The sequence below is a fragment of the Durio zibethinus genome, chromosome 21 (genome assembly GCF_047325235.1).
Source record: "Durio zibethinus cultivar Kanyao isolate XHJ-2024 chromosome 21, ASM4732523v1, whole genome shotgun sequence".
NCBI lineage: Eukaryota > Viridiplantae > Streptophyta > Magnoliopsida > Malvales > Malvaceae > Durio > Durio zibethinus.
In genome coordinates, this window is record NC_143182.1 from 675,430 (window position 1) to 927,779 (window position 252,350).

The following is a 252,350-nucleotide window of genomic DNA, read 5'->3' on the forward strand; positions in this document are numbered from 1 at the left end:
ATCCAAAAAAGTTTCAAAATTTGTAAGCATGAGATAGAGCTATTAATTAGAAAAATTGTGATGTGATCTGAGCCGTTAAATTAGTTGATTATATCTTATTCAAAAAATTAGTTGACTTTGATGGCAATGACGAATGGAGTAGTTCTCCAAAAAAAAAGATTACAAGTACAAATGATTTTATGATTGCAGGAATAATAGATTAATTGCTATATATGTGGTACATAGACGGACAGCCATGCAGCAGAGGAAACCAGTAACTGCGGCAAACCATTCATAATTATTCCAAAACATTATAAAATAAAAGCATGACCCTCTCACTATCATTCTAAAATTATGTATTATCACTCTATCATTACTTGCATAATATATATAATCTTCTAATTACTCTTATGAACCCGGTTCTTTCGCCTGTGCCGTTGCTTCAGCCTTCAAGGACGTTGCAGGCAAAGGGTTTTCATTTTTCAATTAATATATTCTTCTAGTTGAAACATAAGAACAGAACATTGCAGAGGGGATTGTGCGGGCAGGATCAGTACTTCCAGCTTTTATATGATTATCAGAAACATATTTCTTTATATACTAGTACTGTAAAACAACATTTTTTATCAGTTGGAAGAGCCATGAAAGGAATGTTGGTGGTGTGCATGCAGGTAATTAAGATGTGGTCAGAATTATTGGAAACCAAGCTCGACCAACAGATCGACATTTCCCTTTTTCTTACCTAATTCTAGCTAGTCATAGAAGTCTAACCAAGATTCATACAGCCATGGGTTGATTTTAGCTGACCTACAACAGCAAGGTTTTTGATGATTTAACAACCAGTCTTTGGCAAATGACATTGATCCAAATACGCGTATGAAAAGTACTTAAACAGTACGTTTGAGGAATTAATGCTGCAATTAGTGGTTAGATAAACCAAGTCTGTTTTTCTTTATTTATTTCGCCATCTCAACTGATCTCAAATTCCAGGCAGGTTAGTTAGTGTGCTGTTTAGGAGTTTGCAGCAAAGTCAAGTTTCCATGGTTTTATTTTTTATTTTTTTTTAAAGGTGAAGGGAAAAGGCAAAGTAAGTTCCTACATGTGTACTGTATTGAAGCCTTCGACCTATCTCATTTAAGTCTCTGACGACCAATATTGAAAGGAAAGCAAAAGAAAAAAATAATAAAAAGTTGAACCAATATTGCGACAATAAACTTTAACCTTCTCTCACTCTCTCATCACTTTGCTTCATTTGCACTCCAGGCATGTTCATTGACCCCATCTAATGCTTAACGTTTAGTCCCTTTGTGTTGATTTACAGCTCTTACTCTCTTTGATTTCTCAGTAAGTTCTCATATGGCCCCTCAGGGACATTCCACGCATAACCCAAGACGTCAAAGATAGTGTGAAAATTAATGCAATTGGCTAGTCGGATCAGGAATGTCGGTTCTATAGTTTCAGGGTGCAGAATAGAATTATTCTCAGGAATGCTGATATGGGATGACTGCCCTGGACCGGACAATTTCCTTGTGTTTAATGCAGGAAAGAACAAAAGGGTCTAATTTCAATCAGACACGCTTTGATGTAATACCTTGTAAAGATGTAGTAATTGTTTAGGCAAATCCGATAAACCAAGAAATTTCTGCTTGTGGATTCATTTCCCTTGTCCTATGGAGCAAGAGTCCACTTCTTACATTTATTAATCCTTTGTCATTTTATAATTTTTATATCCCTTTCTTCTTGTTTGGATAATTACATTACATTCCTAACTCCTTGTCCTTTCATATGTTCTCCAACTTGATTAATTTGACTATCTTTCTATTCAAATAAAGCCAATTCGGCCGATTTAGTATTCAGAGTATAATATAAAAAAGGCCAATGGCGCAGGCAATAACTAGGGAGGGGGGGGGGGGGGGTTGGCTTCGGTAAACTGTCCTTTCATGGGTTTTGTTTGATTTGGATGACTTTGTAAGAGTGAAGTCAATCTCAATATTGTGAATCACGTATCTAAAATTTTCTAATCTAATTCGCTTTGAATCAAAGTCAAGGAATCTATAGACGATAATCAATGAGTTGGATTATCCAACGGTAAGAAATTTTCACCAAAAATTAAAGACGTATACAAACTACCTTGAGCTTCCTTTTTGTTTCTCACCGGTCACCACGGAGCCTTGTGGATTAGTTTAATTGGTGGGCCAGCGCCCAGCAAAAAGGCTTGAATTCGAATCCCATTCTTCCATGGAAAATATTCTATCGTTGCCAACTAGTTTGCTTTCTCCTCTGCTGGACGACGACCTTTGGGTTGGAATGCGGCAAAATCCCGTTGGTTGGAGAAAGAGAAAAAGGGTGTAATTCCCAGATTCCACCTTTTGCACATAACTTACATTAAATTTGGATTTAAGTGAGTAAAGGAAAAGAAGATTAGTATAATTTTTATTGGAAAGTGGCCCCATATGACGTTCGTTTTAATCTCTTTGGCCTCTACCAGCAGCAAAACGGTCGAGGGCGCCAGATCAGATAACAAGAGAAAAGAAGTCAGCTTTGGGCTCTTTACCAGATTCTCACTCCTTTTCTGTCAAAGGGAGAAGAGGACCATAGGCAGTAACTATGTTTTCTTGAATAAACAAACAATGCAACTCCTCAAGGATTGGGGACAAAGAAATCTTACCAAAAGGAGGCATTGCAAAGGAGAAGGCAGTCGGTTGGAGCAGCAATTACTGACTCATTATGTCAAGCCCCATATTTTCAAATTCCCAGTTGGAGAGACATGAGGTCCATATTGGACTGTTTATTTGGCATGCAAGCAACATATGGAATAAAATGGAGAGACTACCGGCATACAGAATTGGCTCTTGCAGCCTAGCCTCCGGCAGAAATACCGGGCATTCATAGATGCAACTACCGACTAGAGATACTTCTAAATCAATGAGAGAAGGGATAGGCAAACAACTTCTAGCAAATACCATACGAATTTCACAAACCATGCTGCAACTTGCTAAAAGCAATCAAAGATGAACACAAGATTTTATGTTTTCTACTCAAAAGAATTGACATTAAAACACAATTTGAAAAAGTAACACTTAGTAGATCCTCAAAATTGTAATAATGGAGATTTCCAGCCCAACAAATGTTTCCATCAACATAAACAACTGAAGCAAAATCAACCAAAGTTCATGTAGTGAATACATCTGGACACCGACACTACAATTTTGCATTTCAAAAGTACATCTCTCACATGGCTGTAAAAGCCTTCTTCCCACCTCCAGAAGACCCAGCTGGAATAACCTTTAAGACATTGAACCTCACTGTCTTTGACAAAGGCCTACAAAATTAATAGACAAATTAATATGGTAGTTAGTAAAAACCTCCATGCCATTCCTCTTTCTCCCCAGCCATCCGTTTTATTATTTGTTCTTTAGGTGGGTGGGTCTGTGGGAAGTGGTGGTGGGGAGGTTAGGGAACAGTTGAGACAATAAATATTTAAATGGTAAAATGTAAGTAAACTATGAACCTGCATTGCCCGATTATAACATGATCTCCTTCTTTAACACGAAAGCAGGGGGAAATATGAGCTGGGATGTTAGAGTGCCTCTTTTCATATCTGACAAAATTTTGATACCAGATTAAAATAACATACATGAGATTTTTTCATAAATGTGCATTACATTCTCTTACAATAATATAAATCAATGTATCTAGCAAATATAAAAAGATACTGAGGAGGTTAAAAAAGGAATGAATCTATAAAGGGAAAACATCTTGCCTTTGGTATTTCTTGATGTAGTGAAGATAGTTCCTTCGTACAATAATGGTCCTCATCATTTTTGCACTGTGGCAAGTGCCAGCAAGGATACGGCCTCTGATAGAAACGGTGCCAGTAAATGGGCATTTTTTATCAATATATGTTCCTGAGCAAAGGTGCAACCTCCAACATAAGTGTCAACAAAATCATGTGCAGAGGGGGTGGAGAAATGGACATGAAATAGAAACAATGAAACAGTAGCAACATGAAATTTTATCAGGGCAAAATCTAGACATCCATAAAATTAATATGGATGCCCCATGGGGGATATAATGCATGCATAATAAGACATGACAATGTAATTTGATTTCCTGACAAAGACATGCACAGGTCAAACCAAAAGATACCCTTTCAGAACCATATTAAACCAAGACATGGTTTACACATTGTATCCAAGGAATGCTAGCCAATCGACAAAATCACACTTGCTAAAGGAAAGTCCAAACATGAAAGATTCCAATCTATTTGTTAACTTCTTACTTCTTATTTCATAAAAGCCCCCTTTCATTTAACAATTTCAAGTCTGAAAACATAATAACAAATGATAAAAGTACGTAGTTTTCAAATCTCTAAAACCAACAAGCAAATAAAACCATTTAGGTTTAATTATCAATAACCTAGCAGAGAACAATTAGTTCCCACCCCACATATTCAGTGACAAACACAAGAGAGCAAGCAAAGACTAAGAACTATATCAATTTTCAAAATGAAATAAAATTACAAAAAAACTTAATCCTAATTTAACAGGAAAAGTCTTAACAAAGAGGAAAAGTGGAAGAGAGCAAAGCAAACCTTCAATTGCCTCTCTGGGTGTCTTAAAGCCCAACCCAATGCTCTTCCAGAAGCGATTCCCGCCCTTTCCAGGCCTCTTACCTTTTCCAGTTTTCTTAGAGCTAAGGGAGGAATACTATAATCTATTAGAATTATTCCAAGATGATAATTTGCAAGTAGTAGTAAATAACAAAAGAGGAAGTTAATTTACCTTAGAAACACCTTTGGCTGCTTCAAAAATGCCTTCTCCGTCTAATATACAAAGTTAATAAAAAAAAAAAAAAAAGATCAGATCAGATCAGATTAGAGCAGTATCAACACAGAAGAATAATAAAGGGAAGCATTTCCAAATGCCTCGTTAGTATTTATTGAGAGAGACAGAGATCTGAACCTGTTCAGCCATGGTTGAGGAACGAGGGGCTACCCGATTATGCAATGACGAGAGAGGTTTACAGAGCAAAAACCCTAATACAGGCGGCAACGCCACTGTCCATTATATATGGGCTTTCATTTGGAAAATTGCCGTTTTCCCCTTACGGGCTATTAATAGACCCCAGTTACGTTGGGTCGCCCTCGGCCCACATAGGCATACATGTAAGCCCAACCTAGCCTTTTGCGTTTATATATGTCTCGATTATGGGAAGATTTTAAATTAGTGGAATTTGAAACTCAAACAAGCTTTTAAGTGCATGAATCAATAAAATTAAATCTCATATTTGCTTATTCATTTCTTTTCAATAGCAATGAAGTTGTTTATTTTATAACAAAAAAACAATTATTGATTTAGCATTTGCATTAATTGATTCTCTGAATACGAGTATAAAGTGTGATATGTAGCCCAAATCGAACACCTGAGGCCCAAAAATGAAGCCCATAACCTAATAAGTCCAAAGACAAGGTAACAAAGACAAGTTGAGATCCTTTCACAAACACAACAGTAAACACAGGTACCAAAAAGAGAGTGAAAGACCCCTCTCTGATACTCTCCTTCTCTCCGTCTCCGACCTAGCGAGAGCCGAGCGACCACCACCAGGCCCCTCCGAGAATGTTGCGTCGAGCTTCGGGGCTGTTGGCCCGACCCATTTTAGCGGCAAGGGCTCGACCCTTCTCCACTGATTTGCCGGCGGCTCAGACTGCGGATGCCACGTTCGTGGAGGCGTGGAAGAAAGTGATCCCCAATATGGACCCTCCTAAAACTTCTCTCTCTTTCATGCAGCCTCGTCCCCCAACTCCTTCCTCCATTCCTTCCAAGCTCACTGTCAATTTCGTTCTTCCTTATGCTTCTGAATTGGCCACCAAAGAGGTAACATTTGGGCTTTTCGTCGTTTTAATTTCTGTCGAGGAAATTTTCAATTTTTTTTTCAATGCTGCTATCTGGGATTAGTAATGTGGGAAATAAACAAGGAGGTAACAAAGGCCAAACCTTTATTTTTTATGAAATTTTGTTAGTAATTCTTTTGATAGAATGCAATGCCTTTTATTTGTTTTTGCAGTTTGTAATGGTGATAATCTGAATGCGTCTCTAATTGTCCCGCATTACCGCCAATTTTGATCATTTGCCCTATAAAACTCCTACGGTACATTTTACTGATGATGATACCATGTAATGTACCTTTACATTGGGTTACAGATTCTGCACCCAAATTAAATCCCGAGAAGATAACACAATTGTAGTATTGCTGTGCAATTTAGAGTGTATTCTCTAATTTTGTAACTTTGAGGGCTTCTTCATTGCTGATGTATACTAGGCTTTCCAGAAAGTCATTATATGATATCTTTCAAACAGTTCCCATTTGTCCCACAGAAATATATTTTACAAGACTTTTTTAGTAATTGTTGTTTCTTGCTTGTCCATGCCAGTTCTACTACTCCTTTTAGGGCAAGAAGTGACTTCATTGCAAATATGGTATTTAGAAGTGTTTTGACATTGATAACTAAAGTCCTTGAGCCCTTGAGAAAACAAAAAGAGAGTGAGGGTTTGTATTTTGTTTGGCATTTGCAGTGTAGTTTACCAAGTGCATTTTCCCACTTTAGACCTTTCTAGGCATTCCCTCATATATCTGTCACATCTGTGTTTGGAAAGCCAGATTTACATTTAGTCAGATAGTGGTAAGTAATTCAGAGACAATAGTAACAAACAATTTCAATTTCTAGTACAGTGTGTTATGATAAAGCCTATTCGTTCACGTTTTAGTTCCATCATATCTGTTATTATGTAAAAATGTTTTTGTTTTTAGTTTAATTTTGAAAAGCATTTGCCTTGCTGTGGTATTTGGCCAGTGAATGAAACCTCTCATAAGTTGCACAAAGATTTCATCCTTATGAATATAGATTGGTCTTGTTGAGGTCTGCAATTCAAAAAATTGCACCCTAAGTACCAAATCAGCTGTGAATCTATTACTTATTTTTGTTCCTTCAAAGATGGTGACAATGCTGATACTCGATCAAGTTTGCAAACCTTGCTGTGATTGGAATTTCAGATTTCAAACATTTTTCTTCCTTTTCCATCTTTATTTCTCTCCAAAGATTCAAACATTAAAGTCCATTAAGGGAATCTCTTCATTATTTTCAGAAACTAAATGTGACCATATCTATGTCTTCTATTTAACGTGGATGATTCAAGCAAGGTTTACTGTTTAAAGAGTTTGTTTATACATTTTCCACTTGTTCATGCATATGGCATCCAAATATTATTTTGTTTTCTATCTTCTTCCCCAAACCCCAACCATTCGATGAAGAATAAATTAGGTGACTAATTTTTGTTGCTGTTTTACTAAGTTTGAGCAATGGCGAACATAGTGAAGTAACCATACAGTAGTGTATTGTCCCTGTCCCACAGGACCAATTGAGAGATAACTAAATGGAAACAATTTGAGAGAGAGAGAGAGAGGTAGGTGTTATGTATGTTTTATTCTTTCTTGTTTTTGGCGTGGGTTCGACAGCCAGCAAGGTAGGTTGTTTAATGAATGTGAAGCCTATGTAAATTGAAACAAGAATGCAACTTCTCGTGTTGTAAGTATTACCGTAAGTATGATCTAATACTTGAGCAAGAAAAAAGTTGAAGTGGTTGAAGGAAAAGTAATAATAATAATGGCTAAAATCATAGACTATATGTTGTAAATTAACTGGATTCTATGTCTCCTAACTTCTCTGTTTTCAGGTTGACATGGTTATAGTGCCAGCAACAACTGGACAGATGGGTATTCTTCCAGGACATGTAGCAACAATTGCAGAATTGAAACCTGGAGTCTTATCAGTGCATGAAGGAAGTGACGTTACAAAGTATTTCATCAGCAGTGGTTTTGTTTTTATCCATGCCAACTCTTTTGCAGATATAATTGCTGTTGAGGCCGTGCCACTTGATCAAATTGATGCAAGTCTTGTTCAGAAAGGGCTTGCAGATTTCACTCAGAAGCTGAGCTCAGCCACAACTGACTTGGAGAAAGCTGAAGGCCAAATCGGAATTGATGTGCATAGTGCACTCAACTCAGCTCTGACAGGCTAGTGTTGTTTGTCATTATGTTCCTTGGTTAGTCATTTGTCCGTTTTCTCTATCTTAAACCTTCCTTATTGACACTTAGATTTATCTCATGGATCCATATATTGTTCTGAACACGTTGTTCTTTTCTTCTATTTCAAACGTTGAACGGGGAACCAACATAAATAATCTTTAATGAATTCTTCCTGGTTTGCAAAAGGAAGAAACTTTAAGAAACAACAAATTGTGTTGAATCACCATGTATTTCAATTCTCCCCTTAATTTTGGGTTGAACCCTCCCTCCCATTCATGTTAAAAATTCGTGGCTGCAACGCGTGGATTTGAAATCACATTATTGAAAAGGCAGGTTTATTGATTGCAGAACCTGAATTATTGAAAGGCAGGTTTACTGATTGCAGAACCTGAATCTTACTTTTGAGTGGGGCATTTTGTGCTTAGGGCATGCTTTTGGTATGGGAGTATCTCACATGAGATAGGACTTATATATATATATATATTTAAAAGCAAACTTGGGATTTTGATTTGAAAGATAATCAAATACACTGTTATATAAATTCCAGGTAGGAAAGCAACAGGTGCTAATGCCTTGAGTTTGTGGTTTAATGGGGGCATAATAAGATGACTTCATCTTACCATTATGCAGAGAAGTATGTGGAGTTAATATATACAGGTGTAGCAGGAAGGATTATTTTCACACTGCGGCCTATTGTGGTCCAGTGATCACGCAACCCAACTTAAACAAATTCCCTCAACTTGCCTTTCAGCATACTTGGTGAGAAAATTATATGACAAGGAGAGGTGGCTCAAGCGCAGTCTTTTTAGTGCGTTATTGAGTTGTTATGGAGATGATTAACTATGATTTATGGGAGAAATACTGGGAACTATATGAAGTGGCGAATAAAAATTAATATTTTTTTAGAATGAAAAAAGTCACAATCTCATCGTAGATCTACCCCAAGGATCATTGATGCATAAATAATATACTAGTATACATCACCCAAATGAGGACCCATACTGAGATTTTATTTTTTTTTTTACATTTATAATAATCAACTTAAAGCAACTGAACCCAAAGAATTCATTATTTTCAAATTAAAAAGCAATATTATTTTATATGTGCATATATATATATGTATTTTGTTTATGATTTTTTGGTGTTCAATAATTATTTTGAATCTTGATTAATTCGAAATTAAATTAAGTAAAATCTCATAAAAATATCAAATTCTCTCAAATTTATTTTTTTCATTCATAAAATTCAAAATTAAAATCTTACTTAAAAAAATCAAATTTTTTTATAAAGTAACTATATTACAATCATGCTTTCACATTCTACTAGTAGTATCTTTTTTTCCCTTGTTTTATAAAAAAAAGTCCACCTGTATTGCGTGGGTTTCGAATAATTTACTTATTGACAACATGTCAAAATATTAACAAAACCTTCTCATTTTTACTTATAATTTTATTATTTATTAATAATAAAAAATTATATAAAAATTTATTATTTATAAATTTTGATGATGTTTATATTACTTTAAATTATAATTAATTATATTATATTATATTATAATTATTATAAATTATATGTTCTTTTGGATAACTGTGAAAAGTGTTATTGTTTTTTTTTTTATTTTTCAAAATTTTCAAGCTCATGTAATTTGATATTCATAAATGATTCTTGTAGTTATATTATATAATTTTTTTAAATTTATATATTTATATTATTAAAATATAAAATTTTATATTTTTATTTATAAAAAATTACATAATTTAATTGATATTAACATAAAATATTTTTTAAATTTTTATTAATTTATATATAAATTATTATTAAAATTTTTAATTATATCATTTTTATTTTTTTTAAATTATACTTATATTATAAAACTCACTCGATCATATAAAACTCGTCCCTCATTTTTAAGCACTTGACACGCTCGTACTCCAAACGTGTGGGGGAACAAGCATGTGGTAGCGGTCCCCACCCACTCAATAATTGAGTCCCTTCTCGACGGGTCCAGCGTGGCACGAGATCAGCCGTTGAGCTATGTGACTTAGAAAATCTGACCACTCCAAGAACCCGGAATCTTTTTCCACATAGCTCCAGCAAATTCTTCTATGGTGCTGCGCTGGTGATCCCATCGAAACGCACGTGTTCCGGGCAATTAGAAGGTTAATGTTGGGAGGCTCTGCCCGGGGGACAAGGGCAGCATCCGTGGGCCCGGGAGACAAGGACCTAGGAAAAAGGGCCAGCAGGATATTTCGTCAGGTGGGCCTCAGTCTTCGATGGTTTTGTTGGGTTGTGTTTGTTGGTGGGGCCTACGTCTACTCAGCTCCAAGTTCGTGTCACTTGTTTTTTATTTTTTTTTCACAAGTTGTGGGCCCTACAAATACTCAACTCCTAGTTGGAGAAAAAAGGGAAAAAAATAAAACAACCTGACCAAGTGGTCCTCCTCCTCCTCTAGAGAAATCATGAGGCGCCCACAAAATTTCCCATGATATAACAAGGAAAAGGGAAAATCAAATCATGAGTTCTGTTTGCTGTTATTGTCCCATTCTCTTCCATAATTACTAAAGAACCCCTCAATGATTTATATAATTCCATTGGGCCCGTCACTGCACACAAACTTACAGCCATGATTATCATGGCATTTTCTTTTTTAATTTTTAATCATCGTGAGAATTTATCTTATTGGGAATTTTGTTGAAGAAAAAAGTACGTACGAGAAAAATACATCAAACATAGTTTTTTTAATATACCTCATTTATGTTGTTGTTTACCGAAAAATTTTTTTTTTCAAAATTAAAGTCATTCTAAATTACCATAAATAAAAAGTTTCTTTTCAAAATGTTTTAATAAATTTATAACAATTGTTTTAATGGAATATAAGCATGCAATAATAAATATAATACTTGCATTTTAAGTGCTATGGAAATGATAATTTATTTTCTAATGTGAAAATATGTGAAACTAATGAATTCATTTAGATATTTTGACTAATTATTAAGGGTTCACACTCTATCAAACGATTATGCAAACAAATAAACTCGATTAGTATAAAAATTGCAGTGTAACTTATGAACCAACATGCATAAACGTGGAACAAATCTTTTTCATTATTTTAAAAAATAGTAAAAACTTTTATTATTTTATTAAAAGATAAATAATGCATATTTATTTAATTTTATAATTAAAATTTTAATAATTTTAAATTAAATACAAAATCAAATAAATTTTAATTAAAAAATAAATATAATTTAAACAGATATGAATCTCAAATTTAGATTGTTTGTTATATGTTACATTGATTATAAACACATGTTACTAAATACATGAAACGCAAAGAGATTGTTATCAACAAAGAAGACGAGTTGAAATTCGACAATTAGTATTTACGAGAGTTGAGTTCATTCAAGCACAATAAATATTATTATTAATTTATTTAAGAATCTTTTGATGATTCAAAAATAAAAATAATATTCATCGCACCGATTAACTAATTTTGAAACAGTAATTACTTGATTGAAAAAGAACAAGAAATCAGATACTTTTTCTCTATGGGTAAAGTAGGATTTACATATACCTTTTCGGATTGGCATGTGTCCAAGTGAAGATTATCCAAAGGAACAAGAAATCAAATACCCAACACACAGGGACTGAATTGAAAAAAAAAGAAAAAAAAGAGTATCACATTTATTTTTTTTATAATCATAAAAAGAGAAAGAAAAGCGCCACTTTAATTATTAAAAAAAAAAAAAAAGGCTTTTGAGGAGAATGCGCATCAATTATCAAGCATTCTATAATTTAGCAGCCAATGGATTTAACCACCTTGAATTGGAATACCGCCCTTGGATTTGCAAGTAGGGGCCGCATCCTGAACCACTTTGGCTTACAACATATCCAATAAAATTATAACACCTGTCATTAACAAATGGATTTTAGTATTATACAATAGGCTGTGTAGTACTTGATTCCCATCCTCAACCACTTCGCTAACAACATGTCCAATAAAATTATAACACCTGTCATTAACAAATGGGTTTTAGTATTATACAATAGGTCGTGTAGTACTTGATTGCCCCAAGTCAAAGCCTTCCCTTTTAAAGTCTCTATGCTCCATTTGCTTTGTATATATCTACCAAGCTTGAATCGCCTTCCTCCCCCAACTCAGCGCTCTTCCTCAGCCTTTTCCTGCCCCTTCTTAAATAGCAAATTAGCAGCGAGTGTCGCCGCCTTTGGCTATTCCTTTTGTTGTAAATCAATAGCATTCATGTCGGCTTATTATTACTCTGGGTGTTCAGATCACTACGAGGCTCACTATCTCGATGCCTGCTCTCTTTGCCGCAAATCGCTTCATAATTCCGATATTTTCATGTACAGGTTAGTTGTCTATTATCGCTTTCGATTTTGAATCGTGTTCAATCATGAACGTGAATACGTTGGTTGGTATTGATTTAGAAACGAAAGATGGGGAATTTTTTAGTGTTTCTGATGGACATCGTTTGGGATTTTGCAGAGGGAACACACCGTTTTGCAGCAAAGAGTGTAGACAAGAACAGATGGAGATTGATGAAGCAAGAGAAAAGAACTGGAAATCTGGTAGATCTCTCAGAAAATCAGATGCCAAGAACTCTGCTTCTAATAAAACTGTACGGACGGGCACAGTTGCTGTGGCCTAATCACATCTTTGCTTTTGTAGTAGAGTGACGATATATCAATTTTCGAGGGACTTTTGAAATTTGCCGTTTTTTAATTTTTGTTTTTTGGGGGATTGACGGTTGCGGCGTGTGGATGTTTATAAAGGATGGATCATCGGATTGTGCAGTTTTCATCAATGAAAAATGTTCAAAGATTTAGCATTTTCTCGTAATACTGAAATTCCGAGGCAATGAAGTTTCAAAGAGACTTCTTTTGGTATCTCTGTCTGTTTTCTTTTCTAAGCAAATTCACAAAATTATTAAAAAAATATATATAAAAGACAATAATTTCCCCTAAATAAGGAGTCCAGGGACCAGGGTTAGAACCTGAAAGCACTCGTTTTGTCCGATTGAAGGGACCCTCGCATTCCACTTGCTGAATCATCAATTTCGATTTTGTCATGTTGTTTTTGGAGGAACCTTAACTCTATAGAACAAATGGAAAAGGAGTCGAGTAGGTATGAAACCTGACACGGCAGATCCGTGTTTGCCATGGTTTTTGTATGAGAATGGTGCCAAGGAGGCTCATGTCGCCACTGCCGTGTCTCCTGATAAATTTTGGTCAGGACTTAGGAGTCAACTCATAAGCGCGACCACCAATCAATTATTTGCTACATTAACAATCAGTGACACTGCTATTCGGCCCAACCAAATTCAGCCCATTCACATCTTTTTCTTACCTTAAAAAAAATCCATTTGATAACAAATTTAATTCAATTAATTTATATAATTATTTTTATAAAATAATATTTAATAAATTTAAATTTTGAATTTTAATATTTACATATATATTTTTATTTTTAGATTTGGTTCTTCTATGTACCTAGAAAAATAATCTATATATTTAAAAAGAAATTAGCCATCAGTTTTAAAAAAATGTTATCATACACGTGGGTAATTTTGTGAAAAATAAAACATAAGTGCGTCTAATTACATTTTATTATTTTTATTTTAATTTTGATTTGTATGTAAATTTACAATTGAGTTGGTGTCTCTTTTAACTTGTGACACCAACTCAGTCAGTCACTTTCAAGTAAATTTACTTAGCCCTAAAAGAACTTTTTAAGATTAATTAATATACTTAATAAAAACTTTGTATTGCATGTAATAGGTGATAATTTTATTCATGATTTTTAATCCTTGAGAGAAGTTATTAATACTATTTACCTAAGTTGAAATTGATAACTGCTCCAGAAAATGGTTAAAATATCTTCACTATGTATTGAATATCTCAAGTATCCATCCAAAATAATAACTTTTACAAAATTTGAAAGGTTTTTATTTCACAATACAAATAAAATCCCCTTGCATTATTGTATCAATCATGCTCTTATTGTTAGGCCTATTTTATGATATATAAGTATTCATAAATCATGTCAATTATTTTTTTAATTAATTAATATATTATTAGAGTTAATATTTAAAAATTATAAATTCAAAAAAATTTAAATGCGTAATATTTTTTTTTAACAAAATATGCAGTAAAATAACAAATTTCATTAGAAAAGTATATATATATATATATATATATATATATTCATAACTCATGATTGAAGCCCATAAACGGATTCAGCAAAAAAAGGCCCTAGTGCACCATGTTCGGCCCACTAAAATAAAATAAAATTTTTAAAAAACACGGGAAAAAACCAGCATAGGGTTGGATTTGCCCACAGATCTTTACGAATCTTTCCCCACCATTGCCTAATGCACCGCCACCTTTCCTGAACCATCCGAGTATTGGATCCGCGGTTCGATCGCGGAAAACTTATCTTTGAAGACGAACGAGGCTCTGCATGTCGGTTAAAGTGCGCTATGTGCGCGGTACTTTCCAGGTTTATGACTCCCCTCTCTTTCTCTCTTCTGTACCAAAACGACGAGCTTATGCTCACTCCTCACAAACCCTAATTTCGTTCGATCTTATTCATTTCCCCAAAACTCCAAACCCCCAAACTCGACATTCCTCTTCTTTTTCTTCAAGTTCATCAGATTTTGATTGCTTGAATCAGTTTTCCCCATTTTGTAACTCTAATAAAGCAGCTGCCAACGATTCTTTGAACTTTGTTAATTCGAACGAACGCCGTAGAATCATTGTTGGCCTATCAAAGATAATCAAGCTGAAACATGGATATTTATTGCGGGGTTTTTCTGACAAGTTTTGTCCATTTTTCATGGTAAGAATCATGAACCTTTTCGGAACCAGAAAGACCGCTTTTGCATTCTTTAAATTTGCATTTAGGGATGATTCTGAGAGTACTGTTAGATCTTCTTGCATTGTTGCGCATATTTTAGCTGCTCAGAACCTCAAGTTTCTTGCTCAAGATGTGGTTTCCTGGGTGATTAGGATAATTGGGGAAAGTAGGAGTCAGGATTTGGTGGAGTTTATGTGGGTAGGTCATCATAAATATGAGTCGGATTTCTCTGTTCTTGATACGCTTATGCGGGCTTTTTTGATTGTAGACATGGGTTCACGGGCGTTGGACATTTTGAGTAGGATGAGGGAGGTAGGCGTGGTGCCAAGTTTATCTGCAATGACAATACTTTTTAAGTTTTTGCTTCGAGTTGGTGATTATGGTAGCGTGTGGAAGCTGTTTAGGGATATGATTCGTGAAGGACCTTGTCCTTCTAATTATACTTTCAATGCAATGATTCATGGCTTTTGCAGAAAGGGTCATCTTAGGATTGGAGAGAGTTTGCTTAATGTGATGGAGAAGTTTAAATGCAATCCTGATGTTTATGCATATAATATTCTGATTAATGCTAATTGCATTAGTGGACGGACTTCGAATGCACTTGCTTGGGTCCATTTGATGATAGAGAGGGGTTGTAAGCCAAGCATTTTTACATTTAATACAATTGTTAATGCCTTGTGTTCCGAGGGCAATGTGATGGAAGCAAGAAAGGTTTTTAATGAGATTCAAGAGCTGGGTCTTTCTCCTAATGTTGGAATTTATAATTCCATGATCAATGGGTATGTTAAGGCAAGGGATGTTGGTCAGGCAAACATGCTTTACGAAGAAATGAGATCAAAGGGTATAATTCCTGATGCCGTAACTTTTAATATTTTGGTTGCAGGGCATTTCAAGTATGGCCAGGAGGATGACGGAGATAGGTTGTTGAGAGAATTATCGACAATGGATATGCTTCCAGATCATTCATTGTGTGATATTTCAGTTGCTGGGTTATGTTGGGCAGGTCGTTTGGATGAAGCCATGGAATTTTTACAGAATCTGCTTGAGAAAGGGATGACACCAAGTGTTGTTGCTTTTAACTCTGTTATTGCAGCATATAGTAGGGCAGGCTTAGAAGATGATGCCTACAAAGTCTACAAACTTATGCTGAGATTCAGCCTGGCCCCCTCATCTTCCACATGTAGTTCTTTGCTCATGGGTTTGTCCAAGAAGGGGAGGCTGCAGGAAGCAAGGGAGCTTTTGTATAAGATGATGGAGAAGGGTTTTCCCATCAATAGAGTGGCTTTTACTGTGCTTTTGGATGGCTACCTCAAGAAGGGAGATTTAGCAGGGGCTCTAGATCTTTGGAATGAAATGCAATGTAGAGCGATATCTCCTGATGCTGTTGCATTCTCAGCCTTTATCAATGGACTTTCCAAAGCTGGTCGAATGGAGGAGGCATATGGTTTGTTTCTTGAAATGTCAAACAAAGGATTAATGCCAAATAATTTTGTATATAACTCCTTGATTGGTGGGTTTTGTAACCATGGAAAGATACATGAAGCGCTGAAATTGGAAAGAGAAATGAGGCAAAAGGGTCTTCTTCCCGATATTTTTACGTCCAATATCATTATTAATGGATTTTGTAAACATGCCAGGATGAAGTCAGCATTTGATGCATTTATGGTCATTGATCGGGCAGGGTTGGTCCCAGATATTGTAACATACAACACTCTGATTGGTGGGTATTGTGAAGCATTTGACATGGTTAAAGTGGATCAGTTTATGAATAACATGTATGCTAATGGGTGGGAACCAGACATCACAACCTATAACATACGAATTCATGGTTTCTGTAGTAGTCGAAAGATGAGTAGAGCTGTAATGCTGCTGGATGAACTTCTTTCAGCAGGTATTGTTCCAAACACTGTGACATACAACACTATGATGAATGGTGTTTGTAAAGACATACTGGATCGTGCTATGATCATAACTGCAAAATTGCTTAAGATGGCGTTTATTCCAAATGTCATTACTACTAATGTATTATTGTCCCATTTTTGCAAGCAGGGGATGCCTCAAAGGGCACTACTGTGGTGTCAGAAGCTAAGTGAGATTTCCTTTGAATTTGATGAGGTTTCTTATAAAATAATGGATCAAGCTTACCGAGACAGACAAGAAGATGTTGAGTTTTTTAGAGTAACATCTGGAAAAGGCCTTCTCCTAGAATTTCTCATGTGCGTTACGTATGATTATTTCTCTAGAAGCAGGCATAAGCAGAAAACGAGTCCAGAGTCTCTTAAATTGATTGTGTGATCCGAAGTGGCATTTTAGTAATTTAATAACTACAGGAGCACTCTACATCTGGCATTAATTGAACATAAAAAGTGGGAACAGTTGGTAAGGATGTGAATGATGGTTGAGATGATTGCAGCGGTCTATCTGAGTTGCTTGCTGCACTTGCAACAAAATGTGTTAAACTGAAAACACCAGAAGGAGAAAGTAGAAGCAAAGAACAGAGGTATGGAAGACATGCTGCCCTTGGGACTGATTTACAATTGCCGCCACTGAAACGTAAAATGCTTTTTTTTTTTTTTTAAGAAAATTTTGAAATAATATTAATGTAATTATTACAATTACAAGAAAATTTTAATTTTGTTTTCATTGAAATTTAATTAGTATTTTACTTTAAATTTTAAAGCTATAATGTCATAATGTATTAGTTACTGTACATGGAGGCCAATGTAAACCACGATTTGATAATTTCATAATATGCACTCTGCTGCAAATTGACCCTTTACAAAAAAGTTTCATATTTTACAGTGATAATCATTTGTGCTTTAAAGAAATCACCAGAGTAAGACTACAATCAGAAAACGAAAAGGGGAGGAAAAGAAAAAAGAGAGAAGTAGTCAAGGCACTCCGGCCCTTTGCAACATCATCAATCTCCTTCTACTTGCACCTTCTGCATGCTCACCCAATTTTGCAAGGTGTGCCATCCGCCTCTTCCATGATTCCGAGACATTGAGTTGATTTGAAGTCTTTTCTGTTTCTGCCGGCTCAATATCAGACACCTCAGGACTCTCAATTTCCTGAGCATTTTCTTCGTCTGAAACTTGGATTATCTGCTTCAATCTCTCCACCACCTGACTCATCTTGGGCCGATCCTTTGGACTGTTTAACAAACAAGTGTCTGCTAACTTGGCAATTTCTCGAGCTGCACGGATCGAAAACTGGTTTTGCAGTCGAGGATCCATTATTGAGCTGAACATTTTACCATCAGCAGGAAACAGTTTTACCCAATCCAAGAGTTTCTGCTCTGCTTTTGGACGGCCTCTTTCTAATGACCGCCTACCTGTAAGAATCTCATATACTACCACACCAAAACTCCATACGTCACTCTTATCCGTTAAATGACCTGTCTGAACATAATCGGGAGCAGCATAACCATAAGTCCCGACTACCTGTAAGAAAAAAAAAAAAAAAAAAAAAAAAACGTTGTTACATTATCAGCCTGTAATTGGATCATCTTACTGAATTACCCCAAAGGAAAGTACCGAGAATACTAACAGCTGTTGAAACATGTGAACGACCATCCATGGGCCCCTCCCTTGCAAGCCCAAAGTCTGAAAGCTTTGGATTGAAGTTCTCATCCAATAATACATTGGAGGCTTTGAAATCTCGATATATCACCTTGCATTAGAATGAAGCCAAAGATTGAGCACAAAGAACCATACATTTAAATCCTAAAGATAACATGTACACAACCAGAAGCTTATAGCAAGACAAACTCCAGCTCTTATTCATCAGCAAAACAAAGAGAATGTTTTATCTTCAAAATGCGGTGGTTCTATTGTAAGTAAGAAAAAAACAAAAGAAATGTATAGTTAGTGTTTTAGAAAGGAACCTGAACTTCTAATCCCTCGTGTAGATAAGCTAATCCTTCTGCTGCTCCAAGTATTATCTGTAATCTTGTTTCCCAAGGAAGAGGTGGGAATACCCGACGGAAAAGATGATCTTCTAAACTCTTATTTTGCATAAACTCATATACAAGAAGACGCTGGATCCCTCTTTCTCCATCCACAGCACAGTATCCTATGAGTTTGACAAGATTGGGGTGATCAACAACACCAAGGAATTGAACTTCCGCCACCCATTGTTTATGTCCCTACATGGATTAAACATAACTACGAATGAAACAACAGTCGTTACAACAAAAACAGTTTATTCTCTCTGTTAACAAGGGTAACATCAACAAGTTTCTTGTCGACAGGAAAAAGTAATCTAGTTGGTGGGGGAAGGGATGATTGATCAAGTCTTGCAAGTTGCAATGCACAATTTACTTTTTCCTATTTTTTTCCTCGTCATCTTATGCCATAATTGACTACTAAGCAACATCAATTGACAGAAAATTCATTTTTCCTTATTGGTCAAAGTAGAAGTATTAAGTTTACAATAACTAGCGGCTTCCATGAAATAAAGATGAAAATCCCAATGCAAGGCAGAATAAGTTAGGTTATTAGAATTATAGACCAGTATCCCAAAAGAGGAAACCCCCTCAAGTGGACCCAAATCAGTGTTATATTTTTAAAAGATGGAAGAACAAGGAAGTGAGAAGAAAGAAATTGATACTCATGATATTGCCGATTTGATTTGAATTAAGTATTAGTCTTGCAGGAAACTAGTCAGTCCTTCCTTGATGATCAAATACAAAAGACAAGAAAGTTTGGTGGAAAGAGTTTTCTCTTCCTTTCCCATCTTCAGCAACCAGAACCTTAAGAGTTAAGAATGCTTGACAACTCAGAAACTTGGCAAATTGTATCACATAATATATGGTTGTACCATACTTCTTAATTGCTATTACATGAAACGCAAACCCACTAATGGCTTTAGTAAGAAATGTACTGATTAATGATACAACTATCAAGCATTCTTACAGAACCTCTAGCAAATCTCACAAGTAAGCATGAACATAGAAAGAGACCAGCATTTGTAGTCAAGTCAATACAATTATATTCCAATCAATGTTATGATAAAGTACATAGAAATAGAAGGCGTAGGAGCCAGCCAAGTTCAAACACAGAATCCCCAGAATACATCATAACGAAGTTGGAGATTTAGTAATAATCAAAGAAAGGCAACTATGATAAATTGCCATCTGCCCAAGCAATTGCTGAAGTTATCATTACTACTTTTATAAGAACTAAACGAAAAGGAGAAAACTTTGAGAAACAACTTTAATTCAAGTCTATTGCTAGCCTACATAAGGAAGGTCATAAACCGCAGCATGAGCAAGAGAAAAATAAAGGAGAAAAACCTTTTCTGGGCTTCCAAACAGAGCAAGAGGACATACCTGCAGGCCATGCTTGTCAAGCTTTTTAATAGCAACCACCACAGGTTCACCCTTCCCATCAAAAGGCTTGATTGAACCTTTATAGACACTCCCAAAGCCACCTTCGCCAATCTTAAGTAACAAATTGAAATCATGAGTTGCTTGTCTAAGCTCTGAGAAAGAGAAGACCCGCAAATTGTGAGCTTTTTCTTCGTATAACTCCGGTATGCTACGCGGAGAAGCTGCTGAGCATGATGACTTTGTAATCCGATCAGGCCCTGAATATTCCTCTGATTTCCTTTCTTCTTTCAACTCTGGGGCTGATCTTTGTCCCTTGCTTCTAGACTTGTCCTTGAAATAGTGAAAACACTTCATTGCATGAAATTTAAAAAGCTTAAAGCAAATTTCTTTTGGAATGTGATTCTTGGGCATTGGCTGGCTCCCACTACAAAAATCTACAAGAGAACGGTAAGTGAATCAATAAACTTAAATGAGAAAAAGAGAGAGAGAAAGAAGTTGACGGGCTGGAGAAGGGTGACTAAAAATAGGAATTCGATTAAGAGATTCAAAAATGGCAGCAATGAAAAGACCGTCAACCATATAGAGAAAGGAAAGATACAAAGCAAGAGGCCAAGAAAGTTAAAGATGAGTAAATTTAAGCAAAACCCAATTGAGGAAACAAGTCGTCAACGGTGAAAAACCAAATGAAAAATAACTGTGTATAGAATACAGCAGAAGTAAATGTAGAAATGGAAGTTCGAAAACCCAATTTTGAAGGTGGTAGAGACTAGAGAGATATAATAAGAGACGAAAATTAAGCAAAGCTAATGGCTTACCTCATCCTTCACCTGATTATTCTTTTAAGTAATACTCAAGCAAACTGCTTTCGTTTCTCTACAAGGGTTTGATTTGGGAGAGTTCCATGGAAATTTTCATTTTGTTTCTTGCAAAGCTTCGCTTTATGTTTGTCCTTCGAAAATCTGATAGTTTTGATACTGGATGGGCGTGGACTGCTTTTTTGACAACTCCATTTTGATTGAAGAATTCAACGAGTTGAAATTCAGATCTGTCAGTTTTCCAAGCTGACAGGCAAATTAAATACTTTATAAAACAAAGCTTTCTGAAAACAAAGCTTTCTACTTCCCAACCGTATCTAGGGACTCTGTTTGACTTTTTCTACAGTCCTGTGTTGATTGGACAGCCTCTCTGTCACACGGATTTTATAACCACAAAACCAAAAGAAAGGGTCCCTCACTTAAAATGACAAAGTGTCAACCCTTCTTTTCCATCTACTTCATGAAACATTTTTCAGTTCTGTTCTTTCATTAATGGCAATTGCTTGCCAAGTAGGAAACTTCATCTCTCAATTTAATTATACCAGCAGTTGGTCCCTGCCTGCCCTTTAAAATTCTCATCTTTCTTTGATGTTAACTTTCTTTTTTGCATCCCCATGTGATTTTACAAATGAAGAGATAAACCTTGAAAGGAACAAAGTTTGAAAAATTAAAAAGATCATATCTACCAAATCTCCATTGATGGATGGCAGTGAGCACATACAGCATTTAAGTTCATAATCCCTAAACTTCCCTTTGGAGGATCCGAGAAGTTAACGTTACTTTGTAAACTTGAAGGATTTATTGAAGTAATACAAAAGTGTTGGATTATGGTTTCCACGTTCCATAGTTTAAAAAGTGAAAAGTGACACGTTTAAAATTCAACTCTGAAGTCTGAATTTATGCCCCCTTTAGAGTCTGAAGGGTTGATTTTGATATCTCACAATTCTCAGTTTGGGTATTCCCAAAATTTGAACTTCCCTGTACTGGCTATAATTAAAACGCGTTGAAGGAGAGAGAGAGAAAAAAAAAAAAAAAAACGATTTCAATCTGTTTTTTGCAACAACACCAAAATGGCTAGAAAAACAGAGGAGACTCCAAATTTGACCGTTCTTTCCTCCTCTTTTGCGTTTTTTGTTTGTTTCTTGACAGAAAAAGAGTGTTCCGTTTTGAGACATAAATCCCTTCACCATTTAAAATAATAAAGCAAAACCTGGTGCACGGATCGACATGGATGGAAGCGACGTGACATGTCTTAACAAGACACACGAGCGGTTGACACGAGGGAGATGGAGTAGGGCCCACTTGAGATTTTGGCATTACCGTATTTTGTTGAGCTTGCAAAATCTGACTTGAGATTTTGCGACTTCACCTGCACTGATTGCAATGTTAAACATGTTCCAATTAATTGACTCAAAATATAAAAAAGCACTATCACGTACTAATAATCAACAACTTTAGTTATGCATCTAAAAAATAAAAGCGAATTGGTTGTTGAATCATGCATTTAATTGGATCATGTAAGCATATAGAAAAAGTCCTTGTTGAAGTAAGTTATAAATAAGAATCTAAGTTCAGCAAACCAAGTTTTATACTAATTCCCACTCCATTTTCAATGCTCTAGTTCGTTGAACCACACACCGCCAAGAATCTCCCCCCCTTTTTTTCCTGCTATTTCGGAATCCCAAACCTCTAAAGTCATATGTTGTTGTTGCTGTTTCGTTTGTCCAGGTCAGAGGATTTGCAGTAACTTAACTTGTGGGGCAAAGTCGGAAGAAGAAGCCCAGCCTGGGGAAGTCCTTCTTAAATGGGTGGAGAATAATCGGGGCCTTGCCCCTCTGGCCCTAGGTTTATTGTGCTTTCCTTCAATGTCTAGGCATTCGGATAGTGGGTTAACTGAGCCATGTGGTCTAATATGCTTATTCTGGCCCAGTTCTTTTGACCCACTTTTTACTTTAACATCAAAAACCCCAAATCTAGCCCATTTTTACTTAACAGATACGGGCTTTCCCCCCTCTGAAATTGTCTTTTGATGCATTGGTGCTCGAGTCATTGTCTCTGGTGTCTGGTACTATTTTATTTGCGAGCTGTGGCAGGAGTTTAAGAAACTGACACTTGACCTTCCTATCTTATTCAATTGAATTCATCAAGGCTCTTCCTTGTTGTTGTTTTGTTTGTCACATAATCACTCTTGCAGTTTCTGAAGATAAAATCTTGGACGAAATGGTGCGCAATGACAAGCTCAAAGACATGTTTGAGATTTGAGAAGATCATCAACCAGCCAATTCCAAGAGAGTCAACGCTTATTGGAAAGCTTCTATTGTTTGTCACTATATGATGAAAAGGATTTGATTTCCATTTACTCCATATGGATCAATTGAAACATGGATAAGTGCCATAGACAGTTCAGTATGGATAAAAGCAAGAAGAGGGACACTGACAAGAATCAATATGCTGAATGTTTTGACATCCAAGACAACCCTGCAAATCCTTCATGATACTCAATTTCAACCAGCCAGGCCTATAAACCTAACTAAAAAGGCTATTGAACTTGCTAAGTTTGCCATTTGCCCATGTCATAGATTTCCCCCACAAAGGTGCACGGAGACGCAGCTTCTGTGACGGGTGGACACTGGAATGGCTAATACAAGAAACTGCCCGTATTTGTGGCATTTAATGCGCCTGGCAAGTAAGAGTTTCAACAGCTTTAAGGTCCTTTTTTCCGCATGAGCGTCTTACAGATCAAGGGTCAGCTATTTGATTAAAGAAATACTTAGTATTAAGGTTCATGTATGCATAAAGAAAAATTAATTTCTTCACATAAATTAAAGGGTTAATTTGTTTATCTTTCCTTCTTCTTAGCAAAAAAAAAAAAAAAAAAAAAAGAGAGAAATATACGATCAACTTCTTCGTATTGTGAAACTTTTAGTTGTATTAAATTAGAGAATGATGTCTTATTAACAGTTATGGTTAAAAGGAAAATCTACAGTTTGAATCTGGCTTCTGCTACTGAAAAGGACTTTTTTATTATTTATTTATTTTTGGTTGAAATGATGAGATTGTGGGAAGTAAATGACTTGGAGAGATTGCTGGTGGACCGATGTATTTGAACTTACCAAAAAAAGTTAAATACGAAGAAATTCTAACTCTGCTGAGTACTGAGAGAAAGAGAGGAATTGTTAAAGTTGGGTAAAGTTATCTGCATCAATTTAGTCAGCTTTTCCTATTAAAAGTCAAATAACAAGAGATTTATGTGAATATTTTATATGGAATTTCAATCTTAGAATAATGAGGTGCAATTTCTTTTAATCAATTTGAATTACTACTCAAAACAGATTATCAGCTCTTTTTTTTTGTAAATAAAATAAATACTAAATGGTACAAAGTAATGAAAATAAATATATTTTACATCCAATTTTTATTTTTTGGCTTAGAAAAATTGGCATACAGCTATTAATTCATAACATAAAATAATTTCTATTTAGATTTATCATGCATTATCTTGTCATATGAAAATCTTAGAAGTGAAAAAAAAAAAAAAGAAAAAGGAAAGTACCATTTTATAATTTTTGTTGTGTCCTTTGACTTTGATGATATGATAATCTATATCTATATTTATCTCTATTCTATAATATATATGAAAATTTCATTTACAACATTCATGGTTAAATTTTGTTCTTAACATTTATTTATAAATTGATTTTAGATTTTGAGCTTGTTTCAATAATTATTATTTTCACATTTTTTTATGAAATAATTTTTTTATCAATAAGTTTAAGAAAAACAAAACAAATAAATGTAAAACATTCATACTTTTATTTATTTTTCATTAAAATACTAAAAAGTCTTTAAATTATTTTATTTTTTAAAATAAATTTTTATATTTTTATTATAGATAAATAAATTATTATCTTTTGATTTGTATCATAGTAAATTTTTATTTTAAATAACATATTTATTTATATTAATGATTTATTTAAATACAAATTAAAAATTTATTTAGATATGAATTAAAAGTTAAAAATTTATTTGCATGTAAATTAAAATTTAAAAATTTATTTAAATACAAATTAAAAGTTAAAAATTTATTTACATGTAAATTAAAATTTAAAAGTTTATTCATAATATTATTAATTAATTTTTGAAATAAAATTATAATCATATTAGATTTTTACTATTTTTAAACAAAGCATTGATGATTGAACATCGCCTAATCTATCTAAAATCCGTCTTTATAACCAAAACCACTAATTACTAATTACTTTCCAAAGCTCTCCTTTTCAAAAGCAACTTTTCCGACTTCCAACCCACCATTTTCCACAACCATCCCGGCGGCGCGTGAAAAAGGATTAATATAAGAGAAAAGAAAGGTAAAAATAAAAGAAACAAAGTCGGTGGAAAAAAAAAAAAAAAGAGGAAAAGTGGGGCGCTAAAAAAACAAAGATCGGAGATTTCTCTCACTTGACTCAAATGAGCCACGACTCGAGCGATGTTTCGATCTCCTAAAAAACCTACCTTTTGACCAACTTGCTCGACAGTTTGTTACCAAATTTACTATGTCTTTCTCTTACCATTAACTCTCTCCCGTTTTCTTATTATTATTATTTTTTTATTTCTGGTTTTTTACTTTTTTTTTTTTTTGGCTTTTCTTTCACTCTTTCCTCTTTCTATATTTCTTTCAAAACAAAGTTTTAATTTTAATTTTTCTGCTTTTGCTTCTGCTTCTGCTGCTCCGATATTCGACATGACTACGCAATAAAAAACCTAATTTTCTCTCTCTTTCTCTTTCTCTCTGTACACTCTTTTGAGTTCACAGGTACACACTTCGGCTGATCGCACCCTACGTCTTCATTCCTCATTGCGGTCTTGGTAGAATGTTACGATTTTTCTTTAAATTTCTTTTGGATTTTTTTGGATCTGTGCAGAGATAAAAAGTAGAAAAAAAGAGGGAAACAAGAGGAGGAATCAAGGGTGGGATATATGTCCTTCAATCAATCAAGGTCCGATAAAAGCGAGCAACAATACCGAAAATACGGGCGATCTGCCAGCTCTAATCAGCAGCGGACCTCCTCAGGCGCTTACGGTAAGGGTGCTGGCGGCGGGCCCGCCCCTTCACCGTCTTTTTCTTCCTCTTCTTCTTTATCGTCGAATCGAAGGTGAGACAACTACTCATCATGCATTAGACGTTAGGGTTTTCTTTGTTGTTATTCTGTTCGTTTGATTGCTAGTTTGTTTAGGGTTTTTATAGGATTAGGGTTTTCTATGCAATTTCATGAATTGATTATTTTTTTTGGTTGGTTGGTTCTCACATGATAGTTTAAAGAAGTCTAACAATGCACAAGGAGGGCAATCTCGGGTAAGTTCACCAGCTGTGAATTCTTCGGAGTCTAGTAATGCTTCTGCTGCACGAAACATAGAAAATGGTGCACATGTACAGCCCCAGTTACAGGGTATGATTTAAAAGTCTTAAGCTTTTTTTTTTCTTTTTAAATTTATAATTGAAGAAAATACGATTATCTTGATTTTATTTGCATTCGTGTTTATTTTTTTCTGGTAGGAGCATCTGATGCGCCAGTTGGAAGCGGTGCTGCCAAGCCGGTTGAATCACCTGCCACTCAGAGAAGTGCTCGAGCTGTTCCGAAGGCTCCAACTTCTCAACCTGCCACCATGAGTTCTGACAGTAGTTTCCCTACAACCCCTGCAAAGGGTATGTTTCTGTTGTGTTTGGTGTTCTAAGCTTATAGGATCAAAGTTACTTCAATTATGGGAAGCACGCGGTTCTTCATTTTATTAGTAGTTATAATGATGGGAAGCTGATGCAACTACTTTTGTGCTTTTTATTGTTTCTGATGGATTAACAACAGGAGATGCATCCAAAGCATTCTCTTTACAATTTGGGTCCATAAGTCCCGGTTTCATGAACGGAATGCAGGTATCTTACTATTCTCATGTAGATGTTCCATCATTCTCCCACTGAAAACATTGTTTCTAACAGCAGATGTTATGTCCTCATTTGTATCAGATTCCAGCCCGAACTAGCTCAGCACCTCCAAATTTGGATGAGCAGAAACGTGATCAGGTTTGTCTCTTATCATAAACCACAATTTGTGTGATATATGTTTCTGCACCTCATCCTTTTTTTTTTCTTTTAATATAAAGATAAAGAGAGTAGTGGATCTCTAAATCTATTGGTTGTCCTTCATGTAGTTTAATTTTCAAGAACCATGAATTTTAGACCACACAAAACTAAAAGATTGCTTCCTTCTGCTCACCATGGTAACATTTTCAAATATTAAGAACAGAACACCTTGTAGAACCTAAGTAAAATATGAATATGACATGTTTGGGCCTATCTTAATCACCGGTCTCTTATGTTCATGAACTTTATTCTTTTAACTGATATAGTTTTGGAGTTTTAGGAATTCACTTATATTTATATGACATTTTACCCTGCAGGCATGGCATGATTCTTCTTTTAAACCTGTGCCGAATGTGCCCACCCCCATTCCTAAACAGAAGCTACCAAGAAAGGATTCAGTTGCAACTGACCAACCTAATTCTGGGGAGGCTCATCCGGTGACCAAGGTCAAAAAAGATGCACAAGCCTCTGTGGCACCCCCTTTGAACCAGACACAGAAGCCATCTCTTCTTAATATGCCCATGACTTCTATGCAGATGCCGTTTCATCACCAGCCCCAGGTTTCCATGCAATTTGGGGGGCCTAATCCACAGATTCAGTCTCAGAGTGTTACTGCTACTTCAATTCAAATGCCAATGCGTATGCCATTAGCCATGGGAAATGCACCTCAGGTGCAGCAGCAAGTCTTTGTTCCAGGTCTTCAGGCTCATCCATTGCCACCTCAAGGAATTATGCATCAGGGTCAGGGCATGAGTTTCACGCCACCCATAGGTGGTCAGCTTGCACCGCCATTGGGTAACCTGGGAATTGGCATTGCCCCTCAGTATTCTCAACAGCAGGGAGGGAAGTTTGGTGTTCCTCGTAAAACCACTCCAGTCAAGATTACTCACCCTGACACTCATGAAGAATTAAGGCTTGATAAACGAACAGATACATGTTCTGATGGTGGGTCATCAGGTCCAAGGTCTCATCCCAATGTGCCTTCTCAATCCCAGCCAATTCCACCATTTGCTCCTTCTCATTCAATCAACTATTTTTCCAATTCTTATAATACCAATTCCATGTTTTATCCACCACCAAGGTCTCTGCCATTGGCTAGTAGCCAGATAGCTCCCAATGTCCAAGGGCCGAGATTTAACTATCCTGTTAGCCAGGGTCATCAAAACATTTCTTTCATGAATTCATCGGCAGCTCATGGTTCACTGCCAGTTAATAAATCCATAAATTTTGCACACCCTTCAGAATCACCTAATGTGGAACCTGTACGTGATGCACACAATGTTACATCATCAGCTCCCTCAGGTTCAACACAGGTGACAGTTAAGTCAGCTACTGTTTCTGTTGGAGGAAAGGTAGCAGATTCCTCCTTTTCAAATAGCTTTCCTGCTGTTGAAAAGGTTGGGTCATTAAAACTTTCAATGCCAGCTAGCGAGGTTAGCTCATCTCAGGCTCAACGGGATTTGGATACTTATAAGGAGAACTCTGTGCAGCTTCCAAAACCTGGAAGTGAATCTTTAACATCCAAGTTGTTACCAGCTGCAGCTAAACATTCTGGTGGAGTTCCTGCAACTAACTTGGATGAGAGCCTGCCATCTAATTCTGTATCTTCTGCTCCAGCTGCTACATCTGAGGAGTCTATGCCTGTTGTTTCCAGTAATGAAGGCAGAAGGAGGGAGAGTGTGAGTAGGTCAAACTCTATAAAAGATTGTCAGAAGAAACCTGGCAAGAAAGCACATATTCAGCCACCAATTCAGGTATTTTCCTTTTTTTTTTTTTTTTGCACTTGTTATGTTTCTTTTGCATGTATTTATCCAGTCTTTCACTCATTGGTGGACAGTCTACGTCAACATCCAACTTGGCTTCCCACGCTGCAGAGCATGCTATTTCCTCAGACAGTGCAGTTTCTGATAGTCTAGAGGCTAAAACAGCTCTAACATCATCAGCAGCTGCTGATGTTTTGTCACAATCTACTAGGGAATTACCAACAATTATTGATGTTTCACCTTCTTCCTTAGAACTAAAGTCAGAGAGCAAGAGAGAAGGCTTAACCTTTGTTTCATCTGAAGTTTCTGTTACTGATGGTAATGTTGACAGCTTTGACATGGTTCGGCATGCTAAGATGGTTGGTTCTTCCAAGCTGGATGAGCAACCAAAACCTGAAATTAGTGGAATCAAGGATGAAGAGGAAAAAAAATTACCTGAAGAGCAAGACAATGCTAGTTCTGAGATTTCTCTTCAACCGATTCCCCTGAAATCTATGGAGCTTAAATCTGGTAAGGAATCTGTTTTGAAGGCTGCAGCTACCTGCAACGATGTTCCAACCTCAGGAACTGCAGAGAGGGTGCTCGATGAAGATGTGGGGGGTAGCATAGAAAATGAGAGAGTCACTGATAGTAGGGATGTCTCTACCTCTAGAATTGCTAACTCTACAGATATTGAAGGTTCTCACATTGGTATGACCTTTGGTTCGGATGCTTCTAGTGCCACTGATAGCAATGAGATCACTGTTACTAAAACTGGTGCATCAGACCAGCCGTCTGCTCTCGTCACAAGTCCAAATCTCTCAGAATCAACTTCAAAATACGAAGGGGAAGGTGTTCTGTTACCTAGTCCCAAGGACAAACCTGTGCCAGAACTCAGTAGGACAAAGAGTACTATAGCTAGAGGGAAGAAAAAAAGAAAAGAAATTCTTCAGAAAGCTGATGCTGCTGGGACAACATCTGATCTCTATATGGCATATAAAGGTCCTGAGGAAAAGAAAGAGACTGTCATACCTTCGGCAAGTGCAGAAAGCAATTCCATTGGTGCAAATTTGAAGCAGGCATCTCATGAGGCCCTTCAGGTGGATGCTGTGGAAAGTGAGAAAATTGCACAAAATAAAGCTGAACTGGTTGATTGGGAAGATGCAGCTGACATCTCTACACCGAAATTAGAAACTTCAGATTATGGCGAAAAGACTCATGGAGGGTTAGTAAATCATGAGAACGATGGAGGTGGGAATATAGCAAAGAAGTATTCCAGAGATTTCCTCCTTAAGTTTGCAGAACAGTGCACTGATCTTCCAGAGGGATTTGCTTCCGATATTGCAGAGGCCTTAATGGCTGCCAACGTCAATGTGTCTCACTTTGTTGATCGTGATTCATACCTTAGTCCTGGAAGAATAATAGATAGGCAATCTAGTGGATCGCGATTAGATCGCCGTGCTGGTGGAATGGTTGATGATGACAGATGGATTAGACCACCTGCTTCTTTTGGCTCTGGAAGGGATTTGCGTCTTGATCTTGGTTATGGTGCTGCTGCAGGTTTTCGGCCTGGCCAAGGAGGTAACTTTGGTGTTCTAAGGCACCCACGTTCACAAACACCTCTGCCATATGTTGGAGGGATCCTTGCTGGACCAATGCAACCTATGGGTCCACAAGGAGGGATGCCACGCAGTAGTCCTGATGCTGAAAGGTGGCAGCGTGCTGCTAACTATCAGCAAAAGGGGTTGATTCCTTCTCCACAAACTCCATTACAGATGATGCACAAAGCTGAAAGGAAGTATGAAGTGGGTAAAGTGGCTGATGAGGAAGAAGCCAAGCAAAGGCAACTGAAAGCCATTTTGAACAAGCTAACTCCCCAAAATTTTGAGAAACTCTTTGAGCAAGTAAAAGCAGTAAACATTGACAATGCAGGTACACTCACTGGTGTCATCTCACAGATCTTTGACAAAGCTTTGATGGAGCCTACTTTTTGTGAAATGTATGCAAACTTCTGTTATCATCTAGCAGGAGAGTTGCCTGATTTTAGTGAAGACAATAAAAAGATAACTTTCAAAAGATTGCTGCTTGACAAGTGCCAGGAGGAATTTGAGAGAGGGGAGAGGGAGCAAGAAGAAGCAAATAAAGTTGAGGAAGAGGGTGAGGCTAAGCAGTCTGAGGAGGAAAGAGAGGGGAAGAGAATCAAGGCACGGAGACAAATGTTAGGTAACATTAGACTTATTGGGGAGTTGTACAAGAAGAAAATGTTAACTGAGAGAATAATGCATGAATGCATCAAGAAATTACTCGGTGACTATGAGAATCCTGATGAGGAAGATGTTGAGGCTTTGTGCAAATTAATGAGTACGATTGGAGAGATGATTGACCATCCAAAAACAAAGTTTTATATGGATGCTTATTTTGATAGGATGGCAAAGTTGTCGAACAATATGAAACTATCTTCTAGGGTCAGGTTCATGTTGAAGGATGCTATTGATCTGAGAAAGAATAATTGGCAGCAGAGGAGGAAAGTTGAAGGGCCTAAAAAGATTGAGGAAGTGCACAGAGATGCTGCTCAAGAGCGACAAGCACAAGCCAGTAGGCTTGCTCGTGGTCCTGGCATCAATTCTGCTTCAAGAAGGACACCCATGGATTTTAGTCCACGAGGGTCTATGTTATCTTCCCCAGGTGCTCAGATGGGTAGTTTTCGGGGGCTCCCCGCCCAACTCCGTGGTTTTGGGGCTCAGGATGTTCGCATGGATGACAGACAGTCCTTTGAGGCTAGGACTTTGTCAGTTCCCTTGCCTCAAAGACCAATTGGTGATGATTCTATTACTTTGGGCCCCCAGGGTGGTCTTGCTAGAGGAATGTCTTTTAGAGGACCACCTTTAATGGCCGGTGCTCCCTTAGCTGATATTTCTCCGACTTCAGGAGATTCAAGAAGAATGGCTGCTGGTTCAAATGGTTTTAGTTCTCTATCAGAGCGAACTACTTATGGTTCTAGAGATGATCTCATGCCAAGATATGTGACAGATAGACTTGCAGCATCTGCTGCTGCTTATGACCAGTTGAGTTCCCAGGAACGTGGCATGAATTTTGGTAATAGGGACTTGAGGACCCCAGATCGTAGTTTTGATAGGCCTCTTGCAGTTTCACCACCTGCACGTGGTCAATCATCAGGTTTCACTCAAAATATTCCTCCAGAAAAGGGCTGGCCTGTGGAGCGCCTGCGTGATATGTCTATGGCGGCAATTAAAGAATTTTACAGGTATCCTGTTGGCTCAAGTGTGGTTTTGGAGTCCCTTATTCTAACCTTGTCTCCCATAACATATATGTATGTACATGCTCATTCACGTATACCTTGCATAAGGACTTTGCATAAGGACGAATATGTGCACTCTACTTTTACTCATCAGCAGATAATTGAAATGTAGAAGTGCTCCGGAAAAGGGTTGTTGACTGATGGTTGGCTTCAGGGTCTCAAATATCAAATTTACCAGGGTTGGTAGTTTAGTATTCCGATGACAATGAACATGCCCAAATTCTGTCTTGTAATTTAATCAGATTTGGAAGCAAAAATTCTTTAGAGTTTTAGTCCTATAACTTAGAGGACAATGAGATTAGAAGGTTGTTTTACTCGAAAGTATGGTTAAAATATATCCTACCTGATTTTGATATTGACACTGATGGCTTGATTTAAGGTTAAGTAGTGACTGTTGATGGGAAATTTAAGAGTTATAGTGCATATCTATACTGCTGTCCTTATTATATTTACAGCTCTTGATGTTTTTACCTGATTAGTTTTATCAAGTGCTTAGCATTTTTATCTTTTAATTCTTACAGTGCTAGAGATGACAAAGAGGTTGCTTTGTGCATCAAAGAGTTGAATTCTACAAGCTTCCATCCCACAATGATTGCGCTTTGGGTGACAGACTGTTTTGAGAGAAAAGACGTGGAACGGGATCTTTTGGCCAAGCTACTTGTCAGTCTGACAAGGTCGCATGATGGTGTGTTGAGCCAAGTTCATCTTGTTAAAGGGTATGAGAATCATTTAATAACAATATCTACCGATTGATTATAACTTTTGAAGTCATTATATTTATATGTTTTTGTTTTATGGTTCAGGTTTGAATCTGTTCTCAGTACATTGGAGGATGCTGTGAATGACGCTCCAAAGGCTGCAGAATTTCTTGGTCGTATTTTTGCCAAGGTCATTATAGAAAATGTGATCCCCCTGAGGGAAATTGGGCGTTTACTATATGATGGTGGAGAGGAGCCAGGGCGTCTTCGAGAAAGTGGACTCGCAGGTGATGTTCTTGGAAGCACCTTGGGGATGATTAAAACAGAGAAAGGAGAAAGTGTCCTAAATGAAATTCGAGCAAGCTCAAATTTGCGGTTGGAGGACTTCGGCCTCCAGATCCTAACAGATCAAGGATGTTAGAAAATTTTATTTAGAGGATAGTGATGATGCTCATATTTTGTTAGGAAGAAAATCATGTCTAGTGCTCGAGTCTTAGGGTACTTTTATCAATTCCCAAAATTAATTTTCCCTTACATATATGGGTTTCTTATTTGGCCATGTTTTTAATATTTTTTGTCACAGCAATTATGAAAGATCAAATTGAGCTGCATCCATGCAAAGTAATTTCTCTGCAGCAACTTGGGCTTTGCCTCTTCTCTTGTTGTGGAGATTCCCATAATTTTTAACTTACGAAAATTTCCTGTCGCGTATGCATCTAAACAATTACATTTGTTATTTTACCTAAACTTTCCGTAATGATGAGACCTTTTGCCAAATATCCCTCAACCACGAGAAGGAAAAAAAATTATTTTGCCTGATAATCCAATTACTTGTGGGAAGTGAGGGTCTGTTGATCTTTATTACTTCACCCTCAATTGTAAAAACCGTATTTATAGATTCATTTTTCATTCGGTTAAGGGGTTGTTTATATTCACCTCGAAATGAAGATTATCCAACGAAGGCATTAACTTTAAAATATTGTTCTACGAACAAAAACAAAGGGTTATTACTTAGAATTTATGTTAAATTGTACACTTCACCCTAACATTGAGCCCTCAAGGCCTCTGAGCATCCTTCGTGCAAAAGCCTCACGAGGCTTCCCAGTTTGAGACAAAAATTGAGCATGACTTCACCAGTTTGTTTTAAGCAATCTCTGATTCACTCTTTAATTGGAATTTCCAATATTGAGACAAAATAACAAAATTTCACAAATAAAGAAACATGTATCAATGTTAACGATAAAAGCTGCTTGTGACATGCAAGGAACCGAGGAAATTCTTGTTCAGCCAATATATTTATTATTTTGGAACAAAAATGAAATCCATCCCCTAATTTAGAAATATATATATATATATATATATATATATATATATAAAACAATCTACAACCAGCATACATAAAAAATAAAAATAAAAAAAGATCAAAGTGAGAAAGGTTTTGTATACACGTCAAATGGCTCGCAGGCTGTCAGTTGGGGCTCCTGTGAACCAATAAAAACAAAAATAAAAAAGTCAGAAACTCCTCAAACGAAAAATCTTAAAATTTTTTATAAATTAGAGGACTTGATGTTGGTAGCTTCTCCTTATTTATCCCAGTCCAGGTTCTAAAACTAACAACAAAATAAGTCTTTTCTCACAATTTCAAATTCCAGATTCTAATATGAAATTATCTTGCAAGACTTGAAATTATAAACTGTACAAAGGCTATCTGATTACATTTTGGGTTATTTTGACAACAAAGATTTTAGCAAAGTTTGCTGCAATCTCAAATGTTACTCAAATCATTGGCAAAATATGTTGCTTCCACATGCATCTGCACAATAATTTTTATGCATACACAAACCCTTCTAAACATGCACACTTTGTCCGTGTATGGTATGTTTTGAGACGCTGGACCACATGCCTAACACCAAGTAATCAAAGCTAGGACTGCCCTTGTATATGATCAATCAAAAGCACTTTTTTTTTTTTTGAGGAAGAGAAATTAAATTTATAAGTAGAAGAAACTGAAAGATATCAATTAATTAATCACCGAAATCACCTGTCTTAGCCCGCTGCCAAGTCCAACACTACCTCCTGTCAAAAGCATGGTGATGAGGGATGTAACAGCACCACCAACAAGGTCACCGCCACCACCCCCCACACTTCGAATTGCATTGCGCATTGCAGTGAGAATGTTCCCATATGTCGTCCCATGCCCACGCTCAATGGCTTGGATGAAGCAGAATGTCATGGCACCAGTAGATGTAATCCTTGATAGGGCCTGCTCCCCAAAGCATTAAAACACTTTTCAGTCTTTGAGATCTAAAATGCCCTCAGGACTAAAATTTCAAGACATCTAATCGGTTTTCCTGAAACTTACAGAAGTATCAGCAGAGGTTTGATCATCATCACAACCACTAAAGGAGATTACTTCTCCACCACTTGTTCCCTTCCATAAACCTGATGCAGGACGATGGTCCTCCCATACATACTGTCCAGCCCTGTGTCCAAGATAAGGCATCAACTTCCAGAGCATACAAAACAGCATAGTTAACCAATAAAATAAAAGGCAAAAGGGTAAGAAAAATTTATAGATCAACCCTCCCAAGTCTCACATCAGATGGACCATATATAGGTCCTTTCCAGTTCTTTGTTCTCTCTTCATCTAACATATAAATTTAGAATTAAATACTCTCTTCTCAACATGCAAAATAAATTTCTTAAGTATAGAGATTCCTCATCTAACAAAATTAGTGGGGAACCTCAATTATGAATAAATTGTACATAAGCATGTTCAATAGCAACTAACCTGTTCATTCTACAAAGGAATGGTAAATCCAATACGGTTCCACTATGGCAAGCATCAACTATGGCATGAAGCTTAACCCCACGAGGTAGAGGTCTAACAATAGTTGCATTGATCTCATCATCAACAATCATCCCCTGGGTTTCGAAATCCAAAGGACAAAGAGTCTCATCATACCCATCAACTTCATCACCATTGTAATTCCGTTGCCGCGAACCATGACCAGAATAGTGAAACAACAGAGAATCACCAGGTTGACAACCTTGTACTAGCCAATATAATGCCATTCTCATATTTTGCTTCGTTGGAAGTCTGTGCGGATCAGTTTCCTCCTCTGCATTTAAAAACAAAAACTTAACACCCCTAATCAACACTTAATCCCCATTCACATAAAAAATCGAGCAAAGTTGATTAAACGCCTTAACATAAACGCATTAGACGGCGATGTAAGATTCTCTAAGGTAGCTATCACCATTATAGTGAATTTGATTGGTCAAAATTCTATCTTTATAGAAATCATTGTCGAATCAAATCAATCTCAATAGAATGGAATCAATTCAAAGAAAAGATACGAAGTTGAATAGAAAAAGATTACCAGTAAGCATGAGAATGGAATCTTCAGGAAACTTAAACTTGTTGATTAAAAGGTAACGCATGCACTTGGCGTCATTGATGCAACCTTTGAGCTCGTGCCTCGAGTATCTATACGATATCCCACAAATCACCGCCCTTTTCCGTCCGTATGCGTGGGGAGGGGCTCCAGGAGGCGCGTGGTTATAGGGGGACGGAGAAGAAGGTGGGGGAGGAGCGTGGGTGGAAGGAGCCGGCGGTTGAGATGAGGGAGGTACGGATCGAGGGTCGGCGATGTTGGTAACGGCTTGACAGATGGCGCAACGGATAGATCGGGCACCGGGTGGAAGCTGTAAAGGGGTCCGGCAGTTGGAACAGTTTACCAGCATTGGCGGAGGGTAATTGTAGTACATGCCTGGCCCTGGCGGATACATGGTTGAAACTCTCAAACGTTAAATTCTATGAAATATTTACTACTTTTTATAGTATTCGATTTGGGGAAAGCGAAAGGAGAAAGAGGAATCAAACACAACGAAGCAGAACAAAAAGATAAAAAACAGAGGGGCTGGAATTTTGCTTTGGGTTTGCGTTGATTGGTTAGATGATGGCGTCAGAAATTATCAAAGCCCGTGTTTTTTTTATTAAAAAATAAATTAAAATCGCGTTTTCCTTGACACCTTGTGGCTTTCATTATTTTGTTTCTTTTGAGGCAGCTTCCAATATGCAACAGCATTTTGTGATAATGTTTTCGTATAATTTTAAAACATAATTACTTTTTTTGTAATTTTATTGGATAAAAACTTAAAAAGAAAGAAAAAAAAAAAGAAAATTTCATTTTATTATATCCATGGATTTCGGCTGGATCATGTCTTCGGTCCAGGTTGGTTCAAAACCCTCAATGGGCCGCTTACCGATGAAGTTGGGAGTTGGGTCGGGTTTTAGGGCAAATAATTTTGAGCTCTCTATTTAATTGGCCACGCAGCCGAACGAGTGTGATTTTCTAGGGTTTTTGCTCCGTTCTTCTCTAGCATCTCCAAAGCCTTAAAAAATGGTACGCTCTTTTTCCCCGAATTTTGTTCCCTTCTCCTTTTAAATCTACCACAAAGTTCGGATTTTTAACGTCAATTAATTACTATTAATTATGTTTAGATCTTATTTTTCACTATTGATGTTGCCATAGTCATCTTAAATGTTCTGGAATAAGGATTGAAACATGTAAAAGAACTTTAGCTTTTTTTATTTCCTGGAAATTACATTAGCTGATATTATTATTTGTTTTGTTTTGATCAAAGTTAGTTTTTCTTTTCTTTCATATGTTAAAGTTGGTAGCTGATGTTAGCTCTGCACATCTTTAATTTTATACAGACAAAGAGAACCAAGAAGGCTGGTATTGTTGGGAAGTATGGTGCGTGCTCTGTTTAGATTTTATGAACTTTGGTCGTTTTCAATTTGGCACGTTTCATGAGAAATGAACCATAATGTGAACTTTTATGTTGTATCATTGAAGTGCAACCAGGTTTCTAGAATGAGGGATCTTATATTGTTAATAGCAGTTGAATATCTTGTTTGATTTCCGAATATTACGTGCATGATGCATGCAGTTTGTTGTTGTATGAGCGGCCTTTGGTGTGGCTCAACACTGGATTTTTAGATGTTGTGCGACTTTAGGCCCCGCAGCCTGCCTGATTCTTTTATGTACTTTGGAATGTTTGCGCCTGTGTATAACAGCTGGTAAATTTCAGGTACCCGATATGGTGCTAGTCTGCGTAAGCAGATTAAAAAGATGGAGGTTAGTCAGCACAGCAAGTACTTCTGCGAATTCTGTGGCAAGGTAGTTTTCCTACTTGCTTGAGAGTTGAGAGATGATTTGATTTGTTTGATAGTTGCATGATTAATCTTTAACATATTACTGGCAATTGCAGTATGCAGTGAAGAGGAAAGCTGTGGGAATTTGGGGATGCAAAGACTGTGGCAAGGTGAAAGCTGGAGGTGCTTACACTTTGAAGTAAGATTCTGTTAACCATCGCTTGTAATTTTATGTGCTTGTCGTGGTATTGCTCTTTCTAATTACTTCCTTTTTTTGTCTGTGGCAGCACTGCAAGTGCTGTGACTGTCAGGAGCACCATTCGAAGGCTGAGGGAGCAGACTGAGAGTTAATTTGATTGATGATATAGTTTATTGTGTGTTTTCTGTTTTGATATATGGAACTGACTGCAGTGCCTCGTGCAAGTGTTTTTAATGGTATTTTCCTTTTGGGATATTTTGAACTGTTCAATCACCATTGGGAAAGAGAAAGGTGGTTGATCTTGTAGCGTTTGCATTGAGTTGATAAAATGACACCAGGAGAGCAAAATCATATACCACCGGTACGTTGCAAATTTACTGGTAAAAAAGTGAAGCAATTGAAACTTGACTGTTACCAGCTGCCAAAGCAATTTAACTTGACATTCAAACGCTAACCAACTCCTATGAAACTAGTATAAAAAAATAACTCAAGACATGCGTGATTTCTTCATTGCAAAAACCAATCAAAGTTGATATACAACATAGACTGGATGAGGTTTCACCTGCCCACCAGCACTTTGTATTACATCTAAAGCTCATCTTTACAAAACTGTACCAAGATAGGAAAGCTAAAATTAATTTCAAATTAATTAGAAAATGGGTGCCATCACCATCATCAAATCTCCCTCTTTCTCCACCCCTCTTCTATGCCGGGAATTTCTTCCCAGCATGTAAACTTGCATTTTATGTTAAAAGGATTGAATATTCTCTCAGCCGTCCTCCATTTCAGGCATCGAATATGCAGGCAGGTTAAATAACAGCCTCTTGATGAAAGAACGAGGACTGTAAAAAGATGACACTATGTTTAATATTTGAAAAGAAAGTCACATAAGCCATCATCCTCCTGCCACTTTCTCATGTATTTTCAAAGGATTATGAGCCGTTGTCAGAAGTCCACAATGGGAATAGGAATGTTGTCATTGTTATTGTGATGCATTTGCTTTTGGACTGCTTTAACTGCTATTACTCTTGCTGCATTGGCTGCTCTATTAGCTGCAGCTACTGCTTTTTTCACTCTCTCATCTACCTTGGCCACATCATAAGCTTTCTCTGCTGCCCTTCGAGCCTCCTGCTCAACACAAAAAATTCAGACATGATCAGTTTTCACACTGTTACATTCTTTGTGACGTGATAGAAAAGATGAAGACTGCAAATATGGCGAACTGAGTTGCATAGCAGAGCACAATTCTGTCATGAGCCTTAACCAAAAAAGAAACCATAAAAATTTTGCACTGTCAAGTCTGAAGAATATTAGGCCTCTCTTCTATACATTTTGTATGATATGTTTGTGATACTTGGTATCCCTCTCATGACTTTTGAATTGCTAAAAGAGGCCCATTAATATGTAATTCTAGATTTACACCCTGATATTTCACGTTAGAGAAATGCATTTTAAATACAAATCACAAGGGTCAGCAACCAGGCCAAACAATTATTTTTCCTGCCATGCCAAATTAAATACCTGGGAGTGCAAGACGGGACCATCCAAATTTATGATGGGTAAAGTAGAAAAATTATTACCTACGCTACCAAATACCTCTTCAGTCTTCATTGACATTTAAAAAGGAGCACTAGTAAAAGTTAAAAGTAGAAAACTCTAAGTACCTGCACCGCATTTAGTACTTTAGAATGATAAACAGCTACAGGAGATACAGGATATGTAATGTTCTGTGTGCTTGGGACATCAAGAATTCCATTTTGCCAATGACCTGATTGTGTTTCTCCATTTCTAAACGTATACATTCCAAGTCCTTCTCGTCTACCCTCATGCCAAGCACCCTCATACCGTTGGCCATTTGCAAATTGATAGACACCAAATCCATGCATCTTGTCTGCAAAATATTCCCCAGCATATGTATCTCCATTCCTAAATATGAAAATCAAAAGATTCACGTCCAGAATGAGTTGGTCAAATATAAAACTATGCTCATGAAGTGGATAACTAGTAATTTCTTTTGAATAAGACGGCAATCCTCACATTGCAAAGCTTCATTTAAACATAAATCTAAACTTTCCCTACATTGCTTGAGTTTCATTTAAAGACACCTATCTACAATTCAAGCTAATCATGTAAAAAAACAGGGTGAAAAGTGAACAAGGTTCTCAATCAGATCCTACAATATAGGGTGATAATGCAACAAAATCATCGGCTATGGGTTCTGACAAGTAATAACCATACTTGCATTTATTTTTAAACACCGAGCAATCAGTGGGAACACCAATTTCTAATCCTTACCCCTTATGCTACTTCTTAACAAATAATAGTAAAATAAAGCCATGAAGCAAAAATAATTCATCCAAAACCAACAACAAAACTCAAAATAAGAAACGGAGAACCTTGGGAAAATAAGAATGAGATCTCAAAACCAATAACAGTATTATCTACTGACAGTTAAAGCAGCAATCAGAAACTCAAATATTATTCATAGCATAAACAAACCAAGAAAACCAATCTTGATATTACCTAAAATGATAATGTCCAAGTCCATGCTTGACTCCCCATTTGAATTCCCCAACATATCGACTTCCATCCTCACAGGTATGAATTCCACAGCCATGACCCTGCCCATTAGACCACTCCCCTGCATAAACATCCCCAGTATAGAACCTATAAACCCCAAATCCATGCCTAAGACCCTGCCTATACTGGCCACGATACCGGCTTCCTCTTGCCCAAGTTTCCACCCCATAGCCATCATACTTCCCATCCACCCAATCCCCCTCGTATCGTCCACTCATATAATAGTAATAAACGCCGCTCCCTGAACACTTCCCTTTATGAAATTCCCCTTCATAAACGTCTCCGTTGCTATAAACTTGAACCCAACAGCCCGAATTCGTTCTATTTTCCGATTTCGGCCAAGACCCAATTGACCAAAACACAGGTAAATGCGACCTTGACAGTGAAGATGATGACTTGAGATTAATTGGAAACGAACGGGCTAAGAACAAGCGAATAGAAGGGAGGCGAGGGACGGCGAGATTAAGGGAAAAAAGAAGGGCAGCAGAGAAAGCAAAAGCGGAGAGGAAATCGAGCAAAAAGGAGTGGCTTGGATGTGAAACTAAGAAGTAGAAAAAAGGGAGAGATAAAAGGAGGATTAAACGCAGGTGAACTCGGAGACGACGCAGGTGCTTGAAACGGCGGAGAATTCGATAAACGGAGGATTTAGCAGCAACGGAAAAGGAAAACAAGGAAGTGGTGTTTTGGGAATTGAAATGAGGGGGAGTGGTAAAACGGTACAAAGTTGGGGATTTGGTCAGAGAACGCGTTTGGGTCAAAAGGGGTCTCTTGTAAGGCGTCGGAGAAGAAGAAGACGGAGGAGTATGCGCAACTGCGTCATTTTCAGGAGGGTTCTGGGTAATTATCTGAGGGAAAACAGAAAGCGGCGTCGTCCTCGTAGCAGTTGTGGTCGTTACCGCCGCTGCCGTTGTATCAGATTGCTGTTGTAAACGATGATGGTAATTAAAATGTTGTTGGTGATGATGAAGTGGCAGATGTTGATGATGAAGAACAGTGGACGGTTTGGGATTAAAATCGGAAGAGACGCCGCTACTTTCTTTTCCGATCTGAACTTCCGATTTCTTCTGATGCATTACATACGTGAAAATCAATTGCTCCAAACTCACCCTTTCTCTTTTTGCTTTGAATCGAACGGAAATTTCTCAATTCTCCTTTTTTTTTTTCCCTTCCTTTTTCTTTTGTGTATAGGAGTGATTTTCTCTTTTTCAATAGCTTTTATTGGGGAAAATGTTTTTCATTGTGTATAATATATAAATGCTGAGACGGGAGAGACGAGAATTTCTAGTTGTGAAAGAAGAAATCATTTTAAACAGCCGTGCTTGCGTGGAATTTTTTAATTTCTAATTTAGATTTATTTTTTTGGTCTTTAAATTCATTTGATTAAAATAAACATTAAAAATATGATTTTATTCGAATTCATCTTTTAAAAATATCAATATGATTTAATTATTTTTAAATTCATAATTTTAAAAATCTACCGTATAAACTAAAACTCCTAAACTATTAATTTTAAATCAATTTACTTTTTTTTTTATTATTGCCCTTTGAATTTGAATCTTTTACACAAACTGCCACTCTATTTTCAAGTTTTTTCTTATTAGTAATTTTATATAGGGTGCAAACCGCCTTTGAATTATTGAATTCTTAAATTATTATTCTATTTATTTATTTATTGTTTTGCTCATATTGACTAAATCAGAAAAAAAAAAAAATGAATTAAAAAACAAGACTACTTCGTGTTTAACGATTGATTTTATTTCTTTTAAATATTAGTAATATTGTATGTTAAACGAAGATAATTTATTTGGCTGGACGGATGGATGGAGATGAGTGGGCTGGCTTCTTTGATTGATATTATTGCTTCTTCTTCCAATCCCATTTGGCGGATGCCTCACTTCACTTACGGACTCCTTCAATGTTCAAACTGCCAATAAGATGCATCCGCGTGGCATCGCATGATTCGGTACCTTTGGCCGCTTGACAAAGATCGAAATATCAGCGCCATTTCTCCACGTTTAATTTACCTTCACGCCACTCCAATTTCCCTTCTTTTTTTATTTTTTTTAAATTAGAAAAAGGGCCTTTGACGTAATAAAAAAAATAAAAAAATATTTTATTATTCATATATAAAATAATTGCATTTTTATTTCATTTTTTAATAAGAAAATACCAAAAAACAGAAAAATTCAAGGCCCTTAAAAAAATCAAGTAAATACCCCCAAAAATTTGCTGTTAGGCCTCAATAACTATTCCAATTAGGGAGTTACTGCTTAGACCTTCAATTGAGCCACTCAGTTAAAAAAACACTACTTTTATTTATAGTATAGATGATTGAATAAATAAAATAAAAAAACTTATATTATATTATCATTTACCTTTTCAAATAATTTTTTTTATTTTGCAATTTTTATTAAATTTTTTAGACATGCTCTTTTCCTTTTTTTTCGGATGTCGCACTTGTAGGATATATGAATATATAAGCAACTTAATATCTCGATAAATTTTCCATACTCTTTGGCCCAAAAAAAAAAAAAAGATAAATTTATGAAAATTAAAACTGCTTTTTAATTAAAAATTTAATGACATTAAATAAATGAATGATGCCAAAAGTTGGAACACTTAAAAGGAAGAAGACCCATTCTTTCGTTATTATCAATTCTCTTAAGGAAATGTCATTATTATCACATTAAATTTTGGATGGTTTGAAGCAGTCAAAAAGTCTGATTTCTCAAAAGTGAGGTCCAAGGAACTTCGAAAATATAAAAATAAATAAATAAAGGATACTTCGTTAGGACTCCTTTGATTTTGGCATGCCTGCAACTAATGTAATAGCTCTTTTCTTTCTCCGAGGCTATTATGTAAATGAAAATAGTTCATTTTTACATGGTTATCAAAAAGGTCATCCCACAGCCTTTAAGGAAAAAAATATGAAAAATCTTTGCTGAATTCGAAATAAGTTTACAGGGAAAAGGATATGAAATAATGGTATAACTAGGGCAAACATAGATGATTTGTAGGACGAGGTACCCACTTGGAGAGATGTGATGTAAAAGTATGTGTCCTGTTCCTTTCTTCTAGTTATTATTTGATGAAAATGTTGGATAATTTTGTCCAAAGATTATGTTATGATAACAACTACACCGAAAATGCTGTCTCTCTCACTGGTTACTCATGTCAATCTACACGCTGCTGCTTCTGCATGCTTTGCCTAAAGTTGATTTACTTAGCTACTTTGACTTGAGAGGCAGAAGGAAACTTTTTATCTCTTAAGGCTAACCCCACTTTTTTTTTTAATCTACAAACTAGCAATGACACGATGAAGGGCAGAAGAAATCCTTCTCCTAAATGGCAACTTTGACTACGAATCAATATTTTCTCAAGAGGAGATCATATCTAGTTTATATATGGTTTTTCCTTCGTTTATGCTTTCTTGTGAACGGAAATCCATGAATGGGTGAAAGAAAAGGAAAAAAAAAAACAGAGCAGACTTTACATCCAACTAAACCATATATTTTTTTATTATAAATCGTGAATGATTTCAAACCAAAATTCGAGCACGTTGCATCCAAATTATAATGTCCTGACACACATATGATTCTGATATTGTACTTATATCTTTTTGTGTGTGTCCCACGCTATCATAGCCCCTTTTGATTTTGATTTTGATTTTACGGGCTGTTGCCATATTTGCTGAAGATGGTGACTTACGCCGCATTGCAGGGACAACATGACATGTTAGATTCTGGCTCTCTCTCTCTCTCTTATTTTGGATAGGGATGGGGGGATGGGGATTAAGTTTGGGTTCGACAGAACTTACCAGAAAGCAGAAAGCAACGCCGAAGTTCAGCAAAGATCGATTGTCCACACGGTTAAGAAACCAAACACATTACTAGGATACAGTCAGTAAGCAACGACAGAAAAGAGTTGAAACTTGAAATATTGCCATGTCAGTAATTCCAAGGGTGCCATTATCATCACTGCAAAAGAATAAATGCCAGAATACAGAACTAGATAAAAGAAAAAAGACACAAACTCGCAAAAGTATTACCCTTTCTAATTTCGTTCTTTACCCAGATTCAGTGTTGCTTAGACAAGAAAACACGCGGATTTCATAATTTTACATCCATGGATGAGTACAGACTGAAGAAAAGATGGCTAGGATTGTATCGATAGAGCTATCGTTGGAGAATGGAATGGTGATGTGTACACAGGTCAATAAACGAGGGACGAAAATCAGCTAACTACAACAAAAAGCACTTCAAACAATCCTCAACTCACGATAAAAAATATATATATGCTTACAAATACAAACGTTATGTTAAATTCATGAATAAATTCTAGATATTTCGTGCTCCACTAACAGGCCATATTTCGTTGGCATATCAATCTTAAAAATCCGTCCTCTTTTGGGAACTCCACTTCACATTGCATGGAATGGGGCATCCACTGCATTGAAAGAAGCACCCGGCTAAGCGAATATCGCCACCCTTGGACAATTGGAGATCTCAACACAACTTACAGCTTGCAACTCTTGTATCACATCAGCGCTTGTGGATCTTGAAGCCAAAAACTCTTGGGGTGTAGTTTTGCGTTGGCTTTTGTGGCTTTAGGTGCCCATATGTCATCAGAAATAGATGTGGAAATGTTGTTCCAAAATAAGCTCCATCAATATCTTGTTAAAGTCAAGAAAGTAAAGCTGTAAAAAAAGTAATACAACCATGATCCGGTAACAGGAAATAGGAAGAACTAAAAAGTCATAAAAATGTTTGATCACCTATCCAGGACACAAAATAAGACACCTCATACATGCCCAAAGACATCGTGAATGGGCATTTGGGAACAAAAATTAACTTCTCCCCATAAATTGAAGGCAGGAAGATATGAGATTATCGAGCATGAGCACTCTAGCACCTGCTAACTTCATAATGTTGTTCATCACAAAATTTTTTTAAAAGTTTAAGATTCTACAAAATCCTACTGATAGCATAATCTTTGGGATGGAAGGGGGGAATATATTCACAATGCATAGACAAATGAAAAGTATAGGTTGTCTCCCACTAAAGTAGGTGCAAAGATGACCCACCAAACCCAGCATCATGTATAAGGGGAAGAATGTGATAGAAAAAGACAGACTGATTGAGGAAAGAATGTAAGGAAATATATACATCCAAATAACGCCAATTCTCATTGTCATGATAAAATTAGCAAAAAGAACACATTAAGCTCCCAGGATAATATCAAGGTGAGGTCATATATGATCTAAGAAATCCTATTATCTGTTCAAAGAATAAGTAATTTCATATGCCATCATATGCAAGGACAAGGGGGGTAGTCCAGAATACAAGTATGATTCATTTCATGCATCTTACCAAAGAAACAAATTGTTTAATCTCAGTAGGAAGTGTGTCAGATGTCACAAGCATAATATAGTAGAGAAACCAAACTATACGCATTTTAGCTCTCAAAACAAGTAAAATTAGTAATTCTCCAAAATTAAAGAAAAACACAGTAAAATCTTAGATGAAATAGAGAGGATACTGCCTTGATACTTGGATCGGGGATAATAAATATCTTCACATTTAGGACAGTAGATTTTCACAGTACTTGAACGAGGAATATCTGACTGACCAACAGGAAGACAAGGTTGTCCACAGCAGTAAACTCTTGGGCATCTCCCAAAGTCATAGTTTTTGTATTTCTCCAACTTAATTAGAAGTTGTAAGTCAACACAATATGACAAAGTCAACAAATTATAAAAAGAAAAAAAGGGATAAATGACAGCAATTTTACCATAGCAGACATTCCCTTGCTAGTTAATATGTAACGGACATGCATAAGACCATACAACATCTCTGCTGCCGATTCAACCAATTCATTCTGTTCTTCGGTGAACATATCACCTATAAAACCCAAAAGATATCAACTTAATAGCAAGAACGAATGTGCATTGATGGCTGTTGAGTTGATAGATAAGAATGTAAGAGCCATACTTTAAAATAGTACAAAAAAAATTGGTATTTAAAGCACACAGATATGATGCAAAGCAACATTAAAAACAAGAAAGAAGTGGGTAAATGTAGATAGCAACATTATGACTGCAGACCATATCGTCAGAAATGCTATGAAACACCAGCTTTAAAACAATTGCAACAACATAATTCCTCAATTCACTAAGAGCAACATTTCTGATGTTAACTGTCTCCAGCAATTCAAAAATTCAAAAGTAAAATAAAAAAGCTTTTCAAAAACTAAGCATTTGAAACCCTACCACATACTAAACAAGTTCCAATCACTAGAAGAGGAAGGCGCATAACCAATTTAGTAACAGCATATAATCAGATTAACATCCAGTGAGTTATAGAGTCAGTCAAGAGCCATCTTATGTGGGGGTTCATATAAATCAACCAAAATTTATATACAGCAATTCAAGTCAATGAAGTGCTTACCATGAGAAGATTCGACGTCCAATATTAAATCAAGCGCATAGTCATAATATGGAACTTGACTGCTCAACCCACAAAGATTAAAGTCATCTTGGATGTATTCATCATCAACTTCACAGAAAAACTCATTGCCTCGCAAATTGCAAAACCACGAGATCCAAGATGTGTCATCTCCGTCAGAACCACTCACATCTGATTCTTCACTGTCTGTTTCAGATTCCTCTGCAATCAATGACAGTATTACCAGGTAATTGAGAAGAACCTCAAATTTAATTACTTCGTGATTGATGATCTGAATAGTTTCTGTTGTGTTTCTTAGATAAAAACATGACAAGAAGGGTAACAAAAGCTAGGAATTATAACTAGCTAAAACATGCTAATACTAAGATCTATCATTTAAGTTAAAAACCCAATGCTAGCTTACAAGGACATGGCCGAAAACTAGAAATTTATGGTATCAAATAAAGAAACAAATGCATCAAATTTCTAAAATTTACTTCGACAAATCAGACAATGCATCGAATTTCCAAACTTTCAAATATGGAGACACAAGTACATTTAAAAAAAAAAAAACTACCATCATCCTATTTTCAGTAAGCCAAATCCCAAGAATTTGGCTTTAACAGTGCACTTTGTAAAGCGAAAAGATTAAGTACAAAATTCTGCAAATAACCGTATTTAATACTGTAATTAGTAGTTAAACACTTTTCACATACAAATACACAAACACATCAGCTCAGTTCGGACAAAAACTCTTCAAAATCCAGATCCTACCAAATCAAATTAACTTGAAAACAAGTCAATGCACTCGAAGCAAACACAAGATTCGCCACAAATTAATCGAGGAAAAAAAATAAAAACAGAAAATCAAAGAAAGAAAGTGATTGGCAAGTAACTAACCATCAGAACATTTGGCTTTGGAGAGAGCTGCAGAGCGCGAATCGCGATGATCAAGCTGGGATTTACCAGTGGAAGTTGAAGGAACGGAGGATCTTTCTTTGTCTTTGCTGTTCAAGCCTCTCGAAGTGGAAGGGGACAACTTCTCTAGTTGCTTGTCCAGCGCCTCGTTTATGCGCTTCCGATCTAACGGTCCTCCCACTAGCTCCGATTTCGATGATCCTCCTCCTCGATCTCTATGACTATACATATCTTTTCCTTTTCACCACCCAATTTCGAAAAGCTCCGAACTTTTTCAATATTAATGGAAGGACAAAAAATTTAAGATTTTTGGAGATGTATGGCGTTGTGTGAGAGAGTAATAGCGCGAAGAAACCTTAGATTTGAGAAATTTGGGGTTTTGCAGGGTGGAAGGATTAAACGGCGGCGTTTTATTGGAGAATTGAAAAGGAGATCTATATTGAAGGAAGTGGATTTCGGAACAGAGAGGAAAAGGGGGGTAGGGGTTGAAGAGGGATAGAGAGAGACGGTGAAAACTAGGGTTTTCGGAATAAGAAAGAGAGGATACTCGAGCTCCTCAAAGTGCTGTCTGTCTTTCTTGTTTTCTTGCACTCGGTGGTGGCTTGGTGCTTCTCTTCATTTCCCTTTTTTTTTTTTCCATTTGTCAATTCGTTTCTTGTCAGATATTTTTTTTATCGGCCTTTAAAAAAAATATTTCTTGGATTCCAATGGGCAGTGACCTAAGCCCATACTGAGGCCCATGGAAAATCGAGCTTTAGTGCTTTACCTAAATTAAATAAATAAATAAATTATACGTATTAATATATGACATAATTTTTTTACTACTATATCTTTTTGGAAAAAAAAAAAAAAGAAATTTAACTAGTCACATGGAGATTCAATCCAATGTATTAACAAATGAAGAGCTTTGCAAGTAGTAATTAATTAAAGCCTTAAAGGGTCATTTTCAAGCCTCGCAAAATATTAACAGTGATTTTGTCGTTGCTGATCAAGCAGGTAGTATATATAATAGTAGAGTAGTTTTATCAATTGTGATAGGTGGATTACTAGGAATGAAAGAATACTAAGAAACAGGGGAAGAGAAAAAGAAGGAGTAAAAGGAAATGGAAGGAAAGCTAGATCTGATGGTTAAGTTGATTTTATCAATTGTGTTGGGTGCATTTGTGGGGTTGCTTTTTCATCTTTGCAATGGTGTGTTTGTGAAGCCAAAAAAGCTGAGATTGAAGCTTCAAAACCAAGGAATCAAAGGTCCATACCCTTCTTTTTTATATGGGAACATCCATGAAATGAGAAGGATCCAACTTCAAGCACTGTCTGCTGCAAACTCCACCCAGAAAGATCAAAAAGCTGCTATTGCTCATGACTGGTTTCCTACTCTCTTTCCCTACTTAGACAAGTGGAGAAATGAATATGGTAGGTGCTCTCTTATCAATCTGCTTTTGGATCCAACCATCAATAATCCCCATTTCTTCCCTTTGCGATGAAAGAACTTGGGGTTTTGTAGTCATCTAGAGCTTTGTTATGAAAAAATTTATGAGTTTGGGAATGTAAGATATGATTTTTCTGGCAATTTTGATCTTTTTGTTTGCTTAATGCTTAGCAGCTATTCTGGAATTGTAGGTTCAAGACTTATAACCTCTTACAATAGCTTTTAGATTCTCATTTGCCCATAATCTCTGTTCTCCATGGTTTTCTTTCTCTCTTTATTAGTTGAGAAATGTACTTTCCAAGGACTAACAAACAAAATCATCCGTAGTCATTTGTCGGTACTAGCCTGCGGAATCTTTGTATTTTAATATGTTTCCCCCTTTGTCTCTCCCTTTTTGGCTAATAATAACAAGCATGCTTCTACCAACACTTGTGCTTCTTCAACTAAGTGGCACGGCTTAGTTTCAGGTATGACAAACGAAAAGACCCCTAGTTTCGACCTCTTCCTCCCTCAATCTCTTTTTTATTTTTAATTTTGTTTCGTTTATAGATTACAGTCGGCTGCCTTCACCAAGATTTCTGATGGCAGGGTCTGTGTTCTTGTATTCAACCGGAAACATACAGCTACTCTGCACAACAGATATGGAAATGGTGAAGGAAATAGGCCTACACAAGTCTTTAAGCTTAGGGAAGCCGTCCTATCTAACTAAGGATCGGGGGCCTCTTCTGGGAGAAGGTATTCTATCCTCAAGTGGCCCCATTTGGGCTTACCAACGAAAAATCATTGCTCCAGAACTTTTTCCTGACAGGGTTAAGGTAACCCCCACACTTCCAAGCAGCTATGTTCTGTCGACATTTCATTTTAGGAGCATGTCTTTAATTATTCTGTACATATAAATGCGTTTAAAGGGAATGGTGAACCTAATGGTGGATGCTATGACTTCATTGCTAAAATCTTGGGAGAGTAGAGTTGAGGACGAAGGAGGCATTTTGGAAATTATAGTTGATGGGGATTTGAGAAGCTTGTCTGCAGATATAATTTCAAGAGTTTGTTTCGGCAGCAATTTCTCCAAAGGGGAAGAAATATTTTCAAAGCTAAAAGCTCTCCAAATGGCCATGTCTAAGGCAAACGTTGGGATTCCTGGTATGAGGTATGTTTTCACCTAAAACATTCATGAAATATCTAATTCATATACGTATGTGAACTTTGCTGTTACAAAATGTTGAAGGTACTTGCCAAGCAAAGCCAACAGAGAGATATGGAAACTAGAGAAAGAGATTGACGCTATGATATTGAATGTGGTAAAACAACGCATTGAGGAACCTATACATGATAAGGATCTTTTACAAGTGATACTCGATGGTGCTAAAACTAGTGAAGATTACAAGGGACCATCTAAGAAGAGGTTCATAGTTGATAATTGCAAGAATATGTACTTTGCTGGTTATGAAACCACTGCTACTACAGCTTCTTGGACCTTGATGTTGTTAGCTGCACATCCAGTTTGGCAGGCTCGTGTTCGTGCTGAGGTGCTAGAAACTTGTCAAGGCAGCCTTCCAGATGCCGATATGCTTAGAAACATGAGGAAGGTATGTTAATATATCAACAAGCTTTACATGAATGTATGCATTGAGAACAAATTGTATTCTGATTATGATTATATTTTTTCCATTTTGTTATTCATATTGGCAGCTCACAATGGTAATTCAAGAGACATTAAGACTATACCCACCTGCAACTTTTGTGATAAGACAAGCGCTGGATGACATTGATTTCAAAGGCATCATGATTCCAAAAGACATGAACATCCAAATCCCTATCCCAACTTTACAACAATCCCTTGAACTGTGGGGTCCTGATGCGCACGAGTTTAATCCAGAAAGATTTGCTAATGGGATAGTTGAGGCTTGCAAGGTTCCGCAGGCTTATATGCCGTTTGGTGTTGGGTCTCGAATATGCGCAGGACAACACTTTGCAATGGCAGAACTGAAGGTGGCTCTATCTCTACTTTTATCGAGGTTTAGCTTCTCTCTGTCACCAGCATACCGTCACTCCCCTGCATTTAGGCTGGTTATACAGCCTGAACATGGAATTTGTCTCCATGTAAAGAGAGTTTAAGGGTGTAGGGTTGAACAGTGACCAGTGAAGTTCCTTCAATTTCTTTAATTATAATAAAAGGTACCTCTTCTCTATAAACTTCAATGCATTAATGTATGATGAATCCATAATATTTAGATGTAAATAGTGTTTAATTACGTGGCAAATCATATATAAATGTGTGTGGTGTTATGGTAGTTATACTTTTGACTAAGAATTGAAGAAGTCACGGCAATTTGTTTTGCTTAAAGAAAAAACTTTGAACTTCTGAATGGCATAAACCTGATGTGTATATATAAAGGAGAGGCGAAGAAGAAAAAAGGGCAAACAAATGCAAGCAGAGCCAAGTGTAATGGCAAAGATCATTTCATCGGTAGCATTTAACAGCCTAGTTGTGTTGGCCAAGCACTCTTAAAGTCTCTGATTTTGAAACTGAAAAGGCTAAGGGAAAAGCTGCAGGAGCAAGGGATCAAAGGACCATCTCCTTCGATTTTCTTGGGAAACATCCTTGATATCAAGAGGATTGAATCCCGAGCAAGATCTTGGGAATAGCAACCTGACGTGCACCTTGATCATGCTTGGCCTTTAAAGGTCTACCCTTACATGGAGCAGCGGCGAAATGAATATTTATATGGCATTCACCCCAAACTTTAATTATCTCTAAGCTCGTCGTTGGTAAATTAACGGGTTTAGCAATAAAAACTGTTTTGGCAGCATGCAAAAATAAACTAATCTCTGGCTTTTTATGCGAAAACAAGTATGACCTTCCCACTGACGATCTTAATTCTTGTCCACGATTCCTTTTCTGTTTTAGACTCTGGTTCAGTAGCATAAGCAGATCCTGACATTTAACGAATTTGTGTTGTATTATTGTTTCTTATTGAACGTCTGCTGTAGGTTAGTTGAAGATGAAAGCCCCTAAACATTTGATTCTAGAAATTTCAAGTTTTTTTTTTTCCATAATAACATCCACTTTTCTGTCATTAGATCTGCTTTTCAATCTTGCAATTAATATTTTAAATTACTAAAAGATTTGGGGTGCATACTTTGCACAAGTAATTTGATATTCAACCTCTAATTCCACAGACATGGCATCCACAGATTTGCCCGGGAATTCTCGGGGCTTGAAAGCAGAAATTCGGGATACATGCCATTCAAGTTAAATCTCACACTCTTGAAGGCTGCAAGAAAACATTTTACTACTACCATACAGAACATACTAATCTCATGATTAGGCAAACCAAGATATTCTCCCCGTAGCTAAATCAAACACAGTTGCCATTATTATTTCATTAAGAAAAAAAAAAACACACTTGCCATTATTGCACACAATAAAAGAACATCGGTGTTGAATTTCTGTATCCCGTAAGATAGTTAACATTTATACAGATTTTTGGTCGAGATTCTCTTGAACTCTAGCAATGTGACAGGAGAAATTGATCAAACCCCTTATTAACTCATAATTTTCAGCTCCATAGAAAAGGGGGAAGAAAATCTTAAAAAGGGATTTCATGAGAACAAGGATCGAGTCTTGTTGCGTTCCAAACGAGCTTCCCTCTTGAAAAGAAAAAAAAAAAAATTGTAATACTCAGTGCATTATAGCCAGATGCAGCTAGTTCAACTTTGCATAGTTAAAGCTGTTGGTAAACATGAGGGATATACAATAAAAATGAAAAAATTGCAATACCTCCTTTTTCTTGCATTCCTTGTAAACATCAAAATGTTCTTGACATTTACTCTTGTCTGAGCCATATTCTTCCAGACCTGAAAACAAACCCTTCAAGATTAAAATTCTGCCACATTCAACAACAATATTTTATTTTAAAATAGAAAACAAAAAGAAAAGTTGAGAAAGGAATTTGTAAACTGTGAAGAAGAATCATATATTTTGCTTTGAAGCCTCCTAACTTTTTCTTCCTTACTTCATGTCTGAAGAGTGATAAAGTATCTAATCTACTCAGCTAAAGGCAACAAACCTTATCTTAGATAAAATCATTGAAGGGTGCAGCTTCTATCAATGTTTCAAGCATATGTTAATTCTTTCATATAGAAGTGTTCAACTCCATAAAGAGCTCTTCATTCTATTAAGAGACCAGAAATTCTAAAAGCTTCAACATCACAATAACTCATGAAGGTCAATGTAACGGACAAGAATTATCCTGGTTACATTACACTACATCTCAAGTAACCTATAGCGAGTAGCAACAAACTGATTAGTCCCTCTTCCACTCAAGTAACCTACTAGTGATACGGCAATTTAAAACACAACATGATAACACGACACAAAAACAAAACAAATAAAAGACACAAAAGTGATACAGTTCAAAATTTTAGCAAAAACGAGTTTAACAAAACAAAAAAATGTATTTTATGTTTTCGTGTTAACATAAATTGTAACACGTAATTTCATGATACGGATATATGAATTATCAGTATTTTATACCAGACAAATACACAAATTACCAGGTCAATATAGAGGGAAAATTGCAACAACTGCTATTACAGTAGTAAATTGAGAAAAAAATTCATTAACCAAAAGAAAGAAGAGAAAAAACAAATTGATTAATTTATCAGTTAACAAAATTATAAGAGAACAAAATAAAGTCAGATCAGAACAATACTATGATTCAAGCAAGGTGACGTTTAAGCATTTTTTTTTCTTCTCATGTCTAATTCTCTATTACCCATCTAAAAGCTATTCAGACTGTCGCATAATGATTCAAGATAATTAACCATCAACTGTTCGATGGGATAAGAGGGAAAAAGAGAGACTTTTGATGAAGGTTTAAGACTAAAGACAGTTAGCTTACATTTGAGAGAGGCAGTGTATTGAGGGAAGCATGGAGAATCGGCGATTCTTGCGGCACTTGGGTATGGCGGTGTTCCAGCTCTTGATGCCATGCCTCTTTTCTCCCACTATATTTTCTAGGAAAAAAAACAAGTTTCGAATCGTGTTTCTGATCCAAGAGCCCCAGCCTTTGTAAGAAATTTATGCTCGCTCTCTCGTTCCCTTGGGCCAAATCTTTTTTAGCCCAAATCTATTTTTAACTTTTTTTGGGCCAAAAAATCCATTTTCTTTTTTAACTTAAAAAAATGGAGTATTTAAAAAGAAAATAAAAAAACCACATTTACAATATTTTAGGCCCAAAAAACTAATCCTAATAGTAACTGTTTTGTTGGCCAAGTTCAAACCCAATCTTCTCTTTATGAATCAATCACTTGAAAAATAAAGTTTAAATTTTTTATCTGAATTTGATTATATAAAAAAATTAGATCAATTTTAGTAACACTAACTGCAATATGCAATTAAAAAAAATCATGATCGAGTAAAGTGTAGATATAACTTTTGCATTCAATGAAATGAAATCTCAACTCACACACTTTAGGCTGTCCAGAGAAAATGATACGATGGCACCGTCATCTTATCTTTGGCCATTAATCCTCTGTCCAGGAAAACTAGAGGGGGCCAAAAATGAAGAGAGACAAGACAATCTCTGATGCACAATGTTCAATAGCAAAGAAACATCATAGTCTTAGTTATGTCATGCTTGGCAAAAGCAGTCGTCACCCTTCCTAATCAAGTCTTCAGTTCCACAGCAAACAGACGAGGAAAAAGAAAGGGCGTAAGGGCGAGAAAGCAGCATTCAAAAGAGACTGACATGTGCAAGCTCATATAACTAAAGAAAGTCAACAAATCCACAGCAAACCTTGAAAAAGGGCTTATTAAAAGGGGATAAAGAGAGAGAGAAAAAAAAAATGGACCCTATTTCAATGAATGAACATGAGGGTTAATCTGGTTCTCAAAGTATACAAGATATACAAGAAAACTGGTCAAAATTTTTTTTCTGACATTCGAAGATTTGTTGTGTTAGAGCCTAATGTTTGAGGAGAAAAGTGAAATAGCTGTAATATATTGCAAATCCGACTATCTCCTTTGAGCGCGTGATTGAAGGTTTTTATTTTTATTTTTCCCTAAAGTTGACCTCTGATGGGTCCCACAATTATTCCGCTGTTATCTTTAAGGTCTAAAGGGCGCTCTGTCCACGTGCTGCCTCTTGTCGTGCTTGACACTAATCACAGTGAGCTCCAAAAGACTAAAACCATGTCTTGGGACAAAATCAACATACAAACAAAGCACCGGGGCAGCAAAGTGTAATCAATTCAATGAAGCCGATGTTAACATGCTCATCAAGCGCGTCTAAATAAAATCAAATTGACATGAGAGTATTGCTTTTCTCTCTCCTTTTGCCTCTCCAACAGCTCAAATTAAAGTGATCGACCATAATACTTTTTCTTTCCTCAGAAAGCTCATAGAAAATTTTGGTTACCTTTCCAGACTCTGCTTCTCTATTTAACTTTTTTTTAATCAAACCATAGCGCAGACAGAGAAAGAAACTCAGAAGCTTATAAGGTTTGATGTGAGTTTAGTCTAACTGCATACAATGAGTACTGCAACAACGGCAGCTACAACACAAACGAAATTCATAAAATGTGTGACAGTTGGGGATGGAGCTGTTGGAAAGACTTGTCTCCTTATCTCTTACACTAGTAATACCTTCCCGACTGTATGAACTTCCTTCTTCTTTCTATATGATCCTACATTTCATCTTTCTTTTTTGTTTTGCATTGACTTTGATGGTTCATGTGCATTTTGGTATATAATAATTGGTGTTTCCTATTGGGTACTTGCTTTTCTTATTTATAGGATTATGTTCCTACTGTTTTTGATAACTTCAGCGCCAATGTTATGGTTGATGGGCAGACTGTCAATTTGGGTCTTTGGGACACAGCTGGTATGCTCCTCTGCTTCTCTCATAATTACTTCTACAGTTCTACTTTTTCAGCGTGGAGCTTAATTGCTAGTTTGTTCTTCGGGGTTCAGCCTTCTTATCTTTTCCAAATTTTGAAATGGGGATTTGCTGAATGTTGTCAATTCGTTGTCTAGTGAATAAGAAATGGTGGGTAAGACAGTGATGATTACAAATGCTAATATATGATATATTGGTATGTTTCGTTTTGATCACAAGAGACTTTAAAAAGAAAAGTTAAAATCACAAGGAAATACGGAAGTTCAGAGAAAAATGGAAATTTGGCATCTTAGAACCCAAAATTGTTGGAGAGTTCTGATTTTTCTATTTTCTCCTCATGGCAAATCGACAAGTGAAAAACATTTAGTTGCAATTACATAACTTTTAAGCAGTTTAATGTTGCATAAAGGGCTAGTTTGTACTGTAGTAATAGAGCAGAAGCATAATTAAAACAACAGAGATGACCCAATAAAGTGAAGAATTTGACATGTTATACCAAAAGTAACGTCGTCAGTTCCACTTTACTTTGAAAGAAACCCTGCTTTCTCTGTTTGCCCAAATTTGTGAGATTATAACTAGTGTTTTTGTTGCATAACTAGAGAGAGCACATTATGAAGGTCCTGATGTCATATCATATCTTTTAATCGATTGACTTGTCATGTACAAGTATGAACAGTATTATCTTGTTTCATATACATTGAAATTTATAACACACTATGGGATGAGATTGTTTCCATTTGACATCCATGTTTTTCTAATTCAAGGTCTTTTTATAGCCTTTAGATATCAATTGTTGGCGAAATGATGCATCATGAAATGAAAAATACTCTTTCTAGTTAACATTCAGCAATTTGATTATAGAATGAAATGGATTTCATAATGTTGATAGTATAATTTGTTCAGGTCAGGAAGACTATAACAGGTTGAGGCCTCTAAGTTATAGAGGTGCTGATGTGTTCCTTCTTGCATTCTCCCTCATAAGTAGGCCTAGCTATGAGAATGTATCAAAAAAAGTAAGCTCCTTTGCTCATTACTTTTGTTTTTAAAGTTTAAACCCTCTAATGAGTTCTATTGTGCTTATGCTTAGTTTAATGAAATGTATATACTATTTTTCTGATTCCTTTACATGTCTTGCTTCTTTCTTTATGCTCCTTGTTGTCTTGGAGAAGTGGGTTCCAGAGCTGAGACATTATGCCCCATCAGTGCCCATTATTCTTGTGGGGACAAAACTAGGTGAATTATTCTCTCCTTCTTGATGTATTGCTTTTGCAAATGGATGTTTCCAGAACCATGCCTTTGCTTATCAATCAAGGTTCAAGATGGTCTATGTCTGATGCAACAAACTAGAGCTGAAGAATATGAAGCTCTTTCTCTTGTTCTTTTTGTCAATTCTTACATTGACATTTTTTTTTTCAGAAAGTCATCATCAGATTCTCATGTATGTGCATGGTTTCTTCGAATCATTCCTGTAAATTCACCTGTATCATGACATTGACAACATGAACAAAAAGAGCATGAAAGAAATGAATGCACATAATTTGTACATAAATTTAGCATATAAACATTTTTGTTCCTTAGGATCAGTTGTGTCTGATTTTCTAGGTGCAAGATCTATTTGAAAATTTGTCACGCATGGCCAAGGTTTGCATAGTTGATTGCCTGTTTGGATATGCACACGCATGCTTTTGTTCTGTTAATAAATTTAATTGGGATGCAGATTTAAGAGAAGACAGGCAGTTCCACTTGGATTATCCAGGGGCGTGTACTATTTCTACAGAACAGGTACCACTGATATGTGCACATTTTGTTCCTACTGCTTCATTCTATGCTTGTTTGTGGCACCATCAGTTGTTTCGCTATATAGAATAGAATCTGTACAAGTTGTCACTGGCTAGGTAAGGTGCAATTTTGAATGCTTTACACAAAAGAAACACAAAAGAAACAATGAGAAGCTTTTGTGGAGAACATGTATTGCCAGTAAATTCAGGGCATTGTCATTAGACTGGTTCCAACTTTTTAATGAAAGTTTAATCCATCCTTTCAAATTTTGATTTTAATTGACAATATAATTTAATGAGCATGAATAGAGTTGCAATCAATTTTAGGTAGCAGATAGTCTATCTGCTTTTCCTTCCCCTTTTCGTAGCATCATCTGTAGGCAGGCATATGAATTCAACACCTGCCAGACCTGAACTAAACTCTTAAAAACATGGGGCAATAGCGATGTTTCACTTGTCCTGTATTGATGGTCAGGGAGAGGAAAAGAAGAATATCACTTCACCTGTTGTGCTTCTTGATTGAAAATCATACATTTTTGTCGCTGGAATCTGAAGCTAACCAAAGAGAATGCTGTCTGATTATAATGGAAATTTATGAAATCTTTCAAAATTTAGGACACTTCAATTGTAGTATAATACTAGTTATTTCAAATTTTGCTGCCAGGGTCTTGAACTAAAGAAGCAAATAGGAGCGCTGGCTTACATAGAGTGCAGCTCTAAGACACAGCAGGTTCGTGTTGCATCTGTACACATTATGATAAAACTATTAATCAAAAATGCCCGTGACATATACCTACAGGATTCTATATACTATTTAAACTAACAGAATAGATCAAATGATATTAGAATCAACCCATTGTGCATGGCCAATTGATTGGAGCTCTGCCTGCTTTGGCTTAAGAAACTAGTGCAGGATTAATGCAGGATTGGAGAAATCAATGGATAACATTCATTAAAAATTCATTCCTTTTACGAATTAAGAACTTTTGTGTTGAAAATTTCAGAATGTGAAAGCTGTGTTTGATGCTGCTATCAAGGTGGTTCTCCAGCCTCCAAAGCAAAAGAAACAAAGGAAGAAACCAAGTATATGCCGTGTTCTGTAAACAAACTCCCTAATGGACAATAGTGTCAAGTTGACCATGATTATTCTCCTCTTATAATTCTGTGCATTCTTGATCTTATTTATTACATTTTTTTTTTTTGGTGTTGATTTGATTGAGTGCTACCTCTCCTTCTGAAGTAGGAAATTTGCAATAGATTGATCAGTGTAACTCCATTTATATATCATCTTCAAGAACTCAAGGGTGTTTGGATTCTGTAAATTGGCTGCTTATTGCAATGATTTAATGGGAATGATATTTGCTTTTAACCTATTTCTCTTATGTAAGTTCAGAACTTTGTTATGCTCTTTGCATTTGCAGCTCCATTTGGGTTAAATCGCCATTTAGTCGAACTTTACCTAAGTTGGGCCATGTTAAAGCATCGTTCAAGCAACTCTAGCTTGATCAATATCTTGGGCTTTTCACGAGCATTGAATTTTTAACCCAAACCAATTGGTCCAAAATTTTTTTTTCTACACTTGAAAAAAAAAATCGTGGTCAGGAAAATGATATGTGATCAGTAATTCCTTTGGAATTTACTTGGATTAGAGTTAGGCAAACTTCCAAATCACCAAAGCTTCACTGCCGTTGTAAAAACGTAATTGATATCCTTTTTAAAGAATTTTCTCCAATAATATTCGTAATATATACGTTTTGTACGTCATTCTTGATAAAAAGATGTTTTGATGTTTCCATTCTAAGGTCAATTCAACATTTATAAATAATGTGACTTAATTTTCTTGATTTTATTCATCCATAAAATAAAGTTCAAAATTTCATCATCTAGTTTTTGTTGCGTTTCAAAATTTGATCTTTTCAAACAGCTCACGTTAGAGACTTTTTTTTTTTAAATGATGTTAGGTTAAATTGATTTTTTTTTCCAAAAAACTAATTAGTTTAAAACACATATGGGGGATATTTCTTCTTCTTTTTTACCATTATCTTTCTATTGTTTGTTTCGTTTTTGCTAAGATTAATGAAAAGAGAAGTTAGTTTTCATTAATTAATAATGTTTATCTTCTTGTCATTCAAAGTATGTCATGCCTTAATTAGTGAGTTATATAAAACAATACGAAATTAATGAATGAAAGACACCTAACAATTTGAATAAGCGAATTTGCAAATGAGTCCACATTAACATTATAAATAATTACTACTAGGGTTTGTCAATTCTTGCAAGTTTCAACACACGCAACACACCCAACCGAGACTTTGGGATTTTCCTGCTCTGTTTAATTTTATTTCTATTTCTCGTCTTTACCAATTAACAAGCACCAATCACTAATCACCAGCTTCATTGTCCAAACTCCAAGCATAGCAGCTTAATTGTTTAACTTACGACCGGTCAGTCGTACAATTAAAAATTTGTTTTTTTGAAGTGAATTGACCATTCTGTTTTTAAACTGCACTTTGCCCGTCGCTTGTACAATATCTATTTCTATTCTGCGGCCAACATTTGTTATTTAATGAAATTAAAAAAAAAAGTATCATATTTTATGAGTCATAACGATATGGATTAATAAATTTCAATTAAACCAACATTTATATGAATATATATTAGTATAGATAATAGCTAAAATTATGATTTTTGTACCTGAAATTATGAATATTATTTACGTGAACAAATGTTAATAATATTTTTAATACATCATAATTGATAAGTTATTATGCGATTTAAATTAATATATTAAAATTTAAATTTAATTAATATAAATTTTTAAAAAAAAAAATCTAAATTTTTACCTCAAACCGCAAAAACGTGCACGGAAGCTTGGATAGACTAAAGCAAACCCGTGCCAATTAAATGGCCGGTCTGACTTTCTCAGGTACTTTGTGTGACAATTGTACCCAATAACCCGATCTCACCTCCTTTCACGACCTTTACAACCCAAAAGAAACCAAAGGCTTTTTCTTCAAAGAGAGTTCCCACCAGCCCTAATCCTCCATCTACTTCTCAAACTCGTTCATGGAACATCCAAAGAACATTTCTCCAATAACTTCTGCTATTATTTTTCTCCTTTTAGTTGGAGTTCTCTACATCTGTGTCTGGTCTCCTTCAATAACAAACCCTTTACTCCCCTACCAAGAAACCAACTGTCCACCCTCAAATCTTGTAAGTGTATATATATATCCTGTAATAATCTCTCCGAATACAAATATACAAACTTTATATCAATTTTTGGTGATGAAAACTTATTCGTTTTCTGTTTCAGACTACTACAGTAAAGTTTCCTCTAAAGGACGAGCTTGATTTGGCGCTGGATGAAGCTTCCATGCCGAACAAGACCGTGATCATTGCGGTTGTCAACCAAGCTTATGTTGAGCAAAGAGTTAATGCAGAGATAACAATGCTGGACCTTTTCTTGGAGAGCTTTTGGTTAGGATATGATACCAGGGCATTGCTGGACCATTTGCTACTTGTTACCGTCGACCAAACGGCTTATGATCGGTGCAAATTCAAGCGGTTGCACTGTTATAGATTGGTGACGGACGGTGTTGATTTTGGCGGAGAGAAAGTTTATATGTCGCAGGATTTTATTAAGATGATGTGGAGAAGAACTCTTTTTCTTTTAGATGTCTTGAGGCGTGGGTACAGTTTCATTTTCACGGTATGCTTTCTTTAACCTTGTTTTTATTTTCTTGGAAATACAATTCCATGAATTGAAAATATGATAAAATTCAACAATAATTGATTAAATTTTGTTATATAGAGTAACAAATTTAATTAGTTCTTCACTTATTATTACAAATATATATTTATTAAATTATCTTATGCTATCAATTTAAAAAAAAAAGAATTTAATAAAAAACTTCACTTAAATCATTTAATGCCACTGGCTCTACTTGGGGGAAAGTTCCTTTGAGCAATCGAAATCCCCGAAGTTCAGGGAATAAGTCCTCTAATAATAGGACCACCGTTAACCGTGATTGCCCTGAATCACATGAAACTCTGTACGATGGTAGCTCTCAAGAAAAGGGTAATAAATTATTTGGAAAGGGGTCGAACCTTGAGGGATTTCGGCCTTCGGAGTTCATATAAATTAATTTCACCTTCACCTCCTATTTCTAAGAATGACAGTATAAATAAATAAATAAATAAATATATTTATTTATTTATATACACATGTATATAGGATTGGGGGATTTATGGGCTTACTAGTATATGGCAGAAGGATTTTTTGTTTTTGTCAAAAATGTTAATCATACAGTACTTTATGTAGGCACCAATTTTCTTTTTATTATTATTATTATTATTATTATTATTCTTCAAAACAAAAAGAAAAAAAAGTAAAAAAAAAAGTCTTTGATTTTCACTCTGATAGCCGAAATTAAGTTGTCAGAGTGATCTATATTTTTTTTTGACACTGTCTAACTTGACAGCATAAAATTCGGTGATCAAAAGTTATCAGATAGACACAAATTTTCTACAAAACAAGATCTCAAAGATTTGGGATCTTAAATCCCAAGAGTTCTATAAATAAAAAAAGGGAAACACACAATTTAAAAAAAAAAATTTATCATAGATCTAAGAAGTTGTAGATTTTTTTTGAAAAATTTGGGTTTGAAAAAATGTTTAGAAAGCAAAAAGGATTATTTGAGAAATTTTTAAAAATTTTTGAAAAATTTTTTGGGTCGTCGAAAACTGAAAAAGTTTAAATTTTTCGGTGACCGTTAAATTTTTCGACCATCGAAATCTGGGATCTTTGATTTTTCAGCACCGTTGAAGTTTTCGGTAATCGGTACACGACAATGATCTATAAAAAATTGGGTATCTACAGTGGTTGGTGAGGAGTTTTGAGATTTTAGAGAGAGGGGCTCTAGGATAAAGAGAGGAAAAAGAAAAAAATAAAAAACTGAAACAGGCCTTTTATAAGCCATCAAAAACAACACCGTTTTGGGTGTCCAGACCAAACCCGACCTGCCTAGGATTCGCATGGCGACCCAACCTATTTCGTAAGTTTTTTTTTTTTTTTTCGTTTTGATTTTGATTTTTATTTTTTTATATTGATTTTTATATTTTTTTATATTATTTTTTATGATATTGTTATTATTATTGTTATTTTATATTATTACTAATAATAATTTTTTTTAGAAACAAATAAATAAATAAAAATAAAAATAAAAATGAAATAAAATAAAGACCTAGAGAAATATAAATAAAAAATTTTATAATAACAGTTACTTAAAGGAAATAAAATTTTATTACAGGCAAAAATATTATTAAAATTTCACCAAGGGATATTTAAAAAAAATTATTTTTGCTAAGTAAATAATAATAAAATAAAAATAAATTATTTAGATGAATATTCTAAATGTAATTTTTAAAGAAAGCTAAAAGAGTTTAATTTTCTTTAATTATTGTAAGTAAAAATAATTTTTTTAGATTTCACAATGGAGTTGGGATAATCCAAAATTATTTTCACTAAAATAAATATTGATTTAAACAATATAAAATAATAATAAAAATAAAAATAATAATATTTGATATTTTGAATTTTTATAAAAAAAATAAAAAATTAAAAGATTTTGATTTTCTTTAATACAAGTAAAATATAAATATTTAGATTTCTCCGATGAATTAGGATAATCTAAATTTTTTATAATAAAAATAATTAATAAATAATAAAAAAAAAATTTTTAATAATCATAATAAAAATTAATTAATAAATTCCTTTATTTTAAAAAAAAGATTTTATTTAGGATCTTGTCAAAAGATTGAGATGATCCTAAAACTTGCTCAAAATTTTTAGGATTTCACTCAAGAGTCGAGATAATCGTAAAATTTGTTTAATAAATTTTGAGAACTCACCAAAGAATCGGGATGTTCCTAATTTATTTAAAACAAATAAATAAAATATCTTATAATGAGATTTTGAAAATTTTGTAATTGTTAAATTTTCTCGAAATATTTTATAAATAGTGATTCTCTATAAATTCTGTCAAAGTGTTAGAGAATTTATATAATATAAAAAAATAATAATACTAATTTTACAAAAAAATATATTTTAAAATAAATTTTAAGAAATTAAATTTAAATAAAAATATCGTATTATCAAAATTATAAAATTTCGTATGTTTAAATGATACCGTTCTTGAAATGGAAGACATGAAGGTGTTAATACTTTTCTCGTAATTGTATTATCAGATCTAGTCTTGATTTCGTAAATTTAAACTTTTTTTAGTAAATTTTTATTAATTAAAATTTTTTTTACTAAAAGATGATACTTTAAATGATCAATCATATCTTATAAAAAAATTGATAACGATTTCAAAAAATTTTATCAAATCTAAGATCAAGTCTCTTTAAACAAAATATTGTTATGATATTTTAATATTTAAATTTTATCACTTTCATGTCGATAAATGCGATTTAACGTGTTGGGTTATGCGTTGGACGCTATGATCTTTTTTTCTATTCATGATGTTGCCAGCCGAAAAACTTGAAAACATTTACTTGCCGACACTGTATAAATATATATAATATATAAACCCTAGTGTGTTTTTTTGGCCACAAAAGCCTTAGCGTATGTTTGATGTTGTTTGGCAAGAAAATGGGAGTGTGGTTGGCTCTTGCTCATACCAACCAAGAAAAATAAACCATAATATCCAAATTAACCGAAGTAAACCATGTTGTTAGATTAGTTGAACATTTGATCTGCTTGATTAATTTAGACTAGCTATATTGAACCATCGTTCCTCATTTTTTGTCGTTACAAAGCACATGTTTTTAATGAACTCCACATATATTACTGGTATAGTTGTCTCATTTCTTGTCGTTACAAAGCACATGTTTTTAATGGACTCCACATATATTACTGGTATCGACTTGAGGCTGTGTATGAATGTTTTTGTTGGGTTCAAAATTGACTATTCTGTGTTGGTTGGAACAATCTCTTTTTTTTTTTTGTTTCTCTTTCCCCTAAGCTTGCTTTGTTTACCAATTGCCACATGTATCCTACAAATGTTGAAGCTGACGATTCTTAAACCAATAAAAACCATCGTCAAAGGCTCACTGTTTTTTCCTTTTTCCAGTTCTTTCTTGAATTATACTAATTAATGCTCTAAACTTGGAAGTGAAACTTGAACCTGATTATACTGATTTAATGTTAATTTGTTTTTCTCATTCTATTAGGACACAGACGTAATGTGGCTACGAAATCCATTTGCAAAGCTAAGCCTAAACGAAACCAAGGACCTACAAATTAGTGTTGATACATTCAATGGCGATCCGCGACCTGAGCATAATTTTATCAACACCGGCTTCTACTACATCAGATCAAATAACAAGACCATCTCACTGTTCGACACATGGTATTCCATGAAGGACAATTCCACAGGGAAAAAGGAGCAAGATGTGTTGCTAGCCCTACTGCATCATGGGTTCATTAAGCAACTGGATCTCCAAGTAAGCTTCTTGGAGACCAAGCATTTCAGCGGCTTTTGTCAAGACAGCAGCGATGTCAGTGCAGTAACAACGGTCCACGCAAATTGTTGCCGCCACATAAGTGCAAAGGTTAGAGATTTGACGGCTGTCCTCCGTGATTGGAAGCGGTTCAAGGCTGCTGTGACGAAGTACCCCAAGGTAGCTCATAATATAACTAGGAGTTTTAGGTGGTCAACACACAGCGGATGTTGGAATTCATGGAAAAATACAACATTAAGTTAAACATATTGATAGACTAATCTGTTGGTTTGATAATTTCTTTAAGCAAATTAAAGTAATTCCTTCAGACTTACATAAATCTATCTTTACACTTTTGTTGAGAACATTACATGCATGCTTTCAAAATATTTTCAATGGTGCCATATTAGTTGTAAAAGAGAATGATATTAAGTGATGATAAAACATGTTAGAAGTGATTTTTTATTTTTCCACATTTGTGTATGGTCTAACCCTTTTCTCCTCTATCAAGAAAGCAACTATCCACACTCTAATGTTGTAAGTACATAATATATGCTATTATATATTAACTTCTATATCTAAGCACAAATATGCACACTTTTATGTCAACCTTTTGTGATGAAAACACATTATTTCTTTACATACTACCATAAAGTTTCCGGCAAACGACAAGCTTGATTTGGCGTTAGACGAAGCTTTCTATGCCACTGTTGTATTTGCTTTATACAATGTTTGTGTCGCTTGTCACTGAAATACAATATTCATAATTTTTTTTTCTTTTAATTTTTTGGTGTGAGACAATTTACTTATGAAATTAAAAATTTAAGTATTTTAGAATTTGTGTGATGTGAATTTTTTTCTTATACAAATATTTTACTAGTTTTGTCATGATTATTATTGCCAAATATTTTATTCAAAACACAAATTAATATTAGAAAAAAAATTAGATGGATACTGACTCTTGGCAACGACTAAACTCGTCTTAGTCTTTGGCCAAAAATATTAAAAAAAAAAAAAAACTCGTCGTAGTCTTAGGTGTTAAACTTTTAACCACGACGTAGACGTTGTTGTCTTAGGCGTTCAAACATTGCGACGACTTTTAGGTCGTTCTGTATAACCTAACACCACGAGCTCTTTGGTGACGGGCTTGCCATGACTTTTGGTTCGTTGCATTACCAATTGCTTTTGTTTTAGTAGAACCAAGAGGCAATGCTTAAAGCCCACCAAAAAAAAAAAAAAAAAAACCAAACAAAAAACAAAAAACAGAAAAGGCAAAGAGTTAAGCCCAACTACCCCTCTAAATCTATATTTGTGCATGCGTATAATTCACGAGAGAAGAAAAAATTTGGTTCGAAATCAAATTTTTTATATACCTCTAAAAACTTTTTAATCACTAAACCAAAGAACCGACAACTTATCCTTAAATATTTTATCATCAACAACAAATAATTGTGAGATTTGGGCAGCTAGAACTAATTATGCATTGGCAACTCTATCTTTTTTTTTTTTAATTAAACTTTTTGTTATTTGATTTTTTGCTTTAGTTGAAAACTTATCTTTATATTAGGAATCTTATAATTTCAATAGTGTCAAAAAAAATAAAAATAGAAGAATTACTTTCATCATTTAGAGTTTTTTCTTTTTTTTTTTAATTTCGAAAGAAAATAATATTTTTTCTCATTTACTCTCACTTAATCGTATTTTTAGATTATAGAAAATAATATTATTTACCTTATAAATGTATTGAAACTTTTTATAGTTTTGACAAAATGATGTTTTTAAGATTAAAAATACGATCTTCATTGAAAATATATTATGAAAAAAATTATTTTTTATAATTCAATAAATACGGCTTAAAAAAATGGTCTTTATAGAAAATATGAAAAAAAAATTTCAAAATTAAAAAAAGACAATTTTAAGATAAAATTGCTATTTTTGTTAAATATATAATTTTTTTTAAAATTCAACAAATATAATATTTTTAAGATAAAAAATACAATTTTTTATTAAAAATATAAAAAAATTGTATTTCAAATTTTTTTAGTTTCAACGAAAATGACATTTTTAAAATTAAAACACAATATTTATTGAAAATATATTATGAAAAATTTTATTATTACATATATTATATGTACAATAAAATCTAAAATATTTTTATTTAAATAATTTAATAAATGGTAAATGAACAGTTTACATATTAAATAAATAAAATTTTAAATAAATCATTTTGTTATCCATGTATTATGAAAATCACATGTTATTAATATACTATAAAAATTAATATAATAAAATATTTTATTATGTAATTTTACATTTTTTTAACTAAATACAAAAATCTAACATTTTTTAAATTAATAAAATTAGTAATAAGACATTTCCTTTTAATATTATTTTCTCTTAAACTACTTTCCCTTATAAAATCTAAAAATATACAAATCATACATCCATTCAAGAAAAACATGTACAAATATAACTATCTTTAAAAAAAGGAAAAAATACATCAATAATAATAATAATAATAATAATAATAATAATAGTTTATTTAATTAAAAAATAATTATCATACTGATTAATCTGAATTTATTTTATCACTACCATTAGGAGAGTAAATAATACATTAGTACTCGCAAGCTACTCGAATTTGATTCGATTAAAACTGAAATTTGATTCGATAATTGTCAAACCGAGCTCGAGCTCAAGTAGCTCGACTTATCAAACGAGCCGAGTTCTAGTATATTAGTACCTGGCTCAAATAGTTCACGAACCTAATCAAGCTTTTCTATTAAATATATATTTATTATTTTATTTATAAAATTACCATCTTACCTTTAACCTAAAAAGCCCTAAGCTTTTATTTTTTTCTTTCCCTTTTTTCTTTCCTCCTTCTCCCCGTCTCTCTCATCTCATCGGTCACCAACTACAGCACCATTTCCTTCCATTACACTCTCTTCCAATCCTTTCGATCTAGTTAGTCTTTCCATTTTATTCTTCTTACTAGTTGGATCGGAGTCGACACCCGGTTACGAGAACAATAAGAGTAGATTATAGTTGCGTAAGAGTTCTAATTTGATGAAATGGCCCACTTGGCTTAATAGTCAGAGATGAAATAGCAGCTTATTCTTTCACAATAGCAATATATTTTTACACGACTTATTTTGCAGCGGCTACGCACCTAACAATGAATTCTCGAGTTCGTCTCTCATATGCTTTTTCTATTGCTCTGCCTTCTCCATCTGATAAGATTCTTATCAATGCCTTAAATCATTCGTGTTTATTTCACTTTACCTTATTATTATTATTATTATTATCATTCTTCAATCCTTTTCAAAAACCTTAAATTTATTTATCCATTTGTTTTTTTTTCAAAAATTTGTTGGTGCGATTGGAGTTAGGGTTTAAAAAGTGGCTTAAATCAAATTTTGAGATAAATTTCAAGTATATGATCTTCTATCTCCTGTTTATTTGCTAAAAAAATGTGAAAAAATGAAAAATAAATAGGAAAATGTTTGTTTTTCTTTGCATAATTTTGTTTGGCATGTCAGAAATTTCTATCTCTGAGTCATATATTTTCTTTCTTTTTCAATTTCATTTTTTTTTTGTGGAGTCTTTCTTTTGAATTGATTATTGTTTTTGTTATTCATTTGATGACTTTTAAAAATATATAAAAAAAACAACTTAAAGTTTTATATAATTACCATAAAACATATTAATTAAACTTTTTATCATATTATTATTCATTGGCATTGTTTTTGCCATTTTGTAGGATTTTTTTCCCTTTTATTCTCTTTATATATTGACGGAGGATGAATTGATGGGCTTGACCACATTGTTTCATTATTACAGCATTAATTTTTCATAATTATATAGTATTTTAATTATCATCCGATGGAGATTTCTTCAATCTTTTATATCATTGTCCCATTAACGATGTTTGACTGATTTCTAATTTAGACCACATCATCCACGTAAAATCAATATCACAGTTTTTTTTTTTTTTAAGGGAAACACTTGCCTTGATAATTGTCACTTGATGATGTTATTAAACCTTGTTTTCCATGTCCAAGTTTGTATTTTTTTTTAATAATTTAAAATTATTAACAAGATTTTTAAAGGGCAAAATAATACCAAAAATCAAATTTCAAAGATATATAGCAATAATGTGATGTTTGACTTCAAAAAAAAAAAAAAAACCCAAAAGATATATAACAAGGATGGATTTGAAAAATAAGGGGAAATTTTGTGCAAAATGGTATAACTTGGTGATAATTTTGGTAAAAAATTAATATTATTGAGGACTTGATTCCATAATAATGCATCTCCTATGAATTATTTATAAAACATTTTTTCACATGTAGCCATTAATTGAAAAATTTTAAAGATAAATTATTGTTCAAAATTGAAATTTTAAAAATATAATCTCTAAAGTGAAATTGAAAATTACCAAATATTATTTTCCATTAGTTATATTATATATTGTTCTTACATTTGCCCACTGTTAATAAACCTACCAAACCAAAATAATAAAAAGAATCTTATAAATGTGAAATTTAAATGTAACTTCCCTTGTATGAAAATCCATATTATTTGAATTTAAATTTAAATTTAATTAATTTATATGATTATTTTTAAATAATAATATTATAAAAATTTAAAATTTAAATCTCAATACCTAAAAAAAAAAAAACACATTTAAAGTTTTTTTAGTGTTTTTTCTATGTATTTTCCCGGAGGATATCCCTAGAGGCATTGTAGGCTTTACCCTTAATTACTTGGAAAATTTTTTGTTTGTATATAATGATTAGAAAAGAGAAAAGTAGAATATAAAAGTGAAGTCCCAAACGTTTCTTGGTAAATTATGACAAGGGTTGATTTTTAAGTCAAACATGCAATTAAGTAGATTCTTGATCATCTAAACACTGTTTTTTTTATGTGATTATACATTTTTTTTGTTTGTTTTAGTTATTGCATGTGTAGGATCAAATGTTTTAGTTACTACATGTGTATGATCAATTTAGATCTTATTTATTTACATAATTACTATCACCCTACTGCATTATTAATTGTCATATGTGGCAAAGATTATGTATATTATTTGTAATTCCTATAGATGGTTATCATTTACTACTAAAGTCCATACTCTTCCAATAATTTGTTTCTAGCAACTTGTTTGGCATGTTTCTTTTAAAAGAATTTATTGCACATGTTTCTAACAACTTGTTTGGTATTATTGTTTGATCCTAAAATTGAATTATTATTTTGATTTGTCCTTTTTTTTTTGTTATAGAGAACTAAACATGTCATAAACTAAATCGGATATCTCCTCTATACCAGTTCAGCCAACAACAAATTCTTTTGCTAGCTTAATTATGTCAGATGATGATAATGATTCAAAAAATAAAACTTTAGATGTCATTGATGGTAACACAAATAAAACACCAATCATCGATACCAATGATAGAAAATGTGATGATGCTGACTATGAAGAGTGTGAGAAAAGTAATGAAAAAAATAGGTAAAAAACATCTGTTGTTTGGTTGGAGTTCAAAGAAGTCACTCTTCCTGATGGTTCTAAAAAAAAAAAAGTATGTCCATTGCAAGAAGAAGCTAGCAATAAATGTAAGTAAAAGTACAACTAAATTTAAAAGGCGCTTGATAACTTGTGTCAAGCGAAAAAATTTTTAAGATCAACAGCAAATAATCAACTTCCAGCTAGTAGACACATGTGGTGATGTACAGATACTACCTGCTCTTACGGATGGCAAGTTTGATATGACAAAGATGAAAGAGGCAACTGCACATTGGATACTTATGCACAAACATCTTTTTTCAATTATGAAAGAGGAAGGTTTTAACATGATGCAAAAACATGGGATGCCTGAATGGAAAAAGATATCACCTAATACTATTAAAAAAGATTACATGTAAGTTTATAAAATAGAAAAAAAGAAATTAAAGGGGATTGTTGAAAACTATAAGCAAGATTAGTTTGATGACAGATTTGTGAAAGTTAAATAATCAAAAAATTAAGTACATGATTCTTACAGCACACTTTATAGATTCTAATTGGAGATTACAAAAATACGTTATTAGCTTTGTTCACATATTTTCTCCTCATCCCAATGTTGAGATTGCCAATTGTATTTTTAAGTGTCTAAAAGAATGAAAAATTGAAAACAAGGTGTTTACACTTTCTATGGATAATGCTTCAAGCAATGATGTGGCAATTAGAATTCTTAAAAACACATTTTAAAGAAATAGGAGGTTGCTTTATGGAGAAAAATTATTTCATGTTCGGTGTTGTGTGCACATCATAAATTTTATGGTTCAAGATAGTTTTGTTAAGATTAAGAATGTGATTGGTGATGTTCATGAAAATGTTAGTTTTATTAATCAAAATGAGACAAGACTTAACTCATTTTCTGATATAGTATAGCAGTTACAGTTGCTTGATAGAAAGTTATTATCGATTGTAAAACATATTAGAATTCAACATTCGAGATGTTATTGACTATAATCAAATTCAAAGAAGTGTTTCCAAGACTTAAAAAATAAAAACCTCATTACGAATGTTGTCCAAGTCATGAAGATTAAGAAAAGGTGAAAAAAGTTTGTGAAATTTTAGATGTTTTTAATTCAGGTACTAAAATCATCTCTGGAAGTGATTATCCAACTTCAAACCTATTTTTGAATGAAGTTTATCGTGTGAAAGTACTGTTGGATAAAATGATGAATGATGAAAATGAATTTGTTTAAGCAATGGCTTGTAAGATGAAGAGTAAATTTGATAAGTATTAGGGATAATGTAATTTATTAATGGCTATAGCATTTATCTTGGATCTAAGTTGCAAAATGAAGATGGTTGAGTTTTGCTTTCCTTGAATGTACTCTGATAGAGAAACAAGAGAAAATATTGCTAGAGTTCTAGATGCTTTTTATAATATTTATAAAAATATGCTCGTGAATATCAATTTAACAATAAACATGATGCTGAAACTCAAATGCATAATAGTGATATTAGTGGTATGAATATAGAAGCTTCTTTTTCTGGTTAGTCTAAATTTGTAAATTATGTAAAATCAGTTGAAACTGCTTAACCATAACAATCTGATCTAGATATATACCTAGTTGAGGGTTATTTTATCTGTCGTAATGATTTTGGAGCCACCTAATGAATTTAAAAATGAAAAAAAAAATGAAGTTGCCACCAATCTTTTTTGGCTAGGTGCGATTGACCACTTATTAAAATTTATCTTTTTAACAAAATTTTAAAATTAATTAAAATTTATTAAAAATATAATTTTATGATCTGTAAAACAGTCTAGATGCGAGAGTCGAACACCAATCTTTTTTTGCTAGGTGCGATTGACCACTTATTAAAATTTATCTTTTTAACAAAATTTTAAAATTAATTAAAATTTATTAAAAATATAATTTTATGATCTGTAAAACAGTCTAGATTTGAGAGTCGATTACTCGTGAAGAATGATTAGCACCCCCATAGCCTCCATTTAAAAATGGTACCACTTAACTACGTGTTATCCTTTGATTTTGATAAAAAAATAGTCTCATTTTCGGTGTTTGAAAAATAATTTTCTTGATTTTTTCATTTATTGGAAAATGGTTTTTTTAATTATATTAAAAAGTTTATTATTCAAATTTTATTCGAAAAAAATAAATTAGAACCTTTTTATTGAAATAATTTTTAAAATATTATAGTACGTTGGTAACATTAAAAGAATTTTTTCTCACCTAGAGATTTATTAGACATCGCTTTTTTGAATACCTTAGAATCTCATCATTGGAGGTTTAAATTTACTTTTCATAAAAAATTTATGCCATGCATATAATGCAAATGCTAACATGTTGATGCACAAACGTATATTTTTTATTCAAAAATTTTATTAATTTTTATTACTATTTATTGTCATTTTCATTTAAAAAATGAAAAAAAATAAGAATTTTTATTATATTGAAGATTTTTTATAAATATTCCAATACACTAGTAATATTTAAAAAAAAATATTCTCACATAGAAATTTCTTAAAACATTTTTACTCAGGATACTTTTAGAATCCCATCATCTGATAAAATTTTATTTTTTCTCATTTTTATTACTTTATTCTTAATTTATTAATTAATTTTATTTTTTATTAAAAAAAAGAAAATTTTTATTGTATTGAAAACTTTTTATAAATACTCAAATATACTGATAGTATTTAAGAAAAATCTTTTCACCTAGAGATTTCATATGTATCACTACTTAGAGTACTTTGAATCTCATCATCAAGTAAAAATTTTATTTTCTTACAATTTTTATTAATTTTGTATTACTATTAAGTTTATTTTTTATTTTTTATTTTTAAAGTTTGTTTTAAAAATTAACAAAATTATAAAAAATTTTAACTACATATTTCATCATTTAATCTAACAAATATAAATATTTTAATATGCACAAATATTAATAAAATAATATATAAAAAATAAAAAAAATTTTGAATTTTTTTTTTAGTTTAACCAGATCAGTCAACGGTCCGGTCAACGTCAGTCCAAGCAGTTTAATGGTTCGATACAGTTTGGTTGGTTTGGTAGTTCAACAGTTTAGATCGGTTTGAATTGGTTCATTGGCGGTTCGTCTGGACTCGTTCAAGGCTAGTTGAAGCAGGTCGTTAGGTCTGGTTACGCGGATCCTGGGTCACATCTGAGTCCACGCGTGGATCTTTATTAGCCTAAAACGACGTTGTTTTGGGTTTTAGTGTTCTATATAAAGCCAAAATTTTTTTTTTCCATTTCAAACTTTTGAGCCAAAATTTTTTTTTTTCAGAGCTTCAATAGAACTCCAAATGCTCTGTCGGCTTTCAATCACGGGCGCCCATGCCAGCCACCACTTCGACCGTCGTTGATGGTCAAAAAACATAAAAAAACCTCTTAAACGTTTGCCTTAACGTGATCTTTTCAGATCCATACTCATTTTCGTAGGTAACAGCCCCGATTGGCGTAGATCAGGGCTTAAAGTTTCTGTCCTCTTTTTTTTATTTTCGCCCTTTTTTTATAAACTAAAACTGATACATTTTTTTTGTGCAAGTACCTCTTAGCCTTAGGTTCCTCGTTGAATCGGTGAGGACTGTGTTTTTGTTTTATTTTTTTTTAGTGTTTGCGTGATTTTTTTTGGGAGTGTGTGTATTTTTTTGTTGTGTTTGAAAGGTGTTTGGTGTGAGAGGGATATGGGGGGGCATGACTGAGTGCATAGTGGAGGTACGAGGCCTGGTCTCGGGCGCGAATGAGAGTTTGGGTGCTTCTGTGCACGAGTCAAGGCAAAAATGAGATTGGTGTTTTTTTTAAAGTCAAACCCAGAGGCTCCAAGGGATCCGGGGTTTTGTAAACATGTGGGATTGACAGGGGCATGGGGATTTTGGCATGGAATGGGGTGTTAACAGTGGTGGTTCAGGGGTGATAGGGCTAAACGGAGAGGCGACAGTAGTGAACAGGGGACGGATAGGGAGGTGGCAGTGGTGCCATGCCGTGCATAGCACCCACTGCCATCAGCCACTTTTATTTTTTTTTATATTTTTTGTTTTTTTCTTTCTATTTTTTGTATTTTTGTTTAATTAAAAAATAAAATAAAAGGCAAGCTGGGCCTAAATAACAAAATGGGCTTCGAGCCCAATCGAATTGAAATAGGCCTGATGCCCACTTGAATTGAAATCGGGTCTCGACCAGAGAACCCGAGAGCTTTTAATTAAAATTTGAACAAATTTGGTATCTAAATTATATGTAAAAGAGATTCCACTAAATTTGATGTTTTGAAATGATAAAAAATGAATACTTTAAAGTATCATATTTTATCAAAGATGGCTCGAGATATACTTGTTATTCCTATCACTATGGTGGTTTTAGAGGCTACCTTTAGTGTCAGAGGTAAAGTTATTGGTACTTATCGTGCTTTTTTAGCTCATGATACAGTGTAAGCATTACTTTATGGAAGAGATTGGTGTCAAAATCTTCATGGTGTGAAGAAAAAGAACAAAGTGAGTTTTTTTTTTTTTATTATTTTGTTATTGGGTGACTATAATTGCTTTAATCTAATTTTTAACTATTATTTTTTTTTACTTTATCTACATAGAAAGACAAGAACTCAATTGAGATTGCACCCAAAATCTTTTAAAGTGAGGATAGCTAATATCTTCTATACATGTATGAAATATTATTACTAAATACCTTTAATTTTTCATAACATTACTAAAAAAAAATAGGTGGTAGCTAGTCTAGATTGAACTTTTTGCGTTATAGTTTATGAACCATAGGTTAACTAATGATAGAAACTTATGTTAAGGCAATTGACAAGACATTGTCTATATTTTTTTTGCTTTGATTATAAGACAATTGACAATATACAATCCATGTTTATGCTAATTTTAAAAATTTAAAGTTACTGATCATTTTAATAATATCACAATTCTTTTTTATATGGGTGCTTATACTATTATTCTTATTGTTAATTACAATTTGTTTGTTTTGTAATTATTCCTTTGTGTAGGTTTGTTGGAAAACAATATGAACCTAATATTCATTTGAAGACATATGTGAAAGCAACATATATATTATTATTGGTTTGTTGTAACTTATTTGTAGACTTATTTGCTTGGATATTTAATTTCTTTCAATTAGGACTTTAATTTTTAAGTTTTATCATGTCTTTTATTTGTGTGTTGTATTTGTATCATTTAATGAGACTTTTATTTGCTTGAATTTGGTTGTTGTATAAGTTTTTATTATTATTATTGTTGTTGTTGTTGCTATTATTATTGTTATTATCTTGAAAATACAATATTTATTAGGTTTAATAAAAAATAATTGTAAAAAATCTCAAACTTGAGTTCGAACATAAATAATTAGACTTTTATTAAGTATAAGAATTGAGCTTATTAGTTAAGCGAGCTTGAATAACTTGATTTCGATCATGAATTTAGCTCGAGTTAAAAAACTAAAATTTGATCGAATTTAAATCGAGTATCGAATCACGAATTAAGAGTCAAACTTAAGCTTCTCGCTATATCATCTTAATTTGACTCAATTATATCCATAACCACTGTTATATTCGAATTAAAACACATATTCCCTTTAATAATTTTAATTACATTATTATAATAACTAATGTCTAACTGTATTGCCTTTCTAATTTTATCCCCTATCAGTTTACAGCGACAAATCAACTTTAGATCCTATTCTCAACTGACCGACCTCAACCATACAAAAATAATCACCTGTTTACTCACCGCACTTTTCCTACGTCACATACATTCGTCCACGTGTCCAAAATATTACGAAAAAGTCCTTCGACCAATAGAAACCCTTAATTCCACTTACACCTATACCTCCCCCCGGATACCAAACAAACGCGCAGATCAACCTCGTATAAATATTCTCGTTTGAGCCCCAAAAATACATCTCCCTTTTTGGAGGTTTTCTTTTTCTTCTTTATTATATTCTCTGTCCTCTCGAATTTCTTTCTCCTACTTAGGTTTAGGGTTTTGACTACAATTTAGATATTTTCTAATTTAGTTAACTTTTCTTTAAGTTAGGATCTTTAATTTGGATTTTGTTTCGACCAATCTAGGGTTTTTATCAATTTGGGGGTTTTGAATCGTTTCTCCATCGAGAGTTTCGATTAGGGTTTTTTTTATAATCAAATTGTGATATTTCAATCGTTGTCGATAAACAATGCCTCCTAGAATAGCGAAGAGAGGGGCTGCGTCAGCAGGCCCAAAGAGGACGCCGAGGTTCACTAGAGGGTCATCCAAATCCCAGAATCCACAATCGGAGCCCGCAGAGGAGGCTTCTTTTCCGGTTGTGGTAGTGAGGGAGGAGGAAGAAGAGAAGGTCGTGCTGGACGGTAAGTTTGGTAAGAAGGCAATTGGGGAGCAACAAGCGGTGATCGAGGAGAAAAGGGTTGTCATGGAGGAAAACGACGGATTAAATTTGAATTCCAATGGGTCGGTTGTGACGAAGAGTAAGTCTTTTGTTTGCCTTTTTTTTTTTTTTATCTGATTTGGTTTCAATCCGATGGGATTGGGGCACCTGCAATTTTGAAATTTACATGGCGTTCCTCTGTTTTTATATGCGTGTCTTTATTGTACCAAAATTTGTGGCTTTTATTGGTAGTTTTGTTGGTTCTTTCTGGAATTTAGCATATTATAATTTTCTGCTTTGTGTTGGATCTTATGTGATATTTAGTAACATCAAGTTATCGTTGATTCTCCTTCCTGAGGATTTACGAAGTTTATAGTTATTATCTTTATGAGGATTTGGACTGTTTAGCGATCTTTGTTTTTACTAGAATTTAGTATCAATTGTTTTAAGGTGATTGTTTCTTGATTGGCCTGGATTACTCTACCCTCTTATTCATCGCAGAGGAGAATGAGTTGAAGGAGTCTATTGAGGAGTATGAAAAAGATGAGCGGTTAGAATTGGATGATAATGAACCTGAATATGAACCTGAAGAATATGGTGGGGTGGATTATGATGAGAAGGAGATGGATCCAGATGAGGTGGGTGATGAAGTAGAGGAAGAGCTTGATGAGGAGCAGGATGGTGAGGAGGAAGAGGGTGATCTGTCAGATGATGAAGATGTTCATGAAGTAGAAGTAGAAGGTGATGATGATGATGATGATGATGATGATGAGCATGCTGCGGAGGAAGTGGAGCATGCAGATTTGGATGATGCAGCAGAGCATGAGGAGCGACATGAAGTTGTTCAAGAGAGACGCAAGCGTAAAGAGTTTGAAGTGTTTGTTGGGGGTTTAGACAAGGATGCTACTGAGGATGATATTAGGAAAGTCTTCAGCCAAGTTGGTGAAGTTGTTGAAGTCAGGCTGATGATGAATTCTCAAACAAAGAAGAACAAGGGGTTTGCATTCTTGCGCTTTGCAATGGTAGAACAAGCAAAACGAGCATTTACAGAACTTAAGAATCCTGTGGTAATTATTGTATCTTCAATAATCATTTTTGGAATCTCAAAATGGATTGACTTCACAACTTAAATCATTTTGTTTTAATGACTCTAATTCTAGATTAATGGGAAACAGTGTGGTGTTACCCCAAGTCAAGACAGTGACACTCTTTTTCTGGGTAATATATGTAGGACGTGGACAAAGGAAGCAGTAAGTACATTGGCTCATTTAACGTCACTAACAAGTGTGAGTCATCTTTTTAACTAGTTATCAGCAGATAATATGTGCCTGATGTTTGTCCCTGACTGTTATTCCAGTTGAAAGAGAAATTGAAACATTATGGAGTTGACAATGTTGAGGACTTAACATTGGTAGAAGATAGCAACAATGAGGGAATGAATCGAGGTTTTGGATTCTTGGAATTCGCATCTCGTTCAGATGCAATGGATGCTTTTAGACGTCTTCAACGGAGAGATGTTTTATTTGGGGTTGATAGGCCTGCGAAGGTTTCTTTTGCAGATTCCTTCATTGACCCAGGTGATGAAATCATGGCGCAGGTAATTTGATAAAACAGTTTTCTTTTTTTCTTTAAGTGGTATCAACTAGCAAGAGTGCTTATATTTTTCACATTCAATGGTGTTAAAGCGTTAGGCTTGTTAAAAAGATTAATGTCTTTTATTAGAAGAGTTTGATGATTTTATCTTCTAAGTTCAGGTTAGGACGATATTTATTGATTGCTTACCTCCTTCGTGGGATGAGGATCGTGTTGGGGAGCTATTGAAGAAATATGGGGAGATTGAAAAGATTGAACTTGCCCGGAATATGCCATCTGCTGACAGGAAGGATTATGGTTTTGTTACATTTGATACTCATGATGCTGCAGTCACATGTGCTAAGAGCATTAACAATACTGAGTTGGGTGAAGGTGACATCAAGGTTAGTCAAAGTTCTTGGTGTACTATGGTGTTTACATGAGTTACCTATCACCTTGTTTAATGGTTGCTCTTTTATTTTAGGCTAAAGTCAGAGCCAGGTTGTCAAGACCGCATCAGAGAGGCAGAGGTAAGTACATTGGCCGTGATGGTTTCAGGTCTGGGCACGGATCTGGACGAGTTGTTAGGGGTTCATGGGGTCGTCCTGCTCCACATGGCTTCCCCCCTCGTGGAATAAGAGGAACCAGTAGTCGTGCCCCTCCACCTAGTCTAAAGAGGCCTGTTGGGTTAAGAGATAGACGTCCTATTATGTCTGCACCAGTTAGAGGCAGGCCTTTGGCTCCTCCCCCTTCTAGATCCTATGACAGAAGAGCACCGGGTATGCCTCAATTCTGTGTCATGCCTACCTATATTCTTGAATTGGCTGTCTAGAATAGAAAATTCCAACTTCTTTTTTTTTATAGTTGCACCATACCCGAAGAGTAGTTTGAAGAGGGAATATAGTCGGCGTGATGAGCTTCCTCCTCCAAGGAGCAGAGCTGTTGTAGATTATGGTTCTAGGGTTGTCCCCGATAGACGGCCATCATATAGAGAGGAGTATTCTTCTCACACTTCTGGCTACTATGATTTGCCTAGAGGCACATCTCGTACTGCAGCACGAAGACCTTATGTGGATGATGCATATGCACAAAGGTTTGAAAGACCTCCTCCTAGTTCCCATGAGGGGCGTGGCCGTGATTATGACGCTATGTCTGGCTCAAAAAGGCCATATTTGGCGATGGTTGGTCTTATTTTTCCTTCAAGTAATTCTGTGTTAGCATATGGTTTAACAATTTCCTAGCTGTTTATACTGTGTACTTGCTTGTTGAATCAGGATGATGTCCCTCCGAGATATGCTGATGCAGCTGTCAGGCATTCAAGGGCTCGACTAGACTATGAACTTGCTTGTGGTGCTCCTCCATATGTGGATGCATATGGTGATAGGTTTGTTATTTATCTTTTGCAAATATAAGCAGTTGTCTTGTGTTTATTCTCTTTATTCAGGAGCTGTAGTTATCTCCTGTCTTATTTTGATAGGCTTGGGAGATCCAGTCTAGGATATGGTGGCAGCAGGAGTTCTATGTCCAGTCAGGATTCACATGGGGTATATGGCAGTCGTCAGGGTATGAGCTATGGTGGAGGTGTGTCATAAGTTGCTGCTGACTTGTTAAAGAAGAAAAAAAAGGGGGGGGGGGGCTGCGGGGTGGGCGGTTATGTTTTTTTTTATGTTTTCCGGTTTAATGATTTACTCCAATTTGGCATGGTTTTCAGGTTCTTTCAGCGGCAGTGATGTTGGAGGAATGTACTCATCCTCTGGTTATGGTGGTGATTACATGCCTAGGGGATCTGATGTATGCCCTTTGCCTTCGTTTCTATTGTTTAAAATTTTACAAATATTCTTTCTTATATCGATATTCTGTTTCTGCTTCTATAGCAGGTTGGTGGTAGCTCTTATTCATCCATGTACTCAAGTCGTGGTATGGGTGGCAGCAGTTACATGGGTGGTGGTGGTGGCGGTGGCGGTGGCGGTGGTGGAGGTTCCAGGTCATACTACTGATGTAAGTCAAATTGTTTTTTATCCCATTCCTTTTCATGTTGTGCTCTTGGAAGTGCAATAATATTTAGCATTAGGGTATTTTTAATGGAGGTTTGGGCTCACTGAAGAAGTTGGTTTATATGTTCTTCTGAGAGGTGTATTGGCAAGGAGATAGCCATATTGTCACAAGTGAATTTGTCTATGGAACAGATTTCAATGACAAGGATGCTGCTGTAGGATGTGGACCATTTGAAGCTTTTGGCCATGGTATTGTATAGAAGCATGCCAAGTAGCTATAGCCTTCATACATTGTAGAAAAAGGTTTTGAGGCTACCGTTTTATGTGAAAGAGGTGGTGTGCTGGTTCAAGCTGTTTTCTAGTTTCACAAACTGGTTATTTGTGGGTATTCAAGTTTATGCTGTAAGGAAACACTTATCTCATTTAGAGATGAAAACAGCAAGTGCTTAGAATGTGCTGTGTATGAACAAAATTGTTTATTTCTGTATTTAAGAACTCCTCCCAATGGATGATTTGGAAGCATTTATCACATATTTTAATGGGCTGAGTATTAAAGGAGAGATTAAGGTTTAATTTATTTTTGGTTATGGATTTTGGATATTTTGCCATACTGAACTCATCAGGTAAGTGTTGATTAAGATAGAAACAAGGTATTAACATCTTTTCTTCAGCGTGATAAGCATGAAGAGTTCAAATGGGTACCTAACTGAAGGCTATAGGAAATCACAGGAGAACATTCTTGCATAAGCATATTGCATTTTGTGAAGGTGCTGCTTGTGAAGCCATATACAAGCCTGGAGGAAATTAATGGGCATGCTTAACCTTGTCTCATAAAGCTTGTAGACAATAGACACATACTTTTAACTTCTGGTTTTGCTTTGTTTTTCTTTGGGAATTCCTGACTAAGATGCAATCGGAAGGTGGTCTTAACGAAGGAGAGGACATGGTATCTCTAATACCTAATGTGTTTGATTTTTAGTCTGTCGCATTTTTAGTGTTCTTGGTTGATATCTTTAGAATATTTCTTGTGTTTAATTGCTGGTTTTCTGGTTATGGGTTGGCCTGGTGGAGTATGCTAGGAAAAGATTTGAACTTTGGTTATGACCAGCAGGAAAATAATAGTGTCTGACTGAAGGACCACTTCCATATGTTTCAACACTTGCTATTTCTTTCCTGCCAGGTCATTGTTTGATTAAGCAACTCCTTATGAAGCTGTTCTCCTACTTAAGTTGTTATATGGATCTCAGGGAATTTTTTAGTTTTTTATGATGAATACCTCATTACATCAGGGAATTTTTTAGTTTTTTATGATGAATACCTCATTACATCATCAAATACTTCATAGTAGTTTTGGGAAGTTGTTGGTGGATGAAACCCTTGTAATTTACTTTGGTTGAACGGGGAGTTTCTTGAGTTGGATATTTATTTGTTGTTTCTTAAGTTTGATTACTTTGTGGGAAAGCAGTCATAGCTTTACAAATTGGGTTTAGCAGAGCAAGGATTTTGGAAAAGTTGAATCTTAATGGCTCAGAAATCACCAAAGTTGTGGGTATGTTGTTGATTTAGTGATTTTTGAATTAATACAACTTACTGGACCACTCTTTTTAAGATGGAGTAACAATGTAGACAAATTAATTGACTTTTACTAACTACACTTGAGATAAACTGAACAAGTGATTTCCCTCTCCCTAAGTATTTTAACATATAAGTTGACTAGTTACAAGTATGCTTCACAGATGTGTAAGAGAATGGGTCTATGCGAGACAACTTATCTCATTTAGCGTAGTGTCTACAGGAACTCGGTGCCTTTCAGTGGATTTGTTCTTTTATGGTTTATTCTCGACTCGAAGTGAATATTTGAAATTCTTGTAGAATTTCATTGTTACCTGGTGGTTAGTGTAGGATAAAAATTCTAAGTTTGGAGGCAATCGATTGTCTGGGTCTCCCATTGCTAATAGGGTTTTCACAATTAAAATCTTGATTGTTGTTTTCTTTTACATTTTGCTTAAGCTGGTGATGGAAGGAACGAGCTTGTGTAGCTTTTTACTTATGCTTCATGAGTTTGTTGGAAATAATCCGAGGTTTTCTATCATGGGGGGGAATAGCAGTGTATGCTTAACGTGTTTTGTACTTTGTGGTCTACAATGTTGTTTTATCTCAACAGGTTATACTAGCAGGACAGGTACTCGTTTAACGGCATGATGTTTTTCATAAATGCTTTGACGCAATGTTGGTGCTAGTTTTTGTAGTTTATTTATTGGTGTAATTTGGCTCTGTAAACAATTTGCGCCAAGTTTGTTCTTGTAATAAAAAGCTAATTGTGATTCTCAATTTGTCCTTTTTGCATGTATGGTTCTGCGCCTGCTTTTCTTTGTTTTCTTTCTCTTAAAACTTTTTTTGAGTAGGCAAATTCTCCAATTTATTTGCTTGTATCTGTTTTTAGTTGGTCTACTAGATGTCAGGTCAAACCTGAAGAGAAAGTTGTTGCTTTCACGAAATCAGGTCAGAAAGTTGTTTCTGAGTTTTGAGCGTCCAACTCTTTTGAGCACTCGGACTGGCCTTTAAAGGACATATTAGAGATCTTTCTCGATCAATCCCTTTGCCCCTCATTCTTCGAGAATCAGAAAGATCCTTTTCAAGTTTGAATTTGTTCATTTGGAATCTGGGTTCTTCTACTTCATTTTTATTTACTTATTTTTTTTTTATTCTTTTTTTCCCCCTCTTTTTTTCTTTTTTTTTTTTATTATTCCCTTCCATCATTCCTTAAGTCCCATAGGTTTGATCCTATAGAATCTGACCCATTTTCTCATTGAGCGAGGGGTACGAAATAAATCAGATTGATTTTTCGATCAAAAGCACTATACTTTGTTGGAACCGGACAGCATACATCCATGACACATGTAGGTACAAGGGAAGCTGAACGTCGTTTTTCATGAATGCAACATTCAAGATTGTTTGGACATGGAGTACCAGTAAAATTTCTGTGGTTCTTTGTTCACAAAGCCAAATGCACAACTCGAATTTTTTCCTTCGAAGGTGTTCTTTTCTTTTTCATAAAGAAAAAATCCACGACTCTTTTCTTCGAGATCACGAAATGAACAGCTTTTTGTTTCTTTTCATTATCTCCATCGACTTACAATTGGTGCAAGGGCAGCAATATCTTTTTTTTTTTTTTTTTTGAGTGAAATAAGCATACCAGTAATTTGAAGTTTGCTCAGCAGTGCAGCCTTTAGTAGAACTAATCCATTGTCATTTATTGCTTGCTAGATTCCAAAATAATGGTAAATTGGCTTTGCTATTAAGAATACCAGTGAAATCAGCAGCCAATAGCAAACATTCGCATTATAGATGATTGATTGCCAAGAAGTCTAATGTTATACTACTTCAAGTTTACGTCAATGCAAAACACTTTCTTTCCTTTTTTTTTTTTGGTACAAGTTGAAACATCAGATTGTTTCAAAAAAAAAAAAAAGTTGAAAGATAAGCTTAAAGCCTTAAACCGAGGCGCACGCCCATTCTCTCTTTATGCTCCGCAATTTACCATCTCATTTCGATTTTATGGTTGCAGTGAATTCATGGGACTGGGATTATCTACATCACATCATCATTATCGTTGACGTCATCAATTAAACGTTAAATCGATGGACTTCAGATCAGACCTTGTGTTGGTTATTTGGATCCATTGTTGTACTGTACTACTTTGCTTATATTTCATGTCTGTTCCAGACTCGAAACAAACGTTAAACGTGTCAAGTAATTAATCATTCTATTCGTACAGCTGATGCTCCATGATTCCTCCACCATGACAAACTGTGCGAAGTCGGGTAATCAAAGAGAATCAGAAAACAAGAAACAGAGTCCTCTGTTTTCAATCACGCTGGAAATCCCCGATTAACTAGACGGAGGCGATAAGTTGGTGAATCGATTTCTGGGCTTGTTAACTCGGTACCCAAACTCAAATGGGTCGTAGGCAAGCTGACTCAGAGTTCGGTCGTTTTACTTCTTTGGTCCTTTTCTTGATAGCCGCAGTCTCCTGTTGCATGGCCTATCTTAGCTTCTCCGTTGCCTTTAAAGGCAGTGGCGATACAATTTCTATTGCTTCAAGTGAGCGTTTGAGGAGCTATGAAGAAGAAAATGGATGTTGCAGAGGAATTGAGCATTTAGAGCTGTGGGGTGATGCGGTGAAATGGGGATCGGACTTCAAAGTAAATTCTTCACAGGAATGTTGTAAGGCTTGCAAGGAGATGTGTAAGGATGACGATGGGCCTTGTTTGTGTGACTCTTGGGTGTTTTGTGGCAATAGAGAGGCTTGTGGGTCTAGATTTGGCGAGGTAAACTAACCTGATCTTGGCCTTTGTTTGTTCAATTCTAATTTTGGATTTAGTAATTTGGTATTTTTCCTTAATTGCATGCAATGTTGGTTGGAATTTTGAAGCGTAGACTCAATTCTAAGTCTTTCAGATAGTACTGCGAAGATCGAACAAGGAGAGTGAAAAAAGGGAAAATAAGATGGAACTAGATAAATACTACTAAATGAACATTTCTGTTTCAACGCAGTTAACACGAATTGCTTATGGGGTGATATCCTACTGATATTGGTGAGAATTCCTTTTAATTTGGTTGCTGAGGATATAAAATTTGGAACTAAAATCTGAAGTTAATTCATAGCATGCTATATTCATGTTTTCCTCTTTGGTTTTAGTCATTAAAAAGGTGGATCTTATTTTTTTTCTTTCCATGGCCATGTTCTGCATCATAAAATTTGCTAAGATTTGTCCTCTTCTTGCATGCAGTGTTGGCTGAAGAAACAAAAGGATACCTTGGATCCTGATCGGCGAGACTCAGGTGATAAAGTTATATGGACATCCGGCCTAATCTTTGGTAAAGGGGAGGTATAATATTTGCTGATAAAAAATTTTTCTTATTGAAGCTCTGAGCTTTGGGCTTACTCAAAAGTTATAACATGTTAAACTTTTTAGGTGTTGGGAGGTAACAATCCTTTGTAACCCTAGCAAGCGTATACAAGTTATTAGGGATTTATGGCCATTTTAGTAAAAGGATATCAAAAGTTAGTAGAAAAACTTAGCTATTATATACAATGTGTATTTCCTTATAGCAATATTTTAGCCTTAAGAAACACAGAATTATAGTTGCCTTTGTTAGTGTGATTTTCTTTCTAATTTCTATGCTGAAATATCCATTTTGTTCTTATAATCTTTATGATGTTAAAATATATGCAAATCTAGTTCATACTTCTAATATGCTTTGCCGTTTTCTTTGTAGGGTATTGTCAAGTTGAAAACAGAATATGGGGTTGTTCATGTTAAAGTAAGTTCATAATTTCAAATAGTATAATTGTGTGCAGCATATTAGCTCATTTTTTTCTGTTTTTCTTCTCCATTTAAGCACCACTTGAATTGTTGGTCCCATGCAATCTTCTTATCTGTTTTCCTTTATATGGGGGCAGGTTGCACACCTTGACCCCAACCCATGTCTGTCTGCTGTCACCTCAAGTTGAGGTGCAATGGGTGGATGTAGGTTTGTCTGCTTGTTTGGAAGTCAGTTGATGTTAGATGCCTAATTGCTTTCGTTTAAGTTCATGAAGTTCAACTCTTTAAATCATATCTAATATGGTCCAGACTTGGGGGTTTCTGCACTAAGTGTGTGCTTGTGTAGCTTGGGAGAGGTTGGTCCAAAATATAACTACCATTTCTGTCTTTGCAGTGAGAAGATTTTTAGCGTCTATTTTACATGAACTGTGACATACATATTGGTGGTGTTACCTGTGTTTTTTGAAGTTTTCTTCTTGCCGTTCCTGCCGCACTTCATTTCTTTTGTCTTATTCCAAACTAAATGGCATAAGTCTTGTGTTTCTTGGTTTATCACTTTTATTTTTATTCTACATGTTCAACTCAGTATTCTTATGCACAATTCCTAGTCTCATATTTGTTGTGATCCATGGTTTCCAGCTTTTGCCTGATTGTGCTCCATATTCTGTTGCCTACATTCTCGAGCTGTTGGCACTACGGCATTCTGTGGGTTGCCAATTCTATCGTGCTGAAAGCAGGGGGAACTCTTGGGATCCTCAAGGAAACCACATTGAACATGTAAGCCTTTCCTCTGATTTTACCACGATGTGCTTGTCAATTTACTCAACAGTTCTTCACGTTCTTTATATTGTCACATCTATTATTTATCATATCTCTTGGTCCCGTCCTCTTTCCATGCATTTCAAACCATCCAGTCCTTGAGAATCCATGCATGAGTTGTTTTTCAACATTTTCAAGTTCTAAACTTAAGAGACTTGCGCACATGAGCTGTGTAGGCTCCATTCGGCCCCCCATTTGCACTAATTCAAGGAACACTGGAAGCCCATGAGGCAACATTTAAGGATATTCCACTAGAGGTTGGCCCCACTGTAAGAAGAGGATCGATTGCTTGGGTTGGCTCCGGTCCAGAGTTCTTTATCAGTCTAGCAAACCATAATGAGTGGAGAAAAGCATACACGGTGTTTGCTTCTGTTCTACCTGAAGATATGGAAATTGTGGAGAAAATTGCGCAGCTTCCAACAATTACAGACGTGTGGAGCAATGTTAAAGTATCTGTCTTGGAAAGACCTGTTCCTTTACGGTTCTTAAGAATGAAGAAAAGTCCTTGAGATCTGATGCTGAATATATTCATCGGATCAAATTGCAGCACTGTAGTGCAGGGATATTTTTCATCTCCTACTTCCAGTTTCTGATGTATATTGATTTACAAACTCAGTTACTTGGATCAATTTAGTTCCAAGTTTGATTTAATAATATATATATATATATATATATATATATATATCCACCAAGATTTTGTAGACAGAGATTCAGTTACAAAATAAAAATTATTTGAACCCAAATGGAGCTTAAATAAGCATAAATCATATAGTTCTTGCTATGGAAGAAAGAATGGTTTGCCTTGTCTTTGTGTCACTCTGTTGGATAAGAACGTTAATCTAAAGAATATTTACCCTCATAAGTCATAAGGCTAGCAATAGCATTCTTGATTTCCACAACTTGATTGATGGCAGGAGGCCCTGGTTTGATCATGCTGTGTGTGTGGGGCCACGTAGCTATGGCTGAATTTGTATCATTAGATATAAAAATATTATCTAGATCCCATTAACAAGGATCCGTGGCGCAATGGTAGCGCGTCTGACTCCAGATCAGAAGGTTGCGTGTTCGATTCACGTCGGGTTCAATTCCTTAAATGATCCTTCCCTTTTTTATTTTTATTCCAATTTTCAGTTTACTTTCATGCGGCGAAAGACATTACCCGGTATAGGATGTGAAGGGCAACAGATCCCCGCAACTGCAACGCTGCAAAATTATGGTGCATAAACGATAGACAATGGAGTAGGGACTAGGGAATAAATGCTTCCTTTTGGACCGTGCCAGTAGAAAAAGAATGGGCACGGTTGACTAACCTAATGACAAGAAAAAAAAGAAAAAAAACACACACACACACACAACATTTTGCTGCAAAATAGAAAATGCCAACTTGAAATATTTATAATTATCTGCAGATAGCATTGGATATGGCGTGGTTATCATCCAAGTTAAGTTGGGAAGTTGTCAGGTTCTGAGTAGAATCATCATATCACTTTTCTGCCAGATGATGAACGCTAGCAACCATAACCGCTTTGTTAAGTCTATGATGTTAACCTATTTGAGCCATTGACATGTAATAAAATATCAGACTGAAGAAACGTTCGAGGTGGATGTAACTTCACAAAACAAAAATTAAGAATATAGTTTAGTCTCTGAGATTTTAATATTTTACAATGATAATGGCTGACATTATCCAACGCAAAAGGGAATAAGATGCAGACAATTGAGCAAGCTGGGGGAAATGCTCCATAATTTGATCAAATTATATATTTGACAGGGATTTCCAAAACGATTAAATGTGATATTTCATTGATTTTGTTTGCTGCGAGTCTGAAACGGTGCACTCCTTTCACCTATGGACGAACCTTAAATTATAAATAGGGAACCACATATCAATTTATTAAATTAATTATTTTATCCTTAATTAATTTTTTTTCTAAATTAAAATATTGATTAATTTTTACTTATTTTTTATTAACATTGAAATTATTATATAAGTAAACTTTCCTTAAGTGCTAACTTTTTTAATAAATAAAATATTGATTAATTTTTATTATTTCCTTATTAACCTAAATTTTGGACTATAAGTAAGAATTATATCATAAACTAGGTTGATTAAATATGGTAAGAAAGTTATGCAACAAGTAAGAGCTTTGAGTGCAAGCGAGCAAGAGCAAACACATAACAGAACTTGCTCGTGAATCTAGTTTAAGAACATCCGGTATTCAAGCTTGATGCTCCACAACTTAACCTCATGTCATGCATGCAAATGTCACATGAACTTGGCTATGGGACCATTGAATCTCTGGTACAGCACGATGATTATGAAGACCATTAGATTAGGATTAAATATTGCAGATAATACAGTGCATCTATCCGCAAACTGAAACATAATTAAGCTTTTAAGCAAAGGGGAAGCAATCTGCCTGGCTATTCGACCAGCTTTGATATCAGCCATAAGGAAAACCAAACTGTTCTACAATGATTTGAAGAACAATACAAGTCAGAAAATCTTCCGAGCATCTTAACCTGTAGTATGAATGACTCGTACATTGTGGAACACCAGGCTTTGAAGACTTTATTAGCTCCTGAAAATAAACTTTCCTGATGTACTGAATCATACAACCGACGGATAACCGATTCACTAAACTCTAATAAAAAAACCATATCCATAGGTAGCTTCCGTTTTCATCTAGTCAAAATGGAATTATATCACATATCCTTAGCTGCATGCTGAATCCTACATCATCTTACTCAATAAAAGTAAAAGTTCTGTGTCATCTACAAAATTGTCAGGATTTCTTCTTCATAGCGAGCAGAGAAACAAATGAATAACCTGTAATAGAGGCCAACCAGTAGGATAACTTAGAAATCAACACATGCTTCCCCATCAGACACAGGAAGAAAAGTGTACTGACAAGGATATAGTAATCTAATATCAAACCAACAGTGTTCCTATGTCTAGATAAAATATTACAATTACGACAATACAAATTTCTCTACGACTAATGCACAATTATAAAATTAAAGCTACATTAGTCTAGAAAAAAGGAAGCAAAAGCTACAGCAGATCAAGTTGCACACTAATCCCATCACTAAGGAATCAACAAAAAAGAAACATGAAAACTGAACTAAATCCGTAAACATCGCACCAACTAACTTACACTTACACATCCGTAGGTCCGTAGCCAAAGGATTGAAAACCCAATTTCCGTTATTGCATGTAATCCATCTCAAGACTCCGGTGAGGGCATTCTTTTGGGCTTCTTCTTCCTCTCCGAAACTGCCTTGGCGAAAGCTTCCACAATCCTCTGCTGTGACTCCAATATCATCTCAGTTCTCTTCATCTCCATCTCCATCCTCATCGTCTCTATCTCCCTTGCCATCTCCATCTTCATCTGCTCCATCCTCACAAACCCATCTCCCAACACCTTTATAGCTGACACCATCTCCGTTACCGCATCTCTCTCCCTCTTCCCTGACGCCGCTACTTTCCCTGGTGTCTCTTCAAATCCCCTCAAAACCCTAGTCCCATAGGCCGATCCGGACCCTGACACACCAAAATTACCCTTATTAGGGTGAGGATTCGCGGTAGGTTGAGGGTTGGAAGTAGGATTTGCACCGTATTTCTGATCCATTTTTCCATAAAATCTTGGCCCTGGCTGCGCTATACTAACTACAGTAGGAATCCTAATCCTAAAGCCACCGCTACTACCGCCGCTGCCACCGCCACTACCGCTGACACTTCCACCACTGTTTCTAATCCCATTTCGGTACAACTTTTGTACACTTCTCGTATTAACGCTTCCATTCTTATACCCATCCTCGTAAAAGTCTTGATCTTGGTCGTCTTCTTCGTCTTCATCATTTTCCTCATCTGGGCTATCCGAATTGTAATCGGATTTCACATTAGGTCCCTTTTCCATAGCGTCCATGCGCTTAAAGTGGACCCAAGAAGAAATAAATCTCGAAATGGGCATGGATCTAGCCCGCTGGATCTCTGTTCGATACCGCTTTCGGAGCTTCTCCATCTTGTGGCGGCACTGCACGGCCGTTTTAGGAGGCGTCGCCATGGGGCAGCGTCGAGCCACTGCGTCCGCCACTTCTTGCCAGTGTGTGGCCTTGAGGTTCCCGCGACGAAGCGTGTACCATTTGTCGCGGTACGCGTCTATTAAGGCAACGGTTTCATCGTGTGACCAACAAGGCGGTGGGAGCCGCCTAGGGTTGGGTGTGACGGTGGTGGTTGCTGATGGCGTAGATGTGGATGTTGGCGGTGCTGGGAGAGCCAGCGGCGGTTCTGATGGTGGTGGAGACGTGTTCGATGGTAGGTCCTGTTGGGGTGAGGGAGAAGATGGGTTCAACATAATCGAATATTTCTGGTCACAGAGTAGGCTAAGGATGTTGGGCGCGTGGTAGATTGGGGTGCTGGATAAGGGAAGCGGTGCACTTTAGCAAGACGGATCCGGGGCTGCGAGGAAAGAAAACTAAGATAAGGGGAGGAGGGGGAGGAGGAGAATAATTGTGGAGCGGGAGATAATGTTGGGCGTGGAGGAGAGGTGGAGGAGAAAGTAGGGTTTGGTGACATATTGATTGGTTGTTTTAGGGGGTGGGGGGGTTGGAGGGGTGTGCGGCTGATTTTGAGATCTAGATGGATGAGGCCACCGCTTAGGTGTGCGTGAGTGGGGGGGCTAACGTGCACCGGGGGGGGGGGGTGGTGCGTGATAAGTTGCGCACCATCCTATATGACAAAGAGGTCCACCTCCTTTTTTTCCTTCTGACTTCAATGGCGCCCATTTCGATCTAATCTATCATTGGTTAAAATTTCATGTTTATCATGTTTTTGTGGGTATTGGGTAACCCCACCGCAGAGGGTGGGATTTTGGGTGCGGCTCTGAGCCTTGACTTGGGGGAGGTTGATTGGGTGGTGATTGGCTGTCAAGGCCATTTTTGTTTTATTTTTTTTAGGCTCCCTGTCTTTGGTGGTGGTTTTTCTGTTTTACTTGAGGTTTAGGCTTTAGGGTGGATATTAGCGTAGCTGGTATTTAGCATTAGTGGGTTTCTTTTTCTTTGTGTTTTTTGGTAGTGGAGAAAGAGACAAATATGTTTGGCGAGAAGCCGAAAAAGAAAGCATTTTATGCTCGTTGGCATGTGGATAATGGCAAGCCTTTAGAACCCGTCACCTGCCTTTTAATTCAACTTGAGTATTTTTTTACTCTCCGTTTAGAAGATAGAAGCATTTTCCTTCTTGGTCCTTGGTAGTTCCATTAATGGAGAAAGGCATGTGGTTGGGCTGCAATGTACCCTATCAGCAATTAAAATGGAAAAAAATCCAATTAGCAAAAACAATAATATTAGTAACTACAAAAAGAAAAACAACTCCAAAACAAAATCATATAATTTCTTAACTTCCCATCTCCTCTCTTTATTTCGGTTTGATGGTGGAGGGAGGAAGGAAGCATTGCAAATGTTATTTTACTGTAAATTCCATCATACTAGAAATTAAGGGCTTTGCTTTGATCAAACAAAGGGTTCAAACCCAGTGGTCCAACAAATATTGGACACTGGGTTGTCTATATTGGCACTTGGCAGAGGGATTGGAGCATTTCCATGGGCCTGCCTTATTGCAGCCCAACCGTTACTTTCCTAAGTTAGGCCGTGGCTATACCCAAGTGCCCTTTGCCTCTGTACTTTCTCTCAAAACTAAAGAAAAGTATTTTTCTCCTTTCGGTAGACTGAGAGGAGAATTTCGATCAATGTTTTAAATTCCCTCTTTCCTTTCCTTTATAATTAATAATTTACGATTCAAATCTTTCAGATTTTTCAAGTTTCTTTTATGCTGCTTTCCAGCTTTCAAAAGTAAATTAATACTAGTAATAGGAGCAGATTGATCAAACGTAGGCATAATTCTTTGTTTCTTGCTTACATTTTATTCCAATATGCTCGTATTGTGAAATTCCATTCCCACTCCAACGGGCAACTGTTCACGTTTCCCATGAATCTTCAGGATTACGAATTCAATCATCTAAAATATACTACGACGTTCCCTCAAAAACTAAAGCTGATACTGCATTTTGTCGGATTGCTAAGGGCAACAAAATCAAGTAGAAATGGAACCAAGATTGTTCGAAGCGGCTCGTTCTGGAGATATATCTGCATTTCACTCATTACTCGGGGAAGATCCATTTCTGCTTGATCGAGTTGCCTTAAATTCAGTCGATAATCCTCTACACATATCAGCATTGACAGGACAAACAGAAATCACAACAGAACTTGTGAGCAGAAAGCCGGCATTCGCCAGGGAGCTAAATGAAGATGGTTTTAACCCGATGCATGTCGGTTCGGCAAATGGGCACACTGAAATAATACGAGAGCTTATGAGAGTTGGATATGATATATGTCTTTTGAAGGGAAAAGATGGTAAGGTTCCACTTCATTGCGCGGCTCTAAAAGGGAGAGTTGACGTTGTTAAGGAACTGATTTGGGCTTGCCCTGAGTCTATTAGAGAAGTGACTGCTTTGGGCCAAACTGCTCTTCATTTGGCTGTGAAGAGTAACCAGATTGAAGCTGCAAAGGTCTTGATTGAGGAGGTGAGGAGGTTACAGATGATGGAAATTTTGAATTGGAAAGACAAGGATGGGAACACCATATTACATCAGGCAACCTTCAACAGACAACATGAGGCAAGTGCAGTTCTTTCGACTAGTTAATTAATTCATATTTTCTTATTTATTTCTTTTGCTTCCTTTTCGATTTATTATATTCTTTCATTAGATATTGGTGTCTCTTATCTATTCAAAAACCAAGTCTGCAGCATGTGAAATCACCAACATTGTTTATTTCTTATTGAATCCTGAATGCCCATATATTGTTTACAAAATTATATAAATCAGTACAATCCAAATCGGTTCGCCGCTAGCTGCACTGATTTTCCATTTTTGTTTACATCCAAACCAAACTGGTTTGCAGATTATAGGTTTGTTAATTGGTCAAGAAGCAATTGTTTCTGGGGTTAACGTAAATGCCATGAACTCAAGCGGATTCACACCAAGGGATGTCCTAGATCTTTTGCTGCAAGCTGGAGGTGATTTTTATGATATTCGTATTTATCAGATGTTTCAGCAAGCTGGAGCTGTGAAAGCCCGAGAAATCACAACAGACTCTGCAGCTTATTTTCAAACTCAAGCAGAAAGCTTTAACAACACGCAAATAGTGCGATCTTCTTGTTCATGGAACCTATGGAAGGAACTGATGAAAGAGGTTGCGGAATCATCAACCGAAACTCAAAATGCACTAATGGTTGTTGCAGTCCTGATAGCAACGGTCACATACCAAGCAATTCTTAGTCCTCCGAGTGGTTTTTGGGAAGCAGATAAAAGAAAATCCTCGATCATCAATGTTCAGAAGAGAACTATGCTGCCTGGAGAGGCTGTCATGGCTAGCGACCCTGAAATCTTTGCTGTGTTCACTGTTTTTAATGCAATTGGTTTCTTTGCATCACTTGCCATGATATCTCTCCTGACCAGTGGATTCCCTCTCAGGGCAGGCTTACGGCTTGCCATACTTTCAATGACTGGTACTTACGTAATAGCTGTAATCTATATGGGTCCAACCAAAATGAGAGAAGTATATATAGTGGTTATTTTTATGGGTCTTCTTTTTGTTGCGGAGTTGGTACGGTTCACCATGTGGCTGCTGAAAAAATGGGAAGTTGCTCCAGAAACAAGGAGACGGCCTTAGACTAATTAATGGAAACCAGCTCTACGAATAAGTTTAGAATTTTATTCTTCTTGTATTGTGCGAACATAACAACTTGTTCTTTACTATAATTTTTAAAACTCAGAATTTTATTTGGTTTGTGTATCAAGTAACTGCATTTCATTTAATTATTTCTGTTGTTCTTCCCCACATGAGTTTCTATATCCTGTTACTTTCAAAAAATAAAAAAAAAAAAAAGGAAGAAGAAGAATACATATATTGAGAATCTGAGTTATCAGTCTGTTATATATGTCATCAAGTAGCAATAGAGGCTGCTCAGTATTCCTTTTAGTTTCATGCCTTATCTGCAGGAATCAGTATTACCTCCAACTTATCCTAGAAAGTGTCTTGCTATTTTCATTACTATTCCTTTTTCTTATTTTGTTGTGCTGCAAACAAAGACGGCTTATATTGACTGAAAGACTCATTCAATTCCAACTTTAATCTACGGTTTCTATTTATACTTTGAATAAGAGCAGTTCCAGTATTTTTCAATTTATTTGGTAAGACCGATGGTACTTAAAAGCACTGGCAAGAGCTGGTTCAAATATTTCCAAAATGAGGAAGACAGAGACTCGCCTCGCGACCTCCAAAATCATCTCCTAACAGTTGCCACCCTCATAGCTGCCGTGACCTTCCAAGCAGGGGTGAATCCTTCCGGTGTTGTATGGCAAGATAATGGCAATGGATATGACATATTGCAGGCGGAGCTATTTTATGCATCTCAACCACCAGCCTTCTATGTTTTCTTGATTTCTAACAACTCTTGCTCTTTCGGCTTCAAAACTTGCCTTTCCATCTTTAAGTTATTGTTGCCACGATTTCAATGTAGGTGACTTATGGTTTGCAATATTTGCTGTTATTCCGCGTGAATCACTGAAGTTTCATTATGCTACGGCTACAGCTACTGTGCCTTTCATAATTCAGTGCTTGATTAGATGTTCAATAGGTTAGGAAAAAATAGGTGATGGGAAGAAAGAAACATCGTTTTGGTGTCCATCGTAGCAGATACGCACGGGAGGCTCTTCAAGCTTTACTCGGCCATTAAGTAAATCAAACATGGGTTACACCCAACGTGAAATGAAAGTTGGTAGATACTTGTGAAAGGAAGTGCTAAGTGGGCTCTAAGCCTTACTGGGCCACAATAGCTGCCTGCTAGACCTTATTATTTTAATCGATTCATAGTCACGCTTGATTGGAACATCTCGTCCCTTAATCATTTTTCAAATTTGTACGCCTTGCTCTGACACTGGCTTGAAAAACTTACTTTGTCATCATTTTTTTGACTCTTTCTTTCAAACAATTTTAAAAAAATAATTAATTGTAGGCTCTCATTAAATTGGAAGACCATAAGATTTTGAGGTCAACATTGTTTTTTATGAAAATACAATTTAAATTATAAATACAATCCAATCAGTAAAGCATGAGTTGTCAATTTGTATAACAATGAGTCATCTATACTTAAGGTAGTTGTCATATGTCATATTATCTGTCATTAAAATGCTGAATTTTTTAGTTTTATAATCAAATTAAATCATGATAACTTTAAATATTAAAAAAATAAGAATGTAATTGTCACAGAAAGTATAACACATTATTTTTGCTCAATTTAGACTGGAAGAAGAATTTGAGATGGAATGGAATGTTGTTGTGGACTTCAGCTAAGTTAATGTACCTTTGTTTTGGAAAAAATTTAAATGTACTTTAAGTTCCAAGTTAGGGAAATAAAATTTCATACTACTTTGGTTTGAGAAAAAAAAAACTCTTGGAAGTTCTGTCACGATTTTTTAAAAGGAGAATTATCATGTATAAAGTACACACTTTCAACACTGTAATTTCAGCTATGTCACACAAAATGGAGGATCTAAGAATTTATTTTTAGAATATTTATTTATTTATGATATATAAAAAAAATTATAAACAAAAATTTAAAATAATATATTACTATATTATTATAATTATTAAAATTCTCACTTAAAAAAAATAATTATATCATTCTTAATATTATCAAATACATTAATTTTTAATATATAAATTTAAAAATCATTTTAAAAAATAAAAATTCATAATAAAATTTTTAAAATGTTCAAATAAAAAATAAACCTTCAAAATTTTTTTATTTTTTGATATCCATTAGCATCTCATATTAATCCTTGCGTCGGCATCTGCATAGAAAATAAACCTAGCATTGTCCTGCAAATTGGTTTGTTTAGTCAATGATTTTAACTATTTAATATTTCCCACTTCCTTTGTAGTTTGTGCATTACAGCAAAGCAATCTGACTTCTGCTTTTGCGAAACAGACCGCTAATAGGTGACGGTGAGAAACAACCTCTGTTTGATGGAAAATTTTGAAGTAAAACATTTTGAGTAAAATTTATGAAGTTTTCTATTAAAATTATTTTATTAAAATTTTTAATAAAAAATTTACTGAGAAGATTTATAATATATATATATAGTATTTATTTAACGATTAAAATTATATTAAAATTTTTATTAAAAATATTTATTTAAAAAATATATCAAAATTTATTATTATTTTAAATATATACCTTTGATTTTTATAATAATACTTTTAAATTTATCAATTTTATTTAATCAATATTAATAAAAAATTTTACAAATTTCACTTAAAATATTTTATCTAAATCTTTTCTGACACTAGTCATAATTTCAAAGTCCAAACAGAAGAGCTAAATCCAATCTCCATTCCAAATTAACCAAATTTAAATTTGGTCCTAAAAGATGAAAAGGAAATCAGATTAATTATCTAACTTGATTCAAGTTAAATTGTCTCAAAACAAAAAACTTTTTTAAAAAAATCCTGAATAAATAAATATTTACAGTACTTTATTTATTTATTTATAACTTTTTAGCTAACTTCCTCCCAAATTACTAAAACTTTCTTTCCCCATGCTTTGATCATACCACAACAAATTAAACAAATAAAGTGAAAATAAATTATTAATTACCACAAGGAGGCTAAATTAAATTTTAAAAGTCTCCTTTTGACTTTAACTTAAGTAGTCACAATAGAAGATAAATATGAACCAAAATCAAAATTAAGTTTGATTAATAGTGGGCCTTCTTCACATGTAGTAGAACTTTTTGTTCCAAGTTCCTATAATATTGCAAGACACTAAGCAATTCGATGGTATTGGCTAGAGTCATTCATGGATTAGATTATATTCATATTTAGTATTAATAATTTATATATTTATTTAAATTTAATTCGATTCAAAATATTGAATTTTAAAATATTTCAAGTTCCGTTCAAATTAAAAAATAAAATTTAAATTCATCAATTAAATTTAATTTATATAATAAAAAATAAAAACAAAATAAAAAATAAAAATTTGCACATATATTTGTATAATAATAATATTTTAATTAAATATATTTTATTTGAGTTATATCGAATTGGGTTTTGATTTTTTTATCCAAAATTTGATTCAAAATTTAAATATATTTAAAAATTATACCAAACCCACCTAACATATTTTAATTTTTCTTTAAACTCTTTCAAAATTTAAACGAACCTTCAAACTTGAACAATTAACTCAAATTTTAACAAGTTTAACATTGACCAGTAAAAAATGATTCAATCAATTCTAATAAAACTAGTGTAAATCACATTATATGGATTTTCTTTTCTGTCCAAAGCAAAATATAATCAAGGCATCTTTTGACAGCAAATGAATTTTTTATTTAAAAAAATTAATAAAATAAACCAATAATAACATGGTAGTGTTAGTCGATAAGCACAACACCTTGAATAAAATCATAAATTAATTATCCTGTCTATAGCTAATGGCTTTGTTGACATGAAATGAAGCTCCGGAAAAAAAAAAAATCAAGGCTGATATAAGATTAAAGGCATACGTTATTAATGAAACAAAAAGAGGTCAAAGAGACCCACCAATTTAAATATTGACAACAAAACCAGCCAATTCCTTATAAAAACAAAGACTCATCATTCAGTTCATATATATAAATATATTATTTCCTAAAAAAATTAACTTATGAAGAATAACGTTTAAGTCAATGTCAAGAATATTTATATATTTTTTCATATTTTAATTAATAATTGGAATTTAGATAGTTAGAATAGAATATTTAAAATAATCGTAAATTGAAAATCAATCTGCAACTTTCAATAATAGAATTATCACCTCTTCAATTATCCCAATCGAGAAATCTTGATCATTAGTATTACATACTCGTTTTACATTTCTCCAATTTGCTTGATTCAGATGTTCAATAGGTTTAGGAAAAAAATAGGTGATGGGAAGAAAGAAACATTGTTTTGGTGTCCACCTTAGCAGATGCGCACGAGAGGCTCTTCAAGCTTTTGCTCGCTATCAGCTACGTAGGGAAATGAAACATGGGTTACACCCGATGTGAAATGAACGTTGGTAAGATAATTGTAAAAGAAAGTGCTAAGTGAGCTCTAAGCTTTCCTCGGCCATCCTAGCTACCTGCTAGACCTTATTATTCTAATCGATTCATAGTCTCGCATGCTTGGGAACATCGGGTCCCTTAATCATTTTTCAAATTTGTCCGCCTTGCTCTAACTCTGGCTTGAAAAACTCACTTTGCCTTCATTTTTTTACTCTTTCTTTCAAACAATTTATAAAAAAAAAAGTTTAATTGTAGGCTCTCATTAATTTGGAAGGCCATAAGATTTTGAGGTCAACGCTTTTTTTTTTTTTTTGGATAAAAATACAATTAAAAATTATAAATATAATCCAATCAATAAAGCATACGCAATCAATTTGTGTAACAAAAAGTCATCTAAATTTAATTGTAGTTGCCAACAGTCTTATTATCTGTCATTAAAATGATAAATTTTTTAGTTTTATGATCGAATCAAATCATGATAATTTTAATTATTAAAAAAAATTAAGAATGTAATTGTGATAGAAAGTATAACAGATTATTGTTGCTCAATTTAGATTGGAAGAAGAGTTTGATATGGAATAGAATTTTGATGTGGACTTCAGCTAAGTCACTGTGCGGAAAAAATTTTAAAGTACTTTAGTTCTAAGTTAGGGAAAAAAAATTTTCAAACTACTTTGATTTGAGGAAAAAAAAAAAAAAAAACTCTTGAAATTTCTGTCACGATTTTTTAAAAGGGGAATTATCATGTGGTAAGTATACGCTCTTAAACACTTTAATTTCCGCTACGTACCAACCAGGAGGTAGTGTCGAAATTATCTTGATATTTCATGGCTATTAATTTTGAAATGAATATTAGATATAATAGATAAATACATATTTGATATATATACAAATATAATTAAATATAATTACTTGTTTAGTAAAAGTGAAAGTAAACATTTAATTTGAATTATTAATTATTGAACAAAATCACAACTAGAAAATTTTTCGTTTTTATAGCATAAGTTTTTTAACATATCAAAACAAAAATTCTTTTTAAGAGTTGAATAATGCCTGCAAGATTACTCTCATTTATTTTTTTTAATTGTTTTTTTGTGAGAAACTTTTCTCTTTATTTTTTTATTGCCGAATGTCATAATTAATAGTATATATATATATTTTTTGTGAAATGAGCGGCATTTTCATGTTTTATTTCATACTCCAAAAGTAAACTGCCCAATACAGTTAATTTCGTTGGATTATACCCACCCATTTAGAGCGGTTATCCCAACAAGTTAATTTAAAATGTAAATCGTGATCACCAAGCCCAAACTTGTCCTGGTGTGGGAGAATCATCTCGTTTTTTCATTAGTTCATGTCATATGTAAAAGCTTCATCTCCATGTTGAATATATATATATACCAATTGAAGAGCAAAGATTCAGCATTGTCCTCATTGCTTAAGAAGATGGTTAGCCGTTTAAGCACAGGTAAGAGCTGGTACAAGCATTTCCAGTATGAAGAAAACAGAGACAAGCCTAGCGATGTGCGAAACGTTATGTTAGTAGTTGCAACTCTCATAGCTGCCGTGACCTTTCAAGCTGGGGTCAACCCTCCTGGCGGGGTGTGGCAAGAAAATGACAATGGACATGTAGCAGGCAGAGCTATTTATGCATCTCAGTCACCCGCCTACTATGTTTTCTTGATTGCTAACACTATGGCACTTTCTGCCTCAATACTTGTAATCATCTCTCTCACCTACAGATTTCCTTTCCATTTTGAAGTTATTGTTGCCACAATTTCGATGATCGTGACTTACGCTTCTGCAATTTTTGCTGTTACTCCCCGTGAATCTGTGAAGTATCGGTATGTCATAACTGCAGCCTCTGTGCCTTTTATAATACGGTTTTTGATTCAGCTCTTCAACGTTGAATTCAGAAAACAGGAAGGAAAGATCACCGCCGGTATTTCCCATGGAGGGGACGAGAATGGCCTGCAGGATTGTTAGTTTTCAGCACATCCGGTTACATCAGAATTAAAATGATGAGAGACTATTTATTTGTATTTCAGTTTCACTGTGGTATCTCTACAATTATAGCGAGTTTAACGTCAGTAATAATGAAGAACCGTTCAGAAAATGAAAAAGTTGCTTCAAGCCTTCAATTCAATTTAAGCTTCATCTTGTTACAGCACACAAAACGGCCAATCTAAGAATCTTTTTGGAAATATTAATTTATAATACATAAAAATTAAATTATAAACAAAATTTCAAAATAATATACTATTATATTATTACAATTGTTAACAACGTCTTAAAAAAATATAATTGTATCATTATTATTAAAAATTTTAAAAGTAGTCATAATAAAATTTTTATAGTGTCCAAACAAAAAATAAGCCTGGAAATTTTTTATTTTTTCAAATTTGAAATTTCTATAAGCAATCCGGCATCAATAGTTGCTTCCGCCTCCGCATAGAAAATAAACCAAGCATTGACACGCTAATAGGTTTGTTTACTCAATGATTTTAACTAATTACTATTTCCCGCTTCCTTGGTCGTTGGTGCACTGCAGCAGAGCAATCTGTCTTTTTCATCGCTGGCTTTGTGGATTACCACAAGGCAATCTGATTTATGCTTTTGCGAAAAAACCGCCATAGGTAAGAAACAACCTTTCCTTAATGGAAAATTTTAAAGTAAAAAATTTAAGTAAAATTTGGGAAATTTTTTATTAAAACTGATTTAATAAAATTTTTAATAAAAAATTTAAATTGATAAATTAATAAAATTTAATGAAAAATTTCATAATATGTATAATGTTTATTTAATGATAAAAATTTTATTAAAGTTTTTATTAAAAATATTTATTTAAAAAATATATCAAAATATATTATTATTTTTTAAATATACATTCATGATTTATAAAATAATATATTTTAATCTATCAACTTTAATTTTCAATTCTAATTTTTATTTAATTAATATTAATAAAAATTTTCCTAAATTTCATTTAAAAATTTTATATAAATCTTTTCCCAAACTTATTATAATTTCAAAACCAAAATTTAAGGGCTAAATCCAATCTCCAATCCCAATTAACCAAGATTAAATTTGATCCAAAAAACTCCAACGAAATCAGATTAATTGTCAAAGCCAATTCAATTTAAATTGTCTAAAAAAAACTTTAAAAAAAGCCTGAATAAATAAATGTTTACAATACTTCATTTATTTACTTATTTATTTATAACTTTTTAACTAATTTCCACTCAAATTGCTAAAAGTTCCTTTCCCCATGCTTTGATCATACCACAACAAATTAAACAAATGAAGTGAAAGGAAATTATTAATTACCGAAACTAGGCTAAAATTAGGTTTTAAAAGTCTCCTTTTGGCTTTAACTCAAGTAGTCACAAGAGAAGAGAAGTATGAATCAAAATCAAAATTAAGTTTGATTAATAGTGTATCTTCACATGCAGTCAAACTTCTTTTTTTTGTTTCCAAGTTCCTATAATCAAGTCATCTTTTGACAGCAAATGAACTTTTTTATTTAAAAAATCAATAAATTAAATCAACCACAGCATGGTAAGTTAAGAAAAGCATGCACATTGCCAGTCAATAAGCACAACACCTTCAATGAATCATAGATTAATAATCCTGACTATAGCTAGTGGCTTTGCTAACATAAGATGGAGCTCGACAAGAGAAGTCATGGCTGACATAAGATTAAACACGTATATTATTAACGACACAGAAGAAATCAAAGAGACCCACCAACCATCAATTCCTTATGAAAATAAAGGCTTATCATTCACTACATATATATATATATATATATATATATGTATATATATTATTTCCTCAAAAAAATTTTAAAAAAAATTAAAGAAGAATAGTGTTTAGTTCAAGGTCATGAAAATTTATAAATATTTTCATATCTTAATTAATAATTGAAACCCATATAATTAGGATGAAATATTTAGGGTGACCACAAATTGAAAATCAATGTGCACCTTTTAATAATGGAATGATCACCTCCTCTATTATCCCAATTCAAAAATCTTGATCATTAGTTTTACACTCTCATTTTACATTTCTCCAATTTACTTTGCAGTGCTGTTTATTTCCAGAGCAAGACTTTGTCGAAAAGCTTTTCAATTGTTTTCAATCAAATTAAAACTGAAAAAGTAAAATTACTCATAAAATAATCAATAGGATTAATTAATGTATGAATCAATAATGATATATATATAAGAAATTAATTAAAACTACTAGTATATAAAGCTTTCATACCATGTCATATATATATTCACTTGAAAATTATAATTCCATCTAATTATTGATAATATTACGTACATACGATTCTCTTTGTTTGCATGAATTTTATTGTCCATTTTTCAGTGAGTTGCTTGCACATGAGATACTTAAAAATGCTTTGATAATTCTCGATAATATATATATATATATATATATATGATCAGACATTGTATATATGATTTATAGCCTTATTCTTAGTTGACTACATTGACCATAAACTAAAGATGACAAATCGAGAAATACAAATCATATAAATTATCTCTTGGTAGTGGAAAGTGGACGTGTCTATCAGGCTTTGTCCGAATTAACAACAATATCGACAATTGTAAAAAAAAAATAAGGAAAAAAGTAATCACGTTCTTAAAGACGAAATCAGACAACAAATGGGCCCGATGGCGTATTAATTTTGGTAAGTTGGATTATTAATTTAGAACATTGTAAAAAAAATTTTTGGGGGCCGTGCCCCTGCCCGCTTGCGTCCACCGTGGCTGTTATGGTCCAAAGATCGATGAATCTAATTTTGTCCAAACAAAATAATGCAACGGGCACTGATGTTTGGCGCGCTGTGATCAATTGCCCGTGCACTGTAAAAGCTGAATTAAGACTCCGCGAAACCCAAGCTTTTCTGGAGAATCAAATCTAATTAATACTTTGTTTTCTCCCTTAATTTCCTTGTTTTCTTCTTATATATCCCCATAAACAAAAGTTTCATATATCCAAATAAACGCAACCCTTTCCAACTCGTTAAATTCTATATGTGCTTCAACCAAAGAGAATATATACCATTCGAAGAGCAAAAATTCAGCATGTCCTCATCGCTTAAGAAGATAGTTAGCCGATTAAGCACAGGCAATAGCTGGTACAAGCATTTCCAGTATGAAAAAAACAGAGACCAGCCAAGCGATGTGCGAAACGTTATGTTAGTAGTTGCAACCCTCATAGCTGCCGTGACCTTTCAAGCTGGGGTCAACCCTCCTGGTGGAGTGTGGCAAGATAATGGCCATGGACATGTTGCTGGCAGAGCTATTTATGCGTCTCAGTCATCAGCCTACTATGTTTTCTTGATTGCTAATACTATGGCACTTTCCGCCTCAATACTTGTAATCATTTCTCTCACCTACAGATTTCCTTTCCATCTTGAAGTTGTTGTTGCCACAATTTCGATGATCGTGACTTACGCTTCTGCAATTTTTGCTGTTACTCCCCGTGAATCTGTGAAGTATCGGTATGTCATAACTGCAGCATCTGTGCCTTTTATAATACGGGTTTTGATTCAGCTCTTCAACGTTGTATTCAGAAAACAGGAAGGATAGATCACCACCGGTATTTTCCCTCGCAAGGACGGGATGGTCGGCAGGATTGTTAGTTATCAACACATCCGGTTACATCAGAGTTAAAACAATGAGAGAGTATTTATTTGTATTTCAGTTTCACTGTGGTATCTCTACAATTGTACCCAGTTAAACGTCAGTAATAAAGAAGAACCGTTCAGAAAATGAAATAGTTGCTTCAAGCCTTCATTTCAATTTAAGCTTCATCTTGTTGCAGCAATCTAAGAATTTTTCTGGAAATTTTAATTTATAATACATAAAAAAAATTATAAACAAAGATTCAAAGTAATATATTGTTATATTATTACAATGGTTAACAACGTCTTCAAAAAGATATACTTGTATCATTATTAATATTATTAAATGAATCATTTTTAATATAAATAATTAAATAAATATTCAACATAAAATTAAAAATTTTAAACGTAGTCATAATAAAATTTTGAAAGTTTCCAAACAAAAAATAAACCTTTAAATTTTTTTTTTTTCAGTTTTGAAATTTCTATAAGCATTCCGACATCAATCGTTGCTTCCGCTTCTGCATAGAAAATAAACTAAGCACTGACATGCTAATAGGTTTGTTTACTCAATGATTTTAACTAATTATTATTTCCCGCTTCCTTGATAGTTTGCGCGTTACAGCAGAGCAATCTGTCTTTTTCACCACTGGCTTTATGCATTACAGCAAAGCATTCTGACTATTGCTTTTGCGAAACAAACCGCCCGTAGATGAGAAACAACCTTTCCTTCATGGAAAATTTTTAAGTAATAAATTTCAGTAAAATTTGGAAAATTTTTAATAAAAATTTTAAATTGATAAATTAATAAAATTTAATGAAAAAATTTATAATATGTATAATGTTTATTTAATGATAAAAAATTTATTAAAGTTTTTATTAAAAATATTTATGTAAAAAATATATCAAAATTTATTATTACTTTTTAAAAATATACTCTGATTTATAAAATAATATCTTTTAATTTAATTAATATTAATAAAAAATTTCATAAATTTTATTTAAAAAATTTCATAAATTTTATTTAAAAATTTTTATCTAAATCTTTTCCCAAACTTTTTATTTTGAAATTTCAAAACCCAAATTTAAGGGCTAAATCCAATCTCCAATCCAAATTAACTAAATTTAAATTTGATCCAAAAAAATTGATTAATTATCAAACCCGATTCAATTTAAATTGTCTAAAAAAAAAAAACTTAAAAAAAATTCTGAATAAATAAATGTTTACAATACTTTATTTATTTATAACTTTTTAACTAATTTCCACTCAAATTGCTAAAAGTTCCTTTCTTCATGTTTTGTGTCACGTCAACCGTTTGAAGAGAGCGTAAGTAAAGCATTTTAATTTCATATTAAACATGAAAAAAAATCACTAAATATAAAAATATTAACTATACACACTCTAATAAAACGATTTTAAGAGACAAATAATAATAACTGCGTGGCACTTTATTCATAACAAATTAAACAAATGAAATGAAAGGAAATTATTAATTACCGAAAGTAGGCTAAAATTAGTTTTTAAAAGTCTCCTTTTGACTTTAACTCAAGTAGTTACAAGAGAAGAGAAGTATGAATCAAAATCAAAATTAATTTTGATTAATAGTGTATCTTCACATGTAGTTAAACTTGTTTTTTTCCAAGTTCTTACAATTAAGGCATCTTTTGACAGCAAATTAACTTTTTCTATTTAAAAAATCAACAAATTAAATCAATCACAGCAAAATAAGTAAAGAAATGCATGCACCTTGCTAGTAGATGAGCACGACACCATTGAATCATAAATTAATAATTTTGGCTATACCTAATGGCTTTGCTGACATAAGATGGAGCTCCGAGAAAAGAGGTCATGGCTGACATAAGATTAAAGACGCACGTTATTAACGAGACAGAAAAAATCAAAGAGACCCACCAACGCAGCAATTCCTTATGAAAATAAAGGCTCATCATTCCCTTCGTATATATATATTATTTCCTCAAAAAAACAATTAATAAAAAATAGCGTTTAAGTCAAGGTCATAAAAATTTATATCTATTAATAATTAAAATCCATATAATTAGGATGGAATAATTAAAGTGATCGCAAATTGAAAATCAATGTGCAACTTTTAATAATGGAATGACAATGGACATGTTGCAGGCAGAGCAATTTTTGCATCTCAGTCATCAGCCTACTATGTTTTCTTGATTGCTAATACTATGGCACTTTCCGCCTCAATACTTGCAATCATTTCTCTCGTCTACAGATTTCCTTTCCATCTTGAAGTTATTGTTGCCACAATTTCGATGATCGTGACTTACGCTTCTGCAATTTTTGCTGTTACTCCCCGTGAATCTGTGAGGTTTCGGTATGTCATAAATGCAGTCTCTGTGCCTTATATAATACGGGTTTTGATTCAGCTATTCAACGTTGTATTCAGAAAACAGGAAGGATAGATCACCGCAGGTATTTTCCCTCGCAAGGAGGAGAGTGACCGGTAGGATTGTTAGTTATCAACACATGCGGTTACATCAGAATTAATTGTTAGGTGGAATTAAAATAATGAGAGACTATTTGTTTGAATTTCAATTTAACTGTGGTATCTCTATAATTGTGTAGCCAGTTTAATGTCAGTAATAATGAAGAACCGTTCAGAAAATGAAGTAGTTGCATGTGTGGGCTTTGTTTATGTAAAAATTAAGTTTGTAAAATAATTAATTAAGAAGATAAAGTGTGTAATTTATTATGTGCAAATTAATAAATAAAGTACTGTCTGCTTTGGATATTTCAAATTTCTTTTAAAGGGAGTGTGCTTAACATATATTTTTTTGCCAAACGTGCTTAATGTATCTGCATAATTGTTACTGTATCAAAAAATAAATCAATGACAATCTGGGCTAGCAAATACATGCACCTTATCAGTCAATAAGCACAACACCTATAATGAAATAATATATTAATAACCCTAGCTATAGCTTTGCTGACATAAGATGAAGTCCCGGAAGGAGAAGTCATGGCTGACATAAGATCAAACGTGTACATTATTAACAGAACAGAAGAAATCAAAGCGACCAACCAACCTGGCAATTTTTTATGAAATCAAATAACTCATGAAAAATAATATTTAAGTTAAGATTATGAAAATTTATATATACTTTTATACTCTAATTAATAATTAAAATTCATATATTTAAGATGAGATATTTAGAGTAATCGTAAATTAAAAATTAACCTGCATCTTTTAATAATAAAATGATCATCTCCTCAATTATTTCAATCTAAAATTTAATCATTAGTATTACACTCATGTTTCACATTTCTCTAATTTAATATGCAGTGGTATTTATTTCCACAGCATGACTATGTTGAAAAGCTTTTGAATTGTTTTCAATCAAATTAAAATTATTCATAAAATAATTAGTAAGATTAATTAATGTATAGATCAATAATGATATATATAATTAATTAAAATTACTAGTATATAAAGCTTTCATGCCATGTTTAATTATGATATTCTATCATCATATATATAGATATGTATGTAATATATAATGAACCCCTAACTTGAAACTTATACTTCCATCTAATTATTGATAATATTATGAACATTCGATTCTCTTTGTTTGCATGAATTTTTATGGTCCATTTTTTGGTGAGTTGCTTGCACATGAGATACTTAAAATTGCTTTGATAATTATTGATAATATATATATATATGATCCGTCATTGTATATAAGTAAAATTATGATTTATAGCCTTCTTCCTAGTTGACTACATTGACCATAACATAATGATGACAAATTGAGAAATACAAATCTTATAGATATATCTTGGCAGTGGCGAGTGGAGGGGTCTATCAGGTTTTGGCGGAATTACCTAAAATATTGACGACTGGAAAAAAAACAGAGTAATCATAATCACAGTCGTTGTTATGGTCGAAAGATCGATTAGATTGGAATCTGCTTTTCATTTTGTCCAAACAATTAGTAATGCAAAGGGCAAGGAACACTGAAGTTTGGCGCGTTATTGATAATTTGTAATTAGAAGTATAAATGAAATATTAGTATTTATAAATTATTAGAGTTTTGTTCGAATAAAATTTAATTTTAATTTAGTTATTGTTAAATTAAGTTTGAATTTAAATAATTAAATTTATAGATCAAATTAAATTTAAATATTTTTATATTTGATTTAAGTAATTTATAAATTTAATTAAAATTTTATATTTTAATATATTTTAATTATTTTAATTAATAAAATATTCAGATTTCAAGTTCAAGTTTGATTATAAATAATTTAATTTTTATCGAATATTAAAATCGAATTTATTTTTATGTGTTAATATAATTTAATCGATTGAGTTTGAGTAGTTCAATTTTAATTTTAAGTCGAATTTGAGTTAAAAAAATAACATTAAATTAAATTTATATTAAATTTTGAATTAAATTCGAATTTAATATTATATCAACTCAACTTGATCGATTATACTACTAAATGTGATCAATTATTGGTTCGAGAGATTATAAAAGCTTAACTAAGACTCAGCAAAACCCAAGCTTTTCTTGAGAATCGAATCTGAATAATACTTTCTTTTCTCCCATAATTTCCTTGTTTCCTTCCTTATATATCCCCATAAACAAAAGCTTCGTATATCACCAAATAAAAGCAAACCCTTTCCAACTCTTTAAATTCTGTACTTCAACCAAAGAGAAAATGGTTGGCACTTCTTTCAAGGACTGGTGTCGATTTTTTCAGTACAATGAAGGTACTACAGAGGAGGATGAAGTGAAGAATAGAGCCGAGGCACGCAATGCTCTCTTAGTAGTTGCGACCCTAATAGCTGCTGTGACCTTCCAAGCAGGGGTTAACCCTCCTGGCGGCGTATGGCAGGAGGATAATGAGACCCAAGCTGGGGCTAACCCTCCTGGGGATAGCCGTGCAGTGCAAGAATCATGTAAAAGGGGTGAATATAAACCAGGCACAGCTATTTTTGCTTGTGAATCATCAGCCTACTATGTTTTCTTGGCATCAAACACCCTAGCCTTTTCTGCAGCGGTACTTGTTATTCTGTCTCTCATGCATAAATTTCCTTTCAAGTTTGAAATACGGGTTGCAGCTATTTCAATGATTATAACTTATGGATCTGCTATTTTCGCTGTTACTCCGGAGGATTCGGGAGACGAGTATGAAGATATCACGAAGTTTCGATTGGTCTTGATTATAGCTGCTGCCCCTTTAGTAATGCGCTGTTTGATCCAGCTATTCGTTAAGTTGAGAAACAGGGAACCAGAGCCTCCATGTTTGATCCGGGCGTTTGCCAAGCCTAGAAATAAGACAACAGAGGCCATGAGAGACGAAAGTCTGCACGTGCAAACTTAGCTCGATGGAGAAAATGAACGTTTAGGAAGACAATCACAAAGTTTGAAACTGAACAACTCCATAAATATATGTTATGAGATATGGTTTGCTGGTTTCTTATGACAAGATAAAAGAAAATATTAAGGAAGACATTAGACGTCTTTAAAAAAATGGAAATTATCAAATATATATAGTTTTGTAAAAAAAAAAAAAAGTAAAAATAATTGTTTTTTAAGTTTTACTAGAGCATGTGTGGCTATGGTTATGTAAAAATTAAGTTTTTAAAATAATTAATTGAGAAGATAAAGTGTGTATTTTGTTATATATAAATTAATAAATAAAGTACCGTGTGCTTTGGATATTTCAATTTTTTATTGAGGGTGCTCAATATATTGGTTTTTTTTTTTTTTTTTGGGCATTATGTGCTTAAGATATCTGCATAATTGTTACAGTATCTTTTATCCGGTCATTTTGATCGCATCGAAAGTCGGTGCTACTTTGCAAAATTTTCTTTCACATATATAAATCAAGAGCAAGGCTAAAATCTGGAGAAAATAAAATATTATTACTCGAACAAAAATATTTCTTAACATATAGCCCCAAACGGTGAGAAAGGAAAATTTATTTCTAAATCAAATTTATCAAGAGATAGAGAATATACAAGAACTAGAAGGAAATATAATATAATTTAAAATTATCTTCAATATTGGTCTATAGGATAAATTTTCTTGATTCATTTCCCTGAATTTTCTTCATTTTTCTTGACACCTAATCACATAATTTAGAGTAATTAATTTAATTGATATGGCTAATAACTCTCTTGATAACATTCCATTTTTGTCTCTCTGATCGATCCCTAATTACTTCAATAATTTCATCAACCATCATATATCAATTACCCACTTCTATATTTAACTCCTTTAATGAACAAAAAGTTAGGCAATGAACAAACTCAAAGAACATTGTTATTGCAAAATCAGAAAAATGGCTAGCCCTTCTTTGAGCACAGGCAAAAGTTGGTTTAAATATTTCCAGTACGAAGAAGGGCGGGACTCTCCTAGCGATGCTCGCAACGTTCTCTTGGTAGTCGCTGCTCTGATCTCCGCCGTGACTTTCCAAGCGGGTGTCAACCCTCCTGGCGGAGTTTGGCAAGACAATGAAGATGGCCATGTTGCAGGCAGGGCCATATACGCCGCTCAAAAGCAGGCCTTCTATGTTTTCTTGATCTCTAACACTCTGGCTCTTTCCTCATCCATTCTTGTTATCATTTCTCTAACATATAAGTTCCCTTTTCATTTTGAGATATGGGTAGCCACGGGTTCCATGATTGTAACCTACGCATCATCAGTTTTCGCGATCACGCCTCGTGAATCTGTCAGGTTTCGGTTCATCTTGATGGCAGCCGCTGTGCCTTTTTTAACCCGCTGTTTCATTCAGATGTTCAACAGGTGCAGACTCAAATTCTCCACCTAGTACAAATTTCGATAATAATGGAGGAATGGTCTGCTATTTTTAAGATGTTAGAATGATCTAATTATAGATATATATATTTCTCTAAGCTTGATGTCTGTTGATGTTAGTATTATAGTCATAGATAAATGGAATGAACATTTGAATTGGTAATCTGCTCTAAATAATGTAATAATAGATAGGCGCATAAGGCTATTCTTGCTCGAGACTAGTTGGGCTTGCTTATAGGGTTCCTGAGCTGGGGCCCAAGAACTATTAGAGTGAATGAATGTGGTCGTAGCTTGGGCTAATTAATATTGAATGCGGCTCTGTTTTTGTGCTCTTCTAGTTTAACAACCATTGGACGTCTAGAGTCAAAAGTATCAAGTACTATACCCTACAGCCTGTTCAACTGTTCCAAATATTTGACCATACTTAGATGAGGTTCTCTTCACTTTATCTCAACCAAATGAGAAAAATCTTGGATGCAGAGATGACTCTTGCTATTTTACAGGTTGCTCGATCGATAATTTTTCTTTTCACTTAATTATATATAGCATCCAAAGTAGACATTACCTGGGGCTAATAGTAGTTGCCTGTGAATCTATGTCCTAAGCTAAAATTTGCAGGATCATTTCTACTCCAGCAGAGTAGTTGCCTATGGTTGTACATGTCCCATGTCCCCTCCAAAAGAATATAGACAAAAGTGTCAAATTGAGCAATTTGTCATCTTTACCGAAAATAACCACAAGAAAACAGCATTGTTTCTGTACAAAATTGTTTTGACACCTCACCTAATTCTATCCCCACATCCGAGTCTTTAAATTTAGTAATTTTAATCATGATACAATGATATAATATAAAAATAATATAAAAAATTATATATATTTTTAAAAAATATATTTAATATTTATTCACAATGACATTAATTTTGATATGATATAACTCATATAGTATATAATTAATTCATTTAAATACGTGATATGATATAAATAATAAGTTTAATTTAATTTTATTGTATGAGTATACATTTTATTTATTTTAATTTAATATAAATGTATAAAAATTATTTTAATTTTTAATATTTTAATTATGATACTTAATTAGATAATTAATTTTATATAAAAATTATTTTAAAATTTAATTATAATATTCATTTAATAATTATTATAAAATTATTTTTTATATTAATAATATAAATACAATAAAATATTAATATTGTTCTATACATTATTATTTTATTCTTTAATCTTTAATAGTTTTTCATTTTGAATTTGATAATAAAAATTAATATAGTTTTGTAATATATTTAAATATATATATTAAATATATACTAAATGAGTATTAAATTTTTTTTAATATATAAGTATTTTTTTATATTATTAATATATGAAATTTATTAAATTGTAAATAATAGATAATTTATAGTTATTTATTATTTTAGTCATATTTTTGTATATATTCATATTACTTATGCCTATTTATGTATATATGTGTTAATTATGTCAATTCATGTATATTCGTATTATTCGTATTTATTTGTGTCATATTTAAATAAATTAATTATATATGTGTTAATTATGTTGTGTTGTATGTAATATATATTAAATATGTAATATTTGTATTTAATATTTAAATATATTTTATAATTTATATCATGTTTATATTTTAATAATTTATCTTATTATATGTGTTAAATATGATATAAAACATGACATAAAAATACGAATTACTAGCTCTAGGCTCTACCTACCCACCACTCATTTTTTCATCTCTGTCAACCTAAATGCTGTCCAAATAAAAGCACATCGCCAAGTCTGCACTTCTAGTGGCACCCCCTTCCACCACCCCCCCCCCCCCCCCCAAAAAAAAAAAAAAGGAAAAGAAAAAAGGGTTTTCTGAGTAGTAGCGTGGATAAAACAGGTATAAACCCAAAGTACAACCTAACAAGAATTGGGAGGAAAAAAGAGCATCAATGAAAGGGAAACTCCCATTAGAGACTCTGATACATAAGTTTACATTGTTTTTATTTGATATATTCCAAGCTGTTTGACTTCAAGTAGTACATTCCCATATTATTAGATGTTACAGGTATTAGAATTTTCCTCACCACTAAAAGAACACAATCATGAACCAAAAGAAATTGGAGAAATTAATTGACAATGAGACTTTTGATAGCCAGACTGTAAAGAAGAAACTACCATCTGTACAAACATAATCAATTTGAGATCCAAGAGAAAACATGTGGGTTTTTAGTGCACAAGTCAAGCGTTCAATTCTGCCAGCCCAAAATGTTTAAACAAGTCACTATCTCTGTATCTAACTACATTCAGAACTAACATTAAAGGCCTTAAACAGCTAGTTGTTGCTTTTGATGAGATGGTTCGTCTTCATTGAAACACAAATGGACTTTTAGTGAGCTCTCAAAACTTAAAGGGTATTCTGCAATATTTGGTGGGGGTTGCAACACCATCTCTCTTTGCAGGTAGGAGTAGTAAGTGTGAAAGGTATTTGGGGTTACATTTAAGTGGAAACCCATCCCAAATAGAAAATCCACTTCAAGGAAGTTCATTTCTGTCGTGCTGATTCCTCCTACTTTTGCATAGTAAGCATTGTTGTAATACCTGAAGATATAGTTCCAAAATATCAGAAACTAAAGTCAGAATATTAAATGTATTTATCCATTTCCTTAATTTACATTTTTCAGAATATTTAAAGCTCATGATAAAAAAGAAAAGAAAAGAAAAAAAGCCCATTAAACCCTGGATTCACATGCCCTACAGTTAGTTGGAATTACTATGAAATAATATATTTTTCTAGCAAATTTAGTGACTTTCAAATGCTGATTACAATCTAAATTCTAAAAAAGAGATGGAAAATCAAACCTCAAGTTCCAGTCAGAATTCAGGGTATAACAAAGACAAGTAATTTTAAATTTTCAAGCTTCACTAAGCAAAAGCGAATCCCATGAAAGGAAATCGAAAGAAAACCTCAAAACCCAGATATAAAATCCAAGAATTCTGTATGCATTGCTCATGGAATTAAGAACTTACATATCATCCATGAACTTTGCAGCAACCATGACACTTGTAATAAGCAGCCGATGCACGTTGAAAGAATTGATGGGCAACGAGGGTTGCCTTTGAGCAAATCGATCAAGATAAACGTAGGCAACAATAAAGCAAGACGGGCTACAATTTGCATACTTATAAATTCTGTCCAGGTGGTTTTGAATTGAGATAGTTGGCCGAGTTAGGCCATGAAACACAGAAATTTTCTGAGGCTGAAACTGACAGTTCACATCGTTGGATTCAGCCACTTTTTGGAGAGGAGAAGCCAGAAATGTTATGAGATTTGGCATCACATTTGGGTTCTCTGGCTCTGCCATAGCTGAAAAGATTTTTGGACCAGAAGTGTTGAATGTGTTTTTTTGCGGCTCTTATTGAGGTATATATGGTTTTACACTTTTACTTGTGGCCGTTAAAGAGTAGGTATTTAACTATTTTCAATGCAAAGAGTGGCGTCAGGAATTTGAATTATGACTTGGATGTCCCCATTTTGGGGTTTATATGGTTTTTTTTTGACACAACAGTGTGGGATTTTGAGTTGGGGTTATGATTATTAAAATTTCAAACTCGTGTAAGAGGGAACAAATTAAAAGGTGGTTCATTTGTGGATTGAAGTCATTTTCCTGAACGGAGATTGAGGTTTTCCAGTGATTAACTTGTGGCTACTGTTGTTGCGCTGATGGTATACCATGCCCATCAAGTGATTACATGTGAGAAAATGTTGACTGTAATTTGTGGATCCTATTTTTCGGAAATACTTGCATATGTCCTAAATCTACACAATTGGTTTTGTAATGTTTGTTCTTATAGGTAACATGTATTTGTTCTGCTAGTCCGAAGCTATAGCCTTGCCCTTGCAGTGTATGCTAAATGCTGCTCTGTTTTGCCTATAACAGATAACAAAAGTATAGATTTCAAGGTGTTGGGCTGCATTCAAGATATGCTAGGAAACTACTAGATGAGGGATCTATCTTGCATCAATTTGTCTACAAAGCTCAACAACAAAGAAGAACTTTGAACATGAAGAAGACCCATGGGTCTGCTTGTCTGCTCGTGTTCGGATTCACGGGCCTGTCACATTTTTTTACTTCTGAAAGACCATCTCCTGTGATGAGTCACCATGAATCTTCATTGAGCGTAGCCTGATTTTTCACACATCAAAAAACTGTAGTAGGTGATAATAATCAAAGAAGCATTGAAACTTGCAAACTCGGCCAATTCAGTCTTTAATTTTGATTTTGACCTATATCCAACCCAATTGCCCACCAAGCATTCTGAAATAGTAGTACAACAATTACATTTTTAAATCATGTTTCATTTCTTAATCCAAGACAGCCAGCATCTGCACTTCTACAGCTTTACACAAGAAGATCACATGTGTAAAGATATTAACACTGTTTTAGAAAGAATTAATAGAGAGAAGACTTGACTTATACGGTAACATATTAACTTGTATGGACCCTTTCTAAGCTCATCCATGATACATGCATTTCAGACTCATACAGCAATATATTAACTTGTATGGACCCTCCCTAACCTCATCGAGGATACATGCATTTTAGACCATGAACTTTGTCCTTTACCCGCACTTCTCATCAATGGTCAAGCTGCAGATAATAAAATAATTTGACCCTACATCTAGTTTAGCACTTTTACTGTACAACAAAATAATTACTTTTACTTGTATGGGCTTTTAAATGATGTGATAGATACATCCAAATGAAAAGTCCAATTCAAAACTTTTGGATTTACGCCTAAATTTACCATATCCGTTACTTCAATCTTCTTTATTGTGTAACAAGTAGTACCGTATTAATTTCATTTAAAAATGATGATCTCAATAACTTTGCATATTGAGATCAAAATAAAAATTTCTTTAGCAGTCAGTAAGCCAGTGCCAAGCTGGAAGCATGTTTTTCTTGGAGTGAAACAAGAGGAAAGCATGTCTGGTTAACTCCAAAAAATTCTCGACTTTATTGGGATTAAATCTCAAAAGGGTGTCTGCTGCGGGTGCCTTCCCAAACCATGTGCTGTCCATGTCAGCCCTCTCCATGCATACTGCGACCCACACAATTTGGTACCACAAAAAACTAATCTAATTTCCTACTTTATAATTTTCTCCGTATAAACTAAAAATTAAAATTAGTACAAGAAAAATAGGCCAGCCCGCATGTTACCGTCCTTAATGCATGGTGGTGGGCCACATGTAGCCAACCCTTTCTTCAGGCCCTTATAGGCTCATTTTGAGCTTTTAATTATTGAGGCATTAACAAGCCGAAGATTTTGGATATCTGCTCTATCTACAAATGAAAATTCGTCCCGAAATGTTCAATACTCGTGAAGCACATGCTATTGGGGCCTGGAGCATTTTTATTTTATTTCTTTTCTTTAGGAAATTCTTAAGGGAATTGTTAGTGTCACCGACAGGCTGCATTTGTATTATAGTGGTTTATTCTTAAGATTGGAAATTGGTGTATTGGAATTCTTTTAGTTGTAGGGGTAGCCGATTATGCAAGAAAAGAAGGATGTGAAGCATGTGGGAGTCGATAGGAGCAATGAGATAATAGTCGCACAGCTAGTGAGAGGGATTAAATTCAACCACATGAGCTGATAAGCAAATAAATGGAATTCAAAAGGACAAATTTTGTAGCGGGTAAATCGTGATTCTCTGTAGTTACCATTCTTTGTCAAAAAGTCTTACAATCACTAATCCAAAATCCTGAAACTCATTTTTTTCCCCAGAACAAATTTTAAGTGATAAATGACGTAAAAATAATGCATGCAATGGGACCAACACAAGTATAACTTTGAAACTTTATTTATGGGTTCAATCAGCTTCCATATACTGAATGAAAACCATGAGAAGCTGGAGGATATGTTGCATTTCCTGGTAAACGGGGGAATAATATCCCCATGAACGGATAATGAAGCACTTTCATTTATAAGCTCATCATGAGACTTCATTCAGATCTTGCACTCATTGATGCCATGTAAATGCAAAGCTTTTTCAGTCAATTCCTCTAGGATGCAGCGCGGCACTTATGTGGTGTCCCCAAAGCTACAAGGCATGATATTCTAAATCTGTGGACACATTTTCTAGCAGGAAAAATAGACTACATGAAGTTTGTTTGTCCAAATAAATTCCTGACTATGAGTTAGTCTCTTGAAATTAAAGGATTGTATTTCTCATTTACGAGCTGATCTGATAATAATATATGTAGAATTTCAATCTGATTAATATCTGGATTCCTAAATCATGAACATGGTAAATTATCTGTATCGCTTCCACAAATGGGATAAAACTCTGCCACTTAAGCAGCTACACTGGCTTAAAATGGAAATTCATACATCCAGAACAGGAGAAATAGAAAAGGTCGCACAAATGCATGGACAAATAACTATTAAGTCCACCATCCGAGCCATCAGTGGATATCCTAACTCATGACTTCCATTAAAAGATAGATAAAAATTTTCCCACCACCTAAGATTCAAATAAGGGTCATCACACACTGCCCTGCAGTTGGTTGAGAAGAAACTCAGAATCATCATCCTGATTCTCATCACTGGAACTATAACTGCGGTTTCTATCTTTGTCCATCGGCAATTCACTTTCACCAACAGCTCCTTCAGATAAGCCAACGAGCAATGCATAAGCTTCATTTTTGAGATATCCTGACTCCCGTAACAATCTCACCAAAACCTCCCTGCTTGCCATGTCCGCTTTTTCCTCACACAGATTAAAGAAAGCAGAAACATTTTTGGGCTTTGGCCTCCAATTTCTTGAGCCTTCAGTTGCAAAAGCTTCCTTCAGGCAAGATAGAGCCTCATCAATTCTCTTCTCTAGAATATGCCCTTCAGCAAGAATCTCCCATGAGCTTGAATTTGGCTTTCCTCCTATTTCAGCCATGTGATTGAAAAAACTCTCAGCTTTATCCAATTTTCCTTCTTTAACATACCAACCCATGAGAACATTTGCTAATCTAGGGTCATAAGATGTTTTAACTGACAGCCAATCTTCATAAATCTTTTCTGCCCCTTGAATATCACCAGCCATAACCAGAGATGAGATCATGGCATTAAAACCCAAATTTGGAATTCTTGGGAAAATAGATTTGTAAACCTTCCATACCCGATAAACCTCCTCTCTGTTACCAACAGCACCATAAAGACTAATAAGATAATGATATGGTATATGATTCCGATCAGTGATCCTACCCTCCAAATTTCTCAAGCATTCTTCAGCTTTTTCAGGCAGTCCCATCTTAATGTACATTGATGCCATTGTGCTAAACGTTGTCCAGTTTGGAATGATGCTTCGATCTTGTTTCATCTGCTCATATACTTGTTCCATCTTTTCTGCAGATCCTTGGGATCCACAAGTTGACAACCAGATGTTGTAGGAATATAAATCCAGACGAATGTTTTTTTCCATCATTTCTGAAACCATGGACTCGACTTTATCATACTCCTTGAGGTTCATATATAGAGTCATCATCACATTAAATGGAAGGGGATCCAAGGTATATCTTTTATTCCTCATATTGTCAATTAAAGATTCAGCCTTATCTCGCAATTTAGCCCGCACATAGGCATTCAGAAGAGCTCCATAGATTCTCTTGTCCTTCAAAGTATCAGGGAGTTGAAGGAAGAAATCTTCAGCACTTGAAACTCCGCGCACCTTAGCAATAAGGTCTAACTGAATTGCAGCATCACTAGAAGAAAATCTAAACCTCTCTCCTCTATTGTTCATCCACTCATACACCTGCACAATGTCTGAAAAGTTGAAAAAATGCCTGATGCAAGATATCAACAACTCTACTGAACAAAGACAGTAAACAGTATAAACTTCCCTAAAAATTGACAATTTTATGGGGCCATCCACTACATTGATCACTAAAAAACTAAGCCTTTTCCCACTAAGTGGGCTCCACTAAATGTATAACATCATGCTATTTAGCCTTATTTTTAGGACAAATTTACAATCTTTCTTACTCCCAGCATCCGGAAAATATCACCCAAAATGTGCTAATACATGGGAAAACAACAAATTCTATGCCATTGATAAACTGAATAATAACTGTCCCATTTCCACAATTATCTTATAATTTTGCTTTATAAGCAGAAACAAATAATCACTCCCAATAATTCTGTTTCCAGTTTATCTTTCAGGTTAAAGGTTGGGCACCACCCTTGTTAATTGAGATAGATAAATTGAATAATAACTGTCCCATTTCCACTATTATCTTATGCTTTTGCTTTATAAGCAGAAACAAATAATCACTCCCAATAATTCTGTTTCTAGTTTATCTTTCAGGTTAAAGGTTAGGCACTACCCTTGTTAATTGAGATAGCTTCCTCAACTTCTTGTGGAGGACTCTAAGGCCTCGTTTAGCACTGCTTTTGGATTCTAAAAAGCAGATTTTGAATGCAAATGCAATGCTAAACACACTATAGTTTGAGTTAAAGCACTTTTTGACTGCTAAAAGTGAGCCAACCACAAAAACAAATTGGGTGGTACAATCGCAATTTGGAATTTATGATTTGGAGATAAAATGACCAAATACCTACTCCATTATTTATTTTTGACAAAAAAACCTACTTTTTCTTTCCAACATCATTTCCTCTTTAGATATTTTAATTTTCAAAGCAAATTTTCATAACAATGCCAAATACTCATAAATCTTAAACCATAATTTTTCACAGCAATTTTTTACAACACTTTTCAAACGCATTTTTTCCAAACCAAGCTTTTTCCAAATGCAACAGTAATGCTAAACTAGGCCTAAGAGTATGCCGAAAAGAACCTTGTGCATCAACTGTAAATTTTTCTTTTGTCCTACTTAAACCTAACATATTTTTATCTCAACTTCATGGAGCATTCATCAATAGTAACTTACCATAGTAGCTATTCCTACCTGCAAATTCATAATCTGAGGCAAGACTTTCAGTTCAGGTGACTCATCGCAGAGAATGAGAAAAAAATGATCCGCATTTATTGTCTATGGGTTTTGACGGGTTATTAGGATCCTTGAGGCATGCAAATACTTTCAAAAAGACCATTACGTTCAAGCCCAAATGTACATATGTCTATGAAGCGACCAACAAAGTAATGAACTTTTACTAAGAATAACAAATACTCATTAATCAGAGGAAACTCAAAAAGCCAAAGCGTCAAAAGTTAGTCAAGAACCTGATTTCCCAGTAGTTATTAAGTAATTTATAGAGTCAATCAATCAAAATCTGCAAGAGATAGCAAATACCGAGAAATCAAACACACCAGAAACACCGAAGAAAACATAAAATTCACTTTTTTGGGGTTTACCTCGAGAGCTTGCTTGTAACGCTTGTACTTCCGCAACTCCTTAACAACCCTACAAAGCTCCCATTTAGTGAGCCTCCTGCCTCCTTTTTCCCAGTCATTCAGCACAGTGGCAGAACCCAATTCAGGGTTCTCCATGAACGATATTTTCTTGTATATAGCGTTCCATTTGATCATGGGTCTTCTTTCATAGTCCACGGTTCCATAGCTATGGATTTGTGACATGGAGCACGTGATTGGGAGCTTCTGGTAAGTTTGGGTTTTGAAAAGGATAAACTGGGGAATCTGGCATGGGAGTTGCCGAGAGTAAGAAGAGGTTGATGAGATAGAAACCCGGTGATTCAAAGGCTGGAGAAGCATACTTGTTTGGCTAGGGTTTAAGAGATTGCAGAGTGAGGTGGCCGTTTTTGGTTACAGAGCTTTTTCTTTTTGTTTTTTTGAAGATAAAGTTCCAACGAAATTACCACTATGTCCTATCTTTTGCCTTACATATCAGCCTTTGCTTTGCTTGCCGCGTGGCGTGGTTTTAGATACATGCGATATACCATTTTTTTTTTTTTTAATCTTTTCTGGTTTACGGATATATTTTATCTATGAGTGAAATATCACTGCATCAACAATTCATCCACTCTTAAAGAAGTGATAAAGAAACGATTAATTCATCACTGCATCGACATTCAAACGCAAAGATGAAGAAAGTTGGAAGGAATCTCGAAGGACAAAAGAAGAGCGAAAATGTGAGGGAAGAATTTTAGCAGTTATCTTTTGTTTTCGGTTTTAAATTTAGGTAGCACCGAGAATGGGTGTTAAATATTTAGTAACATTTTAACCGATTTATCCAGCTCAGCCCTAAAACAGGTTAGCTTTATGTTAACGCAAATTTTGGTCTTGGATAATTGGGCTTTCTGAGCCCAAATATACTATCCTTGGCCCAAAATGGGTAAGTCTCTCTTTTTTATTTTGATCTAAATTAAATATGCCCAATTTATATAAATATCCAAAAATATATATTCTATGAATGTTTTTATTTTACCAATAAAATCTATATGAATGTTAAAAAAGTAATTTTTTATGTTATAATTTAATAATTTTAAATAAAATCTAATAAATCAAACCTGTAATTGAAGAAACTAGAAAAAAAAATATTGGAAGCTTAAAATTGCCAAAATTATTTTTTAAAAAATCCATTTTTTTACATAGTTTTCTCTTCCTTTTATATTCTTCAACTGACATTATAATTAACTCGTGTAAAGAGAATTTTGAATTACTGACTCATAAAAGTAAAAATAATTTTACTTAGTAACAATAAAAAAAAACTTTATGACAATGAAAAAGGGTGCAATTTTTTCTAATGATGTTTTTCGCAGCCAAAAGGAAACATCCATAGCTATGGATTGGATTACTAATTATGTAGAATATGTCTTAAATTGATTAAAGATTTAATGTTTAAATTTGATCACATTTTATATTAAATTTATTGGTTTATTAATTATCTAGTTTGTTAGTAATTTTTTATATGGACGTAATCTGTATTATATTTATATCATATAATATAGATTAAGGAAAGTATATGAAAGCCTAGATTATAAAATTAACAATATATAGTATTTATTAATAGGATCATATTAATATTCATTTGTTGAAAAAGACTGAAAAGGCCACTCTACTTAATTCTTATCTATTTTGAAAACCAATATGTGTAGTGATCCCAAAAATTTTCACCAAAATTTCATCAAGATAACTATATATTATTTTTTAATATTTACCTTAACTATCAAATTTGTTATATATTTCACCTACATAAAATGGATGCATAGGGATACTACATATAAAATAAAATAAAATATTTAATTGAGTTAGTCGTGACACAAACTCAATTAAGAAATTAACTTAAAAATTAAAATAAATTTAAGTATATTTATTATTTATAAAACACATGTTAAAAAAAAAAATCATCCACTCCTAAAAAAACCTACTGTCACATTTATCTTCATCAAATTTGGGCCTTAACTTATTAAATAATGGGGTATGGCCTGGAGGCATCGGGTAGGACCGGGTCTGTAGTTTCACTTTCATCCACGTTTTAGCGATTTAAGGGCCAAGGTAAAGGGCGCATAAAATCCTTGCGGGAAGCCGCTCTTTAGCCGGGAGAAATTGTAGGGAACGACGCTCTTCTGGCTGCTGCCAACCGCCAAGGCTCTCTTTAACTCGTAAGCTTTGTTCATTGCAACCAAAGTCAGAGAAATTGGAGGGAAAGACGATCTCAGTGGCGCCAAAACCCAAATAATTTTCTTTATCCTAAAAACCCGAAACCAATACTTTACTCTGCATTGTTTTACTATCACCCTTGAAAGCTCAGTAGCTTTTCAAGTTCCCGTCTATTGATCCTCTATGGAACCAATTGGCCCTCTGCGTAAACGCCCAAAACCATCCAACGGTGTTGATGCTACAGCTAACAGCAGCAGATTCAGTGATCTGCCAGAACAAGTAGTTCATCGCATATTCTCATTCATGGAAACCATAGATGTGATCAGAGCAAGCGCCGTGCCAACGAACTGGAGGTATTTGTGGGCTTCGATGCCTCACCTAAACTTTTCTTATACAGATTTTTGGCTAAACCCATTACGTAAAGAATTATCTCTTACCAGAGTTTATGAGAAATTCAAGGATCTTATCAACTGGGTTTTAATGGCCCACGACAAATCTGTTAGCATCCAAAGCTTTCGTCTCTTTTGCTTGAATAATGACGATGATCATTCATTATACAGATGGGTCAATATCCTGGCCCAGAAACATGTGCGAGAGCTTTATTTAATTATCACTTCTGACAGTGAGAAACCCTTTGCCTTGCCCCGTTGTCTTCTTGCTTCTGATTCGTTAGAGGTATTTGAGTTAGATTTGCGGTTATGTGTTCTTAAGATTCCTAGCTATGCGGGTTTTAGCGGATTAAAGTCCCTTCGACTGGTGAACACTCAGCTGTTGGATCAGAATTTGTTTCAAAATTTTATTTCAAGTTGTCATCTGCTTGAAAATTTGAGTTTGGAACGGTGTGTGTTCCATGATTTTAAGGTTCTGGATATTTCTTTAAGGAATCTAAGGAAATTGGTTATTGATGGTGATGGTTGTGACATTCCTTTTGATGAAGGTTTAAGTAAGTGTGAGCTCAAAATTGCTTGTCCAAATCTTTTGTATTTTGATTTGTCAGGTCCATTTGTGCAGAGCCTCTCTTGGGACAAATACCCTTCTTTTCTGCAAACAGCCATCCTTTTTGCCTTCTGGTATGATCGTCCAGAACTAAATGAAGAGTTTGCTAATTTTGTGTTGAAGATTCTCGGAGGGGTTTGCCATGTAGAGGCTTTGAAACTACGCTTAAGCATTTTGGAGGTATGGATTGATGTTATTTCAAAATGTACGATTTCAATTGTTCTTGCGTTTGTGTGAGTGAGTTAAATCGACTAGGCATTTGGAAAACCCAAATGAACATGCTAAATTCCAAATTGGCAAAATATTTGTCCTATTGATTTTGTTAATATACAAATATCAAGTGTGATTAAATGTATAATATGCAAAGGTGCAGTCTTTGATATTTAAATGGATGTACTAATTTGACATAGAACAAGGTCTTATGTTCTAGATTTCATAGTCATGAATATGTTTTTAATCTGTTTTTTGCACTGAAAATAGCTGAATCTAGTTTGTCATGAAGAAATTCGTTGGTAGGGAAATGGGAGACCAAAGTGTAAGCAAGATACATTTATGAATAGGAAATGAAGTAAAACCAGATGTCGAATTTATGATTGATATTTCTATATAACTAAAGCAGTTATCATTCCTCATTCTTTCTTCTTGTTGTTGCTACAGTATATTTCTCCTGCAGCTGCTAAACTAGGGTGCTTCTCCACTATCTTTTATAATTTGAAGTCCCTAAGAGTGTCCACTGGCATGGAAAAATGCTACTTACAACCAATAATCTACTTGTTGAATTGTGCTCCCAACCTACAGCTTCTTTCAATACATATCGATGAAGAAATGGTAAAATTTGATCTCTGAATTGAAGGATATCTCTACATTATTACTACTCCATTTGCTGTCTTTTTCTTTTTCATTTTCCTAACCTTTTTGTTCTTTGATTTGATTTTTTTTATTTGTTTTGTTTACAAATGTTGCCATCTTTACTTCTATGCTTAATAGTGCGAATACGATTATGAATGGAAGATACCAGACGAGGCTATTGCATGTTTAACATGTCATCTCAAGATGGTTAAGCTAATTGAAGTTGACAGTACCGACTATGAGCTTGAGATAATCAGTTTTTTTCTGAAGCATGGTCATGTGCTGGAGAAAATGATCATCATTTGGCATAGCGGTGTCCAGAGGGAAAGTCAAAGGGCGGCTATCCAGGAGGTAATGAAGTTTCCTAGATCTTCTTCATATGTCACCATCACATTCTCTGAGCTAAAGCAATTTGGCTGTGATGAGTTATGAATAATTGTGTAAAATTATCTGTAACTAATTGAGTGTCTTTTTTGTATGATAACAAGAAATTAGAGTTGTTTTACAATAGTTACTTCATTTCCTTATTTTGTGGAATTTAGCACTGGTTTTTTCTTTTATCATTGATGATAAATATAGGCATTATTTACATTATTGCCATCAAATTTGATAGCTATTTCCATCTTTATATGAAGAATAATGGATACATAAGATTCTGACCAGTATGTCTAGGTGTAATATAAAATACCTAAAGGTAATTCCTGTCTGGGGAGTAATATAAAATACTTCTGTATAAGAGACTTTAGAATCATATAAGAAGCACTTGCATACCTATCTGAAGATAAAGTCATTCAGAAAAGAGGTGAAACAAGTATACAACAGGTACTCAGGACTCACGTTTTAGCACCATGGGGATTGCTCGTACTTGAGAACTTGAAAAGATCCATCTTCAAATCCAAAAGCGAATTGTGGCCATATCAAAATTGATCCATCCTCAATGTTTAAAACTTAAAATAAGCAAATTTTGGCATAAAAATCAACATTCAATGGTAAAGATGGAAAGAGCAGAAGCAAGGAAAGAATTGTATTTTCTTTCGATTTCAGTTCAAAATTGGGTTGTAAAGAAAATGGGCTTTGGGTGGGTCTTTAATATATAAAAACGTTGTAACCGACATATCTAGCTCAACCCTAATGTCGTGCTTGCCTTAAGGCAAAATTAGGTATATGAATTCGCTTATATGATTACTTGGTCTTTATTAGCCCAAAACAAATGTGGCCATGGCCCAAAGTCCATAATTTTTTTCTTTTTTATTCGAAGTACATAAGTTAAATTTTTATGAATATTAAAGAATTATTTTTATAATATAATTTAGTAATTTTTTTAAAAAGAACTAATAAATCAAAGCCTTGGAATTAATAGTTATTTGGAAGTTCAAAAAGGATCATAGAGGGTTATAGATACACAAGTTTTTCATTACATATAATAAAGTTAGATTATGAAATATGTATTCCAATCTAATTTGAAAATCATGAAAACAACCTGAAAAATGTAAAAAAAAAAAAAAAAAAAACTTCAAATTTAATTTTACATAGTTTTTCCTCTTTATGTTTTTCAACTGACTTTATGCACTATATTTTTTAATTTCTGATTTCTGAAAATCACCTGCAATTTGTCACAATAGGGCTTCGGAGTTTTATTTTTCTTTTTGGGTTAACTACATATGAAGTTCATATAGGAAGACGAAGAACGTTGATCATGTAAATACACAACATTATGTCTACAAACTAAAACAGATGGCTGTTCTTATCTCCCAATTGTGGCCTTAATCCATAACTAATTGAATAATGGGCTGCCGTCCAAGGCATGGTGTGGGTTTATAATTTCATCCACGTTCATGGGTTTAGGTAAATGAGACACAAATTTCTGGAGGATATCGTTTTCATGCCGAGAGAGAAGACAACCGATGTTGATGCTACAGCTGACCGCAACAAATTTCGAGATCTGCCAGAACCCTTAGTTCATCATATTTTCTCATACCTGGAAACCATAGACGTGATCAGAGCAAGCGCTGTGTCAACAGACAGGAGGTATCTGTGGACTTCGATGCCTCACTTAAATTTTGATTATAAATCTAATTGGTTAAGCCCATTACATAGAGAGTTCTGTTTTACCAGAGCACATTAGAAATACAAAGATTTTATCAACTGGGTTTTAATGACCCACGATAAATCTGTTAGCATCCAAAGCTTTCGTCTCTCATGCTCCAATAATGACGATGATCATTCATTATACAGATGGATAGCTATCGTGGCCCAAAAACATGTGCAAGAACTTCATTTAAATGTCACTTCCGAAACTAAGAAACCCGTTTCCTTGCCACGCTATCTTCTTGCTTCTGATTTGTTGGAGATATTAGAGTTCGATTTGAAGGTAAGATACCGGACGAGGATATTGCGTGTTTGACATGTCATCTCAAGATGGTTAAGCTAATTGAAATAGACGATACTGACGAAGAGCATGAGCTGATCAGGTTTTTCTGAAAAACGGACATGTGCTGGAGAAAATGAGCATCATTTGGCATGGTTGTATTGATGGGGAAAGTCAGAAGGAGGCTTAATGGAGTTTCCTAGATCTTCTTAAGTCATTGTGACATTTTCTGAGCCAAAGCGATATGGCGAGGATGAGTAATAAATAATTGTGTGAAATTTATGTGTTGCAGATTGAATGTTGTTTTGGTCTGATATAAGGAGTAAAATTTGTTTTACTGTTTTATGGAATTTAACGATATTTTCTTCTATCTTTGAAGAAAAATGATGTCTTTTGCTTACATATTAACTGAAGTTTTAGGTATAAATAAATACATCGAGTTTTACGATAATTATAATCTTTTCAAATTTAAAATGATCTAAATTTGAGATATTAATTCCAACTTAAAATATTTTGAATTTAAAAATATCTATATATGAAATTGTTTGAATTCAAAACAATTCCAAATTGAAGTATATTCAAACTCGAAATAACTTGAATTTGAAGACAAATTCATCCAACTCTGACCAAATATGTGGTACTAAACTATAATATGGTAATAGTTGTCCTTTTAATTTGCGAGGTTCAACCTGAAATTAAAAGGTTAATTAGAATAGAGAAAGCGAATCTACACTAACCCCGTTGTCTTTTCTTATCTTTGCAGTAGTTCTTATGACCCATTTTCTTCTCTCTAGTGCTAGTTCTTGCGAGTTAGAATTATGATACTTGAAATCCACCCATTGGTCCAGACGAATCTTCTCATTGTCATGTTATCTCATAAATCACGAATTCGGTTCACTCTGTGCCTATTTGTTCGATGAAATGCCAATATATAGTTTGCTTTTTCATGTAAAAGAAAAAGCTCAGAAAGTCTCTACCTGAATATAAAAGATGCAAAATTTCCAAAAGCCGAGAACAGGAAGAAGATTGATAGAATCAGTAATTTGCAACACCTAGTTTGCTATTCGATTACCGTTACTTTTAGACACGCCACCTTAAATCTTGAAACAGAAAAGAGTGTCACCGGTACCCATTTTCAACCAAAAAACATGCTTATGAGGTAGAGGCAAATCTGTAATTTTATAGCCCAAGACCATCTCTTCTCTTACTGACGTAGAATTCGTGACATTTATCTCTCACCTCATTGTGAGATGCTTATGTTACATTGGCTTTTTCATCCCAAGAAAAAAAGAGGGATTTATTTTGATCTGGATTTATCTCTACCCAAATATTTTTTATGGAATTATCTACTTGACTCACCTTAATCCGGGCTTATCTTAATTTTAGTATCTCTCATAAAATTTCACATCAATCAAGAGTTGATCTGTTTTTATACCACTCTTTACAGGTGTACAATTTAGATTAGTTTACACTTTTAATCCAAAAGACATATATTCGATTGAAGCCGACTCATAATTTTATAACCCAAGACCACCCATTGTCTTATCGACGTTGGAATCGTGACAAAGAGTTTATAACAAAATTCAAGATCGTTGTATACTGGATCTTTTTCATCGAGGCGTGGTTTCGGGACCTGGTTTCACTTCACCTTGTTTCGGTTAAATTTCCAAACGATGACTCATCTCAATTGATATTCCTAATATGTCTCTTCATTGAAAATTTGATACTAGAGAGGTGTGTTTGCGACACTGTTAAGGTGCTTGATACATCTCCTTGGAGTCTAAAGGCTCTGGCCGTAGAGAATGCCAAATTGCATTATGGTTTATGTGGGACTGAACTTAAGATTTTTGCAGTGAATCTCTTGTCATTCAAGTATGTCGGTCCTATGTCGGTTGACTGTTTTCTTCAGGATCTATCCTCTGTAACTGAAGTGTTTATTCAGTTAGAAAACGGTCATTTTGAGGAATAGTCACGGAAACATTTTCCCCTGGTTACCTTTCGAGTAAACTCATCAGAGATTTCTCTAATACAAACGTTTTGTGAAGCAGAATGTTTCCCTCTTTTCTATGACCTGAAGCAGAATGCTTTTTTTGCAACTGTTTATTCTTATGATGCAAAATTTGTGTTCAAAATTGTTAACAAATTACAATAGAGGATTATTATGGTGAAGTTAATGTATTGCTTGATGATAATTTGATTTTCTACAAAACTAAAGCAGTTATCTTGTTCTCATTCTTTCTTCTTCCTGTCCCTACAGTGAATTTAACCCTGCAGGTTCTAAGCAAGGGTGCTTCTCCACTACATTTATAACTTGAAGTCCCTAAAATTGTCCATTGGCATGGAGGAATGCTACTTACTATAATCTACTTGTTGAAGTTTGCTCCCAGACTACAGCTTCCTTCTGTACATATTGATGGAGAGTTAATATTTTGATCTCTGAATTGAAGGCTGGAGTAATATTTCAGCAAGACTACTAGCCTGACTTGACTTCCTAAAAAGGACTTTTGAAATGGACAGTTGACACCCTCATGAATGAAACATCTATCATAAAAGAGATGGCATTGTTTGCTGTACTTAATTGTTAGTAAAAGAAATTAAAAAGATAGCCAAGCACTGTAGATAGAGCACGTCATTTACATAGCCATTTGTAACTTTTTCATCCTAGTGGTGAGCTCCACGCATCCAACCTGAGTTCAATCCTCCGAGGCAGCACGCTCACACATTTGCAGCCTGTAAGTGACAAGGTGGGACATGAACCCAACGATGATATGTCGGTGCCTTAGATGATGTGGGATCCGAAGTGGCCCATTGATACTCAAATGGCATATCGATTCCTATGGGTTGGGTTAAATAAGAACTTGGCCTAAACAGTGCTATAATGACATCCCACTGATACACCATTTTTTTGGCCACCAAAAAAATCACGCAGTCTCCAAAAGGTTGTCGGATGCTAACGCTAGAACGGGCTTCTGGTTCGTTTTTATCCCTCTTCCTTTTATTACTAAACTCGTCTTTGGAGGATTTTTTACTACTTTTCACCTTACTTTTTTTTTTTTTTTTCCTTTTCCTAACTTTCTTATTCTCTTCAAGTTTTGTTCTTTGATTCCATTTTTTGTTGTTTTATTTACACATGTTGCAATCTTTACTTGCGTGCTTAACAGCGTGAATGGAATTATGAATGGAAATGTTTGACATGTTATCTCAAGATGGTTAAGCTAATTGATATGCTGATGGTAACGATGATGAGCTTGAGCTGATCAAGTTTTTGCCGAAGAATAGACATGTCCTTAAGAAAATGAGCATCACCTGGCATAGTGGTGTCCGGAGTAAACGCAGAGGGAGGCTATATCCAAAAAGGTAATATGAAGTTTCCTGGATCTTTGTACGTATGTCACTATCTCATTTTCTGAGCCAAAGCAATTTGGCTGTTATCAGCTATGAAATAATTGTGTGAAAAGCATCTGTAACAGCTTGAATGTTGTTTTGTTTTGATATAAATTGTGATAGTCTATTGTGGAAGTGATGACTTCATTTCTTTATTTTATGGAATTTAGCAATGGTACTATCTTTTTTATCTTTGATGAAAAATATATATATGCAATATTTACAATATATTGTACTTCACCATTTGATAGCTATTGCCATCTTTATATGAAAAACAATGGAAACATAAGATCATATTGACCATATATCTAGAAGTTATATAAAATACTTAAGGCATTTCCTGTCTCCAATTTGATTACCATAAGAGAAGCCCTCAAATCACTATTTGGATAAAGATGCCAAAAGATAATACATTCTATTCATAACATTTAATATATTGTTTTGGTTTTCTGAATCCTATTTATTAGAAAGATGTAAAGCATTCATGCTCAGATGAATTTGAGTCATCACAGGGAGAGTGGTTGTGTCTACCTTCATAAGTTGTTATCACCATTCGACAATCCTCTGACAATCGTTCAACCCTCTTCTTCACTCTACAGTTGTTGTGCGTACAGCGATAATAACTTCTGCCAAATAACTCAAACAAAACCTTAGGTAAGAGATGGATAACATTATAGCACATCCATGGATTAAATTCTAATATACTTTGTTGCTTGTAATATATAGTTCATCTGTAGAAATTGAAGACGAGAAATACCTACATTAATCTCACTTCTAGTGACATTTTTGAGCATCTTGTATAAGTCAATTTTAAAGAGTTTTATAGTTCTTTAGGGCAGAAGACCATTAGTTTTATATCAAACGAGGACATCTTCAGTACTTATTTTTGACAGTCATTTTCTTATTAAATTTCTCTACCCCCTTCTTGATTGAGTAGTATTCATCACCCGCACGTCTTTCATATGAGTGTGCATATTACATAAGTGTGCTTTTAAAAATGTTTGGCAATAATTTCCATTTGAATTTGTTGGAAACCCAGAAAACGATGAATTTCAAGCAGGCAAAACAAACCTTTATGATACTCTCTCCAAAAGCGTACAAACAAATATATACAAGTAAAATTTATATGTTTGTAGTTTAAAAATAGTTGTAGCACTACCCTTCCCCTTTTCCTTTCCTACAAATGATCGAAATAAGCTTGTAATTAAACATGCTGCTGTAATAGTTTTTAAAGAAATCTTCGTGATTGATTAATCATGCTTGTCTATATTGAAATTTATCTATGAAAATTCCTTAACCTAGATTAATAAATCTAACCTGGCTTTGAATTGGAAGAAAAATAATTGCATAATCATTTCATTAGGAACTAAAACTTTGATGAATGAAGGTTACCCCATGCATAGTGACAAGTATAGAAAAAGTACCTTGGATGAAGGCTGTTTTTGACAACCTTCTGCCCGTATTTCCTCCATTTGTAACCGTCGTCCAGCACATCAACATCACTTCTCGTTTGGAAACAAAACCTTGGTTCTCTAAGCTTTCTCCTAACCTTCACTTTGGTCTTATCTGAGGCTGAGCTCCTCCACCTGCCAAAACCCCAAGTTGCTCAACCTTTTTGTGAAAAAAGCCACTGATGGAAGTGGAAAAGTGAGATCTATTTGATGGACATGCATGCGGATTCGGGTATCAATGCATATCAAGACTTTCTCATACCAAAGTATTAATTTCCTTCTTCATGCCCACTAAGGAGAAAGAGAAAGTACGACTAATATATATGCATATGCTATACAAAAAGCATTCCATTAGCTAGCTGAAGCAACCCTCTTCCATATAAGGGCAGATCTCCTTAGATTCTGGAAAAAACCTTTAAAGAATTTAACACATCTAGGGTATATGAGATATCGTGCATGTATGTTTTGGTGGGAGTCTCTGTCAGTGCGTGTGCGGTTGAGAAAGAACATGACCCATAAATAAGAAAAGAAAATTAAGCAAAGAGATAAGAAATCAGAATACCATGAATTATTATTTCCATCATTGGCGTTACTGGCGCAGTTCTCGTCATTTACAAGTTTGGGATCTAAGGTCCCTACCTAAAATTTTCCCATACCAGCATCAGATACAACGATCAGCAATCTAATAACGCAAAACAAAAACAACGAAAATCGTAAAGAAGCACAGAAGGAAACAAAATCCCACATCAGATGTCAAGTTTCAGGAGCATATATATGTATATATATATATATATATATATATATATATTTTGAAAGTTTTTTAAAAGGTTACTTTATCTTGCTTTGCTAAAACCTAGTTTTAGTTAAGCTTAACTATGTACCTGATCGTTATGACCAAACCCCATGGCGGTGGAATTGGTACTATTACTATTGGTGGCGGCGTTTAAAGGCTGAGATATTTGATGAGAAGACTGTGCGGGAGCCAAGAAACTCAAGACCTGGTTTTCCTCAAATTGTACAAACCCCATTTCGTGGATCGCCTGTGGAGTTGAGAAGGAAACTTGTAGCTCATAATTCGGGACTCCTCTCTCTCCTTCCATTTCTTTCAAAACCCAAAGAAGCTCTTCTCCTCCTCCTCCAACTCCTTCTGCTGATCCTCTTTTGCTTATCGCAGGATTGCTTGCAAGTTTTCGTAATTGTATAGCAACTTGGTAGGTCCTATTGCCGCAGAAATAGAGCGGTCTTGGATTTGTGTTCCACACATCCACGAGAGACTCAGTCCTCTGGTCAACTAGTAAACGCTAGATGGAATGTTACTCATGGAAATTATTCCCTTCTCGTCTTGTTGAGCGTGCAAAAGACTTCCACACAGCAACTGCTTTCCCTAATGCACAGTAACAACAAATTATTAGGCAGATATGGGGTTGTGTACTAGAAGAAAAAAAGGTGAAATAGGACATATTATTGCTTATCAGTAAATTAGTTGGTATTTACGAAATTCTTTTGATGCTTGTGTAGGTAAGCTGGTTCAAGGGGACACATATATCATTTCTCTTATTGACTATCAAGTTTTTGATATGGTTTGTCTCAATTCATCTTTATATATAGCTAGGTAGATGTAGGATCAAAATATATGATCAAGTTGCATCAATTTGTATAAAATTGACATATTTTTATCCGAGAATAAAACATACGATGTTTTTTAAGTGAAGTTTAAATTTTTTAAAAATAATTTAATAAAATTTTTTAAAAAAATTTTAAAACGATAAATTAATAAAATTTAATTTAAAAATCAATAATATATAAAATAAATTATTAAAAATTATTTATAATTTAAATTTTATCGATATTTATTCAAAGATAAAAATTTTATTAACATTTTTACTAAAAATGTTTATCTAAAAATTTATTAAAATTTTTTAAAATTTTACACACTTAACCTATATAATGAGATATTTCAATTTATTAATTTTTATTTAATTATTTCTAATAAAAAATTTACAAATTTTACTTAAAATAATTTCGTTCAAGTATTTCCCATCTACCCGATAGAATTCTTTTAATTTAGTTTTGATCACCAATCTAATAATTGATTTGAATGTTCTATCCTCGACACCGTGCATGAGAACTTTGTTCATCTAACAACTTAATATACACAAATGTTTATTGCTTCTGTTTAAATTTGATTTTTTTGATAATAATAATAGTTTTAAGAAACTGCTATACATACTCATTTAATTCACTTATTTCATACACTCAACTAAAATTTTGCTTTTAAAATTCTATTATAATTCATTAAATTTTTTTTTCACAAATTCCAAAAATAAAACTTGAAAATAGGTGAGTGGATTCCACTATGTTAAAATCATATATAGTTGAAGCACTTGAACAAGTTGTGATTTCGACAAAAGGACGAGCCTACAAGGACGAAGAGTGCATATATACATTCATATATGTATATATATATATATATATATATATATATGCAAAGTAAGAAAAATATTTTCAATTGTTTCACAGCATCATGTTTCACAAGATCATGTTCGTTTTTCCATTTTTGCTTGTTAAATGTGTGAACGCTTTTTATTCAAAATTTTTTTTCTTTTGTAATTTCACGGTAACAGACAAATCACGCCATCAATAATGACTAATTAATATATAATTGACATCATTTCATATTTGTCATTATAGAAGTATATAATTTAGATACAGCAATGTGAAAAGATATAAAAAATAGTTACTAATAATGTAGAACTAATATTAAAAATTGAAAATTTAACACATAAGTTTCTCATGTTCAAAAGAAGTATTTTTGATCGAGATATGAATTTGAGAAAATAGGTTTTTTAATATAATTATTCTTTGAGCTGAATTATATATATATATATATATAATCATGTACTTTATAAGTGGACTAAATGAGGATATGGCAGCATAGAATCTTAAGATAAACTTTATGAAATAGAAGCTGATTACTATTATATATAAACTTTATGAAATAGAAGCTGATTACTATTATATATACTAAGAGTACTCAATAAATCTACACATGCATGCATAAAAATTTCTATATTTGTCTTTCTTTGGTAAAAAAAAAATTTTTATTTTTCAAATACATTATAAGAAAAAAAAATTGGCATTGAGGGTAGTTAATGATATGCCATATTCTTTAATTCATTTTTTGAAAGCCTCTTACAACAAGATGTTGAATTTGAAGTGACAAACACAATAACGTAGAAATAATATATTACAATAAACTTACAGACAATAATTAATAATTAACAATGTAGAAAAAATAAAATACACTAAGATTTACGTGAAAAACCCTCAAGTGTAAAGAAAAAAATCACAAACCACCAAAAAAATTTTCACTATCAAATAATGGATATACAAGTTCTCATTTAGTTAAAACTATAGCTAATCAATAATTAGAGAGATAATTGAAAAAAATCTCACTAAATAAATGACTAAACAAATATACCATTTATTTATTCTTAAAAAGTTTCAAACTTGATTTTCACCGTTCAAAATGTAGAATATTAAATCATGAACTTGTTGACAAAATTTTAGCTCAATTGGACTACAGATTGACTTCCGTTCAACCAACTCTCTTTTCTCTTTTTATTTTTTATTTTTTTGGCTTTTATTTTCCCTTTTTGGCTTTCGATGCCACACTTTGCTTGCCAAAAACAGCCCTTACTCTTTTATATGTAGGGCTTTATTTCATGGTTTAAGGCAACAAGTCTTCAAGCCTTTTAATTGGCTAATCAATTGGGGCTAAACCCGACACATTATTAACAATCTCTCTTTTCAACTTTATTAAAAGTAGATTCATCACCATAATAGTTTTATTTGAAACTTACCTTGGCCAATAAATCCATTTCAGTCAAATTACTGCAGAGCTCAAGCTTTTCCTTGATAAGTATTTTAGTCAACATATTTGTTGCATTCTCATTAGTATGACTTTTTTTAACTGTATCTGTTGTTTCTCGATCATTGAATGTAACCAGTGATATATAATATTAACGTGCTTTGTTCTAGCATGATTTATGGTATTCTTACTCAAATTTAAAGCACTTTGGCTATCAAAAAAATATTACATACTTTTTCTAATTCAACCTCAATTCAAGAAAAAAATATTTTATCAAAAGCATTTTTTTACCTGCTTTAGTTACTGCAATATACTCAACCTTTGTAGTTGACAAGACAACATATTTTTATAACTTAGACTACCAAGATATAGTTCTTCTTGCAAAAGTAAACAAATACCATGAAGTAGATTTCTTACCATTAAAATCACCTGCCATGTCAATATTTGTAAACCTTTCTAGAACTAGTTGTAAAACTCCATAACTCAAGCATATTTTTTAGATGCTCCTCAAATATCTGAAAATTTATTTCAATGCTTTCTAGTGAACTTTTCTCGGATTAGAAAAAAATTTGCTCAATACACCAATTGCATAAACAATATCAAACCGTGTGTAAATTATAAGATACGTAAAAAAACTAACTACAAAAGAATAAAAAACACTAGATATAGCTAGTTACTAATCCTTAATCATCAGATAAGATTTCTTACTTAGATGAAAATGGTTAGCAAGTGAACTGCTATATGATTTAGCATGTTACATATTAGATTTACTAAGTACCCGTTCAACATACTTTTTCTATGTATCATTGTCGCGGAGCTTATTTCAAGCCATACAAGCTTTTCTTCAGTTTGCAAACTAAATATTCTTTCTCTTTCACTTTAAAATCCTCAGATTGATCCATATAAATATCCTCTTACAAGTTACCATACAAGAATGCAGTCTTGATATCAAGTTGCTCAAGCTTAAGATTCAAGCTAGCTACTAATCCAATACTACTAAAATGGAACTCATCTTTACAACTGGAAAGAAGATCTCATCAAAATCGATGTTGGATTTTTGAAAAAAATCTTTCACCACCAATCGAGTTTTGTATCTTATTAACTTATCATCATCTTTTTTTTAAAACTTGAACACCTATTTATTTTTTAATGGCTTTCTCTCTTTTAAAAGTTTAACAATATCATGTGTTTCATTTTTGCATAATGACTTTATTTTTTCTTTCATTACTTTTAACTAATACTCTCTATCCAGAGTAGTCTGTTAATCTTGAAAGTTCTCTGGCTCTTTCTTACTAGTAATTAAAATAAAATCTAAAATTAGATATATAGTAGATGGTCTGTGCTCTCTGGTAGATCTCATAGGTTGAGACTCTACATTACCTGATATCAAATATTGCTTTTCTTGCTTAACATTTTTTGATGGAAATGAATGTTTACTCTGCTTAACATTCTTTTAGCTACACTATTATGCTATAAAATTTTAGGTTCTGTTATCTCATGCTTGATCTCATACTTTGAACAATATTCTTTAAAATCTTTGGATGTATATTCGCTATCATTATCAATCTAAATACACTTTAAGGGCAACCTTATCATCTTTTTCACCATTACATGAAATTTTTGAAAATACTACAACACCTAGCTTTTTTTTTTTAACATATATATCCAAATTTTATGTGAAGCATCATTAATAAAATTAACAAAATACCTACTACCATCTAATAACCCAACCTCAATAGAACCATATACATTAGAATAAATTAATTTTAATCTATTTTTTTCTCTGAGAATGCTAACGAAAAGAAACTTATGATGCTTACTAAACAAATAATGATCACATGAATCGAGAGACATACTTTTGGTCAAGCTAATGAGAGACTACTTTACCAAAATTGATAATCCCTTCCCACTTATTTATACCAGCTTTTTGTGTTACATATTTGCTAAAGCATCATTTTCAATGGTATTTATTTGATTGTTATTTAATTATATTCATATATTGTATATTGTACAGCATAATTTTTTTCTTACAACTACCATAGATCCTTTGAGAAGCTTTCACTGTTTATTTTTTTGTTGGCTCTTATATCCTTCCTTATCAAGGACATTAATAGCAAGTAAGTTCATTCTCATATTTGAAATGTGATTGACATCCCTTAAAATTAACATGTAACCTACACTAGTTTGTACTATAATATCACTAATCTCAATAACCTGCGATACAATATTGTTTCTCATCTTGATGTAAACCAAAGTCTCTTACTTTATGAGATGTAAACAACTTCCTCTTAGAAACACAATGATATGCTACTTTTGTATGAATTATCCACTTAATGCTAAGATTACCAACATGATTACAATCACCATGTATGCAAATCAAAGTAAATAGAATTACTATATGAATTCACTGCTATAACATTGTTATAATCTAAACTCTTTTTTTTTTTTTTTATCTTTTTGCTCTTACTTTAAAATTTTTTAGTATCACTTTATATGACTTATTTTACCATAATATAAGCATTTTATTTTATCTATAGACTTGGATCTATGTTTAGACTTATTACGACTTTTTGAGTTATAATCCCTGTTGATGTTTTTACCTCTGTTCTTTGTGATCAGAGCTTTATTTTTAGGGTCTGTTGGCTTTGAATTGATCCTTATTTTGAAATGATAAAACATTAAAGCTAAATAAACTTGATTAAGACTTTGAAAAAGATTTATTTAGTACATGTTCTTAAGTTTTATATTTTGGTACTAAATAAATAATATGATTTTCAAAGCTTAAACAAACCTTTCTTTGTTTTCATATTTCTCAAATCAAATCTATCTTTAAAGATTATTTATTTGAGCTTAAATGAAAGTCCAATTGTTGTTTTTAAAGTGAACTTATTCATTTTGGACTTAATACAATTTTGACAATATTGGTTTTGAGAAATAGATTAACTTAAGAAAGTTGTTTTACAAGAACATAGTTTTCCAACATTGAATTTGTTTTATTTTTTTGTATTAATTCACAAAGTTTTAATATTTAAATTTTATATGGTTGGAAAGCTCTTTGAGTCTACTTTCTAATGGATTAAACAAAATTAAAATCTAAATTTTCTAAGAAAAGATTTTAAATTTTTACTAGACACACTGCAGTTGTCAGAAAAACTGCACAAGGGATACATTTGAAAATTTACTATAACTCTTACACAGTGAATTAGGTAATGAACTTTACATGGATAGAAAGTCCTTTAAGTCTAGTTTCTAAATCTTCAAACGGTTTGTAATTTGGATTTGTATAACTCAAGTTATGATTAAATTAGTTAGTAGAGTACAAAACAAAAAACTATCGCCCAGCATGGACAGGATCGATCCCCTCTATCAGGGATCATTGGTTTTCAACCAGAATGCCCCAGGACTGAATTTTCAGAAAAGAGATCGATCCCCCCACATAGGGATCGATCGATTAGGCAATTTTCAAGTAAAATATGGTTCAAAACATGAACCAATCGATCCTCTCATGAAAAGGATCGATCGATTCTTACACAAAATGCTCCAACGGCTACTTTTTCATGCTTTCAACGGCCATTTCTTCACTCCAAGCTTCCCCAACGGTTAGTTCATCAATTTCTCTATAAAGAAGGCACTCCAACAATCCAAAAAGATAAAGGAATCAAGAGAGCAAGAGTCAAGAAGTAATATTTTCATTCTCTTAAATAATCAAGAGTTTTTAGAGCTTCAAAGTCTATATCTTTGTATTTATTGTATCCAAACTATTTTTTTGTTCATTCATCATTCTCTTATCTATACCTTTGTGTACTTCAACTTAGCAAACACACAACCTTTGTGAGGTTTTTAGAGTTTGCAAAACACTTTATTTTTCTGTTATGTGAGTTTGTAAGCTTAAGAGGGAGGATAACCCTTAAGAGTATATTATGTTGAGTTTGTAAAGCTTAGAGAAGCTTGGTTGCAATATTTAACACTTATAGTGGATTGTACTCCTTAGTAAAAGAGACTAAGGGAGAGAACATAGTGCCTAAGGAAAAACTGAACCTCTATAAATCACAGTGTTTTTTTCTCTATCTATATCTCTTATTTACTTTTAATTATTGTGTTTAATTGTTTAGTAAAATTTATGCTTATTGAATATTATTTTTGAAAACTTCATTAAAACCAATCACCCTCTTCTTGATTTATTCCAAATCTTTGAGCTAACAATTGGTATTAGAGTTTTAGTCTCTTTTTGTAGGTTTAACCACCTTGAGAAAAGATCCTATGGCTCAATTTTGGTTCCAAGATGGTGAGAAAGTCCTCAAAGCTCCTATGGTGGATAAATTTAAATTTTATGAATGGCGAAAAAGGGTGAAGGTGTTCATTATAGCCCAAGATTTTAGAACTTGGAATGTGATTGAAAAAGGGCTTGAAACTCTTTCAAATGATGCAAACTATATGAGGCAAATAATAGATGATGCAAAGGCCAAGTGCATTCTCTATGGAGCTTTAGATGATTACAACTTAAACTTGATCTCAAAATGCTCAACCTCAAATGAGATATGAAAAAAGTTGAATGAGCTGCAAGAAAGATAAATTTCCAATCAACATCCATCATGTCTCATGACCATTGAGAAATCAAAGGTAACTTCTAACTATTGTGATTCAAATTCTTATACTTTTGATGAGTTACAAGATGCTTACAATGATTTAGTAATTTAGTTTTAAAATATGCATTTGAAACATAAGAAAATGATTTCAAAATTGAAAGTTGAAAATAATCTTTTGATGAATGCAAAAAATATTTTAGAAAAAGAAAATGAAAAGTTGAAAATAGATTTAAAAACCTCTCAAAATAAAAATGAATTTTTAGAAAAAAAATTTTTGACTTGAAAAAAATTTTTGATGAATTGATGAATGAAAAACAAAAGCTTTTAAAGAGTTCATTAAGTATTAAAATGATTAAATGCAATTTTTGTAATTTTCATGGTCATATTATACATACTTGTCCTATTAGAAAAAAAGTTTCATTTAGAATTAGACAAGTATGGGTTTCAAAAGGAACAAGAGACTTGGTGACTAACTCTCAAGGACCCAAAGCAATTTGAGTACCAAAAATTAAATGAGATTGTATTTTATAAGTGTGCTAAAGCAATGAGCTACAATATGAGATTGAAGATTGAACACTCTAGACACACAATGGAGATGGGTAACCTTTAAACTTTTATTTGAAGAAGATTTAAATTTAGTTACCTATTCTTGATGAAATTTGGATGCTTGATTTATTATGCAAAATTGGGTTACCTATTCTTGTTAGACATAGAGTGCTTAATGGATATTGGTATATGCTTTATTGATATATCTTGAATACACCAATTTCACTTGAAAAAATGTGAGCTTGAATTGAACATGCATTTATTTTGCATAAATATATTTGTTAGGAATGATTTTAGCATGAATGACCATGATGTTTAAAAATTGCTCAATTTGTTTATAGTGCTTGGATTTTGTGAAATATTTTTTAAAACTTGATTGTTATGTTCTAAATTGTTATAACTCTTGATTGATGAATTGATGAACTTTATGTGCTTAAATAAGATAAATTGATTCTTTGTTCATATATGTTTTTGGTCAAAGTATGTGCTCATATGATGATTGGTTCAACTTGACCTTAATGCTTATGATTTGAAAATACTTAAATTTTTTATCTCTTAATTTTTAAAATATTTTCAAATATACTTCTTCTTGTGCTAAATTGATTCATTAATTTTGTGAAATGTTTTAGAACTTGTGCTTAATTGACTTATCTTTTGGTTTGGGATTAAGTATTGATGAACTAATTGTGTTTAATGATATATGTTGTTAGTTCATCTTTTGTTCTTGTCAAGTGTGTGCATATATGATAAATGTGATTTTTCTTGACTTGAAATAATTACAACATGACTTAAGTAAATGAATTTCTTATGATGCTAATTTTTAGCTTAAGTCATTATTGATTATGGCCTATAATTTGTGTAGACATATTTGTGCTTTTGTGCTAATATTTTCTTGAATATGTTTTAGATGACAAATATGTCTTCCTTGAGTTTTTAGTTTTTATATGGCCTAAAATTTGTTTTGGCATATTCTTTGGTGATTTTTTTAAAAATATATATGAATATTGAATATGTATTTTTTGTGTTCAATAATTTTAAATGATCTAGAAAGGACTCATGTTTTGCACATTTGATGAGAACTTTAGCTTTAGTGCCAATATTATGATATTTGATGCTTAACTTGATATATGGCCTCTAGCTTAAGTATATATATCTCCCTTGTAATTAGCAACTTGTTCTTAGTGAATAAATTTTCCTTTACCTATAATGACTTAGAATATGAAATTATTTTCTAACAATTGGTATAATTTTTATCAATTGATTTTCTTGGTGCTTCTAATGAAAATCTTTTGTCAAGAAAATTGTCTAAGTCTATGCTAGGAGAACTTGAAATGAGCATGAATGAGCCTACATTTTTAAAATTTCAAGTATAGCAAGCAAAATATGTCATCCTCATCAATCAAGCCTAGTTTTGCTCAAATGAAATGAATTGAAGAATTCAAAGCCAAATGAGCACAACAACAAAGCTTGACATGGATGGAGGTAAATGTATCAACTTTATGATATGATGTGTGAGTTTGAATACATATACATGCTTGCTTTAATATGTGCAAATATATGATTTTGTGATTGAAGATATGAACACATTATACAAATTAATCACCAAGCTACTTGATAAAATTTATCTTAATATTTTTTTTAAAGCTTGGATTGATTAATTCACCTTCATTAATATTCATGCCTAGTTCTTGAATATTTTGATTACTAGTTTTTAATGCATGAATATTTGTTTGAATCTTTGAACATGAATATGAGTTGAATATATTGATTTCTTGATCTTTCAATTGCCTTGACTCATAGATTATGAATTATAAACTTGAAATTCACATACATGTTCATTGATTGACATTGAGATGGCATGTACCAAATTGTGCCTAAATGCTTGCATTTTTTTTTGGGTATATTGCTTATATATTTTGTATATGCTTTTATAATTTTGATTGAAATATATGATTAAATACTTATATATGTTTGAGTTAAGTACATTGCTATGCATTGAAATAATTTGGATTATATTTGAATAATTATACTTTTATTATTTCTTTACTATAGCTTATGTTTTTATCATGTTTGGAAAATGCTTGAATAATCCTTATTATGACATGATGATAATTGAGCCTTATTGCTCATCAGTATTCATGCTTTATTATATACGTATGAGCTTTTGGGTTCTTGTTTGGATATGATAGCTTATAAAAGATTACTATTTATGTATATGTTGAATGAATATTTCATATGCTTAAAGTATGTGTGCTCTATGATAGTTGTTGAATAAAATTGCTAACAATTGGTATCAAAATTACTAAAGATTTTTTTTAACTTTCATAGACACTTGTTTATGTACCTATCCTTGATATAGCTTATACCTTTCAAACAAAATTGTGTGTGCCTTAAATTGATTAATCTTTATTTTGAAATGAAGAGCAATATTAGAATACAATTTTGCTTGATTTATTTTGTGATAACAATTGGTACGCTTCTTGATGACATATCTTTAACAATGGTATCCTTAACAATTGGTATGAGCTTGTATGCATATGTTATATCCTTGATATAGCTTATACCTTTCAAGCAAAATTGTGTGTGCCTTAAATTGATTAATCTTTATTTTGAAATGAGAAGCAATATTAGAATACAATTTTACTTAATTTATTTTGTGATAACAATTGATACGCTTCTTGATGACATATCTTTAACAATGGTATCCTTAAAATTGGTATGAGCTTGTATGCATGTGCTTGAATTTATGCTTAATTGTTATTGATGTTTTAAGTTCTAAGCACATCTTATGATAACATGATTTATGAGTAGATTGCATATCATTCATTATCCTTTGCTCATAAATTTTATGTAGTAAATATGATGACATATGCTAAAATGCTAAAATTGGATACACTTATGTTTTTGTGCTTGAATACATGTATGTGAACTTCATCGTGTATATTATACTTGATTACATGCATTCAAAATACTTTTGATATTACTGGTATCAAGCACTTTGTCCCATGCCTTGAATTGATATCTTTTTCTTTTAAAATGACAAAAAAAGGGAGAGAGTTTAGAGATATTTCTTCTTGTATGCTTATAGCAATAGATATAGGAGCTTAAACATTTGGTATAAAGAGCATAAACAAAAAGAAGGAGAAATGTTTTATGAATATATTTGTTAATGATGCCTCTTTGTGTTTATTTGCTTATTAATTTGCTAATGCCTTTTGCTATGACAAAAAAAAGGGAGAAATATTATATGAACAAATTTGCTTGTACTTGACATGCATATGTTTGATTATGCTTATTTGATATATTTGATTAACATATGTTTGTTGAGTTGTGTTGGATTAAGATGCAAAAATTGAAGGGGAGTTTTGCCATGCATTGTTTAAGGGGGAGTTTTTCAAAATATTTTTCAAAATCTTAAATGTTTCAAAGAAAGTTTTTTATCAAGCAAATTTATCTTTAAGTTTTATCATATAAAAAATGGAGAGATTGTTGACCTTGAATTGATCCTTATTTTGAAATAACAAAATATTAAAGCTAAATAAACTTGATCAAGATTTTGAAAAAGATTTATTTAGTACATGTTCTTAAGTTTTATATTTTGGTACTAAATAAATAATATGATTTTCAAAGCTTAAACAAACATTTCTTTGTTTTCATATTTCTCAAACCAAATCTATCTTTAAAGATTATTTATTTGAGCTTAAATGAAAGTTCAATTGTTGTTTTTAAAGTGAACTTATTCATTTTTTACTTAATACAATTTTGACCATATTGGTTTTGAGAAATAGATTAACTTAAGAAAGCTGTTTTACAATAACACAGTTTTCCAACATTGAATTTATTTTATTTTTTTATATTAATTCATAAAGTTTTAATATTTTAATTTTATATGATTGAAAAGCTCTTTGAGTCTACTTTCTAATGGATTAAACAAAATTAAAATCCAAATTTTTTAAGAAAAGATTTTGAATTTTTACTAGACACTCTACAGTTGTCAGAAAAATTACATAAGGGGTAAATTTGAAAATTCACTATAATTCTTACATAATGAATTAGGTGATAAATTTATATGGATAGAAAGCCCTTTAAGTCTAGTTTCTAAATCTTCAAACGGTTTGTAATTTGAATTTGTATAACTCAAGTTATGATTAAATTAGTGAGTAGAGTACAAAATAGGAAACTATCACCCAGCATGGACAGGATCAATCCCCTCTATAAGGGATCGATTGGTTTTCAACCAGAATGCCCCAGGACTAAATTTTCAGAAAAGAGATCGATCCCCCCACATAGGGGATCAATCGGTTTGGCAAATTTCAAGTGAAAAATGGTTCAAAACATGAACCAATCAATCCCCTCATGGAAGGGATCGATCGGTTCTTGCCCAGAATGCTCCAACGGTTACTTTTTCATGCTTTCAATGGGCATTTCTTCACTCCAAGCTTTCCCAACGGTTAGTTCATCAATTTTTCTATAAATGGGGCACTCCAACACACTAAGAAGATAGATGAATCAAAAGAGCAAAAGTAAAAAAGCAATATTTTCATTCTCTCAAATAATCAAGAATTTTTAGAGCTTCAAAGTCTATATCTTTGTATTTATTGCATCCAAACTATTTTTGTTGTTCATTCATCATTCTCTTGTTTATACCTTTGTGTACTTCAACTTAGCAAACACCTAACCTTTGTGAGGTTCTTAGAGTTTGCAAAACATTTCATTTTTTTGTTTTGTTAGTTTGTAAGCTTAATGGGGAGGATAACCCTTAAGAGTATATTATGTTGAGTTTGTAAAGATTAGAGAAGCTTGATTGTAATCTTCAACACTTATAGTGGATTGAACCCCTTGGCAAGAGAGGTTAAGAGAGAGGATGTAGGTATCTAAGGAAGGACTGAACCTCTATAAATCGCGGTGTTATTTTCTTTATCTCTATCTCTTATTTACTTTCAATTATTGTGTTTAATTGTTTAGCAAAATTTGTGCTTATTGAATATTATTTTTGAAAACTTCATTAAAATCAATTCACCCCCCTCTTGGTTTATTCTAAATCTTTGAGCTAACATGGTCAAATCTTTTTGCTTTACTTCTTCATTAAACATGTTATCCTTTATCATTTCCAATGTTACCTTGTAATCAAGAGTTGAATTAAGAACAGTCGTAACTAAATTATTTTAACTGTCTGATAATAAATCTAAAAGAAACAATGTTTTTATTTCATCATCTATCTTAAGCTCTATAATAATCATCCGATTAAATATATCTTAAAAATCACTTAAGTGCTCTGTCACCGATTATCTATCATGTATCATAAAGTTACAAGTTTATTAACAAGTATAACTTTATTTATGCCTAATTTTTCTCATATAATACTGTCAATTTTTTTCAAAAAATATGTGCATCTATCTCATGCGCTATATTATGAACACGTTGATATCAACCTATTTTTTTATTGTAGCCAATGTCTTTCTGTCTAACTTCTTCTAGTTTTCATATTTCATATCTGCTGGTTTAGTCAAATCACCTAATATGGACTTATACACATCTTTGTAGCATAAATTATCCTTCATCATAGGTTTTGAAATTGAATAATTTGATGATATTAATTTTATCATAGAATATGTATCATTCTCTATAATCTCAAACAAATTTTACTTCTATCCTGAATTGCTTCTATATTAATATCTTAAAATAACATTCACTCTGATACCATTTGTTAGGCCAAAAGTAATAAACACAACAACACAAAAGTAATATATCATAATAAACTCACAGCAATAGACAACAATCAACAATCAACAATACAAAAAAATAAAGTACACCAAAATTTATGTGAAACACCTTCAAGTGTAAAGAAAAAAAATCACAAATCATAAAAAAAATCTCTACTATTAAATAATAGATATACAAAATTCTACTCTAACTAAAATTAGAGTTAATCAATAAATAAAGAGACAATTAAAAAAATCTCACAAAATAAATGACTCAACAAATACACCATAGATTTATTCTTAAAATGTTTCAAACCGGATTTTCACCTTTCAAAATGTAGAACACTGAATCATGAACTTGCTTATAAAATTTCAGTTCAATCGGATTATGGATCGATTTTTATTCAATCAATTTTCTCTTTTTCTTTTTTTCTCTATTTTTTTTGCTATTTTTTTCCTTTTTTAGCTTTTCGCGCCACACTCTGATTACAAAAAATAGCCCTCACTCTTTTATATGTGGAGTTTCATTGCATAGTCAAATGCAATAAGATTTTAGGCCTTTTAATTAGCTAATCAATTAGGACTAGACTCCACACATTCCTAACAGAATAGCCTTATGGCTCAACCCTATCAAAAGATCTGTCCCTTTAAACTAGAGCTAATTAAGCCGAGATTGGCATATTTATTTGATTATTATAGAAGAATACATGGTTTGAAAAACTATGAAAACAAGTATATATCTTTTATATTTAATTTATATATCTGGGTAGGAAGTTGGATATATATGTTCATGCGTATTACGTACATAAATCTGCAAATGGAGTGTTCTTCCAAATGCTATTGAACCTTTTTGTATTCAAGAGAGAGTAAAGGGAATGGATCGTACTTGAGAAAGGTGTTTGTCTTCGCAAATAGTGCAAATCAGAAAGGAATATATATTTCTGTCTCCACTCTATAGCACATATTTTGTAGCCTAGAGGTGTAGGGTTAGGAGCTGCACTTAATTTTGTTCCTCCCTGACCAACCAATATAAATATTTTTTTGACGATTGACACCGTGCACTAAAATTATGCTCATGGAAAGAGAGAAAATATACGAAGAAGCACTTGTTTTAGCAGAGAGAAAACCTTACCAATTCAACCATTAAACGCACAAAACCGACATGTTCATCTCATTTTTAGATCTTTTTTTATTAGGTTGTTTTTATAAGGAGTTTGTTCAAGTTCCTTGTCTCCAAAGAAAGTTTAATATGAGGTACTTGGGTTTTTAATTATAAAAATGGTCAAGATGAAATTAGCTAATGAGATGGTTGTGCCTTAATTATGCTGTCTTAATCACTCAAAGTATGATTTATTCATTTGTTTAAGCAAGGTTATGTGGGCAGTGTTCATGAGCAGGGCTAGATATTCTGGTTGCCAGAGAGGCAAATGAAATATTAATATTTATTAGAAAAATCAGAGAGGAAAAGGGAGGGAGAGAGACCCGAGTCTTGGAGGCAATGAGTGGTGGGGTACATCAAAACTTCCATCCATGTAAAAAATGTCCAAATGCAGTTGAAAGATGGAAAACGATTGAGCCTTTCAAATCCTGCCAAATCAAATTCCAATATACAAGACATACAGGGCATAACATGTCCATTCGGACCACCCTTCCCTGCAAAAAGAGGAAGAGAAACTATGATCACTCCCACCCCCACATCTTTCCTTCGCATTTCTTCCCCTTTCCACTCACTTTCACCTGTTACTTCATCCACAGTCCTCTCTCTCTCTCTCTCTTTCTTTATTTCTTCCCATGAAAGGACCCTCCCAACTCCCTCCACAACACCAACAACAACTGTAGTAGCTTCAATTTTTTACTATCTCTCTTTCTCTCAACAACTCCCCAATCTTTCCATACACCACACAACTACTTTAAGAAAGCAATTTCTAATGTAACCTTAACTAGAATATGAAGATCTTCTTCAAAAAGTTGTAACTACCATTTGCACTAAAAAATGCAATTTTGACCCTTATACTCTAAAGGGTTTGATCAATTTCTAAACTCATGATCATTAGCCACAAAGAGAACCCAGCTTGTTCAGGAGGTGGCTAACTTAGCTTTGCTCTCCCCATTAAACTGTTAGGTTTTAAAGGAATTTTTTTTTATCTCTAATTGTTCATATTAGTAATTTATTTTTTTTATATCAAAATTCTATCAATAATTCACGCGGCCATTGGCACAATCTATGCGGCTTTAGTTACACAACTTAATAAATTGAGTAAACCATTCACCAAATTCAAAGGAGCTGCTGATAATTACAGGTGAGCTCAGCCCTAGAAAGAATCATGAAATGTGTACTTAATATTAGTTGCCAGGAATAATCTTAACCAATTAATCGTCCCAATTATTTTCACTTTTATTTCAAGGAAAATGATTACCTTATGAAGACAAACAAACCCCTTTTTAATATGCCCTTATAAGCTCAGATTTAATATTCTTTATTAGATGATTAATTAATTTATTTGGTGCTTCTTAATTTGACTTCATTTCAAGGTTTGGCTAAATGCTGAAAAAAAGGGAAAGCAATGCATGTACTGTTAACTGAAGGCACATATAGTTTTCAAGGAGACTATTTAAGCGGCTGATGCAGTTGGTCGGTTCAAAGCAAATCTTTTATTTTCCCCGTTTTTTCTCCTAAGAGGATATGGGAAAAGGGGTCAGCCTGCGGATTTGGAAATTTTGAAACAAAAGATGTTAAGAAATGCACTCTTTTGTTTTTTTCTTCTTCTTTAGTTTCTAAAAGATTTCTGTTAAAAAGTCAAGGAATATGAGGAAAAAGGGTTCTTGTAAAATTCTAGCTGCTACAAATGGAGGCATATACCGTGTCGCTTAGTCATATCATGCTGCTTCAGCTACTGTGAACCAACTGAACCAGAAAAAGGACAACGAATATCTTCTCTCATCAATTGCTTCTTGTTTATTGCATTGTAATGACTGCTTTTGGAACACTTGTGAGAAAAATTCGTATCAAATTCACAAACACCTTCATCATAGATTCGTGAATAATTCTTTTTCTCCTTGTGGCTATTCAATTCTAAACATTGCATCACAGTGGTTATGTTGGTCAAGTGGCGCAGACTGTGCCAGTGGTAGTGGAACTAATCGTTTGTTGGTGATACAAGAAAAACAAATTTGTTCTTTTGCAAGTAACAATTTGCATATCACTAACTCCCAAGTTTTGAAATTTCAATTAGATTCAAAATTTAGCACCAAAAAGTGGCCAAGTACTAGTTTATTCATACTCCGCATTCTTGGAATTTTGTTTCAATTAATGAAGCCTTGACGGTGATTCTGCAACTGGAAGTTGTTAACTCTAGTTCTCTCATGTTTATGATCTCAATTCTAATGTGCAAGAAACGGATATATCTATTGTTAGGTTCCAAAGATACAAATTACAGTTGATTAATGTATATATCAACCATCAAACAATTCAAAAGCTTTTTCGGAACATGCAAATATTGGTCAAAAATTGTACTAGATCATTTACAATGATAGTGATTCAGATTCTTTTGGGGCTTATTTGGAGGCTTTTTGGAGTTCCATAAGGTTTGCACAAACAATCTGTTCAGTACTGTTTAATTCTCTATAGGCTGGAATGAGTTATCTTGATATTCACTTCCTTAATTTGTCTGTTCATATTTCTACTAATAAATCTTGCATATCCCACCGGGAATAAATTCTTGGTTGCCTGCAGTGTATGCACAAATGTTAAGGGTTCAAATTCAATGACAAAAGAAGAGTTTGCTGCCAAGATAAACCCCATTCCTTGAATCATTTTGCTATTGGTGGAAAGGGAACATGTGAGTGCAAAATGAAGCCAAAAATGATTTACAAACAATTAAAAAAATTATATCTTCTTAAAATATAGATCCTTCAAATCCCCCAGCGGCAATCCCCTCCTCCCTGAACGGAGAAAAATAACAGAAACAAACTGTAGATGGTGAATGCCCCTGTACCTCATAATGATTACAAAATTCGTCAGATATTCTTTAGCCAGATATAGAATGACGCATTCAAAGGCAGATTCTCTAGATCAAGTGTTAATATCTGAATTAATTGAATGATAATATCTCCAGCATTGCACTCTGATAGTAACACAAAAATGAGATAAGACTAATGAAAAGGATAAGAGGAGACACATAGAGATAGAGATCACCATCCTCTGAATTGGCAAATTTTCAATAAAAAAAACATGGGGGAAAATTAGTTCAACATTAAAAATGGATTGAAGCAACAAATTGGAGGAAAAATATTATACCAAACAAACACTCAACCATATTTCTCAATGAAGGAGAAAGAAAAAGAGGGTTACCAAGGGAACCGACATCTCCATGATTTCTATATTCAAGATTCAAAAGTGTAATAAACAACCCTCACAAAAAGATAACAATTTGAAGCAATAAGAGAGAAAGTAGCTGAAGGCAGTATATACTGAATTCCATGCAACAATCATGGCCTTTCAATCAGTTTCTAAAGTCTTCTAAATTTCATGATGGTAGAGTGAGGCATCAGATATTTGGTGGGTCCCTTTTATGTCCCATAACTTGCCCATAAACACTGTTCAATTTTGTTGTTTCATAAATGGGGTTTGAAGTTTGAAAGGAATGTTCTTAAGGTAAAACTGAACAATCTTCACCAACTTTGCTATCAACATTTATTTATTCATTTATTTACTTTTTAGTCCGAATTTATCAGAATATCCAATCTCAGCATGTCCTAATGCTTGAATTTAGATACACCCACTCAGTTGATCAAGTACATATGTTGCCATTCAAATTCAAATATAAAGTGAAGTCTTTCAAAATAATCCTTACTATTATTTTTCAAAAATTAAAATCAATTTATGGGTGTCAAATATTTCATAAATCTTACTATATATATGCTGTGAATTTAAGAAATAATGCAAGAAAACTACTAGATTTTATATAAAAATCTACTTATTGATAATTTCAAATATTAAAAAAAGTAGATAATAGTATATGGTATATGAAACAGTTGGCATATATAAAGAATTAAGTTGGCAAATTCAAAATTAGATGATAGAATGTGGTATCCTTCAAGAATAAAGAAAAGAAGCTGCGGTCTTGTTTACATTTCCTTTAGATTTAAGTTAGCAAATTCTAAAGCCCACCATTCAAGAAAATGGGACTTTGCGGTGGAGGGCAACCAAAAGTCTATTTACATTCAATGCTTCTAAAGACATTCCAAGTAACATACGCTCCAGCTTATGAAGTTTTCCTTTTTTTTTTTTTTTTTTCCTTACATTCAAGGCAATTATCTCTCACACAATCTGCTCAATTTTGTTTTTCATTTTTTATTTTATAAAAAAAAAAAAGAAGCTTAAGGTTAATAAATATTAGTTTCAATTCAAACAATCAGTTCAAGTTGCATGTACGGTTGGGCCATTTCACATTCAAACAAATCCAACGAAAAGAACCAAACTGTTCGGTATATTTTTAAGCAATATGGGCCCCGGCATAGTTAGGATTCGGCCCATAAGGTAATCAATACGGGCCTGATTCACCTGACTAACATCCAATTTTTCTGGCCCAATTATATGCCTTTTTCATAATCATCGTCAAAAAAACACCTCTAGCAAAAACGGGTACGGGAATTGAGAATGGGACTATCGGTAGAATTCCAAGGCTGTAAGAGTAGGATTGTCCAAACGACAACGCATCGGCGAGCGGGAAAAGCAGCATGTGAAATGAAGATGCATACGTGGACGCGTCTTCTTCCTACGAATAACAACTTTTAATAATTTAATGAAATTTTCTTCAGTATAAAAATATTAAAATTTAAATATTTTAAATATTGCAATAATAAATACTACTATTTTTAATATTTTTATATTAATATAAAATATTTTAACAGTAAAATAATAATTTAAATTCTTTAAACTATTAATAATAAATATTCTTTTAATAATAAACAATAATTTTAAATTTGGACATAATTTATATGATATATTTAAAATTTTTTATATGATATATTAAAAATAATTAAAAAATTAATATAATAAAATTATATATTTATTTGTTTCTTAATCTTATTTATGAAAATTTTAAACTCATTTAATTCGATTCAAGTCAGATTTAGACATAATTATTTAATTTGAATTTATCTTGATCCAACTAGAAATATTGTTATATTAATAATTTTTTATTTACTTTTAATTTAAAATTTTAAAACATTAATATAAAATGTCTTTTGATATTTTAATTATAAATCTCACTATTTTGAATATTATTAATAATAAATATTTCAAAAATAAATAAATTTTATATTATTTTAATAATATTATACTATTTTATGCTAATCGATATTATTTAGAATAGCAACATTACTTTTTTAATAATATGAATATTTTCATATTTTAATTATTTAAAAATATTTTTAATTAAATTTATATGAGAATTTTAACAATAAATTCAGAGAAATAACAATTTTTAATAATTTAATGAAAAATTTTTACTATAAAATATTAAATATTAATAATTTAAATATTTTAATGATAAATATTACTATTTTAAATATTTTATTTTAATATAAAATATTTTAATAGTAAAACAATATTTTAAATATTTTAAAATATTAATAATAAATATGATGTTAATAATAAACAATATTTGTAAATATTTTAATGCTAAAATAATTTTTTAATGAGAAAAAATCCACTCACAACATTGAAAATTGAACAGCTTTACACTTTTTTAATTATTGATTTTAATTGATTCAAAAAATGAAAGTGATAAGTTGAAGAGAGAAAAAATTATTAAATCCATCTTGAAATCAATTATTAAAAAAATGTCAAATTTTTAATTTTACTTTAATATAAATTAATCCCTCTTTCATTTAAATATTAATATTTTAATAAAAATATTTAATTAGTTATGTCAATATTATTATTTTGAAAAAAAAAATTTTTAAAAATTAACCAAATAACAAAACAAAATATTTTTATTAAATTATCCAAATAACGGAAAATAATACTTTTAAAAAAATATAAACATTTTTTTCAGAAATAGTTTTGTGAAAACTGATTTTTACGAAAACGTAGCTTAAATGTAAAATGATTCAAACAGCAAATCATTCAAAAGAAGTCTGTTTGCAACCAAACTTAATTGAGCACTTTTACATTACTTTCTGTATATCATTTTACCTTCTGATATGGAGTTTGCCATACAAAGCATTTATTTAAGTTAGCATTAAGACAAAAAAGAAAAGAAAAGAAAGGGCAAATATTTACAAAGAAAGTGGATCAGGCTTCAGGCCACCTTCTCTTTACCTCAGATTTCCATCTAACCTCCTTAAGCTTCCCATCTATGCCATAATCTCGCTCCATAACAAGGTTGATTCCCTCATCTGAGTACCATCCAACTCCAATAGTAAGAATCCCATCCTTATTAACATCAACATAACTAGTCACGCCGCCCGGTAGCCAAAGCACTGTAACATCCTGCATGTCTAACATCTCTTCCTCTCTAAAGTACACTGAGCTCTCAGGCGAGCTCCTCTTCTTTAAGGTTTCTGTGCAAAGGTACACATAAGGTGCACCATTGCCTTCTGCAGCTACCGTCTCGTCACCATATATTGGAGTGGCACTAACTTCAAACACCTTCCATGGTCCTACAAGTTCTGACGGTTGGGTTCTTTTCCGTTGAGAAAATGGCTTCAAATCAAAATCCCGGTCACTGTTCAAACTATATATAACACGCTAAATCAGTTTCATCATGAACATTATAAGTCATGGAGATCTCTTATAACTAAGCAAACTTCCATCTGATGCTGATGATTTCACTAGGCATAAAGTCCGACCAACAGTATATGAGATACCACAAACCATTTTAACTTTCAAATGCTTGAATCACAAAACTAAAAACATGCAGCAAAATAATTGAACATCAAAATACAGTTCTGTACATGAATGGAATAAAAGAATACCTTTGATCATAATGATTTGCAGGACTCACCCACTCTTCTTCATAAGTAGCAACTCTCATTATTTGTACATCGGAACCCCCATTACCAAACTCTATTGTATGAACAATACGGAGTCTTTTGTGGCAACCTTTGACCAAACACTGTGCAACAAAACAAACTGAATAACTATCTTCCTTCTGTAAGTAACAAAGTTAAAACAAAACTTACATCTTCCACAAGCCCAACTTTAAGTGGAACACTTTTCTCACATGTTTAAATACAAATTATCCAGAAAATCTCATAAAAAATTTATACCATCAAAGTTTGGCACCATTACCTAGATAAATGTGAGATATAGACTCTTGAAAAAAAAGTCTACCGCAGCCTTTAATCATCATTTCCAATTAAAAAATGACATTTCCCAAAAGATGCCATCAAAATGCATTTCATACTAATAGAGTCAGTTTTCTGGTCTATTACAGCAAAATAATTTGATAAAATAACCAAGACTTTTTCCACCCTAAACTTGGCATAGCACCATGTGTGTCTGTATGAATGAATGTATGCACAATTCAGTTTACTCAAAAATAAATATTAAATATCTTTTGATTAATCAAAATGACAGAAACAATTCCAAGTATCCTTGGCCTAATTATTAATCCACAGTGTTGCATGCTGATTATTGCCAGTAAAATTAAGTGACAGCGAAATTACTGTGATGTGGATTTGTTGCAAATCCTTGGTAAAACAACAAACATGGCATGCAAAACTTACTTGTTCAAATTTAAAAGTTGGAGAAAGGTAATTATTAGAATCATCAATTTCGCCAACAGGAATATCAAGGGGCCCCCTGGAGTAAGATCCATCCTGTGAGTTAACAAATTTGATCAGCAAGTAACGGATGTCAGTAATCAAGAAAAATGTAGAGAAGAAGACATTAATATTATTCACTAAAATAAAAGATAGAATTTAGTTAATTGTTCACATCAGCCAATCAGCATCATCTTTCCTTGAATATTTTAATACACATCTTTTCTAGTAAAATGGTAAACAGTAGTCTAATCTCCTACACAATCAAATCTCATACAATATATTCCAATTTTTTTTCTATTGATCTAGGAAAATCTGTTGCCAATTCATTTTATACATTTATCGATACAAGAGTTGCACATCACACTAAAAAAGAATTGAAAGGATGAATAAATCATTTTCTTCAAAGCATTGTGTGAAAGTCTCTCATTTTATTCCTGGTTTTATAAAAAACGATTCAATATCAATATAGCAATTACTGAAGAAAGGATGAATAAATCATACCTCAAAGAAAACAAGACCAGGTTCATTACCCATGACATCTTCTTCCATCACATCACTAGTTGCCAAGTCAAAAGACTCAAATTTAGGCAAAACATTATTGACCCTACTGTCATTGGCATTTGCTTTCGGAGGTAAAGTTGCTTTCTCAACTCCGGACTCTTCTTTGTTTCTAATGCTGAAACCAATATGTTCTGGAACTTCACCATGTGGATTCAGAGTCAACCAATTTATCATTCTATGGATTTCAGAGGTCTTTCCAGTGAGAGGTGGAACTGCCTCAACGCGAGTCAGCATGTAGCAGTCATATAGGTTTTCATTACTGTTTCCAATTTCAATTGGCTCCATTTCAGCAGTAATAGGTGAAAATACAGCTCCAACCCCCTTCCATATCCCACTGACACTACTTGCAAATGTATTCCATGCAGGTTTTATTACAGGCTCCTGAAAGAACATAAAAACCGAAGAAACAAACAACTAAATTTATTAAGTCTATTTTCACTGAGTGAAACTCTGTGAGACCATTTGCCCCCTCTCTAAAGGCTCTCAAGTCTCAAGTTTCTTTATGGCAAAGGAAAACCAAGCATATTTCTGCATCAAACATGAAAACAAAACATTCTTATGGAAGCCAAAGAAAACTAAAAAGTTCATGTTGGGATTTGCAGAAAATATATTAAAGCACCAAAGAAAAAACAATGACAAAAAATTTATGTCCACACATCTAGAATTTATTTTACATTTCGATAAACTTGAAAATTTAGGAACAATTAAGTCATACTACCTACTTATCATTTTTTCTTTTTTTAAGCTTATCAACAGCACTGAAGAGTGAAGAGCTTCCAAAAAGAAGCTCAAATTAAGCTCTGTTTGAAACACAACCTGATAGTGCTCCTGTTTTGAGCTGGCATATAGTTCAAACGAGCCTTTCAAAACATGTCAAATCCAGCAACACAATATCTATGTCTACAACTAAGATTAAAGTAGAACAAAAACATATCTGAAACTAACTCCATTTTCTGATTTAAGTCATGGTCCACTCAACATTCCCAGCAGAAATCATAATGAGATATTCAGGAAAATAAAATTTCAAATAAAAAAGTACAGTCTTCAATGCCTAATCCAAATTTATTAACAGTTCTCATCATTGGTTCCAATTCCCTAAAAATTATTCTAACAAAAATTCCAAAGGTATAAATATAAGAGCAACTAATAAAGTACCTGAGTTTGGAGAACAGTTTCAACTTCCATTAACATAGCCCCAGACACCAAAACTCTACCAATCTTGCTCTTCCTACCTTTAACAACTCTCTTTCCTTTCCTCCTCTTCTGCTTGGTTCTTTCTCCCTCTTTCTCTTTCTCTGCTTTTGCCATATTATGATCAATACTCCAAACATTCTCTTTCTGTCCCTTCACTGTCACCTTCCCTTTTGGGCAGGTCTTGTTCTGGCTATTGCCAGGTCTGTTCTGGCTTTGGGTTATGAGTCTTATTTTAGAGATCTTTGGTTCAGGAAATTTCGAAGAGATAGACAGGGAGGAGAAGAAGTTTTGAGAATTTGGTTGGTGAAAGTGAAAACCTAGACAATAATTCTTGCAGAGGTGGAGACGTGGTGATTGCATCTTCTTAGGAGACGATGATTTCTACTTTCTACACAGGAATTCCTACAGAGAGAAGAGACAGAGTGAAAGTTATAGGGCCTAATGCATGAGACCCATGCTCAATAGACAATTTAGCTAGCCCATATTCAATTTTCAGCTATGCCCAGACCCAAATCATTGGCCACCACTGATCCAGACCCAAAACTTTCCCGATAGAAGCGACTAGACAAAGCTTTTTCTTAGCTTACTGATCCAGTTGGCCTTTGACTAGAACCGAAAGGTGCAGAGACATCCCATTCCATCCTCCATGATTATGGGTTTCTTTGTTAGCTGAAAAGTGAGACACCTTTTCTCATGTTCCATACCTTTGGTTTTAAGCTTTTAGTTCAGGCTTTGTTCAAAATTCCCCCCCCCCCCCTCCATGTGGTTCTGCTACTTCTCTTCATCTTGCCATTGCTGTATTCTCTTTTTAAACGCATTGACAAAGATTGCAATTGAACGCAACTTCAAGAATACGTTTTCATTACTTTTAATCAAACTATCAATTCAATCTGAATATTCAGAGTAAAATTTGTTTTTCTCGCAATTTACATAAAAGATCAATCTCATTAAAAAAAAGGGTACAGTGTACTCCTAGCCTTACACCCATTCAGGTGATTCATGGGTTTGATTTTGTTGACCATGTAATATATTTTCTTAGATTTTTATGCGCAAACCCACCCTCACCATCGCTTCCTTTTCTGATATATTAACAAATAGTAGAGGGAGCAGATCATGCAACCTGAAAATCTTCACCACTACAACACTATCAATCAGATACAAGGGATCGATCCAACAAAGATATCGATTAAAGAGAGTTTCACACGTTGGATTTGAGCCGGCGAGGAATATAATTAAATCTAAAGAGTTGTTGGCATGGCAGGCATAACATGACAGCCATATCCAAATTTGACTGAATCTAGACTGAATCATGAGGTTATGTTGGGCAATGTTCCCCTTTGGTTAACCGAAATACATTATCTTTTTTCAAACAAAATATATTGTACAAGTACCAATAAGGCAATAACTAATAGAATTCTTAACCCATTTTTAATAATTGAATCAAGAAATTCATATAAGATTCTTTAATCAAATTAATTTTAATCATACTTGCGAGATCCGATCCTCTTAACTTATTATCTTAGCCCAATCTTGTAGGAATTATTTATATATATGGTTACAATGCTATATCAAAGCAGGCTCGTGACAAAACCAAAGTCAAATTGATTTATTTCATTAATTAAGATATTATCATCTATAAGGTCAAAGATTTTGAGAAATGGCGGAATTAAAGAGAAGGGGATGGAATTGTAAAAAACATATGTTGTCAACACTTATAATTTCTTGGGTTATACATTTTGGATTTCAATATCAAGCTCATCTAAGTTATAGTAATTTACGCTTGGTGATACAAACAACATGAATTCATTGTTTCCATTCTACTTTAAATTTGAAAGGTTTAGAAAACTAAATTGATACTATAAATATTATTTCATTAAGACTTTTTTTCACTTGCCTTCCCTACTTGCTTTAGTAATATTGCTTGATAATTAACTTTACTTTTGGAAATTGGAATCTTCACTGGGTTTTTAGGTGTTGTGATCACTTGACTGAAGCTGCTTACTGGTTTGATGGATTCCAAGTTTTACTTTTTCTTGAGAAGGTGTTTGAATTTATCTACTCTGGCTGGCTTCAGTTTCTTGGTGAACAACCTTGAGTTAATCCTCTTGGCTTTTAGTATCTTGGCAGGGCTTTGCTTATATTTAGTTCAAACTAAATGATACCATATTTTTATAGTAATATATAAGAATTAAATTAAAGGTAATATTAACATCAATGATAATGACAACTGTCCTTATTAATTTCTTGACGATGTATAACAAATTTAGAACCATACATACATATATATATATATATATATATATATATATGAAGTCTAAAAGGCCTAATTGAGCAATAATTTGGTTGAGTTACAAAAACTTTAAAGTTCCATGTGTGTGGGAAACCATGGCAAGACCCGAACGGCTTGTTTACAAGTTTGGTCCTAGTGACCACGATTGTTTTGTCCTCGAGCTTGTTGTCCAGCCAAAGGTCCCAACCATCATGGTGTCATGCTTGGTTGGAATGAAAGATTACACTTTTTGGATAGCTTTACCTAACACTACTCTTGAAACCTTTTGCCAATTCCAAGTTGCCAATGCCTTTTTTCGACTCGATTCGGCAACCTGTGCTTAGTGCTTACATACGTTAGTCCTCACAAAGTCACATGCATTGGTTACTCTTAGGATGGTGGAAGATGAATAGAAAGATCCCTATCTACAAAATCTTTTTCTTTATCTTTTGTTCGTTTCCCTCTTTAAGTCACAATTATTTGAGATATGAAGGGTTAGCCTAATAGTTCTGATTCGGTCCTTACAACTTTTTTCAATCAATTATAAAGTTTCAGTGTATCTTTCATGATTGTTTATTCATGCATTTCACTCATATGAGTCGCTGCTTTCATGTCCATATATTAAGGTTATGATAAAAGCATCAAGTGGATGAAACCATCTTAAAGAGGAAACGTTTAATTCATTTTTTAATGACCATATAGTCGAGAATTAAGTGAAATTGGGGTTTAGTTCTTAACGTGCAAGTCCCAAATTAAAGTTCCTAATAATAAAAGAAAGAAAAAGGTTTCCTGAAAAGCTTGCTTTTCTAGTCCATTCAAGTATTTACATGCAAGTTTGCGACCCACGTAAAGGCAAGCACAACTTTGTCGGGAGAGGGAGAGCCATGCGTGTGGACCTTGACCCTAATTTGGTGGTATTTATCATATCAAATCAAAAAGAAAATGTATTTTTTTATTATTTATGTTTAAATTAGTTGAAAGATTATAAAAAACAATTTTTATAAATTTATTAAATCTAACGTAAATAAATTTATTTAAATCAATAAAAATAAATAAATAAACCTAAAATTCTCTTACCGTTAAATAAAAAAAATTCATACTACAAATGATGTTACTGTGGGAGGTTGGGGTCCCACATAAATGAATTTTGCCTTGGTCCCTTCCCACCCAAACATGCCATGTGACATTTCTCTCTTTTTTTCACTAGGGCATTTTTGTCCTTCTGCCCCATTCTTATTTCCCATTTCATTTTCCGCTTTCCTCTGTAACGAGAAATCATTATAATGTTTATTATTCCTTGGACATGTATGTACGCTAAATGAAAATTCTAGCTAATTAACTTTGAGGAATGACTTTAATATATGTATTTAAGTGTCACTTATCCTTGAATAAGTTATATATATTATTAGAATTGATAATTAAAAATAACGAATTTAAGAGAATTTATATTTATAATATCTTCTTTAAATAAGTAAGTAATAAAATAAAGAATTTAAAAGTAAATTAAACTCTTAAAAAAACTTGTTTAAGTATTCTAAATAATTTATCTGAAAAAGTATTTCAAATAATTAAAAAAAACTCAAATGATCCCTAACAATTCTAAATAAAAAAATAAAAAATTTAATAAACATAAATACATTAGTTATGTGGCTAAATAATTAAAGCTAAAAATTTTATTTTATGTACATAATTTTTAAACTAAAAGAAAAGAAAAAAATAGAAGCGAAAAAAATTGCTTAATATTCGAAAATCCAATTTTAAACCAACAAGGCAACAACTTTACATCTTTGAATAAATATATTAGTATTTTTTTTATTAATCCTAAATCCTAACTTGTAGTATTTTCTTTAAAATATATATTTTTGCCGATGATAAGTTATTAATTTCTTTGCACTAATTATTTTCAAACTTGATTTTTTTTTAATAATTTAAACTTGAATTATTTTTTCTGCATTACATGAGTATATATATATATATATATTATATTTTGATAAAATAGATTTTTTCTAAATAAAATAGTATTATAAAAATTTGCACAAATAAATATAAACCAAGTGACAAGTTGTCTTAATACCAAAAAAGCCCCTGAAGGAAATACCTAACTGGCCGAACCACTGTTTCCTTTCCCACTAGAGGCAGTTCTTTAAAGCACGACCGTCGACCGGTGAGCTTTCACTCTTTCAGGATCCGTACCTCACCTTAAAAAAGTGGGCAAAAAGGGGAAAAGGAAAATTATCAATTGCATAAATTAAAAAATTAGTGGAAACTAAAAGGAAGGGGGGGGGGGGTGTTACCTAATTAACTCCCCTTCGTTTTCGTAACCTCCGTTTCTCTTCTCTTTAAAATCGCAACCCCCCCCCCCCCCCCCCCAACTCCTCTCTCCAAACAACCTCCCTAAAAACCGAAGAAGATAGAGCTCCGTGGCTTGTAATGGATACCGTCTTGTTTTAGATCTCGAAACCCTACCGTTTTTCTTTTATCATTTAAAGATTCTCTAGATTTTTCTCTCAAGATTCTTTCTAATTTTTTTTTTCAAGAATCTAGTTAGCCACTGATCGGAGCTTGACTTTGCTCTGCTTTTCGAAGCTATATTGGCTTAATTGTCTTCGCGACCTAATTGAACTTTGTTTCTAACGAAGAAATTAACATTTAGGTTCTGTTTGATTCAGTTCTGACCGGTTTCGATGCGGTCACCTTCCGTTTTTACCTGCGTTTTACGTTCTTATTCATTGTGACCGAGTTGCTGTTTGTTTGGTACTGTTTGGATTTGTTTCTCTTACTTACTTAACATTTTCCTTCGTTTAAGTAAAATTCGAATGCGTTTTCTGTTTTTTAAATCGGAGTTTGATTCAGTTTCTCTTATCTCATTGATTACAGTTGTGGATTGTGGAGAAGGTGTTTGTTAGGGTTTCTGGAGAAGAAAGGTTGAAAGAGAATGGAAATGATAAAGTCTTTGTGAAAGGAGAGAAGGCGATAGAAGAGAAGACGTGATAATGGACGATAGAGGAGCTTCATTCGTCGCTGTTAGGAGGATTTCTCAAGGTCTCGAGCGAGGCAATACCTGCCATTCAACTTCTGGTAACTAAGCTCTAATTTCCAATCCTTTTTTTCTTTTTATTTTCCGTGTTTCGCCTTTTTTTTTTTTTATAAAAAATAAAAATAAAAATAAAAATAAGAATATTTTTTATGTACTACACTGTAAATCTCTCTCACCTCTCTACTTTCGAGTCTTTAGAATTTTTTTATGACTCTTCTATATTCTCTAAACCTTCTTTCTCTCTGAATCTAGATGACCTATTTTATTTCTCTTTACTCAAAATTTTCTCTCTCTCTCTCTCTCTCTCTCTCTCTCTCTCTCTCTCTCTCTCTCTGTGAGTAAATTACGGATCTCCAAAATTTGAACTGTGAGGTATAGTGAGCTTTGAGTGTTGCCAAAAACGATCCCTAACTTCATGTGTGCTGATGCGCAAATTTGTTTTGGTTAGTTTGTTCATTGATGTACTGATTATTTTTGCCGAGACATTCTTCTTTGAATTTTTGAAAATTTTGATTGTTTCAATGAATCCTTTTTTCTTGGTTTTCATGTTTTTTGGCATTTATCTTTAATAATGATTTCATACTCTAGAGGTTTGAAATTTATATGTCATGAGGAAATTTCATCCGATTTTTATAGTAGTTTACACTTTACAGGCAAACCTAAATTAACGGGCAAAGTTGCATGGCTTAGTTACTCTGTTGTTTGGAACATTTTGCATGAAATTGAAAAAGTAAAGTGATCTGATAAAGTATAAAGCCAATTAGTTGTGATTTTGTTTCTTCATTTATCTTAAAGAGTGCTTTTGATACTTTCGCGATTGAAAATTGTTTGCATTTCATTCTATTTTGGTTCTGAGATCTGCGGAATCTAACCTAATTTTCATGCCACTCTATTCTGCAAATAGATCGTGCCTCTCTTATATAGAAGCCATTCATCAATTCATTTCAAGGCTGCCAGAATCATGCTTGATTAAGTTCTCATAGATCGATTCTCAGCTCTTTCCTTCATGTTATATTAGGTGCACTTTTTGTTCATGGTTCAAAACTTGCTTAGAATTTCAGCATTTAGGATTTAAAATCTTTGTCATTTGTGTAGAAGAAAAGTTTGGGCCTAAGATAAAATCATTTCATTTCATATCATTTTTGTATCTCTCTTGTTAATTGGTTTTACAGCTCATACTTAGAATGAAGATTTACTACTTTCTTGGTAGGGTAGCAAATGCTTAGCTTTCCTTTTTGCTATTCTAATCTTGGTTGGAGATAGATGGCTGGCGTTTTTTTCCTATTTGCATTCTCTCTCTCTCTCTTTCTCTCTCTCTTGCTTCTATTAGCTGATGAAGTGAACCATCTCTTAGAATCTTTTGTTGTCTTAGGTACTGCTACTTTTGAAATTGTTAAAGAAGTGAAATGGAGATTTAGTAACTGCATTTTCATTAGTGATTTTCATAAGTAAAGTGTTTTATTTTGTTACAGCTGAGGTTGTGGCAGGATCAACAGCATGGTTGGGTCGAGGTCTTTCTTGTGTTTGTGCACAGAGAAGAGAGAGTGATACTCGTCCATCATTTGATTTAACCCCTTCCCAGGTAATGTTTTATGATCTGACCAATCTATGGATCTCTACCTGTCAACTTTGATGTTTATTTGCGCATTTCACATGTAATGTATAACTTCTTATCCTCTAAGAAATAGAAATATGATGATAGGATCTCTCATGCCCTTTCCCTGCTACTTGGTATGCCATTAATTGCTTTAACTAATGATATTTCCCAAGTTGTTTAATGCTAACATCTGATCCCAAACTTTCTAACCCAGTCAACTTTGATGTTTATTTGCCCATTTCATGTGTAATTTATAACTCCCTATCCTCTAAGAAATAGAAATATGATGACAGGATCTCTCATGTCCTTTCCCTGCTCCTTGGTATGCTATTGATCGCTTTAACTAATGATGTTTCCCAAGTTGTTTAATGCTAACATCTGATCCCAAATTTTGTGTTTAATCTCTACTATTTGATTTTAATCCCTTGTTTTATCAGTCCTGCATGTCCTATGGATGTCATTTTGTGACCTTACAATCCAGTCACTTATTGAAAGGGTGATCAGGGTGGTCTTCTACTATTAAATATTGAGGACACTTGTGACTCAATTGGTTTCATTACAAAAATCACATATGTAGGTAATAGATCATAATAACACTTCTTTTGCAACATGATTACTTAAATGGCACTCCAATCACTTGAATCTTGGGATTGTTTAGCAAAATTATTGAAGTATGAAAAAATGGCATGCTCCTATATTAGCTGTATGAGTTTGTTTGGTTGGTTAGTTCTTGTTTTATCATCAGCCTTGCATTTTCCCATTTCTGCTAAGCTGGCATATCTGTCAAGCATCATGTTGATTGATTTTCTTAGAAAATTTCAATTTTCCTCTGTTACTTTACATTTACTGGAACAAAAATTAATCTTGGGATTCATGCTGTCAGGAGGAATGCTTGCAGAGGCTGCAGAATCGTATAGATATTGCCTATGATAGTTCAATCCCAGAGCATCAGGTACCCCGTTCTGAATGATGCTATTTACACTTGGGGGTGCAATTTGAAATCTATAATATTCCATCCTGATTTATGAGGGTTATTTTCTAATTCATTATTGCTGCTTTTCTACAGGAAGCTTTAAGGGCCTTGTGGAATGCTGCATTTCCAGAAGAAGAACTACGTGGTTTAATATCTGAGCAGTGGAAGGAAATGGGGTGGCAGGGGAAGGATCCATCGACAGATTTTAGGTAGCGTAGATTCCTTTTATTTCTCCTTGTTGCTTGTGCATTTTCTCTTTCTTTAAATGACTATCTTTTTGGTAGGTACTTGTTAATATTTGGATTTTTGTCACAGGGGTGGTGGTTTTATATCATTGGAGAACCTGTTATTCTTTGCTAGAAATTTTCCAGTATGTGCTTTTACTTTTCTGCTGTTGCTTGATTCACAATGTCTTGCTTTCCTTAGTTTTCTCCAGTATTTTGCATGCTCATTTTGTTTGGTTTTTCTCAGCTATGATGTTTGAAAATAGGAAATCTAAAGGGGTTCTACCAATTGAATTGCTATGATGCACGCAATGAATAAAGTTAAATAACTATAGATGTAAATGCAAAGGTGAAGGTAAAAAAAAGGAGGGAATTACTTTAGCTTAAGTAATTAGATAACAAAAACAGCTATTTCAAAATGATCATTAACTTTCATGATTTCTGGGAATGTATTTCTTTTACATTTTCTTTACTTTAAAATCTAGTTTTGCTCGTTCACTAACTTTATCTTTTGATCTTTCTTTGTTCATCCAATGCTAAAGTGTATCTTAAATGCAGAAATCCTTCCAGGATCTCCTTTGGAAACAGGAAGGTGATCGCTCTGTGTGGGAATATCCATTTGCTGTGGCTGGTGTGAACATCACATTCATGCTCATTCAGATGCTTGATCTTGAAGCAGGTATGTATCCTTGAAAATAGAGGTGATGTGCTAGAATCCTTTTCTGGCATCTATACTAAATACTCTTTCTGAAGGACAGATCTCCTGAGTACTCAAATTCTCTGTTTTCAGACAACTGATTTTTGTTTCTATTCGATGATTGTTTTCAACAGCACAATTTTTCCTGTCGAGCAGTGAATTCGAGTCCTATTCATGTGTGGATATGTGTCAATTTAAGCCATTCTTATTTTCTTTGCTAAGCATTTACATTAAGATTGCTATTTGATACTTTTCATCAGTTAACAGTGTGCTTCAATTCTACAGTCAAACCAAGGACAATTATTGGAGCAATTTTCTTAAAGTTCCTATCAGGTATTGCCAGTTTATTCTAAGTTTTTGAACTTTTGTTGTTTAGAATATTTTCATGGAAGTTTATTCACTATTACTAGTATTTCTTTTCTGAGTCCTTTAGACCTTCAATCTAACTTTTTTGTTTGTGCTTTTTTGCCTTCGGTAGAAAATGAATCAGCGTTTGATCTTCTCTATTGCATCACATTCAAGTTAATGGACCATCAATGGCTTTCCATGCGTGCATCGTACATGGACTTCAATGTTTGTATTCTTCAACCAGAAACTTCTTTTCGGATATGGATAATAGGGTGATAAATAAACGAAGAAGGCAACAAATTTTATACCCTGATCTAACCTTCTATTACTACTGCGTTTTGTTGCGTCATCATAGTGCAACAGATCAGCATGATCATTTATTGAATCATTCTTTCTCTGGCATTTGGTTTTACAGACAGTGATGAAAGCTACCCGTCGTCAACTAGAGAGGGAGCTTCTGCTCGAAGATATAACACGGCTGGAGGATCTGCCCTCATACGGTCTTCTTACGCGATAATATTAGCGGCTGAAAGACTAAACAAGTGTTTCTGTGATGGCAAGAGCCAAGATGCGTGCTATGAATTAGACACGTCGCCTTCCTTTCACCAGATGTCTTTTAAGATAGACTAGATAAATGTACATGTGCTTTTTTCAAACAAGTGGTAGTGGTGTTCCCTTTTTATTTTTCAGAAAAGAAGGATTGCCGATTTTTATCTAGACATAGGAAGAAAGCTTAAGTATCGAAGAGTTTGTTAGGTTGATATCAACGATTCAATCAATTATTTAAAGCGCGCTTGCTTGGTATCATTCTGGCACGAATTCCCTGATTGGTTTCAATTCCACCAATGCGTGCCTTCAAATTAACCTTACAATTTACCATGGAAACTCTGTATTCGCCTGCCTGCCTGCCTACTTTGCGAGGTCAAGCAAGCGAAACCATTGAAATTTAGAAGGATAGCCATTCAAAGCCTTCTAAAGCATAGAAAATGGGCCAATACAAGAGAGTGATTTGTCTACCATTGGCCCGCTACTAATACCTTGCCCAAGCAGCTCTTGTGACAATTCACCTCAACATTTATTCTGATTCATCCTGCAGTTTCTGGTAGATGAATTAATTAGCCCCCATCCTTCAATGATACAAATGAGTTGCATAAATCATGAGATGAACTGCCACATACTAATGGAAAGCCTCAAGATCACCCACTACCCACAGCATTCAAACATCAGTACCTACTGAAATTCTAATCATACAAACCAATATAACCAGATGCTACAAAGTTTCAGCACTTGATTCACAATAACATACCACCACGAGTGCATAAAAATACCGGCATCAGACAAACATCTTAAACAGTACCATAGGCAAGAACGCCATCATCAGACCATAACAAAGTCAAAACTTGATAAAAAAAATTCAATAACAAGAAGCAAACGGAAATGGGATTGGGATGATGCCATGATGGGTAATTGCTTAGACCAAAAAATCTACTCATAGATCCAGGGGTGAAGGCAGCTCTGCCAGTTAAAGGGGCATTCGGGGAACCACAAGGCAATTTCCTTCCTTGCACTCTCAACTGAATCACTTCCGTGAATCACATTCCTGCAAAAAGAAGCCCAAATCAACACATATTGCTATGAAATAGTGTGGTAAAGACAATACAACTAAATTCAAAAAGGTGTGCATTCTAATACTTGAATGGAAAGAAAGGAGACTAATTGTACCTGCCAATGTCAATTGCAAAGTCACCACGGATTGTTCCAGGGGCGGACTCAGCAGGGTTTGTGGCTCCAATAATCTTGCGACCAGTGATAACAACATTCTTACCCTGCCAAACCATAGCAATAACTGGACCAGAGATAATGTACTCTACGAGCCCATTAAAGAAAGGCTTTGCAGACAAGTCTGCATAGTGCTTCTCAGCAAAAGATCTTTCCACATTGATGAGTTTCAACCCTAAATTAGACACATCCAATGTCGGATAAGTAACATTCCACTTAAAATTGTATAGAATTAATAATTTCAATAGATTTAGAAATCCACCATCCATTTCGTCTGTTGAATTCAAATATTACTGAAGCATTGAGAACTCTCAATCATCCTTTAAGGTACTTAAGAAACGTTAATCAATTTAAAAAAAAAAAAAAAAAAACTCAGAAACCAACAGTCAGGAATATAATGACATGGGTAAAAGCAGAGAAAATTATTAGCGAAATGATAGATTTACCTTTCAAATAGAAGCCTTTCTTCTCAAATCTGCTAATGATTTCACCAACCTGATAAACACAAAAAAGTTTCTCATTTTTAATCCACAATCGAAAAAATAAGGCGCTGCATTAGAGAAAGCGAGAACCTTTCATAAGCTCCATATATAGATTTTTTAAAAATTCATTTCAAAAGGTCTTCGATTTTATCTCCTCAGCATGCAAAAGATTGAAAAACAACTAAAATCAAGATTTGTGTAATACTTTGTATAAGTTAAAACTAAGAAGCCTGTCACTTTCTTTCCATCTCAATATTTTACCAGGCTGAAGACATCAGGCCGAAATCAGAAAGAGTAAAGTAGAAGCAATACCAGGCCTCTCTGGACCCCATCAGGCTTGATCATAATGAAAGTTTGTTCCATCTCTGAGTGTTTGTTGTCTTCTTGTTCTCTCTCAGCTTTATGAGAAAAGAAGAAGAGAGGTAAGGCCTTTAAATAAATAAATACACGTACACGGCCAACCCTAGTTTCAACAGAATATCGGATTCGTGCTCTTTGGCTATTTTGTTTAAATACAACTTGACTTCTTCGCTCTGTTTTTCCGCCTTTTTGTTTTATTGACCAAATTATTACCATAAAGAAACTTTATTAATTATGAAACAACACTTGTCATTTCAATATTTCAATCTTCCGATTCGGACACAGCGACATATATTTGTTCATACGTGGTTTTATTTATTTGTTCAGTTGATTTTTCCGTCTAATATATATATATATATATATATATATATATATATCTTGTAAAAGAACCTTTTTTAGGCGCAAATTGCAATTAAAGTGATGACCACCTATAAATAGTAATTTTGTATAGTTATCCGATATAGTATATAGTAAAATTTTTATTTACAGTATTACTAGAATGATTTGCTATAATATCTTCCGTAATAGATCTTTATTTTTTTTATTATAATAACTGTTACAGTGATGTTTTATCTTCTGTTACAGTGATTGCTATAATTAGCTGCTAATCATTAACGTCGAATGAAATTTTATCTTTTTTTGTCAATTGTTTTTTTTGGTTTATTCTGGTTTAAAATTTGCACAATTTATCTTTTCATAGCATTGGTTAAGTTATGAAATTCTTCATCATTTTTTGTTAAATTAATTAAAACATTTTTACCAAAGATAAAATAATTATCAAAAACAATATTTTGGTTTAATTTTTTGTAATTAATAATCATACGAAATTTACCTCGTTTAATCTTAGAATGGTTTCTTACCAAGAATGCTGGACTGAAGTTTAAACTGATAGTTAATTTTATCAGACCTTTATCAAGTAATTTTGAAATTTAAACTTCAAATTTATCTATATCTTATTTGGTATTTACTTAAATATTAGGGTAAAGGCATTTTCATGTAAAACTTGTCGGAAACACCTTAATGGTGCGTAAGGATTTGGCGTATAGAATCCAAGGAAAAAGAAACATTGACAAGCCAATTGACAGTCGACAGAGAATGCTCTTCTAAAAAGGACAGAAAATTAGTTTATAACTAAAGCCGACGTTGAAACTTTAAGGACTAAGCTAAGAGGCTGGTTGATATTGATAAAAGCAAAAATGGAGATGTTTCATTCATCATCCCACCCCCCCCCCCCCCCCAAAAAAAAAAAAACAACACCAAAAAAAAAGGGGTTTATGATTTCAAGTAATAAGAAAGTAGAGATATGGCTGTACAAATTGGTCTGAAGACATCATCATCAAAGAAGTCTATCCAGTATCATATATGATTTCAATTCAGACGTTCAACCTAATTCACTTGATCCAGTACAGACTTAAGGATCTAATATGGAGTACTAAAAGAAAACACGGTGAAAACCAAAGCCTTCATAACAGATGCATTTTGGCCAAAGTTCCAAAATCACTGTAATAGCTCATACAACCATACACTTAGCTTAACAAGTTGAAAAGGGAATATCAAAAGAGAGAAAAAGAAATGGCAGCTATATCCAAAGCAGAAACGACCCTTGTGACACACCAGTATGGCATAGTATAATCATTCTTCAAATAGGCTTGATCTTGAAGTGGAGTGAGATGAGGGAGAATACGAAGCACTTCAAGTCCTGCAGTAACAAAAAATGGCAATAAGACCAGAGAATAGAAATAGATAAGCAGAAGGCAGTAGATCCAATAAACTATAGCCTGTTAAATATCAGCACAACAAGAGTTACTACACATATAAGAATCAACATCTATGTATCAGTGTATGCATGAGCACAAGGAATCCGATAAACTACTGAAGACAACATTTATAAAGCTCTTCCACCTCTTGGAACAAGTCTGGTCAGATTCCAAGCATAACAAGGCATCTAATCTGTATTATTAGGCACTGGGGGTGGTAAGAATATCAAATGGACCACCCTTATGTTTGATCCAATATGGATCCTAACTAATTTTGTAGTTCTTTTCAGATAGACATTTGAAAGAAGAGCAAAAATAAACATTAGTCTTGTCTTTCAGTATTGCAATTTAAAAGCAAACATGAAAAAAAAAAGTGCCAAAGCTGAAACAAATTAACAACAATCAGTCAAGAAGCATCCATCATTGAAATCAAAATCATCTTTGTTTCACATTACCGTCACAGACAACATGTGAGGCAACAAACAAGAAAAGTAGAAACAGGAAAACCATATCCCCATACTCAATGATACAATACAAAAGCCAAAAGGGGCTCAGGACATGGATGAAAGCAATAAAATAGCAGATTGACAATATATATTAACTGACCTGAACCAGATAATAAAATATGCGAAGCCCTTCAGGATCCTTACTGCTCTGAACATCGACAAGTGACCCAATCTTTGAAGTAGTGAAAGAGATATGCTCATTCCCCATCACAATCTCAAGCTCCTGCCGTCCAACACGGTCAGGCTCTGGCCAGTTGTTATCATCTTCCTTCATGATCTACACAAAACCAACAGATTTTAACTGTATCAGAAACCATAAAACAACAAAAATTGCAAATATAAACCCTACAGAGCATTACAAGAAACAGAAATTACCATAAATCATAGAAATAATCAATTATCAACTAAAAGCTAAATCTTTTAACTTATCAAAGAAGAAGATAATGTGGTAAGGTTTTCACTTATAAGTACCAAATAGCAGTAAAACCCAGAACCCAGCAGGAAAAAGCACGCAATTTGAAAAGCTAAAAGTAGTAAAAACAGAAAATAAAATTAAAAAAATAATAATATCAATGAAAATCGGAACACAACAAATCCTAAATCCTTATTAAAACAAAACATTGAGCAAACAAGAAAAAAAACCCAAATTTCCATACAAATAAGATGACTAATTTCACTAATGTTTCTGTAAAACCCTAGGAAAACTTGAATTCCAGAAAATAAGCTGCAAAAGATTAAGGAAAAGGATAGAGAACCTCGCTCTCGGCGATGATGCGGCGGCATTCCTTGAGAACGGCAGGGGTGAGGAAGACCTCTTTACGGATCATGGTGTCGTTTTTGTAGTTGGAGTTGTTAGCATATCGGAGCTTCCCATCTGGCCTGAACTCGAACTCCAAAAACTCGTGCCCGAATTTCCCTTTATGCCCCACGTAGTAACGGAGGTAAAACTCTCCGCTTTCCTCTTCGGCCGCCATTGTTTTCCCTCTGTGTGTCTCTCAGATTCTTGACTACACAGTAACGTAAACAAAGAACATGACTCCTATCAAAGGGATTTTGTGGATCTCTCCATGGGTCAGTGTGTAAATTATTTGAGTATTTGTCGACTCATTTGGCCCACTCAAAATACAGTTCTTGGGCTATCGATCTTTGGTTTGGTCTGGGCTTTTAGTCATTGTCTTGCCTACACTTAGTTTGATTAAGAATGACAACGACATTGATATTTCGCAGCCTCACGGAGACTGACATACGCTGGGTGATTTTATTTAATTTTTTTAAATTTGCTGAATGCTGATAATAATATCTTACTTAAACTTGATGTACGAAAATTTTTTTTTTTAAGATTATAATTATAATTATATATAAATTTAATAAAATAAAAATATATATTTAATTTTTTATGTAGATATAAATTAAAATACGTAATTTTTATGTAAAATAAAATATGAATACATAAATTTTAATATTTTATATGATATAAATATATAAATTATCAATTCTAATATTATTGAACCTAAAAATAAAAACTACATTCGTTACAGTCAAGTTGTTATTGTCAAGTGTGCTAAAAAAATTCTCTTAAACTTTAACTGAAATTTGACTAACTGGGTTTAGTTGTGACTTTGTAGACTCAATTGATATAATTATATAGGTCCAATTATTTTCAAATTAAATTAATTTCGTGAGTTGAGTTTATAATAATTTTCAACTGAATTTAATTTGCAATTTGCTGCTTCAAGCATTCAATTCAACCATATTTTAATGCATTTGTGTTCTTTTTTTTTTTTTTTTTTTTTGGGAAAGACATGTTTGAAACATCCATATATGAGAGTGAAGCAATTAATTGGTATACATCAGAATTTGAGATTTTTAATTAAAAAAGTTTATACTAGAAGAAATGATAGGATTCATAAATGATATGATCATCAAGGTCAATGCATTTAGAAAAATAGGGTAGGGTCCTTTCTATCTGATCATAAGGTAAAAACATCTTTTATCATAAATTAAGCTAAATTATTTAGCAGACCAAATAAACATAAATCTACAACTCTGGTTCATAAGGGGAAAAAATCACACAGATAATGAAGAAAACAAAAGCAAATAAGCCAATAACAATAGCACTGCCTCTCCCCTAGCTCATAATTGCAAGGACGGCCCCCAACACGAGTGAAAAGCCTAGCATCAAACCGTTATTCGTGATGCTTGGTGCTACGCTAGGCGGTGGCGGCGGTGGCGGCGGTGATGATGTCGAGCCACTTGGTGGTGTCCCTGAAGGAGTAGTTGAACCAGATGGAGGAGATGTGGTGGGAGGCGTGTTGCCACTGGCTGCTACAACATTGACGGCTAGCTTCATGCCTCCAGCACAGTGTCCTACGGTGGGGCATATGAAATACATTGGTCCTGTATTAGACAAAGTGATTACTGTGTTTCCATCGCTGTGGGTTTTGAGAGCATTTCCGGAGTTGCAATTATCATAGTCACTTTGGGTTACTTCATCCAGGCTGTGGCTGCTATCATAGTTGAACACTGTTGAGAAATAAAAGGGATCGTATTTTTGGTTAGTCCAATTAAATTGAACTGCTTTGAAACATATAACTGATAACTGACTTTGGTAAGCAACTTACAAAGTGTGTCGCCTACGGTGAATGTTTTCCCTTGAACCCAAGTCGTGTAATCCCCGGTGGTGGTCCAGCCAGTGCTGTCTCCTACGGTGTATTGCACGGCATAAGCCGCCGGAGTCGCCACCAGAAGAACGAGAAGAGCAGCCGCTAAAGCCATGCTTACTTTTAGAGAAGGGAAACGAGGACAGCAAGGGAGCTCTTAGCACGTTATATAGAAGGATGAATTTAGGAAAACTTTGGACAATAATTTATAGAAGCAAAAGTCAAGCATTTTCTGTTGTATTCTTACTAAAACCATAATAATTGTTAGATTAATATGTATATTATTCTATATCTTGTCCTTCACCAAATCAATTTGAAAATATATAGTATATGGCTGCTTTTTCTCTTCTGAATTCAGTCAAAAAGCTTATGGTATTGGTGGGTTTGGCTCTGAGACTGCTTTATAAACTTTGCTGTCTCACTTTTGTAAATTAATGGGGTGAAAGTTATTAAAAATTTACTCAAATATATTGGATCAATGGCTGTTCTTTCTTTCAATTCCATTCTTGTCTAGTAGATCTTAAACTATGATATGCCCCTCTTGTAGAATATCTGGCTATATATATATATATATATATATTGATTAAAGTGGACCTAAATCATCACTTGGCTGGTTCCATTAAACAGTTGGAGAATTAAGTTGCCTAAATGAGACTGGTTGAACTTATCTATCATTTTTATTTATGCAACGACTAATTCTGTAAACCTAACCCCGTTGGCCATTACATCACCTAGGCCAATGTATATTTATTTGTATATAGAAGCCAAGCTGAAGAGAATATAGAAAGTATTCAATGAATAAGTTAGTTCCCCATGCCTTTCATTTTAAACATTTATTATTATTATTATTTTTTATTCATCATATCTCTATAGGATACCGGATTAGTTAGCATGAACCCACCATCACTCCTTTTCAAATTTATTAAAGTTTTGGAGTATTAAGATATGATATAATCACGTACTTTGAAAATAAACAGTGAAAGAGTTGGTGGGTTTGGTGAAACATTACGTCGTTGTACCAACAAATTATTATTGATTTAATTGATTAAAATTATTAAAATTTTAAATTTAAATTTTATAGATAATTATTTATTAAAATTATTTTTAATATATGATTTATAATTATTTATATTAAATTATTAAATATGATATATTTTATTTTAATTTAAGAGATTAATTAATTTAACTATCAAATTTGTTCTTACAAAAAAAAAATTCCGTCGTTATATTATTCACAACAATCGATGACCTGCAGTTTTTATTGTCTATTTGAACAATTTGGGACGGCAAATAAAGCGAAAAAAGCAATCTCATCAGGCGTCTTAAGAGAAGCATCCCAAATTCAACCGCGTTTATGAGGGTCAACATTAGAGGCCAAACTTTATAGAAACCCAATCCAGAGATGCTAAGTCAATAGTTCCTATCCCCCTTCAGAGCCAAATTCTTCAACCCAAAACGCGTTACGAATCAGAATTTGAGCTGTACACACAATCGGTTTGGTGATGACTATCTTGCTCACTACGTGAAATTTAAGGGAAGGTTGAAACTTGAAAATATATATATATATATATATATATAAATGATTTGGACATTCTCTTCATAATTAAGTGATCATGAGGGTTCGATGTAGAGTAAATATCTCAAGTTTTAATTGCATACTCTTAATATTTTGTTCTTCTCCAAGCTTAACTGTATAGTTAATTAAATACATGCATATATTTTTTTTTATGAGAATAGATTAATTTATTTAGTGTAATTTTTTAAAATTTACATATTATTTTAACATAATTTTAATAGATTCAAATTCTGAGATTAAATATATTTTTTTAATTTTTACTTATTTTTGTCATCTTTTGACTTATTAAAATCAATAATTACAAAAATGTATAAAATTTTTTTAATTTTACATTGTATAAGTTGATTCCTCCTCATTTTATATATAAATATAAATATAAATATATAAATATAAATATATATATAATGAGAAGAAAGATTCACTTATAATAGTGTAATTCTTACACTTTTTAGATCTTTGGATCAAAATTATTAAATTTAAAAATATTAATTGATTCAAATGAATTATGAATTTAATTTTGATTTAAAGATAAAAAATTTATAAGAATTATAATATATGGTAGTAATATCTTTTTTGAAAAATATTCATCCCATCATTAATTTATACAATGTAATTTTTAATTTTACATATTGTTTTAACTTAATTTTAATATATTCAAATTATGAGATTAAATATAATTTTTTATTTTTATTTATTTTTGTCATCTTTTGACCTATTAAAATTAATGATTAAAAAATATATAAAACTTTTTTTGTTTTACACTTTGTAAATTGATTTCTCCTCATTTTATGTATATAGAGAGAAGAAAGATTCATTTATAATAGTGTAATTCTTACACTTGTTAGATCATTAGATTAAAATTATTAAATTTAAAAATATTATTTTGATTCAAATGAATTATGAATTTAATTTTGATTTAAGGATAACAAAATTATAAGAATTTTAATATATACACTTATGGCTGATTTATTCTCATTAGAAAAATATTGTAGTTATTTTTTTTTTTTAAATATTCATCCCATCATTATTTTATCAAATATTTGTACTCCCTGTCATGGTATATATAATTATTAGTTTGATTATTAATTGAGTTACCCATGAATTAGTAGATTCCACTTTTCAATTTATCCGGTGAATATAAATATTTGAGACGAAAGCAAATAGTTTACTCTTTTTTTTTTTTTTGGAAAGACATAAAACTATGATTCTTGATTGGTTGGACTCGGACGTTTTTGTTCAGCATCCTACCTGGACGCTAGCTATAGGCAAAGAGTTGGTTCATCGACATTGTCATCCGCGGCCTGGCTCGAAATGAAGCAAATGACAAGCCCGCAGAGAAAGAAGGCCCTGATGCAGCAGGAACTAAGAAAACCTCTTTGCAACTGAAAATTGATTAAATTGGTAAAATGGCAGTGAGATGAACAGTATAGAAAAGTTGTGCTATCAACTACGACATTTGGCAGTGCTATCAAAGCTTAACTTTATCACATCTATGTAATTTAGTGAAATCCACACTTGAGAAAGAAAACTATTATTTAACCAACAATCATACATTGTACAAGCCATCACCATTAGCAAGTGTAGAAATGAATGATAACCTCTAATGAGGTTTGGTTCAGAAGAAATAAGTTTGCAACTGACGTGTTAAGAAACATGTAACCTTACACGCCACGAGAGGCAGCATACTGGAGAAGAAATAGAGCTTCCTAATACATCAACTTTTTTTAGGAAGTGCAGCAGCCACTCTTTTGTGCAACAGGCTGTCCTCGGATCTGTACTGTTGGAGGCCTTGCATTGTTCATGGCTGGTTGGCTTGCCATTCTGCATTCAGAAGCAATTTTAAGGAGCAGTAAAACGCACAAAAGTAACTGACAATCCATAGGAACCTAGACTTTGAGGTAAATTTCACAGCAACAAGCTTGTTGATCTAGATGATTTTTGTTTAAGATTGAATAATAAACCTAAACAGCCTAGGCATGCCATTTAACTGTACATACTTCTTGAACTGCAATGACTTTCTTGTTACTATCAGGAAGAAGAATATGGGTACCTATCCTTGATGGAAGCAGCCATGGCCATGAAAGCCTGTTCGACATTTGTGGCATCTTTTGCACTGGTTTCCATAAAAGGTATGCCAACTTCATCTGCAAATGCCTGAAAGAACAAAAGCAACAATATGGAGAAAGGGATGCAGCAACAAATGCAGTATAATAGCAACAATTACAATTTGATAACCATACAGCTCTTCCAAGAAATAAACCTGCTATAAAGGATTTCCATTATGCTTTACATGTGAAACTAGTAAATACCTTGGCTGTCTCATATGACACAACTTTATTTGCTGTAAGATCACACTTGTTTCCAACGAGTAGTTTGTTGACATTATCACTAGCATAGCGATCGATTTCATTCAGCCACTGCTTGACATTATTGAAGCTTTCTTGATCTGTCACATCATAAACGATCTAATAGAGGAGCCACCATTAAATGGGAAAAGAAGAGATATAAAAAAAGTTAAATAAAGAGTGAAAACCACAAAGGAAGAACAGAAAGCGGAAAATCTAGAAAGGAAAAGATCACCCACTATTATGCCATGAGCCCCACGGTAGTAGCTGCTAGTGATTGTCCTAAACCGTTCTTGCCCAGCAGTGTCCCACTGTACATTGAACCAAGAGCAAACTAACTAGCTAATCATCAAGAAGCTAAACTGACACGAATGCCAAGTGTCAAGGTTTATGAGCAATTTTGTAGGACTAAATTACTAAAATGAAAATATATAAAAGGAAACAGTAGCAGCCAAAGAAGAAGATGAGCAGACAGCCCATTCTCCTATAAAGCATATTACCTGGAAGACCTAGGTTTCAAAGAAATGAATTTTTAAAAAAAGTACAGCATGCAAAAACATACAATTTGAAGCTTAATTGTCTTCCCATCCTGCTCCACAGTGCGTATTTTCTACCAAAAAAGAAAACGAGAAGACAATTAATTAGAAAAATTGCTATAGATTTTGGCATTCAGAAGTCAAGTTAGAAATAAGGACTGTTTACTCACAAAATCAACCCCAATGGTGCTTATGTAACTTTCTATGTATGAATCATCCTGCATTAAAGAAATTACATAATGATCAGGTTCAAGATTTAGTCCTGCATGACAATCTGAAAATATCCAGATATTTGATATCTCCAATATACAACTAAAAATAGTGACAAGATTCTGATGCCAAAATCGTCCTTGTCCAAACCATAAAAATATTTCACCATGTGAAGTATAAATCTCTCAATATACATGGTATGTAGGCAATGAAACTTTTGAATTAATCACAAGTACAATCTATAACATCGAACGTGTATATAAACATTTAAGGTAATCACATAAACATCTAGGAATGTGCGATAATGTAAATAGATCTCTAAAAAGTAAAGACATTTACTTTTAAATACCAATTTAAAGTCTACAAACTTACAGCAAATCTCAAAAGAAGACAAGATTTCCCAACACCAGAGTCTCCGATAAGCAGAAGCTTGAACAGATAGTCACTGCAAAAGAGTGCAACCAGATAATATTAACATACTTTTAAATGATGCAATAACATAATATCTCCAATTCTACCTTGCGTAACATAAAGTTGGTTTCTACAAGAGAGGCGTAACCCCAAACCCAAAGAGAGACATTTTTCAGAAACCAAAACTAAATTTGAAATTGTTAGCATTAAAATGTTGGAACACCAAATTAAATGTCCAAAGATTAACCCTTTGAATTTGAAGCCATTGCCAGTTGATTATTAACTTTGCAGGTGAATCAAGAACGTGGAATACAAAATGAATTTAAATTTCATTCAAGTTTTCGAGTCAGATTGGCTTCATCATCACATATGTAATTGATTTGGCAAGGTGTTAACAACACACATCCTGTTACTTTGTGAAAGAATAAGATACCACAACTTATTATATATATAAATATATATATATATATATATGATACATTAATAAGAGCCTATTTCCCACCTAAATTCATTTAATTCGCATCACGTAGACGGTAGATAATATAAAGGCAACACAGAATGATAAGAACACATCAAACCTCATACATTTTCTTCTTTTTAATTCCACAAAGAAATCCCAGTTGTAAACGAGACAATAAGATAAACAAAAAAAAAATCTCAATTCCATCAACAGATCTAAAACAGAATCTCATGATTCTAGGGTTAACTTTTAACAACCACAATTATTAGTAAAAGTAAAATTCATGTAATTTTCCAACGTCATCAAACCAACAACGAGAAAATAAAGTCATCAAATTAAGAAAAGAAAGGGAAAAATAAATAAAATAAAGGCTTAATCAGAACAACATAACATACAAATTAGAATATTACTATTAAATACGAATGAATAAAAAACTTACTATTCGGGATTCATTGTAGCCCGAAGATAAAGAGGATCGAAGGATCGGGTCGCCGGAATCCAACTGAAATTTCCGGCGATAGATCACAGAGATATCGAACCGATTCGCCGAAAAAGTCAGCCGAGAAGAGATGAAGGAGACGAGGAAAGGAAAACCAGAGACTGAAATGACACGCAAGAGAGTCTGAATCAGAGAGATAAACTAAACAGTTTAAGCACTAATTCGTTACGTTTTAATGACTTTAAATCTCGGCCTCGGGTCTGCTGATATGGGCCTTCCAAGGTTCGCCCGAAAAACATTTTGAAATTTGGATCAAGGGCCAATGTTTCGTTTTTTTGGATAAATAGAGGCTCAATATAACATTTTGGGCTTTCCGATCTCTTTATCAAACTGTGGGTATGAGGCCGGCTATTTTACAGCTTTGGGTTCCGCGTTCGCCGGCCTTGACGCTGTCACCTCATCTGTATAATTATTAAAATTTGAACCGAGTCGAAATATCAATTCGATTATAAGTATTTATCAAAAAATCAATAAAATTATAAATACATATTTTATTTTTTAAAAGAATAACTATCCACTACTTCACACTTTGTTTTTATTTTAATTTTTTTTTTTACTTCTGTACTGGTTGTGGTCAATTCTAGTTTAATTGGAAAGCCTGTACTTTTTGAAATCCAATATAAATAAAAACTATAGTACAACATTATCTGAGCACTTAAGGTTGTTTGGCCTATCAATTACCTGAAATAAAAGTGAATAGATTGCATAAAATAATTATGTCATGTTAGTATATATATATTTTTTATTTAAATATATTATATAATTGGTGAGTTTGATGAAGATGATAAAAGCGACGAAAGAGAATATTAGAAAAGGAATAAAGAGGAAAAAATAATAATTTTCAATTTTCACATATATTCATTTACCAAGTGGCAAAATTTAATCCATGCCACTAAAGCCACGTGGCATTTTTCCGAGCTGGCAAACAAAGTTAATGGTGGCAACGTTTATGCACCTAATCACAATTGCTTTGTCCATTTTTTTGTAGTGACGGGCATAGGACACTACTTTACGACCATCCATCAACGTGGCGAGAAGTGGTTATGCCACGTAGCATCAACTCAAATTTAACCAACCAACCCAGCCTGCCAGCCAAGCCCGGTTCGTCATTTAAACCACATAAATAAAAATACAACACGAACAAGGAAAAAAAAAAAAAAGGATGGCGGAAGAAGAGGAAGTGAAGATGGAAGTGGAGGCGGTGCAATCGGTTTGCGGTGAGGATTGCGTGGTTATTGAATCGTATCCTCCGTACCTTCACCTCCATATCAAGCCTCGCACTGCCGATGTCTCTTCCCAACAGGTCCAATCGAGGAATAACTAGATAAGGATTCTTAACCTTGGGGTTTTAGTTTCTGATTTCTTCATTGCTTAATTTTCTTAAGCTGTATATATATTTATATATTAAATTTATTTTTACAAATCTGGGCAACATTTATTGATACAAAGGACGGGTCAAATTCATCAGATAGACTTTGGATAACTCTAGCTAAACTTTAATAGAATCTTCTTCTAAGATATATCTAATTTGACCCTTTTTAACCTTCTTTTGTAGTTTGTGGAAGCATTTATTGGAATTCGGGCAAATTCCCAGGTATTTTTATAGCTCTTTTTTTCTTTTTTTTGCTTATTTAACTTTTCGATTATTTTAATCCATTTTTTTCTTCTAAATTCTTTCAATTTCTAGTTCATATTAGAAGTTGATGAGAGATAGGGGCGGCTTATAGTTAGGTTCTGATTATATTGGGGAAATTTTGATTTTATGTTATCTTTGTTGGATTTTCTGTTCTGCCACTTAACTTTATATTTTCATGGCAGTATCCCAAGGAGCCTCCTCTTATTTATCTTATAGATTCAAAGGGTCTTGATGAACAAAGACAAACACAGCTTATAACTAACATACGAGACAAAGCCTGTGAGCTTCCCTCTTGTTTTATGGTTGTAGCACTTTGCGAGGTAACCGCATTAGTGTGAGGTGGATTTGCATTACTGTTTTAATTTATATTGTTTTCCAAAAAGTTAGAGAAATTCTAATGAGGTTTATTGGCAACTAAAGCATGGTAAAATTTTAGTTCGAATACTTCAAGACTTTATAAACCTTTTCCATTATGACTTTTTTTATAAGCAAGATGATTTGCTTGGTTTTGTACTTTGTATCGTGTTTTATAATTCTAACTAGATTATACACTTCTTCCTTTTGTGGAATAGTTATAGGAACATCTAGACAGATGAAATGAAAATTTGTGATTTCATCGAACTTGGTATTTTAAATGGCAGTGTTTATAGTTTACTGGAGTTTTTAATTTTACTTATTTGCAAAAGAATTTATTCAAATTTATTTATAGGAAGCGGTTGAGAGGCTTTCTGCTATGAATCACCCTGATGGCGATTGTCCATTATGTTTATATCCTTTGTTGTCAGAAGATGACCACACAGAAAGGTTGCCTTTTATGAAGTTGATGTCTTGTTTTCATTGTTTCCATAGGTAGAGTTACCTTCCTACTTATTGTATTATTTTCACTTAATGCTGTTTGGGTTTGACTTCTTGGTTCTTTTTCATCCTTCTTTGTGTTTTAGATATTTATTTTTGTGTAATGCAGTGAGTGCATTTTTAGATGGTGGAATTGGCTCCAAATTGAGAACAAGAATAATGCTAAGAATCTATCTAGTGCAAGTGTACATTTAAGGAACTCAGGAGGTCAAGGTATATTTAAGTCAAAATTCCAATTAGCGACCATCTTTGATGTATAATTGAGTAGACAAAATTATCATAGTAAATTTTCTGCTTGTTTTTGAGTGTTATACAAGTTTTTTTGTTGAAGAAATTTACTGTGTACACCCAGAGGTAGATTTGTGTATACTTTATACCTATACATTATGTTTGGATTGTTTGCCTAACAATGGAGCAGAAGAGGCTAAATACTTAAAACTAAAATGAAACAGGAAATTATTGCTACAGTAGTTGAAGAACAATACTTTGCTCAAGAGAAGATAGTTAGGTTTCAGAAATGACGAAATTCAAATAATTTCTATTTGTTGATAGTTTCTGTCATCTTTTGGAGTTACTGTTATTTTGTATCAATATTTTGAATTTTGCAAATGGTTTCCTTTCCTTTATGAATTTAAGATAAGTTTGTATTAAACATGCTGTTAGAAATAGTAAATATTTCTTCCTCATTTACTTATTTGGATATGATATGGGTACTAAGTTGTTGTGTTTTATTGTTTGTGAGGTGCAAAATTTTACTGAGTGACAATTATAATTTATTTTACTGAGTGCAAAATATAATAATGACAATTATAATACATTTTACCGAGTGAAAATGTATTGCTAAAGGTACCATGTTATATATAACATTTTTTTTTTTGAATCCTAAGATCCTTATTTAGGTTAATTTTCTTCTATGATTTGCTGAATTACTATTTTTAGGCATAAATGGAGCAGTGGAAGAAAGCATGGGGAACTGTCCAGTTTGCCGCAAGGTATTTCATGCCAAGGATTTTGAGCACGTGCTTGACTTGGTTGGCACTCATTCTTCTCAACTGGTATGTCATCTGAGCTTTTATCGTCGTAGATTTTGAAAGCATACATCTATCTCAATTATAGTCCATGATACTCCAATCCTGTGGAAATTGGTACATATGCTCGATTATTCATACTTTCTTGGTAGTAAAATATTCAACATCTAATAACAATCTGTTTTTCCCCCTTTTGCACTTATCAATTTTAATTTCATTTGAAGTTGATGAATCTAATCTCTCCTGGTTGGATTTCAGAGTTCGGACAAAACTGAAGTTAAAGATGATGAGAGGCTTCTTCATTCGGATATAGAGACTGTAAGAAGGCAGAAATTTGAGGCGATATTAAAACTGCAGCAAGAAAACAGTGGGTTGATCGGATCCAAGCCCGACCATGGTGTTTTGCCTGGTATAAATCCTCAGAACACAGTTGCATCGTCTGACCATGCATCAACTAAGGAAACAACTGAGCGATCACAAACTGATCCAGCTGCAATCGCAGAAAGAAATTCTAGTAGTTCCTCGACTAGGCCTGCCACCAGTAAGCACCCGAACTCGGGCATGAGGAGGCAAAGAGCACAAAATTCTAGAAAACACATAAAACAGTGGGTTAGAAAAGATAATGGTGGTGCTGCAGATTAAGCCTATTATGTTAAGACTTGCGAGATTATTAATGTTGTATGAAGTAACAATTTTAGCAAGAGAAAAGGAAAGAAAAAGGAGTTAGACAATGTGTTCCCAATCATTTTAAGGTCAGAAATAAAAAATATAAAAGTAGTTAAACTGGTTTCCAACCAATCAAAAGACAAAAGGAGGGCAACTGGGCAAATATTAAAAGGGCAAACAAGTAGCGAAGAAATGAAGATAGAGCCCAGGTTGCATTTTGAGTTTGAGGCGGTTTAACAGAGAGTGAAAGCATCAACGTACGTAGCAAAGTAAGCTTAAACCAAGCGTATATGTGAGGCTGAGACAATCCATCGAGCACGTTTTGAAAAAGGCAAGCACAATTTGCTTGGAGGTTCAAGCGAAGAACCCAAATTTGAGCCAGCTCGTTCCAATAAACCGGCTTAATTTGGGTCAGGTCCAAGTCCAGTGCATTACTATAAGTCTACAATTAATCCCGCTTTCACTATTCAAGGGCTTCATGCCAGATCTCTTTTTTTTTTTTTTTGGGTAAATTATATAAATATATCTTATAGTTAAATATGATTTGAGTCTACCTTCTGAGATTTAAAAAGTAATATTTAACCATCTTGAAATATGTATTTATGTCATTCCATTGGTATTCTTTAGATACTATTTATATACTCTTACCTTTGACAGAATTGATTGATTGTAAATTTTAAAAATAGAAACTACTTAAGAGATGAAGGATTGTTGAGAAGAAAATGAACTTTAGGGAGATTGAATTTCACTGCACTTGCATGCATCGTAAACGATCGATTGAAAAGCATCTACCCAGATTTTTTCTTTTTTTTACAAAGAAAATTTTAAGATTTTGACAAATTGATATATGTTTTTGTTGGAGTTTTTGTTGTTGTTACTGATGATTATGATTATTGATTGAAGAACATCAACCTAGATGATGATTTTACCTTATTATTTTCTATTTCACCTTTGAACCAAATAAAAAAAGCTTACAAATCAATAAGAAAATTCAAAATTTTTTTTTTTTTTTTTTTTTTTACAAAGAAAAATTCAAGATTTTGATAAATGGTATATGTTTTTGTTGAGATTCTTACAGATGATTTCATGCCGCAATAATATATTTTTTCAACATTTGATTCCTTACTTGTTGAAAATTATGAAGAATTTATACTTTTACACTTATTTTTCTTTAAAAAGTTTGAATTTGAAAAATAGTAAACAAAAAAAAATAATAAAAAGTAGAGTTTATTTGATTAAACGTTAATGACATTAATAAAAAGTAATGAAATGATATAGATGTACATTTCATAATAATTAAGCGTTATTTTTTAAATTTCAAAAGATAAATTCAAATGACGTATTTATGTAATTTACATTTTTTTTTTTTTTAATAGTCACGCCGGATCTCTTAATGTAAACATCCCTTTGCCCAAGACTCTGGAGGAAAATTAAAAAAGTAATACATAAAATAAAAGCACTTTGCTATCAAAAGATAGTAATTGTTTGCCAAGATTTTACACTGTTGGTACTTTATAGCTTTCATATATAGTCAAACCTACAAGATTATGGGATTTCTATAGACAAAAGTTTCGAAGAATTTGTTCATGATAATATCCTGTACCTTAAAGAGACTCTGGGGCCTGAACCATAAGAGGAGATTATTGTTGTTTGAAGCAAATCTCTCCAGCCACACAAGCAGATCCCTATGATTACTGAAGTGGACCTTGCTCGTTCAGACCACTTTAGTTTGAAACAATGATTGAAATGAATCGTGTACGTCGCGCCATTGAAATTGATGCATTGCCTGTCTCATCGGAGCAAGCACATCAAACGATTAAACAATAAAAGACAGCTTTATGCGGCTTTATGTTCTTTATTTCAACTTTGCAAACAGTTCAAACAGTTCATTTCAATCGTTGGTTTCTTTTTTCTTTAAATTTGTGTCTTGTCTTGCCCAGATGGAATGACCCGTAATAATTGAAGACATTTATCATTGAGATTTGGTAATAGATGTTTTGATTTAAAATTTTGGTGTTGATGGAAGCATATATATACATAAATATATATATATATATATTACTTACCAAATCATTGGAAAATTAATTTCACTATTTGTGGCTTGGGGCCGGGAAGATGATTTTTTTTAAGCAATACATAAGCCTGAATTAATGCTAAATTAAACTGAAAAGTAAGGTATGCTTTTGAACAAAATTTGGTTTTGACACCAACTTTACGTTGATGTCTTTTACTTTTATGTAACAATTACAAAGAAGCTAGAATGTTCTGTTAATAATTGATCGAAAATAGAGTTAGGGAAAACATATTAATAGATTTTCCCACTTGAGGTGGAAAGTGGAAAGACATGTGATTGTAATGCAAAGTAAGGGGAAAAAGGTCCAGGTTACTCAAGGCTCAAGGAAAACCAAGAGCAAACGATCGTTTTATTTTCACACAGAAGGCAACAAAGGATATGTTATAAGAGCAAAGATCCGGGGAACTTTAGACATGATTAAGTACATTCGACACTTTTGCTGACTTATCATGTTTTTTACTTTTTTTTTCCCTTTTCTGGTTTCTAGCTTTTGTTGCGTTGGTGCATGCAAGAGAATTGCTAATTGAATAATTTGATATGTTCTCACGTATGATGTACTCAACGCTGAGGTCAATGTTAGGCGACAAAATAAATATTTAAAGACATACGTTAAGAAAATTTAAATTTATAAATCATAATAACGATGCAAAAAAACTGGAAAGAAGAATGAAAGCAACGATAGGGGCCAGTGGCCAGCGGGGTGGCTGATGAAGATAAAAAAAAAAAAAAAAAACAACTAATCTCTACATTAAATTCCATGCTCAAATAATCCAAAACATCGATATAGTCCTCCAGTCCCCCACAGCAACTCCACTCAAGGCCACAACTGGGATTTGCTATAAACGTCGATGTCTAATTTCTTTCGACAAACAAACCCTCATATTCATGATGTTGATACCAAGCAGGGCTCCACCAGGACTATTGCTAAAATTTAACAACCAAAGGAAGGCTTTCCCGCAAAGAAACAGGCCAGGCAATGATCAATTAGCCACACTTGCAGACCTTCTTAAATGGTAGTAGTATATAAAAATTAATCATGAGTTCATAATCTACAATAATAATAATAATAATAAAAAAGTTGCATTTCTGTCTCTGAAATTTGATGTGGAGGGGCCCGGGGCAAAAGCATATTTCTGAAGCTGATCACCAGTGTTTCACCCCGAAAATGAACTCATGGAGACTTCCGCTTGTATAAGGTGTCAAATGATGATTTTAACGCAGACAAACTTTATTTAAGTGATTGATTGATGAAATGCAACCAAGACCCACCCTGTTACATCAGATGAATACATATATATATTTTATGGAATAAATAGTACTTAACATACAGTTCTAAAATAGACTGACTGACGAAATAGCAGAAGAGTCAACCCCCTCCTTGCCCTGCCCTGGCCGGCCTAATGCAAACCCTTCAAAGTTCAAAGGCATTATTAAGCTTTTTGTATAGGGACTTCTAGACTAGCATGGAAAAACTGCTTTGAAAAACTGATCTTGTGAACTATAGCAGCTCAATAATTTATCTTCTTCTTGTAAAAGCTAGTCAATGGGAACCGATTGGTTTATGGGAATCGATTGGTTATATAATCTAGACGAAAAAGTAGTTCATCTATATGTGGGCAGCGTAGCTACTTCTGCTTAATCAATTAGTATGAAAAACAACAACTTCTGTTGGACGACATGAATCAAATGGTTTACAACATTTTCAAAATATCTATTAGTAGTGGCCTCCAATTTTTTGGCAATAAACGAATCTATGGTTAATAAAAAATTTGTCAGTGTGCGAACGTATTCTGGACATAATGTTCATACTGCAGTTATACTTCATTAAACATGAAACCAAAATTTATAATTTAATTCAGTTAATTCTTACAATTATTTTTAAAAAATAATATTTAACAAAATTTTAATTTTAATTTTAATACCTACAATCACATTCTTTATCTCAATATTGTGATCTCCTTAATAATAATAATAATAATAATAATAATAATAATAATAAAGTTAAGGACAGTATATATAAGAAGAAATGATATCTACTAATTGTCAACAATCATTAGATAGGAAATGTGACAAACTATTATTATTATTATTATTATTATTATTATTATTATTTAGATTTTGATAAGTGAAGATGACAAATTGAAGACCAAGGAAAAGACAAAATCCAAGCATCGATCCAACATTCGCTTGTCTTTTCTTTATTTTTATTATAATTTGGTTTTGCGTTTCGCGTCCACTCTAGTTTCCTGATTATCACTAAGCTACTTCTTTTGTTATTGCTAATGCTAGGACTGTATTTACAACAAACTCAAATTCAAAAAGTTCATCCAAAATTCGATTCAATCCGGTTTAAGTATAAAAAATCAATAATTCGAATTCGTCCAACCTGAAACTGAAATCAATCCCAATTTAAATTAATTCAAATTTGAAATGATTTGAAATTAAAATAATTCAAATTTAAAATGGTCCAAATTCAAAATGATTCAAAATTAAAATTGCCCAAAAAATTAACCCGAAATTAAATTAATTGTAATTTTGTTTTAAAAAATATTAAGTTAATAAAAATAATAAATATAACACAAATAAAAATTTATTAAAATTAATGAAAATATCAAATTAATATATATTTTAATATCAAACTAATATGATATGTTACTTGTAAATTTTCTTAAAACTTATAATATGATTCAAAATAAATTATATATTTTTAATTATCATGGATATACATCTCAATGTATCATTTAGAATAAATTATATAGTCTCTTACAATTATGAATGGATATTAAATATCATATGATTTAGAATAACGTATATACAACAAGTTATTGATTGTGTATATACATTATATTTATGTTATAATTATGTTATTAATTTTAATCTAATAATTTAGAATAAGTTATATAATGAGTTATAATTATACTAAAATTCAAAATAATAAGCTATTAAATAATGAGTTACAATTATATTAAAATGATTATTTATATTTTAGTTATATTAGTAATATAAAAAATAATTGCAATTAAATGTGTATCATAATTAAATATTTAAAATAATTTTTATATAATTATATTAAATATGTAATTATGTATTATAATTAAAATTTAAAATAATATTTATATATTTATATTAAATTAAAATAAATAAAAAAAACTATTAAATGTCACAAGTGTAATAAACATGTTTAGCATATCTTATACATGTACTTGTAAGGTATAGTTTAATTAAGTGTATTTTGTGTGTCTTACACGTATCAAAATTTATGTTAATATGGCTAAACATAGAACACATTTTTTTGAAACTCATATAACTTTTGTGATATCATTTTGATATCATGTCATCGTGTCGTGTTTAAATTTATTATATATAATAAAATCACATGTTTTTCATTTATATACAAACTAACTTTAATTTAAATATACAAAATACAATATTTATATTTATTTTTAAAATATAAATTTTAAAATATAATTTTTTATTTTTATATTTTTAATAAAATTATAATAAATTTAACTTGAATTCGATCAAATAATCTGTTTAAATTTAATCTAAATTGATTTTAAAAATTAACAAATTAAATCCGAAATGACTCAAACCTAAATGATTCAAGTGTCAAACTTGAATACTCAAACTCAAATTGGCTCAAAAAATTTCAAATAAAAAATAAAACCCAAAAACAAATGATCCAATTAAAATTTAATTTAATTTTTTTGAGATCCAAATTTACTCAAACAAAATTAAGCCCATTCAAACCTAATCCAATCGTCCAATTGATAGGTCTCCTACTTCGTAGCTTCTTATTTCCTTTGGTCGAACGTGGAATAATGTAAAAGAATTACTTAATTAAAGGGCAAAATGCTAAGAGAATTGATTGACTAAAGATATTTTGTTTATAAAATTTAAATTCCATTTTTTATTATCACCAATTTTTTTAATAAATTATTATAAATTCAATATAAATTGTCATTTAAATAACATATCTTAATTTTAGAATGAATGTCGTAACGGTTTTGGGACCGTCAGACGTAAAGTATTTTATAATAGAAAAAAATAAAAGGAAGTCACCACTAATCTTTGTTAGGGTGTAATTGATCACAAAAAAGTTTATCTTTTTAATAAAACTATAAAAACAGGTTTAAAGTTTATCAAAAAGATAAATTTTGGTCTACAAAAAATCAGGTTAGGTTTGGGAGTCGATTACGTGTGGGGAAGAATCAGCACCCCCACAATACCCATAAATTGGTGTCATTTAATTATGCGCTATTTTTGGTGTTGGATAAAAATAGTTTCAATTTGAAATTTAACACTAATTTTCTTCACTTAAAAAAAAATAAAATTTGGTTAAAATTCCTTTATAGGAATATTGAAGAAATCTTTAAGTTAAAAAATTATCTTAAAATTCTTTAACATCTAGGCAGAATTTAAAATAACTCTTTTCGCTTAAGATTTAACACAATATTCATTAAAATAAAAGTAACACTTTTTGTGAAAGATAATTGTTGGTGACTCTCCAACATCTAGGCAAAATACCAAGAATTATATCCTTCGAAATGTTATTTTTATTTTAATTTATAACATCACAACTTTAAAAATATATATATATATATATATTTGTCTCATAAGACATTTTATAAGAGATAGTAAGTAATGAAATTGTCAGGTAATAAATAAAAATTAAAGACAGAGAAATACGAAATGAACACCAATAGTAATATAGTGATGCATGTATGCCAATGGATATTATGCCAAATGATAGAATGCAATTTTAAAAAAATGGATTCTTAAATATAATGAGACCAGATTGACTCTTCAACATCTAGGTAGAGCTTAGGTGCGACTGTTTATATTTAAGATCCTAATTTATTATTATTCTTTTTATTAAAGTTTTAATTCCATTATTAAGAAGAATTAAAGACAAGTATGAAAAACTTAATGAAATAAAGTTTCTTAAACACCCCATCATCTATGCGACATTCAAGAATAAATTACTTTAAGTGAAATTTTCACACGTGCCCTTAGGATTTTTTGATGGTTTGTAACCTGGGTATGGGTCGAGATTTTAAAGTTTGAATGATTTTTTGATAATGATTCGGGAATGCATACCGAATTTGGGGTTTTTAGAATTTTGGATTTTAAGGTTTTGGATTTTAAGATTTGGATTTAAGGGTTTGGATTTTATGGGGTTTTGGATTTTTAGGGTTTTAAAATTTTGGGTTTAGGTTTCAAAAGTTTTGGGGTTTGGATTTTAGGGTTTTTAATTTAAAGGTTTGGATTTTAGGGTTAAGGTTTTGAATTTTAGGTTTGGAGGGTTTAAGGTTTAGATTTTTTTTATTTCTTTTAAAAAAACACGAACATCTCTAAAAATCTCCAACATCTAGATGAACTTTCAGAGCAAGTTCGATTTTGATAATTTTGAAAATTAATTAAAAGTTTTCATATATTTTTTTAATGAAAATTTATTGTTAAAGATATTATTAATTTATTATTTAATTTTTTTATATTTTTTAATTTTAATTAATTTTTATATAATAATTTCTCAACATCTAGGCAAAATTATTTTTAGAAATATATTTTTATTCCATCCAACATCTAGGCAGAGAAAATAAAAAAAAATTATTTTATTATTATTAGATTATTATTATTATTATTTTTTAGTTATCATCCTATTTGTTTTCATTTTGTTATTATTAAAAACAATCAAATATTTATTCTATCAAATTTTAAACTTTATCATGCATAAATATGACAGAAATACTCAAAATAACAAAAATAATAATATATAAAAAAATTCAAAAATTCAAAAAAAAGTTTTTTTTTTGCCCGAATCGAACTGGTCAACGACGGTTTAGTCGGACAAAAAAATGGTCGGTTTGACGCATGGTTCGGTTAAGCCATATGAGGAGCGATTCAGTCCGATCTGGTCAAATTGGTTCAGTGCTGTATGAGGAGCCGGGTTGACAGGTCGGTTGGGCGAACCCCAGGTCGGATTCGAGTTCACGCGCGGATCCTTCTTAGCTTAAACGATGTCGTTTTGGCTTATGCTTTTTCTATAAAAGGCCTAAAAAAATTTTCGGTAATTTTTCCTTTCTACTTGAAATAAAAATCCCCCAACTTCCAAAAAACCTCTCTGGCTTGGCAAGAATTCGGCACCAATCGTCGCTTCAATCGTTGCCTAAGGTCACCGTCAGTGGTAAAAAAATGTCAAAATTCACTAGAAGCTTCATTTCGACCTCTTGAGCTCAGATCTGACCTCTTTTTCGTCAAAAATAGCCTCGATCGATGTAGATAGAGGCTCAAAGTTTTGGTGTTCTTTTTTTTCTTTTGAGAACTCAAACTAACAATATTTTTTCTTTGTTGCAGGAGAGCTTTGACGCTGAGGATCTTCCCTATGGGGAGGACTGTTTGTTTTTGCTTTTGTTTTTCTGTTTGGGTATTTGTATGGGTAAAGAAGGATCGGTACTGGTGGGTGAGTTTAGTGAGAATGTGAGAAAGCTTTTGGGTTTTCGCAAGTGCTGGGGTTTTGGGCATCTGTTTGAGGATTCGAGAGCAAACTTGAAAGAGAAAGAAAATGAATGCTTTACATGGTTGAGAACGGTAGTGGTAAGGGTGTGATGATAGACCCACAGTGCCCTAGCGAAGAGACTAGACAATGGGGTAGTATGATGGCTAGGTAGTGGCATGACGGCTAGGTAGGGGCGTGGGTGGCTAGGCAGGGTGTGGATAGCCAATGGTGCCGTGTATGGCACCCTCTGGCACTAGCCTCTAATGTTTTTATTTTTTTTCGTTTGGACATTTTTGTTTTTCTTTTTTTTTGGGTTTTTTTTTTGTATAATTAATTTTTAGTTTTAATTAAACCAATATTATTATTATTATTAAAAATTATTATTATTACTAAAGAAAAAATATAGATCGGACAAAATCGATGTCTACAGCTATCTTTTTTTGCACATTACTGAGGATCATGAATAGGACAAAGACAAAGACATCAATTTTGTCTGAAAACAAATCAAGGATTTTTTAATTTTTTCTTTTTTTTTAACCACAGTTAAGTGATAAAGAAAATGATCGGGATGACACCACGAGTTGAAAAATAAAAAATCAATCGAGATAACACCGTAAATCAAAATTATGCTCAGAGGTCTTAGAAATCATACCTAGAGGTCTTAAAAATCATGCCTGAAGGTCTTAAAAATCATGCCCGGAGGTCTTAAAAATCTCAAAATCTTTGAATGCACCTCTAATAAGAGGTAATAAAACTTTAAAATTTTAAAAATCTTTTACCAGGAGGTCTTGAAAGTTATGCCCGGAGGTATTAGAAATTATGCTCGGAGGTATTACAAATCTCAAAATCTTTGAATGTTCATTCTAATCAGAGGCAATGAAACTTTAAAAATTTAAAAATCTTTTATCCGGAGGTCTTGAAAGTTGTGCCCGAAAATCTTAGAGATTATGCCTAGAGGTTTTAGAGATTATGCTCGGAGGTCTTAAAAATTATGTCCGGAGGTCTTAAAGAATCGACTGGAATAACATCGTAAGTTAAAAAATAAGAAATTGATCTGGATAACATCGCGAATTAAAATTATACCCGGAGGTCTTAGAAATTATACCCGAAGGTCTTAGAAATTATGCCTGGAGGTTTTAAAACTCATGCTCGAAGGTCTTAAAAATCATGCCCGGAGGTCTTACAAATCTCAAAATCTTTGAATGCGCCTCTAATTAGAGGTAATAAAACTTTAAAAAATTAAAAATATTTTATCCGGAGGTCTTAGAGATTATGCCCGAAGGTTTTACAAATCTCAAAATCTTTGAATACTCCTCCTAATCAAAGGCAATGAAACTTTAAAAATTAAAAAAAAAATTTCTCGAAGGTCTTAAAGATTATGCCCAGAGGTCTTACAAATCTCAAAATCTTTGAATGCTCTTCCTAATCAGAGGCAATGAAACTTTAAAAATTTGAAAATCTTTTTAAACATGGCTTTCGCCTGATTAGAGATTTTTGAGACTTTAAAGGTCTTATCTAAAGAAGGTTCCTTCTAAACAGAGATTTTGAAATCTTGATTGAAATTGGTTCCTCTTAAACGGAGGCTTTGAAATCTTGATTGAAAATGATTTCTCTTAAACAAAGACTTTAAAACTTTAAAAACATGCCCCTTTTTTTTGTTTTTAATACTTACAAAGTTGATAAATGCAATCATGATACAAATTTTTATTCTTATCAAATGATGCTAATGGAAATGTTGATACAAATGTCATTACCAACGTAAGAATACAAATGCTTGATATAAATACACTTGACTTTTTCACAATGCAAATGATAATGTTTTTTTCATGTAGATGCCCCTACAAATACCTTTTCTTAGGATGCATATGTCATGATGCAAATATAACTTCTTCTTATGGTGTGAATGCAAATGTCTTATACAAGTGCAAATGCAAGTAATGCAAATATTAATATCTTTCTTGTGGTGCAAATGCAAATGTCCTTCTTGTGATGCAGATGTAAATGATGCAAATGCAAATGTCCCTTTCATGATACACAGGTAGGTGATGCAACTTCGAATATCTCTTTTTTATTTCTTTTTCAAGTCAAATCTCTTTCTCATGATACAAGTAATGCAAATGCAAGATCTTTCAAAAGGTTTTGCATCGAAAATTTTTTTTATTCTGGATAGAACCTTGAAACTTTAAAACTATTTTGAGATCAGATAAACTTGGCTTAAATTTTATTGAGGGCTAGCTAAACTAGGCTTAAAACCTCATTTGGGGCCAGATAAATTGGGCTTAAAGATTGGAAGCCAAATCAAATGGGCATAAGATTTCCTTGGGAACCAAATAAACTGGGCTTAAAATTGAAGGCTAGATAAACTGAGTTTAAGATTTTCTTAGAGGTCAGCTAAACTGGGCTTAAAACTTTATTGATGGTCTGATAAACTGGGCTTAAAATATTTTTTGAAGGCCAGGTAAACTGGACTTAAAACTTCATTGATGGCTAGATAAATTGGGCTTAAGATTTTTTTAAGGGCCAGCTAAACTGGGCTTAAGATTTTCTTAAGGGCCAGCTAAACTGGACTTAAAACTTCATAGATGGCAAGATAAATTGATCTTAAATCTTCTTTGATGATCAGGTAAACTAGGCTTAAAATTGAGAGCCAGCTACACTGGGCTTAAAATTTACGTAGATTTGAATTTTTCTTAAAAATTGACAATTTTTATTAGAAATGAAAAGTACGAAAAATCTCTCTCTCAATGGACTAGTTGATTTAGTACCCAAAGATTCTTGCTAATTCAAAAGATTTCACCATTTAAAAGTGATAAAAGAGGTATACACTTTTTCACCAAATCAAGCTTATGTGCTAGCTAATCTAGGCTTATTGTACCAATTGAACTGAGCTTGTATGCTAGCAATACTTGGCTTAAATTTTTATTGGTGCCAACTAAACTAGGCTTTAAACTTCATTGGTGCCAAATAATCCGGGCTTTACGTGCCAGTTAAATTAAGCTTAAACCTTATTAATGCCAAATCATCTAGGCTTAAAACTTCATTAATGCCAGCTAAACTAGGCTTGAATTTTTTTTTTTAGAATTTGACAATCCCTATCAAAAATGAAAATGTGAGAATTTTCTTTCCAAATGGATGTAATGGTTCTATAGACAGATATGTTTATTCAAAAGGTTCTAACACTTGAAAGGAATGGAAAAGGCATATAATTTTTCATGCAAGCTCACAGATGAAACATAAGCTTTTCTGAAAACATGAATTCTTTGAAAATCAAACATATTCAATATTTTTCTTAGTCTCCAAATGCGATATTTTGATATATATCAAGGTCAGCTATAAGGGCTTGAGATTTTAAAAGGTTATTTGAGAATGAACAAAAGTTGAGATTTTTGAATTCAACCCATCTCAAACTTCTATGGCTTTGATATTTTACATTTTTCAAAAAGGTTTGACTTTACCTTTGTTCAACATTCATCATATTTAACATCAAGAGTGACTTTTCAGGGTTTGCTCTAGACTGTCCTTTTGAGGGTTTTCATCCTATAACTACTTTTATTTTTATTTTTTCTTTCTTTCTCTTTTTTTTTTTAATTTTTTTACACACTATGCACTTAAAAAATTCAAACCTAATCCGAAATATGAAAAGAATTTTTTGAAAGGGTTTAACGATTCAAACAAAAAATTAGGTAACAAAAAAAAACTCAAAAGATTCATGTTCATTTTTTTAAGAGAAATTCTTCAAGTTTTAAACCTTCATACTTGATCTAATATGAACTTTTTAAAGGTTGTAACGTGGGTTAAGATTCATAATTGCCAAAAAAAAATGATAGAAAGGTCCAAAACAAGTATTTAAGGGTATTTGAAACTAAGGATCATTTTTTATTTGAAGGATAGACTTTAAGGTATATTCCCTTTTATGCTTTTCACCCATTCATTTCTTTTCTGTTTTCTTCTTTTATTCTTCATTTCCTTTCATTTTTCTCTTTTTTTTTTCTTTTTCATTCTTTCACTGAGTGGATTCAAAACTTTTATGAACTTTTATATTGGGCTTTTACCATTATCACATGAGATTTCATTAGACATTCCCATTCTTAACCTTCAAACGCATTCTTTTTGCCCTCAATGTGAAGGGTGATCCTTAGTCAGGATTTATTTTGATAGAATTCAATCAGGCTTAAAAGGGTAACAAAGGATAAATTTTTATTTTGTGAAGGGATAATGAAATAAGGCCATTGGTCATTTCAAGCATAAACACTTAAATTGAAAAAAAAATTCCTTTAGGAAAATGAACTTAAAGAAAGGTTTTTATTCCAACAATTTCTGGCTTTTTCTATTTTAAGTTTTTTTTTTTCATTTATTTTTTAAAACTTTGACTTTGTCAGGACTTTATTTGGGTTTGTTCAAATTTTCTAAGTGTATGGTGTCATAATCATTTTTATTTTTTTCTTTTTTCTTTGGTTTTTTTTTTTGTATGCCCATATGGCTTATACGTAGATTCATTTTATCAGTAACATGCTCTATAAAAGATGCTCCATTTGAACAGACCACCCTTAATGAAAAAAATAGTTATGTAGAATGAATAAGAGAAGGATCATATGGAGTGAATTAGAAAAAGATTATAAAGGTTGAAACTATTTAAGGTATCAGATGATTTAAGTTACTCTATAAAATAAAAACAAAATGGTTGATCATAACTCAAGTTATCTTTTATAGGTAATAGGGTCTTTTTTCTCTGACAAACATGCCCCTAAGCTAAAAGACCAAGTCAATTTTGGGATAAAGAGCTGAAATGTCAATATGTTTGAGTTCATTCAAAACTTGGGTTTGAAAATTTTGGAACTACAGCATAATCTTGACACATCAAATTATCGCATTTGAATTCTTAAAAAAAAGGTCATATACACTTGATTTTCTAGGAACGACACATTTTTTCAATAGCTGTTTCATTGTTCATTGCCTTAGAGAAGAATATTGCCCTTTGATATAATAATAGTGTTAGGTGAAAACAAGGTTCACAATTTTGAATTCAAGGCTATCAAATGGTCATGGCTGATGAATAGGGTCAATTGAATGATTAAAGCAAATTAGTGTTTGGGTATTTGGAAAATAACTAATAGTGATCGCCAATTCATCTTAGACTCAAAACTTTTTTTTTTCTCTTTTTTTACTTTTTTTTATATTTTTTTAAGGCATTGTTATAGCCTTGGTATTTAACTATGTAGGAGTTTTATTCATATCTAACATCCTCTATTTTTTACTAATTTTTTTTTTATAGAAAATCAACCATATATCGAAAACTTATACGAAAAAAAAACTTCAAATGGTAATATAACCACAAACACTATGATGCTCAATGTTCACTCATGCAATGCAAACCTTTTGATTAAAAAAATTTTTACTATTCTGATGGTACTCTTGAGATGACATTCAAACTTACATAAATAAAAGTTTTTGATTTGACATTTCAATTTTAGCATCACTGACTTGCAACTTTACTACTATCAATCATCAAGACCACCAACCAGCTCTTTAAACTTTACAGCATTCGCATCGATCAAAGCTTGAACTTTATCCTTGAAGGCAGTACAATCTTCTATAGAATGCCCTTTAACTCCATCATGAAATTTACATTTAGAATTAGGATCATACCACTTCGGGTCTGAAGGTTTTCTAGGTCTTGTAGAAGCAACAGAGATCATATGATTCTCGATCAATAAAGTAAAAAGGTCAGCATAAAGTATTAAAAATGAATGATACACTTGGACTCTCTTTCTCTTACGACTTTGTGAATGGCTTGAGTTGATCATTGATTCTATTTATGGTGAAGAAATTTGAGCACACAGATGAAGTGGTCGAGAAAAATCATCGATTTGAAATATCGATTGGGGACAATATGATGGCCATTGTGAATAGTCATCCGTTAGATCTTCCTATATCATGATGAGATTTCTCTCATTTTACCTTTTAACAATTATTTCTTAGGCTTGTTTTACAAAAATATCTCTCTTTTTTTCATCGCTAGCATCTATAATTCTTTTTTTTTTATCCCATCTTCAATTATGCCCACAGCAAATAATATATTCGTAAACTCTGACGAAGTATTGCTGATTAACTTATCATAATAGGAAAAAAAAAGAGTATCCACAAACAGGAAATTCAACTCCCTATTAGTAAAAGGTGATTGTACTTGCGATGTCATATTCTTCCATCTAACAGCATATTCTTTATAGCTCTCATTGGGGCTCTTTCTCATATTTTAAAGGGTTAATAGATTTGAAACCAACTTCAACATATACTGGTGTTACTTCAAGAATGCCCGTGATAAATTTCTCCAAGTACAAATTTGACTGTTTTTCAAACTATAATACCGATTAGCTGCTGTCCCAGTCAAACTTTCTTAAAAAATATGAATAAGTAGCTTTTTGTCACCAGTATACCCAATCATTTTGTGACAATATTGAGCTAAATGTATTTTAGGACATCCAATTTCATTATACTTTTCAACGTCGAAACCTTAAACTTGAGTGAAATAACCACATTTGGAACTAGCTAAAATTCTTTTGCATCGTAAGATTCATCTTTGCCTTTAATAGCTCGAACTCTTTCTTCTAAGAGATTATACTTTATATGTTCATTTAGATTCTTGAGCTTTTCTCTTATGAGTCCTAAGCCAGGCCTTTCAGGATGATTATTTTTTTTAGCACACTGTCCATTAATGATCTTCTCTATCTCTCTTGAACCGATCAATATTCTTCAGATCTTTAGAAGAAATAGTAGAGATTATTCTAAAAAAAAAAATTTTCCTTTAGAGCACACAAGAATTGCATTATATTAAATGAATACCCAAATGGATGAATGAATGAAAGCAAAAATGAATGAATGACTGCACAAATGAATGAATGAATGAATGAGTGAATACACAACTGACAAACTCTTTAGTGAAAACTATGAAAATTGGTAAAAGGGAAAAAATAAAAGATGAACCATAATTCACATCTCTAAATTCAACAAACAATGTTATGTCAACATAATAAATTTTCAAACAGAAAAAATTCATAAGGCATTTTATTTTTCAAATAGCCTATCACTTGAAGACCCCCTTTAAACAAAAGTTTCATCCATGTTTATCATCTTGCAATCATTTTTTCATTATTCCTAGATCTTTTAATCCTCTATCATAGTTGGATCTAACCATTTTATATCTATGAATGATTGTACTTTATGCTTGAAACAGTTGTAATCCTCAATAGAATGTCCTATATTCCCACTATGATATTCACATCTTGCATTCAGATGAAATTATTTTGGGCACGGAGGCTTTGAAGGCACAAAGACAATAAGGTGTCTCTCAAACAGATAGAAAAAAAAATTTTTTTATGAAATAAGAATAAGATCTCACTGTTTTTTTTTCTTGGATAATTTTTGGGTAATAGGTTGACTAGGAGTTTTAGGATTCGATAGTGGTGTAAAGGTTTGAACTTGAGCAATTGACTGAAAAGGTGGTTGGGGAATGAAAGGTTGAAGATTTTGGTTCAAATATGAACTTCTTGGAGATTGTAGAAATTTAAGGGCCTGATCATAAATGTTTGAAAAAGAGGCAAAAAACAATCATAAAAAGGATTTGAATGCAATTTTGAAGTTAGAACAATTAGCGAAAGTTGCATAAAACCTGTTAATCCCTTCTTGAAAATTAAATTCTGAAGTTCAAACCCTTAAATGGTCAGATCACTCATTCTTCTCATGATCTTGTCGAGATCTTCATTATTGCTCAAACCATGGAATGATCCAACATGCTTTGATAGTTTACTAGGTCTAATGGGAATCGATTAATCATGACTCCATAAATTCATAAGACTCACTTGTGTTCTCGAATGTCATGATCAAACTCCTCTTAATTTCATTCTAATGCACTAACTCAGGTTTTCAATTGATCTTTCATATTTTTGGCTTCTTACACCCACTAACAAAAATATTATTTTAAAGGTTTAACACCAACAATGCTTATGCTATTATCCCTACTGAATGAATGATACAATTTCTAATTTGCATGTAACATATTTATGAATGCTTGAATATGATAATGATGCAAAGATATATACAACGATGGAATAACCTAAAAATGTACAAACTAACTTAATGATGAATGGAATGACTAAATTTTAAAAAGAAAACAAAATTCCTTACCTATCCAAATCCCCTTTTTGTTCTTGCTTTTTTTTTTCTTTTTTTGTACATCCTAACTTTATTTACACTATTATTAGCCTTAAACACAAACTGTATCCAAGTGCCCCACATATCCTAATTTGGGTAATTTTTATGAAAGAGAAGAAAAGAAAAAAATGGTATGGCTTTAGACTTCTAAATGATTTTTATAAAAGGTTGACACCCCTAATGGCTTTATGAGAACTCTTTTTCCTTTGCCTTTTTTTTTTTTTGACTAACCTAAAATAAATACCACATCTCAAAATATAATACACACAATCAAATAATATATAGATATATAAATAACTCAAGAATTCAAAACAAACAAGTAAGAGAAATAATATAACAACCATACAACAAAATAATATAATGTATAATGTCCTAACATTTGGTAATTTTTTAAAAGGTGGCATGTCTCTATCCTAGGCAAGCTTCTTATGGCTCTCAATATGCTGAGTTAGGATTTATTTGTCTAAAGGTTCTCAGATTATTTCTTACATCATCGTCTATTATAAACTAGTAAAGCTCTCTAATCCTCACCCATTGTAGGCTACTAACAAAAAAGGTTCAATCTGAGTGAAAGTATTTTGCTAATAAATACGGAGGTTATCACCTCACGAGAGTGTAGTTACTTCACTTTCTCTTAAAAAAATAGAGCCCGGGTCTAGAGCTCATGTATGTGAATGAATATGCAAAATGTATGTAAAGAGATATATTAATTAAAATAACATAAATAGATCATAAGCACAAAATCAAAATAAAGTAATAACTAACATGCAATTTATTTTATTCATTAACTTCTATATTTTTAAAAAATAAAATAAAATAATTAAATTAAATATCAAATAAAACCAATTAAATCCAACCATTGTCAATAGCGCATAATTAAAATTTTAGCCTGACTCTCAAACATCCCCAGTAGAGTCGCCAAGTTATCGTAACTGTTTTGAGACCACCAGACGTAAAGTGCTTTATAATAAAAAAAATAAAAAGAAATCACCACCAATCTTTGTTAGGGTGTGATTGGCTATCCAAAAGTTTATCTTTTTAATAAAACTATTAAAGCGAGTTTAAAGTTTATCAAAAAGTTAAATTTTGGTTTACAAAAAATCAGGTTGGGTCAGGGAGTCGGTTACGTGTGGGAAAGGATCAGCACCCTCACAACGCCCATAAATTGGTACCATTTAATTACGCGTTATTTTCGGTATTGGATAAAAATGGTTTCAATTTGAAATTTAACACTAATTTCTTTCACTTTAAAAAAATAAATTTTGGTTAAAATTCCTTTTTAGGAATTTTGAAGAAATCTTTAAGTTAAAGAATTATCTTAAAATTCTTCAACATCTAGGTAGAATTTAAAATAACTCTCTTCGCTTAAGATTTAACATATTATTCCTTAAAATAAAAAATAACACTTTTTGTGAAAGATAATTGTTGGTGATTCTCCAACATCTAGACAGAATACCAAAAATTATTTCCTTTGAAATGTTATTTTTGTTTTATTTTATAACATCACAATTTTAAAAATATATATATTTTTGTCTTGTAAAACATTTTATAAGAGATAAAAAGTAATGGAATTGTCAAGTAATAAATAAAAATTAAAGACAGAGAAATACGAAATGAGTGTCAACAATAATATAGTGATGCAAGTATACCCATGGATATGCCAAATGATAAAATGCACTTTAAAAAAAAATAGATTCTTACATATAATGAGACCACCTTAACTCTCAAACATCTAGGCAGAGTTTAGGTACGATTGTTTATATTTAATATCCCAATTTACTATTATTCTTTTTATTAAAGTTTTAATTCCATTATTAAGACGAATTAAGGACAAGTATGAAAATTTTAATGAAATAAAGTTTCTTAAACACACCATCATCTAGGTAGCATTTGAGAACAAATTACTTTAAGTGAAATTTTCACACGTGTCCTTAGGATTTTTTTTATGGTTTTTAACCTGGGTATGGGTCGAGATTTTAAAGTTTGAATGATTTTTTAGTAATGATTCGGGAATGCATACCAAATTTGGGGTTTTTAGAATTTTGGATTTAAGGTTTTAGATTTTAGGATTTGGATTTAAGGGTTTGGATTTTAGGGGGTTTTGAATTTTTAGGGTTTTGAAATTTTGGGTTTAGGTTTCAAAAGTTTTGGGGTTTGGATTTTAGGGTTTTGAATTTAAAGGTTTGGATTTTAGGGTTAAGGTTTTGAATTTTAGGTTTGGAGGGTTTAAGGTTTAGATTTTTTAATTTCTTTAAAAAAAACACGAATATCTCTAAAAATTTCCAACATCTAGGTGGACTTTCGAAGCAAATTTGATTTTTATGATTTTAAAAATTAATTAAAAGTTTTCATATATTTTTTTAATGAAAATTTATTGTTAAAGATATTATTAATTTATTATTTAATTTTTTATATTTTTTAATTTTAATTAATTTTTATATAATAATTTCTCAACATTTAGGCATAATTATTTTTAGAAATATATTTTTATTCCCTCCAACGTTTAGGCAGGGAAAATAAAAAAAATTATTTTTTTGTTATTAGATTATTATTAATTGTTTTTTTAGTTATCATCCTATTTATTTTCATTTTGTTATTATTAAAAACAATCAAATATTTATTCTAACAAATTTTAAACTTTATCATGCATAAATAAAAAAGAAATACTCAAAATAATAAAAATAATAATATATAAAAAAATTAAAAAAAAAAGGTTTTTTTACTCGAACCGGAACGATCAAACGGTCCAATCAATGACGATTTCGTCGGATCGAAAAAGGGTTGGTTTGACGCTTGATTCGGTTAAACCGTATGGGGGCGATTCAGTCCGATCTGAGGAGTGGTTCAGTTCGGTTTGATCAAACTGGTTCAGAGCTGTATGAGGAGCCGGGTTGGCGGGTCGGTTGAGCGAACTTCGGGTAGGATCTGGGTTCACGCACGGATCCTTCTTGGCTTAAACGACGTCGTTTTAGGGTTTTATTGAAACGATGTCGTTTTGGCTTATGCCTTTTCTCTAAAAAGCCCCAAAAAAAATTTCGATCGTTTTTCCTTTCTACTCGAAAAAAAAAATCCTCCAACTTCCAAAAAATCCTCTATGACTTGGCCAGAATCTGGCATCGATCGTCGCACCGACCGCAACCTAAGGTTGCCATCGGTGGTCGAAAAATGTCAAAATTCACCAGAAGGTTCCTTTTGACCTTTTAAGCTCAAATCCAACCTCATTTTCACCAGAAACAGCCCTGATCGACATAGATCGAGGCTCAAAGTTTCGATGTTCTTTTTTTTTTTTTTTTAGAACTCAAACTGACAATATTTTTTCTTTGTTACAGGAGAGCTTTGGCGTTGAGGATCCTTCTTACGGGGAGGACTGTTTGTTTTTCTATTTGGGTATTTGTGTGGGTAAAGAGGGATCGATGTTGGTGGGTGAGTCTGGTTGGAGTGTAGGAAAGCTTTTGGGTTTTTGCAAATGCTGGGGTTTTGGGCATCTATCTGAGGATTCGAGAGCAGACTTGAAAGGGAAAGAAAATGAATGCTTTATAGGGCTGGGAACAACAGTGGTAGGGGTGTGCTGATGGAGCCACAGTGCCCTAGCGAAGGGACTAGATAAGGGGGTAGTATGATGGCTATGGTAGGGCATGATTGCTAGGTAGAGGCGTAGGTGGCTGGGCATGGCGTGGGGGCCAGTGGTGTCGTGTGGCACCCTTTGGCACCAACCCCTATGTTTTTGTTTTTTTTTTCGTTTGGACATTTTTGTTTTTCTCCTTTTTTTTTTAGTTTTTTTTATAATTAATTTTTAGTTTTAATTAAACTAATATTATTATTATTATTATTATTATTATTATTACTAAAAAAATATATAGATCAAATAAAATTGATGTCTACAATGAGAAGTAGTCTTTTTTCGTCTAAATTTTATTATAAAAATTAGTAATTGGCAAAATAAAATTAGTGGGAACAATTAGCTTTATATATGATAATTGTCTGAAAAGTAATATGGGAAACATAGTTTTAGAGGATTCAAATAGTACATGTAAAAAACGATTTCAACAAAATAGCATAGAGAAAGCTATATCAATAAATTAAAGATATTTTTATCAACACGTAATCAATAATCACCCTCTTAATCTTATTCGCGTCAAATAGCAGTGAGGACATAATAAAAATAACCAAGTCATATCTTGTCACCGCCCAAGTCTCTCAATACCCTAAACCCCTAAGTATAAATAACTACTATATTCCTATCAAATCATACAGTGTGATGAAAATTGTTGAACTTGGCAACATCATATCTTTGGGAAAAACCTTATGAATTTTGTCCTATTATGCAATATTTTATTAGTTTAATACCATCTTGTCAAACTCACATTATCTTTTAACTAATTATTGAATCAAATACTCATTCATTTCAAACTTACAGTCGCCGTATATTTATGAGTGATGTGTTTGTACCAAAGTCTTGTTTTTTTGTACGTAAATCAAATCCAATTCTGCAGGATAGACAGCTGTGGTGCATAAATAACTGATTAGACCCTTTTATATAATACTAGTAAGCATTAAGCATCAAAATCTAAGGAACAGATATTAACCGAAAGAAAGAGGAAAAGGAGATATTTTCTCTGGTTTTTGAATCATTGCTTTTAACGACCCAATGATTCAACCCTGACAAGTGACAAGAATCATGCAGAGTGAAGCGTATGCATTAAAAATAGTAGTTGGGGAAAAAGGGATTCTTGTCAAGAATATGAAATTGGGGCAATGGACTCGATTTTTCTCACCTTGGGTTGTCTCCAAGATGAGGTTGGTCCCGTTTATTGAACTCAATAGGGATACTATCTGCACCCACCCAAACCAAAAATCCTCTGTCCTCATCAACTGGCTGCATCCAATTCAAAAATGGCACTAGATCATGTTTCCACAATAAGAAACTTACTCATCATTCTTACTTACAAAACAAATCTTCCACACTACCAGAAAAGCAATGCACCCAAAAAAAATTCCAAATTTTCACTGCACCAGAGGTGGCTTCTTCAAAATTAGTTACTCAAAACACACTCTTTTGCCAAGGGATTGTTAAGATATTTCATTCACAAACTAATATATCTTCCAGGTTTTTGTTGCTTATTTACACATGTCGTCTCACGATTGATTATCCCAATCCAATGTGTTGGTCCAGGAGCAGACATACTTAGTTGAATCGAAATTTGGTTGGATCCGTAACCAAAATTTTCAGATAATTACCATGTTTAGAAATTGGAACTATGAAGAAGTCTAAAAAAAATCAAGATGACCAAGTTCTTTTCGTGTAGTCCAAATGTTTATTTCTCAAAGCTAGTGTGAATTTGTGGAATAAATATGTAGGCAAGTAAATGAGGCTGGGTTTGATTTCATTTTAACTGCTCAAAAGAAAATGTGCTTTTCCCATCTTAAGATTTTAATTTGCCACAAACTAGCTTGAACCACTTTTAGGCCATTAATTTGTACTCATCCTCTATATACTTCATGTTCAATTGCTTCTAATTATACCTTGCTAAAAAACCATCATTTGAGAAAATTAAAAAAAAATGTAGAAGGTTAAGGCAACCAGTGAAATCAAATTTACGTAGATTCTGTCTGATTGGTTCTTATACTTTTTTTTTTTTTTTTGCTTTTTTAGTAGAAAATGAAAAGTAAAAATTAAAAAAATGAATTAAAAACAAGAGAAAAATAGAAAAAAAAAAAAAAAAAAAGAAAGGACCAATTAGGAAATAATGGAATGCCCTAATATTTTCTTTTGTCGTATTTTGATTACCAAAGATGGTAGGAATAGGGGGAGCAATCCGTCAGGAATATAGACATGAGCAAGACAAAGACCAATGGGTAGTAGTATTACTCCTCCACATTTCTTGGACTTTGATATGCGTATAATTAAACTTGCCATATATATCCTTGAACAGAGTTAATCAAACTAACAACGTCGTATCAATCATCGATCTAATGAGAACACTATAAATATGTGCGTAACTTGCAATTCTTTCATTTCCCTAAATGTTAAATGTTCATCTTTAATTTCTAGTTTCTAATACATATAGAAACTGAAACATTTTAATTAATAGCCTAAAGGTGACTGGAACTTTTAATTTGTTACAATTAGGTATAAAGATGCAATACATATTTCTTGTTCAAGTTATATTATCCAACACCTATACGAGTACATTAAGATTTACTTATAAAATTTGTTGGTCAAAAAGTATTTACAAGTGAACAAGAAAATTAATTTTACCCAAAAGAAGAAAGAGGTGTTTTACACTCTTTGTGGTCATGCTTCATGTCGTTTGCCTGCTTGGGTCCGGCTCATCAGGCTCGACTGAGATTGGCTAAAATTTTAGACTTGGATGCGGCGGTCACCATTTTTCACAGAACAAATTAATACTCATCCGAAGGTGAAAAGAGTGAAAGAATTTGTTGCATATGAGGCCAAAATGCGATGGAAAAAGAAGGCAGCAAATGCGGAGGGTGTGGTCTGGTAAATTAGCTATTCTGTCCACTTATGTACACACGTGGATGATTCTAGGTCATTGGGTTTAGGTGGGTCCCTTGCAAGAGAATTCTAGGTCATTTCAATGGTTAAAAAGCCTGGTCACTCAATACTCACTGGGGTCAAGTCACGATTTGTCTTTTTTTTTTTTTTAAATTGTTTTCAGGTTTTTAAACAAAGCAGGCAATGCATGTTGAAGATGGTTATAGCCCAAGATTTTACTACCGAAATTAAGCCTCCCACCTGACGATAAAACGTGAAAAAAATCCCATTTTGTAGGGTACAAGCTGTAGTGAAATATGGTGGACCTCGAATTAAGTTACTGGAAGAAGAATAAGTTGCATGATACTCATGCTTTCCTTTTTTGTTAATAGCATGCTTTCATTTAATTTTATTATTTTGACTATATTTTCAAAATATATAATTTGGTTTTCACAGTACACTTATTGTCTTTTCTTTTTCTTTTATATTCGTGAATAAAAACATTACATGTTTAAAAGTTGGATTTCCTATAAAGAAGTAACATGTTTAATAGCCTCATCATGTTAATAATTTATTACTTAATTTAAACTTTGCTCATTCGACATGTGATACTTGCTTGAATTTTTTTAAGTATTGAAAATAATGCCACTTTAAAAATGAGCATTAAATTACAATTTTAAGTTCATAATGAAAAATTAATTACATTCTTGATACGCAATTATTAGAACAATACCAAAGGATCAGAGAGGACACTAACTGTCAAAATTTTATAGCTACAATTATTAGAACAATTCCATTCCCCTGCAAAAGAAAAATGTAAGGAAGAATGTGCATTGGATCCCCCCACCGAAAGGAATTTGGAAGATTAATGTCGATGGATCTTTCACTGGTAAACCAGGTTCTGCAGGCATTGAAGGTGTTATCTGCAACAGCAATGGTGATGTGCTACTCATGTTCTCAAAGAATATCGGTGTCAAAGATTCCAACCTAGTTGAACTTCTAGCGGTAATCGAAGCTCTCTCAACTATGGTGAATGCAAACATTAAATTGGTCCTTGAATTAATCATGGAAAGCGATTAGCAAGCTGTCACATCTTGGATTAATAGGGGTAGCTCCAGTTCCTGAAAATACAATAATCTTTTTAACAAATTGTATAATCTTTACTCTAGAACGAGCAAGGTTTCTTTTGCCCACATATATAGTGAGGCCAATCATTTTGCCGATTCGTTGACCAAATTGGGTGTTAACAGAAAGAATGGACTCATAGCTTGGCTGTAATTTTTCTATCAATAATAATATTTACTTCTTTTACTGTTAAAAAAAAAAAACTACAATAATTGAGATTAACTTGTTACTAATTTACTAGGTGATGCTATTGTTGAGGGTATTGGTTTAGAAGTAACTACAATAATTAGAGATTCTCAAAGCATATCGCTTTAGCAGACTCAAATTTGGCAGAACTATTGGCTATTGTTGAGGGTATATCGATCATCGTTGAAGCAAAAACATGTTGCCAGTTATACTTATCGAAAGTGATTCAATCATTGCAACATCGTGGCTTAAGAAAATCAGTGAAAACCCTTGGTGATACAATGCAATTATCAATAGATTTCTCAATCTTCAAGCATGTATTGAAAATTTTTCTTTTGTCCACAATCTCAAGGGAGCAAATAGTTTCACGGATTCCTTAACTGAATAAGGGGTGTTTAGAGAACATGACTTGATAGCTTGGCTATAATTTGTATTCAGCTTCTTCTTAATAAAATTCTGATTCATTTTTCAAAAAAAAAAAAAAAATTGCTAGGTGATGCTGCACAATAGGAAATCATATAATAACTTTTACCGTAAACAATCGACCGGCAAAATGTTTGGTCACAAGCCATATTTAAAGATGTGTCAATTCCATCTTCCAAACTCCACCAATGCGACCTGATTTGTCAATTTCACAGCACAACCAAGGACTCTACTTATAAGAGTAAAATTCAACTTACCTAGGCTGTGTTCAACTCAATCCAACCTAGGATAGGAGAAAATTTTCTGCTTATGAAATTATACGATAACTAACACATGATTAAGCCAAAGAGAAAAAGAAACATGGAAAGAAAAACACTTTACCTAACAAAAGGAATATGAATATACACAAATTAAAAAGGCCAGAAAACAGTTTAGAGAGAAAGAGGAACTTGGAGAATTGAAACGTGCAATAACAGGCACATGCACTCATTTTTGTAGCATGAGATTAATATGTAAAACTGTTACTCCTTTGCCTCGTTTTCTATTCCTTTGACGTAAAGTAACAATATGATTTACGAAAGACGCTTGTTTTGCTACCTCCTTTTGTCTCAGCAACGCTCGTGGCTACAAGGAGAGTTTGATATTGCTTTTGAGTTTTAACCACCAAAACGCCCCTTTGATCAAATTTACAAGGAATCAAGCCTAGCTGATGAGATGGGAGAGGAGCTGAGCCGAGCCCCACTTATCAGGCCAGAACTACACGGTCGGAAAGTGGGGTTTGTTGTGTTTTGATCACACAAGTATTTCGGCTGAGTCAAGGTATCCTGCTTGACTGAAGGTAAACCATTCGATTGGATTGGGACCCCGCTAGCCTATCTTCCATGTCATCATCCGATCGTCCATTTGTTAGTAAAATAATGGAGCCCAGTGCTGTTTTTCCAGTTATAGCTATCATCCACACCAACCTTATGTACCTAAAAGTTATAATATACTCTCTACAATCCTCCCTATCAATCTCCATTTCCATTCTATAACTACAATCTAATCCCTGATAGCATCCCATCTTTCTCTCTCTCTCTCTCGTCATAAAAAAATATATGCTTTCATTGAGCTCTACTCTCGATCTCGCTCTCGCTCTCTCCCCATGTTTAAAGTTTACTAAGCCACCCTCTCTCTTTCTGCTGTTTAACTTTTTCTCCCTATAAAAGCCCTTCCTCAGAAACTCTTGAAATGCAACTGAGCACCATCAGCAGCATTTCAGAACTACTTCTATCATCTCGCCTCCTCACTTTCTCTTTCTCGCCTCATTTCTTCTTTTTCTTGGATCAATCCTCTGATATTTCGCGCTCGGTCCAGCTTACAATTAATCCTCAGTGGTGTAAAAATACTTTTTTAAGACTAGGGAAAATGAATCTCTCCATGAAGCCTGCAAGGCCATGCACATTTCCATCCACAATCACACACAGCCCAACACCCATCAAGTACGTTTCAATCCGTTGTTGCACCCTCACTCAGCCGGCGGTCAGACCACTCAAAAAGTCTATACATGAACAACGGGTCAAAAGCTGGGAACATCTGCTCGAGCCTGTTGACTACGACCGAACAGCCTCCCTTTTCTCTTCTAAAGCCGTTAAACTGGGCAACAGATGGAAGGAATACCAAGGAATCCAGAACTGGGAAGGCCTGCTTGATCCATTAGACGAAAATTTGCGAGGTGAAATACTTCGATACGGTTATTTTGTCGAAGCTGCTTATAGGTCTTTTGACTTTGACTCCTCTTCGCCAACATATGGTACATGCCGCTATCCCAAAAGCACATTGCTAGACCGTTCCGGGCTACCCGAAACTGGTTATCGCCTAACTAGAAATTTACGCGCCACATCAGGAATCCAGTTGCCACGTTGGGTTGAAAAGGCACCAAGTTGGGTGGCAACTCAGTCCAGCTGGATTGGTTACGTGGCAGTTTGTCAAGACCAAGAGGAAATAGCCAGGCTGGGCAGAAGAGATGTGGTAATTGCTCTTAGAGGCACCGCTACTGCCCTTGAATGGCTGGAAAACCTACGAGCTGCCCTCACTCCCCTCTCTAATGCTGACTCTAAACCTAGCCCTGACGGTTCCGAACCCATGGTGGAAAGTGGATTCTTGAGCCTCTACACTTCAGGAACCCCTGAGTTACCGAGTCTACAAAAAATGGTCCGTGAAGAAATCTCACGGTTGCTCCAAACTTACGGTGATGAGCCTCTTAGCTTAACCATCACAGGACACAGTCTTGGTGCGGCTCTGGCTACGCTCGCAGCTTATGACATAAAAACCAGCTTTAAACGTGCTCCAATGGTGACCGTCATGTCCTTTGGAGGTCCACGTGTCGGAAACCGGAGTTTCCGTTGCCAGCTTGAAAAACAAGGGACAAAAGTATTAAGAATAGTGAACTCTGATGATCTGATAACTAAAGTACCAGGCTTTGTACTTGAGAAGGATGCTGACGTGTCAAAAAATCGAAATGTCAACACGGCAGGTCTGCCTAGCTGGATCCAAAAGCGAGTGGAGGACACGCAGTGGGTCTATGCGGAGGTGGGGAGAGAGCTCAGGCTCCGCAGCAGAGACTCTCCGTACCTTAACAGTGTCAATGTTGCCGCATGTCACGACCTCAAGACATACCTCCATCTGGTCAACGGATTTGTGAGTTCCACTTGTCCATTTAAAGCCACCGTAAGGAGTGCCCTAAATAACCATAATAGAGAAAAAGTCGCGGTGTAAATTCATAAACCACGAAAACTGTCTTCAACAAAAACGTCTTAAAAAGACATAAAATTGGAGCTTGATCCCAGCCTTTTTCTCTCTTTTTTTGTTATAAGGTTCTATCCTTCTTGAAATTAAAAAAAAAAAAAAAAAAAACACGAAAACTAAAACAAAATTCGGCTAAAACTGATTTCGGTACATAATGTACGGTCACTGTCAAAAAATTCGTATAAAAAGTTACGTTTATTTCCCCGCCAATTGCGGGGGTAGCACATTCCATATAACATGCTTATGTCTTCTTGGCTTATTAGCTCGCAACAGAGGAAAATAGGAAATCTTCGTATTGAAATAAGAAAAGAAAATTATTACTAATAATTTTTACTAATATACAATATAAAAATGAAAAAAAAAATTACAAGGATTAGGCGATTAGCGGCGCGGGTTGAAAATCGGAGTATCTGAAAAAGGCGAACGTTGTTTTCATTCATGAGGTTGGGAATCACGTGTGAAGGAAACAAAATGACAACAATACCCTCGATGCCGACCAAAATTGCTAAGCATGGTATTAAGGCACCGACCGGTTTAGAATCACCACATGCTATGCTTTCTAGTTTGCTCTAAAATCACCAAATAAATCGATGCTACCGTCCATACCCAACACTTTGTCGGTTTTCTAAAGTTACTAAAATGTCCCCCAGCGCCGTCAAAACATATTAATCGTGGTGCCGCAGAGGACTGAGCCAAAAGTCAGTTTTCGACTTCCGATTATTCGGGTTTGGTCGGTTTAACGTTGCGAGCGATATTTCACTCTCAAAATCATCTAGTCTTTCCAAGATAAAAAGTAGCCGCTTACTGCAAAGGCCAATTCAAATGGTTATTTTTAATGTTCCACCTGATCATTCAAATATTTTATAAGCTTCTATATTTTAAACATTGTTTTAAATTTTTTTGTTTATAACATCTTTTGGTCAATAATGAAATTACGTATACCACAACAAATATGACAACTAACTGATATGATTCTTGTCATGGCAACATAATATAAGATCCAGTGCCGGCTTATTTCACACTTTTTCCATTGATTCATTGTTGTTATATAAAAGTACTCGTATTAGTATATGATACTTGATTTCTGAAATGATCTTTTTGGACAAAAATAGAAAGCATTACTATAATCAGTACAAACTATTTGGTCTGATACAATCATCTAATATGATGGGTTCTTGCTCATTTTACCCTTTCTTTTTATACTCTCCTGACGTGACCATCATCCTAACCTATGCTGCTTAGAAAATGCAGAGTAAAAAAATTGAAGTGCCAAGAAGCATCAACCAATATTAAGTCCAGACAAAGGTTGATTGAGTTAGGAAAGAGAGAATCTTTGATTCGCAAAATTCAAATTTGATTATCATTATTAATAATTTTTTATAAATGATTTATAAATTTAATATAAATTTTATTGACATGTACTGTTTTGATAAGAAAATGAAAAAAAAAACTATTTTTATCTAATTTAAAAAATAATAATAACGTTACGTCCTAGAGAATAGGCGGTTGGATTTATTTAGATCTTCTCATCATTATTCATCAATAATTTCTGACCAGTAATAGTGAATTATCATTTTCCAGGGACCTACAATATCTAAAGTTTTCAATGTCAGGAATTGACAAAGACAATTCATGGTTTATAGTGTTGAGTTACTGATGTTCCATAGATCAGCATATATCACGTGAGCCCCTTCAGGCTTTTCAAAATAAAAAAAAAAAACAAAACAGAAAACACGTTTTTCTTCTTCCATCTCTGTTATTCTACTGGTCTGCTGCCGTCCAAAGATTAATACAGTATCATTCTGGTACCAGGATCTGTCATGCTTCGTGACTTATTGATCTATCAACTAACACTCGAGACTGTACTTTGAAGCTAGTGGCAGCCATTGGAAGATTAATGCCTGCCTTAGAAAGCATTTGTCTTGCAAAACAGAAGAGGAGATAGTGTTGAGAGAACTGTGTTTTGCCGTATTAATGTCTTATCTCTTGGTCATAAATGAAGATCACCTAATAGCTAGCTGAGTAAGTGTTTTGAGAGAACTGTGCTTTGCCGTATTAATGTCGTATCTCTTGGTCATAAATGAAGATCACCCAATAGTTAGCTGAGTAAGTGAGTAGATTATCGTGTCAGATTTGCCATTTTGTTTTCAACTCACGAAGGAGTACACTTACCCATATGCCGTACGTAAAACTCCATGTCTCCATTCTTGACATAGTATGTTAATTCTATTTTCCCACTCTGATACATGCTATCCTGTTTTTATCAAAATCCCACATCCTCCTCCTTCATTCATTTTGTTTACGGAGCAAAAAAGGCTGAAAGTGACAACTTCTCCAGACAACAACCGTGACAGCCCCACCCTGTTGAAAAACGAATGCAAGAAAGGGACTCGTTAGACTACCGGCGAGAAAGGTACCGTTGTTAGGAACATATAAGAGGGAGAGACTTGAGTCATGCCCAAATCCTAATTGATAAATTTCTAAGGAAATATAATCATTCTACCATAGCCTTAATGAAAAACATGAGTTAATATTCAGAAAACAAAAAAAAAAATCTTTGCATGATGTAGAAATATATATATACTAACATTTTCCACAGGTCATTTTCTGTAAGAGAAGTGCTCATCAATAGCCGTTCATGGGATGTTCAGTAATCAACAACGACCCACTCTTACGAAATCTATCTAAACCAAAAACGTGGAGGGTTGCAGATAGAAAGACACTCGTTTACATGATTCTCTGACTGTGACGGAGATGGTAACTTGGGCAATTCCGCAAAAGTGGACAATTTATATTTAACATCTACGTCCCTACGTCGGTTGTCATCGAAACCAAATCATTGGCCATGACGACGCTATTAAATAGCTAAGTTCTTGTCCCTTTTAACGCTTGAGAATTGGAAATAAATCTTCTAATTTGTACGTTAGCCCTGATTGCATGTGACCTTAACTGTCACATTAGTGTGTGTATATAAATATAAATATAAATATAAATATAAATATATATATATATATATAAAATATTGACTCAAATCACAAAAAATTTTATAAGTTAGAATGAGTCAAATTTTTTCATGTTCACGTTTGAAACTATCTCTCCATAAACTTGAATATTTACATTTGACGTGGGTTTTCTAGTTCTTTTTGACATTAATTTGATCTTTATCACTTTAAATTAATTTAATTCATTTGAAGATATTCCATGTATGCCGGGACAAGAATTGTTAGGCGTTTTATCTAAAAATATGTATTAATTTTATTAAAATTCTTTCAATTCATGTAACAGAACTTTTCAATTTATGGTTTGGGCTTTTAATTTTAATTTTAATTTAATTGTTTTTAATAAAAAATTTCTAAAAACTTAACTGGACCTTGACGGCATGATCAACCGTTTTCTCCTTTTGGGTCTCTTTAGAAATTGTTTTTCCCTTTATAAGGCTTGAGCTGTGAGCAGAAAGTGAATGGCGTCTCCGACTGTGGCAACATTCAAATTTCAAGATATGTCATGGTTACAGAGATAAAAAACCTTACCTAGTCCACGAAGAAAGTGAAGAAAGTAAATGGCAAAATCACACTCAACCCCACTTGGATAAGGCACATTCCATAAGCACACAGCTGTGATAATTGAGAGAAGCCAAATCTGCCTTCTGGAAGACAACAGTCGAATTGCGGCTTAAGAGAAAATCAAGCATCTATAGCACCACCAAACTTGGACTTTGAAGTTGGAGTGTTTATGCATTTGTCAAAATCAACAGAAGAAAGATAGTGATGGCACAGGAAAGGGACATTAATTAAAAAAGAGGTTCATACAGTTATATTATTACAGACAACACTAATATCATATTTATGGTTTAGTATTATTCTTTGTTTTTTAAAAGAAATTATTTTCTTTTTTCTTTTTAAAATTAAGGATGGTGGGATTTAAATTCTGCTTTTAAAATAAGCGAAAACATTCAATTATTGAGCTCTACAGTAAGCAAAGATTTTTTGAAACAAAGAATAATGATGGGTTGTGGTACGTGTAAAGATATATTAACGCCCTGAATCTCATATTTTAAAATTATAAAAATTTATTATAGTATAGTAAAATATTTAAATTTATACTTGTAAGATATTTTTTATAAGATAAAATTATGATATTTTAAAATTAAAATCAATAATACCTCACAAATTAGATGTATATCTTTACAATTATATCAAAGCTAATTAAGTATTATATATAATATGAAAGCCACCTCTAAAATCTTAGTTAATAAGAATTAAGTGTTATATGATATGAGTTACTTCTAGAATTTTAACATTTATCCAAGTTCTATATGTAATGTTTTGGGTTTGATGGGATGTGAAACTTTAACAAATGAAGTTTATAATGTGTTTAGTTTCATATATTGAAAAATTATGAGTATTTATTATGATATAAATATATATATATATAAAGATTTAAATTTATATTTATAAAATGTATACTATGAAACAATATCATTATACTTTTGAATTAGAATAGATAATATCTTACAGATTTAATGTGGTTCTTTATATATAATAAAGATATACATAATTAAGAGATGGGTTTAGGGTTGTGAGGATCGAGTGAGTTGAGTTCACCATAAAGGATAATAAAAGTAAAAATTGAAAGTGGAGTTGAGTTGTAACAGTAAAATGCAAATGTCATATTCTTCAGAATATTTAAGAGCAGAAACTCAGCGAGGGCAATGAAGTTACATATTGAAATTAATTATAAAAAAAAAAAAAGAATTTAATAAATGGCAGAATTTGTGAGTTATAGCTTTAAGTAAACAAGTAATTGACAATCTTGAGTCAAACAAAAAACAAGTGAATATTAAAATGAATACATTAACACGATGATTGACATTGACAAAAACACGACTTATGACGAAAAATAACTTCCATGCAAGGGGAATACAATATTTCTTCCTAGTAGAAAACAACCCTGAAGTTTGAATATGTATCATCAAATTGTCCTCTCATTGTAGTAATTTCTAACTTTCATTATCAACCTAGTTTGACATAAGCTCCAACCCCTGAACTTCAACCGGTGAAGAATTTTGCCCATTGTTAATAATATACTAGCAACATAGATGTTTCTCTTTTTATAGTCCAATTAAGAAAGAGAAGCAAGTACCTCATGCCGACAACAATGATTCATGTGATTAAGAAGACTCTTCAACCACGATCGTTGAAAACTCTAAGAATTATCTGTCCGACAGACTATGAAACAAGGGAAAAGAAACGAATGAGAATGACTTTTTTGGAGACAAATTTAGGTATCAAAGTTTTAATTAACCATAAATCCCAAGATATATGTAGGAAATTTTGTGGTATGCTTAATACTATTACAATGGTGTCTGACTTGTGCTGCACCGACTTTTCCAAATGAGGGTGGCATTTTCACAATCAGTGGCAATCAATCTAATCTTGCCTTTGAAATAATTAGAGAAACCCTTGGCTTAGTCAAATTGATGAAATTAGTAGTGATGCAGAATAGGCTTTTAAACAGTACTGCCCAAAAGCAGCAACAATGCAAAGGCCTAGGTAGCAGAGAGTACTACTGAGTAGGGTTGAATAAAGCTTTTTTCTTCAATTTATTTTGATTTTTCTCCAATCAAAATACTCTCACATTATGTTTGATTGGAAGGAAGGAAAATAGAAAGAAAAGAAGATAGTGAAGAGAAGGGAAAAGAAAAAAAAGAAAAAAAGTTGTTTGTTTTTTTGTTGTGTTTGATAATACAGATAAATATAAAGGAAAAAGTTAAGATTAACTTTATAAATAAAATTGTTAATTTAAGTTGGATATGTATTTTTCTCTCATATTTGGAAAGAATGAATTTGAAAGAAAAAATGTGTACATCCACCCATTTTACTTTTACTTCCTTTTTTTTTTTTTCTTTTTCCATTCATCTTACTAAACAAAATACGAAGGAAATAAAAAGTAAATTAAGATATCAGCCATGGCAGATCCACAGGTTTAATTGGAGTGTCCATAGACACTCTCAAAAATTAAAAAATAATAAAATTTTGAACACCCCAAAAAATTTCCTGTAAACACCTTTTTTGTCAATAAAATTAAAAAATTTGTAGATAATTTTTTACATATATTATAAGTTGACACCTGGGAGAATTTTTGGCTCCTATTTTAGTCAAGGTAAACTTGACTCCGATTCTAGCCAGGGTAAACGTCAAGTTTAAGATACAAGACTCAGTTGAATAATTTAAACACCATCATCTGTTTACCTTAATGGCCAATTTTATTCATAAGTTGATCAAATACCTTCCAACTATCTAATTCACTAAATATGTTTATCCGCAAAAAATGAGCCTTTCTTTATTGAAAGTAAAATAAAATAGTCTGACCTGAAAAACTAAGAGGAACACAAGTATGATAATATATGTTTTCTTTAAAAAATATTTATATTTACATGCATTGGCACCGGTAACAATCTGCAATTTTCTACTATTAGTTTTCCTCTGTTTTTGACAAGTACAACCACACCAGACTGAAGTTTTCCAATTCCCAGTACTGTTGGATTTTATTCAGAGCATTAATATCCATGACCTACCATCCTGAAATCAAAGAAAAAATTTTTGCCATAATCGTCCAAGAAAGGAAATAAAAAAAGAAAAGTACGTTCACTTGTAAAACCCTGTTGGAGAACCAAGTAGAATAGTTGATAACTTAGGCTATGATAAGAGCAAAGGACCTATGTGTTTACTAAATCTGCAACATAATTAAGCTCGTGAACAGAAAAAGACCCAGAATTTGTTGTTGAGATATCTAAATTTGTTCATATACACGTGTCCCTAGTTGTCACAAAACATTTATGCAAGGACATGTTTTTCAAAATCACAGCTAATTGTAGTAAGAGCCTAATACATGGGAATTAAGGTCAATATATCAACAGTCAAAATTGTCCCCTCTACTTCCATATATAATCACAATTATATACTATATATGTTCTAAGTTCTAACTTTCTATATATACTTGGTTAAATGAGAAAAAAAAAAAAAAAAACTCAATGTTATTGATAAGCTGTGAAATACTTCATAAAAAAGAAAAGAAGTGCATTCTGGGAAGGTTACTTTGTCATGTTAATTGTCTGTCACTCAAGATCTTGCCAGCTAGTAAGTACCTCTTCAAAGGAGTACCTACTAACCTCGATCGAGGTTACTTCAGACTTGGGGTAAGGGTTAACGAGGTAGCAACTTAGAGCTAGCTAGCGGCGCATCCAAAGCAGATGATTCATTACATTATTTGCACTTGAAAGATTTTCAATGATTTAGGAATCTTTATATATGCATGCTTATCAAAGATTGGAGAAATGTGCTGGCAAAGACATTTCTTTTTGACCATTTTTCCCCTAACATAACAAAATATCTATCCTCATTCTTGGAAGAATACGGAAAACAAGTTCGATCATTCCTTGGCGAAATCATGCCTGTGAATATTCAATTGACCGACCCATTCAAAGTTCAAAGGGAGACTCAATCTGATTAAACAATTTCACTCCAAATTAAGGAAGCTTTTAAGATCTTTGTGAGCTGGAATGGGGGGCAAATGCTCACGCAGAGACACAGCAAAGAAAGATATAGCAGTTGGCATTTGTGGGACCTCATTGCCGGTCTCTTTTGACTAAACAAACGGAACATAACAAAATATAGAATATCTCTGAGATTTTTAATTGGTTTGATGTATACTGGCTTGTTAATTGTGAAAGTAATAAACTATTTTTTCATACTATCATTATATATTAGTTAGTACTAGTGATACATGGTAATTTTAATCTTAAACTTTATGACTTATAAGCTACTCAATGAGATTACTCTAAGTTATTGTTATTCAATTTTACATACAAACAATGACATGAGCTACAATAAAAAATTTTGATGAATTGTAAACCATAACATGTGGTACTCCTACCATCTTATTTTTATTTTTAATTTAATTTAATTTCACAAAATTTAAAAAAGATAATAACTTTAAGACAATGTTTTTAAAATTTATAAATTATTGATAAAATTGATTTTGTTATCAGATTGATATTTGATGATACTTAACCAAAAAGCAAAAAAACTATAAAAAATAATTTCGATAAGGAAAAAGTATAAACTATAAAGAGTTTATAAAAAAAGATGAAAAAAAAAATTGGAAGAAGCATATGTTAAGAGATTTTAGGGTTTAAATATATCGCAAAATGAAATGGAAGAAATATATAATGGTATCACAAATATCATGAGGCAACTTTGGCAACTACAAAGGTTAAATGAACAATATTAATGGGAATTAATGGGGTTGTTGGTTTCTCTCTATCTTGTCCTACAAAGATTAATTTATGTTTCAGTTAAATAATTTTTGCCTAATAAGAAGTTTAATAGTTTTTTTGAATGAACAAAATCCACAAAAGAAAATAAGAAAGGGAGAGAGTGAGAGATAGAGAATGCAGGGAGAGAAATGGAACGAGATTTCTATTTAACTGTAATTGGATAGCTCGATGAGTTAAGAATTAAACAGGAAGGGGTAAAAGGAGGGGGAAGAGGAGAGGCAAGAATCATTGGTACTAGTAGCTGGCTCATGTAAAAGAAAGATTGAAAAGGCTGGATTCCACTGTGGGGGAAGCTAATAATTTCCTAATTCCTATACTTGAAATTCAGTAAGAGGAAATAAAAGAATTGAGATAGAGGTCAGAATTGTTGGAAATATTAACTCAAATCTCATAAGAGATTTGTTTGAGATTTGTTTGAGATTTGTTTAAGATTTGTCAAATATTATTTGATGGATAAGAAGACTTGCAAAAGAAGAATTTCAAGAGAAAGAGGATTTTTAATAGGTAAGTTTGACTTGCAAGAGAAGAATTCTAAAAGGAAAGGGATTCTTAATAGGCAAGTTTGACTTATAGGAGAAGAATTCTAAGAGGAGAGAGATTCTTAATGGGCAAGTTTGTATGGTTATAAATAGGTGAAGTTTCTACAGGGTTAGGTATAAGAAAAAGATGTAAGAGAGTTGTAGGTTTTTTTATGGGATAGACATCCCATAGGAATATTGGGGCTCTATGTCTTATGGGTGTGTATGTTTGTTTGTGAGTGGACTAGAGGAGACTGAGAGGGTCCACATAGGTATATTGTATGGGAGCATATGGGTATGTATTTGGTTATATTGAAAGGATACACAAGGGTTTGGATTTGTGTTTGTTTGGGTTAAGAATACTCCATAGGACTAGAAGAGATTGAGAGTGTCTTATGAGTATTGATTATTGAGTGAGATTGATGATTTGATGTAAGTTTGTAATTTTTTACAACTAATGTATCTTATTTCTCATCCGTGGATGTAGGTCAGTTAGACCGAACCACGTTAAATTGTTGTCTCTTATGTGTTTTATTTATTGTTTGATTTCGCTTCCGCTGATGTGATTGGATTGGAAGCTTTTAGCCCAACAAAAACATCTCCCAAACCTTTCAAAAAGTAATGTTTTACAAATGAAAAAAAAAAAAAAAACTTAAAAAAGAACAGTTCATCAAAATGTGATATACAAAGTATCAATTTATCTTAATATTTTTTTTTTTTTTTTTGTATAAAGGAGGTTACAACCTAATAATAAGAGAAAATGTTAAAGATTCTGGAATTTAAATCTAAATCTGTTAAGTATCATTGAGTGATATTCTATTTATCCTATATCTTTCGTACTCTGCTTTCCTTTATCTCTGATATTTTCAATAAAAAATTGAAAACAAAAAGTGAAAGAAAAAGCACGAAACTTTGTTCTTTTCCTTCCCTTGCATCCCTATTAATTGTCATACTCTCAAAGCAAACATGCATAGGTATTAAGTACCGCTATACCTATTATTCAACCTGATCATGCAAGAGAAAAAACGGGAAGAATGTTTTTAAGTATTCCAAGTACTACTTAATTGCTAAGGAATTATGAAATTAGCAAAAGAATTAAGAAATTAGAAAGCAGAATCCCCAAGAACATGACACTCAAACTCAATGTTACATCGTGCTACGTGCTTAATATCATGCATCCACTATGCAAGTGGATCGAGCCCATTAGAAGACTTTGGCCATTCAACCAATAAAACAATGGCCTTTGATATTTCTGCAAGGAAGTCTATTCGGCCATGCAAAATTCTGAAGGCGCAAGTGCACTAAACCGAAAAGAAAGAAAAATTGAAGAACTCTAAAGCTTCTGGTCTGAGGCGCCGAAAAGAGTGAAGAAAATCTGGAGGAATTAATGCAAGCAGTGACGTGAATGGAGCAAGGATGGAGCCTATATAAAGGCTTATGCTTCAAGCGGCTTAATGCACACTACACCAAATACTTGTGAGAAGCACCAACAAGTGAAGAGAAAACAAGAGAAATAGAGATAGTACTCCTCAGAGAAAGCAAAAGGGGAGAGAAATAGGGTATTCAACAATTGAGTGTTAGTATTTATACGGGGATTCTGATCACAGAGTATTCTATCCAATCCAAGAGAGATTTGGGATTATTCCAAAGAGGTATTTGTGTTTCAATGGTTGTGAATCTTAAACTTTGAACAAAAAATTTAAGATATTATATACTTGTAAATATCTATTTATTTATAGAAAATATTTCTCATAGTTAATCTCTTGGTTTTTTCCTCTTTTGTGTTCTTTTATCTCATTTAATTATTGCTTGATTTGATTATTATTATTGGCTACACCAGAATATTAAGACTAGTTATGCATTACAATAAAATGATGTATTAGTAGTAATTTTGTAACGACCTTTTACTTACAAATACCGTTAACTTTCATATTTTTATAAAATTTAATACGTTTATTATTTAAATATCATTAAATATTCAAATAACGGCGTTGAAACTTGATATTAGAGACGCCAACATTAGCTCCTGAACCTGTTTACAGTCCACAGGCTCCATATGGCAGTGCTGCTCTTGAACCCTGTCGAGGCGCCAACATTAGCTTGTACTTGCTACTAATCACTATGGGCGGTTAATCGCTTATGGTGGAGAGAGAGAAAGTAGTAGCTAGAAATATGTATTCAGTAATACATAGACAGAGAGAGATAAAAGATCTGAAAAGTTCAAGTGGATAGAGAAAGAGAAAGCTGAGAAAGGCTCAGCAAGAGAAGAAGAAATTAAAACTATTTCCAAAGTTTCATTTGTTCATCAGACGGTTCAATTCTTCTGCATGATACATGCGTTTATGTCATTGTCGGTTTTGATTCCTCAAAATCAACAATCTTTCTAACAATATCATAAAACATATTAGTAGGAAGAGTGTAAGATAACAGAAAGGGCAACCTAGTATCGTCAGATCCGTTAATATTCATATTCATGTTGAAGTCCAAAACATCAGAAACTGAAAACTGACCTGCAAGAACCATCTGCCTTTAACCTCCCAGCCCCATGTCCCATGAAATTACACTTTGGTTCCCGATTTTTTTCCTATGAAAATACCACTCATCAGCCCTAAAAATTTACTATCAAAAGAAAACCCATTACCGATGCGTGTTCACTTCAAATAAATCACTCAATACTCAATGGAAATGCAATCATAATTCACAAAATTGGTGAAGAAATTGATCACCAGAAATGCGTACCACGATGCCCTAACTTTGCTTACTATTCGGGTGCTTCAGCTTAGGTTTTCCTGAGACAATCGAGAGAACAGTAGTTCCACTTTAGTACATTGAATATTAGTGTTATTATTATTATTATTTTGTATAGAAGGCCACTGTTTCAAGTGGGCGATTGCGGCTGCCGCCAAACATATTTTAATCTTTTTTCCATCTGAGTCGTCCCTTTGATCGCCATCAGCAGCTCAACCTATTGACACGTTGCTAACTTGTACTAATATTTAGTACTGATTCAACGGCAACATCTTTTGCAGGTTAAAAAACCTAAAATGCACCTCAAAATCCAATGATCCTAAGCTTAAATTCTAAGTTATTCATGTCCTCTTTAATGTCATATCACAAATTGCAGTCAAACCCTAATTACTATAATATATAGGAAATTATAATCCAATCAAGTTTAAATCGAAAATTATAATTTGAATAATCAAGTGAATCAATAATGTTTGATTAACTGATCAAAGAAGATCACAAAGCCAATTGAGTTGTCTTTTTCTTAATTTATAATATTAATCAAGTTGAAAGTCTGAAATCTAAATTGAAAGGTGTTCTTTTATTCACATTTTACGGAAGCTAATTAAATTGTTAATATTCTTATCAAATTAGGGAATTAGCAGTACAATAATCTTCTAGTTTGGTTTTAAGAATTTTGGATCTTTTATTTTTTATACTGTTATCATCTCCTTCTTTTAATAAAATATTTCTTTTTCTTTCAAAAAAAATAATAAATAAAGAAATATTGACAAATCAATTTAATTTTAACAATTGTCTGTTTCAATTTGAATAAGAGTATTTTAAATTTCTTCACCCTCAAGCTCACTGGATTAAACGATCGACCCAACCCAACTCAACAAAATGGGTTTTGAAAAAATTGGTCCAAGTTTCAACTTGTATTTTGGGCTACAAGTCCTTCACAAGAAGTCCAGGGCTACGAAACAACCACAGAGTTGCAATTTTCAAACGCACTTTCTTATAAAATGCATTCAAAAATAGAAATTAAAAAAAAAAATGTTTAAGTTTTGGGATTGGCCACGCCGCCGGTAGAACAGTGGAAGATGTTGGATATACGATAAATAAAAGCTCAGAGACCCAAAGCCATATTATTCTCTTGTTATTTGCCTAGCTCTGCATATTTAACGCATGCAAAACGTGCTTGCTTTCTTGTTCTTTTGGAGGCTAAGAACTCAAAAGTAACAACCGTGTTCCCTTTCCAAAGGCCTTGAAAAGCTGCTAATCTTTTACTGGTTTCAGCTTTCTTTTGGGGTAAATAAAAATAATAATATTCTAGTAAATTATTACATCACATTTAAGGGTGATTTTGTTCTTTCAAGATTTAGGTTCTGTCATAATTTTAAATTTTTATAGTAGCATTCAGTTTTGTCCAAAACCATATTCATCTCTCCAGGAACTTGAGCTAAACAAGCGCCATATCTCTTTAATTATTAATCATAGAGCCATATTTTCTCGACTGTTTTTATTAAAAAAAAAAAAAAAAAAGCATAGAGCTATCTTCTTTTGTGTAATCCAAGTGCAAATAGGGTTCACTAGGTAGCATTAAATTTCTTCATTGTACTTGACTCGGAAGTTAATTTCTATAATCAATTACTATTAAGCATGAGAAACTGGTGATTGCCAAATGATTCGTAAATAAAATATAAAACTTTTAATTTCAATAATTGTGAATCAATTTCTAAGAATCTTATTTTTTTTATTTTACATTTTTAGAGTCCGTTTGATAAAAGTTTTTGCTTTTATTTTTTTTCAAAATATGAATGAAAAGAAAAAGCAAAAAACTAAAAACAAATAGTAAAATGCAAAAGCGTTTATCAAACTGAGCCTCGGTGATTCACCTTTTTAATACATCTTTTGGGAAGAATTTTTGCTATATTTAGATTAGAGTTCCATTCACTTTAATGTACCCAAAAAAAAAAAAAAAAAAAAGAGTCCCATACCTTAATCTTTACTCCAAAGAGTAGACCAAAAAAAAAAAAGCTGTAGTACAAATAAATGTCTAGGAAAATCAAGCACCTTTGATCTGTTTTCTAGCACATTGTTTGATTTTTGGTCGTAGCGGGCAATAGGAGGAGCAAAGAATTCAAAGTCATGAGGAAATCATTACCATCGATTTTATGACATTTCAATGTGCTTTCTATATCAAGTACTGCTCTCTATCACTTATTAGTTACAGAAATGCATGAACATTACAACACCCCTTTTTTAGAATAGATTCATTCCCTCCTCCGGCTGTGTTTGGATGAAAAATTTTATTTGTAAAAAAAAATTTTAATTTTAAAATAAAATTACTTTATTTGATAAAATAAAAATGAAATATTAAAGTTTGAACGAGTAATTTTAAAGGGTTAAAATTCTCTTTTCAAATTTCACCTACTAAGGTAGAATTTGTGAAATCCCTCAATTTTATGGTAAGAAGTTAAATTTTATTATGTTTTATTTTTTAGGCAACTTTTGTTTTCTTCAATTTTAATTTAAAAAACTCATTATAAACCTCCACTTTTTAAATTTTCATATTGTTAGAAATATTTACATATTTTTACAGATCTAATGACATATATTTTTTTAATATTTTATTTTTCTATCTCTAAATACCATATTTGTATCTAATCGAATTTTAATATTTAAACTTTTTTTAAAAAAATATTTATGTAAATAATACAATTACCAACTCTATTCTTTCATATCGATGCTTTTTTAAATGATAGTATTTCAAAATTCTTCAAAGTTCAAAACTTTTCATCTAAATACGGAAATATTAAAAACTACCGTATATCAATATTCAAATAGCTGAATCCAGGTGTTATTTTATTTCTAAATAATCTCTCGTTTGCATCTGTCTAATCTATCCAATCTTGAAAACAGTCAAAGTAACATAATTCAGCAATCAACAGTAACATTTTTTATATATCAACACTTCGACCACTTAATTTCCTTGTCAGAAATGAAGAACATATATATATATATATATATATATATTTGTGACCTTATTTGTGCTGCTAGCTAAAAAGATATTGTACTAGGTAGGACTTGGAGCAGGGACGGGCAATTCAGGCCCACAAATTAATATATATGTGTGTGTGAGACTCCACATATTTTGCATGCTATATAATTTGATGTTTGAAGTGTTCAACATATGCTTCTTTACCCAATTGGAAAATACTAATGTAGGGATGACATATGGGAGGTGAGAATGACAGTACCTCTTTCTCTCTCTTTCTTTTCTTCTTTTTTTTGTTAATTTCATGGGAGATGAATGAATGTCATCGAAAATTGATTGCTTTCCTTGACTGGATCGGTCCAATGATAAGTTCTACCATCACTAGCACTAGGATTGGCTCGCATGGCCGGAAATATATTTGATTGATGCTAGGCTAATTTTATTTTTCGGCTATAAAGGAAAGAATCACATGGATCACACAGCTTTTCCTACCATGGGTTCGAAAAATTAAGATCTGAATTAAAGCACATTGCCGTCCACAGTCCACTGCATATGATTTTTCTTTTAAAACTTGATCTTACATATCTTTATCTATATCTGAATTTTGGTAATCGAAACTGACAAAGAAGTTGGTCGATGTCAATGATATAACGAAACGATTCTATGCCACCTTTTTCTAGTGATTTAGAAATTAATCAAAAGAAAAAAAAGACAAATATGATCATCATCTCATCAAATTACGATGCCACACCTATTAATTTACATACAAGAAGAGATCATCCCAACCGGAAAATGTGCAACTCAAACCTAACAACTTTGCTACCCATACTTCTTCTTTACCACCATTAAAAAAAAAAGAATTGGTCTCTCATTATTTTTAGACTCAAACCTAACAGGTAACATGTAAGTGCCTTGCTTTGCATCAATATTTAAAGAATATTCTTCATCTCACACTTGAACAAAATGGGTATTAAAAGTTGTTTTGAGACTCGAACCTAACAGCCATACTTGTTGAAAGAATAAAGGTGAATTGCTTTAATTGTTAATTGAAATAACTTATTAGAGACAAAAGTAAGAAAGTATAAATTATTAAGAGGAAAAATACAAATTAATTTCTCTACTATTATTCTTTGGGAGCAATAGATTAATTTGGCTAGAATATTGTGTCAAATTTTTTGTGGTAGAGGAAGTGTATGGCGCCCACCATTCAAATTGGATCTACCACATTGTTGGATGGTTTTTATTGTCATTTCCATCGGTCGGAGAGCAAAAGTTATCCCGCGTTGGATGATCCATCACATGATACTTTGATGAGATAGCAATTATATTGGAACCGAATAAAGCCACCAAAAAGCCAAGCATGTGCCTCATCCATGACTAAATTACTTTCCTTTTCCTTTTCTTTGGGTAAAACCAGTTATTTTCAAGAGTCTTTTTTTTTTTTTTCTGGATTTCTTATTACTCTGTAATATATCATTGACTGTCCATCACTAGAAACTAACCACTAATAAACATGGTAATATACATTGATGGAATACTTTCACTCATCCTAAAAATTAAAAAAAAAAAAAAGAATTATGCTTAATAGATTGATTATTTTCTCAATTTTATTAATTAGTCCTTTTTTTCATAAGAAAGTGTAAGAAATATAAGTACTGATTTTGTTGTTTAGTCATATCTTGGTCATGACTCATTAGTGTTTTTGACTTGGGACGCACACGAGAAAAACATTATCTACGTAGCTAGGCACAATAGTATTTGAGTCCCATCCGCGGTTTTGACCGTCACCGGCCAGTTCTGTTTTCCTCGTGACGGCTCCGTCCGGTCCTCACTTCATTTGTTGCATGTAAGTGCTTGAATTAAAAAAAAAGGAAAAAAATCAATGATAAATTTTAACTTTTTGTCATGTTTGATACACAAAATTATAATAGAATTGAATAAAATGATATTATAAATATAATTAAATTAAATAATATCATCATATCTTATATTTAATGTATGTAAGGATTAATATAGGATAATTTATTTATTAGTCAAAATTATCTTTCTTATAAATTTATACTATTTAAATTATTAAGATAATTTTAAAGGTATAATAGGATTTATAAATTTAATCTCATTGATTAAAAATGATTCTCTTCACTTTGAGAAGATTAAATCATCATATACCAAGAGAATGATAATCATACTTATATTCCTATTCCTTTCAATTAAGTAAAAAAATATAATATAAAATGATTATCATGCTATCCTATTTATCATTGTGCCTCCAATTTGGATACAAAAGTCCTTTCAGATAGAAAGATTGATTAGGATGTTATATGTTGCTAGGCAATTAGTCAAGTTAATTAAACTTAAGTACTGCTTATCTTAAACAAATTTGATAATTAGTAAACAACTCTCTTAGTACTGGAGCTTGAAATAGCTAGTTCATTGTATAAACTCTGGTCTTTTTTTTTTATATATAACACTGAAAGTTATAATCTGAAGATATAAAAAAAAAATATTGTAAATATTAATATTTAAATTTTATGTTTATCAAATGTTATTTTTATAAAAATAACTATATAAATCAACTGTATTAATTGACTAAAAGTTTAAGAGAACCATTTCAATAATATAGGATAGGATGAGTTAACACTAGCTAGTTCCATTTTTGTGATGATCAATTACAAATCATATGTAATTTTTTTTTTCCTGACCAAATGAAATGAAAACAATATGCTCTATACTTCTGGTTTCTTTGAGCAATACTATCAATCATTTCATGAAAATTACGTGTTTGGTTCCAATATCATGAAAATTATGTCGCGTTAATAAGTTATTTGACCTTCTTGCCATGCAAATCCATTTAAAAATATGACGATGACTTCTTCTAGGGACCTCTTTTCAGAGATGATATTATTTCAGGCATAATTTATTAGAAATGATTTAATATTATTTGGTGAAAATTTTTTTTATTTCATAAATTTTTTATTAAAAATGATTAAATAAAAATTAAAATTAAAAATTAAAATCAATAAATTAAAAAATCTCATTATATAAATTAAATATATATTTAAATAAATATTTTTAATAAAAAATATTGATAAATTTTTTATCATTAAATAAATATTGATTAAATTTGAATTATAAAAAATAATTAAAATAAATTTTTTATATATTATTAATTTTTATAATAAATTTTATTCATTTTTTCGATTTAAATTTTTTATTAAATTATTTTTAAAAAATTTTTTGCAAACTTTATTTAAAGAATTTAATGTAAGTTTTGAAAAAAAAAAACATTTAACTAATTAAGGTGAAAAAGTTTGATCGGTGATTGGACCTTTAACAATCATCAAAACTCATCATTTTCTGGCTGCAAATTGAAACTAACTGATGAGTCATATGATTAGAGAAGGTTTTTTTGGCTGTAATGATCACTCATGATTAGACAAGGGTAGAAAAATCTTTGCCCAAGTATGTCAATCGCAACTGTCAATGGCCACTATTTGCTGGAAGAATATGTATGCAAGCTAGTTTATGTTCATTTAAGGTTAATGTCTCGCCATCGAATCAGATGTCATTTGTAGTTCTGCTTTTCTTTGAGATTATTCAATGAATTTTTTTTTTTTCCAATTTTGTGGTTTCTTCTTCCTGAGTAATGGTTAAGCGAATTAAAACGTTTGTTGGGGAAAAAGTTATGAAACAATATCATAATGACTAGTAAAACTCTGAAACTGAAAGTTTCTTATAGACAAATAACATCACTCTACCAGTTATAATATTTATCTCTCTGTCTTTTTTCTTTTTTTTTTTCACTTTCCATGATTATAACCAACGAATTCTGTTACATGTCTTCAGGCCTTATATATTTTTAGCATATTATTTTCATTAAATTCAAGAGTAGATAATACATTAATTCATTACAGATTTTTTAAAATACCATTTTAATCAATGCCTATTAATGATACTAGTTAATATTATCATAATGTCTAGATCCAGAGATCTATCGCTAGATATTGACTTAAGGAGTCGTCACTAATCTTTTTTTTTTTTTATCTAGTTGCGATTGGTCACCTAAGGAATCTATACTTTCAAGAAACACCTAACCTTAAGGATCCCTAAAAGAATAAGTTCAAATTTACTAACCAGAACATGGTTCGGGAGTTCGGTTACGTATGAGAAAGGTTATAACACCCTCACAACGCCCATCGAAAGATGGTACCAGCTTAATTTTGTGTTACCCAATAAATCTTAAAAATTTATCAAGTAATTAATTATTGAAAATTATTCTCAATTGACCCTAATACTTTTAGCAAAAACTTGAGAAAATTCTCTTACCTCAAGAGTATACAAGGGGACTACTGTTTCATTTGCAAAGACTCTATCGTCGGATTATTTAACATTAAAAAAAATTCAAGAGAAAAAAAATAAAAATAAAATAAAGAAATAAAATAAAATAAAATAATGATTCAACTTTAGATGTAAATCCTCTTCTCTTCAAAAATTCATTGCTTTTGTACAAAAAAAATTGATACTTTCAACTTTTCCTAAAAAAAAAATTTTTTGAAAAATTATTTTAAAAAAAAATTGATACTTTCAACTTTTTCTCGAAAATATTTTTTAGAAAAAACTTATTTTCAAGGAAAATTGATACTTTCAACTTTTCCTTAAAAATATATTTTTTAGAATTTTATTTAAAGAAAATAAAAATAAATAAATAAATAAAAATAAAGACAAAATAAAATAAAATAAGAAATATTAAATAATTCTAATCTAATCAATAAATAATAATGATAATAATAATAATAATAATAATAATAAATAAATAAATAAATAAATAACAATAATAAATGAAAAAAAAAACTTTGGAACGACTCGGCTTGGCTCGGCTTAAGGAAAAAAATGGCTCGGAGATGCGATTCTGCTCAGCTCGACTTCAAAAACTACTCGCGCTCGGGTCACACGCGGGTCAACACTCAGGTCGAGTCACCCGATTTCAAAACGCGCGAATCCTTTGGGAACAGTAACACCAAAACGACGTCTTTTCAACAGGTATAAAAGGTTATATTCTCTGTTTTTCAGCAGATCTCCCCTTCCTTCTCTATCTCTTCCCTTTCTTTCCTCCACCCTCTCTCTAAACAGATGAAGAACTCCGATTGAATCTAGCTGAATTCTGGAAAATGTCATCAAAATCTGGATTTTTTATTGGAAGTTAGTCGAAAAGTTGATCGATTTCTAGAAATAATTGTCGAAAACTAGGTAGCTGGTTGAAAAATTCAACCGGTGCTAAAAAATTCATCAAAAAATTCAAACTTCGTCAAAAAATTCAATCGAAATCTGAAAATTTTTCAAAAATTTTCATAAAAAATTTGCCTAAAATTCTCCAAAAAATTCTGAAATTGTTTCTGACCTTTCTGAACGACTTTTTCTCGCTCTCTCTCTCTCTCAGTGTCTTTTCTGCTCTATTCCAGCACCTATTTATAGGAATTGATCAGAAGAGTTTCTAATCAATTCCAATTTCCTATGGGATTTGGATTCAATCTTTGAGTTTTTCAGCCCCAAATTCACGTCAGAATCTCAGTTGTTCCTAATCCTAATCCCAATCGAGTAATCAAAAAAAGAAAAAATAAAAATAAAAAAATAAAAAATAAAGATAATATATTAATAGATAAAAATATTAATAGATAAATAATAATAATAATAATAGATAAATAATAATAAAGTATATATATCAATAGATAAATAATAAATAATAATATATGTTAATAGATAAATAAATATATATATGTATATGAATAAACAATAATAGTAATAATAAATAATAAAAATTTAGAAAAAAATAAAAATAAAATAAAAATAATTAAAAAAATAAAAATAGGCCTACCCATTTGGACTAGGCCCAATTGATTTGAGCCTGAACCAAATTGGGTGTCTACAGCTGTCTCTCTTTGTACATTTTTTGTGAAACAAAAATTGCGCATAGACGTAGACACCCATTCAAGACTCCACTCGCCTTTTTTTTTTTTACCTTTTTTGTGTTAAAATTTAATCAAAGCTCATCTAAGCAGAGATTCAACGACTTTGAGAAACATAAACAAAGCTCCTCTAATCAGAAGTTCAACAACTTTGAAAATAAATGGCTCATCTAAGCAGAGGCTCAACCACTTTGGAAAGTAAATTGCTCCTCTAATCATAGGCTCAACGATTTTGAAAAATAAAAGGCTCATCGAATCAGAGGCTCAACGACTTTGAAAAATAAATGGCTCCTCTAATCAGAGGCTCAACGACTTTTAAAAAAATAAATAAAGCTCCTCTAAACAAAGGTTTAACGACTTTTAAAAATAAAAAGCTCCTTTAAATAGAGGCTTAATAACTTTTAAAAATAAAAGGCTCCTCTAATCAAAGGCTCAACGACTTTGAAAAATAGATTGCTCCTCTAAACAGAGGCATCATAACTTCGAAAAATAAATTGTTCCTTGACAATCATGTCCAAATGAGTTAAAAATCGTGTTTGAAGAAATTTCAGGAGATTATGCCTAAAGGTCTTACAAATCAACCCTGATACCGAGATACATCGTATTTCAAGGATTAAAAACTTACCTGACAAGCTTTTTATCAAATTTAAAAATGTATTCACATCTGTCTTCTCTATGTGGGATGTTGGAATACCCCTGCTTTTTGAATTTATGCACTATATTTTTTTTAATGTAGTATATGTTATGCAACGCATGTGAAATTCAATGCATGCTATACAAATGTTGGCTAATTGATTCCTATTCAATTGTGGTACTCAAGTTTCTCAAGCTCTTTTCTTGGGTCTCGAACCCTTGATTCTTCAAAGACCAAGTTACGCTGCTCTTCTAAGATCGAGTCAGTGTAGCTTTCAATCATCTCTTCCACTCAATTCTCACATTCTTCCTGTAAGAAATCTTTTTCCAAATTCAATATCCTTATCAGGAACTGAACATCTTATTCTACCTTTATCACTCTTGACTTCTTCAATGTAATGTAAAAATTTTTCATGCCATTATTCATTTATTAATCATTATTTCAAACTCAAAAAGTAAGAATGCATTTACACATTTCTTTCATTGTAGGGTATTAATAAGAAAAGAATAAGAATGGTTAGGAAACAGTCAACAGAAGAGGTATACAAAGAGTGAAATAAAATATATTTTATTAGCAAAATGTTAATAAACTTTGGCCAAGAAAGAATTACATGAATAAGTATGGGGAGACAAAGCTAAAAAATGAATAATCGGACAATTATGATAACACATCTCAAAGTTTTTTTGAAAATCCAACCATCTGATGCACTTAACAACTTAGAGCTCCTTCGAATTTGCTAGCCTCTATACCAATGGATTGTCAAATTTGATGTTGTATTCTCTTTATCTAAGTTGTCTTTTTAGGTTTTCAACTTAGATAAACCCCCTATGACTCAAATCGCCCTTTTAAGGTTTTCGCCTTGAGTCATCCTTTTTCATTCACTTTTTTTTTCTTTTCATTTTTTTCTTTCATTTTTTCATTTCATTTTTTCTCTTTTTTTGAAGCATAATATTTCTTCACAGCATCAAAATTTATAGGATGGGGTAAATAATTTCCATCCATCTCAGTTAGTATCAGTGCTTCACCCGAGAAAGCTCGTTTCACCACATACAATCATTCCCAATTCGGAGTCTATTTTTTTCTATTATCGTGTTGGGTTAAAAAGATTCTCTTCAAGATCAACTCTCTTTCTTGAAAGCAACGGGGTCGAATCTTTTTGTCATGAGCCCTCATTATTCTTCTTTGATATAGCTAACCATGGCACAATACAGTTAATCTTTTTTTTCTATGAAATTTAACTGTTCATAGTATTTTCAAATCTATTTAGCTTCTTCCAACTCAACTTCTTTTAAAACTTTCAAGGATGGGATCTTCACTTTTACTGGTAGTACAATTTCCATCTCATAAACCAAAAAAAATAGGGTTACCCCAGTAGAGGTGCGCACTGATGTTCGATATGCATGCAGTGCAAATGGTAACTTCTCATGCCAATCTTTATAAGTCTCGATCATCTTTTCAAGAATTTTTTTTATGTTCTAATTGGCTGCCTCAACTGTCCCATTCATTTTTGGATGGTATGGTATCGAGTTATGATGCTTGATCTTGTATTGAGCACATATTTCTTGCATCATTTTACTATTTAGATTTTTGGTATTATCTAAAATAATTCTTTTCGAAAGTTCATATCTATAAATAATCTATCTCTTTATGAACTTGCAAACCATAAATCGTGTTACATTTGTATATGATGCTGCTTCCACCCATTTTATGAAGTAATCATCATCATAAAAATAAATCTATGCCCATTAGAAGCTTTTGGGGTGATAGGACCAATGACATCTATGTCCCATATTGAGAATGACCAAGGTGATGTCATAACATGTAAAGTAGATAACGAAACATGGATCTTATCAGCATATATTTGGCATTTATGGTATTTACGAGCATAGTCAATGCAATCACTCTTTATTATCAACCAGTAGTATCCTACTCTCATGATCTGTCTCACCATTATATATCCACTAGTATGTGCCTCACATATTTTATCATGTACCTTTTCATTAATTTTCTTTTCTTTTGCCTTACTTACGCATTTTAGTAATACTTGATCATGATTTTTTTTGTATAAAACATCCTCATCTAGGAAAAAACTTATAGCTAATCTTCGGATGACCCTTTTATCATTTTTTATTGCTTGAATTGGGTATTGCTGATCCTTAATATACTGTAAGATAATACCAGGGCTTTCCATCTTTTTTTTCTTCTACATTGGAGCAATAAGCTGTCATATCTTTAACATCTAGCCTGATGGGTTGAATATCAGTATTATCATTAATTCGAATCATTGTGACCAGAGTAACCAAGGCATTGGCAATCAGATTCTCTTCTCGAGGTAAATGGTTAAATTGGATATCTTCAAATTATTTTATTAACTCTAAAATATACTTATGATAAGAAACGAGTTTTAAATCTCTCATTTCTCATTCTCTTTTCAACTGATATATAACTAGAGTTGAGTCCCTAAAAACTTTTAATACTTTCACTCTTTTATCTATAGCAACTTGTAAGCCTATGACACATGCCTCATATTCAGCAATGTTATTTGTGTAATTAAAATTTAACTTTACTGTTACAGGGCAGTATTGTTCTTCTGGAGAGATCAAAATTATCCCAATTTCATGTCTCAAGACATTGGTAGCTCCATCAAAATACATTTTCTAACATTTTTTTCCATGCTTTCCTTTCTCCAGTTAGGAAATAGTCATTAGATCTTTTTCATCAGAGAATCCCAACCTCATTGGTTCATATTTTTCAGTAGCACGATCTGTGAAGAACTCCATTATAGTGCCCCATTTTATTACCTTTTGGCTTACATATATAATATCATATTTCGAGAGCATTACTTGTCATCTAGCAATTTTTTCAAACAAAAAAAGTTTTTCGAAGATGTATTTAATTAGATTCAATTTTGTTATAAGCCATGTGGTATGATAGAACATATACTGTCTGAGTTTTTTGGTAATCCATACTAATGCATAACACATTTTCTCCAATGAGAAATACTTAGATTCATATTCTGTGAACTTTTACTCAGATAGTAAATAGCTTTCTCCTTTTAGCTAGACTCATCTTGTTGTCTCAGCACACATCCCATTAAATTTTTACACACTGTCAAGTATAGAATTAAAGGTTTTCCTAAAATATGTGGTACCAACACTGAAGGATTTAACAAGTATTGCTTAATTTTATCAAAAGCCACTTGATATTTCTCATCCCATTTTTTAGGATTATTCTTACGGAGAAGCTTAAATATGATATCACATTTATAGGTAAGCTGAGAGATAAACTGAGAAATGTAATTCAATCTTCTCAAAAAACTTTAAATTTTTTTTGGTGTACTTAAAGGTAATAAATTTTGAATGGCCCGTATCTTGTCTGGATCGACTTCAATTCCTCTTTCACTGATCACAAAGCCTAGTAACTTCTTTGATTTTACCCAAAAGGTGCACTTGATTGGGTTTAACTTGAGCTGAAACATTCTCAATCTCTCAAATAACTTTTTGAGGTTGGTGACATAATCTTCATTCTTGTAAGATTTTGTAATCATATTGTCTACATACACTTCAATCTCTTTATGTATCATATCATAAAATAGTATTACCATGACCTTTTGATATGTTAGCCCAGCATTTTTTAACCCAAAAGGTATGATTATAACAAAAAGTTTCTCACATGGTCATAAAAGTGATTTTTTTCATATTATCTGTGATTATTTTTATCTGATTATACCCTGAGAACCCTCCATAAAAGAGAAAATTGAATGCCTAGCCATGTTATCTACAAGTGTGTCAATATAAGGTAAAAGAAAGTTATCTTTTGAACTAACCTTATTCAAATCATGATAGTTTACACACATTCATACCTTTTTATCTTTTTTAAAAACTAGTATTATATTGGCTACCCATTCTGGATACTTAGCCACTTGTAGAAACCTGCATGAAACTATTTTTTCACCTCTTCTTTGATCTTTAGTAGCATTTCAGGCTTTATTCACCTTAGTTTCTACTGAATCGACTTACATTCTAGCTTTAGGGGTAATCTATGCTCTACTATCTCCGTGCTCAACTTTGACATATCCTAATAAGACTAAGCAAATACATCCATGAATTCTCGAAGTAGATTTACCAAATATTGTCTATCTCCTAATGAAAGTGAAATGCCAATTCTGACATCTTTCTTATTCTCTTCATTTTCCAGATTCACTAAGTTAACTATCTCTTGATGAGGCTCAATTGGCTCATTTTCTTGTTCAATCAATCTCACTAGGTTCGGAGGCATAACATATTCCTTAAAATTCTCTTCATTGTCAAGTTTATCGGTGTTAATTGAATTCTCAAAACTAACTTCTTAATTGTTATCATAATTATCTTCATGTTCATTTAAGGACTTAAAATTGGATGAAATGGGATATGTTAGTAAGATGTGTTTGGAAAAATGACAATAATGCAGACACAAGAAAAAATGAATAAAAATGCATCATTTTTAATTTTCATTAGAATAATAAAAGATAAATAACCCAAACAAAAAAGATTACCTTAATGCCTTGGGTAATAGCTATTGAGATGTTACAATTACATTGAATTAGTTTCAAATGTCAAAAGCACTTCAATGGCACTCTAATTGTTCAGCTCATAATCTGACGGATAAAAGCGGACCAACCCTTCTTGATTAAGCCTCACTTCATCTTCAATAGCATGAATGGTTAATTGGGCAAAAGTTCTTTTCACATTTTTTTATATCTGGGTGCATGAATCATCCAGGTCTGAAAGTCTCGTACAGGTATGAAATGTTATTTTTTCTACTGACCTTTTCTTGATCTTTCATTCTGTTACTTCATAGCTTAGGCCTAGCCTTTCATTATTGTCTACCACTGCCGAGGGTTCTCTTATTCCTTGTAAGTTCTTGCCCAGCCCTAATCCTAGATACCAACCCTTATTGATGACTTGGCTCATCATTATTCTTGAAAAAAGTTGATTTTTAAGTCCTTCACCTATAAAATTAATTGATTCAAAAGATCGATAGGAGCATTCTACTACTTTTTCGGTAGCCTCTACATACGGAGCATTCAATGGTTGGGTCACTAGTATGTCTTTCTCCTCAATTACCACTATCAATTGACCTTTTACATTAAACTTGATCTTTTGGTGCAAGGTAGAGGGTACAACACCTGCCATGTGAATCTATGGCCTTCCCAGTAGATAACTGTAGGAGGAAAAGATATCCATCACTTGAAACTTCACATTAAAAGTGCACAGCCCAATTTATAAGGGTATCTCGATATCTCTCAGGACTTCTCTTGTGGTCCCATCAAAAGCTCTCACGATCATTTGACTGTCTTTCATATGAGAGTAGTCAATGGGTAACCTTACTAAAGTTAACATAGGTATGACATTGATAGCGAAGCCATTATCAATAAGGACCTTGGCTATGATATAGCTCTTGCACTTGACCATGATATGCAAAACCTTGGCATTTTCTTTTTCCTCCAAGAGAATCTCATCATTGCTGAATGAAATATGATTCGACATGACTAGATTTCTAGCCAGGTGGTTCACATATTCAACAGATACATTATGTGCCACATATGTCTGATTCAATACTTTCAGTAGGGCATTTCAGTGTGGCTTCAAATTTAATAGCAGTGATAGTAATGAGATTCATACTGATATTTTATTCAACTATTCAACAACTGAATACTCACTATGTTTTACTAACTTCAAAAATTCACAAGCCTCTTTTTTTTACACTGACTTCGGACGATCTTTTTCAGGTTTTACTTCAGGGTTATTTCATCTTTTTTCTTTCTTAGCTTTCTCTCTTCTAGCCTTTTTTAATATTTTTGAAGTGTAGCACCTTTTACTTCAGGTAATACCTCCTACACCAATTATATTAGAGGCGTAAGCTTTAGAGATATCTCTTTTTTACCCCTAAACTATTGTATTGTAGTCATATTTTTAAGTACAGCTTTATCATCCTTATATAGAAAAAGAGTCAAAACTTTAAAAGTTATCATCTTGGGAATGAGTTTGTCTATGATTGATTTTGGCTTGTTCCCATAATGAATTGTCATCAGCTTTGAAAACAATTTTGTAGGCTTATCAGTCATGGACATTTTAATACTTTCTAAATCTTTTCCTTTTTCATAGACCTCAATCTGGTATGAATTCAAAAGCTTTTGCACCTCTTGGTGAAACTGCTCACAAGTTTTGATAGAGTGACCCATTGTCCTATTATGATATTTACAACTAGTGTCGGCTATATATACTCCATGATAATTGTATGGACTCACTGGTTGTATCATGTCAGCTTTTCATAAAACATCAAATAGTTGACTGAGATATGTCTTAATGTCTGTCACTTTTTTCTTCAAATGGCACTCATGTTCTTCACTTAAAATATTCACATTATAGTTAGGAAAAAGATTACCACTAATATTTGGTGTAGTCACCCCTCTTGTATCAAAGCTAATCATTCTATCATTGATTAACCATTGCACTTTATGTTTTAAGACGGTATAACTTTTAGTGGAGTGACCAGTAATCCCATAGTGATAGTCACAATGGGCTGTGGGATCATACCACTTAGGATAAGGTGGCTTAAGGGGCTCTAATTTACTAGAAGCAATCAAATGATTGTTGTAAAGCTCATGATATAATTTTATATAGGTCATTGGGATCGAGTCAAATACAAGTTTTTCACGAGTAGTTCGTTGCTCCTGTGAACCACCAATTGGGCTAGCTGAATGAGTTTGAGGTCTTGAGGTAGGCTAAGTGTTAGGACTATATGTGATATTCTGAGGCCTAAGAGGAGGTTGATATGTTTGGGGATAAGATGAGTATACAAATGATTGGTATGGGTAAGGGGAAGTGTTATTTACAGCAGGGTAATATGAAAGGTATCCTTGTGATGAGTAAGGTTGATAACCCTCAAATTGCTGTCTATTAAAGCTCATAGCCTAAGTTTCAGTCTCTTTTTTCTTTGGGACTCTTTTGTTGGATGCTTCACATTTTTCTAACTTGCCATTCTTGATGGTACTCTCAATAATTTCTCTCAAAATTATTATGTCAGTAAAATTTTTTATTACATTCCCTATCATCTTCTCATAATAAAGAGGTTTCAAAGTGCTAACAAATAGCACTGTGTCTCTTTCTCAGTCAGAAAAGATTGTACCTGAGAAGCTACATCCTTTCATTTCTGGACGTATTCTTTAAAAGACTCATTTGTTTTTTTTTCTAAATTCTATAAAGATAAACGATCAAGAGCCAAATCGATAATATGTCGATATTGACTGATAAAGTCATGAGCCATATCGCTCTAAGAACGAATGCGAGTTCTGTCCAGCTGGACATACCACTTGGCAGTAGAGCTTGTAAGGTTATCTTGAAAAACATGCATTAATAATTTTTTATTATGGGCATGAGCTGTCATTTTCTGGTAATACATAGTGATATGAGTTTTTGAGCATTTTGTACCATCATATTTTTTAAATTCTGATACTTTAAACTTTGGTGGAATGACTACATCCGGGACTAAGCACAGTCCAGTAACATTAACAGAACCATAAAATCTAATCATTTCTACGGCCCGTAATCTTTGTTAAAGTATACTAATCTTTGGATCTTCCTGAGACTCTACCATTTTTGCTTTTTTTTTTCTTTATTTTTCAAGTCATCTAGATCAAGAACCGGTTCTACTACTTTTTTAGTAAAGACAGGATTTTCATAGCTATGGTAATGTCCTGGATTAGAGGCTGATGGTATTTCAAGATATGTAAGATATGAGAAGTGTTATGGTGGAACCTTTTGTGTAGACTAGGCTTAAGGTGGATTAAAATTTAAAAGATACAAAGGGTCGATCACTTCTTGTGATGGAGGGCCTTATTGGTTTGTGTTTTTTTCTATTCATTTTTCCTTGTTCAGCTTATTGAGAGCATCTAAAATCTTGCTCAATTCATTCTTAATCTTCTCATGTGCTTTCTTTAACTTTTTAAATCTATGAAAATTTTTTTACTCCATCTGTCTAGCTCTGGCTCTTGTGTTATATCGATGGACAGGATTCTCGTTAGATAGAGCTATCCTTGAACCTTGAATACCATATCTTATAATTAGTAAATTTATATAACTATCTCATGGTTATTTTGTTAAGTGTAATGAGTGAGAATGCAATAAATGAAAATGCATGTATGCAAAGAACATTTGTCTTAAGATGGTATTTAACTAAAAGATTTCATTTATTCCAAAAAATTTTTATTTACATTAAGTTTATCATCCTAGAGTTATAACCATAAAATTACTTGATCTGTTCATACTGAGCCTTGGCTTCTTCAATAAAGTTTAATAGACGTTGCTCATGCTCTCTTACTGGGGTCACCGCTTATTTCAATACCTCTGCCTCTTTCACCATCTCTCTTACCTTGCATACCCCTTTACAATTTTGGGTCGTTAAGTGCTCAATGTATTTCTGTCTTCCTAAGTTCTCTCTTTTACCAAACTAGACTTGGTATGATAACTCTTTATGCTCTCTAACCAATGCAGCAGTATGGTCTTCTTGTTCATTCAACTTTTATCTCAGCCTGCTTAGATAACTATTCAACATGTTATTTTTTATCTGTACTTAGGTATTTTTTTCTTTCAATTCAGTATAATCTTGCTTCAATCTTGTATTCTCTTCAATCAGCTCAACAATGATTATCTCTTTGGCCCTTTCTCTCACACATAACCTTTTATGTTTTTAGTGTAGATCTGCTAAGTCTTTAATAGCTATATCACATTTTCTAGCAATCTTGCAAACTCTGACTTCATGACTTTCAGCTCTATCTTTCCACTGGTCTTTTTCTTCTCGAAACTTTTGGATTTCTTGATTTAACTTATCTTTTTTAGATTCAAACTCTTTTGTCGTAAGCTCTAATTATGACGGTGTTTCTTCAAGCTTTTCTTCTATTAGTGGTTGAAAGCTTTCATAAGTGAATATCATTTTTTATCTTCGCTTTGCTCTTCAAAGTAAATATCCTGAAGTGACTTTATCAGTAAACAGTCCAGGACTTATTCTTCAAAGATTTTTTATGCTTTAATCATCTCATTCATCCTCTTATGTGCTTTTGGCTCACTGTAAGAAAAATCTAACTGATGAAGCCCATGTGTCATAGGAATGAACTATTCTGTCCCAAACTACCTTTTCACTAGGAGTGGTGCATAATTTGTTACTCCCTATAAACCTAAAAGTGATACCACTATATTATCTTCACGCTGATACAACATAGGTTCACAATTCATCCACGGGGCCAACCATCTTACTTCGACACTGGTTAATTTTTGTAGAAAAGTTATCTGTTCTTTTTTAGATTTTTGTTCTGACCATCCACTATCATAAAATTTCTTGATCGAAGCTCGAATACGGACATAAAGCTTTGAGAAAGCACATTTTCTCCATTCAAAATGGTTTTTCATCCATAAGTATATTAACTGTATGTAGCCTATAAAGCATCCTTCATTCTGATGACAGTAACTTAAAGATCTGATAGTCTGCTAATATTATCGTTGAAAGGTTACAGCCATTGATCACACTCTCGAAGAAGTCAACCACTACTATCTTAATATAACCTAAAATCTTTGAAAATATCACCATTCCATATATAGCTAAGGCAAATATATCTAACCCCCGTTCTTCGTTGGTATGTTGCACTAGAAACTCATGAAAAAACTTTCAAGGTAGGCAAACTTCTTTGTCTATCCCCATGAGTTGAGCCAAACCCTTATAAAATCTTGACTTGTGTTTTTTAAAATATATCTTATCAGGAGCTTTGAGGTGTAAACCTAATAAAATTAAATATTCTTCAATGGTTGATGTCATATCAACTTCATTGAAGATGAAACACTCGTATGTAAGACCTCAGAATTGGGTTGTAGCTCTGATTAGTTGATCATCGATAACTACTGCGAGAAGGTGTGCTATATGCCCGTGTTTCTGGTAAAATTGCTCTTGTCTTGACGGACTCATCTTTTTTCATATATCAAACAAATCTTCTAGATTATTTTATTTGAGGAGGATAGATGTTTCTTGAGACAAGGTAGAATCATATCTGATTGGTAAACAATCCTTCATCTTCAGTTAAATCTTTTCTGACTAGACCCTTACTTCGTTAGGTGACTCACAATGTGTTAATACAGATGAAGAATAAACTAGTCGTTTTGTGAAGTTCATAAAAAATTTTTGTTGAAGATTATCTTTCAAGCAAATGTTCTTTATGTAACTTTATGATATGAGCATGAACCAATGCAAAAGAATGAGAGAAAATGTTAGTATGTCTAGAAAAAATAAATAAATAAATAACTAAGTAAATTAAAACATCACACATAATAAAAGGAATGAACCATATGCTTTTGGTTAATTCTAAAAGGGAAGAATGATGGCTCCATCTATAGGTTAGGTACTCTTAAAGTTCACTATATGTAGTTTGAGGTTAAAGTCTAAAGGTTCCCAAATCGCTCATTACATCATTGTCCATCACAGACTAATAAGGCATCCTAATTCTCACCCATTACAGGCTACAAACGAAAAAGGTTCAATTTGAGTGAGAGTATTTCGCTAGCCACTACGGAGGCATTAAACCTCACGAAAGCAATAGGTACTTTACTCCCTCTTAGAGGGACAGAGCTCGGGTATAGAGCTCATGTTATGCATATGCATATGAATGACATAATTAATAAAGTAAATAAACATGAATGAATAAAAAAATCTATACAAAAGGTTCAATTTTATTAGGCTTTTGGATAACACAAATTTATTTGCTGGCCTGACTCTCAGATATCCCCAGCGGAGTCGTCAAACTATCATAACGTCTAGATCTGGGGATCTATCGCTAGACATTGACTTAAGGAGTCACCACCAATCTTTTTTTTTATCTAGGTGCTATTGATCACCTAAGAAATCTATCCTTTCAAGGAACACCTAAGCTTAAGGGTCCCTAAAAGAATAGATTCAGATCTACTAACCAGAACAGGATTCGAGAGTTCGATTACGTGTGAGGAAAGTTATAGCACCCTCACAATGCCCATCAAAAGATGGTACCAGCTTAATTTTGTGTTACCCAATAAGCCTTAAAAATTTATAAAGTAATTAATTATTAAAAATTATTCTTAATTGACCTAATACTTTTAACAAAAAATTGAAAAAATTTTCTCACCTCAAGATATGCAAGGAGACTAATGTTTCACTTGCAGAGGCTCTATCGTCGAATTATTTAACATTAAAAAAATTCAAAAGAAAAAATAAAAATAAAATAAAATAAAATAATGATTCAGCTTTAGATGTAAATCCTCTTCTTTTCAAAAATTCATTGCTTTTGTACAAAAAAAATTGATACTTTCAACTTTTCCCCAAAATATTTTTTTAAAACTTTAATTTCGAAAAAAATTGATACTTTCAATTTTTCCTCAAAAAAAATCTTTTTTGGAAAATTATTTTCAAAGAAAATTGATATCTTCAATTTTTTCTCAAAAATATTTTTTAGAAAAAACTTATTTTCAAGGAAAATTGATACTTTCAACTTTTCCTTAAAAATATTTTTTTTGAAATTTTATTTAAAGAAAATAAATAAATAAATAAATAATGAATATAAAGATAAAAATATAATAAAATAAAATAAAACAAAATAAGAAATACTAAATAATTCTAATCTAATAAATAAATAATAATAATGATAATAATAAATAAATAGATAAATAAATGAAAAAAAAAACCTTGGAACGGCTCGGCTTAACGGCTCGTGCTCGAGTCACACGTGGGTCGACGCTCGGGTCGGGTCATCCGATTTCAAAACGCGGGGATTCTCTGAGAATAGTAACACTAAAACGACATCGTTTTCAACAGGTATAAAAGGCTATATCCTCTGTTTTTCAACAAATCTCCTCTTCTTTCTCTCTCTCTTCCTTTTTTTTCCTTTTCTCTCTCTTTAAACAGATGAAGAACTCCGGTTAAATCTCATCGGATTCTGAAAAATATCATCGAAATCTGAGTTTTTCGTCGAAAGTTCGTCGAAAAGTTAATCGATTTCTGAAAATAATTACCAAAAACTGGGTAGCTGGCCGAAAAGTTCAACCGGTGCCGAAAAATTCATCAAAAAATTCAAATTTCATCGAAAAATTCAATCGAAATCTGAAAATTTTCCAAAAATTTCCAGAAAAATTCACCTAAAATTCTCCAAAAAATCCTAAAATTGCTTCTAACCTTTCTGAATGGCTTTTTCCTTTCTCTTTTCGCTCTCTCTATCAGTGTCTTTTCTGCTCTATTTCAGCACCTATTTATAGGGATTGATCATAAGAGTTTCTGATCAATCCCAATTTCCTCTGGGATTTGGATTCAATCTTTGAATCCAATCCCAACTCTACCAGCCTTAAATTCACGCCAGAATCTCAATTGTTCTTAATCCTAATCCCAATCGGGTAATCAGAAAAAGAAAGAAAGAAAAGAAAAAAATAAAAAATAAAAAAAATAAAGATAATATATTAATAGATAAAAATATTAATAGATAAATAATAATAATAATAATAAATAAATAATAATAAAGCATATATATCAACAGATAAATAATAAATAAAAAAATATATAATAATATATGTTAATAGATAAATAAATATATATGTATATTAATAAATAATAATAGTAATAATAAATAATAAAAATTTTAAAAAAAATAAAAAATAAAAATAATTAAAAAAATAAAAATGGGCCTACCTATTTGGACCAGGCCCAATTGATCCGGGCCTGGACCAAATTGGGTGTCTACAAATATTTTTCATATTTGTGTCTTTTTTTAGTTCAATATTTTTGTATCTTTAGTTAAGAAAATATATTTATATTTGATGTACTATTAATATATAAAATTTATACACTATTAGTGAATAAGATAATACAATTTTATTAATAAAGTGAATCAGATAATACCATTTCATTAATGAATAATTTTTAAAAAAATTATTAATTTTTATATATTTATTTTAAGAATTGATATTTACTTATTAATAAAATAGCATCATCTAATTTATTGATAATATATAAAATTTATGTACTAATAGTATATTAAATATAAATCCCAAAAAAATTGTGTTAAAATTTAGATAAGGATGACCATGTTGATAGTGTAATAATTGTAATCGTAACTTATGAGATTACAATATGATTTAATTAAGATAAGATTACGATATCCTTAACTTGATTCTTTCTTAAATTAATAAGATTTTTTTCTTATATATAAAAGACACATCTTGTACAAACACTTTTACATAATTGAGAATACAAAAAAAAAAAAACTTGTTTTTTGGTACACATGTTTTAGAATTTAGAGCAGAAACCGAAGCTCTTGTCATCTTGAGGTTCTTACTAGTACTGTTAACGAGTTTCGAGTATCAACCAAGGGTTTAAGAATTGAGGTCAAGTTGTTAAGTGAAACCCACGTGCCAGCACGAGTCAAAACTCCTGTGGTCGGAAAGACAAAAGTTGGTAATTTTCCGATTCTTGCAGTGTGGGTGGTCCCTGTCAAAATCTTCTTCAAACTAAGTTTTTCTTTTTGTAAATTTTGAAGTCCAATATCTCCTCTGGTCATCATCACAATCAAAACTAACCTATGTTGGACCCGGTGCTGTTTGTCCTGCTAATGTTCACCCAATTAACACAAGTAAAATCCTGCTCCACTTCCCACCGCTCACTTCACTTTCACTCCTTTCCCTTCAATTACCTGTGAGTGTAAGTCTCTCTGAAATTTTGTGCATTATTCATGCACTGCCGTCCACGCTCTCCCTAGTCCCTTCCCTTTACCTATAAAAACCCCATTGTTTTTTTCTCAGTTTGACCAAAGAGCAAGTAACCAAACAAAGCTCGAGCCCTCTCCTCGATTGCTAACTGCATTTAGATAATTATACATTTAAAGCTTTTTGTCCAATATGAGGCTTGCCGCAATTGCTGTTACTGTCAAGCCATTCACTACGCCTACTACGCCAAAACTCACTCACTACTCTGTTCCCTCCACAACCACCACCATTAATCCTTTAAAGCTCAACAGTGCTGAAAACCCTGAGTTTTCGTGGACTCCCTTAAAATATGACTCACTTTTCACTCACTCGAACTCAGCTAAACTCGCCAAGAATTGCATGGAGTATCAGGGGATCAATAACTGGGAGGGCTTGCTCGATCCTCTTGATGATACTCTAAGAAGTGAGATTCTAAGATACGGGCAATTCGTCGAAGCAGCGTATCGATCTTTCGACTTTGACACTTCTTCACCCACTTATGCCACGTGTAAGTTCCCCAAGAGCTCGCTACTGAGCCGGTCTTGCATTGGAGGGACCGGTTATAAACCGACCAAGAACTTGCGTGCCACGTGTGGGATTCAGCTGCCACGTTGGATACAAAGGGGACCGAGCTGGCTTTCGACTCAATCCAGCTGGATTGGTTACGTGGCAGTTTGTCAGGACAAGGAGGAAATCGCCAGGCTTGGCAGGCGTGACGTGGTGATCGCATTCAGAGGCACCGCCACTTGCCTGGAGTGGCTCGAGAACCTACGAGCCACGCTGACTTCTCTGCCTGATGACGAGGACAATGTGGGTCATAAAGGCAGTGGGGCCATGGTGGGGAGTGGGTTCATGAGTCTCTACACTTCTGGTACTACCACGTGTCCCAGCTTGCAGAACATGGTGAGGGAAGAGATTGGAAGAATACTGGAAATTTATGGTGATGAACCCCTCAGCTTGACCATCACAGGCCACAGTCTGGGTGCGGCTCTAGCTACACTGGCGGCACAAGATATAAACTCCAATTTCAACAATGCGCCGATGGTGACAGTCATATCATTCGGCGGACCACGTGTCGGAAACCAAAACTTCAGACACCAGCTAGAGAAAAGCGGGACCAAAATTCTACGTATAGTAAACTCCGATGATCTCATCACAAAAGTACCCGGCTTCGTAATTGACAACAATGACATGGCAGACAAGCAGGCTGTCAAAGTGGCAGGGCTGCCAAATTGGGTTCAAAAGCGAGTGGAAGACACGCAATTAGTTTATGCTGATGTTGGACAAGAGCTGAGACTAAGCAGCAAGGACTGCCCACACCTGAGCAAGGGAGGCGTGGCAACTTGTCACGAACTTAGCACGTATCTGGAATTAGTAAATGGTTTTGTTAGTTCAAATTGTCCATTCCGGGCCACGGCCAGGAGAGTATTGAGTAAACACCATCGGGAAAAACTAGCAAGTTTGTAGATGATTTTTCTTTTCTTTTTTTTTCTCTTAAGAGATTTCATGATCGGCATAAAATCGTGTACTATATTTTGTACATAGAGAAAGAAACGTTAATTACTAATTAAGCAATGTAGAGAAGTGGGGTTATTGCTGATTTTTCACCCATATTATATATATATATATATGTTAATTGATTGAGAGAGAGAAATCCATCACAGAATGTATTGTTATGTTTTCAAGATTGTGCACTGTTATGTTTGAGTTTTATTTTTAAATGGATGTTACTCAAAAAGCATGTACGACATGAGAGGATATTGACGTGCATCTACGTGTTTTTTAAAGAACTAATTTTGACTTGCGTTTATTGGGTTAAACGTGGATGTCGATTTATTTTAATTAAATCGGTAATTTATGTATTTATATTATATAAAATATTAATATTTATATATTTATGTAATATTTTATATAAAAATTATGTATCATAATTTATATTCATACGAAAATATAAAATATATATTTTTAATTTATTAAATTTTTATATAAATTTTATTTAAATTTTAAACTTTGTTACTCTTTTATTTTTTATTCGTATCGTATTCGTATTATATTATTATATTTTATTTTAGATTACTAATCCATCAATGCTAATACTAGTTATTCTTTTCTTTCAATATAATTAATTAGTAAAAAAACCAATTTTTTATACGCATCTCTTATTAAATTTATGACAATCTTAACAAGCATAGAATTTTATATAACCAATAACATCAGCGTAGCTTTACTTTTTTCATGTAAGAAAGCTTGCTTTTAAAATGTATCTTAAAAATTAAAACTCTCTTTTATACAAAAAAAAAAAAAAAAAAAACTTATAAATTAACACAAATAGTTGGCTAGCAGATTGTGAATTTTGCATATCATTGGTTAATTACGAAATGAAAGGGCTTGAGAGTGTATCGTAACTAAAACTTAAGTGGTTGATATATTCATCGTTTAATTGATTGAAAAATAATAATAATTGCTCTTTAAAGTCAAAGGAAGGTCCATCCTAGTATGATAGTATACGATAGGATATTTATTGCTAATCTTAGTGACAAAGAGGGGCCAAATGTGTGTAACCATAGAAAAAGATGAAGAAGAAGAAAGAAGTGACTATATAGTACATGAAATATTGTGGAACCAACAACAAGAACCGCATGCACATGTATCCCATGATATAGAAAGTCAAAAATGTTAGAACAAAACATTTCCTATGATCATAATGTTCCAACTAATTACTGAAATTATATACCAAATATCTTAACATATAAATTTTAGACCTATAACTAATTGCAATAAGAGGAATTGTTATCATTTTTTTTTTTATTTAGGTGTGATTGATTATCTAATAAATTTATATTTTTAAAGAGCTCTCGAGTTTGACTAAAGATCTCTAAAAAATAGATTCTGATCTACTAATAAGGGTTAGTTACATATAAGAAAGGTTATAGCACCCCACATATCCATCCAAATAACGGTACCATTTTATTTTAAATTATCCTAAGGTCTTAATTCTAATAGTCTTCTATTAACGATTAAATATTAAAAATAACTTTTAAAATTCTCTATCTGACAAAATTTTTAAAAATACTTCATTACTTCAAGAATATTCAAGAATTTTATTTGTTTTTTTTTAAGAGGCTCCATCGTCGGAAAGCTTAATCTTTTTTTTTGTTAAATTTTTGTTTTATTGAAAATATATCTAATTCTTTCATTATTTGAGCCAAAATTAAAAATATTTTCTCATCTAGAAATATCTTAGATAATTATCTATTTGCAATTATTAAGAACTTTATTCTCGAAATTTATTTTTTATTTTACAAGTTTTATTTTTAAATTTTTTACCATTTAGGCCTAATTTAGAAAAAAAAAAAAAAAAAACCTTCACCTGAAAATCTCATAGAAATTCAACTATTTGTGATTTTTTTTTTAGATTTCATTATTGGATAATTATTAGATATTTTCACATAAACTTTTGTTAATTTTTATTTTTAATTTAGAAAATAATACAATTTTTTTAATTAAAATTTCATCTAAATTAATCCACCGTTTAAGTCAAATTTAGAGAATTTTTCATCTAGAGATTTAGAAAATTTACCATTTAAAATTTTTAAGAACTTTATCATTGGATAATTTTTAATTCATTCCCAAAATTTTATTAAACTTGTTTATATATGTTTATTATTTTTATTTTATAATTTTCTTAAAAATTAATCATGCAAAATACTTTAAAAATAAATAAAATAATAGTATAAAACGAATAAATAATAAATACCAAAATAAAAAACCGACTCAACTTAACTAGCGTAGTAGATCAATTACAGCAAGGATGTTAGGAGCAGGTCGCAAACCAGGTCACACGTGGATGTGGGTTGGGCATAAGAAAAAGGATCCTATAAAAATTAAAACCCTAAAAAATGACGTTATTCGATACACATATAAAAACCTAAATTTTTTCTTTTTCCTTCATATTTCCCCTCCCCCCTCTCTCTTTCTCTTTTTTTTTGTTCTTTCTCTAAAAAACTAATAAGAACATCAATTGAATATCCTCGTCGGATTCTAAAAACCCAAACCGAAATCTAGGTTAAGTCATTAAAAGGTCATCAATTTCTAGAAATTTAACACCAAAAACTAAAAATGATGCCAGAAACTAAAAATCTAGTTAGAAAATTCAAGTTTCGCTAGAATTTTCATCAAAAATTGAAAAAATTCGTCGAAATTTAAAAATTAAAAAAAAAAAACTTTTAAAAAATAACTAAGCTTTCGGAGTCCTAAAAAAACAAATCAAGCTAATAGAACCTTTGTCAGGAACTTTTCTAAAAAATTTTGGACATGATTGCTTTTTCTACTTTTTTATTTTATTTTTTTGGCAATCTTGTATTGAATTTTCATGTACCTTTCTGCTGATCTCTCTTGTCTATTTATAGGGATACTTAGAAGAGTCTTTAATTGACTTAAATTTAATCTTTGACAAGATTTTTTTTTATGTTACCGTAAAACTAGAATTTATCCTTCACAAATCAAATCCAATTCTAACTCTTATTGATTTACGTCAAAACTCTTTTTTTTTTTTTTTGGAAATTATCTTTTATTACTTTTTACTATTATCTTATTATTTTAATGCATAATCCGATAACGTAAAACTAAAGATAAATCAATAATAAAAAGCTAATAACAAATAAATAAATAATCATTATACAAAAGATGAAAAAAAATAAATAAAT

General features: G+C 32.8%; 34 protein-coding genes, 1 non-coding gene and 2 pseudogenes across 69 annotated transcripts; 22 read left to right on the forward strand and 15 right to left on the reverse strand.

Moving 5' to 3' along the window:
* Nucleotides 1-2,991: 2,991 nt before the first annotated feature.
* Nucleotides 2,992-5,062, reverse strand: LOC111305870 (small ribosomal subunit protein uS17). Its single transcript, XM_022903732.2, has 6 exons — nt 4,944-5,062; nt 4,764-4,804; nt 4,574-4,674; nt 3,743-3,887; nt 3,491-3,580; nt 2,992-3,301 (listed from the first exon to the last, which is right to left on the reverse strand). Exons 1-6 carry the CDS (start codon nt 4,953-4,955, stop codon nt 3,211-3,213), a joined length of 480 nt encoding a protein of 159 aa, XP_022759467.1. The 5' UTR covers nt 4,956-5,062; the 3' UTR covers nt 2,992-3,210.
* A 399-nt stretch (nt 5,063-5,461) lies between these two features.
* LOC111305871 (ATP synthase subunit delta', mitochondrial-like) lies at nt 5,462-8,165 on the forward strand. Its single transcript, XM_022903733.2, has 2 exons — nt 5,462-5,855; nt 7,713-8,165. The coding sequence occupies exons 1-2, from the start codon at nt 5,598-5,600 to the stop codon at nt 8,055-8,057; spliced, it is 603 nt and encodes a 200-aa protein (XP_022759468.2). The 5' UTR covers nt 5,462-5,597; the 3' UTR covers nt 8,058-8,165.
* A 4,014-nt stretch (nt 8,166-12,179) lies between these two features.
* On the forward strand, nt 12,180-12,922 carry LOC111305873 (FCS-Like Zinc finger 3-like). Its single transcript, XM_022903734.2, has 2 exons — nt 12,180-12,432; nt 12,569-12,922. Exons 1-2 carry the CDS (start codon nt 12,323-12,325, stop codon nt 12,729-12,731), a joined length of 273 nt encoding a protein of 90 aa, XP_022759469.1. The 5' UTR covers nt 12,180-12,322; the 3' UTR covers nt 12,732-12,922.
* Nucleotides 12,923-14,392: 1,470 nt separating this feature from the next.
* On the forward strand, nt 14,393-17,617 carry LOC111304530 (uncharacterized). 3 transcript variants are annotated; one of them, XM_022901138.2, is made up of 2 exons: nt 14,398-16,829; nt 16,988-17,617. In XM_022901138.2, exons 1-2 carry the CDS (start codon nt 14,543-14,545, stop codon nt 17,029-17,031), a joined length of 2,331 nt encoding a protein of 776 aa, XP_022756873.2. In that variant the 5' UTR covers nt 14,398-14,542; the 3' UTR covers nt 17,032-17,617. The 3 variants fall into 3 exon arrangements, with proteins under 3 accessions (XP_022756872.2, XP_022756873.2, XP_089606057.1); XM_089749931.1 differs by having other exon boundaries at nt 14,780-14,920; nt 15,207-17,373; XM_022901137.2 differs by having other exon boundaries at nt 14,393-17,617.
* A 45-nt stretch (nt 17,618-17,662) lies between these two features.
* Nucleotides 17,663-21,320, reverse strand: LOC111304531 (putative serine/threonine-protein kinase PBL19). Its single transcript, XM_022901139.2, has 5 exons — nt 21,086-21,320; nt 20,271-20,704; nt 18,825-19,085; nt 18,488-18,610; nt 17,663-18,381 (listed from the first exon to the last, which is right to left on the reverse strand). The coding sequence occupies exons 2-5, from the start codon at nt 20,679-20,681 to the stop codon at nt 17,830-17,832; spliced, it is 1,347 nt and encodes a 448-aa protein (XP_022756874.2). The 5' UTR covers nt 20,682-20,704; nt 21,086-21,320; the 3' UTR covers nt 17,663-17,829.
* A 4,461-nt stretch (nt 21,321-25,781) lies between these two features.
* On the forward strand, nt 25,782-33,591 carry LOC111304532 (eukaryotic translation initiation factor 4G-like). The gene is given in 11 exon segments (XM_022901140.2): nt 25,782-25,898; nt 26,008-26,238; nt 26,399-26,532; nt 26,640-26,789; nt 26,947-27,014; nt 27,105-27,161; nt 27,539-28,975; nt 29,059-32,228; nt 32,804-32,998; nt 33,086-33,366; nt 33,369-33,591. Coding segments are annotated over 10 exon segments (5,715 nt in total). The 5' UTR covers nt 25,782-25,898; nt 26,008-26,062; the 3' UTR covers nt 33,416-33,591.
* A 647-nt stretch (nt 33,592-34,238) lies between these two features.
* On the reverse strand, nt 34,239-36,929 carry MC1 (metacaspase 1). The gene is made up of 5 exons (XM_022901143.2): nt 36,364-36,929; nt 35,772-36,102; nt 35,343-35,463; nt 35,022-35,243; nt 34,239-34,461 (listed from the first exon to the last, which is right to left on the reverse strand). The coding sequence occupies exons 1-5, from the start codon at nt 36,770-36,772 to the stop codon at nt 34,402-34,404; spliced, it is 1,143 nt and encodes a 380-aa protein (XP_022756878.1). The 5' UTR covers nt 36,773-36,929; the 3' UTR covers nt 34,239-34,401.
* Nucleotides 36,930-37,271: 342 nt separating this feature from the next.
* Nucleotides 37,272-38,598, forward strand: LOC111304535 (large ribosomal subunit protein eL43). 2 transcript variants are annotated; one of them, XM_022901144.2, is made up of 5 exons: nt 37,272-37,389; nt 37,704-37,743; nt 38,081-38,169; nt 38,261-38,343; nt 38,432-38,598. In XM_022901144.2, exons 1-5 carry the CDS (start codon nt 37,387-37,389, stop codon nt 38,493-38,495), a joined length of 279 nt encoding a protein of 92 aa, XP_022756879.1. In that variant the 5' UTR covers nt 37,272-37,386; the 3' UTR covers nt 38,496-38,598. The 2 variants fall into 2 exon arrangements, with proteins under 2 accessions (XP_022756879.1, XP_089606058.1); XM_089749932.1 differs by lacking the exon at nt 37,272-37,389 and having other exon boundaries at nt 37,656-37,743.
* Nucleotides 38,599-38,818: 220 nt separating this feature from the next.
* On the reverse strand, nt 38,819-42,143 carry LOC111304533 (uncharacterized). Its single transcript, XM_022901141.2, has 3 exons — nt 40,867-42,143; nt 40,008-40,269; nt 38,819-39,471 (listed from the first exon to the last, which is right to left on the reverse strand). The coding sequence occupies exons 1-3, from the start codon at nt 41,994-41,996 to the stop codon at nt 39,289-39,291; spliced, it is 1,575 nt and encodes a 524-aa protein (XP_022756876.1). The 5' UTR covers nt 41,997-42,143; the 3' UTR covers nt 38,819-39,288.
* Nucleotides 42,144-45,180: 3,037 nt separating this feature from the next.
* Nucleotides 45,181-48,941, reverse strand: LOC111304536 (putative casein kinase II subunit beta-4). Of its 3 annotated transcripts, XM_022901145.2 has the most exons (5): nt 48,267-48,941; nt 47,370-47,588; nt 46,714-46,823; nt 46,462-46,627; nt 45,181-45,595 (listed from the first exon to the last, which is right to left on the reverse strand). In XM_022901145.2, exons 1-5 carry the CDS (start codon nt 48,511-48,513, stop codon nt 45,465-45,467), a joined length of 873 nt encoding a protein of 290 aa, XP_022756880.1. In that variant the 5' UTR covers nt 48,514-48,941; the 3' UTR covers nt 45,181-45,464. The 3 variants fall into 3 exon arrangements, with proteins under 3 accessions (XP_022756880.1, XP_089607276.1, XP_089607277.1); XM_089751150.1 differs by lacking the exon at nt 46,462-46,627 and having other exon boundaries at nt 45,181-45,619; XM_089751151.1 differs by lacking the exon at nt 46,462-46,627 and having other exon boundaries at nt 45,409-45,595.
* Nucleotides 48,942-49,315: 374 nt separating this feature from the next.
* Nucleotides 49,316-51,977, forward strand: LOC111304537 (cytochrome P450 714C2-like). 2 transcript variants are annotated; one of them, XM_089751149.1, is made up of 5 exons: nt 49,316-50,180; nt 50,263-50,528; nt 50,622-50,863; nt 50,942-51,302; nt 51,406-51,977. In XM_089751149.1, the coding sequence occupies exons 2-5, from the start codon at nt 50,295-50,297 to the stop codon at nt 51,829-51,831; spliced, it is 1,263 nt and encodes a 420-aa protein (XP_089607275.1). In that variant the 5' UTR covers nt 49,316-50,180; nt 50,263-50,294; the 3' UTR covers nt 51,832-51,977. The 2 variants fall into 2 exon arrangements, with proteins under 2 accessions (XP_089607275.1, XP_022756881.2); XM_022901146.2 differs by having other exon boundaries at nt 49,316-49,697; nt 50,302-50,528.
* A 1,094-nt stretch (nt 51,978-53,071) lies between these two features.
* On the reverse strand, nt 53,072-54,779 carry LOC111304538 (Cox19 family protein (CHCH motif)). Its single transcript, XM_022901148.2, has 3 exons — nt 54,621-54,779; nt 53,498-53,574; nt 53,072-53,367 (listed from the first exon to the last, which is right to left on the reverse strand). The coding sequence occupies exons 1-3, from the start codon at nt 54,709-54,711 to the stop codon at nt 53,320-53,322; spliced, it is 216 nt and encodes a 71-aa protein (XP_022756883.1). The 5' UTR covers nt 54,712-54,779; the 3' UTR covers nt 53,072-53,319.
* Nucleotides 54,780-56,081: 1,302 nt separating this feature from the next.
* On the forward strand, nt 56,082-59,765 carry LOC111305874 (rac-like GTP-binding protein RAC2). Of its 2 annotated transcripts, none has more exons than XM_089750110.1 (7): nt 56,082-56,375; nt 56,516-56,603; nt 57,522-57,631; nt 57,785-57,851; nt 58,336-58,400; nt 59,061-59,126; nt 59,401-59,765. In XM_089750110.1, the coding sequence occupies exons 1-7, from the start codon at nt 56,253-56,255 to the stop codon at nt 59,497-59,499; spliced, it is 618 nt and encodes a 205-aa protein (XP_089606236.1). In that variant the 5' UTR covers nt 56,082-56,252; the 3' UTR covers nt 59,500-59,765. The 2 variants fall into 2 exon arrangements, with proteins under 2 accessions (XP_089606236.1, XP_022759470.1); XM_022903735.2 differs by having other exon boundaries at nt 56,087-56,375; nt 57,788-57,851.
* A 1,559-nt stretch (nt 59,766-61,324) lies between these two features.
* On the forward strand, nt 61,325-66,264 carry LOC111305875 (uncharacterized protein At1g28695-like). The gene is made up of 3 exons (XM_022903736.2): nt 61,325-61,609; nt 61,710-62,105; nt 65,630-66,264. Exons 1-3 carry the CDS (start codon nt 61,463-61,465, stop codon nt 66,161-66,163), a joined length of 1,077 nt encoding a protein of 358 aa, XP_022759471.2. The 5' UTR covers nt 61,325-61,462; the 3' UTR covers nt 66,164-66,264.
* An 11,078-nt stretch (nt 66,265-77,342) lies between these two features.
* Nucleotides 77,343-85,170, forward strand: LOC111304539 (uncharacterized). Of its 15 annotated transcripts, XR_016331673.1 has the most exons (13): nt 77,343-77,906; nt 78,257-78,873; nt 78,967-79,056; nt 79,164-79,403; nt 79,561-79,782; nt 79,863-80,157; nt 80,243-80,559; nt 80,653-80,762; nt 80,856-80,959; nt 81,090-81,169; nt 81,253-81,376; nt 84,941-85,059; nt 85,151-85,170. XR_016331673.1 is itself a non-coding variant. In XM_089751000.1 (12 exons), exons 1-11 carry the CDS (start codon nt 77,618-77,620, stop codon nt 81,373-81,375), a joined length of 2,433 nt encoding a protein of 810 aa, XP_089607126.1. In that variant the 5' UTR covers nt 77,343-77,617; the 3' UTR covers nt 81,376; nt 84,941-85,059. The 15 variants fall into 15 exon arrangements, 14 of the variants coding, with proteins under 14 accessions (XP_089607126.1, XP_089607118.1, XP_089607119.1 ...); XM_089751000.1 differs by lacking the exon at nt 85,151-85,170 and having other exon boundaries at nt 78,308-78,873; nt 81,256-81,376; XM_089750992.1 differs by lacking the exons at nt 84,941-85,059; nt 85,151-85,170 and adding an exon at nt 83,816-84,494.
* Nucleotides 85,171-85,331: 161 nt separating this feature from the next.
* Nucleotides 85,332-88,193, forward strand: LOC111304540 (uncharacterized). The gene is made up of 5 exons (XM_022901155.2): nt 85,332-85,703; nt 86,166-86,264; nt 86,656-86,700; nt 87,342-87,479; nt 87,698-88,193. Exons 1-5 carry the CDS (start codon nt 85,332-85,334, stop codon nt 88,028-88,030), a joined length of 987 nt encoding a protein of 328 aa, XP_022756890.1. The 3' UTR covers nt 88,031-88,193.
* A 340-nt stretch (nt 88,194-88,533) lies between these two features.
* Nucleotides 88,534-88,605, forward strand: TRNAW-CCA (transfer RNA tryptophan (anticodon CCA)). The gene has a single exon. It is a non-coding gene; the product is annotated as a tRNA-Trp (tRNA).
* A 1,229-nt stretch (nt 88,606-89,834) lies between these two features.
* On the reverse strand, nt 89,835-92,665 carry LOC111304541 (uncharacterized). Of its 2 annotated transcripts, none has more exons than XM_089750472.1 (2): nt 90,686-92,665; nt 89,835-90,351 (listed from the first exon to the last, which is right to left on the reverse strand). In XM_089750472.1, exon 1 carries the CDS (start codon nt 91,877-91,879, stop codon nt 90,749-90,751), a length of 1,131 nt encoding a protein of 376 aa, XP_089606598.1. In that variant the 5' UTR covers nt 91,880-92,665; the 3' UTR covers nt 89,835-90,351; nt 90,686-90,748. The 2 variants fall into 2 exon arrangements, with proteins under 2 accessions (XP_089606598.1, XP_089606597.1); XM_089750471.1 differs by having other exon boundaries at nt 90,680-92,510.
* Nucleotides 92,666-93,525: 860 nt separating this feature from the next.
* On the forward strand, nt 93,526-94,223 carry LOC149512734 (uncharacterized). The gene has a single exon (XM_089750473.1). The coding sequence runs from the start codon at nt 93,623-93,625 to the stop codon at nt 94,220-94,222; it is 600 nt and encodes a 199-aa protein (XP_089606599.1). The 5' UTR covers nt 93,526-93,622; the 3' UTR covers nt 94,223.
* Nucleotides 94,224-94,369: 146 nt separating this feature from the next.
* Nucleotides 94,370-95,378, forward strand: LOC149512735 (uncharacterized). Its single transcript, XM_089750518.1, has 2 exons — nt 94,370-94,382; nt 94,489-95,378. Exons 1-2 carry the CDS (start codon nt 94,370-94,372, stop codon nt 95,250-95,252), a joined length of 777 nt encoding a protein of 258 aa, XP_089606644.1. The 3' UTR covers nt 95,253-95,378.
* Nucleotides 95,379-101,116: 5,738 nt separating this feature from the next.
* Nucleotides 101,117-102,172, forward strand: LOC111305846 (uncharacterized). The gene is made up of 3 exons (XM_089750519.1): nt 101,117-101,651; nt 101,719-101,776; nt 102,106-102,172. The coding sequence occupies exons 1-3, from the start codon at nt 101,117-101,119 to the stop codon at nt 102,170-102,172; spliced, it is 660 nt and encodes a 219-aa protein (XP_089606645.1).
* Nucleotides 102,173-104,509: 2,337 nt separating this feature from the next.
* Nucleotides 104,510-105,488, forward strand: LOC149512736 (uncharacterized). Its single transcript, XM_089750646.1, has one exon. The coding sequence runs from the start codon at nt 104,716-104,718 to the stop codon at nt 105,271-105,273; it is 558 nt and encodes a 185-aa protein (XP_089606772.1). The 5' UTR covers nt 104,510-104,715; the 3' UTR covers nt 105,274-105,488.
* A 4,344-nt stretch (nt 105,489-109,832) lies between these two features.
* On the forward strand, nt 109,833-111,013 carry LOC149512737 (uncharacterized). Its single transcript, XM_089750515.1, has one exon. The coding sequence runs from the start codon at nt 110,002-110,004 to the stop codon at nt 110,665-110,667; it is 666 nt and encodes a 221-aa protein (XP_089606641.1). The 5' UTR covers nt 109,833-110,001; the 3' UTR covers nt 110,668-111,013.
* Nucleotides 111,014-111,546: 533 nt separating this feature from the next.
* LOC149512738 (uncharacterized) lies at nt 111,547-112,401 on the forward strand. The gene has a single exon (XM_089750832.1). The coding sequence runs from the start codon at nt 111,589-111,591 to the stop codon at nt 112,117-112,119; it is 531 nt and encodes a 176-aa protein (XP_089606958.1). The 5' UTR covers nt 111,547-111,588; the 3' UTR covers nt 112,120-112,401.
* Nucleotides 112,402-114,101: 1,700 nt separating this feature from the next.
* LOC111305876 (cyclin-U4-1-like) lies at nt 114,102-115,586 on the reverse strand. Its single transcript, XM_022903738.2, has 2 exons — nt 115,149-115,586; nt 114,102-114,719 (listed from the first exon to the last, which is right to left on the reverse strand). Exons 1-2 carry the CDS (start codon nt 115,481-115,483, stop codon nt 114,446-114,448), a joined length of 609 nt encoding a protein of 202 aa, XP_022759473.2. The 5' UTR covers nt 115,484-115,586; the 3' UTR covers nt 114,102-114,445.
* A 2,780-nt stretch (nt 115,587-118,366) lies between these two features.
* Nucleotides 118,367-121,971, reverse strand: LOC111304542 (Tetratricopeptide repeat (TPR)-like superfamily protein). Its single transcript, XM_022901157.2, has 2 exons — nt 121,486-121,971; nt 118,367-119,925 (listed from the first exon to the last, which is right to left on the reverse strand). The coding sequence occupies exons 1-2, from the start codon at nt 121,840-121,842 to the stop codon at nt 118,666-118,668; spliced, it is 1,617 nt and encodes a 538-aa protein (XP_022756892.2). The 5' UTR covers nt 121,843-121,971; the 3' UTR covers nt 118,367-118,665.
* A 1,570-nt stretch (nt 121,972-123,541) lies between these two features.
* LOC111304543 (F-box/LRR-repeat protein At3g26922-like) lies at nt 123,542-126,095 on the forward strand. Its single transcript, XM_022901160.2, has 3 exons — nt 123,542-124,866; nt 125,344-125,514; nt 125,674-126,095. Exons 1-3 carry the CDS (start codon nt 123,874-123,876, stop codon nt 125,965-125,967), a joined length of 1,458 nt encoding a protein of 485 aa, XP_022756895.2. The 5' UTR covers nt 123,542-123,873; the 3' UTR covers nt 125,968-126,095.
* A 5,472-nt stretch (nt 126,096-131,567) lies between these two features.
* On the reverse strand, nt 131,568-134,288 carry WRKY12 (WRKY family transcription factor). Of its 2 annotated transcripts, XM_022903740.2 has the most exons (5): nt 134,233-134,288; nt 133,620-134,122; nt 133,301-133,377; nt 132,712-132,873; nt 131,568-131,913 (listed from the first exon to the last, which is right to left on the reverse strand). In XM_022903740.2, the coding sequence occupies exons 2-5, from the start codon at nt 133,836-133,838 to the stop codon at nt 131,751-131,753; spliced, it is 621 nt and encodes a 206-aa protein (XP_022759475.1). In that variant the 5' UTR covers nt 133,839-134,122; nt 134,233-134,288; the 3' UTR covers nt 131,568-131,750. The 2 variants fall into 2 exon arrangements, with proteins under 2 accessions (XP_022759475.1, XP_022759474.1); XM_022903739.2 differs by lacking the exon at nt 134,233-134,288 and having other exon boundaries at nt 133,620-134,183.
* A 20,301-nt stretch (nt 134,289-154,589) lies between these two features.
* Nucleotides 154,590-158,377, reverse strand: LOC111304544 (uncharacterized). Of its 2 annotated transcripts, none has more exons than XM_022901164.2 (5): nt 157,935-158,377; nt 156,720-157,160; nt 156,180-156,272; nt 155,427-155,566; nt 154,590-155,185 (listed from the first exon to the last, which is right to left on the reverse strand). In XM_022901164.2, exons 1-5 carry the CDS (start codon nt 158,331-158,333, stop codon nt 154,744-154,746), a joined length of 1,515 nt encoding a protein of 504 aa, XP_022756899.2. In that variant the 5' UTR covers nt 158,334-158,377; the 3' UTR covers nt 154,590-154,743. The 2 variants fall into 2 exon arrangements, with proteins under 2 accessions (XP_022756899.2, XP_022756897.2); XM_022901162.2 differs by having other exon boundaries at nt 155,427-155,602.
* Nucleotides 158,378-162,290: 3,913 nt separating this feature from the next.
* Nucleotides 162,291-167,925, forward strand: LOC111304545 (uncharacterized). Of its 5 annotated transcripts, none has more exons than XM_089750290.1 (10): nt 162,291-162,406; nt 163,120-163,320; nt 164,752-164,861; nt 165,760-165,828; nt 165,943-166,058; nt 166,165-166,219; nt 166,632-166,752; nt 167,056-167,103; nt 167,249-167,410; nt 167,534-167,925. In XM_089750290.1, the coding sequence occupies exons 2-9, from the start codon at nt 163,236-163,238 to the stop codon at nt 167,392-167,394; spliced, it is 750 nt and encodes a 249-aa protein (XP_089606416.1). In that variant the 5' UTR covers nt 162,291-162,406; nt 163,120-163,235; the 3' UTR covers nt 167,395-167,410; nt 167,534-167,925. The 5 variants fall into 5 exon arrangements, with proteins under 5 accessions (XP_089606416.1, XP_022756904.1, XP_089606415.1 ...); XM_022901169.2 differs by having other exon boundaries at nt 162,296-162,406; nt 167,249-167,343; XM_089750289.1 differs by lacking the exon at nt 162,291-162,406 and adding an exon at nt 162,519-162,996.
* Nucleotides 167,926-168,333: 408 nt separating this feature from the next.
* On the reverse strand, nt 168,334-169,909 carry LOC111304546 (nucleoside diphosphate kinase B-like). The gene is made up of 4 exons (XM_022901174.2): nt 169,692-169,909; nt 169,344-169,392; nt 168,841-169,072; nt 168,334-168,718 (listed from the first exon to the last, which is right to left on the reverse strand). Exons 1-4 carry the CDS (start codon nt 169,740-169,742, stop codon nt 168,604-168,606), a joined length of 447 nt encoding a protein of 148 aa, XP_022756909.2. The 5' UTR covers nt 169,743-169,909; the 3' UTR covers nt 168,334-168,603.
* Nucleotides 169,910-171,075: 1,166 nt separating this feature from the next.
* On the reverse strand, nt 171,076-173,066 carry LOC111305878 (protein mago nashi homolog). The gene is made up of 3 exons (XM_022903742.2): nt 172,758-173,066; nt 172,103-172,279; nt 171,076-171,438 (listed from the first exon to the last, which is right to left on the reverse strand). Exons 1-3 carry the CDS (start codon nt 172,974-172,976, stop codon nt 171,379-171,381), a joined length of 456 nt encoding a protein of 151 aa, XP_022759477.1. The 5' UTR covers nt 172,977-173,066; the 3' UTR covers nt 171,076-171,378.
* An 839-nt stretch (nt 173,067-173,905) lies between these two features.
* LOC111305879 (uclacyanin-3-like) lies at nt 173,906-174,893 on the reverse strand. Its single transcript, XM_022903743.2, has 2 exons — nt 174,624-174,893; nt 173,906-174,525 (listed from the first exon to the last, which is right to left on the reverse strand). The coding sequence occupies exons 1-2, from the start codon at nt 174,775-174,777 to the stop codon at nt 174,131-174,133; spliced, it is 549 nt and encodes a 182-aa protein (XP_022759478.2). The 5' UTR covers nt 174,778-174,893; the 3' UTR covers nt 173,906-174,130.
* A 2,860-nt stretch (nt 174,894-177,753) lies between these two features.
* Nucleotides 177,754-180,855, reverse strand: LOC111304548 (ras-related protein RABD2a). The gene is made up of 8 exons (XM_022901175.2): nt 180,640-180,855; nt 179,702-179,774; nt 179,290-179,337; nt 179,146-179,193; nt 178,823-178,894; nt 178,548-178,703; nt 178,289-178,392; nt 177,754-178,059 (listed from the first exon to the last, which is right to left on the reverse strand). Exons 1-8 carry the CDS (start codon nt 180,651-180,653, stop codon nt 177,963-177,965), a joined length of 612 nt encoding a protein of 203 aa, XP_022756910.1. The 5' UTR covers nt 180,654-180,855; the 3' UTR covers nt 177,754-177,962.
* Nucleotides 180,856-181,820: 965 nt separating this feature from the next.
* On the forward strand, nt 181,821-184,949 carry LOC111304547 (uncharacterized). Of its 6 annotated transcripts, none has more exons than XM_089750702.1 (7): nt 181,821-182,002; nt 182,255-182,293; nt 182,518-182,655; nt 183,045-183,139; nt 183,300-183,403; nt 184,145-184,245; nt 184,477-184,949. In XM_089750702.1, the coding sequence occupies exons 1-7, from the start codon at nt 181,862-181,864 to the stop codon at nt 184,858-184,860; spliced, it is 1,002 nt and encodes a 333-aa protein (XP_089606828.1). In that variant the 5' UTR covers nt 181,821-181,861; the 3' UTR covers nt 184,861-184,949. The 6 variants fall into 6 exon arrangements, with proteins under 6 accessions (XP_089606828.1, XP_089606826.1, XP_089606827.1 ...); XM_089750700.1 differs by having other exon boundaries at nt 181,823-182,002; nt 183,045-183,184; XM_089750701.1 differs by having other exon boundaries at nt 181,823-182,002; nt 184,130-184,245.
* Nucleotides 184,950-211,039: 26,090 nt separating this feature from the next.
* On the forward strand, nt 211,040-213,499 carry LOC149512739 (phospholipase A(1) DAD1, chloroplastic pseudogene; annotated as a pseudogene). The gene has a single exon (XR_016331421.1). The product of XR_016331421.1 is annotated as a phospholipase A(1) DAD1, chloroplastic pseudogene (transcript).
* A 33,740-nt stretch (nt 213,500-247,239) lies between these two features.
* Nucleotides 247,240-249,247, forward strand: LOC111305847 (phospholipase A(1) DAD1, chloroplastic pseudogene; annotated as a pseudogene).
* The last annotated feature ends 3,103 nt before the right edge of the window (nt 249,248-252,350 follow it).

Excerpts from the sequence above, each read along its gene's own strand:
- LOC111304530 (XM_022901137.2), top strand. The coding sequence starts at position 14,543 with ATGTCGGTTAAAGTGCGCTATGTGCGCGGTACTTTCCAGGTTTATGAC.
- LOC149512734 (XM_089750473.1), top strand. The coding sequence starts at position 93,623 with ATGGAACCAAGATTGTTCGAAGCGGCTCGTTCTGGAGATATATCTGCA.
- LOC149512737 (XM_089750515.1), top strand. The coding sequence starts at position 110,002 with ATGGTTGGCACTTCTTTCAAGGACTGGTGTCGATTTTTTCAGTACAAT.
- LOC111305870 (XM_022903732.2), bottom strand. Across the intron at positions 3,888-4,573 it reads ACCCAGAGAGGCAATTGAAG|GAACATATATTGATAAAAAA; the intron begins GTTTGCTTTGCT and ends ACCTTTGCTCAG. Across the intron at positions 3,581-3,742 it reads TACATCAAGAAATACCAAAG|ATATGAAAAGAGGCACTCTA; the intron begins GCAAGATGTTTT and ends AAATTTTGTCAG.
- LOC111304538 (XM_022901148.2), bottom strand. The coding sequence starts at position 54,711 with ATGGCATCAAGAGCTGGAACACCGCCATACCCAAGTGCCGCAAGAATC. Across the intron at positions 53,575-54,620 it reads ATACACTGCCTCTCTCAAAT|GTCTGGAAGAATATGGCTCA; the intron begins GTAAGCTAACTG and ends GTTTGTTTTCAG. Across the intron at positions 53,368-53,497 it reads AGGAATGCAAGAAAAAGGAG|AGGGAAGCTCGTTTGGAACG; the intron begins GTATTGCAATTT and ends TTTCTTTTCAAG.
- LOC111304531 (XM_022901139.2), bottom strand. The coding sequence starts at position 20,681 with ATGCCCAAGAATCACATTCCAAAAGAAATTTGCTTTAAGCTTTTTAAA. Across the intron at positions 19,086-20,270 it reads TTGACAAGCATGGCCTGCAG|GGACATAAACAATGGGTGGC; the intron begins GTATGTCCTCTT and ends TAATCCATGTAG. Across the intron at positions 18,382-18,487 it reads GTTCACATGTTTCAACAGCT|GTAGTCGGGACTTATGGTTA; the intron begins GTTAGTATTCTC and ends TTTTTCTTACAG.
- LOC111304533 (XM_022901141.2), bottom strand. The coding sequence starts at position 41,996 with ATGCATCAGAAGAAATCGGAAGTTCAGATCGGAAAAGAAAGTAGCGGC. Across the intron at positions 40,270-40,866 it reads CTTGGACATTATCATTTTAG|GAATGGAGATACATATGCTG; the intron begins GTAATATCAAGA and ends TTTCATATTTAG. Across the intron at positions 39,472-40,007 it reads AAGTACTAAATGCGGTGCAG|GAGGCTCGAAGGGCAGCAGA; the intron begins GTACTTAGAGTT and ends TGTGTTGAGCAG.
- LOC111304540 (XM_022901155.2), top strand. The coding sequence starts at position 85,332 with ATGGGTCGTAGGCAAGCTGACTCAGAGTTCGGTCGTTTTACTTCTTTG. Across the intron at positions 86,265-86,655 it reads TAATCTTTGGTAAAGGGGAG|GGTATTGTCAAGTTGAAAAC; the intron begins GTATAATATTTG and ends TTTTCTTTGTAG. Across the intron at positions 87,480-87,697 it reads AAGGAAACCACATTGAACAT|GCTCCATTCGGCCCCCCATT; the intron begins GTAAGCCTTTCC and ends TGAGCTGTGTAG.
- LOC111304539 (XM_089750992.1), top strand. The coding sequence starts at position 77,618 with ATGCCTCCTAGAATAGCGAAGAGAGGGGCTGCGTCAGCAGGCCCAAAG. Across the intron at positions 79,404-79,560 it reads GTGATGAAATCATGGCGCAG|GTTAGGACGATATTTATTGA; the intron begins GTAATTTGATAA and ends TTCTAAGTTCAG. Across the intron at positions 80,960-81,089 it reads GGGTATGAGCTATGGTGGAG|GTTCTTTCAGCGGCAGTGAT; the intron begins GTGTGTCATAAG and ends CATGGTTTTCAG.
- LOC111304542 (XM_022901157.2), bottom strand. The coding sequence starts at position 121,842 with ATGCTTCTCCAGCCTTTGAATCACCGGGTTTCTATCTCATCAACCTCT. Across the intron at positions 119,926-121,485 it reads GTTACAAGCAAGCTCTCGAG|GTGTATGAGTGGATGAACAA; the intron begins GTAAACCCCAAA and ends GACATTGTGCAG.
- LOC111305879 (XM_022903743.2), bottom strand. The coding sequence starts at position 174,777 with ATGGCTTTAGCGGCTGCTCTTCTCGTTCTTCTGGTGGCGACTCCGGCG. Across the intron at positions 174,526-174,623 it reads CACCGTAGGCGACACACTTT|TGTTCAACTATGATAGCAGC; the intron begins GTAAGTTGCTTA and ends ATTTCTCAACAG.
- LOC111304548 (XM_022901175.2), bottom strand. Across the intron at positions 178,895-179,145 it reads AGACAATTAAGCTTCAAATT|TGGGACACTGCTGGGCAAGA; the intron begins GTATGTTTTTGC and ends TTCAATGTACAG. Across the intron at positions 178,060-178,288 it reads GCTGCTTCCATCAAGGATAG|AATGGCAAGCCAACCAGCCA; the intron begins GTACCCATATTC and ends TTCTGAATGCAG.
- LOC111304544 (XM_022901162.2), bottom strand. The coding sequence starts at position 158,333 with ATGCAATCACCACGTCTCCACCTCTGCAAGAATTATTGTCTAGGTTTT. Across the intron at positions 157,161-157,934 it reads AAACTGTTCTCCAAACTCAG|GAGCCTGTAATAAAACCTGC; the intron begins GTACTTTATTAG and ends ATGTTCTTTCAG. Across the intron at positions 155,603-156,179 it reads CAACTTTTAAATTTGAACAA|AAGGAAGATAGTTATTCAGT; the intron begins GTAAGTTTTGCA and ends TGTTACTTACAG.
- LOC111304545 (XM_022901169.2), top strand. The coding sequence starts at position 163,236 with ATGGACGATAGAGGAGCTTCATTCGTCGCTGTTAGGAGGATTTCTCAA. Across the intron at positions 163,321-164,751 it reads TACCTGCCATTCAACTTCTG|CTGAGGTTGTGGCAGGATCA; the intron begins GTAACTAAGCTC and ends ATTTTGTTACAG. Across the intron at positions 165,829-165,942 it reads GTTCAATCCCAGAGCATCAG|GAAGCTTTAAGGGCCTTGTG; the intron begins GTACCCCGTTCT and ends GCTTTTCTACAG.
- MC1 (XM_022901143.2), bottom strand. The coding sequence starts at position 36,772 with ATGTATCCGCCAGGGCCAGGCATGTACTACAATTACCCTCCGCCAATG. Across the intron at positions 35,244-35,342 it reads AAACCTCTGCTGATACTTCT|GCCCTATCAAGGATTACATC; the intron begins GTAAGTTTCAGG and ends TTTGGGGAGCAG. Across the intron at positions 34,462-35,021 it reads TTGGCAGCGGGCTAAGACAG|GAGCCCCAACTGACAGCCTG; the intron begins GTGATTTCGGTG and ends ATTGGTTCACAG.
- LOC111305875 (XM_022903736.2), top strand. The coding sequence starts at position 61,463 with ATGGAACATCCAAAGAACATTTCTCCAATAACTTCTGCTATTATTTTT. Across the intron at positions 61,610-61,709 it reads ACTGTCCACCCTCAAATCTT|ACTACTACAGTAAAGTTTCC; the intron begins GTAAGTGTATAT and ends TTTCTGTTTCAG. Across the intron at positions 62,106-65,629 it reads GGTACAGTTTCATTTTCACG|GACACAGACGTAATGTGGCT; the intron begins GTATGCTTTCTT and ends TCATTCTATTAG.
- LOC111304546 (XM_022901174.2), bottom strand. The coding sequence starts at position 169,742 with ATGGAACAAACTTTCATTATGATCAAGCCTGATGGGGTCCAGAGAGGC. Across the intron at positions 169,393-169,691 it reads ATGGGGTCCAGAGAGGCCTG|GTTGGTGAAATCATTAGCAG; the intron begins GTATTGCTTCTA and ends TGTGTTTATCAG. Across the intron at positions 168,719-168,840 it reads TTTGCAATTGACATTGGCAG|GAATGTGATTCACGGAAGTG; the intron begins GTACAATTAGTC and ends TTCTTTTTGCAG.
- LOC149512738 (XM_089750832.1), top strand. The coding sequence starts at position 111,589 with ATGAACAAACTCAAAGAACATTGTTATTGCAAAATCAGAAAAATGGCT.
- LOC111304541 (XM_089750472.1), bottom strand. The coding sequence starts at position 91,879 with ATGTTGAACCCATCTTCTCCCTCACCCCAACAGGACCTACCATCGAAC.
- LOC111305871 (XM_022903733.2), top strand. The coding sequence starts at position 5,598 with ATGTTGCGTCGAGCTTCGGGGCTGTTGGCCCGACCCATTTTAGCGGCA. Across the intron at positions 5,856-7,712 it reads CTGAATTGGCCACCAAAGAG|GTTGACATGGTTATAGTGCC; the intron begins GTAACATTTGGG and ends CTCTGTTTTCAG.
- LOC149512736 (XM_089750646.1), top strand. The coding sequence starts at position 104,716 with ATGTGCTTCAACCAAAGAGAATATATACCATTCGAAGAGCAAAAATTC.
- LOC111304535 (XM_089749932.1), top strand. The coding sequence starts at position 37,671 with ATGTTAGCTCTGCACATCTTTAATTTTATACAGACAAAGAGAACCAAG. Across the intron at positions 37,744-38,080 it reads TGGTATTGTTGGGAAGTATG|GTACCCGATATGGTGCTAGT; the intron begins GTGCGTGCTCTG and ends GGTAAATTTCAG. Across the intron at positions 38,344-38,431 it reads GGAGGTGCTTACACTTTGAA|CACTGCAAGTGCTGTGACTG; the intron begins GTAAGATTCTGT and ends TGTCTGTGGCAG.
- WRKY12 (XM_022903740.2), bottom strand. The coding sequence starts at position 133,838 with ATGGAAGGAGAGAGAGGAGTCCCGAATTATGAGCTACAAGTTTCCTTC. Across the intron at positions 132,874-133,300 it reads GATGGAAATAATAATTCATG|GTGGAGGAGCTCAGCCTCAG; the intron begins GTATTCTGATTT and ends GGGTTTTGGCAG. Across the intron at positions 131,914-132,711 it reads AAAAACAGCCTTCATCCAAG|AAGTTATTATCGCTGTACGC; the intron begins GTACTTTTTCTA and ends GTTATTTGGCAG.
- LOC111305874 (XM_089750110.1), top strand. The coding sequence starts at position 56,253 with ATGAGTACTGCAACAACGGCAGCTACAACACAAACGAAATTCATAAAA. Across the intron at positions 56,376-56,515 it reads CTAGTAATACCTTCCCGACT|GATTATGTTCCTACTGTTTT; the intron begins GTATGAACTTCC and ends TCTTATTTATAG. Across the intron at positions 56,604-57,521 it reads GGGTCTTTGGGACACAGCTG|GTCAGGAAGACTATAACAGG; the intron begins GTATGCTCCTCT and ends TAATTTGTTCAG.
- LOC111304543 (XM_022901160.2), top strand. The coding sequence starts at position 123,874 with ATGGAACCAATTGGCCCTCTGCGTAAACGCCCAAAACCATCCAACGGT. Across the intron at positions 124,867-125,343 it reads TACGCTTAAGCATTTTGGAG|TATATTTCTCCTGCAGCTGC; the intron begins GTATGGATTGAT and ends TTGTTGCTACAG. Across the intron at positions 125,515-125,673 it reads TACATATCGATGAAGAAATG|TGCGAATACGATTATGAATG; the intron begins GTAAAATTTGAT and ends TATGCTTAATAG.
- LOC111304547 (XM_089750699.1), top strand. The coding sequence starts at position 181,862 with ATGGCGGAAGAAGAGGAAGTGAAGATGGAAGTGGAGGCGGTGCAATCG. Across the intron at positions 182,294-182,517 it reads GAATTCGGGCAAATTCCCAG|TATCCCAAGGAGCCTCCTCT; the intron begins GTATTTTTATAG and ends TTTTCATGGCAG. Across the intron at positions 184,246-184,476 it reads GCACTCATTCTTCTCAACTG|AGTTCGGACAAAACTGAAGT; the intron begins GTATGTCATCTG and ends GTTGGATTTCAG.
- LOC111305878 (XM_022903742.2), bottom strand. The coding sequence starts at position 172,976 with ATGGCGGCCGAAGAGGAAAGCGGAGAGTTTTACCTCCGTTACTACGTG. Across the intron at positions 172,280-172,757 it reads GCATCATCGCCGAGAGCGAG|ATCATGAAGGAAGATGATAA; the intron begins GTTCTCTATCCT and ends GGTTTTGTGTAG. Across the intron at positions 171,439-172,102 it reads TATTTTATTATCTGGTTCAG|GACTTGAAGTGCTTCGTATT; the intron begins GTCAGTTAATAT and ends TTGTTACTGCAG.
- LOC111305846 (XM_089750519.1), top strand. The coding sequence starts at position 101,117 with ATGGTTAGCCGTTTAAGCACAGGTAAGAGCTGGTACAAGCATTTCCAG. Across the intron at positions 101,652-101,718 it reads CGAGAATGGCCTGCAGGATT|TTTCACTGTGGTATCTCTAC; the intron begins GTTAGTTTTCAG and ends TTTGTATTTCAG. Across the intron at positions 101,777-102,105 it reads GTCAGTAATAATGAAGAACC|TTGCTTCCGCCTCCGCATAG; the intron begins GTTCAGAAAATG and ends CGGCATCAATAG.
- LOC111304537 (XM_022901146.2), top strand. The coding sequence starts at position 49,388 with ATGGAAGGAAAGCTAGATCTGATGGTTAAGTTGATTTTATCAATTGTG. Across the intron at positions 50,529-50,621 it reads TTTTTCCTGACAGGGTTAAG|GGAATGGTGAACCTAATGGT; the intron begins GTAACCCCCACA and ends ATGCGTTTAAAG. Across the intron at positions 50,864-50,941 it reads GTTGGGATTCCTGGTATGAG|GTACTTGCCAAGCAAAGCCA; the intron begins GTATGTTTTCAC and ends AAAATGTTGAAG.
- LOC111304536 (XM_022901145.2), bottom strand. The coding sequence starts at position 48,513 with ATGTATAGTCATAGAGATCGAGGAGGAGGATCATCGAAATCGGAGCTA. Across the intron at positions 46,824-47,369 it reads GGACGTCGAATCTTCTCATG|GTGATATGTTCACCGAAGAA; the intron begins GTAAGCACTTCA and ends TGGGTTTTATAG. Across the intron at positions 45,596-46,461 it reads CCGATCCAAGTATCAAGGCA|ATATTGATGGAGCTTATTTT; the intron begins GTATCCTCTCTA and ends GACTTTAACAAG.
- LOC111305873 (XM_022903734.2), top strand. The coding sequence starts at position 12,323 with ATGTCGGCTTATTATTACTCTGGGTGTTCAGATCACTACGAGGCTCAC. Across the intron at positions 12,433-12,568 it reads TCCGATATTTTCATGTACAG|AGGGAACACACCGTTTTGCA; the intron begins GTTAGTTGTCTA and ends GGGATTTTGCAG.
- LOC111305876 (XM_022903738.2), bottom strand. The coding sequence starts at position 115,483 with ATGGCAGAGCCAGAGAACCCAAATGTGATGCCAAATCTCATAACATTT. Across the intron at positions 114,720-115,148 it reads GCAAAGTTCATGGATGATAT|GTATTACAACAATGCTTACT; the intron begins GTAAGTTCTTAA and ends CTATATCTTCAG.